Genomic DNA, 215,056 nt, shown 5'->3' with positions numbered 1-215,056 from the left:
ACATTGGTAGTTAAAAAAAAAACACAACAGAATATACAGGTTACATGCAGTACACTAACCAAAAGGAACACCTTGTACATTTCAATACTTATTGCAAGAACCAGGCATTGGCAAAATGTTTCACCTCCTAGAGGGTAAAGGGTGCCAAAGAAGACACAAAGAGGCTTGTTGCTTTATTTCCTCCTACTCTGCGCTCCCATGCACTGTCCTGGACATGTATTGATTTGTACAAGAAGGAAGAGAAGAAAAATCAATACATTTTACATGAATGCACAATGAGCAGATGCTGCCCTTCCTCAGTCAGGACCTGTGAAACCATCCCATGAGCCTTCAGATGTCACTCTGCTGATGGTCGGGAGGGTGGAACACCAACGCTGCAGCAGCTCTATGCTGCACTGAATTAAACAGCAGGATTAAATGGAGATTTGATACCTTTGTAGAATTAAGGTTGACTGTGGCTTAAGGTTTGCATTATGAAAGCCCTAAATTCACATTCTGATTTTATGGGTTAATCTGGCACTGATTCGTTTTAGAATAAAGAGCAGGCTGACAGATTGTTACTATGGACAAATAGGACATGCAAACTTCATAAGTTACAGCCTAATGTTGCAGGAGATTCACTAGAATGACAATACAAGTCCTGCATAAAGCAGTAGGTGCATTTCCAGCTTGTTAGTGTTGTCCTCTCCTTAATGATTATATAAAACCATCACATGCATGGTCCTTCCTCTGTAGTGTAGAGGACGTGTGGCCTCTTCCTGTTTAAAAACGCATTAGTAATCTCTCGTGTGCAGGGAATGTGGCACGACCCTGCTAATCCAAGCTTTGTGGCAAGAGCCTAGCTTTGGCTGACTCATGGCACTCAGACCTATTTAGAGCATCTCATTAGGAAACACCAAACAAGTGCAATGCCAGACTGTCTTGTTAGGCGACTGGGACCTGCTATGCTCGGCTGCACACTCTCTCCCTCACTCCCTTCCCTCTAACACAAAGCAGGGAAAGCAATTAAAATTTCAGCACAAACCGCTCTGTTCAGTGACAGGTAATTCTGGGGAGATCCAGAGAGCTTAAGAAAATGGGGCCAAGTTCCAGCTAGACAGGGACAACATGATATTATGGACATAGACACTTGCTTAGATCTTACAAAGCTCTCCCTACCATCTGTAGATTTTTCCAGCAAAGGTGACCAGAGAATGTAATTTGGCACCACATATAGTATGTAAACTATAACTGTGACAGAGACTTGAGTGTGTAACCTTCAGCAGATAAAAGTGTGATACACTCAAGCCCCAAAAGAGAGGTTTTCTTTTCAGGCCTGAGCAGGCCACAGCCTCAGGAGGCAATTTATTTAAGACATGAATCAGAATGCTTTTTCCTTCCTTCTGGTTACATTAAAAAAAATCTAGGCACTCATGCATGCATGACTGACAGTCTCACTGGCTTTAAGTCAGAAGAGAAGCATTCACATGAGATGCTTATGCCACTATGCACATGCTGCAGCAGCATTACATGAGGTCAGGTAAACATCAAGACAGGAGAGCTTTATTAAATATGTGCCTTATATGTGAAAACATCTCACTTGTGTAAGATGACTCAACCTCCTCATCCACCGCTGCCATCGAACTCAGTGGCATTAATTATTGGTTTATTTCACTGAAAGAAAATGTACCTAAATGCTGAAACTACTGAACACATTAACTATGCTAAAAACAGCAGCTGGTATGCACAGTACCAATGAATAGAGAAGCAATAATTAAGTGTCTAATTATTCATATTCTTAGAGTCTTTTCTCTTTGCCTCTTATATACACATCTATTTTCTCTAAAACTCAGCTCTACAGCTGTGATGTGCAGAGAAGCCGAAACCTGTTTTGTGTGCCATAATCAGCAGGTTAACCGCCAAGACTAAAAAAGGGTGCAATAAAGTCAGATTTTCATCCTCTCATCAGTATCTCTTACACATTGTTATTATTCATTTAACTCTATTTCACTCTAATTATTATTCAGCTCTGATCACACAATAGCTTGTGCCATCTACTCATCACCCAGTGTGTGTGTATGTATACACGTATTCACATATACACGTCACTCCACTGACAGCTCCGTATTTCCTGCCATTTCTTTCCGTCATAAGTCTAATAGAAGACTCAAGGACCCAATCAGCTCTCCAGCTGGACAGAGCTTTATTATTTATTACACCACATAAGATTACTGAGAAGGTGTGACCCTGATTCAGTTGAGACTGACAGCCAAACACACACTTCCTCAGTCACCGTGCTGCTATACGTAAACGGCTCTGTTCGTTAATGATGAACCACAGGCACTACATTACAAAGTGTGCTGAAGAGACACAGGTCCAAGGTTGTGAGGGTGATCTTCTCCCAGTGCACATACCGAGCACAGTACACTCTGTCCTGCAGAGATTAAACAGACATGCATACACACTATTCACCTTATACTCACTTTCATTTCCATAATTAACGATATAAAGATATATTCAGTAATAAATAGCCCACGCCTTTCCCTGACTGTGGGTTGTATTCAGAGTCGGAGGCTCTGTCCAGCAGAGAGATGTATTGTCGGTATTTATGTGCAGAAATATGTGTATTCGGGGATATGTGTATTTTTTTACTTTAAATGGTCTGTACTAGAGTGATTGTAAGCATAGATTGGAAAGTTGTGTAAACACTGCTTCAGTAATCCAAGAGCTCAGAGGATAATGAGCTGAATAACTGTTTAATAAATTCCCAAACGCTGTATAATAAGTGAAAAATACAGTATATATGGTTAATGTTCTTTCCAAACAGCAAATCCAATTAAAGTACCAGTAAAAATGAACGCTATATTTGACATATTTTGGCTATTGTTTGTTTAGACTATAGGTGGTCATAATCTTTAAAGCACTTTAAATCTATCTTTCCAATGACCTGCCTGGCCATGTTCCTTAAATAGTATGCAGGAAGAGAAAGGGGAGTCTATTTATACCCAGGCAATGGCGGTTGTGTGAACATCCACATATACGTGCCCTTAATAAGATCCCAGCTGGGTTTCTCAGCAACACCATACACCACGCCTGCATACTCTCAGCACTGACTGTGAAAATCAGGAAACTACACACACCTATTGCAGCAGTAGAGCAGCTATTTATAGCAGAAACACACACACTAACAAATTCAAATATATTGTGTTACTGCAACCTCCAGACTATACACAGTGGTTTGTACCACAGTGGGAATTAGGAATGACTATACATCATGTTCTCTGTGTTTGTTTGTAAAAGGTGAATGCTTGTAAATTGTTCCCTGAATACATTTCTTTTGTGATATACAAATGAAGCACAATGCAAAACCCAAACACATTTCTTGGGGCCTTTATGTAAATTGTTGATTTTTAATTTGTTCATATTTAAAATATTTATTATATTATAATACTAGTCTGCCACTAATACTTCAGTGATCAAGGTAAACTATGTAAGAAATTAAATAAAATGGGTGTGCTTTAACAACAGTTGACTATTTTCCAATAAAAGGGCCCTCCTCTTATACGTCAGCAATTTGCTAACAATATTTATTTATCAATGAACAAAGCGTTGTCACTATTTACGCTTTCATTTAATGCTGAAAATTTGTGAAGCAAGTTAGTTCTTGTTATCACTTAAATTATAGCAGTTGTTTCCTCACTAGTTTCTATTTTCCTCCCTCTATCTTAACGTTAATAAGACAACAACTGTTTCCAAAAAACGTACTGACTGTTATAAAGTGCTGACACCCAGGACTCCTTCCAAAAATGTCAAATTAATTTCTTCACCATTTAAATAAAACATTTTCTTCTTTTTATGACAAGTTTTTACAAAATGTAGTAGATTAGATTATGCTGAGCTATAATGAGTGCATTAATATTAAACTAAAGCTAATAGAGCTAGAAGGTGTATAAGTCTAGCAAGTCACTGCACCTAAATGTATCAAGCCCTATAGAAAAGGCATCAATATTGTGATGTGTATAGGACGTAGAACTCTCCTCAGCAAGGACAACTGGACACTGAGTTATCACTGAGGCTTAACACATACATGACCTTCAGAATGCAGAGTTTGCTCATCAAGACAGGTTTTGACAACTGGCTGTACACACACACAACCTTGCATGGTTTTGCACACATTATCACCCTGTCTGTTAAGCCTCCATGTGCATGCAGAAGATGTAAGTTCACAGGTATCCGTCTCCTGACAAGGCCAGGAATCGTTCCTACATTAATCACCACAGCTCATCATCGTATGTCACTGTGCTTTTGCGTGCCACATCTTCTTCACTGGGAGATTAGGAACGTGCTGTTCATGCTATAGATCAGGATAAACAGGATGATTTGAGGCAAAGGACAAGGACACAGTGAAATATTACCATTACCATGATCAGTAGGCGGAGCATGAACATCACTGACCATCATGTTCGTCTTTTCATTTCAGGCTTTAGTTCTCTGTTCACCGTTTTTCTCTGTCATTGGATTATGGTGACAGGTAGAAAGCCTACCTCCCCAGACAGCCTGCCAGGAAGTACACTGTTAAAGTGACAAGAAGATGTTGTGGAACTTATAATGCCAGGTGGCCACATTGAAAGGCCAGTATTCAGCTCACAGCATGCTAATCAAGGATTATCGTGCAGTCTGCATAGCAGGACATCATTGCGTGTCATTGTGACTTTGCATAACATTTCTTCTTCTTCATCCCCACACAGTGATGTGATGTATGATGTGAGGGAGTAGGGTACACTCTATACCTTGCAGGGAAAAGGAAAAAAAAGTCAGGCAGCTATAGTAAGCTGCTATTCATTTTTAAGAGCTGCCATTTGAGGGTTGGACTTTAATGGAGTAAAGGAGGCTGTACAGAGCGGTTTAATTGTTTGATTGATTGGTCACACTAGCAAGCGTATTTCTGAGCCCTGTCCCTGCCGATCAATGAGTCAGTGAGTGCCTAGCGAAACATATCAGCTTACCAGAGGCAGAATTCAATTAATGTCGGGCTCTCCTGGCCCTGGCTGCGAGTCTATTACACAACCTTTGTATGAGAACCCCTCCTCCTCAAACCCTTATAGCGTATGGTTACATCGCATTCAGCACCAACCTACACACACACACACACACACACACACACCTATGCTACATAGTATATTGGCCACAAATCGAGTTAGTCTTCTAATTTGTCATTTAAACAAATTATCCTGGCCCATGCTGCATCAGCAGCATTGCTGCCCACCCTGGGGGGCAGGGGGTTGGTAAGCGAGTGCAAGAGAGAAAGAGGAGATGTTAATAGAGACACAAGAAAGACTGATGCTTTGGCAGGGTGTGTGTGTTAGAGAGAGAGAGAGAGAGAGAGAGAGACAGTGCAGTCATTGAGAGAGATGACAGCTAAGGTGAGTTGATGAGGTGCCAGTAGGCTCACTTCTCATCAGGTCTCTTAAATTGGAAACATGAAAAGGAACGAAACCACAAAGCAGTAATCCATGATCATTCCTAGAATCTTGGACCAAACACTGCCCAAAACCAAGGGACATTTAAAAATGAGATGGAGTAAAAAGAGAAAAAATATGACTAAGCCAGCTATAGATCCAGCTAATGAGGTTATAAGGGCAAATCCAAATGGGAGATAACAATCTCATGAGTCATGGGTCAGGGATTCACCTGATGTTGTAGCAGGTGATGGAGTCAATATAGACCAATAAAAATGTCCATTTAGAAGTCTTATTTGGCAGAAACCACTTCCAGTTAGCAGCTTTTAAATACATTAATCTTTTATATCCATTCTGCTAACCTTGGATGAAGGGCTTCACATCTGCATTCCTTTAACAACATGAAGACACTTCTGCACTAGAAATTTCATTTTTATTGTAGAAGTCAAAAAAAAATCAATGGATGAGAAATCAAGCTGATGAAAAGAACAATGATCCCATAAATACACTCAAGCTCCTTAGAGTTCACATCATGCAGACACACATGGACTACTCCAAACAATAAAAGAAAAAGGGAGCAGTAATAAGATTTGGAATACATCGAAATGAGGAAGAATGAAGGAGATGTTTTCCATATATACTCGGCTAATCTTTAGAATCTGGAGCTACACAGAAAATGAATGTTTCTGATGAAATTAGTTGGATAGAAATTTCTTTTAAAGACACCGTTGCCCTCAAATTTGTCGATTGTGTACATGCTGTAGGAGCAATGCTGATGGGACTAAAAGCTTCTTGTTCCTTTGTCTAAAGCATTAAGACTGATTACGGTCAGCTGTCATTTCCGAGGACAAATGTAAAACGTGAAACGGGGCAGAGAAAAATCTCTATTGACTTTAAAATCATCCAATTAGTAGACCAGTGAAGGTAACCTTTAGGAATGAGGCGTCGATGAGCCGAACACTAAAATGGGTCAATAGTTGGAATCGAGTCAAGACGTTAGTGAACCCAGTGTAACTACAGCTGTGCTTCATTGTCTCTCATGCTGTATCTGTTTTCCTTCTAGTATTATTCAGAGGTCTGAAGGCTATTTTGTTTGTCCCATTCTACTCTAAATGCTTGCATCAGGAATATAAACATGAGCTTTCTACTTTTGATACATGGTTAAATGTAATAAATTCATATATTACTTATATTATATGTTAAAAAGATTTTAATTCCATTAGAAAGACAAAATGTCATTTCTTGACCCAGCATGAGTTAAAGTTATAGGCAGCTATTTCATCTTAGCCAGTGGTTCCAGACTAATTATTCAAAGAAATGTATGAAAGTTTTAGCTTCATTTATACATGCTAAATAATTTAATGAAACGGGGGTCAATTTTTAAATGTAAATAATGCAAATCTCCAACTGTGATCCTTGGAGAAATATTTACCTCTATACACATCCTCCTTACTGTGTGTAAAATACACCTACATTTGCTTCCAGGCAGGTTAATCACAGCTCTGCTTCATTATTATTGCACTAATAGTGGATAGCTACATTTTCAAGCATGTACCTTTGCCTGATTTATGAATATCATTAATATTTGCCTTTGTGTTACCTTGTATTTATACCCCTGTGAAAGAAGATGTCATGGATAACAGAGTAAAAGTTCCCAAGCACTTAGGTGGACTTAGTGAAAGTCCTAGGTGAAATATCAATGGAAACATGCTTCATTTGCATTTCATTCATAACCACAAAAACATTGTTTTCCATCCTCATTTCCAAGGGTGCCAATATTTCCACAGATGATTTTTTACATTTTTACAATCAAGAGAGCTGTGACATAATACATGGCATCAATGTACACCCCTTGAGTAGTATGAAATGAACCAAAATGTGTCACAGTACCAAGATAAGCTTTCTTTTAATTAGAAAGTTTGGAAATTACAAAGGGCCACATTCAACTTTTAAGCTCAATAAAAAAGCAATATATTTATCAATAGCAACTGTGATACAGCAGCTTCAACTCTGTTCAAATATCTCCTATATCTCAACTTTATTAGATAAACTCGAATGTCTCCTTTCAAGACATCCTATATTTAGGCAAAGATAATGTCTTAAATTCACAAAATATGCTCTGAAATTATACAGAAATAACTAAATAATAGCATGCTATGTCATGTCAGGAAATTATCACAATTATACTTTTATAGTTTCTTTTTTTTTCAACCTTTAAGTGAGCCTTATCATTTTTCAGCTCTAAATAATAATGACACTACATAATAACAGTTCAGCTTCTTTCTGTTACATTAATCAACACCCAGCATTCTCTCCCACACCATAACAGCACCTCACTTTACTCTGGAATGCACAACTGTGGACATCCACCATTATCTTCAAGAGCAGGTCAACCTTTCTAAGGGCAATAATGTGAATAACCATTAACAATAATCATTCTGTCCAAACACTCACATTTACCCCTGTGTACATACAATTATTTCATTGATCTCTCTCCACAGCCTACTATGGATAATGCTACATCCATCTATTGCACATGCACTTTTCTATTCGGCTAATTTATTATTTCATCCTCATTGTATTTCTACTGATACGTGAATTAGTCTTTATTTTAATTTCTTTTTATATATCTGTTGTCTTACCTATACTTTGTTGGGATCTATTGGCTTGTTCACTGTTATGATAAGATCTTATTTGAAGGTACTCCACAATACTTCCCACCTTGAGCACAAAGCCATGTCTGCATCATTCAGGGATCAGGTATGTAAATGATGTTCTTTATAATGGACAACTCCAGTTATTTAGGAGGGTTCCCGCCATAAGTGGACGTCATGCTGGGGTTTTTTCTCTCCTAATCACACAGTGATTATGAATGATGTCACACAAAGGCACACAGGTAATGAACACCCAAACTGCTGCACACCTTCACCAGACCCCTTAGTCTCACTCCATCTGTGAATGTGAGAGTCCCAGTTCACTGCAGCACCATCAGCTCTCAGCCCTGCACGGTGTGACAGTGAGGCTCGAGTCTCTAAGCAGGTGGTGGGTCTCGGGCTTGTGACAGTCATGATGTGTGTGTGTGTATATGTGACCATTGTTTAACCTTCACACTCATGCATACATTATGGCCAATTTAATGTAGCCAGTATACCTACTGCCATATTTTTGGAGGTGGAAAATTAACTCCAGAGATTTTATCCAGAGAAAATTCTACCCAGACAATCTGATAATAATCCAGCTGGGGACGATGGTGCTGTGAAGCAGAAACGATACTCACTGCATCACTGTGCTGCCCCTGAACCACACAAAGCACAATTTGATCTAATTTAATTCAGATTAATTTCAATTAGTTTACAATAATAGGTTTAGATGCATACATTAATGTTCAGATTATTAAGATGTTAGGCTACATCTAAATAGAAGATTTTTTTGTGTGCATCTGTGCATCACAAAGTATGCTCATTACTTTATTCTTTAAGAATGAATGAATAAAGTATTTTTTAAAATGTGGTGATAGATTTGATAATAGATTCTTGACTAACTGGCAGCATTATCAACAAATATGGTATGAATACAGAAATTAATTCCTCAATCTCAAAAGAAAAAAAACAACAACTTAACTTACAAAACAAAAAAATGCCCTTATTTGATGTAAATCTTACCAACCACTGCATTAGTGGCCTGGTCAGATTAAGTCAATGAGCCAAGTCTGACTGGGGTTATTTAAAACGTATCTGTCTGAACTAATCAGGCTCTTCTCTCATCTTTTCCTCACTCTGTCATCCCTCACTCTTTATGCCTCCTATTACAGTCTATCACAATGGCTCTGTTCTCATTCTCCTATTCCCTGCTGACTGGCACACAGCGGAAGTAGGATTGGATATCAAGAGACTGTCTGGCGTTAAATATGTGCCCTCTCAGCTGTGCACACAATCCAGGATACATCTTCAGCAGTTAAGCCAAAGCGCCAAACCGTTCACATTTCTACTACATTCTGAGCAGAAAGGAGCATTACAAGAGACATATTAGTTTGAGTGCTATGATCTGCCCCTATACCTCAGTGAACGTAATTGTGGTTTAAATGGGCTCCGATGCTGAAGCACAGAGGATGTGAAGAGCTATCAGTGTGGCAGGGATCAAAGGGAGGCCATGTATTTAACATAGCATAGGTTCTCTCTCTCTCTCAAAAACACACGCATCAATCTGCATTGCAGTGGCCCCTCATCAGCAGACCAATGCCAGCTCAGCGGAGCTACTGCAGATTTACTTGCACTTACAAACACAAGCATAGAGACCTGACCTGGGTGTCAGAGAGAGAGAGAGAGAGAGAGAGAGAGAGAGAGAGAGAGAGAGAGATCTCTCAATCATGTCAGCTCCATAGAGTGGTGTGGTGCATGCTCCATGACTCATCCAAGAAGTTGCGGCACAACAAGCCTACACTTATCAAAGAGAAGTAACTTTCAGTTCAGAAATGAATGAGACGGAGAAAAAGAGACCAAAACTGCACACAAAAACAAAAATCTCTCCGCATTCTTCCTCAAGAGTACATCCACAGGGACTATGACAAATTAAGCATTAATGTAGATTGAACTAAAAAGGATAAAACTAAATTAGTGTGAGATTTGAAAGGCGCTGAGCTCGTCAAGTGATGTAGGAAAAAAGGTGTGCTAGAGGAGAAAGCTGTGGGAGAGGGGGCTGGAAAATGATACTAGCTTGAACCAAAGCAGACAGCTCAGCTCATTTCTGCACCCCGCGAACAGTTCCACACTGGCATCCAGAGCCACTGCCAGCTGCTACAAAGTACAGCCAAAACTCCAGCATGCCTTGCTTGAGTGCTACTGCCCTGCGGTGGTGGACTACAGAAGTGCACAAGAAAGCAAACCATAAAACAGAGTACTGCAGCACTTAACACTGGTACCTCTGTACCAGTACCTGTAAAATCTTACAGATGGGGAAACACATCTTTAATTTAAAAAAAAAATGCCACACAAACACAAACTAGATGGTGTGAACAGGGCAGTAATGACTGTGTAATGCTCTTTTACCCAAGGTCAAGAGAATGCATCCTGAATGTATAAGAGGTGCAGAGCAGGGCTGGGTTTGATCAATGTGATCAATTGTGTTAAAGGACCAAAGGAGTGCTGCAGTAAGGCTACACTATGCTGATACCCAGACATCTTCTGCAGTACCTCACCCACAGGCAGCAATCCATCGGCTGCTCACTCACACGCTCATAATGTGTGATAAAACATCTAATGTCTCTTGGTTGTTTTTTTTTAATATAATTCTGTTGCCTGTTCCTATTCCTGTGGTTATCTTGTAGTCATTTGACTGCCAAAAATAGATAAATATATTACTGCACACACAGACAGACAGACAGACACACCTATTAGGACTGCTGGAACCTGACACAGAGGTCACACTCCTCATCACCATGGGGTAGGGCTGGAACTCATGCTTGGCTCCTAGACAGGCATTTGCAGTACAATATTATTATGATAATCATAATAATGTGATGCTTCAGGATGATCACTTGCTGATGTTGCCTTGAATTGCATAAATATTTAACATTTGACAGCCATAGCTGTTTGTTTTTCATCAGGAATAATTAATTGCCATTTTCAGATTAAAACCATTCTTAAAACTGCTTTCAGAAACAGAAATACATTCCAGTTAACCGACCTAAAACTCTGTCAATCTCTAATAAACAGAGCCTGAGAAAAATGCTAGAAATCTTAATCAGCTCCTCTATTCTTTGGCCAGAGATGAACACAGGTTGGCTTCCTCTTTCATCCATCAGCCAGCAGGGTGTTGTATTGAGAGCTGAGCCAGAACATCATTACAGCCAGAGCCACAGCACCACAGGCCTCCTTCTATGTGACAGCACTAATATATCCATTTACTTGCTCCAGCTATTCTGGTCCAGGTCAAGGCCATGACCCAGCTATGAAAAAGCACTTCTGCAGCTTCAGCACTTCAAGATTATGTCTTCATCAAGCTCAAGATGGCCAGTCTGGCCCTATCTGCCTTTCAGCCATGAAGACGCCATGGTTATGAACCTGTACCTAAAATGAGTTCTGTGCAGACTGTATGAGTGTGACGCTCCAGTTTCGAGCAATCTGTTCTTCTTCACCCATAGCAAATAGACATGCCCTCATTCCTAAATCTGGAAAGAGTGGAAAGGTGCTGAGAAAGAAACATAGAAGGAGAAAGTGAGGTAGAGTGAAACGAGGACAAGAACGGGGTGGGGGGGGGCAAAATGTAGATTTTCTCCTCTGTATTTATTTAGAATAATCTCACTGCAACTGTAGGGTTTGAGAATGTTAATAGTATGACTTCAGGGAAATCCACCATATTGATTAGATAATAACAGCATTACACATTATTGCATTAATTTGTAGACTCCAAGCTAGATTATTAAAGAACAATATTATTCTATAGAATCATTTAAAATACTATAATACCAACTTTCTTTACATATTCTTGCCATCATGATACCATTTTAGATTTACCAAGTTGAGCCAAAAAGGGCAAGGTTTCTATAAGGCATTAGTGACTTGATTCAGTAAAATATTTTCTGTGCAAACTGAGAAAACACACTGGGAATATCTTATATAGTGACACCGGGCTATATAGAAATCTAATTTCTATTCTAAATTTTATTCCTTGCAGAATTGATTACTTAAATAAAAAAAATTTGGCTATTATTATTATTATTATTATTATTATTATTATTATTATTACTATTTGTAGTACTTGTAATAATAATAATAATAATAATAATAATAATAATAATAATACATGCAAAGGCACTCAGGTGATGTGTGCAGCAAGAAGGGGGAGCTCGTGGATATTGACTGATTATTACAGTGTAGCTGACATTGCTCTCCATGGGAAGCCAAAGGCAATGAGGAGAATCCAGCACCAGATTTAGAGCCAGCAGCTGCTCTGCCCTGCACTGCATCTGCCAAGTTGCATCTGCCAAGTCACCCTGGGCATGGCTCAGAGGTGACTCCATGCACCAATGCTGCCACCATTTACCCACCCACACACACATCTTGTCTAACTATGTGGGACATTTCCATATTTCCTGTGAATTGGTTTAGCTAAATTCTGCTCCAAGTATCAATAACCAAAATCTCAGAAAACCAAATTGAAAAGTTATAGTGCCTTTACTATTTCATGTGGTTGTTTTCCCTGGCAAGTAAAACATGCAGTTAACTTAGTATATATTAAAAAAAAAATAGCATAATGGTTTATTAAGGCCATCCAAAAGTCCCATACAACGTCAAAATTGTTATGTATTATCATCACTATGGGCACATTATGTTCCCTTAAAGCATCTCTCTATTGTTAGCATGCTAGAAAATGTCTCATCTTTGAAATCAACATATCATAACTGAATGTATGACATGCATAAACACAAAGAAAGCATGTATCCAACAACATGTTTTCCAATGCACTGAACTATTCATCATCCTGCCAGGTATGGTAAAGGAGGAGCAGAGAGCATAAGCTGGATTAATCACCTTTTGGGGAAAGCTCTACTGCAGTGCTTACAGGAAGCGAGAACTGAGGCACAGTTAACAGGAGGAGGAGCTTCTGCCCTACCAGTCTCTCACTCTGAGGTGTTACCTGTAATCACAGATGTGTGGAAATAGCATGTGAAAGCGAGAGAAGGGAAGAGAGTGAGTTCACGCTGTGTGTCTTGTCTCTGTGGACTCCCTCCGTCTCTGCTGAACGTGACACGTTTCTGCACATGTCATATTTATACACATTCTGCTGTAGGGGGTGAAAATAGTTTGGGGAGGGTGAATATTAAGATGCACAGTACAATCATCTTCTATTGTAACCAAACCCCTGTCTGAGCAAATATATATACACAATATATTTACACTGAACAATGACTTAAATATGTCAATCATATAAGCAGCTATAACAGTGTGGAGCATCACCTTTCCTACAGAACTAGGCTTAGCAAAGCTAAAACAATGGCTCTCTCCTAAGACAATGATTTGATCTGCTTTTCTGTAGGTTTATTTAGACTGCAGGTCCAAATATTCCACTCATTTCCAGTAAGAAATTGAAACTCTAGACCTCTGGCTCCTTCTAGTGGCAGGCTTTAGTCTCAGCACAGCAGTGGCTTTGGGCCACACCTAGTCCATGATCAGCCCTAGAGGCTATAGGCTGTAAATACAACTGCTTACTGGAGATTACAAAGAGAGGAAAAAAATAGAGAACTAGTTTCATGCTAGGGGAGAAGATATGATCGACCACAGTCATGCCTTAGGTATTGTTTATGAGGCACTTAGTTACTCAGTTGAGGTGCTACAGCTAGATCACAAATTTCAGTATTATTACTTCACTGCTCGCAGTTCTCAAACTAACTATGCAATTAATTATTGCATTAAAGTGCTATTAGAGTGAGAGAAACCACAGACTCGAGAAAGGCGCACTGCCGAGAAGTCATTTAGGCACAGCCGCATCTGCCAGAACACAGGCTGATTTACACACCGCATGAAAAACTCATCGTTTCACAAGTCGATGACAAAACTCAAACCAGTTCATAATATTTGACCTTTTTTTTTTTATTTATTTGATATTTAACAGAAACAGAGCTTCAAAATTTTAGCCAACTAAACATTTTGTAATATCATCCTTATGAAAGCATGAAAGAAAGAAGGAGTTAGTTTCAGCATAGTACAAATCAAATGACTTTATTGAAGAAGAAGAAAAAAAATACACTGATGTGAAATAATAAGCATAACAGTGTTACTGAGATCATTTATCATCATCAGTAAGACTTTCACACAGCGCACTGTGGCACTCAGGCTAAATACTGCCACTGTTATATATTGCTACACTAGGAATCAATCAGCAGAGTGTGGATATTGACGTTAATGGGCTATTAGTTATTTTCAGGCTTTTTATTGCCACATCACTTTTAAATCCTGAAATTATTTTTTTTAAACTTCAGCACAGCATTACATTAAAGGTAAATATGCCCAAATTAAAGGTACATTTGTTGCTATTAATATTAAAATCCGAGATTAAACTTTGCCCATAGACATTCAATCAGCAGTTTTAGTTCCGAAGCTATGAAAATGTGGATTTATTTATTTCGACAGTGACTATCTTTGGCAAAACTTTGCGGTGAGAATCGCATCCTTTCAGTGTCGCAGATTTGACACAACACATTTGCACTCAGTAGAAAAAATTAATGGTACGGTCCAACAAAACAGAATAATGTAAAGCTCAATTTTACTATTGGGATTATTTATTTCGTGACCCTTTTCTGTAAAACTTTTCACCAGCTCCTATGGCAGGTGCTATTCAAGCAAGGAACAGAAACAATCTGAAGGGATTGAAGTTAGAAATGGAATTAATGGAATGGAAACTGTTTAAAAAGACAGTGCAAGAATATAATGAAAACAGAATACTATACACCAATCAGCCGTAACATTAAAACCATCTGTCTAATATTGTGTAGGTCTTCCATGTACTGCCAAAACATAAGGTCAGGGCGTAGAAGGTGTGTTGTGGTATCTCACACCAACACGTTAGCAGCAGATCTGTTAAGTCTTGTAAAGTTGTGAGGTGGGGCTTCCATGGATCGGACTTGTTTGTCCAGCACATGTCACAGATACTTGACTGGATTGAGATCAGGGGAATTTAGAGGCCAAGTCAACACCTTGAACCCTTTGTCATGTTCCTCAAACCGTTCCTGAACAATTTTTGCAGTATGGCAGGGAGCATTCACCTGCTGAAAGAGGACACTGCCATTATAGACCACTGCTGCAGTGAAAAGGTGTACCAAGTCTACAACAGTGTTTAGGTAAGTGATGCGTGCCAAAGTAACATCCACATGAATACCAGAACTCCAGAAAGATATTGCCCAAAGAATCTGCTAAATTGCCTTCTTCCCATAGTGCATCCTGGTGCCATCTCTTCCCTGGGTAAGGCATGCACATGCACCCGTCCATCCAGGTGATTCATCAGACCACGTCACCTTCTTCCATTGCTCTGTGGTCCAGTTCGGATGCTCACATGCCCATTGTAGCTCCTTTTGGCAATGGACAGAGCACAGTATGGGCCCTTAGACCAGTCTAAAGCTAAGCAGCCCCATACACAGTAAACTGTGATGCACTGTGAGTTTTGAAACATTTCTATCATATCCAGCATGAACTTTTTGCTACATTTGCTTTTCTGTGGGATTGGACCAGGAAGCTAGCCTTTGTTCCCCACAACCATCAAACTTGGGTGGCCGTGACCCTGTCCTCAACTTGTCCAGTTGTTCTTCCTTGTATCACTTTTGGTAAGTACTAACCACTACATACTGGGAGCATCACATAAGACCTGCTGTTTGAAGATGCTCTGACCCAGTGGTCAAAGCATCACAATTTGGCCTTTAACAAACTCACTCAGATCCTTACACTTGCCTATTTTTTTCCCGCTTCCAACACATCAACTTTGAGAACTAACTGTTCACCTTCTGCCCAATACATCCCACCGCTTGGCAGGTTGCACTGTAACAAGATAATGTTAATCACTTTGCCTGTCAGTGATTGTAATGTTACGGCTGATCAGTGTATATTTAAGTGAAAATTATTCAGAATCATAGGAAAACAGGCTGCAACTAAGTAACTATCATAACATGGTAACACTGGTAGAACTGGGTTCCTGTTACTCTTCAATATGTAAAAGAAACTCCTCAAAATAATATGACTAAAGCCCTTAACAAGAACACAAAGACATGGAGAACAGCATGCCATTAACACTGAAACGCCACAATACAAATATCATAACAGATAGTGAGACGCTCTGACATACAGACATTTGGCAAACACTAAGACATTTCAAATAAATAAAAATAATACAAATAGAAAGAAATAAATGATGCATGAATCCCTGATTGCTTCAAATTTCCACTATTTCTGTTATATAAAGTAAAAAAGCATGGAGGGAAATGGAAATGAAATTTTATCGGAGAAATCACAAGCCAGGAAGGTCAAGGAATTTTTATTTACACACTACAGGCGCATCACTCATGTCATGTATTTGGAGAGAGATACTTGGAAGGAGCTTTTAAAAAAATAAATGAGATGCCACATTCCTTACAGTTATGACATATCATGTGAACATATGCACTATGTCTCACATTCACTAGTAACATGATTTAGATGTAAAACTCCATATAAAAACAATACTATGATTATTTTAAATGGCATTAATGAGGAACTGGTTTTGGAATAGAAATCAGAATACACAATACAAACAAAAAAGGTTTACACATAAAGCATATGCTACAGAAAACAAAATGTAAAAATATATTTGACAAAGGCACTACTATTGGGACTAAATCAACAGGTTGTGCTGGATATCTAACACTTTTCACCTTCTTTACTGTTAGCACTGTTAGCAGGAATGTGTCTTTCTTTTCACCTATAAAGGTCAAAATTTGATTTAAATTGTGCAATTTGACTTCTCTTAAATATTTATCCATATTTAAAGTCTTCACAATGTTGGTCCTCCAGCGCTGGACCCGGAGAACTTTTCTGTAAGTGACCATTAAACTCAACATCTAATATTAATATCAATCCAACATATTTTTTCCAATAATAATAATAATAATAATAATGCAAACCAGAACAATAAACTGTACATTCACAGGGTTTAAAACCTAAGCGCTGCTAGCATGGTCGATTTAAAACATGTTTTTATAGGACAAATCTGTAAAAGAGGGTGTGTCTGGAAATGAATTGTGTTAAATCAGTGATGATATTTAAGAAAACATGAACAATCATGCAGTTGGAAATGAGAGCCGGCTGATATTACCTATGCATTCGACATGTTTCCATTTCTAATAGAATAATGACCACTGTGTTATTTCTGAATGGTGGTGATAAAGATTTCAGTGCACCATAACTGCATGCCGAACTGAAAAAAAATAAAAATAAAGACGAGATAATCGAGCACCTCAGACTCGGTAAGCTGCTGTCTGTAATGAAATCTGCTATTATGTAAACAGCTACAGTTACTAAGTACTATTTGAAAGCCACAAAATATTGCTAGCCAATAAAACAGAGGTGCCCTGTGGTTCACAAACATGTTATACAAATTCTTAAAAATATCTAAGCTAAGTCGTTTTACATGAGGATCAACTTGGAATGATGTATTTTGCGCATGATTTAATCAAAAGTTAACCTCGATTCACCCATACAAGCAAAATCAATCATGTAACATCACGTACGGTTACGGAATAAAGAGAGTCACTTACACCATTAAAAGCTTATTGGTAGTGGCAGTGCACCGTGATTAGTATATAACACAACTTACTGCTGAACTATGCTAACTGTCGCCACTTAATACCCAACAACTGCTGTAAAGTAGAATAACATCAATGGCAACTGTGGTGTGAATTCGTAAGGGTCAGTAATTATTTCTCATGAGTTTCTCACAAGCAAGGGCCCGCTGTGAACACTTCTTACCTCCCCTGTTTACATGATAATGAATTCCCCTTTATGAAGCTAAAACTGGAACATTTGCACTCCATTTGAATGTAATCTATTGATAAATGAAAAACAATATCTAAACCAAAATAAAAGCCACTGCATTTGATTTAAAAGTAAGTTCAGATTTGCAACTACACACGTTGTTAAGCACTTATTTCAGCTTCAAATTCTATTATTATTCTATTTTCTAATTTCATGATTTGAAAAATATGAGTATTTTCATAATATATAATAAAAATGGTTACATTATGCCTAAGCAACTTTCAGTACTCTCCACGTGAACTAGAGCTCACTGATGGTATGAAATGTATTGTGGGAGAAGAGATTATTAAATCATACCCTTAGGCAATGGCTAAAAATGGTCTTCTGTACATCCAGTTTAACTGGCCCTAAATGTAACACAGTACCCCGTTTCCATCAGTAAGAAAATCCTGTAACCAGGAATCTCTGCACTTCTTCCCTCTGTGAAAGGATCCAGAAGAGAGGCTTCTGAAAAGATAAAAGCCCTAGCTGCTTTTTCATCACACACAGTCACTGGGCCAGACATCTTTTACCCCCAGCTTGAACTACTCTTCTGGAAACACCAGGAAGATGTGTTAAAAATAAAAAAGAAAAACAGAAAAAGAAAAACAATAAACACAGCATTAAGTCATAATACTAGTGTTAAATTTTTGTTTAAAGAATAATTTCTAGAATCCGTCCCCTCGATGCGTGTCTGAGCGTTGATGGCAGAACCCTTTGGTGGAACTGATTTGGCGCAGCTTAACACTTGTGCTTCATGGCCAGCTGTAATAAAGACAGAGAGAGGTACAGATGGGGAATTGGGGGGGGGGCACAGGTTACAAAAATAAACAGAGACAGACACAGAAATAAGCAGACAGAAAGTGAGATATAAAAAATACATAGAAAGCAATAGAAAGATGAAAGAGAGGGAGAGAGGAGAATGAGGAGAGAGGAGGAGAGATGGGGGCGGGGGTGGAGGAGAGAGAGGGGGGGGGGAATAATATGTCACTCAGAAAATCAAGCTGCAGGAGATATCTGTGAGTGATGAAGATGGAGCAGTGAGATCCCAACCCACGCAAACTTGAACCAAATTACTTTTAATTGCCAAGTAATCACAGACTGTCCATCAGAACAGGGCAGAGCTCTTCAACAGGAAACAAACAGCCAATAACACTAATAGCACATAAACATTGTTCATTTGGCTTTTCAGTGTTCTGGAGGTCTGCAATTTTCTACATACAGAGCTATCCAATAGCTCCAGAGACCTGAATGTGTCTCATTCATCTATGAGTTCATTAATCTCATTAATGAGAGCTCTAACAGGCTCAGTGGGAAGCTCATTACAGAAAGGGCACAAGCACCAATCTCATTCACAGCTGGATGGACGGTACTCGCAATGAGCTGGATGAGCTGCCATGCACACAATGAACAATCGGGGGCAGCAAAACCACACACACACACACACACACACACACACACACACACACACACACACACACACACACACACACACACACACACACACACACACACACACACACACACACACACACACACAAAATCAATAACTGCATCCAACAAAACAGAATCTTAGAGGACAAGCCAGATGGGAAAATAACTGTATGACTGTAAAGGGCAAAGTCTTATTAAACAAGACCTTCACTGGACTTGATATAACTTATAAAGATTTTGTTTGATCAATCTCTTGAATTACAGCAACTTATCCTGAAACCTAGTTGCACTTAAATTAATTCACTTCATAGTTAGAGTACATCAAGCTTATAATGTTTGGCTTGGGCACGTCTTTCATGCAAAGATATTGAAACTAAATTGGTTAAAATATATGCATGAAAAACAGAGGGCACTGAGACTATGGGCACACATAGGAAAATTGATTGCTGCTAGAGAAGGGTTTTATGAGTCTTCTTATGTTATAGCAAAATGCAATCTCCCTCAGTCCCTGCCCTTCAGCTTCACTTGACAGGATTCATATGGAGGAACATTAGGTACACTAAAACGTACACTATTCATTTACACCACGATTACACTGACATCCGTTTCATTTATGTGCTCTTTTGTTATAAAACCTGAACTTGGACATGGTCTTTCAATCACAGAAGAGCAGGTAGAGACCGATTATTTCTTTAAAAAAAAAAAAAAAAAAAAAAAAAAAGTGGCCCAAGGGAGTGACATTATGTTATTTGTTAAAATAGACGAAACATGCATTGACAACGTTAGCAGGAGGATGTTTAATCCCATTAGACACGCAAAACCAAATTAAGCTAACGTGCTTTTGCTGGTATGTAATTAGAATGGATGGGTACGCTTGAGTGAGAAAGATGTGTGACATGGGAGGGCTTTTAAACAAACAACACTTTGGTGGGAGGATGTGGAATAAGAAAATGATAACTGAAAAGAAAAAAATAGTTTTAATGCTTACTTTCAACCTCCCATGCACTTATTCCTCATGCTCATAAAAAAAAAATATCTTGGAATATAAGAGGTTAAAGAGTTCAGAAGTTGAAAACAGGATCTTTATTTAGCTGAGAGATTGGGGAATATTTATATCTTCTGTATGACCATGTGCTCATTAAAAGTGTAGCAGTTGGAGTTGGAGCCATGACCTGAGTTTTATGAGGATGCCTGGTAATGGTAAGATCTGATTCTTAAGTTAGTGAAAGAGTACGTGTTATACCTTATGTGCAGTATCAGCAAATTGCTGAGCACTGTTCATCATGTCTCCAGTTTTCTCCTCCACACGACCCAGTCTCTCGCCACGCTCGTTCAGTGCCTGACTGGCCTTCTGCACCGCACTACTCACGCTGTCAGCTGCAGAATGCAGGATGCTGTTACCTGTGCACACACACACACACACACACACATACACACACATACACACACATACACACACATACACACACATACACACACATACACACACATACACACACATACACACACATACACACACATACACACACACAGCAGGAGGATAAATTGAGGGACAGAAAGTGAGATCAATCAACTGAATCCAAAAAAACAGCAGCAGGATGAAATCTTCAGCACTAATAGACTTGTCTTAATCATAATATATTTAACAGGTAAAGGATAATCTGTATTCATATCTTTTATATATAAATGTTTCAAACATACTGTGCGGAAGACCGCATCACAACCAAGGTCGAACTTGAACAGGCTATCGGTCCCAGGACAAACTTCTGTGTGCTTTAAAAACTGCTCAAAGTATTATAACATCCCAACATTTCACCTTCACTGTAAAAACTCAGTAACAATGTAAAATTTGGCTCTGTGCCACATAAGATGGAGTTTAGTTCTTAGCTGTTTCCTCACTTCCTCTCCTTTCAGAGAATGAGCTGATAATGGAAACCGGAGGAGGTGTCTGCACCATATCAACAGAGCCGTAATGTTCAGGGGAGACTGCGCTTTTCCTCTGACAAGCCCAACCCTGCAGATGTTCCCACTGACAAGCTATATAATTTGGGTTGCTTCCAGGCTGCTACTGCTGTTATACTAACAAAAAGGAAGAGATGGTCCTCCACATGCCTTCACTTCAGAACCATATATTCTGTGCATTATAAGCAAAAGGGTGGTGTTTTAATTTTTTTTTGTAGAGACCCTGGATACTGGTGTGCTCCCTGATTCCACAAGAAAAGCCTTTTTCTTCCTGGTTCACAGTTTAAAACAAAAAAAACTCACAGAACACATGCATTGAAATGCTCTGTGAGAACAATAGAGAAGACTTTGAAAACAGCAGCTTCAGATTAGTTCGGAGAACAATGTGAGTGTCGGATGGCAGCAGATGGGACGGATCAGACAGCTGAAAATACAAAGGTTTTATCTGACCCGAGATGTGAGGTGGTGTTTCAACACAAACACCTCTATTCATCGATTCAACATATTCTAAATGCATGTGTGACCTGACATTTATATCGAATGTACAGACTAGGCTGTTCGGCACAAAGAAGCTCTGCATATGAATTAATTATTCACAAAAACTTTGAAGTAGACCCATATCTACAACATAATGGAGAAGGAGACAGGTGTGGAGAAACAGAGCCATCTTCACAGTAATGTAACACAGTGGGAAGCTTCAGCAACGCCTTCAAACAAAGTTAACTTCAATGCATATTTAAACACATGCTCCAGGGGGAACGGTGTGTCTTTAGAATATCTAATAGGTAATAGAATATCCATCAGAAATGTGTAACACGCCCCGCACCCCACCCACCTCCCCCCATTCTGATGGTCCTATGATTGTCCCTCTCCATCATTTACCTGGATTGAGATGAACTAAAACAGTGAGCACTAACAGAATATAGTCAATAATTATACAATATGCATCAAAAGAACACCATTTTCATCGGGGCAGCTGCTTAGAGTTACTTTTCTGGCTTAATAGCTTTGTATAGAACCATGTCCAGAAGTATATCGGACACACTTTATATATAGTCTGGTCCAAAGATATTTGGATGTTGACCAAGCTACAGTTATTTTTGTTGTCCACTACAGTATAGTGGAGTTCAAATTAAATAATTAATATTCTTTCATTACTTTACTTACAAGTGAGCAGATTAAAGGTCTAGAGTTGATTTCAAGTGTGACATTTGCATTTGGAGATCTAGATGTCATATAAATAGGTCTAAAGTGCTGTCACTGCCGGTGAAGTAAGCCATAATTAGGCTGAAAAAGCAAAACAAGTGTGTAAGGGAACACCAAAAGGTATGGAAGACCATGAGAAACAACTATGGTGGATAACCGAATAAACCTAAACCTGCAGGTACTTTTCATTAAGACCTAACACAGCCTAGTCTGGTCTATCTTAGCAAAGGTTGTTCTATCTAGTACAAAAATAATACGTTACCTTTCTCAACACAGACTTCAGTACTGACTTGTGGGCAGAGTGAGATTTATAATTTGTTAATTTATCTAATTAATGTTTTTTTCCCCTGGTTCAATCAGTAATCCCTTTCAACGAAAGCTACAGTCATGGATAAAAGAAACTACACACTCCTTCAATCATGTTTTCATTTATCAGAGCCTAAATAACATTTGTGTGGTCAAAGTGATCTCTGTGAACAAACTGACAGAGCAAACATGCCTGAATGTATTCATTTGATATGTATTTATTCCTAATGAACATTGTGTTTAAGATTTATTTAACATTTTCTGTGCTAATACTGCTATTGTGCACGCCCACAAATATGCTTATGATTGCTCTAGTTGAATAATCTGACCTTTTTTGCTATGCATCCCACAGAGAAAGGTTTTGCCGTGGGTGGATACTTCAAGAGAAATTTGTTTTAACATCTTTGATGTCAGTGTAATGTGGGCATAAGACACATCACACATGAACATTTTCACTTTAACAAACTGTAACAGTCTAGGTGTCCTAACAACCATTCATGACGAGATCTATTGCTCACACTTAAATAAGGATTTTGGAGCATATTTGGTGTATAACAGCTGATTTCTCCAATCAACTGCTGCACAATAACCTAGCTCTTGAAACAGTTCAGAGATATTGACATGGTGAATGCTCAGAACACTGAAGCATGCTGGGAAGCAGGTTTATTGTGCAGAGTACTACTAACACCAAGCTCCAGCCTGCCAAACAGAAACCAGCCTGTGCAGATAAATGCTTTAAATTCAGGCAAATTGTAATTCTACATAATAATCTTACCCCACAAGGCTGCTGTCCAATAATCTCTACTGTTTGTCTTGGCTTTTGAGTTTTGTCTCTGGAAAAGAATCGTGCTGTCCAAGTTCACAAGACGACCATCTAGACTATAGCTAGACACCATCTTCTTGTATCTAGTCTGTCCTGGATACAAAAAGACCAAAGATGTCAACAGCTTTATTTGACTACTGATCTGACTACTCCGTTTGTCTGAACAGAGAGAAGTGAAAGCGATGACATCGTAAATTCTTATACTATAAATTATAGCCATCTTAACAACTGCAGATGTCCAACTCAGATTCAGTGGCATAGCTCACAGTCTTTCTGTCTGCTTACCTGCGTGAAGTAGGACACCTGGGTCTGACATAACTGTCTTCCTCATTCTGTGCAAAAAGATCTTGCAACGGAAAACGACTGTATTTACTGATTGATCTTCTGCTACAGAAAACAACAAAGAAAATGTCTCTGAGATTTTACGGTTTGTTTGAATATTTTAATGTTAATTCATTCTCGAGTGTTAGCTTTGTGAATTCTCTTCCGTTTTCACTCCGGTTAGTCTCATTTGGGCCATATTTACCAGAATATAGGGTTACCCTGCTTTTGTTCTTTTTATTGCCTTCTCCTCCTTTTTCATGACCAATTTAGTGATATGAAGACAAAGGTGACACTGACCTAACGAAATCCCTTCCAGTTACATCCATTGTATATTCCATATAAAACACATGGAAACACTATTCTCATGCCAATGTGGAACAGTTTACTTTATTTTAAATGAATAAGTGGTTTACTTGGCAAATTTGGCCCAATGTGTTATTATGCCTTTCAAAATCTCAAAATTCTAAATTAAATGTTATCCAGAAATTAAAGGTTAAGATTAAGGTTTAAAAAAATTCTAATCAATATTAATTTATTATAGAGATTAGTGACAGATCTCTTTTTGCTATCTTTTTTTTTTTTTTTTTAAATCTATTTTCTGTGATTTATTTATTTATTTTTCTTTGGCTTGGCTTTTCATACAGCACATTTCATAAAAGTCAACAAGTACTTTAGCTCCCCAAAAGTACTACTTTAGTAATACTAAAGAAGTATTTCCACTCTGAGTCCAAAACAGATCATTACATTGAGTCATTTTCTATCTTGAAAATTCAGACTGCAGTCAGCAAAACAAAATGGCTAACAACAATAAACTAAGATCTATAGCTCACTCCTAGCAGAGATGCCTATTCAACAAGCCAAAGTTCCAAATGACGATTATGTAATCATCCCATTATTTTATCTCTCCTCTAATATAAAAGCAAAGGATGCTAAAGATTTTTTTTTAAATGTAAAGACCAATGGTAAGCAAAGTAAAAGTATTAAAAGATAAAGTTTAAAACATTTTGTTCTGCCTCAAAGGGTGAAATGCACCGAACCCTGCACTGTGAATAACCTAAAATAAACAAATAAAAAGAACACGACCATTAACCGCTTATTGAACACGCAGTGTGGGATTTCTTCCGATTAAAGTAAGAATTTCAAAAATAAAATCCACATTAAAGCAACATAGGGTTTAATCGTAGAAAAAAGGCACTGCTAAAACTGGTAGGAACAAGAAATTGAAAAACTTTTGTTAATAACTGTAACTCTTGTACATTCAATATTTTGAAATACTAAATGCTAGAGTCAATTACTAGACATTATGCATGCTTCTGAAAAGTCAGACCACTGACCAGATATCTCGTCCACAAGGGAGAAGAATTATTCTTCAGATATGTAATAACCGAGCGGTCTAAGAAATGTTAAAGCAAATGCAAAAAGGTCAGCGCTTTAGCCTATAAAAGTACTCTATTCTTCCACCTTAATGCTCCCTATATGACATCTAGAAATTCTGAGATTTTTGTCAAGAGCCTAAGAGGAGTTTTAAAGAGTAAGCCTTGCCATTATGCAACAGAGAGAAACGAATGGATGTGCCCCGTAGAATAACATTTATAAAGAAGATTAAAATTCGAAGAGGGTTCCAGAAATGTATCTTCGAGCTATGATAGAATAACAACACAATAAAAATGAGATCTTGGTGTATTATTTAAATGTTTATCTATATTTGTTAATAAAGACATACGGCTCTGAGGCAGAGCGCTGCATATCAGCCAAGAATGAAAGCTGTGTAATGGTCCATACTGGGTAGTAATTTGTACTGAAGTCACGTCAGCATCCTTGAAAAGCAATTATGTCCAAACGTGGCATATCCAAGGTGTAATATCTATTTAAATACATCAGGCACATTAGGTTCAATATTCAGCTTCAGATGATGCGTCCCCCACAGTTATTGTCCCACACCTGAGCAGCTTCATGATATTTGTTTTGCACTGGTGTGAGACTTAGACTGTAAGGGACAGAATGGTTCTTATTTTATTTTGCTTTCTGATGATGTAATGTGACGTGCACATCCGTTTTAATACACTGAAACTCTACAGCATTAGGTCAGTTATCAAAAAGAACTATAAATGTCCAGATTTTCTTCAGTCTCCTCAGTGCTGGTGTTGTAGCAGCAGGCGTGTATCTGATCCAGCTGTGAGTCCTTGCTCTCCAGTGGCTTGCCAAACACTGCTATCCAAATTAATCCAGTCCCCTCAGTACACCAGAGCTTCTGGGGTAGCTAAATTTCCAGCTGTGCTTTCTGGAGTAAAAGGGAGCTTAAGACATTACCACTGGGAAATGGATGAGGAGTCCAGAGAACACCAGTTTACATTAACCCCACAAACACTACACATCTATGCACCATCAAATTACACATCTGTCCTACAATCTTTACTGTTTATAAATGAATATTGATTTTAAGGCGGAAACCATGGAACAATTTACTTCAGAATAACCATCTACCATTAGTATTGCAATAACACACAATGAATTTCAAACAAGATCTTCGCATTAACATTTTTATCAGTATATTATTTGGGTTAATTTTAACCAGACTGCTTTATCTGACAGCTCAAATTGCAAAGACATTAGTTAGGTCTTTATAGTTATTACTCTTCTTAAGCAACTGGATGAAATATTGTGAAGAATAACTCTAAAGGGCTCAATTTCATCAACCACCGAAAACATTTGTGGGAGGAAAAAGGAATTCAAAACTTTTCGCAATCTAGAAATATTTTGCTCCTAGCACAGGATGCTTACAAAAAACCATCAGAAGAAGCACTCTGGTTCAATGAAAGAAAATGGCATGCAGGAGATCTGTAACACTTTATTATATGAGCTACAGATCTGTAGGAATGTATGGTGATGTAACTATGTTACGCTAGCTCACCTCCCAGCAGTTTGGATTGGCAGTTGACAAACTCTGGTTTTCTTTCTGCACTGTAGCGCTGGCATGTGTTGTGTAGGACCTGCACGAACATGCACTTGTCACCAGCTGAGCCGGCTACCCACTGGTCAAAAGCGTTCTCAAAGGTCAGGTCAAACTCTGGACAATCCTGTGACATGACAGGGACAAAGCAAGAGAGTGGGATATAAACAGTATGAAAAGAACAGGAAGATAAATAGGAAGTGAACAATAATGACACTTGGTGAATACAGTTTTTGAATAGCTGAGCACAAGAATAGACAAGATGCCCAGTGCCACCAACAGGGACTCTCAATGACCATGAGACTCACCCTGTTAGGGTCAATGCCGTTCACCTGCCGCAGCTGGTCGAGACTCCACTGGGATCTTCTGACAAAAGAGGAAGAGCCCTCAAACTGCTTCACTTTTGTGATAGAGATCTCAGTTGGCTTCTTGTTAGTCACTGAAAAGAGAGTTAAGGAAATGTGTGTCTAAGTCTGTGTATGGGTGAACATGATGGTGGGAACTGATGTTCCAGGGTTAGAATATATACTCTGCTCTCAATGGAGCCAACACATTCTTTGCATTTGACTCACATGAAGACTCATAATAAATTAAAACAACTTCTATATTGTATGTACACTTGATCATCTGACTACATGCTTAATAATCTAAAGTGCTGCACTGATAGAAATCCACCCACAGACTTAATGGAATCAGTGGAAATCAATCATTTAAAATAATGAATGGAAAAACTCACTATTTTGTTATACATAAAAAAGATCTAATCATATTACTAATTATCCATATGAAATTATATCAGCAGATATTTCAGTTCCTTAAAATCTGTATTAAAGCTGTACGATAATTCATTTGTCAATCATTTTCACCTTAGCAAAACCCTCTATGTCTCATGTGTGGTACGCTTGTGACTGGAGGTGAAGTATATACACCATCCCTCCCACATGAAATCAGCCAAAATTCTCCATCAGGAATTTCATGAATCAAAATTCCAGCACTCCACATTCAGGAGTCAGAGCAGAGCTCAGAGTTCATACTGTTCTGCCATTTCATGCTATGATCCAGCCCACAACAGATTTTTCACAGGAGGTTCTGCTTCTGTACTGTTTGTAGAAACATCATGTCCTTGCCGCCCTCATTTCTTTATATCTTTTTCTGATCCACTTTTTCCATTTCCCTCTCCCACCCTCCCATGCAGGTCATCTTCCCTCCTTCACCTCAGTTTCACCTTTAAACTACCATCTGGAGGAATGCTTTTGTTTACTGGGATCTCGAGGGATTGATGGCATCTTCATAGCCAAACCCAACCTCAGCCCCCATACTGAAGGAGGAAGAGTATCAGTTTCAGTATTCTAACATATTAAAAGTTGGATCTCTCCACCTAGCCCATGTAAAAGTAGCTTTAAAAATAAAGATAGTATACAGAACATTTCAATTTAAAACAATGCATCTGCACAATACATTATATGGTACCTGTAATTTAATCTAAATAAATTTCTACACAACAACAAGGCCTACATGAGACCCTTAGTCTTGATGAATATTAATTTGCTCATCTAATAAAAGTGCCAGAGTAGCTAATGAAGACACATGAAATTCCCAACTAAGCTGGAAGCGTGTAAGAGGCACTAAGGATCATCAATCAGAAACATATAGCTTAGAACAGCACACAACAGCCTGCTCAGTAAACTGCTGCATTTGTGAGAACAGCTGATGAGTTGTGCCAAGAGACTCACCAATTTAGGGTTATTAATGATCGTTTGTTAGACTTTTGCTAAGAATTTAGTCAATTACGTTATATAATAACATCGATTTTTATTAGGTTAATTAGAAAACGCTATTTTAAAGTCTGCGCGAGGGTGTGCAATGTAATTATTGAGCACACAATTTAGCAATAATCATCATGAAACAGAAGAAGCAGTGACACAGTAGACTTGTTTTTACAAAGACAGGAGAAGTGAATGGGTGGTACTGTGACGCTGTACTGAAATGTATGAATAAGGATGACGGTGTTAAGTATGCATTCCCACAAAATCAGGAGGAGGGTCGTGGATTTGTTCTCTGGGACTTCTTCTGGCAACACTTTTACTTAACGCTACTATGCGAATCCAAATTAGCCTAAGCATTTTAAGTTAAATCCTACTGACTTGGCTACAGTGAGTGTTTCAAAGAGTGTTTCTTTGTGAAGCCTGAAACAATCCAACTGGACGTCTCTTTTGGATGTTGCAAAATAAATCTTGACGTGTGAGCTGTTTTCTGGAACACTGAAAGCAAGTCCATCTAAAGGACAGCGAGTACAGAGCTTCACAAAAAGCCAAAGCTCCTTCGGACCAAATCCAAAAGCAAAGAGAGAAACAACAATTGAATAGAATTGAATATGCTGTGCATCATTTAAGAAATGCCAGCATTCTGTTTACACCTTTTGAAAGCTTCGACAGCTTTGACTGACAAATGTGTTATTGCCATATTTCACAGATTTGCTGTTAATCACAGAATTTCGTGGCCAGCTCAGTTTCAATATGATCTGCTGCCAATATCCAAAAGACAGTTACGTAACGGCCAAATAACATGGGAGGTATGATTCAAAACATCTTTTAATATCCATGTGAGATCTGACACTTGTGAATTCATTTAGAAGAATATTTGATTGAATATTCATTCAAGGTCCATCATCAACAGATCGCTGAAGCACAGACGGGTTTAAGGTTAACATCGCTCACAAACACTGAGCAAATCAGCCATACAGCTGTCTCCTCTTACAGTGCTTTAAACCTCACATCTTCATTTCCCTTTCAATAGTCATTATAGTGTCACCAGGAGAATTTAGCAAAAAAGCCTACATTATAATGAATACATCTTTGCACAGTCATAGTTGATGAGACTTCAGTACGAATAACACCACTGATGGGTGAAAATACTCTCTGTAAGTCATCCCAAAATCCAAAATGAGAGCTGCTGGTGATAAAGCTGGTTTATTTTAAGTGCTAGGGCTTCCATGTGAATGTGAGCCAGCAGTTCTGACTGACAGATGAATAACTTCATTACATTACCCAACTAAAATCCTGCCAAGTAAAGCTCTGAGCTTGTCCAGCTGCTCTCAGCCTGGCACAGTGTAATGCACATTCGGGGGAACACGACAGAACTTCTCCAAGATTATTGAGAACTTGCTTCCGGAATTGAAAATTCATTATGTCTACATTTTAATAAAGTAAGGCTTAATTAAGAAGTTAATGTAATTGGAGAAATGTAATCAATAACAACAAAAAAAAAAATCCAAAACACATTCTACTTATTTTACTGAAAAACTTAATATCAATAAACACACTTTATTAAAGAATTGGCACTCGATATATAATGGTGACAAATATTGCATTTGCATAGTAAATATTTCAACATTCATTCATGCCAAAAATTGAGCCAATTAGTAGAAATATATTATGCAGAAAATAAAAAGAAGAAATAAAAAGCTTTACAGACATCAGCGGGCAAGTCAAGGGTGAAAGAAGTAGGACGGAACCGAGTAGGAAGCAACATTAGTAAGAACCAGGAGAGAGAAACCAGTTATTTTTATATTACATATTCAAAAAAAATTAAAGGTACTATACAGTATATAATATGTATTCATGGTTAATCTACCATACATAAAGAAGATAGGGTGTTTATGATCGGCAGTAAAGCTTGATGGAGCAAGCATTTTTGCACCTCAGAGGGGGAAGAACAGAAATCAGCAAGGCATGAAGGTGTTAACAATCACCTGTGGACAGATACCAATTATTTCACCAAAATCCTCCATACTGCTACTTCTACACTCTAGGAGACTGACTGGAAAGGTAGATCTTCAGTCTAAGTAGTGGATCTTGTGCTACACTGAATCCTGATCATGATACAAGCAAAAGGCATACACTAACCTGGCCCTTTTGAGAATAAGGTAAGAATGTTATCAAGCCAGAAATTAAAACCCACTCTAAAGCTTCTCATTCTCAAACAAACAGAAATCGGCAGAGCCCACAGAGGACAGACAAGTCAACACAAACTACTTGATTACAGACATGATGACAGTGAACTGCTTGCTGATGAGGACCTCGATCTCAGGCCATTCAAGCTAGACAGCATTGCGCAATTTCTCCTTTTGATTCCAAATCTGCTCTGCTGTTTATCATTCATGGGGAGTGTCTGTTTTCCTGGTGAGCCAGATGAAGGCAGTTTTGATTTGAGCAGTGCTTGTTGCACAGTGAAATGAATTTCAAAACCTGGATCATACACGAGGCGTTCTTGAGATATCGGATTTTCTGTGAGCGCATCAGCTGCAGACAGGAACTGGTCAGGAATTAACACAGAAATGCCATCAGTAGGGCATCAAGACGTCTGAACAGGAGGATGCAATATATATACATATCATATTGAAGTGTGTCATTTCTGCTGAGGTGCTTTTGGCAAAATTCACATTTTTCCAAGCATTACTTATCCTCCAAAGTTTTTAGAAACTCTAACATCCTCTGGAGTGGAAAAGACATGCAGTTCCATGGAGGCAGCAAAGCTTGGCAGGATAAGAGAAGCCTGTGAACATGTTGCGGGTGGACAGAAACTTTATGTCATTTAACTTCCAAAGTTTCTTCAAAACCTTCACAGAAATATCCTGATAAAAGGCAGGTTAATATCCTAATAAAAGGCAGGTTTTTCCATCTTCCTTTGTTTCTCCAGCATGCTTCAGTGTCTTCAGTGGCAAAATTTCTGTATGCGGAGGTGTTAGACATGTCTTGTTTGCAGCCACTCTGCCAAATAAGTTAGAAAGGTATTGAGGTAAGTGAGGCAGAAATGTTGTCTAATCGACTGTCAATCATGCCTAGATGTCCATCAATGCTACCCAGACTAGTACTCAGTGAACGGATTTCAGCCAAAACGGGGTCGGCCTGATCTGAAGGAGCTTACGAGGCCTCCTTTGTTTCAGTGCGATTCTTCTTCTTTACATTTCTAGAGGGCCATCTTCGATCTCACGTGACTCCCCTCCAACATTCACATCTTTTCATTTTTAATTATGGGTCAACAGTTGGCTCTGCTTTAACATGATTAGAAGTTATGAGCTGAAATCTTCTTCTCAAGCAGAGACAGACAGACATCTGTAAACAAATGTAAAAGTACAAAGACATCCTGTCTCTAAAATCTCACGCAGTACACAAACCCACTGTATAATTATTGGAACTCCTCACTGTGAGACAGCATGAGCAACCAGTCAGATATGCAAGACTGTGTGTGGAGGAAGAATGCATTTCAAAAGATACATTTTTGCCCTTAGAAAATATTACAATTAAATAGAAAAATTCCTGTGGAGCACAACATACACAGTCTGGTAAGTCCAAGAGAAACAAAGTTTAAGCTGTTGTTTATCATCATTTCAAAACGAAAGAAAGAAAGAAAGATAGCAGACAAATGTGTATGATTATGATGATGCAGCCAGCATTTCAGACCAGTGAACAGAAACGCTCAGCACAAAAGAAGCCTAAGATTCAAATCAATTTCCACACAAAAATGACACCAGACACATTTCTGTGCCCTTGTAACTGTAGACAGATACAATTTTTTGAAATGTATATTGATATACTATAACTGGAATTGTGTACATATAATACCTGCTTCTTTTTGGTTTTGATAATCAAGTGTAAGTATTTAAGTTTACTACTGGTTACTATACTCACTCTCATGTACACATAAAGAGAAACTGTCATCTAAAATACTGACAGATGTCATAGCGGTATTCAGTAAAATAAGTTTGTTATTCAGTTCAGTTATTAATTATATACTAAAGTTGCAGTTACATTCAGTCTCCATAAAATAAGTCATTATGGATTAATGTGCGCGAGTGATCATATTGTTGTCAAGATTTTTTAACTGTATTTATAAAGAGTTTTCAAACCAACATCTAATTGCATATTAAATTGCTTTTAACCTGCAGCATTTTTTGTGCAATATAGACCAAATCTAGGACAGGGATCTTCAGGTAGCTTCACTTCTGAGCAGCGTGCCTAAAATTTCAAAAAATATGTACATAATAGACGTAATTAATTCAATAAACCTGTTTAAATTTCATCCCAATCAAATTCACAGACCACATTCCGGTGTTGTACCGAATCTGACCGACAAATCAGTTTAATACTGCCAAGACCATATATGGACACGTTATATAAACTTAAATCTATAAGCACAAACTGAAGTAGTTTGGACAAAGGATAAAGAAAACACATGGCAGATCCATTTTGCTGGGGATTTGACAGAGTTAGGAATAAAGCTACGATGCTGCCAAAGCAAAACCGCTGAATACATCTATGCTGCTGCACGAAGATGCAGGACGAGTGTGCTGTAGACATTACTTATTAGTGCAGCTGGTGGTTTCTTCATAAAGTCCTGTGTTTAATATTTCCCATTGCAATTAAGTAAGCATTCATTTATTTTATTTATAATAGCATTTATTTAATCACATAAAGTCCAATACAATTTCAGGGCTCTGTTTTCAAAATGAATATTACCTTCAATATCAAAAGGTGTGCCTTCCTTCTTCAGTCTTGTGGCCATCGGGGGTTATGAGCCATGGGACTAACAATTTGCTGATAAATAACAGAATCTAATATACAGAATTTAATAAAATCTGAGCATAATAGCAGATAAATCTAATCAGCAAACCCGTTGTGTTAAATCAATTAACTCGACTCAACAATTAATATGCTGCTTATGTCAATTGAAAATAATTTATTGCAAAATACGACTGTTAGATATTGAAAAAATATGGCTCATTCGGCTGGTTTGGTTCATGGCAATAAGCTGTGTAAATAAATGTTACTAATAATATAGCACGAGTAGCTCCTGGCTACCTTCATGTTCTCAAAGTAGCTCTGAGAGGAAAAAAGGCTGGAGACTCCTGATCTAGGACAGCAAAATGGCCATGTTTACCCTTTTTAGTACACAATGTGGTGACATCAGCCTGTATATATTTCCTCAAGTCAGATTTAAAAGTGCATTTGCTTTTAAAAGCCACAGAGATGGACAGTGTTTAAAAATAAACTTAAATGCCACTGGTTTTCAATAACAACTGGTTCTCACATTTTCACCCTTTTCTCATACTTGGCCATTATACTCAGATCTCTTCTGTTTATAAGACTACAGCTGTGTTTTTGCATGTGTGGATGTTTTTGCACTATGGTCCCTCTCTTATGTTTTAACATGGAAACTCACATGAGGATTAAAAATACAAGTAATCTTGTAACCATAATGTGCACTATGCTATTGTTTTATTAATTAGCAATAGCTCTATGAACAAAATAAAACACTATTTGTGTAATGCCTATAAATATAAAAGTGTGTGTCATTTTCAGATACTTCTACAGTTAGGGCATAATTTGTTAGATTTTTGTGCGGCGATATTTATATTAAGATATTGTCACTCATCTATCGATCTATACCGATATGGCAAAAATGTGATTCAGTGTCAAGGTGGTCATAAATTGTGTTTAGATTTGATGCAGAGCATAACTCCTGCTGTTCACTGGACCTATGAACATAAACTTTTGTGTTAAATTTGCATAATTTAAAGGAAACTACCAGGCATCCATTTTGCTGTCAACACAAACATTAAATGAGTTCAGAGCATCAGCATAATCTGCTGCAATAGATACATACACAGTACAATTATGTATTGTCAGCATCGCCGTGAAAGCTGACTCTGTAATCCTGAATACCAGAGGGACTGTATCTACAGACACAATAACATGCCTGCAACAGATTGAAACAATCTGCTCTTTTAAAACAGCATTACAGCGCAAGTCTTTTCACTGAGGAAAAGCTGTTACTTAATGGCAGCATTAAGAAGCCCCATGATGAAAATAAGCCATTTGCATCAAAAGTGATGTTTAAGTGGCACAAGTTACTATCATCTCTGGTGATGAGACGGAGATTGATGTGGATGCTGAATCAAAGTAATAACTCATTTCCCAAGGCATTTTCCAAAAGTAGATACAGTTATAAATGTACATGCAGGAATGGCATCCTTGAAATGAAATCATTAAATGCAATTTTCTTGTCATTCATCACTTTAAATGTCTTTTCAGAACTACATATAGAAGTCAGTGTGAAGGGTTTACACACACAGCCTACAAATATACAGGCAGAAGTTAAAGCTATTATTTGACATACAAACAGACTCATCTGACAAAGATAAATGAGGATCATTGAACCTTCGTCCCTTCCACCACAGAGTAAAGGGACCTGGGTGCCTACTAAGCTGTTATTAGTTGCGAGGGCTTCCTCAGAGAGCAAGCCATTTAAAGAGTTATTTAAAATAGACCTTTAATTGCAGGCCCTGTCTCTTCCTCTGTTAGTGTTGGAATAGTTTGTGACACCGCAGCATGAAACTGCCACCACTCAACAAGCATGACCTTGGCTGCATCACTTTCTGCTACATTTTCCAGTATATGTTACGAGCCTGACTATTACTGAAAAACAGCAGGAGGAAGTGAGAAAAGTAAAAAGAAAACAATTGATTGAACGAGTAGCAGCCTATTTAGATCGGTAGCATACCATTCCCCTTGCCTGAAACAATGCTAAATAATTACAACACAATAGAATAGTAGCATGGGACAGCCTGTTTCTCATTTTTTCCGGTCATCCATAAGCATCACTTATTTTTCTAAAAGCACCACTTATATAATATATATATATATATATATATATATATATATATATATATATATATATATATTATATAAGTGTATATATATATATATATATATATATATATACACACACATATATATATATATATATATATATACACACACATATATACATACATATATATATACACATACATATATATATACACACATATATATATATACACACATATATATATATACACACATATATATATATACACACATATATATATATATATATATATATATATACATACATATACACACACATATATATACATATATACACACACATATATACATATATATATATACACATATATATATACACATATATATATATACATATTATATATGTGTTCTATATAATGCCAAGTTTTGTTTAATTTCAGCTACACATATTTCTCAAGCATAGTTATTTCTCATGCAGAAATGCTCTATTGCACCCCTTCTAACAAACAGGGGAAGTGCCTACTATTACATCTGCTTCAAATGCAGACAGCTTCATGAGGTGACATATGATAACAGCATTTGTGATAAATATCACTGGCGTTCAGAACCAGATTCCAAATTACAAAACAGATGGCAGCAGGTCTACAAAAAAAAATGTATTCGGTGGGGAATGTGCTGCATCACACTACCAAATATATGATATCTCTGTGCGCTTCAACTTGATTTCTCAAGAGTCCAGTGTGGGATCTCTGCCCTGTGCTGGAGTCCCTGAAGGTCCCAACTATTTAAGATGTACGAGTTTCTCTAAACTGCCTTATTGCTAGTGCACACTTCAGCAAGAGTAGGAACAGTGCATGTTTGATGATGAGCTTGCCTTGCATCTGTTGGTGGCCAGATCATTTGTGGATAAACAACGACCACTGATCAAGATCATATTACCAAATTCCATAAACCGGTAAATTTGACCTAAGAATCTTTCATATACTGTTATGTCCTATGATTATACCAACCAGAGAGTGGGTACTGGATGCCAGGGCCCTACTATGAGATGCCACTCCACAAGAAGCATGTTTGCTGCCGGGGCAACAACCTGCACTTTCAAGCTCTATAGGCTTAACTATGCCCATACTAGGACTGTGGGCACTTTTCCAGTAAGTTCATCAAGACATTATTCCACACATTTTCTGACTGATCCTCTACCAACCTTGAGATGGTTGTTGACTTCAGGAGAGCACGAAGTGACCATTCTCCACTGAACATCGATGGGTCCATTGTGGATATCGTCAAGAGCACCAAATTCCTTGGTGTTCACCTGGCGGAGGACCTAACCTGGTCACTCAACATCAGCTTCATCACCAGAAAAGCCCAGCAGCGTCTCTACTTCCTGCGAAGGCTGAGGAAGGCTCATCTTCCACCTCCCATCCTGACCACCTTCTACAGAGGGACCATCGAGAGCATCCTGAGCAGCTGCATCACTGCCTGGTTTGGGAATTTGGGTCTATATGTTGTTTGTCTGCACTGTCTTGTCTTGTCATCCTGTGCACTTCTGTTGTATGTCTAGTTTTTTACTAAAGATTGCACCTTAAGTATAGTTTAGTTTTATCTCTATGTTTAGTTCTATGTTTGTCTGCGTCACCTGTACTTTGTCTTTGTTACGTGTAGCACCTTTGGTCTGGGAGGAACGTTGTTTCACTCCACTGTGTACTGCATCAGCTATATATGGTTGAAGTGACAAAGCTTCTTTGACTTTGGTTGGAAGCGATGAAACAAAGCACTAGATTCTTACTTAGTTCCAGGAACCCTGGATAACTGCCAGCAATCCTTGTTATTTGGAACAAAAGCCAAGCCAGGGACAGCTTGATGAGAAGGTTCTAAAGAAAGGTGGCTGAATGGCAGTGATATTTATTACAAATGCTGCATCATACACCACTTTTTTACTTTGATGGAAGGTCTCGGTATGTGTGCACAGAAGAAGGTATCCAAGTGATTCGCACCCTGGCAATTATCCAAGCTTCAGAGAGCCACAATTATAAAGGTAACTAGCATTTCAAAAGGTCTCTGCACACATAGCTTAATGAAACATTTATTATTCAAATACAGGATACATGTTTATACAGGTTTATACAGTATGACGTACTAAAAACCTAGGAGTGTGAATCATGGTTATTGTTTATTGAAACTTTAGCAGCAAAGTTCAGTGACAGTTTGACAGCTTTGTTGTCAGAGCAGAAGAATAATGTCCTCCTATGTGCCTTAGCTAATGCACAGGTGCCCACCCCATCACCCATCCTACTGTGCTGCACTAAAGGCTTTCTGCCTCATTACCTCCTACAAAACACTGTTAACCAAAAGAAGCTAATGGCTTGAAGATGCATTAAAGATTACAGCAAAAAAAAATAACACACAAATGGCAAATTACAAATATTGCTTAATGTCAAAATCTGTTAAATTGTGCATGACTGTATCCATTTAGAGTTGAAAATGAGGTAGCAAAGCTATTAAAGACAGAAGGATATGGGAAAACAGAACAGAGTTGAGAATTCCACCCCTAAAGAACGATCCAGGCTTTTCTCCACAGTGACACTATTCAAGGTCAGTGTTTCCCCACAAATGTTTTACTGAGTTCCTGCTGAACTGCCTTTTTAAAACACCCTTGCAGTCCTGCTGAAGAAGCTAATTAAAAGCTCTATCCACAGACAGGACATTAAAGAAGCCAGAGTGCTGGAGAGAATCATTCCCTGCAGCATAGGTAGTGTTTCAAATGAAAAGGGAAATCGTATAGGTGAACCTGGGGAATTAGGAATTACGAGCTACACACAGAGCTTTAGGTTTAATGTGAAAAGACAAAGTTGTTTTAACAGTTTGATTAAATGCTGATCAGCATTCTCTCCGATTGCATTACAACTTCTCAAACAGCACAAACTGAAGCCAACATGCCCTCCGGGTACTGGTTCATGCAGAGAACGCTGAAAACAGAGCACAGCAAAAAAAAAAAAAAAAAACAGCTTACAGGATTGAAAATAATACTGTCATACATAACCACTGGGGGGAAAAAATAAACAGAGGAAAAAACAGACAGGCAAAAATATATATATGTACGTTACATGTGTTAATATACCGGACCACTATCAAGCAGAAAATATGTCACCAGAATTTATCACACTGACCTCAATGATGCAAATTATAGTTAGAGAAAGGATGAAACATGCTGACTGCATGGTCCTGAAATGTAAGCAATGATCTGAGGTATCCAGGTGGGAATGCTGAGCTCCCAGCAAGGCAAACTCACTATTTTAATTAATATATATATATAGTCCCACATTTACATGAACAATAGCATATGGCATACATGAGAAGCAACACTGGCATGACATGAAATAAAACTGTGGGAAAGAAAGTGAGGTTGCAGATGCAAATGTGTACTGTTTTTAAAGAATTGTTTTTTTGGACCTACTGCTACTCGGCACCAGAGCTGTTCATAACGTAAAAAGTCAAACATCTGCTCCTGCTGTATTCATTGCACTCTATCCCTACCTGTATTCAGAGCATTCTTCTTCCACTCCAGGCATCAACATCAAAAGCCCCACACACACCACTAGATCTGACTGTTATCCCTCTCTCTAGCTCATCTAATGCATTCGGTCCGTGTCTAACAACCTCCTGATGCTGCTCTCTTTATAACCTGAAAATATTCAAAATTCACAACAGATTAGTGCGAACATGCTTACACAACAGTAATATTAGTCACGCAATTTAAGCATTTTAATATACAAGAAAACCTGGATAATGTGGTGGGACCTTGCTGAACTCCAGCTCTCCACATCTGTCTGTACCCGTTTCAGCATACAGGTCCAGATGTGCTTGGACAAATATCAAATATGTTAACTTCTAAGTAGGTCCAAGTATGAGAGACGAGCCTTCAGCCGTTTTACATTAAACAGCTTTTCTTTTTTCGTCTCCACATTATTCCTTTCTGAGGCAAGACAATGAGCAATCTGAATAAAACTGTAAACAGGTGTAGGGATGCATGTGCGTGCAATTAAGAGAAAGTAATTACAACCAAGATGTAGACACAAAGGAAAAATAAACAGTGAAATCCCTACAACAGATCAACAGACACATGCACACCAAGATCAATCCTTAGGATCTGTACTTCTTCAGTATTATGTACATAAGCATGACCTTGAATAATTTCCTCGTGGAATGGAGAAAACGTGAAGGAAACTGAAAAGATCGTCCGTTTCTTGAGGTTGATTTGACTGCCATGGTCCAAATTAGAAAAATCTACCAGCACCACTTTTTTTAACAGTAGTTAGGATAGGAACCAGTTATCCTATCTACAAAAGAAAGACGGGTGCTTAGCGTGGTTATGCGTCTTCCGATATCTTCTTAATAAATAATTAATTGGCATTAACAAAATGGACATGAGATGAGCCTGGGCAGATTCCCGAACAGCATATCTACTCAGTGCTCCAATTAAGAGAGAGGTTAAGATTTTTGTATTAAGCCAAACCGCATATTAGCACTGACGAGCTCTAGCTTTCTAAAAGATTTGCTTCTACCGACAGAAGCAGACATTATCAGCACTCCATTTTACTTGCTTATTCATGAGCACTTTTTCAAGTTGCCTGTAAATTAAGTGCTAGAATTATTTACTGAAGGGACGTTGCTTTGGGAATAAGAAACTGTGGAACAAAAGACTCAATGGAACAAACCGAAAAGCAGTGAATATTGAGGAAGCTTATTTTTTAAAAAAACAGCCTGCTAACCAAATCAATAGTCTTTTCAAGTGTGCAATTAGCATACATGTTTTTCATACTCCCCCAGATCCTGGATATCAGCATGTGAGTGATGGATTTTCATCTCCAGGAACTTCGCATCAATTCCAAAGCCAGACAGAAACTGTTTTCATGCCATCTTTCTGAATTCTTCCCAAGACGTTCACTAAGGCACTGCACACGAGATGGATTTTCGGTCTGATGATTTGGAATGCTTTGCAGCATGGCTGAAACAGAACACATGATGAGCTAACACGTCAACGGACGACCAGCGCCCTTAAGTGGGGTCACAGGACTATCATGATGTGGAAAAGTGGAAAGTGATATTTTTCCCCAACTGGCCTTTGTAATAGCATTTTCCTCTGTGTTACAACAATGAGCAGAGTCATTAAATTTAAAAGGAAGTAAAGGATGTGCTTGGGTAATGTTTCCTTCCCTGGAAAATATTACTGAAGGAGATAAAAGAGGTGGATTTCAAGCATCTAATATACAAATCTGTCGCATGTTATAGCTCAACTGCAAATATAAAAAGAACTGTGGCACATTTTAAAAGGTCACCATCATAATGAACCCTTCAATCTTAGGCCAGTGACCAATCAAAATATGTACTTTACATACTGCACAGTGATGTCTGAGCTGTCAGGGAAGGTCTAAGAGGTTCCCATCAGTGCCCTTCAACAGAAATACCAAAGCCATAAATGTCGGGGCACCAAGCAGACCAGTGGAGGAGGAGGCTGTCAGCGCCATGCAGTGCCGTGTCTGCAGCTTCAGCTCAATGCAAGCAGCTCTCAGAGAGACATGCCCGTTATAACACTGCCTAACCTTTAAGAGTGTCCTTACCCAACTACAGCCTGTCAACAGCAGCCAGAGCCCTGCTAGCAATAGCGTGGATGCTGAGGAGACACAGGGCTTCAATTCAACAGCTGGTTTGAGCATCATTAGCATGTGGGCAGAAGCGTGCACGACATCCTCATGACATTGTTCCAGGGACCACACCTCCACAGGGCCATTAAGTAGACTATAGTGCTCTTTGTTTTTACAATGAACAAACAGAATACTCATCAATGCAAATTGACTGTCAGCCTCCTAACAGCCCATTTACTGTACACAAAACATTTTTGTATGCATATTGTGCTTAGTGAATGCTCCCAACATGTCACTAGTAGCAAACTGAACGTATCTGAACAAAGTATAGCAAGGTACATATAAAAAAAAAAAGAAGCAAAAGAAGCTCAGAACTCAAATAAGCTCTTATGAATGCAACGATAATTTATCCTCTACAATAGCCATTTCACACATGAGACTGTAAAAATAAATAAACTGCCATTACATTTGGAAGAAATGAAAATCTCTGCTAACAGATAGAGTTTTATTGAGAATTCCAACCTTGTGTAAAGCCTATCTTTAGATCTATTTATCTCACATCATCCCAGAAAAATGAAGATAGAGTTTGGAGGCAACAATACAAGCGCCTGAATAGAGAAGTCATTCATAACTGGGCTAGAAGCGAGGTGTTACGGGGTGGCGTGGGACCATATGGCATTTGCAGAGCCCTGGTGGGCAGCAGCCCGAGTCCCTGCCTTCCTGCTGGGTTTGTGTGGGAACAGTATGAATAAGTCCAGCTGTTGCTCTGAGTGACCTTCATTAACACAATAAACACTGGCACCAGTCAGAGCCAGACACAGTGCAATCTCTACCAAAGCCCCAGCACTGCCAGCAGAGCCATCCAAACGGCCCCTGATAGATCAATGCATCTAATAGCTTGTTATTACTGTGGGAGTTATTCAGTGCTTTTCAAATCAATGACCATGCACTGATTGTATTAGATGGTAATAAAGGTGTAAAAAAAAGCAATTATTGGTTATACAAAGAAACCCTTGGAATGTATTAACCTGCCATTACCCAATGTTCCATCCAGAAAACTCTGCCACTGACAAAAATCTCGTCCTCGAGGAAAACGGATCTTATTCTTCAAACAGAAATGATGCCACCACCTCAAACGAGAAGCAATTTGATTTGAGGGCAATTTGTCATTAAAATTTGACAATGAATAGAAGAAATAACAACAGGGAATAAAAGAGGAAAATGATTAGCCTGGGCATTGGAGACGTACACAAAAACAGATACACCAATACAAGACTAATTAAATTTATTATCCAGAGGGAGGCACTAGCCAGGATGTGCAGCCAGCAAATGAAATCCTATGACAGTCTTGTGTATGTTAAATAACAGAAAACAAAACAAGGTTCAGGGGCAAATCATTAATGCACAAACCCAGTAGTTGCAGGAGTTTATAATCCATCATCAGCATTTTTTTTTCTTCTGAAGCTTCAACTGCTTAAGTATAAACTGGATGTTACACAGTACACATTAAATAAAAGCTGATCATGGAAAGTCTCCAACAAAACAGATAAATCTAAAAAAAAAAAAAGAAAACCCCCCTTCTGCTTCTCCGAGCAAAATTCTTTCAATCACAAAACCCGACATTTCATTCAGAAATACTATAATACATTTGAGAATATCATTCCCTTCAGTTCATTCACAGCCTAAGCCCCCATTTCATTAAAAAAATGTGATACTCGACTCACTTTTCCAAGATCTTCATGTTACAATATGATAAGGAAAATTAGCTCAGAAGAAATTTCTCACCAAACACAAATTGTGTGTTTCATTCATGCTCCAAATCAGCACGCCTGCTCTAATGGAGATAGCATTGATCTCGCTTAGTCTTCATCTCTTCCTGCACTGGCAATTTATCATTCAGGGACAGTGTGAAGAGAAGCATTTCTCACCTTCTCATTCAGCAGGGTGACAAAGATAGAAATCAGAAGGGAGTCCAACACTTCATTAATATGTCACAACTGCATGCATGTAATACGTGCCACAGGCTGGACAGCAAGTGTTGTTATTTAAATATGAGATGCTAACTGGTAGGAATAATATAGTAACAAATAAATATCCTAATTCTAAAAAAAAAACCATACAATTCAGTATCTTCACCAATCAGGCATAACATTATGACCACCTGCCTAATTTTGAGTTTATCCCCCTTTTGCTGCCAAAACAGCCCTGACCCGTCATGCACTGTGTATTCTGACACCTTTTTATCAGAACAAACATTAACTTCTTCAGACAGTAGCTCGTCTGTTGGATCGGATCACACGGGCCAGCCTTCGCTCCCCACGTGCATCAGTGAACCTTGGCCGCCCATGATCCTGTCGCCGGTTCACCACTGTTCCATCCTTGGACTACTTTAGACAGTTACTGACCACTGCAGACCGGGAACACAAGAGCTGCAGTTTTGGAGATGCTCTGATCCAGTCGTCTAGCCATCACAATTTGGCCCTGGTCAAACTTGCTCAAATCCTTACGCTTGCCCATTTTTCCTGCTTCTGACACATCAACTTTGAGGACAAAATGTTCACTTGCTGCCTAATATATCCCACCCACTAACAGGTGCCATGATGAGGAGATCATCAGCGTTATTCACTTCACATGTCAGTGCTCATAATATTATTCCTGGTCAGTGTACATGGTGTTATATCATGCGATCATTTGCTAACATGGTCATGGATCATGAACAGAGAAGCTGCTATATAAAATAATACAAATATTAATAATACAAATTCAGAACAGAGTAAGAATAAATAAGAAAAACACAAAATTAACCATTTCACATGAAAATGTCTTTTCGGCTTGTCACGTATCAGTTGTAATTATCGATCAGTAACGTGTCTATTGGTGGTTAAACAACCGAGAATGTGTACAACCTTGGACTGTTCTTGACAATCGTGGGGGATCCAAAGGGAATCACTGGGGATTTGCATAATGTTGTGTTATTTATTTGGAAGTGCTAAAAGACCACAAGACTCTGTGCACTCCCACCTCACTAAATTCAGTTGCATATCTGACTTAAGCTCATTACCAACAAGAAGCTGGTGTTGCTATCAACTGAAACACATGAACAGTAATCATTCCCAGTTTCTGTACATGAATGATGTGTGCACCAGTTACCCAAATTACTCTGCAGTTTTAATGAACACGCTAAATCATATGTTTTATCTAATAACACTGGTTTCACTGTTTTTTATTGCGTACAATATTGATGAAAACACAAACAAAATGTAAATCATCGCATATCCATTGTAAACTGATATACAGGTTATCCTTGTAGACGGACGATGAGTGGAGCCTGTAAGACACTGTTCATTTTCCTAGTGGCCTAGCAAGGCTTTCATTTTCCATTAAGGGCAAAGCTAAAACAGAGGTTGGATGGACGGCTAGATAGATAAACAGACAGACAGACGGATAGATAGATAGACAGATAGAAAGAGACAGATAGATAGAAAGACAGACAGATGGATAGATAGACAGACAGACCGATAGAAAGATAAACAGAAAGATGGATAGATAGACAGATAGACAGACAAACAGACAGAAAGATAAATAGACAGAAACAGACGGATAGATAGATAGATAGATAGATAGATAGATAGATAGATAGATAGATAGATAGATAGATAGATAGATAGATAGACAAACAGACGAATAGGTAGCTAAACAGAAACAGACGGATAGATAGATAAACAGAAAGACGGATAGATAGACAGATAGACAGACAAACAAACAGACAGAAAGATAAATAGACAGAAACAGACGGACAGATAGATAGATAGATAGATAGATAGATAGATAGATAGATAGATAGATAGATAGATAGATAGACAGACGACTAATAATGCTGGATAATTTTGATATCATGATAAAGTATATCACAATACTGTTTTCTGAGATATCATGGTTATTGTATCTTCTCATAATTATTATATTTTAGATTTTTACAAACTGACTGTAAGAGGCTCGTTTTTTTTATCATTTATAATTTTTTACTGTGAAAAATAAAAATGCACTTATTTTAAATTGATTTATCAATAATAAACCATTATTATTTGTAACATTTTTAATGCAGCACAACATAGAGTATATACTGCAATACATATTGCGGGTCATAGAAATGCCTTTAAAAACCGTGAAATCACCTTTTTGTTATATCACACACCCCTGATACAGACTGCGTTTAGGACGGGTATGATGTTGTTCTGTTAGAGGAATAGTGCACTACATGAATTGGAAAACAGATGTTGTGTCTGTAATAAAATGTACATTTACATTCATGAACTGTACAGAAGCTTTTTTTTTTTTTTTAATATGTATATTTGGAGTAGGATGCCCAACACTTTTGGGACTGAAAACAACCTGAACAACCACCTCAGAGAAATACCCTTATGCCTTATTGACTAACATCTGTCCTCATTCATCATGAAATAAACTGGCTTACAATAAGCCAGATATTCCCTTTATATTGATTTCTGAATTTCTTACTTAATTCCCATAAAGTCTTGATTTCCTCTCCGGTCAGATGGACGACGAACACATCGCTTTCCTCTTAAAGGTAAGGGAGATTGCTAGACTTCCGGAAAGAATTGGACAAGTGCATCATTGGACCGTCAAACAAAGACATCAATAAGTGAAAGCGACATCGACCCACACATCCCTGACGCTGACAGACTAGTGCTGTTCACACCAGTCACTAATGCAATATTAATGGCATGTAATGAAAAGATTATGCAATGAATTATGTATTACACTCTTTGTTCACACTTGGAATGAATGAGCCCAGCTGTGATCAGGTAAAAACACAACTTCTTTTAAAAGGAAAAAAAAAAAAAAAGCTAAACAAAAGGGGTGGGGGGTGGGGTCTGTTCGGGGTTTGGGGGGGAGGGGGGCGGGTGTAGCAAGATGGACACAAATACTCTTTGTTCAGATTCTTCCTAGAATTGTTTTTGTGAAAATACTTTCGCATGCCAAATTTCTTGGGTCTAATCTGTTTGACATTCTGGCCAACTAAAAACTTGAAAGAAAGCTCACATTCTTCTTCATTGCAGAATATACAATGATGAAAGCCAGTTGCATAATAATAGTCACTATCATATACTTTTAGATGAATATCATCATCATCTGTTTGTAAACAACTACGTTCCAACACAAAGATTCGGGTCGAGAATTTCTCACTTGCGCACATCTGATGTACAGCTTCTGGCTGAACATTTCCAACCCCTAGCTGAAGACTCCATTAGGGAGCAGAGCGGATAAACCTTGCGTTTCTCAAAATGTTTAGCATGTGCTATGGCCTCTAGATGATACTCCAGTTAGATAAAAAGTAAACCGGAGCCAAACAGCCGTCAGATCCAGCACTATACAGAAAGCGTTATGCAGGACAGCTGCCTGGCAGCCCTTCACCTCAACCAAGAAAGAAAACACAATATACGGGTGAATTCATGGGTCTTAGCCACTGAAGAGCCACGGTCTGGACTGGGAAAACACTTTTGAGTTCATTTTTCTGCTTACGCTTGAATACAAATGAATAATTCTTTTTTTTTCAAAATGCATCTCTCAAGTAACAAATGTCAAAAAAAACATTTATAACCGGCCTTGAAAGTCTACCTATCTCTAGAGAGTCTGGTACATTTCCTCAGAAAATGTGGCTCAGAACCAGTTTTCACAGGAATAAGTCATTTGCAGATGACTAACCACATATCTCTTCTGAAGCCTGTTGGCAAACATGCAAAAGCATCACATTTACTCACCACTAATTCTTTCAAAAGTTGAAGTAATTCAACAACCCGATAATGTGAACTTTTTTTAATCCACAGGCTTTCTTGCTATAAAAAGCTCATTTTGTCAGAGTTTGCTTTCCCATTAGAAACTGCATACACAGAAATGCAAATAGCCGAAAGAGATTGCTGCTCAAGCTGGGACTGCAAATTTTTTACATTCGGTATCTGGAACCTCTGTAAGGGGATTGTCTAAAACTCAGTTTTGAACCACAAACATAAAACACACAGGATAGTACTAATTTATGCCGCACAGGTTAATCATCAAGTTGGAAGTCTCTCGTAACTGTCCACTAACATCCTGTACGGCTTCATTAAAAAATCTGAAATGGACGGTGGACACAAATCAGGCACCATGGGTTTGCAGATTAAAGCCGCTTTACACTACAGCCAACACTGAAGACGCTTTTTGATTCAATATTTTTTAACCGCCGTGTCCATAAATATCGAAGCTGTTGGAGACGTTTAATCTTTACGACAGGTTGATGAGGTTTAGATTTTAAACACTGGAAGAGCCTCAGCATGTTTTTTTACTGCTCAGGAGGAGTGTGTAATTGCAGTGAGAAATGATATTTGATTATGCTATATTAAATACATCCCACAATCTCCCAGCAGTTAACTGAATACCTATTCATGAACTTTTATAATCATTACAATTTTACACATCGGAATAACATTATATATAATAATATAATATAATAATATTCGGCAAAAAAGACTGTTAAGACATAAGACATGTAAGACATAATGGGATTCTATAGATTCTACAGAAACAGGGTTTCTAAATCTTAAATTAAACATGATCCCATGAGAACAGAAGCTTACAAAGGTGGACGGATCTACAGCAAATCGTAGTCAAACACATTATAACAACAACAAATAATGACACAAAGACGTTTCAGACTAAAGTTATCCTAATAAACAGACCAGGTAGGCAGCCAAAAAGCATGTGCAAAATCAGCTGCTTATTTAGTATAATGAAATTAAGTCTAAAGAAAATTCAATTGCCATTTTGTACTTGCGTGGCACCGCTAAATCAATAGAGCTCCAAGGCTGGATGGACTCCTCTCTGAAATCAGGCAGCGGTGGAATTAATTACACAGCGCGGCATATCCATCTATGGGTCCGTGTCAGAAGAAGCCTTGCTGTAGTCGTTCCCCTCTGCACAACAATTTTAAGCTGGTGCATGTGGAAGACGGGAATCTGTATGTGATGCTGAAATGCAGGGTTTTCTTTAATATTGAATATTAACACTGAACATGAAAATTTAAAGAGCTGGTTTCAGTATAGCTGTAATATAGTATGAATATATTACTGAATGTGCTTTTATAAACATATCAGAATTCAGTGTCCACTTAACACAGCACCTAAACTTTAATCGTGAAGCTTTATTCCTCCACTTTGCGATGACCTCAACAACATTTATTCCAAAAAAAAAAAAAAAATGCATTAAGCCTTCTTCATGCAAAAAAAAAGGATCCGCTTTCGTCTGTTAAACAGAAACCCACTGGGAAATAAATGCAATAATCATCCAGAATGAAGTCGTAGAGCTCTATATAGAAAAATAATCCCCAATGAATATGCTAAGAAGGGCTTTCAAAAAGCACATTCACAACAGCGCAGATGTGGGAGTGTGTATCTGGAAAGTATATACTTGAGAACAATGAATGACTGTAGATATGTACAGGGGAGCTGAAACGCAGGGAAATATATCCTATCTTTCAGATAATTACATATGCCTGTAGCGCACATCCAGTTAATCAAAAGTTAAAATTCAATGAATGGTTAAGCAAAACATTTCATATCCATTCACCTTTTTTAAAATGATATAGTGAGCTATGTGTGCATGCACAGACTGCATTCTGCATCACATTTCAAATTAGTACACTGGGAGGGGAAAAAAAGTTAATCGACTTTACTTAATTTAATTCTGTACATCAGTTCCAAGTAAATGAACAGAGTTGCATTAACACAATTTGTTTTTCACACAGCCAACTTGATTTGATCGTCTATTTTCCGGGAATAAAATCGCTGCACTCTGGTCTCAGCGCAGGCTCAAACCCAGGGAGCAGTGAAATTACCCGCTATGCTATCTCCGCCACACAACAGTTAATCAGAGCAAATCCTTATATATATAGGTGCAAAGTTGGTGCTTGCACTGGAAAGATGTTTTATCGAGACTGAACTCCATGCAGAAGATTGCAGTCGGTTCAAAGAAACAAATTACCGAAGAAATAACCTTCTGTACGTATTCACCACTCACCCTCTGTCTCGCTTTGTTGTGCTTGACAAACGCTACGCCACGAGTGCCAGTGTGCGACAGAGTCATGTCTCAGCAGCTTTCTGAGGGCTTAGTGTCAGTGAGGCAGAAGGAGGGAACTGGAAAGAAAAGGTGGAAAAGGGATGGAAAAGCCTAGCAAGTGTGCAGGAAGGGAAGTGTGACTAATTCATAGCAGTACTACTCACCTTCTCACCCTACATTGTTGGCTCGATCTCTTCTGCACTTTTCCTTTTTTCTACAACCTAAGGGAGTGTGATTATGGGCTGCTCAAAAGAAAGCAGACTTTTTTTTTTTTTTTATTTCTGCAGAGTTGTACACTGTTCATTTGAGAGATGGGCTAGAGAGTGCACTTAACCAGATATCATACACAGCAGACGTATTATCACATCTCCAGTAACAAAGACCTGGCTTAAAGCGAATCTAAGTAGTGGCCTGAGACATGCACTTATAACAGGCACTTCATGGTCTAGGCTCAGGATATTGGTACTGAAAAATAAGGATTATATGAATATTGAGGCTCTAGCCATGTGCTTCCATTAACTATTGTTATATCTTCTTTGTGGCAATCATTAGAAGTACTCAAGGTGAAGACTAAACACCAAAACAGACTTTAACATGGTCATATCCAGCAGGCCAACTAGCGAGTGATTATGACAAATGTTAAGCCAGGAAAGGCACCTTAATTATCCTTGCACCTACCGCCATTTAGATCATCAATCTTCTATGTGAATGTCAGTTCCCAGAAATAGCAGAATGTACAGCTCTCAGCATGTCGAAATCTCCATGCGGCTCATTGAGGTGGTAACAGAGAAATGAGCTATGTTCAGACACACGGAGGCAGAAGAAAAACTGAGCGGCAGGGAGTGAAAATGATTTGAGCGTGAGGGTAGTTTGAAGGATGGCGATGCACAGCAGTCAAACCTGCTGTATTTAATATGAAACTTAGGTGCTGTTACTACACACACACACACCAGATTCCACCACACAGTTTGAGTGTGTACATTCTGAATGATACAGGAGCGCAAGTATACTCTGGTGCAAAATCCCTAAATGTTTGGCAGGACTGAGAGTACACAAGGAAAGAGAGACAGAGACAGAGAGAGAGAGAGAGAGAGAGAGAGAAAATAGTCAGACTGTTAAGCAAAAATAGCTCCAAATTAACTTCAAATAGGCAAGTACACTTTCAGCACAAGTGAACTATAAGCCTATACTGAAAATACTATAATGCATAGAGAGATGGATAGTAAAACTTTATATAGATAGTAAAGCTTTAAAAGTGTGACATTTAGTCGGGCGAAGTCCATGAATAAGTGAGGTTGTTAGAACAAAAATTTTGTTGAAATCCTTTTTCAAAGCACTTTTCCTTTATATCTTCATCTTTGCATTTTAAAACAGTACACAAATATTTTCCGACAGTAAGAGTCAAAACATCCTTTTGGTTCTGTCTGCAAAAAACCCAGGGGTATAATGATGGGTATAAGCACTGTGCAACATACCCTCCTAAAGTTTCAGTAAGCACTACAGCTCTACACCTGTAATATTAACACACACCTGCCTGATGGGAGAGAAATAAATGTGTGCTGGCTGAAGCTGTGAAAAATTAGAAGTGACACTAGTGGGATCACACTTGTTTCTTATGGTTGGGGAGATTATCATCATGTCAAATACAAAATCCTACCCAGAGTCTCAGTCTGAGCTTATTTTCAGACCAGTCTGCCCTTTTCTTCAGATCAGTTCAAGTTTTTTTTTTTTTGGCTGCAAGTGGGTTTGAGGGGGAGATTGTGACTGCAGATAGCACAGACTCTGAAAGGCCTCAGAGGAACAGCATGAGCACAGCCAGGTGGATCACGCCGAGGCAGATCGTCTGATGCATACAAATCCCTCTCTATCCTCCAGACGCAGTAAAACCCCCTGCCCAGACCACCACTGAAGAGGCTGGAAAATTTTTGGTACCTGCTTTAAAGCAGAATTATAAAGCCATGTGTCTCATAATAGGACTGAATGATAAGCTCTTTCTTCTCAAAATGGAATTAATATCATGGACAAACACGTTTCGTTAACAACAAAATAAAAAATTCTATAATTAATCAGATGCCAAATTCACATTCGGTCTGCATGAACAGTTCAAGTCAAATTTGAGCCTGTGCATTGTGCACATTAGAATACCAGGTGTGAGATTGGACTTGGTTGTCCACTTCTGTTTGGTTCAACCAGATGGATGTTAATACAAAGACTGAACAGGACGACAGACTTTTCAGCTTGACTGTACAGTACTTTATTTATGTGATCTGGCTTCCCCAGTGAACATATTATAATCTACATAAATATCCATGTATTGCCCATCCATCTGTAGTGTGTGGGCCAGGGGCGACCTTTGAAATGTGAGAGAATGTGAATAATAAAAAGCATTTATCTGCACAGGCCCTCAAGGTCATCACTCCTCTTACTTTCTGTAATGCTAAGCAGATTAATTCAACAGCACACTTGACATCGCAGAGCAGTCCATCTCTGTGCTGCCACATCAATCAATAGTGTGTAACCACTTGCAGTGCATAGTTGTTCATATCCATTATCATGTACAGCTGAAGCTTTGTGATGTCAAAGAGATCAATATTTTAAGCAGGTCAATATTCACAGTTGCAGCAGATCGTGTTAGTATTTCATGATGGACAACTATTTGCTTGTAAAATACCTGGGCTAATTCTGTCATGAATGTTAATTAGGCAAAAGTTTGGGCTAGAGGGGAACAAAATTTTCATTATACATTCATTAAAAGCATTAATGCACATGCATGACCCACAGTGTGTCTCGGTCAACGTCTCAGAGTACATTAATGCAGTCTCCTGATAAGACTAGAGGCGCTGGCTGTAGAAAGACAGAGGGGTTGAAGGTGCACTTAGAGACAGGACTGCTCCTCATTGATTTGGCTGCACTTCAGGCTGCTAGCAAACAGGAGAGTGCCGAACACTGCCAGGCAATCTGCTCCTAATTTCCTCTGGGTTATCTCACCTAAGCCAGGCTACCCTGGATCCAGTCTGTGTTTTGAAGACTGGACAGAAAAATGGCCTTTTTTACTGCAAGAAAGAGCATGTTGCTATAAAATACACAAGGCCATAATGTATTTGTAAAATGTGTTAAATAAATCAAACCAGTGTACAAAGCTATGTGGTAGTAATGTGTGCCAAAATGTTAGCCTAATAAAAAATCATAAAATTCCCTTGACATCATTTAGTAATAGTTACAGATGGAGACGCGGTACAGCTGAATATGGTTATGTTTGTGCTTAAATTGAATGAATGGGTAAAAATAGTGTAGTACTAGCATGTCTTGGGTCATTTCCAAAATCTTCTATTCACAGCGTACTTTCACTTTGATCATATTGTTAACACAGTGACAACAAATGAGTTGCTGACCTGTGCTCATACTGAGATGGGAGAGAAATCCAAGATCGAGCTACTCAGACTAGTAGATCATCTATTAATTTATTTCCCACCCACCTTATTACTTGACCAAACTGATCACTAAATGTTTCAGATATTCTAATTACTTTACTGTTGTGTTATTTTCTTTACAAAACAAAAAAAAAACGTATGTGCCCATGCTGTAGTATCTTTGCCAGCCTGTCTACCAGCTTGACAAGCTCAGCTTGTGTTTTTGGCAGCTTGTAGCTGTTCAGACTAAGATGAGATTTTTCCACCCACCTCAGTATGAGCTCCTACAACAGTGCAGCAACTCACTCTGAGCCCTCGGTCAGTGTGTTAACACTGTGATCAAAGTGAAACTACAACGTGGAGCTTTGATGTTGAAGACTCTGGAAATGATCCAACGCACCCTTTTATTCATGAAGGCTGACCTGCTTCTGTGTATGTCAAGAGTAAAGCAAATAATCTGCACTGCAAGGGAAAGGAAAGCAGACTGAGCTATTCACACAGTCCTAGACAATTGATATTAAAATCAGACTGAAATCTAAAATGTGCCATGCAACTTGATAATAGTTCGGTCCATTCCAGGGCAAATTAGTAAGATAAAATTTTGTCCTTCGCTTCCTAATGAACTCAGAAGTTTCTCTTAAATGCACCACCAAAAAAAAAGAAAGTCTGAAGGACAAGCTATTAGGCAGTGAAGATCAGGAGTGTACTTGAAGATCAAGAAGCTGGCTGACTCTTAAGAGTACGATCATTACTACTTCTATTATACTTCCACCTGCTGCTGCAAGATGACCTTCCCTTTCAGGCCTCACACTGCATCACTGCATGATTTTAAGACAAAAAAAAATAAATCATTTGATGAGACTCATTTCCCAGTACTGGATCCCAAGTGACACACAAAGCAAAACACACCAACCTACACCTGTCCAGCTTTATTAATGTTAATGATAGATTAACCAAGTACATTGTAAACAAAACCTTTGGCATAAATAAGTGCAGCCACACACTACACTAAAAACAGCTTCTGACGTTGCAGTACGTCTTGGATTAGATTCATTTCGACTTGGAGCAGAAGTAGACATAATATGAAAGGGAGTGGGGTTAGTTCTATCATAATTTATTTAATATGATTCTCTTTGTTAGACTATTTAAACAACTATGGGATTACTGAGCCTGTGTTCAGGGTTTTATTTCTTTATATCTTTTGTGGAGTGAGTGTCATCACTGTAGCTTGTTGTTTACTGTAAGAATTAGTTTCTAAGTTTAATATAGATGTACTGGAACAGGAGTTGGAAAAATCCAAAATCTTAGACCAGATGGAAACAGTCAAGCATTGCTGTGTACAGTGCTGCTGTGCTCATAGAGCAGAACTGCTCCTCATACAGAGTACTGGTGCTGTAAAAATGAGTAGTACAGTACACATCTCCCATTCGCTTTCATACAGCGGTGATGGCCAAGCTAATCAACTCAGGCTAGAAGGCACAGCAGGGCAAACTTGGGTACAAATGTTGCACCCAAGCTGCTGCTTGCTTGGGTTGTTAAACAAGGCTGCCAATTTGCTCGGGGCTCTCACTGTTGTCTTAAGCAGGATGACTGATTCCAGACATGCTCTTTGGGTGCTATCCACCTCAACAAGCTGTTCCAAGTGCAGGACAGAGCTCCCACATGGCTTTCCACATGACACATGTGATAGCTTGAATGTCTCAGATTATAGGTTATAGACCAACAAATAGACCGATTGTTTGCGCTTACGGTAATTCAGTGAACAGTGTACCATAACACCTCATAAACACATATATTGACAGGAATATAGCAAACCATTCATTTGGAAGTTGTAACTTCTATCTTTGTCCATTTGAAGTGACTCATTCTGAAATAAATGTGAATACAATGAAAACAAATAGACGTTGGTTACTTCCATGGAAGTGTGCATGTGCATGAACAGATGGGCTCTGTGATCAATTTATATATATATGTATATTTATATATATTTATATTTATTTATTTATATATATATATATATATATATATATATTTATATTTATTTATTTATATATATATATATATATATATATATCCTTTAGAAACGAAAGAAAATAATATATGCCTTTTAAAACCTCACCCCACTAAATAAATAACAGTGAGGACGCAACTCACATAATGCTTCTTCTATCCGATGCAATCGTCTTTTCTCTGTGTGATCTAAAGATACCCAACTGAGTCATCCACGCTATATTTGTAGGCAGGCAATCAGTCCACAAAAGTCAGTTGAAACTTTTAGACCTTACATAAAATCTCTTTATAAAGATGTGGAAGATGAAATGCTCAGGGTTGAACCATCACTTTAGGTATCATAGGTACCAGCCAACCCTCAATGTATAGCTTTCTATTGACGTTATGGCAAGCTTTACTTTAAAACACCGCACTTCTCACTCCAAGGTAGGCATTTATTAATGTGCGTTTTGATAGTGGTGTTGGATGTGGTGCTGAAACTAGACACTGCTTTATAACAACACTACTCCTAAGTAAAGTCAATCTATTTAAAGCATCACCGAAAACACACTAATCAGGCACAGAATTGACTGAAAAATTGAAGGTGACACTGAATATTGAGCAGACCTCCACCCATTATTCAATGGCAGCCTGATAAGATAGAGTGCTTTAATTATTATGAACACTGAGCTCAGTATACACACTCCTCCAGAGGAAGAGTAGCATTGATAATGTTCCGGCTTGGTAGGGAGTATGAGTGGCTAGGTTAGTTTACAAGGAACTGTCAGAATACTTAAAACATACAAACATAAAAACAGAATAGTGCACACGAGTAAAAGTGTAAGCTCCTTCTGTACATAGTATGATTATTTATAGATGAAAACTACTGAGCCACATTAAGCATGATGTAACAATTTGCAAGTTTCAGACAGAACTTGATTTTGTTTTTTTGCTCTCGAACTACAGGATGTGTTTTGCAACATACATGGACATGGACTTGGTGGCTCACAGTCCTGGCTTGCCGAAATCAAAATATGTGAGCAGCATTGAAATGCGTTACCTGACAGACAGATGAAAGTCATGTAGTCGCCCTGGCCACCTGTAGCCAGGAAGGGAATCTTCTTCTTAGTCCTCCTCTTCACCTGCACGGCTGCCAACATCCTCTCATTGTGTGGGATAAAGATCTCTTTGTTGATGGCTGACCTGGCAGTCATTGTTGTCGAAATAAGTGTTACAAACTAAGAAAGATGGTTCCGAGCTCTTCACCCTGAAAAGGAACGTAAGACAGACTCAATAGCTGCTATGTGTCATTTGTTAAAGACTAAGGGAAGTGTAGAGATCGTCACGCAGCCTACAATACCAAACAGCTAAGGGCTCATGTTAAAGAGATTACAGGTTTCGTTTTCCTTGAACCCACATGACTGGTTTGTACTAAATGGAGATTCAAATTCTTCAACTGATCCAAATTGAGCAAATTATTAACCAGTACAGTTTTTAGATTTATATAAGGAGCCAAACAATTCAAGCTTAAATTCCCACAAATTATTAGTCAATGACAATTTTTGTTTGACAAAAGAGGCCCGGCATGTTTGCGTGATCAAGACAAATGAGTTACGCATTCACCAAGGCAAAGCTTTTTTTATCAACCACTAAGTTTAAAAGTGATTAGGTATGGCTCACATCATATCCCTCCACACAGCAGGCAATCCTGGCATCAGGAGGGAGTGAGCCTTTCTGGATGTCATGCAGTGATCTATCACACAGAGATAGAAGACACGCTCTGCTACCGGGCAAGCTGAGAAAGGCGACATGAAGGTGCTTGGCTGTGACTCATGTTTTATTGCTCGGTTTAACTTTTAGATGTCCTATTACTAATTGGCTCCAACTAAAGCAATTGCTACGACCGACACTGGAATTAAAGCCTAGTGGTTGACCAGATCCCACCATATAATGTGAAGCTGGACAGCTGTGAATAACTTCACTGCTCAGTAATGGGAGCAGACCCTAATCCATTAATCTCAATCATATATTCTCACAACAAGAAGCAACACAGCTGATCCTAGACACACACACAAACTCACACACATGCCATATTCTGATGCATGGCAGTGTTGTATGTAATTAGTATTAATTAGTGGAAAAAAAGCAACATCATTAAATATTGTCAAAGGGGTACATCATGTATACAGGCCAGAAATTAAAGTTACCTTGCAAAACAGTGTAACACCATACAATTACTTTCAGAATGACTAAATATTCATTTAGATTTGTATCTTGAATCTTCAGATCTTAAAAATATATCGGGCTCTTCAGTACATCTCCAATAAACGATGATAAGGCAGAACATTTTTGAGATTTACATCCTGCATTGTGACAGCACTCAAAGTAAAAGCCAATGAAATTAACTTCTTCCTGTCTGTTTACACTTGCTTTAAAATCAGGTTGTAATGCTTGCCTGTAATACTGAAGGAATGTCAAAACCACGGACATCCTGATTAGCTCCACACAGTCACAAGCAAGCTGTTGCCTGCTACAGTGGCATCTGCTCAATTATGGGCAGGACAAAATTCCCAGCACAAAAAAATAAAACTGAACTCCAAGCTGCAGTACCACAATCCAACAGGAACTTTTCTAATGCCATGAAAGGTCACACACAGGGTGGTCTCTGTGGGAGCTTGCCAAGATATAGCGCTGAACATCAGGGTTTTCCCAGCAGTGTTATGCTCAGACTGTGTTAAGCTGGACTCTTCCCTCCTCTCTGACTGTGATGGAAGTGTCCCCTGTCTCTCTCCAAGCTGTTAGCAGACATCAGGGAGCTGAGCCTCCTTAGGTATATGACTGAAGCGTGAACCCTCCTCTCGGAGGACTTTATGAGTATTACTCTACATAGTGGCTGAGAGACAGCACAGGCCTTCGTCCACTGATATGTAACGAAGCAGAGTGGGAAGGAGAGGGTTGGGGACCAGCAGCTCCCACAGCCCACTATGTTAATATGAAGCATTTTCAGCCTGCAAACGCACCTGGGAGACAGCAGACACATGAAAAACAACAGCTAGAAAACAAGAAAGAGAAAAGGCTGTGTCAGAAGTAGAGACGGCTCTTTATGCTCACCTAGCAGCCCCTTGCCACCTTGCTCTACGGCATATGCTTTTAAAGCCAGGAATAATTTCAGGCTTTTAGAGCCAAGGACAAAAGAGCACTTGGCAACTGAATCAAGTGTTTCGGTGGTGTTGAATGCACATTTCCACCTTACAAACAAAGAATGTATCAAAGCCTGACGCAGAAATCTAAAAACTGGATCTTTAAGTCATATCATTTTGTGCAGCTTAACAGAACCGTAGTAGGAGAACTCCCTTGTGATGTGTAGCAGATCGATGGCTATGTACAGACAAGCGGGGAAAAAAAAATGACAGGCTAGGATATGAGCAAAAAGCCCAAATCTCACATTCATGAAGGTCACCTGCCACTCCTTTTCCCACAAGAACTCTTTTCTCACACTTCATAAGCAGAGCAAGTGCGTCACTTCTGAAAGCGAAGGGAGGAAACGGTTGTAAGAAACAAAAGCGTCCACATTATTCAGTGCATAAGAAGCTTTGGAGGTTTAGATTTACTACTTATTGTTGAACAAGGTCTCATCACAGTATAACAAATGTGCCCATTAAACAGGTGAAGGCACTGAGGATTACCTTCCTCACAGACATCTAATAAAAATCCAATCAAAATGTCTTGCAAATGGCAACTCTGCAACGAATAGAAGCTTTTAATGACTCACAGACTTAAGCAAAACGGACAAAGTAAAGAAAGGACAACACTGAACAGGCTTCTGGAGCTTTTAACCCAGCCAGATGCTTGCTGCTGCCAGAGCTGTGTCTTTTCTGCTCACTTGGGACTCCATTTAATCCTCTTTTCTCTTCGTCTCCTGAACCCTTCCTCCCTGTCTGACTCTAATACGAGCTTCTGAGTTGTTTTCGTCTTTGGTTCATTTCTCTCAGTGAAATGTCAAATGTACTCAATTACAAAGAACATTTGGCATTGTTTGGTGATGACAGAACACAGGCTACATTAAAAAAACATGGTAGCACTGATGAATACTGAACATACACCAACACAGATGGTTTTGTTGTCCCTTATAAATGATAAATGAAGCGCCCTGTCCATCCTTCTAGCTGCCTGCTGTCGATGGCAATTGATGAATCATCATTACCGCGGAACTCTCGAGAACAGTTTGTGGTTTACACGCACCCAAATCGCTGTGCTGCTAATGATCCAGACATACAAGGCAACAGTATGAAGAGCTCCTTCAACCTGACTGTACAAGAATAGTAATAGTTAAAGATAATGAGGGAATCATTCTTTCCGACATCATTCCTGAATTCATTTAACAGCAATACACAGTTTAAAAACAACACTGAATAACAAACTGCATTATGAATTAATGCTTAAATAACTACCAAGTACATCTGTACACCTTAACACTAATAAAATAATCCTGTATGCTATCATATATGAATATGTTTGATTTGACAATTGCCTGTCATCCTAGGTTGTTACAAAAGCAATAAATAATACTGCGCACTGTTTATGAAGCTGCCTCAAAGATGTGTGTGGAGTTTGCATGTTCTCCCCGTGCTTGATGGGTCTCTTCCGGGTGCTCCGGTTTCCTCCCACAGTCCAAAGACATGCTTCTAGGCTGACTGGAGTCTCTGAATTGCCTGTAGTGTGTGATTGCGTGAGTGAATGAGTGTGTGGCCTGCGATGGATTGTATCTTGTCTTGATGCCGCCTGAGATAGGCACAGGCTCCCCGTGACCCGATGATAGATGTAGGTTTCAGTTGCTCCCTTAAAGAGGCTTAGTTTTGGAGATGCTCTGATCCGATCCAATTTAGCTCTTGTCAAACTCGTTCAAATCCATACGCTAGCCAATTTTTCCTGCTTCTAATACATCAACTTTGAGGATAAAATGTTCACTTGCTGCCTAATATATCCCACCTACTAACAGGTGCCATGATGAGGAGATCATCAGTGTTATTCACTTCACCTCTCACTGCTCATAATGTTATGCCTGATCGGTGCAAGTGTATGTCTATAGTATAGTATATGAATACTACCTTGTTAGCTTAACATCCAGGTTGTGTAGCTATTTAGTCACCGTGTAATTCTCTATTCATTCATCGATTTTCAGCAACTGATTAATCCTCGACGAGTTCCAACACAAGAAGGGCGAATTCACCCCAGATGTGACACCAGTCCCTTACAATGCACCATGAACATATGAAGTTCATGTCTATGGGCAATTTAGTGCAGCCAATTCACCGACTGCAAAACCTGGGGGAAAAAAAACCCATTTGAACATAGAGATATTCATGATCATTGCATCTTGGAAGAATGCAAAAATGCCATCTGGCACACTGGATCTGTGAGGTGGAAAAGCTCCCCGCTGTGTCACCATTGCCACACACATCATTCGCTGATCTGTTTATCAAATATAATAGATTCAAGCTCATTCATAACAATTTTATACATCAGTTTATTTAAGGCAAGGATAAACGTTAAATGTTTAAAATGTACCCCAATACTAATTTACATAAATAAAGTACTCTAAGAGAAGTTACATATTCGTGCTCCTGAGTGGGGCAACAGAAACTCGTCTGCCCTATCGGCAGGAGATCGTAGGTTTGAATACTAATGATGCCACAGCTGTCCATTGTCCTTGTTCCTCGCATCATGTGTCTCAGAGGAAGAGCACATGGATATTTCGATCTGTGTAAAGACAGGCATAAATGAAATGAGTAGCAAAAAGGTGGCAAATATCTAGCTGTCATAACTGTTCATAACAGTTGTGCACACAACACAAGAAGCCATTTGCTGGACTGGGTGAGTCAGCAGTAGGTGAGAGTCTGCCAAAAATCCAGCAGGCATGAATCAACAGGCTAGATACAGCCAATTTTTTATTTATTTATTTTTTAATTTAGGAGCGGAGCATCCGGAAAATTTCTGAAATTTCGAAGAGGTGACAAGACATAAAATGGCACAACCACAGGAAACCTTGCAGATATGCAGAAGCTGTGATGAAATGAAAAGTTTCAGGTTTATATTGCAGTGTGTAATTATTGTTTTTATAGGTATGCAGTAATAAAGACGTCTGTCTATTATGCAGTAAAAGGCCAGTAAAACAAACAGGTTGTTCCAAATACAAATAGACTAGAGCTAACTGGTCCTTCCTTTCACTCTAAATGGCTGCTATATGAGCCAAAACTCACAACGTTAAAACATTTGTGTTCTGTGCCTCAAAGTGGAAAACTGACATCATACCAATGTTGTGTAACAGCAGGCAATATGAGTGGCTGTCTGACTCAATAAAGTGATATAGACAGACCAGGCATAACATTATGACCACCTGCCTAATATTGTGTTGGTCCCCCTTTTGCTGCCAAAAACAGCCCTGACCCGTCATGCACTGTGTATTCTGACGCCTTTCTGTCAGAACCAACATTAACTTCTTGAGACAGTAGCTTGACTGTTGGATCGGATCACACGGGTCAGCCTTTGCTCCCCACGTGCATCAATGAGCCTTGGCCGCCCATGACCCTGTCGCCGGTTCACCACTGTTCCTTCCTTGGACCACTTTTGATAGACACTGACCACTGCAGGCCGGGAGCACCCCACAAGAGCTGCAGTTTTGGAGATGCTCTGATCAAGTCATCTAGCCATCAAAATTTGGCCCTTGTCAAACACGCTCAAATCCTTATGCTTGTCCATTATTCCTGCTTCTAACACATCAACTTTGAGGACAAAATGTTCACTTGCTGCCTAATATATCCCACCCGCTAACAGGTGCCATGATGAGGAGATCATCAGTGTTATTCACCTCACCTGATCATACTGTTATGCCTGATCAGTGTACAATACTCAGGTCAGAACTTCCGAGCTTGCAGCATGAACCTTGAATAATTGTTTTCTCAATATAAAAATGAAGGAGCCAAGTCCTACAAATGGAAAAAGATTCTGTGGGATGTGATCCAGCACACCAGACAAAAATGCCTCATTGTGTTTAAGGGCATGCTGAACAAAATTTATATCAGTCAGCTTGTTCACCAAATGAAGTTAGCAATTAATACTTATGCCTGATTATAGTGACCGTAATAATCTAAGCACACAGAAGGTTTTTAAGGTTATATTGAGACACTGTAGACATTTGATGTCGATGTAGTCTGAATTCACTTCTGCATAAGAATGTACACAATTCATTGTATTCTGAGCACAAACGTTCGGTTTGAATGAAACTAGTGTATAGTCACAGATGTGTCCAAACAGATTATACATTTTAACCTCACAATAAAACAAGTCCTCCATGTCACTTTGGTCCACCTTCGGCAAACAAACCCAACACTGTGGCAATAAATCCAGCAAATAAGAAAAGTTTTCATTTAAGCTCAAGCTGAGGTGCACACCTCAGTCTGATAGATGACAACACCATTAATAACAGCTTTCATACCAGGTGATGATTTATGATGTTAGGCACCATTTTAATTATGAGCTTCAGGAACGGGAAAAATTCAAAATAGAATAGTCGTGAATAATGGAAGAGCTTTCTGGATTTAATTTGTGCAAATTCAGAAACGGCGAAAGAGTGCAGGGCGACAGAGAAAGCACTAGTTACAAAGACAGGCGAAAATGAGAATAGATCATTTCCCACCGCTCTTCAAGTCTCACTTAGTGAGACAAGAAGGAAATCTTTTCCATGCCTCAGCTACTTGTATTTCAAACAAACCCTGGACTGAAGCTTATTAAATGTTTTCTGGAAAGAGTGAAACATATTACTGACAACATCATAACATGACCACAGCCTGCAGTTCCCCATGGTCTGATAAAGCCGTGTGTCCAAAAGTGGGGATTTTTTTTGTTGTTGTTGTGGTTCTTACATTAGTGGAACTCACAATCCATCATTATTACTGATATCATCTGTATCATGTTCTGGTCACTCAATACATAATACTATCATGTTCTGGTCACTCAATACATAATACTATCATGTTCTGGTCACTCAATACATAATACTATCATATAAATTTTGTTCTGGTCACTCAATACATAATACTATCATATAAATTGTGTTCTGGTCACTCAATACATAATACTATCATATAAATTGTGTTCTGGTCACTCAATACATAATACTATCATATAAATTGTGTTCTGGTCACTCAATACATAATACTATCATATAAATTTTGTTCTGGTCACTCAATACAGAATAATATCATATGTATGGAGTTCTGGTCAGTTTGTACCTTCGGTCAGTGGAACGATCAGGAATAAATAGATAGTCATTGCTGTTTGAATGTGAATAATGTGCCTGGTATGTGAATAATTAAAAAAAATCATGCACTTAAGGGTTTCTACAGCTGGCTGCAAAATGTTTGAGAAGCCTGTGCTTGGAAAAAATGTTAAGCTTGAACAACAATAAGGCTATTGAGGGTTTGTGAATGGTGTTTGTGGTAGAGAGGAGATTAATAAAGAGCTCAGGTCGACATCATTTGTGCGTCAGTGCTGGAAAAACCTTTACATCCCTTCATATAAACAACCCCGAGGTTCCTTCAGTCCATCCACGGAGAAGACGCTAATAAAGCAAAGCAGTACTTAAAAGCAAGCTCATAATTAATTACAGCAGTAGTCTTGGGAGAAGGACTGAGCTGGACCTTTCTAAATCATGCAGTACTCAAAAGTAGCCCACTCTACTGTGTGTGTGTTTGGGACACGTCCGACGAGTTGGTCAGTAAAGAAAATAAGGTGGACATACTCACCGTAGCGTGCAGTTTTCTCACAGGCTCGCGCTCAGGATGAGTCCAGCGACTTCCAAAAGTCTGGACGCTGTTATCTCGTCGAATTCGAGACTCGCATTTCGGTTCTGTTGGCTTTTAACGTGACTTTTTCTGCTGCCGACTCGCTGCTCGTGCGCTTCCGAGCTCCCCGCTGACTCTGTGTGTGTGTGTGTGTGTGTGTGTACTGAGTTGTGTGAACGCACGCGCTGTGCCGCTGCTACCGTCCCGCTGGAGAAAAAGCTGCGCGCGGGCTTCGTGGAAACTGTGGTCACGTGACACGCTCGCGACCACTGTGGTAAGGTTTGTACAGTGATGTTATAGAAACTACACCAAGCAACTGTGCACGAGACGGGATATAGATATATGCATATAGACGCACACTGACCCAGGAGGTTTCACATTTTAGTCAAGCAAATATTGACCCTGGGTAAATTAAATTTCTTTTCTTTCTCAGCTTTAATATCAACCAGTTTAAAATTCATGCAACGGCTATTTGGAACATTGTTTAGGGAAACTAGCTTAAAAGAAATATGCTTTGGAGTGCATTTAACATTAAAATCAGAGCTTTTTATTATAATTGTAATATTAATTTGACATTTAGTTAGTCACTTCCAGAAAAAAAAAACCCAATGATTTATTTATTTTTTTATTCTCTACTAATCTTATGTTCATCCAATTGCTTTTTACATTGTGGAGGCCCCTCCTCCAGGGGCGATCGGCTCTTGCTCTACAGTAGCAGCTTGTTTACAGCCAAGCAATGGAGTTTTCAGTGACTTTTTGTCTGTACATCTTCCCACAAACTATTCCCGTTTCCAACACGGTTGGCGTTGTTTGGAGTTTAGTTATTTTGAAGGGGGTGGAATTTGCGTTTCAGTGACAAGCACTTTTTCAGAGGAGGGTTTTATAATCTTCGGGCTGTTACATGACATAATGTCTGGCTAGCAGCACAGACTGATCCGGAAGAAAAATCTGTCTTTATACACCATCAGGGTTTCTCCATCAGTAAAAGTAAATAGTATCAATTCATGAAGTAGCTTAATATTCGGAATTAATTGTTAGTCTGCCAACATTGGATGCACTATATTGCCAAAGGTTTTGGGACACACCTCCAGATCATTGAATTCAGGGGTTGGGCCTGGCCTCTTAGTTCCAGTGATAAGGAACTCTTAATTCAACCCAAAGGTGTTCTATCGGGTTGAGGTCAGGACTCTGTGCAGGCCAGTCTTGTTCCTTCACACCAAAGTCGCTCATCCATGTCCTTGCTTTGTGCACTGGTGTACAGTCATGTTGGAACAGGAAGGGGTCATCCTCAGACTGTTCCCACAAAGTTGGGAGCATGAAATTGTCCAAAATGTCTTGGTATGCTAAAGCATTAAGAGTTCCTTTCACTGGAACTAAGGGGCCAAGCCCAACCCCTTACAACGCCTAAATTCAATGATTTGGACAGGTGTCCTAAAATTTTTTGGCACTATAGTGTACCTCCTGCTGATGACTTAGTGGCTCTGCCTCGATCAAATGTGTACAACATAACCACAAAAGCTCGTCATCAGTAATATCATCCTTGTTAAAGTCACCAGGTGAAAGTGGTGATGAGAAATTGTCCACAAATAGGCTTTTCAATTTTTAACCCACTGTTACAAATGATAAGATTTGGCAGGGTGGCATATCCTGAACACTATTGCCTGAATTAGTCAAGCACTTCACACTGACTTCTTGTTTCAAAAGAAAATGTCAACATTTGGAATTGATTCCTGGATCTCAAGTAATTTCATGGGGACTTAAGGGTTTCTTCAAAAGCAACAAACTGAGGAAGCTTTTAGGCTACAAGATGGAACTTTTTATTACATGTACACAGTGCTATTGGCTTGCACCCCATCCAGTTACATTTGAAAATCTTTTAAATCTTTCTTTCTTTGTGGCTTCATGAATGGTTTTACATACTCATATGCATTTTTCTTAAACAACTGATAACACCTAGCACTGGTGTCAGTTATATGTGTTAAAAACCACATCGTGGTCAATAAAATCTAGATTTAAGTTCTGCCTCTTCCAAACCCCAAAACTAATTTTATAATCTAACATCATGTATCTCTAATGCTTTTAAACTTTACTAAAAGTGAGCTTAACCGTGTCTTTTTTTTGAAAGAGCTCCTAAGTTAAAACCTTTTCCTGAAGCTCTAATGTAAGTATTTACAGATGGATTTAACCCACTGTGTTTTTAGTCTGGCCCAGGATTTCTGTGGGATTCCAGATTTTGTTATACCGTAGATACTTTATTTAGCAGAATGCCGACTGAATGCATACAAAAGTTGTTCTGCTTGTTATTTCAGCACCGAATCACATATCACACATATCACCGAAAAGTATATTGTATATCTGTGAGTGTGTGTGTGTGTGTGTGTGTGATGATGAAGACTATTGCGGTTCCACCTGGAGCCTGAACACAAATGTCAGCGAGCAGGTGAGTATTTTGTGGAGTTCTGTGGTATGAACATTGCAGGCTTGTAAGGAGAGGGAGTAATTACATGCTCCATCCATCTGGGAATTTGTTCAAAAGGTTTTGAGAAACAAAACTGAGATTTTCAGAAAAGGTCAAGTGAGAGCAAAACGATAGTTTAATGAACAGAAATTTAGGCTCGGGCGTGGGGGCGGGGGGGGGGACTGGAGTATGTATTGCTGCATGCTGGTACTTTCTAACAGCACACATAAAATGGAAATGAAATATAAAAAATATACTCTCTCACCATGACATCAACACAGAGAGGGGGGGAACAAGCCTCAGTCTGTGTGGAGAGCAAGATAAACAGCATCCATCTGTACACAAACACACACACACACACACGTACAGACAGCTTTGCTCCTCCTCTTTTCCCAGTGGCTAAACTCAAACACCCACCGGTCATGTTCAACAAAAGCAAACAAAACCCTCGCTTAGTGTTTAATATTACACCAGACTGAAACCATCTGCAAAGAAGCCGGACCAGACCTTTCTGTTTTACATGCTGGAATGATGCCCAAAATTTAATTAGTGAAAGTTTACCAAGTGGTGGCTTTTGGCCTTTACTTCGCAGTCAATGAGTTTTCTTCTTGGAAGAAGTACCAATAAAATTGTTTTAGCCCCTCCATCCCTGTAAGATTGATTCAAAGCCAACTATTCATGTCAGTAAGAGTTCTGTGGAGTATTCTTTCAGATTTCATTGAAATTCCGAACAGGAAAGGACAATAGTGAAGTCCTTGATCTCCTGTCTCCTGAGTCACGATCAGATGAGAATTATAAAAGAAGAATTTTCACTCATCCGAACTGAAATGATGACAAGTCAGTTTCGACGACCCCGTATCAACTTTCATTACTTTCCTTCCCAAGAATTTTTCCAGGCTTCTTCAGTCTGTCAACTGTAAACTGAAATAATAACCCACCTTTTAAGTCAGCTCTTAAAAATGTCCTGATCTTCCATTTTATAGAGGTGTACGCATACATACACGTGTCCCTTATGGCCAGTAAGCTCTCAGTCTCGTTGCTTTATTGTGTTTCTGGCAGATAACCTCCAGATCTTTCTAATTTATCCGATCAATGGTCTGTCGCCTGTGGTCTTCAGCAGGAGCACAGGCTCCAATTCAGTTTTCCAAAGTTAAATTAAAAGGTTAGGGCAAGGAAGCTCTGACACAGCATTTCTTACACACAGACGCAGGTAATAATCCAGAGATGGGTGCACAAATTAAACTATTTTGAAATTTTACTTTCATCAGTGAATGAACAAATGGAAATCTTTGAAAGCCAGACTGTGTGTGTGTGTCTTATTCTTTACATTTGAGCATCACTGAGACGGACATGGTGTTTTGGCAGGTAACTTCACTTGATTTAAATGTTGAATTGAAATGTCAGTCGAATCACATCACCGTCACACATCTCATTATGAGCTCTTGCTAGTGTATTGCTAGTGTGTGCTGAAAATTTCTGAATTTTTTATTCGTAAGAGCCTTCGGCAAATCCTGCTCCAGCTCTCCAGACACCAACAAGGCTACAAATTCTAACCTCTGTGCAGTTTTGTACTACTTTATTCTCTGTAGCTTTGAAGGAGAAAATAGGGCTGGAATACAAATGGAAAAATGCAAAGATAATCATGGTTGGATTAAATCAAGGTTAACAGCTATGAAGTTGAAATTAAATAAGAATACAGAAGCAACTCATCTGAATTGCAGATTTGTTTTTTGTTTCCTGTGCAGCTTTTTTTTGCCAGCCGGACCAGATATCTGATATTTGTTTTGTTTCTTACAGATGATGTTCATGAATGAGGTACAGACCATCTTTTTAAACCACATGTTATGACCTTATCAGCACAGCACCTGCTTCCCATTTGTATTACACACTCACTATCTGAGAACAGTTCAAGGTCAGCAGACACAGACTTTATCATCGGTGGAGGCTAGAGTGTTAGCAGAGGTGCAACAATCAGACACAGAGCAAAGAGCACGAGACTATTTTGTGCCAGTTCATGAACGTGGTGATAACAGCCAAGCAAGACCTAAACTGAGACACAAAACACATCCATGTGGTGCATCAGACAAGTTTCCTGGAAAGTGAACCCAGGACCTTCTTACTGTGAGGCAGCAGTGCTAACCACTAAGCCACAGATGAATATATATAGTTTTTTTTTAAATTTTACACAGTCAGTACACTCCAATATTCAAACACGGTTAAGACTTGAGGCGTCTCTGTTTCCTGTCCAAATACAGCTGGCCCAAAGATGTGAGCCGCACATATTGAAAAGACATTATACGCAGCCAGCTTTAAACAAGAGCACAAAGAGAGCTGTAAAGATCCTAATTCATTGTGAGGTGATTGCAACAGCGATTGCATGAATATCCCCACAGTGCGAGTGGTCATTACTGCAGAAGCACGAAATGGAAAGAAACCTTAGACCTTTTCAATGACTCACAAAAGCCATGAGGTGGTGAAAGGTTCAGTGCTAATAAGGACTGCAAGTTCTTTGTAAGGACCACACAACTGTTTAGAACAACAAGCTGCGGGACTGCAGGCCTCAGGTTGTTAGCAATTTTTTTTTTTTTTTTTTTGTTCATGTCACAGGGATTAGTTAGCCATTAGGAATATACACTGACCAGGCATAACATTATGAGCACTGACAAGTGAAGTGAATAACACTGATTATCTCCTCATCACACCTGTTAGTGGGTTGGAAATATTAGGGCTGTTTTGGTAGCAAAAGTTGGACCAGCACAATATTAGGCAGGTGTACATAACAGGCATCCCAACATGGACAGAACCTAATGTTTTCCCTAAGATTGAGTCTTGTCTAAAGTAAACTGCGTGTCTGGGGGAAATATTTGATCTCCTTGAATTTGTGGCATGGTTGTTTGTGCCAGACAGGTTTGGTTGTATATTTCAGGAACTGCTGTTGTCCTGGGGTTTTAATGCATAACAATCTCTTAAGTTGTTGCCAAAAAAACAAACAGCCAAGGAGCATCAATTCTGCAGGTGGAAAAATGTCTTGCTGATGAGAGAGGTCAGGAGATAATGGTTGAAGGTGACTAGAAGGCTATGGAAACTAAATCAGTCTTCACAATAATGGTGAGCATAAAAACATATCACAAGAACATGCAATATGACAAGAAGGCTGTACAGTTCAAGGCAGTTTTGGGGTGTCCCTGACCCAACATAGCCTCATAAATCCACCCAAAATCACCGAGTATATTTTAATAGCTAATTGATATTTTGATTCCCAAGGAATACACTCTGCCTATGCTACAAAAGATAAACACTAGTGCAAGATTTTTATTTATTTTTTATTGCCTACATGATGGACAGACCGAGACCCCTCTTTGTCCTTATTGATTAAATTCTGGTGGTCTACATTCATTTTTTTTTCTTCTTTCTCCCTTTTACAGAGTCTGAGGTTCTACAGAGACCTGTCTTTTTCCACATTATTGACACCACAGCTGTTGGACTGACTCCTCCGATCTTTGGCTCATCAGTATGTAGTTAATGGACGGTCCACTCTGCTTCACGCCCCAAATAAAATCTATTCAAACAGTTATTTTCCATTTCTAAAACAGTTGAATATGCATCCATTTTATGAAAAAAAATATTGCGAATACACATTCACGAACATCCCTCTTACCAATTATTCAAATAGCCCTCCTACACAGCAGACTGGAGCTGCAAATGTGTGGGTTCATGGACTCATTGTTTTACTAACATCGTTAAAAACAATTGGTAGGTTTATGGGATTTAGACAAGGACTAGCAAAGTAATTCATCTTATATATACAATACATAATAGAATATAAGTGTTAAAGGATACGGAAGTCCCAACCAGTCAGAAACGAGAGGCACATGAGCCTTACACACTCACCAGGTATCATGGCACTGAAATGAAGTGGGAAGAGGGGGTGTGTGTGTGTGTGTGTGCGCCAGGTGGCCAAGAACATGTTCCATATCCAGCATGATTCCTCTCTGCTCTGCAGGAGAGACAAGCAAATACAAGTAGAGTACATTTTTAGTGATCTCACTGCAGAGTTAGGAGATGAACTACTGTCTCTTCACCTTGAACACAGCAGTACATTTGCAGTACAGACAGACAGCGACCTCTGCTGGAGAAAGCACGTGAACGCATCATTATCATAAAACATACATTAACGTTATTCTCATTGGCTTTAAATAGAAATCATTTTTATTTGTATTTTTCAAAATAAATGCATTTTTTTACAGTCTAAAACCAGCAGGCCATGCACTGCTGTTCAGAATCCGAGGCAAACAAACAAAAAATAAACAATACAAAGGAGGGATAATATATGCTAAAGTAGCTTTTATTGTACTTCATTGTATGACAATTTGTCTCAAACTCCAGGGGGGTGAAGTTTCTCCTTCATAATCAAGCTTAAAATTCGCAATCCTTGTAGGACAATTAAAAATTTTTTATTAGTGTACTATAAATGACAGAAAAAAAAAATGCGCTGCTAAAAGATCAGTCATTCCTGTGTGGTAAATAAAATCATAAAAACAAAACTTGATAGTCAAATACTCAGCAACAAACAGAAAAACAACATTTACATACTTGTGTTTAATTTAAGGCTAGATATAAAATAAAAATAAAAAAAAATAAAAAATAATAATAATAAAAACAGGAAATGAAACAAGCCCTTCATTGTGAGTGTGTTGAAATGTGCAGCAGCTAAACCTGGAGCTTGAGACATGCTTCATCACATTATATATACTTATATATATATTTTTTTTACTCTTAAAAACTCAATAAGACCTTAACATAGGCAGGTACACATCATACCAAGCAATGCTCAAAAAGATGGCTTTTTTCCTTTTCTTCTGGAAAAAAATGCATTTCCAAAAAAAAATGACAGGAAAAAGCAGCAACAAAAAAAAAACAACAACAAAAAAAAAACAACAAAACCTGTACAATTCTATAAAATTGTTTTTACATTAGTTACAAAAACTAATACTTCATTTAGCATTCCTTCATATTCATGGAAAAAGAAAGATGAACATTGCATGTACTGCCTTTAAAACACAGTGACCTATTGCTGGTGCATAACAATATACCGGCTTTGAATAATACTATAATGGTTTAGGATAAGGTGTGAGTGACGGAAGGCTGTACAGAAAAAAAAAATAGGAAACAAACACGTCATGGTGCTTCTTGTAGCCAAGAGCCAGCAGGCTCCAGAGTACAACTGAGGTCATCCTCACTGAATACGTGGGTAGAAGCTGTACTGATGACACACAGGTCCTAAACTGCAAACAGGTCTGCTTTTCATTACCCTTTTCTACAAGACGTGTTTAATTATTAGAGATTCTTTAGCTAGCAGGTTAAGATCCCTGGAACCATTCCTTCATCATGTGGCCTTCGACACTGTGTTTTACATGCATTACAAACCGCTTGTTGTGAGAAACAAACCCCGCTGTGTTTAGTGGAGGAAAAAAAAAAAAAAAAAAAAAAACCCGAAAGGCCATCCACTAATGGTTATAGTGTTGAAGATCGATACATTATCTCCTGCTGACTCGGACAAAAAAAAAGTAAACTACAGCTTATTCAGGTGGGGACCTCTGCTTCAGTGTAGAAGTGCTTGCTCTCTTGTCAATAAAACAAAAGCATCTTCTTCGCTGCGAAACTGCTTGTAGTGTTCAGTATTCTGGTCAGCACTCAGTTCATGCAGAGCAACTCTTCAGTGCTGGATTTTTTTCCTTCATATAAATGGCTGCTGTTGCCGAAGGTAGTGTTAACGACATAGGGACAATTAATGGAACTTATGACCTTCGAAATAAATGACTGCATCAGAATAAAGGCAACTGAGAACCAAGACAATCAATCACAAAACTTAACATCTCAAAACAAATCGGATCGTAACACGAGCAGTGACGTTCGAGACGAGCTTGAGTATTAGCATGCAAGGTGAAAGGTCGTGGATCACACCTGCCCCTTTAGCGTGCATGGTGCACAGAGGTGGAGACAACCGTCTAACACTGCAGTGACTACACACACCAAGCATTCTGAGAAAGGAACAAGAAGCAGCTGTCTGTGAAAGTAGCTGCTCGCTGCAGGACACGGATATTTCTCGGCAGAAGGTGAAGCCCTGGGCAGAGAGAGAACATTCTCATCCTTCCTCAAAGTCAGCTCACTGGTGCTACAGAGGTGTTTGTAAGCATTAAGGCAGGAACAGAATAAAATTTTTCTAAAAATAGAAGATGGCAGCTTTTAAACGATCACTGCGGCCAGACGTGTGGCATGGTTAAAAAAAAAAATAAAAATACAAGAGAGTAACTGAACAAAAAATCCAAGGCACCCCATGCCACCCCACCCCCTGGGCTCAGAGGATCTCCATCTCAGACCCAGCCACTGGTGAGCTTGTAGAACATTTCCTCATCAAGAGACTCATTCTGGTCCTTGGCCCTGGTGGACAGGAAAATATAGCCACCAATGAACTCGTGCACCACTTTACAGTCCACCTCGGTGCAGGTGAACGACAGACTGGGCTCATCGGCAAACTCCACTGTAACCTAGAACGGAAAATAACTGGTTTTCAGAATATGACTGTGTGTGGAACAGCTACATAAGGAATCTTAGATTCTGTAGAATCTTCTGTAGATTATGTAGAATGCTTTCATAACATGTCTTTCGTTCAGTCACCCATATTTATAAATGAAGCTCTGTATAAAGCTGTAGAATTCTTGCTTTTATGAATATGTGTAGCAAAACAGAGCCTGTATCATCAATGGTCAGTGCTGTGGAAGTCATGAAGGAGGCAGCACTGGTACATTTTGAATGAAGTGCTCAGCTTGAAGATAATACTTAAATTGGCTCCACCGTATGATCAGTGCTCTAGGCAGCTTCGCATACACATACACCCAGCTTTGCTACATCACTACTCCAGTTCAACTCATTCTAAGGTTAATTTTATTTCACTTATTTACAATACAACTGCCCATTTTAAGTGAGTATGTTGTATGAGGAAAAAAAACCCCAAAAAAACCACCTTACCATCTTGATCTCCCAGTTAACATTCCACTGTTTCATGTTGCTGAAGCGCCAGGTCTTAATGGCATCTCTGGTGCTGGCGTCTATGCGGATCAATCTGTTGTAGGTGATGCCAATCAGCTCCTCTCTCTTACTGCCTTGGAACCTTGGAAAGACAGAAGATAAATAACTGAACTTAACGTACAACATATGAGCAAACTGTAGGAGTTTCATCTGAGTCCTTCAAATCCTAATAGTAAATCTACATTTTAAGTAGAATGGAAAATAATGAATAGTTATTGGGTGTGCCTGTATTGCCTTGACGCATACATATTTTCAGGAATCAGGGAGTTCTGAGACTTTTAAAAATGATTAACAAGACAATGCACAACACTTACTTGGCCAAGAAGTGAGTGATCCCAAACTCTGGCAATGACTGCCAGGCCTGGATGAAGCGCATCTTGGCTTCGATGAGACTCATCTGGGCCACATTTTGATGGGCCTCTAGGATACGAGCAGAAATCTGAAAACAAACGCACAAAACACTTTCACCACTCACATCTCGTTTCACCCTCCCCAGCACACATACACACACACACCCCAGATGATGTCACAAATCTTCATGCTCTTAACAAACTGGCTCCGAACAGGAAGTGTGTGGAGCAGAGAGAGAGAGAGAGAGAGAGAGAGAGGGTTGATGAAGCAGAGAGGCTTGGCTCTCTAGTAAGAGCTCAGTGGTGGGGTTCGGTCACTCCTAAGCACACTAAAGTGCCTCTTCAGACCCTAGTCCCTGCAGGAAAACAGATCTACCTGCTTTGAAGTACCATTGTTTTCCATTTCAGATTCTTATACTACCGACACCACCACCATTTTAGTCTCCAAACATGATCACATGGGTTAGTATGAAAATGAAAAGAAATCCAAGATAGCAAATCAAGCAACCATATATATATAGATTTAAACTAGGGCCCAAAGAAATAAATAAATACACTAATAAAATTGGCATATATTGACAGATATTGCTCAAATAACATCCAAACTCATCGCTCGCTTCATGTAATGAGATTCTTTTGAGAACTTTATGGGCAAACTTTGCAGTTAAATTAAATCTTAAGACAGATATTTACATGATATTCATGTAGACGGTTTCATATAATACATTATGTTACTGTACTTTAATAGCAAACATGAAAGAAAAAAAAAATAACAGCTAGTCCACTTCTTATACCCTAGTTTAGGTGTAAATAAATAGCTTCATTTTTGCATTAAAAAACATCTCAGCCATTTTAATTGTTTATGCACCAGCATCCATAAATGCCAAAATCCTAGAGATAATACCTTGATAAATATCTAAACCCTATGAATGTGATCTGGTGACACTGTGCAACCTGATTACTTTATTTTAACCTGCAGCATTAGAAAATGAACACAGTTATAAGAGAACACACCCATTATGATTATGTGCCGAATTAGCATCAAGTCATCAAGTTTCCCTGACTTACCTACAGAGAGTAAATCATTCATTGAGTTTGGATATTTGTCAAGGTTTTAGTTACTTAGCTACTAATGTGTGTGTGTGAGGCCACAGCAGTATTTTCTCAGTAGGTACTGCGCATCAACACACATCACTACACAAAATATCAGGGAAAGGAACATTTATTTCATATATTATTTATTCTGCTTTGTTTATACCAGCATGTTATTGGCTATAATATAACTTTTTTTCCTTTCAATCAATCAGTCAGGCCCTACTTTAAACCACACAAGTATTTCACACTCATGTTAGTAAGAAAACAAAAATGACAGAAGTTAAGACAGACATCACTGCAAGCAGCTGACTTACCAGGTCCCTGATATAGCCTGGCTGAGAAGGTCAGGGGCAGAAGAAGAGCAAAAGAAGGGGGGAAAAAGATAAAAAAATAAATGTATAAAAAAAATAAATAAAGCAAGCAAACAAGCAGACAAGTTTTAAAACAGAACAGAACAGACTTTATCGGCTGGTCAAAACAAAAAGGGTTATCACATGGCAGGCGAAGCTCATGCAGCAGTATCCAGCTGAATACACGAGAAACAAGGGAAGCAGTGCACAGGGTATTGAGAAACATACACAAGAATGAAAAAAAAAAAACATTTAATGAAACACTTTTTGCCCTGCAGAAAGAATTCATTCATAATTACATAAAAATATTGATCAGTTGACCAAACACTTTACATGGTGTAGAATACTTACAGACAAAATTTAATACAGTAGCCAACATGGCAATATATACTATATTGCCAAAAGTATTCGCTCACCTGCCTTGACTCGCATATGAACTTAAGTGACATCCCATTCCTAATCCATAGGGTTCAATATGACGTCGGTCCACCCTTTGCAGCTATAACAGCTTCAACTCTTCTGGGAAGGCTGTCCACAAGGTTTAGGAGTGTGTTTATGGGCATTTTTGACCATTCTTCCAGAAGCGCATTCGTGAGGTCACACACTGATGTTGGACGAGAAGGCCTGGCTCTCAGTCTCTGCTCTAATTCATCCCAAAGGTGTTCTATCGGGTTGAGGTCAGGACTCTGTGCAGGCCAGTCAAGTTCATCCACACCAGACTCTGTCATCCATGTCTTTATGGACCTTGTTTTGTGCACTGGTGCACAGTCATGTTGGAAGAGGAAGGGGCCAGCTCCAAACTGTTCCCACAAAGTTGGGAGCATGGAATTGTCCAAAATGTCTTGGTATGCTGAAGCATTCAGAGTTCCTTTCACTGGAACTAAGGGGCCAAGCCCAGCTCCTGAAAAACAACCCCACACCATAATCCCCCCTCCACCAAACTTTACACTTGGCACAATGCAGTCAGACAAGTACCGTTCTCCTGGCAACCGCCAAACCCAGACTCGTTCATCAGATTGCCAGATGGAGAAGCGCGATTCGTCACTCCAGAGAACGCGTCTCCACTGCTCTAGAGTCCAGTGGCGGCGTGCTTTACACCACTGCATCCGACGCTTTGCATTGCACTTGGTGATGTATGGCTTGGATGCAGCTACTCGGCCATGGAAACCCATTCCATGAAGCTCTCTGCGCACTGTTCTTGAGCTAATCTGAAGGCCACATGAAGTTTGTGGATCTGTAGCGATTGACTCTACAGAAAGTTGGCGACCTCTTCGCACTATGCGCCTCAGCATCCGCTGACCCCGCTCCATCAGTTTACGTGGCCTACCACTTCGTGGCTGAGTTGCTGTCATTCCCAAACACTTCCACGTTCTTATAATACAGCTGACAGTTGACTGTGGAATATTTAGGAGCGAGGAAATTTCACGACTGGATTTGTTGCACAGGTGGCATCCTATCACAGTTCCACGCTGGAATTCACTGAGCTCCTGAGAGCGACCCATTCTTTCACAAATGTTTGTAAAAACAGTCTGCATGCCTAGGTGCTTGATTTTATACACCTGTGGCCATGGAAGTGATTGGAACACCTGATTCTGATTATTTGGATGGGTGAGCGAATACTTTTGGCAATATAGTGTACATATACTGATACCACACACTCAGTTACTGGTTATCACTGATCGATACTGTACTTTTCCACAAGAGGGCGCTACTCCTCCAAAAACCCAACCATCTCGAACTGCCCTTCATTTAACTGATATGCATTTTGTTGAACACCTACCTGTCAAGCACAACATGAATAAAAGGGACCACTGCATTGCATAAAGTTCTCCTGATCACAGCATCTTACACTCCGAGTTAAATGGGAGGAAATGCCTGGCTTGATCGGGGAAAAAAAAAAAATGTTGGGAATAGACAGAAAAAAAGCCCCACAAATTCCAGCACCTCCAGAGCACTGGTCATGTTTGTCCTAAGCTACATTCACAGGCAGCTCTCATTTCCTGCTGCTTTCCCGCCTGTTTTGTCCGTCCCCACCCCCTTCAATTCCAAACACAGACTCAGGGGGATCAGATGGCTTGGAGCTTTGATGTAGTGACGACAGGGTGGAGAGCAGCTGGGGAGGGTTGGTCATATTACAAGCCACTACCCCTCCAAACATTGCAATCTCTGGACTTCGGCCAGAACCACTGCCTCTCACGAACCCTACGCACACTCAGCAGGCCCTAGTGGCCTCACTCACTCCCATCTACGTGTTCTAACCAGCTTCCGGATTCGGAGGGGGCCAAAAAAACCGGCGGATTCATTAAACAATAGCCCTGTGCGCTAAAAGTTATTCCATTCAAAATATGTGCTAAGCTCTGGGGCAGGGATGTGTAGTTTCCACTCTTGTATCAAACGGCAACGATGAACGTCCTCGCTTTTAATAAGGCATTTCCTGCCATTTCCTGAGCTGCTTAATTTACAGCCTTCTCAGCAGGCTGCAGAGAAGCTGGCCACTCAGAGTAGACACCACACCATGTCTGGCTTACTCCCGTACCCTGCACACTTCTGACTCATCATTTAAAGCAGCTACACCTCCTCATTCAAACACCCCCCCACCCTCACCATCTAATCACTTACACACTGAGCACATTCCAGCAGTCCCATAGTATCAGCCAAAACATACCAACATGTGCTATGCTACAGTTTAATCACTTACACATGTACCATGCACGCCTCTCCACTATACAATGAAGAGCAAAACTCTTTTAAGGAATCTAAATTCCTGTGAATTGTATTTGTTTTTTCCAGTTCACTTTTTTTTGGTGTACAGTGATATAGGGTCTTCCTTAGCCATTTATCTCTACATGAATGCCCATCTTTATGCTGGTCAGATGTGTGCTACATACTCTTCATGTAAGGCTTTAATGGGCAAAATGCTGCTCTTCCACTGCAGAGTCCAACGGTTCTAAGAACAGGGAATATTCACGACAGTGCTGTAGTGACAAAATCTGTTAAAGAATGCTAACAGGGATAAAACCCACAAGAAGAACCGTGATTTGATTTGAAGAGTTGACAACAAAATTAAGGAGCTTGCCTGATTCACACAACATCGATTAGACATTAGGCAAGAAGGCCAAGGATGCAGTCCGCATTCCTGTTTATTCCAAAGGTGTTCTTTCTTTCTTTGTTCTTCCACCCCAACCTTGGCAATTATGTCTTCCTGGACCTCACAGGGGCATTGTCATGCTGGAACAGGTTTGGATCCTTTTGTTCCATTGAAAGGAAATATTAATGCTAAAACATACAAAAGACCTCCTATGCAGTTCTGTGCTTCCAACCGCAACAGTTTACGGAAAGGTCAGCATGTGTGTGATAATCAAGTGTCCACACAGGTTTGGCCACATAGTGTATTGCTTACCATTACTGAAAAAGACACCCTGTCTTTGTAAAATGACAGTACTGAGTTCTTGATCAGTCCGAGGTTGCAAGACAATTCCAGAGAATTTAATCCAATTCAGTGAAACATTCCTCTGAAACAGTGCCTTTCACTTGAACTTTTTCCACCCTCATGGAAATGAATATTGTGCCAGAGGTTACTGCAGAGCAAGACCTACCCCAACACATGTACGTATATACATACATACACACACGTTCACATCAATGCAGTGCAGCACATCTGACTGCTGTTTATTGGTGATCTAGGCTGAAGTTCACATCTACATCACACATTGCTCACCCTTCCAGCACAGGTTGTCATAACATCTCACATCTCACCATCAGGGTCATGGACAGAAGAGCAAACACTTACTAACTCTGCCCAACCATTCCATATCTTCCATATTGCCAGGCAACAAGTGAAGAGGAACCATAACTACCACATTTATTACATCAATGCAAAGCCATTGTTGACTCACTTCCTATCATTTTATTAGGCATGTCCTAGTCCTGATTTAGCAGCACAACAAACGGAAAAAGAAATTCGTTTGTTTTCATGGGTGTGTGCGATGTCCATGGTTTCACAGCACTGCATTAGAAACTGGGGAAAGAGGTGTGATGTAGATAAGTGTAGTGGATTCATTCATTCCTCTGGAAGACAATCTGATGCCAGGAGGCCATTTGGGAGGCCTCAGACCCCTGCTACAACACTGGTAAGCATTACAGAACCCTCCTCTTTCACCCTGCAGTTAGGTTTCCCAACACACACAAGCTAGATTACAGTGAACTGAGGTATGTAATCTTCATTAGTTTCATCCAAACTGAAGTTCATTATTCTTAATTTATTGGACCTGAGCATCTCCTTTTGCTCAGCTAGAAACCTGTTAGACTGTTTTCAGGCCAGTGTCTAACTAACTTCTCTTCAGTTACCTGCTTGTTCTTGTATTTCTTCAGATATCGTGGTGAGACGAGACACTCAGGGTTGATATCTGTGGTGATTGGTTCAATAATCTGAGGATCTGGGTTCATGTGCTGCATCTTTAAGAAGGACAGAATGTTCTGGACCTCCAAGTTATAGGAGCTATCTGCCATAGTCTTCCCTTTGGAGGCCAGACGACAGGCAGCCATCCACTGTGCATACTGCTTCTCCTAAACAAGAGCAAATAAAAAAAAAACACAGCAACAGTCAAGAAAAGTGTGAGTTACAGAATGTTCATTCAGCTATTAATGGGACGTGTGGATATCTGCTCACAGTGTCACATCGCAGCCAGATCTCATTCATGCCATCCGCTACTGGGATTAACAACTTGATGTTGAATTTCTGACCAGAAATATTTACATCTGGTGTAACCTCACAACCTGTAAAAAAAAAAAATAAATAAATAAATAAATAAAGCACAAGTGTGCACAATCTCCTTCTAATATGTCAAAGATGAATTCAAGAAAACCAAACCCAAGGTGTTCCTCACCTCTCAGGTTCATTTGATGAGCAGGTATGCCGTGGGCTTCCTCACGGCTCTTGTAGCAGGAAATTGTGATGTCTTTGAATGTGCACCAGTACTGCTTGGGTCCTTTCAGTGTCAGTTTCTTTGGCCTGAGTAGGGAAGCAAACATCAGAAAGAATGTATGAAGAATATGAAACTTCTTTATTGTATTTATATATAAAATTATAATTATTTGTGAATACGTGAACATGATCAAAAATACATGTATTTGATAGTATGCATAAATGTAAACAGTACTGATTTTATTAAAAGACATAAAATGCAAAATAAAAAATTTCTGAATACATTTTCTGTTTGCTTGTTTTGTCCTTGACCCAAAAATGTTTCTGTAAGAATCTGTGCCATGCATCAGTTCCCAAGCCTATTTAAAACAAACTCTCTGCCATTGAAAACCTTATATAACATAATATTTGTATACAATATTCAAGGTTATACAATATTTAAAGTCATGCAGTAGATAAAACGGACATTGTGCTGTGTTTAACTCACTTAAACACTTTCACATAATCAGCCAGTTCAGGGATGGATGTAATGTCACCCTGGGAATGAAGATGGAGCACAGAGACATCAGAGGACGTTAGTTTAAGGGTTCATATTCAAATTGTTTATCAGAAAAAACGTGTATTTAAATGGAAAAGCCGAACACTGCAGTCTATAGAAGAGAGAGAGAGAGAGATTACCAGTGTGTTAGAGGTCTTTCCTCCCTCCAGAGTGATCTCCAGGTCTGACAGTGCAGCGTCCACTTCATCCACCTCCTTCTCGCTGTTGTTCATATGATTGTCTGAAGACATGATGGACAGCTTGTTGATATGATACTGAAAACAAAAGAGTAATTCAAAATTAGAGTGTGTTCAACAGTACTGAATGGGAAATCGGTAATTTCTTATTTAAAAATAGTATCTGGCTTGATAATCTAATATCCCATAGTAAATATTTTCCACACTGCCCCCATTTTACTGATTACCTTGCATGAACGCTCCATTTTTTTTGTCATAAGGCTATGTGGAAAATGACGAAGGAGACTCGGCCCTAAATACAACTTGCTGACAAATGGTATTTGTACAATCAAACAGCTGCCCTCACTCACGCTTGCATGCAAATAAGCAGATGGTCTGAGAGGGGACACATATTTTTAGATTCTACTAGACTATCTCTGTTCAATTAAAAGACCTTGAGATGAGTAGATCCTTCTCTACTCAGACACTGTGATAATTCAAGGTAAAGACAGTTAGAAGCTCACACTGAAACTACTCAGAGATCTTCTCCAGTCAGCCTGAAACACAATCCCTATATTAACCAGACAACCGAATGCAGCTCTGACGTGGAGGCAGTCTGGACCAATTTAAACTCTCCACAGCCAGCATCTGCAGGGCAGGAAACACTAGACCCCGGATACAACTCAATAAACCCCGTGCTGAAAAACTAACACCTCTTAAGCACAACTGCTGGAGATGGATGAATGTTAGGCTGGGTGGTCCTACAACCCATTCAGCGGGCATCCACTCTATATATACGCATGGCGTGAAGACAGTTTGGCGTCCGCGGGTCTTGTCACCCAGCTTTAACGACGGTCTGAAATAGCAGTGCCGCCCCCCACGAGGCCAAGGAGGCTGCCGAAGGGGGCACTGGGGCTCATATCACACCTAGAATCTTAAATTCCTCCTTAAGACTCCTTGTTAGATCCTGAGCCAGGATCTGAACCTTGTGTGCAGGCTTACAAGCTTTCACATTCATTTGCAAGCTAAATGGGCATTTTACACCATCTTGTCTGGTTCAACCAACTGATATGCAAATATACACAGAGCGAAACAAATACACAAACTGTCACTTTGAGCAGAGAGTAATTCAATGTTTCTTTGTACAGAATTGTAAATTGTATGTCTAGATGTAAAAACATGTCAAATCTTTTTGTGTCCTTAAACTTAGACAAGCAAATATCGTGTGAGACTGTGTATATAAACTCAAACTACAAGGAAGATTTGAAAGTCAAGCTTAAACATTGTGTTTCAGTAAAGAAAAGCTCTAGAAGCATACATCTATGGACAGCAGTTAATCCTAGCCAACTACAGGCACACAGCCTAGTCAATCCATTAACAGTGCAGGAGGGCAGAGAGCCCAACATAAACACTGTATGCACTCTCTCATCACTGGCTTACTAAGCAATCCCACTGCCTAATAAGGCCTTGGAGATGCACCTCCCACCCTTTGGAATCCTCACACACACACACACACACACACACACACACACAAGCTTTCACTCTTATTTACCTGGAGGGCCGCAAACATCATCATCTCTTCCTCAGTGCACTCAATTTCCTCCAGCAGGATGGCCCATTTGGCCTGCTCGTATAGCTGGTTAACCCGGATGGCATCATACTGTGGGGTGCAAGAGACAGCACAGCTTGTTCATCCCAGCTGAGCAAACAGGACATGTCTGAGAGCCACTTCCTCCATCTCACCCCCACTGTGCCAGCTGCAACAACTACCTGAGTGCTAAGAATTCAGCACAGTGGACTACAGAACATCAAGGTGTCAAGACTATATTATTAACAGGATACACTGAACAATCCAGAAAATTCACGGATGTACTCTAGGAAAGAATCAGCTAACAGGCTTATGTTATACTGTCCGAGACTGAACTGTACTATAAGATTAAACAACAGACTCTAACCTTGGGGTTGAGATCAAAAAAGCTATGATATTTGAACCGCAAAAGAAGAACATCATTCTCTTTAACATCCTGCTCCATTAGAGACCTGGAGGAGTCCAGCCACCTGCAGAAGATACAAACAAGAAAGCTAAATTACAACCCAATACATCACAAATTAAAAATCTCTAATCTTTAGAAACATGTTTCTGGACTTACCCTTGATTTATTTTGGCCTTATCGAGGAGGGAGGGTGGTTTGTAGAGCTTAACCAGTATGTCAGGTGAGGAGATGGGCTGACTCACGGCGAGGATGCTGGGATTGCCCTCAGACAATGGGCTGTCTCCGAACCAGGCTGAGGTGGGGGAGAGTGGACTGCCATCTCGAGAGTCATAGGTGGGAGTCATTGTCTTGCTGTAGAGGCCTGGACTTGAATAGATGCTCCCTGTAATAAAGAATGTACATCAGCATTCTGCTTTTAATTTCAATGGTCTATTTAGCTCTTGGTATATGCTATATAATATATATGATAATTATGCACCTTTAAGCTTAGTCCAAGGCTAAAGATATTTACCAATATAGAAACATTTTTTAGCCCAAGACTAGTCTTAATCTACATTCAGGAAGCTTAACCCTTATGTGGTCTAACACAAAACAACAAATATATACAACACTCTGTATAACACCGTTAACACACAATCACTGATGTGACCACATTAAATGCATGGCAACCTTAAGCAATAAGGCATACATGCTGATGCACATTACACACTCTCCAACACATGGGGTGCAAAACACAGCAAACAGCACAACCAAAAGCATGAGGGGTTCTGGAGCTCAGGCTGTGACAGCCAGCATGGCTTACAACAGGGTGTGGGGGGGAGGCTAAAAAATCAATTGTGCTAATGGGTTGTGAAGTTGTAAAAGCATTATCCCAAACCTTATATACATTGATACATTTCTAGCATATAATTACAATTTTTACAACAAATGTTCTCGATATCCTGGGGTTTCAGTCAGAATTCTCCTCAACCACATTAATGAGAGCAAAAAAAATGAATGACCAATTTGCAGTTTTATGACCTTCTGGATATAAAAACCATATGCGTGCCTAAAAAAAAAAAAAAAACAAACAAACTGCAAAGTGACCACATTTACACACACAAATATATTAAGTTCTTTGTGAGAACCAGCAATCAAAAACTGCTTATTCTAATTATTTGTGCACAGGAAAGTAGAAATAAATGCAGAGGAAATGTGAAGGGGAAATCAAGAGAATTCTGCTTATGATACATAATGTGATTATTCAGGTGAATGAAAAACAAGTGCTACATTAATCAGACTAACTGCAGAATAATGTTGGCTTATTCTCTGAAAATTGCCACATAGAGGTTTCATCTGACATTTAGCATGGAGGGGGGAAAAAAATCATTTAATTCCTGAATTTATTCCTAATGTGGTACATCTTCTATACCTGGAAAATGACTATAACCTAAATGAGTCAACCTACCAAAAAAAGCCATGCATGTAAATGTGGTCAGGGCCGCCCACTACATTCCCATGTGAAGTCTTTCATTTACTATGAATATCATTAGAAACTACAAATTTTGTAGCCCACTTTAAACACTTTTTTTACAGCTTAAAGGAGCAGGCATATCGTAGCCCTTGACTGAGAGGCAAGCACGCCAAGCGGCCAGCATAACAGTGTGAAGCCACAGCGATCCACCAGCACAGAAAATGGCTCGTGGAAAGGGGGAAAGGTCCTGGGAAAAGGGGGAGACCCAAAGGAGCAGTGCATCCACAGGCCTTTGGGGAGAGCTTGTGGAGGTTCTCATAAATTCAGAAGGAGGTCACCAAAGGGTTTTCTGCTCCCTAACGGAATGTTAAACTTGCAGAGAAAGCTGATAAGGACAGCAGCTCTGCTTGGGGGAGTAGCAGGTCAGTGTGTTTATTCTACCCAGTTTACGGTTTAAAGATAATCAACACAGCATCTCTAAGAATGTTTACATCCTAAATCCTCACCACACACACTGAGATGGAGAAAAGGATGGGATTTGTTTGGAAATTAATAGATATACTCAATATATAGGGATTCCTGACAATCCTCTGCACTTTTTCAGAGCTTTTTATGTTCAAGTTAATAAATACTGTGTTAATGGTCCTGACCTGGAAGTATAAAAAGCCCTTTTTAAACAAACTAGTGAAATGACTAGTTGGACCTCCCATGATTTCTTCACATTCGCTCCTTATCCTGACCTCACAGTTCATGTCAGTCAGGGAAATGAACTCTCCGGAAATATTAAGGCATTTATGGTGGAAAATGGAGTAGCAAAACAAGAAGCACAGTGAGAATTGCATTTTTTCCATCAGAAGGTCCTACAGAACTAAACTAAGACCTCCTCTGCTCACTAGCTGACAGGCATAGGCTCCAGTGCTTTGATGGGGAGATGTGGAATAAGCAGTGCAGAGAGGCAGAGAGAAACAGCCTTACCTTTCACAGGTCCGATGTATATTACCTCAGAGGCTAAAGGAGAGGGACGAGGAAAAGCAGAAGAAAGGAAATAAAACAAAGATTGGACAGATTAAAGAGATTAACAGACAGGAGGAAAGGAAAAAGTTAAAGAACATGGAGAAAGAGAACAGCCCACTGATGGAAACCAGTCTCAAATGTCAGAATGTGACTCATTTTGGCCTCGACTGGGTCACCAGACAAGACGAGGATGTGGAATGAATATATTTTACTCAGTGCTAGTCATCTTTTATGGTTAATGATTCAGTCAGAGGAGGACTAGGTCTTTGGTAAAGCTTCGTCATTTTTACCAATACACTCAGCGCTGGGGTAGTGCTCCACCCCCAGATTCCTCTGTGCAACCAAGCTAAGTGAACCACTGTAGAATTACATACATTACCTTTAATTTTCAGAGGTTACGCTTTATTTTCAGAACACAATCCAAAAGGAAACCCCAATATTTACACCTGTAGGACATCAGTGTATTAGAAAAGGAGTATAAGCAAATCTTGCTTCTGATAGATGAAGAGAGCCCGCACCAGCTTGATTGCATCGCAGTTATTCTTATCTGCTCAAGCCCTTCCTGATGGGTGGTAAACAGTAGTGAACTCGTTTCCTGTTGTGGACCATTAACCCTCAGCAGCTTGTTCATGAAAAGCTGGAATTACATCCACTCAGTTCTCAGAAAGAGCTTTTGTCGAGTGAAACATGGAGATCTCTTATACACACCATGCCGGACCCCTGCTCGATTCGAATAAGGGTCAGCCCTGGGTTAAATGCTAATAATGAAAGAACAAGGGCAGAATTGACAGTGAAGGCCTGAGCTCAGAAACAGTAACCCTGCACACTGGGCCTCTGCGACCCCTCGGCTTTGCATCCTAGGCCTGCAGGCTGTATCTGTGTGGGTGATGGCTGTTCTGGGGCCCTGGGTGGAGCATGGGTGGGACAATGAGCTCCATTCATGGATTCTTGGCAGCAACTCTGTCTAGAGATAGTGGCTTGCCATGGTGCCTCTTAAAGTGGGTTTACTTCATCGCGTGATCGTGGGGCGTTGCTTGATGGCTGCCCAGTCTGTTTCAAAGTAGCAGTGTGACCAAATATGTGTGGAATCTAAAGCATTTGGTCACAACGGCCAAAGACCATGCATTATGATTGCAAATCAAATGCTTGTTCCAGACCCACGTTCTTATTCTAGCACACTCTGAAAATAATCTCTGTTGATTCATTGCAGTTTAACCACACACACACACTCTAAAAACATCGTTTCCTATATATGTAATATATTATATATTATACCACTATGCCAAAACAAATCTTGTTTGGCCAGACCATAAATGCAGCCTGAGAGTCTGCTGACCTGGAGCAAAATGTATAAGGCTCTTGAGAGTTACCACCAACAGGATCCTTAAAGTCTATTTTAGAGCGAAAAAATGTTCTTAGTTAAAAATCTGGGAGTAAAAATGTTCTCAGAATAAGAAGGAGCAGGAGTGATTATGACTAAATCTAAACATTTTTCCATAGCACAAAGAACAAATATATAAGTAAGCGTTATGCAAAGTTCAATCTTAGCAGCGTTGAATTTCTATAATCAAGGTTACAAGTTCAATGACAGTTGATTTAATTCCACTTTCACCGACGACATCTAGTTGCAGCTGCTAAATGTGTAAATCAAGTGGTGTGTTTGAAGCTGTTTAAGAAAAAGTTTTGCTATGAGATGGTGGAGACGATCCAGCTTTTTTGCCCATGACAAAAAATGAGAGAGGACAATGAGGACATTATTAAAAATCCAGTTTCTAAAACATCATCAAAATGGTACAAGATTCCTTGCACACTTGTAACTTTCAACAGTGGGACATATACCTGTTCAGAAAACAGTTCTTCTGACTGATTAAGTAAAAGACCTAACTAAAAGATACACACTTTCCTTTGAAAGCATACTCTGGCATACAGAGTAGAATGACAGCTACAGGCTGAGGTGTTGTATGCTAATGTATGTGCTTTGGATTAGCACACAGGTCTATAATGTGATGAACTGCTATGCATACAATTATCTCTATGGAAACCTGTAACTCGAGTGAGAGAAATGGAGAGGGAGCACAGGCACATGTACCTGATCCTGGAGTAAGCAGAGGGCCTTCCAGCTCCAGGGTCTCCTCTTCAAACTCCTCCAGCTTTTTCTTCTTCTTTTTGGGGTCACGGGGCTTGCGCAGCAGGGACAGCTCCTCAGGATGGCGGATATCTGCGAGACAAATTATTAGAATTATTAAATATAGAAAATCATTAGAATGATTAAAATCTCATAATACAACACACTCAGACATCACTTTTCCAGAACATACAGTGGATGTATGTGTAATTTGTACGTCATGACGGCACACTGAGATGGTTAAGTGCAGAAATCACAATTTCTAAAAGCTTAGCATACTCTCAGGGGAAAAACTGTTAAAAAGATTTTTATACAAAAATTGTAGAATAAAAAAAAATCCTCTTTAAGAGAATATTAGCATTTTCAGAATTCTGTTCAGGAGAAGACAAATCACTAACCTAGATGACTGGAACAAGTAAAAAACTTTTGGAACACCCCTCCAAATCATGGAATTCAGGTGGTGTTTTTCAGGGGTTGGGTTTGACCCCTTAGTTCCAGTGAAAGGAACTCTTAATGCTTCAACATACCAAGAAATTTTGGACAATTTCATGCTCCTAACTTTGTGGGAACAGTTTGGGGATGACCCCTTCCTGTTCCAACATGACTGCACACCAGTGCACAATGCAAGCTCCATAAAGACATGGATGAGTGAGTTTGGTGTGGAGGAACTTGACTGGCCTGCACCTCAACCTGATAGAACACCTTTGGGATGAATTACAGTGGAGACTGTGAGCCAGACTTTCTCGTCCAACATCAGTGCCTAAAATCACAAATGCACTTCTAGAGGAATGGTTAAAAATTCCCATAAACACACTTCTAAACCTTGTGCAAAGCCTTCCCAGAAGACTGGAATACTTGAAGCTCAAAGGGTGGCCCAACTTCATTTTACATTCATGTGCATTTAAAGCCAGACGTCCCAAAACGTTTGGCAATAGAGTATTTCTTTTTTTTTATCATTCAAAATTACTAAGTAGACAAGTAGGTTTAGTAAGCTAATGGCCCCCAATCTCCAGCAACCAGTGTCCAGCACCCAGAGAATGAAAAATCCTACTCATTACTAACTTGCTAGCAAAATAAAAGAATTTTAAAGTTTATATATGGTATATTTCAACTAATGGCGCTTAGCGGTGCAATGCATCTTGGTGATGCATATTACATGTTCTGATTCACACACTGCACACATCCAGTTTTACTTGTAGGATTCTATTTTCAAGGATGAAATATGTCGGTTTTCAGAAAAACCAGCAAAATAAAGAACAGCGTAAAGTCTCATGTAACACTCCTGCTAAACATCACAATACACCACCTTACAGTTAAGCATGCTGAGATAAAATAGACGCTAACCAGACTCAATTAACGTGATGAGAAGACATCACAGCTCACAGCCAAATGAGCAACAACTTGCTAACCTTTTGTCAAACAAATGGGTGGAAACACAAAGTGCTACCTCGGACACTTTCTCATTAACGGATAAAGACTGCGGCTGAGTTGTCCCCTACCTGGGAATTTTTCGTTTCTGTATACATGCACTTAACTAACTATACTTTATTACATTATGTTAGCCATTTGTGGCCTAGACTAACAGGTTTCTTGGTAACAAAAACAAGGGATGCAACACCAGATTAAAGCTTTCACATGCTCTGTGGGCTGGCTAATGAATTTATTACCTGTTCACATGTGCTACAGGAAAACAGGATCTAAAAACACAGCGCTAAACATCACTGCCTACCCTTATTTTCCCAGACCTGTACATAGCTTTGTTTATAATCTTATGACTTGGCAACTTTGATTCTTTGTTCACTAATCGGCTACATATTGTACATGAGGAACAGCGCATAGAACTATTGCATGACTTAATACATCAATTTTTTAAAAGAATATTCTTATTCACTTTCTGCAAGAAGGCAATCTACAAGCCATCTGTTCTATTGTTTCATCAGAAATCTGCATATTTGGGCCATATTAAAAAATTATAGGCCCACAGGACCCACCCTATTAGAATACTCCGGCTCTGTTACTGATTACAAGACAATCTCCACAGAGAAAAATCTGAAATCTCTGTTCATACAACACAGTTGTGCACAATGTTCTTGGTCATAGTTTGCTAGGTAGCAGTCTTCAAAGTCCTCTTTCAGCTCTGCAGTTGTCTGAAGGATCGGAGAGGCAAAACAGAAGAACATTCCTCAGACGGTGTGATGGCTACAGCACATCTGATCCTCTCCTTCTCTCCTGCTGGCTGAGCTGAGCTGAGAAATTAGTGTGTTTTCTGACGTACAAGAATGCTTTTCAAGTTGGGCAGAACATAGATATTTTTAGAACAACATATCTTCTGCTGACCGGTCCAGCTAAGAGATTGTCTGAAAATTTGTAGTACTTCTAGTAGTTTTATTGACTGGTACTCACTGTCCTTTTCGAAGAATTCTTTATTATTTTGCATTAAAAGCACTGTTGCAAGACAGCCTGAACTCCCCCTCACTTTTCCACAGCCAGAAATCCAGGGAGGGGAACGAGTGTGTGTCAGGGGGAGGAGAGACTTCTTGGCTTGGCGCGAAATGCTTGTTTAGTTTGTGTTACTAAAGCAAAAGCATTCCAGAGGTTTTAAGAACTACCAGATGGTAGTATTCGCTCTCTCACGCTGTACTCACTCTGGCCTTATACAGCCATGTGAGCAGGCAAGGCTGTGACAAGCAGGCTGACTGACTGAAGAAGGAAGTAAGAGATTTGGTCATAGCTAAAGGCTAGCATCTTGATATTAAAGCACATGCAAAAGCAGCAAGTTCATTCTCAAATTCTGTGGTGAAAACAGTAGTGACTTTGCACAGGTTCATTACACCTAAACACTCCTGCAGCAGTAAAAAATAACCCACCTAGCTACTCGGCGGCATACAAAGCAGAAGCACCTGTTTGAACAGCAGCCAGTTTGATGGGAGTAGTTTTCTCCACACTCTTCTGGAAGGCCATAAGAGGGGGTAAATAATTCACAGACAAAGAAATTTGAAAGGGGGGGGGGGGACAGCAACAGTAATGAGAAGAATGCAGAGTGTAATAGAGTCTGCCTAAAAGCACAGCCCAGAGCACCTGTTAACTAACAGACTTTGGATATACAAGAGCTCCAAAGCCGGGTATAATCACTGGATTAGAGAGTATAGAAAGTAGACAATCTATTCTCGAGGCTCATTGTAGCGAATCAATGACTATTTCAATGTCTGCTTTTATATCGTCCTACAAGACAGGCTTCTAGTTTTGGTGCATTGTTACTAAACATGGCCATGAACCACCTGCTTTTATTGGAAGAAACTGTCTTGACTGGCGTTGTAAATGACTGACCATATTTGTTCACCACCACAAGTAGTGCTCCGACATTCTTGCTCCAAAATCCTCATTGTGTCACAACCTTCAAAAGCTGGTTTGTTTTCCTGTTGGAAACTGGTGCACAGGAGTGCGTATTCATCTTGTGAAGCTCAGCCAAGAGTACAATCATCATCAGCTGCTCTGTAAACCATAGATGTAGCATCATAATTTGAGTTTATTGGTTTATTTAAATTTCATGTTGTTTAAAACAATATCGCTGTAAATTAGCCAGAGTGTGTTACAAAATAATCGTCACCAGTGTCAACAAGGTTTCCATGACTAATCCAAGACTCATTTGTTGTTGTTGTTGTTTCAGCTCCTCCCTGTTCGGCATCGCCACAGCGGATCGTTTGGTCCGGATGTTTCGATTTTGCACATTTTACGCCGGATGCCCTTCCTGACGCAACCCTCCCATTTAATCCGGGCTTGGGACCGGCACTGAGAGTTAACTCTTCAGTGGCTGGGTTAGCGCCCTGCCCGCTAATCGAACCCGGGCCACGGCATAGAGAGCACGGCATCCTGCCACTGGACCACCAGGAGGCTCTAATCCAAGACTCATTTGAATTGATCATAATTTCTCATATTTCCAGGTTGGTGGATGGTGTACTTTTAAGACAACTCTGTCCTGAGCTGCATCTCACCTTTGAAATCACTGACTGAAACAAACACTATGCTGAAGACATGAGTGTACAGCTAGGAGTCAATGGAAGGCCCTAAACATCTGATTGTTACTGTGAACAGAGATCAGATGGATCGACTCAAAACAAGCATTTCTTGAAAACAGCATGATATAAATAGGTACAGTAATGACCACTAGACAGCAGGAACTGCTGGAGCCGCTAAGTGAACCAGCATGACTGACATTAAGGACATCCTGCAAGCTAATGTGACTTTGCAACAGGACAATAAGAGTTGTTCTGTCATGGAGTGTGTGTATGTGCGTCTTCAAGCTCCAACAAGTCATGCACAAGTCATTGTTGGTGGCCATGCCCTTAATTTATAGTGTCCTCAAACACAGGAAAGATAGCTGAAAGAAGCACTGACTGTACACCTCAAAATGTCAAATAAAGTCAAGCTTTGACAAGTATCAATAAATAAAACCTGACATACAGCTGCACTTCATCTAGCTAGGCATTTTCTACTAATTAGACCACACATTTACAACATGTGGACCTTCCTCAAACAATCTAATTTCATTTTTGGTCCATGTTTGATTTTTTTTTTTTTACACTTCCCTTCCAAATACACTTTGGAATATCCAAATATGTGGACTCCTGGCTATCTAACACCATATAAAATGAAATTATTCTGTCAGTTTTGTATAGACACTAGTGCACATGATACTGATTGATGAGAGAGAGGAATGTAAGTCCTTCTCACCAAGAGAGCAGACTGAATTACTCTCTCTTGGACTCCTGACTGCTCTGGCATTGTAGCGATTTCAGCTCATGACCCAACAACACGATAAATTCTTGCGCCACTTGGAAGCCTGATAATTTGCTAAGAGAGGATTCCTGACAGCTGTAAATGTGACTGATTCCGTAAGGAGACATTTTTAGTTGCACTTACCCCGATGCAGACCCACAATTAAATGTCCCAAATCAGCCCGTGTTACAGTAACTGTGCAGACCTCTGGAACGATGCTCATTTGAGATGGACATTTAAAAATATCTGTGCTGAGGACATGGTAGACTAGTGACACGTAATCAAATGGAGTTTGGCTACGTTCCAACACCCATTCTCAAATGGTCCATTAATAACAACAGCATGGGATTGAACTCTGGGAATCTGCTACTGCATGACCAACTGATTAAAGGCCTAGACATTTCACTGGAAAATCCATCACTAGGTGTTGGGAACAGGCAGCCAGAGAAGCATATGAGAACCCAAGATTGAATGGTTACTGTCTAAAGCACAGCTGCAAGAAGAATCCAGCACTTTGTCCGTCTGTCTGGAGCTGCAGCCAGTTGGAGGCTGTAAACTTCCTGTCCCTATCCCATTTGTAAATCTGGGCAACACACCGAGAAAAGGCACAAGAACAGAAAACTGTCAGACTCTTACATTTAGGAATACAGAGCACAATTTCCATATAGGTATAGAATGATGAAATCGCTGCCACTTAGGGAGATGATTCTGAAAAATACGCGAGGCAAGAGTACAAACATTTATATCTGAAGCGCATAGACGTACATCATCGCCAGCCATTCTAAGTAACATGGCACTCATGTGTAAAGTCAGCCAAGAGCAATTTGCCCTGAATCACGCTGAGGTTAAAATAAGATTTGTTACGGCAGAGGCATGCCAAACTTGGAAAAGTACATAGATAACCCAATATTATCTACCAGGAAGTGTATATAGCTGCATGGACGAGTAAATTCAAAAATCTAATCAAATCCAAACACTACTCTGAACATCCAAAAGATACACAGCTTTAGAGCAACAGCCCCTTAACTGATATTATTCAATGCATTAATTGACAACAAACCAGTATTGATGCAGCTTAAGTAACAAAGTCAATTACACAGTTTATTTTTAATTAAAAAAACGTTTGCAGTTATTAAGTACGGGCAAACATATTTACACCGGCCCCGAAATCCAGACCCACCATGACTCCGAGCAGGAAAAAGCTGTAACTGGCACTTGATGAGTGACTGAATGAATGATTGAATGAGTGAAAGTGAGCGAGTGAATATTTACACCAGAGTTCACTTCATTAATAGATGAGAAGCTATGTCCTGGGAGACCTGGGGTTCACATACAGCAATGTATTTGAACATGTCATGAGCATTTAACACATTGTAATTTCATTCCTGTTCACTTATGGACTTGTATTTAGTGATGGACTGAATAAACATTAGTCAAAGCAAATATATCATTAACATTTAAGTGTTCTTTAACATTTAATCATAACCTTTGTGAAGAGCAGTTAATTAAGGGACATTCATGTTTATTAAGGGAACCTTAATGTATATGCTAATAGTTTTACACCCCAACATAACCTGAATAAGAAACTATTACACCAACTAGAGGACACAGGCAGTGTAGTGCACGGCAGCTGAAACTTACCAATCGACAGCATTTAGTATTTGACCTTTTACCACAAGTTCAGCAGCTCTAGAGCACTGATGTAGATGGATATTGATAGAGATGACATTTAACCTCTGACCTTTAGGGATGCCCAAATGAGCTAAATATGGACAGTGTAAAATAGACCAATAGCCTGTTGCACTGACAAGCAGACATTCTTTGCAAAACAGAGCTTGGGGCAGCATTAAACAGCTGTACTACTGATGTAGACCAATCCTTCAAAACTAATGCAGTACTACAGCCCCATGACAGCCTGAAAAAAAGAACAAGGTTCTAAAGCAGAAGGGATGGCTCATTAAAAATAAAAGAGGGAATGTAGGACCGTTTCCGCCTCTAAATATAAAAGATCCACGTACTGAAAGTTTTGCAGATGTCCGAAACAGCCTTGAAGACACGGTCTGAGAAGTTCACTTTGACCTTCATATGCTTCATGTTGGGCAGCTGCAGGCGCAGGAGCTTGTGCTGTGGTGTGAAGAGTAGCCTGGCGTCAGCCTGGATGCCATACTTATCCAGTGTCCAGTGCGTCTTCAGCAGCCATGTCTTCTTCTTTTCCCACCACAGTGCATGGTCTGACCAGTCCTTCTTGACATCTGCACATAAATACACACAAAAAATATAAGAACCAATATGGGAGGAATTCACTGAAATTCAAGTCAAAAAAAAAAAAAAAAAAAGGTGTGTATGAATATTCAGCATCTCAATACTATGAGAAAGATCAGCTATGATTAATCGGATCAATATCTCAGCTAGATTTTAAAGAAGGAACAAAGAGGATAAAAAAAAAATAAAGCACAAAGTGCTGCTATAGGAAAATAACCAAATAAAACGAGGTGTGACTGATGAAGGCGACCCTGACATTGATTATTTTCCCAGCTTATTTTATTCCTCTTATTCCAAAGCAAGTTTCCATAATATTCAAAGTATATTAAAAAATATCACTTTTATCCTGTTATAGTCATTTTTTATGGAACATATGCAAAACAAGTTTGTTCCTTAATGCACACTAAATAAAATTTCAATCAAATCAATTTATTTAATAATCAAGCAAATAGAAGAACAACCCACAGAATCTGAGCTGAATTGTTTGTGAAATTATACACATGCTTGTTTATGGTGCAAATAACGGGTTCTGTAGTGAACGTTTTTTGTACAGATTTAAAATGAACTAAAAGGGGTGCTAGATATCGAACGATTTCTGTCTGGTCTAAAAACACACGTTAAGGATATTTATTTTAAGAGGATGACACCACCGGACATGTTGAACCACAAACACGGACGAATATGAGTGTTCTGATCTGATGACCACTCAGATAACATGCTAGTTGTTATGCCCGACAAGGGGTACGCATGAGACTCTTGCTGTTATGTTAACGTACTGAAACAAAATAATGCTCCTTGCATGTCTAACACTTTGCCCAGGCTACATACAACATGCACAGAAAGAGAGTTTAGGTTAAACAGCACTGAATTTATCCAGGCTGGTGAAGCTCTTTGTATGTAAATACAGCTAGTGTGGTGAGAAAAGGTCAGCGGGTAAGTGGCAGTGATATATGAGCCAACCACCAGGCCATTAGGATAGCACAAAGATCCCTGGTTTTAATGACAGGGGTGTGACACTGCATTTGGTAGGGATTACTTTGTGCCTCCAGGGAACTCTCATCGAACATGACATCACCATAGGTGCCTAAACAGGGGACGGTATTTATGGGACAAAGTTGAGCTTAGACAGAGCGCCAATCATGTACGATCCACAGGGGGGAGGGGAATAAAAGGGGCTGGGGCGAGGTAAATATTTAAATGGGAAAGGACTGCTGTTCGCGTGACAGAACAAGGAGATCAGGTTAAAGCTTTCTCTTTGTTCCATGGGCTGTAAGCATCTCAAACCTGATTTTCTCCCACAGCTGTAGGCTAACAATAGAGGAACAGGGATGCATATGTGCATGCATATAGCATATATCATAGCAGTGACCCTCTGAACAGAAGGGTAAACCTAGTAGGATGAGTAAGCTGGAAACAACATGTATAAAAAGATCTTCGGATGCAAAGGTCAAGTCTTCTAGACTATGACAGTTCCTTTAAGAAACTGATCCCCTTCCTCCACACTGCTAAAGAAGGGTGTCACAGGTACACGATGGTTGGATAATAAATAGAAAATCATTGTTAATAACTATTACAGATTCGCTCGCATTAATAAAAATGTACAGAGCAACTCTAGCCAGACAATGCAGTAGACATCCGGAAAAGCGGATGTTCCTGCTCCAGCGGTGATGTCAGAACTCAGGCATGCTTCCAGGCGAGCACAGGGACTAGCACTTCCCTCAGCAGTGTCCAGTTTCCTCACTGCCTCTCCAAGCTTGTCTCTCCTCTCCCACTTCCCAGTCCTCCACTCCACCACACTAGTGACTCCAAAGGCACTGACTCAGAGTTTCTTCTTCGTGATGTTGGCTTTCCATCCTTCCAAATTGGGGCTCCCTAAACCACAATGTTTCCATTTAAACTACAGCCTCTTATTCTCTAGGCAGTCTGTGGCAGAAACTGCTAGCGTCGTTTTAAATCTCATACCATTTATACCTTAACCCGCAGTCCCACTTTTGAAAAAAACAAGTAATGGCCAATCAAAAATAACCTATGCAGCAAACTGGGGGAAAAGAAATCACGACACAGTGGTAGAGAGAACATTATATAATGACTGGGCAGTGTGTGTGTGTGTGTGTTTGGATGCTTTCTTCACGATCTTCATAATTCCCAACCACCAGCTCTGAAATGCTTTAAATACATGTCTCCAGTCTTCATTGGCCAGTTCGGATAAGTGCAATGGGAATAAACAATCTAGACAGAGAAGTAAAGCATTACATACTATCCATCATCTCGGTTTACAATCATCGCCCTCTGTAGCTACATCGCTCAACGGTCTGATGCCAAGCAACAGTGTTTTGAGAAAACCTATATTCTGCAAAACAGCAACTGTTCAGTAGGACTTTTCCACTAAACTTGACCCATCAACAATCTAGCTCCCTGCACATAGTGGAAAAAAATCTGGTTTAGATTTTGTCAGTTGCAAAATGGAGAGAGGGTGTGCCGGGTGGTAGCTAAGCTGCGTGTGATTTCCCTGCTGTGTAAAAGCCTGGTGGGGGGGGGGGGGGTATGGGGGGGGGGTCACAGGGGTTTACTTTATAATCGGAGAATGCTTACTTTTACAGGGCTAAAATTGCTAAAGACAACACACAAAATGATGGGTTCTACTTAAAGGATACAAAACCTTGACTAGAGAAATGTTATTTAGTGATACATTACAGCAGCATGACTGCACAGGCTATGAATCAGAGCATTTAAATGATGTAATAACTACAAATTCACGTTATACGCTGATAATGGAGTTTTTTAAAAGGGGAACAGCCAGGATGACCATCAGTTCCCATTTTCATTCAGAGCAGCCTCAAGACCGCATTAGCAAGCAGTCTGGGAGCTGTCTCACCACACAATTCTCAATATTCTCTTGGCAAACCATAAACTGAGCAGGTGGCAAAGCTAAACCCTTTATAAAATTTTAGTGACAGAACAAGAGTCGCATTAGTTGTGACACAAAACAACCCTTTCTATACATTCAGCCTCTCTCTCATTTCCACTTTCTATCTGTATCTTAACAGCATGGAGGGGTGGTGGCCTAACGGTCATCTATCACACAGCCTGTGTAAAGGCTGGTAATTCAATCTGCTGCTGGCCAATGGTTTTCTCCTGGCTAAAAATATAGGCTGCCAAGGGATGATGTAATGTTGTAGCTAAACGAAAGCAGGGCTAAGTAATTGGGTGCACTGAATGCAGAGCAGGACTCTCTGGAGCTGCAGAGTGAATGAGCTTTTATGATTTCGGTAAGCATGTGGCTAGAGTGGTCTACAGGAACAACGTCGTCCATCTCATCTTCTGCTTAAGTACTAATGAGTCAATCCATAAGTATGACCGGCGACATTCATGCTTTTCATTTGCATCCTTATTTGGGTGCCTAATAATTCATGTTAAAGTCAAGCGAGTTGCTCAATTATTGACATAATAAGCAATGGTTTGGATTTATGTCACACTTTATTTTGTATATAAAAGTGATCATGTGAACCTTTTTTTTTTTAAATTGCTCTAAAAAATGCTTGTTTGATTAAAAATACGAAGTGTGTTAAAATATCATTTGTCTTCATGTTGACACAATAAACAGAGTGACATTTCCCCAGAACACTTGGAGAGAGAAATGGAGAAGTGTCATTTATAGATTGCATGAGAAAACGCACGGCTGCTTACATGCCTCCTGTATACCAGTGTCTCTTCACTGCCTTGTGTTTATAAAGGTCGTACTTTGAGGAAGGGTATAAATCAAAACAAAAGCCACTGAGCTGAGAATTACTAATGCTAATGGCATCCCAAAAGAGATGTTCATTCGATGTTTGTACAGGTCCAACTCCCAAAAAAAAAAGAATTTCTCAAAAAGCACATAGAATTATCGACTGAGGAATCGACTGGGAGCACCGTTGATGCACTTAGGCTCTGATGACTTCCCAAATGCATGCTGGGTTGCCTGGAACAGGTATGATATTGAGCTACTTATATAACCAGATCAATAATGAACGTGACAAGCAGGGACAGATATCAGGATGAAGTAAACAGGCAAGCAGCAGCACTGACATTGCAAACCTAAATGATTGGATCATGTGTTGTTGTGCCTTTCTAGCAATCATTAATCTTCTCTTACAGATTCAAGCCTAATGCATTCAAGTGCATCAGTCTGACACACACATACACATACCCCAACCCCATGGGGAGGTTAAAGGTTGGGACAATCTGCTGATGCTCGTCACACCGAGTAGCCGTCTTTCCTTGCTGAACACTCACATTTTATTGAAAACAAAGCTTAGTACATTTTACGAACATCATCCCAGAATGCTGAGGAAAAGCTACAGCTGAACATTTTATGTCAGAGAAAAACAAGAACAGCTGAACAACTTTATTGCTTTGTAGCTACGTTTATGCATATTCAGATGGCCAGTACCCACACGATACACTGTGACACAAAGAAAGTCCTGTTCATGAATGATTCCAAGAGCATAAAATCAAGCTTTCATCGTTTCAATGGCTCTCAACTCTACTGAGCATCTTCAGGATGAAGTGGAAAGAGCTGTTTACGGTAAGACGGCAATAATTTCCATATGGTACAACATTCCTACAAAATGCATCCAAGCCTCTTGTTGAGTGTCCAGAATTTCATGCTGTTCTTAATAAACTGGCAACACAACGTAGTGCACAATTCTCACTAGAATCACATGCACTATACAGCCCCCTCCAAAAGTACTGGAACGACAAGGTTTATTATATTGTTTTTGCTATATGATGAAGATATTGGGGTTTGAGGAATACGAGATGTTGGTTCAGGATTTTCATCTTGAGGTGTTAAAAAATTTTAAGAACCCACTAGAATACTAACAACAAGGTCAGCCAAGGAAAACAGCAGCACTTGCTGATATGCTGAAATGTGAGTACTGTACAGAAAAATCAAAAACCTCTACCAGAGTACAGTGGAGGTAGTGCCATGGCTTGGGTTTGCCTGGCTGCTTCTGTAACAAGCTCACTAATCTTTATTGATGATATTGCAGAAGAATGAGTTGAGAAATCTATAAAAACCCAATATATCTGCCAGTTTACTGTGAAATACATCCAATCTGATTGGCAGGGACTTCATCATGCAGCAAAAGAATAACCCAAAATACATTGCCAACTGCCAAGGACTTCATCAAGGGAAAAGACTGGCCAAGTCAATCACCTGACCTTAACCTAATTAAGCATGTACTTCAACTTCCTGAAGAGAAAACTGATGGGGCAAAAACAAACAACTGAAAGCAGTACAACACTAGCATCAAAAAAGAAGAATCTAACAGTTTGGTGAGGTCAGTGGGTTCCCAGCTTGATGCGGTCATTGCAAGCAAAGGATATTTAACCAAATATTTAGTGTTATTTACCTTAAGACTTCTATTCTTTTGCTTACCAAAGGTGCCATGTTCCAAGTTTTTCTTAAACACATGTTGATATAAATATCTGGAAATGAAAGCTCTCTCTCACCTCATTCATCTGTTGATCTCATACTCAAATGTTTTCACACTGTATCCAAAAAAATAAATGAAAAATGCTATCAGAGGAGCCTGGACATCACCAAAGGTTTGTGAACACCTAACCATAACTCTACGTGCTTGTTGAACATCCTATTCCAAATTCCGTCCCCACTTCGCTGTTATAATAACCTCCACTCTTCTGTGGATATTTTACACCATATTTTGGAGGGTGGCTGTGTAATTATTGTAAAATAGGTAGGGATTTGGAAACTACTATGGGTGTGATAGTCAGGTGTTCACATACTTTTGCCCATATAATGTGTATTCCAGCTTCATAGCAGTTATACAAAGCCAGCAAACCACTAAGTGACCTTTGGGGAGAAGAAGAAAAAACAAAACTATGCCACTATGGATGAACCCCAGTGATCCGAACAAATTCCGAACACAAACAACCAAATCTAACTAATGACATTTTAAATGTCTGCAAAAACAATGGACCAGAGTCACTGCTGCATTCCAGTCAAGTCAGATTTCTGGCTCGTGGCTACGTGAAACTACAGAAGAAAGGAGCTCTCATTAAGGACTCCTCCAGGCCAAAACATCAACAGACACTCCAAAGCTAAAGTTTCATCCTCTCTATACGCAACCTTCCCTGGCTCCTATAAACAAAGCTCGGCTGTTTTGGGGTCCTTATAATCAAAAGAGAACAAAAATATTTAAAAAATGTCGACAATAAATTCTGTCCTGTGTTGTCAGTGCACCACCAGTTGGCAATCTATTATACATCTTAAACATTAATGATCCAACAAAAGCGATTTTGATCTTGAGAATACACAAAAGCCTTTTGAAAAATGTTGGACTAAAAATCTTAACGCAAGGACGAATGAAACTCAGCCTGCAAATTCATACACTCTTTCTCAAAGACATGTCAAGGACCGGTGGGGGGTCATGGTCATCTAGAGGGCAAGCTTAATCAATAACGGCCCCTCTGATCTTGTTTTGAGACACTCAAAACTCCCCGAAGACACATGCACTGATCCCCTTAACCTGATCAGGGGGAATAATGACTGAACACAAAGTGGTGAGAAAAACACAGCCTCCGGTTAAGCAAGCCAAAAAGTTCCCCCAGAGATTTAACACATGCCCAAAAAGGACATGCTCTAGCCTGGAGATTAGTATTGGAGCCAGGTAGATGCAGAAAGATCTAGCAGGGCTGGCCAACCTGAAGCTGCCAAAACAAAAAAGACCTTTTTACAAAAATACACACACTCTTACAAAAATATACACACTTGTATAGAATCAGCATCCAATCATCACTCAGACACAGCCAGAGCTTCAGTGTGCAATAGATAATGCACTGACCTTAAAAATGGACATTTGTATTACGGTCTCACCATGCGGCAGCACTCTCTATTGCAGCTTTACACAATTATATGCTACAGCTAAAGTCTTTTAATCACATTACATGGGACGTCATGGACATAAATCAATGCCCAAGGAAGCCTCAAGGCCTCACAGATCTCAAAAACAGAACAGCTGGGAAACATCATCCAACCAGCCAGCGATTTGCCTGACATCATCAGCCAGCTTCTACATCAAGAGCTCCAAAACAGAGCCACTTACTCAGTTGGGGGGGGGGGGCATCCAAGAGGAAGTCCAGTTAATGTTATGCTTGTCCAGATGCTCCGATAGGCTGTGTGCTATTTAAAAGTTTTGATTGGTGAACTGTGCCACACCTGCCCTTCATTACTTCAGAGTATGGCATGATAAATAATAGATTTTTACAGCTGCTTGGCGGAAGAGAAGCACATTTACTGACAGTTGGAATAAAGACATTTTAGAAATGTACTGCTGTTCAATATATCTGTGATAAAGACTTGTCCCAGGACAAGACATCTGCAAACACTCCAAAGCTCAGGTTACATCCTCTCCATATGCAAGCTTTCCTCCCATATGTTTACTCTTATACACAAAGCTCAACTGTTGCAGAGCGCTGACAATTGTCAGCAACATCTAATATACATCTTAACATTACATACACCGAAATGTTTCAAGAAAGTGAATGGGTTCATCCTCTGAGCTTTAAAAAAAAAACCAAAAAAAAAAACCCACTAAAATCATAGCAGGATCTGATCAGAGCAACAGGAAAGATCTGCACTGGGAAGGGCCCCTATTTACCCTAACTACTTCCTGCACACCAGATTAGAGTGTCCTAAAGATCCATGTAAATTACCCTACAGAACCAAAGCACCAACTGTTCAGTAAGAACAACAGATGTGCACAGTCACCGTCCAAATTACAATCACAAATCATTACAGGATAAAGCAAGACAACGATTTGTGATTTTGATAAAAATGGATCACGCCTGGCCTAGCTTCTCCCATAAATAAAGCATGTAATATCCACAGTCTGCTCCATTACTGGTCATCTGTGTAGAATACTGATAACCTATTTGAACTTTATAGGCTCAAAAACCCAAACATATTGAGATAATGCAAAACATGAGAATGATCTGATTCGGGTAAAATACATTTCCCAAAGCTGTGCAGAGAAAATGTCATATCCCAGGTTTTCCTCATGATCTGGTTATCCATGCATGACCCTGTAACTTAATTCCAAAACCGAAAGAATTCTGGGAAGGCTTGCGGATTCCGAAAACCCTGATCCATGGAGGTCAAGTTTAAAAAAAAAAAAAAAAAACCCTACACAGGAACTGCTGCATCCTGTGTAAAACAGCGTCCGCTTCCTTAAAACCCCCTACTCTGTTATCAACAATGGGTGATCTTCCCCTTGCTTCAACACTATAGTTAACAGAAAAACCTGCATGGAATCTCAGCTAGTCACTATTTCAAGATTTTCGGCAGATCATTCTTTTATTTCGTGCTCAACTATTGCCCTTGGCTAGATCATGTTTACTCATAACACTGGGTTATATTTCTAGTCGGTTTGTAGGGGTAATAATTGCACAGCATCTGGAAAAATAGCACTCAGGCCTAAAAATGGAGTAATACGCCGCATGCCAGAAACTGAAGAGAAGCTAGGAGCAGGAGCAGGCAGCAGAAAATACTGTGATGACGGCAGTGTCCAGGGAAAATGCCAAACCCTGGAAGTCATTTCCTGTTCAACAGAAGACTTTTATGGAATTCTAGTAGAGCATCTCACGTCACATGCTGGGGGCCCAACACACATAATCCACTCCTCTCAATCCCCTTTCCCCTTGCTGGAAACAGAAACAGAGGGCCAACAAATTAACTTAGCCCAACATTGTGTGCTTTAATGCATTACTGACGAAAGCTTGGCAAGTTAAAAATTTGAATAAATGACTGCTGACTCAATGGCAAATAACTTTAAAAAAGGGGGGGGGATCTCAGATTTCTCTATCGAATTCCAAAAGCTTGCTTTTCTCATCTCCTTCATTTATTACACTCTCTCACACTACATGGTATTTCGCTTTCATAATAGGAAGGCAGCGTCTCTTCAGTGACAGCCTTGTGCTCTGATGACATACTGCAGATTCACTTTTTTTAATGACCTCTCACTTCAATCATTAGGATTCCTGAGATTGCATTTCTACCGTGTTAAATGAGGCAAAATAAAACATTCGTCTTCAAAAGGAAGAGCCATACCAGGCATGTTAAAGATGAGAAACAAGACATAGATGCTCAAACTGCACTACAGGTCACCTGTGATCCTGGTCATCAAATCTTAAATAATAATGCTCTGCTAAAAAAGATCTGGAGGAAATGACCGCTAAAATCGATGAAGCACTTTCCTGGCATTAACTTTTAATCCATTAAGGCTGTCGGAAGATTTGCTGAGTGAACTAGTATAGCATGCGAGAGAACAGATCAAAGATGTTGCAGTAATTGATTTCACATGTGGAAACATATATCTCTCCCTCAAACTACACACGCTGCAAGTCATAAAACAGCAGTGGACAAAACATAAATTCATCTTCATAAATTCATAAATTCAACTTGCCCAAAAGACACGGAAAAACCTTATAGCTGGTGAACCCATTTGTCCGCTGGGTAACTACAAATAAAAACGATTATCCTGCAAACGAAATCTGCTTGTCTGAAGTGCCCAGGCTAGTGAAATACCCACTCCTGTAAATAAAAAGGGTTTTAAGGCACACCCTAGTACTGTGTGCACCAAATACTACAGCGAACACTGCAGCCTATGCGATGTCAAGTTGAACACGTCAGTGGGACACGAGCATGCTAGAAGTGCGTGTTGTCTGTCTCAAGAAAACCTGACAAAGCTTTCAAAATAATCTTATAAGGATTTAAGAGTGCAACAATGTCACAGTGTGGGGGAAGGAGGAGCAAGACTAAAACAAGGTCAGTAACAGAACAAGAGCTTCCCATTACTAAATGGCTCTTAGATCTTAAGAGCTATATTAGGTCAATGAACCCTCTTACACATGACAATGCTGTCCTTACAGAGAGATTTCTTCATGGCCTCACAGGCACTGCAGGAAATCGATAACGGGTACGCTTTCTGTTTCAATTTGTCACCTGTTATCCCAAACCGTCCTCCGTATCACATCGATTTCAGATTGAGCAAATTTAGGGCGAAAAGATTTCACTCAACAATATTAAGATACGTACAAAAGAGCAATTTCACAGTCTATCTCTGCATCTGTGTCAAAACAACTTTCACTCAGGAGTAGTGAAGCATGCAGACTAAAACTAATTCTCACACAGACACCCACCATGTTCCTTCTATTTAAGGGTTAATAATTGCCATTGAATCTACTCTGACCTCTCTTGTACAAACACTGTCGGGTCCTCAAACGTTTACTGGGGGCTGGTTGGCAAATTCAAGGGAATAGCTAACGGCTGATAAGACTAGTACAGGCCATATCTCCGAAGGTACAGTACAGAAGAACTATATTTATACAGTTATCCTGTAAATACAAACAAGAGTTAATCACAGCAACAAGGTCATTACATTTCCCCAACAGAGGACACAGTCTTCACAACAATACTTTTGTATTATGTAAGCATCAAAGCGGGACAACTAAGCACTCGATACGGACGTAATCTCCTCTATATCAAAATGCTAGGCAATTCTTACTTCAACATGTATGAGAATAGCTTAACTTCTTTCTTTTTCAGTCCAGCTTTTACTGTTCTTTGAACAGGTTAGACTAGATCTCAGCAAGAACAATAAACGTCACTAACAATACAGACAGACACATGCTGAATCAGAGCAGGCTGGGCTCAGCCCTTGCTCTTCTTCAGGATATAAAAATGAATGAAGAAAAATATGGATCAACGTTGCTATCTATGCCACCTCGTTCACGCTTAACAAATCGTTTCAGGTGTATTTTTTTTTTATTTTTAAAACAAAACCAATACCACCAAATAACATCTTGAATAAAAAACACACATGGATGGCGCTGATTTTTGTTCTAGCCTAGACTGTGAGCTTGTCACGCGATACGACCAAATATAACATCAATTTAGTGATAAGATTTTGTCACGTTTACGTCGGTTTATATTTACGTCCACGTCGCTATCACACATAAAACACGAGGTCACCAGTGAACCATTGTGATTAGACAGACAGACAAATAGATCCAGCACAAAGATAGGTAATAAGGCATGCAATAAATACTAAAAAATACTAAATATTAAAATTTAAAGGTAATAAAGTTTAAGTCTGTGCAAAAACCGAGTGTTTTCAATGAGTCCTCTCCAAATCAGAGTGTTTTAAAGGGTCTTGTGCCAACCGGAGTGTTAAGGTACATAGTGTACAGTTTGTAGTACAGTTCAGGACAGTGAGCAATGTCAGCACTGAGAAATAATATTTGCAGAATAATGATGTCTTTGGAGTTAAAAGAAGTAAATAAACTAAAAACACATGTCCAATCAAAGTACAGATTATACAAACTGAAGCAAAGAAACTTCTGTGGTTAATGGTAGTTGCAACTTTTCTGTTTCCTGTGTGTGTATGTGTGTCTGTGTGTGTATGTGTGTGTAAGTCTCAGTACAGAACCAAATGGAGCACAGTATTTACCACAAAATAAGACTACTACGACCATGAATCACTAGGAATGTGGAGTATCTAAAAACAGCTTTTCCATACTAAGCAATCCATCACCCACAATCCGAAAGAAGGAAAAAAAAAAAACGCAAAAGGTTTTAACAACTCATTAAATGGACACCAAAAAAAAGTAACACACTGATTACTAGTTGGTCATGTGGAATATTGCTAATTATGCTTCAGGCCTCTGCTCATGTGTCCAGAAGTCATCACTGTGATATGGAGTACTAAGTTCATGCTGAATGACCGTTATGAACTTTCTGAGAGTTAGTGAAGTGAGTCATAAGGCTTGAGCAGATTGGACTAGTTTTAAATAGGAAGAGGGGATAATCTAACTATTTCCAGTGTATCTAGTCCTATTCTAATCCATCATTAGAAGTAATTTCCTGGACTGCTTATGGATGTGTCTGAAATCCCATTCCTGTAGAATTTTTTTTTTTCCATCTCTCAACAAAATTTATAACACAGATCAGGAAAATATAGACAACATTGCAAAAGACTCTTCCAGGAGAGGTTTTAGGGAGATGATTGCCTATACAGGTATAACCTTCATACAGGTCATGGTCACATGGTGAAGTGTAATTTGTCAGTCACAAGACCTAGAACAAGCATGTATAATGAAGGTTAAAAACAATGAATTTGTATTAAATGCAGTTACGAATGGAGTGTGATAAAGATGCACAGATCACGAAGACACTCCCATCTCTGAGATTTATACAGAGAATGCGTATCCTGTAGCGAGCTCAGCATCATCGTGACAGACATGATCTGGCACCATTAAAGGACAATGTCTGGAAATCCTGTCCAAATACTCATCCAGAGATTCAGAAGAATGAGTGGGCCCCAGAGTGGACATGGGCTCTCAGCTTGAGCAGAACTTACCAAGTTTCTCTACGAGTTTCAGCATGACTCCACCAATGTGGATTTCTCCTGTGACTCTCAGAGAGACGTCTTTGTTCAGGTCAGTCACATGCATCTTCAGTTCCCAAGTGCCATCGGCATAGCAGCCATCAGGCATCCGTATACCATCCAGAGCCATATCCTGTTTACAAAACACACACACACACACATTAAATATCAATTCCAATGCCATTCATTTCAGGCTATGAATATATATATATATATATATGATTCAATCTGTTGATTAAAACATTTCGCATTCATCTCGTTTGACAGTCACCGGTGACGTAGGACACACTTGGACACACTGCTCAGGACGCTAGCATGCGATTTGGGATTCAGCCAAAACAAGAGGGAGACTCTGTGGGTTGGGGAAAATGAGCCGGTATGAGGCTACACTGTTTCAGACGTGCGCGAGACTTGTCTGAATTACTCGAATTTAACAAAGCACACGTAAAAAAAAATATATAATAATAATAATGCTTTAGTTTTACAATACAGAACAAAAGACCAGCTTTGACCGTTTGACGATGATGGAATAAAAAAAAAATAAGCCGGTTTAATACCATAATTCAACTTAATGTGTAAAAGCGTGTTCACCTGTAGGCCAGTTTTTCTAACGGTAAAGTCGGGAATATGGCTGATTACGTAAGCACTTCTCACACACAGAGAAAGAGAAAGAGAGAGAGAGAGAGAGAGAGAGAGAGGCTCTAAGAAAAAAAACTCAATGAATAAAGCACGCCTATGTTAGAAAGTTCCACTTTCAACACGTCTAATGAACGGATCATTGTAAAGCAAGCAGCAGCGCGAGCGTTGCGCACAAAAAGCAACCGCGAGTCTTTTATACACTCACCTTCAGGAGTACGCTAACGATAAAGTCAAAACCCAAAGTGAAGCCTTAAACTTCGGACGTCGCCAGAGGTCTGTTTGAACACCTTTCTTTTTCCAAACGTGTGTTTAAGTCTAGCATGGAGAATTTTATTTTTCCCCCAAAGAAAGCTTGTCCGACTAAAAGTCCCGCGAAGTGCGTCCTCGGGGTTGGAGCTAATGGAGTCCAGCGGCTGTCTCACGCTCGCTCGCTCGCTCTCTCTCTCTCAGTTTCTCTCTCACTCCGTGTCTTTCTCTATCCCTCCCTCTAGCAGTGAACGTCACTCAGAGCTCCAATCCCGCTTTTTCCTTTCCATAGGGACTGCTTCATTATCTCAGCTTGGGCACTTCCCCTAAACCCCCGCCTCGGTCCAGCGCCTTCATCTGGGCTAGCGTGTGATTTCTCCCAATACACAATAATGGCTATTTAGTCTAATTGTCTAAGGATTTGGACGCAGCTTTTTCCCCCCAAATTAACGGTGTCGCTTTCACACTGATGTGAATTAGCTACATTTTCCTCAAAAATCATAATAAAGGATTTATTGTTTGTTTGTTTTTTGTCATCATTTTGTGTCGCTTTATAATGAAAAAGCTTCAGGTTTTAAAATAATGAGTTTTGACCACTATAGAGATAATACCAGGGGTTGGCTAATCTTTAGGGTTTAAGCATTATTAATCATCTAAAGCTATTAAAACTCTGATGTTTGTTTTTTACTCTTAAAGCAATTAAAGTCGTGGTAGAAGTGCTGTTTTGCTTATTCTAATCAATAATCCGGCTTCTAGTTCTCTGTAGAAACTTGTATTAAACTGATTCAAAAATAACAAGAAATCTGCTTCAAATCACTTTGTTTAGCCTTTTTAGTTACTGAAGATAAATTAGGTGCTATTTCACCAAGGAGTGTGAAGGGAAAGCGATAGATAAGGCTAATGTGCAACAGTCGTGTTTCTAATCTCAAACGCTAGCTAGCATGATACAAACTAACCGAATGCTAAGAGCTAGCTGTCAGGTCTCCTTCTTGTCACATTCATTAAAGTTCAAATTGCGCAGGAATTTAGGTTCAACTCCCTAAAGCTGTCAGATGCTAGAGGCACTTTATGATCTTTTAAATATGATAACACAGTGATTAAAAACATTATGTAAGGAAATCTAAAAAAAAAAAAAAACAAACCCTAAAAGCTCATACTTAAGTACACTATATTACCAAAAGTTTTGGGACATCCCTCCAAATCATTGAATTCAGGTTTTATTTTTTCAGGGGTTGGGCTTGGCCCCTTAGTTCCAGTGGAAAGGAACTTCAACATACCAAGACATTTTGGACAATTTCATGCTCCCAGTTTTGTGGGAACAGTTTGGGGATGACCCCTTCCTGTTCCAACATGACTGCGCACCAGTGCACAAAGCAAGGTCCATGAAGACATGGATGAGTGAGTTTGGTGTGGAGGAACTTGACTGGCCTGCACAGAGTCCTGACCTCAACCCGATAGAACAGCTTTGGGATGAATTAGAGCGGAGACTGAGAGCCAGGACAAAACTGGGATGTCTGCCTTTTCATGCACATGAATTTAATATGGAGTTGGCTGACCTTTTGCAGCTATAACAGCTTCAACTCTTCTGGGAAGGCTTTCCACAAGGTTTAGGGCTTTTTGACCATTCCTCTAGAAGCGCATTTGTGAGGTGAGGCACTGATGCTGGCAGAGAAGGCCTGGCTCGCAGTCTCTGCTCTAATTCATCCCAAAGATGTTCTGTCGGGTTGAGATCAGAACTCTGTGAAGTTCTTCCACACCAAACTCGTTTATCCATGTCTTTATAGACCTTGCTTTGTGCACTGGTGTGCAGTCATGTTGGAACAGGAAGGGGTCATCCCCAAACTGTTCCCACAAAGTTGGGAACATGAACTTGTGCAAACTGTCTTGTTATGCTGAAGCATTAAGAGTTCCTTTCACTAGACGTAAGGCCAACCCCTGAAAAACAACACCTGAATTCAATGATTTGGAGGGGTGTCCCAAAACTTTTGGCAATATAATGTAGATGGGCTATACATGTATTATCAAGCCCAACTGATTTACATCATTACACAGAAAAGGGACTAGAAAATATGATTCTTCTGAAACTACCACAGAGAATATTATGCTCCTTCAGGAATAAAAGCCTTATATGGATATATGGCCTGTTCCTGTTATCTCCTTTCCCTTTTCTGTTAATTTCTCTCAACATGTGCCAGATATGAAAGAACAAGTGTGTCACTGTTTTGCTATAGAAGTCCAACACTAACACTAGGGCAAGAATTCTTTCAGTCCACCTTTAAAGGAAAACAGACCTCTCACTATTCCTTTGAATGAACATCACAATACTGTATTTCTTACCCAATAACAAAAACCAGGGGATTCATTTCAAGTCAAAGCGATACAATTAAATAGTGAATTAGGAAGACACAAATCCAACAAAGATGATTTAAATAGAGAAATCTAAAACAGGAATTCTAATTTTAATGTCTGATGCAAAAACATATTGAAGACAGTCATTCAAGGTCTTACCCTTAGCAGCTTTGTTTTTCTCTCTTGAAATTAATAAGAAAAGGGTCGGGTGGGTGTGTGGGCGGTTGGGGGGGGGACTCCTGTGTTGGAAAACTCAAGAAATCACCAGATTCCTTCCATAAATAATCTTCCTTTCACCACATCAACAAACATAAAATATTATACTGTTTTTCTTTATTAAATAACAATTTATGGCAGTGGATACTTTATTTCAATAATCTATTTAGCAATTTTTCTTGAGCTAACATTGTAATTATAAAAGCAAAATTAACCACGTCACTAATCACAATATAAGTATATTGTTAAATGTCCCAGCACTAATGAAGATGCCTTAAAGTGATTTAAAATTCCACATAATTTATGAGCTGAGAATATTACTGAAACAAAACAGGCATTTTCTCCCTTCAAGTCTTAAAACCCCATTTTCTCCCAATTATTTGTGCTGTCTTGGAGAGTTCTTCTTCTCACAGGATGGTAGACGGGTGAGTTAAGGAGCACTGGCTGCTCCACTGCAGGGCCACTTCGGTTCAAGAATGTGAGCTGCAGCCTTTGGACAGCATCAAAGCGATTTATAACCCTTCTCTCCTTGCTGCTCTGACCTCCTCCACGACACAGCGTCTGGCAACACAGCTATTGCCTTTTATAGGCTGTGTTTTAATTACGGTGTAAACAGTGAGTGAGATGGTGTGCAGGAAAGTGGAATGGGTGGATGGGAAGAGGCCAGTAGGAGGAGTCCTGACGTTCTCTGAATCACACTGGCAATACGAGACCACCTCATACAGGACCGCTGAAGTCATACAACTTGCTATCAACCTGAAAACTAATAGCTGGTACAATATTTGGATTGAAAAAAAAATATTTTAAAAAGAGGAATAATATGTTCACTCTGATGCTGAGGTTATAGTCCCAGATGAGTTATGTTGGCAGTGCTGCTAGAACCCTGAATCTAGCTGTAAGTCATCATCTGAGTGATTGACTGAACCCAATCACTGCACATTTTGGAATGGGGTCATGTTTAAACTATCCAAAACCAAAGAAATCAGCAGTAATCATAGATTGACTTGCCCTCTAGTGGCCAAAGCGTTGCGGTTGACCAATCAATCCAGACACTACTAAACAATGGATTGCATTACTAGTTAGCGTTTTAAGTCTTGGAAAGTAATGACATCCACTGAGCGCAATACTGATGTCATTTTAAGGAGAGACTTCCTATAAATCTGATTCATTCTTTACTCAGATGACATACACTACTCACAAGACAAACTACAGAGCACTGAAAGTTCATCTTGCCAAAAAAGGTGCATCATGCAACAAAAATATCTCTTCAGGCGTTGTGGACTTAAAGCCTTGAGATTACAACTTTTTTTTTTTTCCATTTCATTGTCTGTACTGCTTATCCGATGGGGAGCCTGTGCCCATCTCAGGCGTCATCGGGCATCAAGACAGGATACACCCTGGACAGAGTGCCAACCCACCACAGGGCGCACACACACACACTCACACACTTTGGGCAATTTAGAGACTCCAGTCAGCCTAGAAGCATGTCTTTGGACTGTGGAAGGAAACCGGAGGAAACCTAAAATGAACATATTTTACAAAATTGAGCCCAGTATGTGGTGAATCTTGCGGACAAAGACAGATACTGGTTTCAACCAACTTTTATTTTCCTGTATTGGCATAAATTGACTGTATCTTCTAGCACAACAGGAAGTTGGTGACATTAGCCCCTTTTTTTTTAATACATACCTTTACCTCGTATAAGTGACGCATTTCTTTCAATGTGTGTGAGATATGATATGGTGAGAATTCAAAAAGCACACCAAATTAAGTATGAAATCTTCACCTAAAATGAAATCTCACATATAAAATTCAAATAAATGCATTAAAACACAATTTTTAGACTTGCAATGATCCAACACACTCCCTAGGATTGATCCTTCAACACCTTCTCCCCATATCCATGTGGGTTTTCCAGTTTCCAAAAACTTGAAGGTAGGTGGACTGGGTACTGTAAATTGTGTGTGTGCTTTTCAGTGATGGCCTGAGATGGAGTGTCATCCCAATAAGGGTGTGTCACACCATGACTTAGACTAGGAAAATACTGTTACTGACGATGACTGAATGATTTACTGACTGCCCGAAAGAAAGAAAAATACTTTTAAGGACCAGCAAACACGCTGTAAAACACCCTTTATAAGGTTTGTCCAGTAATGCCCAGCCTGAACATTCAGAGCATTCTTCCATGTCCTCTGGCTGCGTAACCAATCCATCCATCCATCCATCCAAAGACAACACAATACAGAAAGACAAATAAGGTAATACCTTTTATCATGATGAAATTAGTGCAGGCAATGTGCATCATTGAGCATAGAATCAGTGTAGACAGCAGTCTTGTAAATATTTTGAAAACACCCTTCACTGTGGAATTCTGCTCGTCCTACACACACATTTTTGGACTCCTCCACTTACATGTTTCAGGCAACAATATTCTGTTTACGATCACCACAGAAATAGAAACAAAAAAAATGAAAAACATTTCAAGTAAAGGACTGTATGCTGAAAGAAAGAAAAAAGCACTGTACCAAAACGAAAAAAGAAAAAGAGTAATGCTTTAATAAACTGAAATAAATACAGTGTTATTCGGATGGCAGTTTGAATCCATTACAGGCATGGGTTATTGCACAGCATGTCTTTCCAAGCTTGTACATTTAAATAACAGTCATTTGGGACATGGTTTGAATGAACTAATAATATGTTCGGGAAACCTTTAAGCTGCAGAACAAAGTACATACAAGAGGATCCTTTATTGTAGTATACCGGAAGATTAGTCATGAATTTCTCCAGTGATAATTTGGTAAGATGCCCTGATAAAAGGCCAATTATAAGTTAGCAAATACAAAAATAGCATTTGTAGCTTATGTTATTCAAGAAGATCAGAGATTATATCTCTAAACATCCCAAAAAAAAACCCCCTCAAACCTGAGCATGCATCTGAGGAATGCCCACATCCTGCATATATTGTAGCACACATTCACTTATTGTGCCCATGCCAAGTGTTTAGGTGAACCATTTGAATCTCTTAATTACTGGGCTGAAAGATCTTGAAGCAGCACTAATGCAGAAAATGTCCTACTGCATTTATGAGGCTATAAATTGCCTAAAATTATTCCATTAGTCATTGGTATAACTGGAGCATGCAGAGAATATGAGGCACAGCCTGGAGGGAAATAACAAAAAACATGTCCTATGAAACAAACCCTCCATGACTCTGACCTGTTTTGCCAGTGATTAATGTTTAAATGGATAATGTTATCACAATTCAAGCAACTGAGGACAATGCATTCTCTTCCATAATGCAACACAGGAAGAACCAAAAACATAAATGCACATCAAGAGCATCTTTTATTCTGTTCTGTGCAATTTATAGCCGTGCGGTAATGTGCAAGGTCTGGCCCTTCATTAATTTCTGTTTCCTATTGCCAATAATAACAGTGAGTCATAAATAACTCCATTTCATCCTTCAGTGCAAGGGGAAAAAGCCATGTCAGCTTCCCAACAGAGGGTTGGCTCTGTGGTCCTCAAAGGCAACCTGGCCATTTTGAAATATCCACACAGGCTAACAAACACTTATTAACTGCACTTGTGTGGGCATACAATGACAAAAACAAAAATAAATAAGCATACTGCAGCCCTTGCCATAGAGGGGTAAAGCATGGCCTTTGGGGATTTCAAACACAATGTAGACACAAAACGGAGCAGATGCTGGCTGTAAAAAAAAAAAAAAAAAAAAGTTGGTTCCATTTCATTTTTTATTGATAATCCCTCTGGTCATTCGCTCCCCCCATTGCATATCTAATATCTCAAAAGTGCTTAAAAGACACAAGACTAAAAGCTTCAACATGAACTATCTATTCCTATCAGTAAGAATTTTATAGCTAGAACATTTGGCCTCTGATTGGAACATCACAATTTTCAAGGACTATTACTGTAATTTCACAACTGATAACTAAATATATATAAAATATATATATATATATATTTCTGTTTATTACTATGGGCCTAAAGGTCAAAGGTGCCTGAATACCACATTACCGTGAGGCAAAAGAACATTGGAAAGTAATGCCTAATCTCTGAGTCCAGACATCTTGGCCTAATTACTAGTGTAATTACATAAAAACAGAACACCCAAATCAGCCTATGTGATTCCACTCCACTGTATTTGGTGGATGAAATCAGGTTGAAATAATAAGTAAGAATGAGATGATCCCTTTGAAGCTAAACAGTAGTTCTAACACTCCAAAGTAACAATGCACCAGCACACACATATGCAGCAGTTTAATGCATCAACACGTGGCCTGACTCAAGTATGACTGTATAATGTTAAGTTTGGCTACAAAATCAATGCAGCAGCAATTTCATCCTCAAAACTCCATGCAAATTAGAATCAGCCATATTACTGGCTTAGGAAAATGCACTGTTATCTTTGTATCCTTACAGCACCATCTGGTTGTAAAATCAATTGAATATGACAATTGCTTCTTATTATATATCTCCTGTACAAAAAGGACATTCCTTTTTGTTAATGGTTCACTCTTCTCCAGTTTGAGAATCCAAATATTGTCTGTCATTAAAGAGGTCCAGTATTCTCCAGGAATATTACAGTAAAAATAAACATCTAAATCTTGAAATACTTTCCCCAAAAAATTAGAGTACTATGCACAATCCTCATATATTACTATATCAATAAATAAAGATAAAGTGTTGCATTGGGTATTTGCTTGGTAAGTGTCTCCATGTGGATATTTTTAACATTGTGCAAATGAAGAATAAATAGCCTAAAGAAATGGACATTAACAGAATGGAGTGGTTCATGCTTGGGTGTTGTGTGCCCTTAAATAATGTCTGGTTTAGGCTTTAGAAAAAATGCAGTTCCATAATACGTGTGGACTGGTTCAGGGTTGGTGAAGAAAACACACACACACACACACACACACACACACACACACACACACACACACACACACGCCTTGCACATCCAAGTGTACATAATGCCAAGCATGGTAAGGGACTGGCTGAAAAGGCCTCAACAGCACCCAAAACAAAGCCTTACAAAACATTCCTAGGACTAAAGTTATACTCAATGTCTCAATGTATCAAAGAGTTTGCCCAGTAGGAGTCGATGGTTACCGGGTTAATGGGAAAGGTTGTTGCAAAAGCAACAGGAAAAATGGTAATCAGTCTTTGTATGACAAAGAAGCATTTTTATGAGGCAAAATGAGGGAGTGTGGGAGGGAGGGAGTGTGCTTGAGTGTTTTCATTTTCTTTAGGAGAAGACAGATCTATCTGTGTGGGGACTGGACTTGTGTGGTCATATCTCTGGGTCACTCAGGGTCAGGACTGTCTTGGCATGTCTCAGATGAGCTCTGTGATTTGTATATGAAGGTCAGCAGGAACAGGGCCACATCATGAGAGTTCCAGTAGGCTGTGTGAGAGGTGACTGCTGACCAGTAGCGGCTCTCAACCAAGCCTTCCCGCAGCTCAAAGTCAATGCGGTGCTCCATCTCTGCTGCAATAAAAAAAAAAAAAAACATTTAATATTCTCACACAGCCTATCCAAAAGAAACATATAGACAGCCTAAAATAATTATAAATGAGCTACAGATTTAATCAGTGAATGCACACCTGTAGTATCAATGATGGTGGAGGTAGACTGGGACATGGTAGACAGACCATATGCCGACTGGCTCTTCTCTTCACCCTCCACTGCTGCAGAATCCACTCCTGATGGTTGACTGCTGGAGCGTGAGAAACGGGAGAACAACATTCCTCCAATGCCTTTGCCAATGCTGGCAGCACCTGAACACAGCAGAGTGCAGAAGTCTGTACACAAGCTACACACATCTCTACTACCCACATTCAGTATTCAGTCATCTTCCACCAATGTTTTGGTAAAGTACAATACAAAAACATATCTATGCTCCCACATAGTGTTACCATTGCTGAGTGCTGTATACACTAGAGAAGTACCCTTGTGAATTTGGTTACCCTATTTTATCAGGCAATCATGGGTATTGAAAGGAATATTAGAAGAGGGCAAGGCTAAGAAGCCAATAACGGACTTCTACGGATAATGGAAGCAGGAGATGAACTACTACTTCCTTAGGATCAACGAGTTTGCATTGGAGAGTGTAAACAATTTCTGACACCTTCTGAATTACTGGTCTGTGAACACATCAACGCCATGATGAAGAAGACCTGTCAGGGTCATTACTACTTTAGACGCCTAACAAACTCCTGCACCCTTAAGAGCATCCTGATGGGAAGCATCAGTCTGGTTTGGGAACCGCACAAAAGTGGACACTCCAGAGGGTCGTGTGATCAGCTGAGCTTTGACTCATCTACACAACACCCAGTTACTCTCGTTTGTGGCTTACTTCAATTCTATTGTTTATTCTATCGTTATGTCACTGACAGTTGAAAAAGCAATTCACTGCACATTTCACTGTAAACAGGGACCTATGGGCAGAACAGGAAATTGATCAGGTGCTGCTTTAGGAGGCAAAATCGCACGTTTGTTATAAAATTTACTGCTTAAAAATCTTCTTAGAAATATGCCATTTCAAGAGGGCAAACTATTGGCCATTTTCTCTCATTCTTCACTAGTTGTGAGGCAGACAAGAAAAAGCACAGCACATATCTTAATGTTGAAGAAGTACTGTCATACAAAAGAAACCACTATAGATTCCCGCCCATGGCATGGTTGGAACTGTATTCGGTTAGCAAACTTACGCCACTGTATGGTTGAAGAATCAGCTGGAAAGGCTCCAAAGTTTTCCACTAGATGGCACTGCTTAAAACTACTGACCTTATTTCACCGCCAATATTTACCACAAGGTGGCAGTAAGATCTCCAAATAATCTTCAAGGACGCCATGCACGTTCATTACAATACATCAGTAATACCATTTTAAAGAGCATTGAACTTTATTAAACACCTAGGCATGTGAAGTATCTTAAGAAGGTTAGAACCAACATACCACTGTATGTATCTGGTAATAACTGTATCAGTTCCTTTGTACAGTCTGGCCATATGAAAACTGAACATGTAGATGTCGTTTATACAGTGTAAGAGTAACCCGTTTCATACTTATTTAAAATAATTTTCACTGTTCTTGCTCTGTATATATACACTTGCTCTGTATACCTTTGCAAATACTTGCAAAATACCCCTGGCATTTTTGGTAACAGAACAAAAGATATCTTTTGTTCTGTTACCAAAAATGCCAGGGGTATTTTGTGTACGGTATTTGTGGTTTGGGGTCCATTATGATGAGACCTTTAAACCCCATGGCAATATGTCTAATTGTAAAAGATACAAATAATGTTTCTAATGTTTATTAAATGGCCTTGAGGCAAGAGGTACCCAGTATGCTGGCCTTGCCCAGTGTGGTGATGGAGTCTCCATAGGGTCGTCGGGACATTACGGGCGATGTACTGGGGCTGGGGAGGCTTTCAGTGTCTGAAGTGGGATCCTTCACTGGGTTCAGGAAAATGGGTTTCATTTCATCGTATAGTGTTGGATTGGAGGTGTTGCACCTGCAGGCACAGTTTACAAATAGCTGACTGTTTAAAAAACAGACGTAGTAAAATGAAGAGTCAATGTGTCATGTCATACAGTTTTATCTAATGCTTTTTTTTTGAACATTAAAAATATAATACTGACTTGTGAAAGAAAGCCCAGTGAGGAGTGGATAATGGTAAATGGTAGTGTTAATTATGCAACCTTTTTTACAGTTTACATCGAAACACTGGGCATGCTGAATTAAATGTGTTGTAGATACTGAGTCACTTGAAATGACTAATAAATAATCATTAATAAAATAAATGATCCTGTATAAACATGTGTCATAATAACAATTACTTTTAATATGTTAGATCTTGCTTATAATAAACTGATACACACGTTAAATAAACCCAATTTATAGAAAGTACATTCAACAAACTGACAAAACTTACCAGTGTATTTGGACAGGTGCAATATTGCTGTAGTGTTTCAACACAAGAGGCTCCAGTCGATATGCCTGTCATATATATGGAGATGATGTTTTTAAAAAGTGTTCAAGTACTACAAAGAGTGTAATAATTACTCAATCATACAGATTCTCTTACCACTGGGTCTGTGGGGTGGAAGATATTGAAAAGGCGCTGGCAGATGGATTTTGGCATGATGTGGTCCTGGTATCCACTGTTCCCTGGTCGAATGCCACGCAATGCCAAGAACACAGCTAGGGGAGAGCCCATGCAGAAATAGTTCTCTACCTATGAGACACAGATCGAGTTATTCTACATGCTATACGGCGACCTCAGTCAAATGTGGTTTCTAATCTGAAATACAGATGGAAATTTGTAAAAAACTATTTAAAAAATAAAAAAAATGTAAAGTGTCTTAAGGCGACGGGCCACAATGAGCCATCAGAATGGCAGAAGAATTTATGGTTGAGCATCAGCTACAGCCTCCTACTTTACCTTCACAATCATATACCGTTATATGAAGTATCAGACAGATGCACTTTGTAGATTAATAATAGTTGCTGACTGCCTGATCTATCTGCTGTGATGTCAAATCAGCCCCTTGTATCTTAGCCACAGAATCTCAAAAGTGTATAACATTTCTCAAAAATGAGTATGGAGTAGCTCATTGTCAGCTCCTTTCTTGCAAAAATATACTTGCAGGCATGCAAACACTTCAAATATTTGTTCTAGGTAAATCAGATTTATTCCATAATATACCTTAAACTTCAATTCAGGAGCAGCAGGAGGTTTAGTAGCCTCCAGACCCTGAAGCTGATCCTCCAGTTCTCGCAATCTGATACAAAGAGAAAGCATTTAAAATGAATACTGCAGGTGATCTGCAGATAGGAAATATGCAAAATAACAGGGACTGTTCTGTAATAAAGTCAGCACCTTTGTCTGGCATGTTGCACCTGCTCCAACAGACGGCGCTCATTGTAGCTCATCCAGCGCAACTCCTCATCATCAGGCTCCTGAAGGCGAAAACGCACAGGGTCCCAGCCTGTCATGATGTCATATGCAATCACGCAGCCTAGAGAGTGGGAAACGATGGACACTTTGCCCCCTTTCTGCTCAAACTCTGGGTTCCGAGAGCAGAAGAGCGAGTACAGTCGGTTGAGTTCCTGGGTTAGGCCTTTAGTGATCTACACGTTTTGCAAGAAAATCAGTTCAAATGCAGTTCAGTATGATTAACCAGTGTATTCGAACACTAACAATTTATTTTTAGGAATTAGGGAGTATAATTTTACCTCATCTCTGTAAAGAGGGCTGGTGTAATACATGATGTCCATGGCACTGCTGTTCAGTAGGTCTCTCAGCCCCCGCACTTTATCTAGCGTGATGGAGTCGACTGTGTCTACAGAAACAGCAGTGTTTACATTTAGCATTCAACGATAATCATCATTGTTCTTGATTGTGCTTTTTCTGAACTGAATGTAGTATAATAAAAGGTAGAGCACAGTCAACTCATCACAGATGGTCATGTGCATACATATGTGGGCTTGTGTACTCAGGTATTAGTGCTAGACAGGTGGGTATAGCTGTTGTGTATGACAGCAGCAAGGACAGGCTGTCTGTGAGGAATAAGTCCAGTACCTCCATCCAGGGACAGTTTGGAGCGCCACTCTACTGGCAAAAACTCGACATGCTCCTCAGTGTGCTCGGCGAAGTGTTTCTCTTCCATTTTCCGCACAGCCTCTCGCAGCCTAAACATATGCAAGCATGCGCACACACACACACACACACACACACACACACTGACTGATATGGCTTTAAGGTGGCCTCTGTTCTGTTGTCGCACACTGAGGCTCAGTCACGTCACTGCCTGGCCAATAGCAGCACCGCGTTAGATAATCTCATTACTGCGCCAAAACCTCATGCTGACCTGCAACAAGGCAACTGACACTTCATTCTACATATTTCATAGCAAGTTTGAATGTAATTGTGATAGTCATGACTGCAGATCATTTTCATAACACGACTTGTGTCACTTGTTTACCAGGCTGAATACACTGAAATTCAACCTTGGATAATCTTAGTCACATTTAATTAAATCATAGTGACATTGTGAATACCATGCTGTGTACAAGTGCGTGAGAAGTTATTCAAAGCCTTTTCAATAGCCACAGAGTCCAAACTGGCAAAGAGGATTGAATAGGAAGACTGCTGAAGAAGTACACTTGAGTGTAAATACATAGTCATGTGCACATGGACACAAAAGGAGACTGAACAAGGGAATTAAAAAAAAATGATGAGGAGATAAGTGGAGACAGTAATGATCAAGTGTTTTCTTAGAAGGTAGTGAGCAATCCACATTCCCTCAACAGGGAGTGGGCTTAGAGCCTGGACTGATCTACTTTACAGGCTTAACCCACTAAGCTCCAAGAAGAGAGCAGGAACTAAACCCTGCCAACCAGCAAACATTACACTCTGCCCAGCTTTCTGATAGCAGGAAAGCAAAAATGGTTATGAAAATGGGTATTTTTTTATACACACAGGTTGCAACTTGAATAAATTCCAGTCTAGGAGCTTTAATTTTCGATTTAACTACATTTTCCCTCTGTAGAATGTTGTTAAATGCATTCAAGATAACATGACTTATCTTCAAAAACAGTGGTACAGCACATGCCTCAGGAAAAGGTCTGTTATTATATGCCAACAAGAATAATCTGGACTCCTCATGGTAATCTATTCCATTATCTTCAACTAAAAAAGCTTCAATTTAAAGGTCAGCTATGCAGAAGGTAACAAAATATACAAACTTTAAAACATAAGGTAGAACTACAGGTGCTTAGAACAAACTGAGAGAAAAAAAAATTAAGAATGGCACAACCAACCAACTCAGATAAAGAGCACCCTTGTCTGGGGGTTTATTTACAATAGAAAAGGCCATAAAGAGGTATTGCAAGTACTAAGCATAGTTTATACAATGTTCTTGCTGTATGAATGCTTCATTAGAAGTGTTTCAGATTTATATAAATAAGATGGGTTTGCGTTAGGTTGCTATGACCACCTGCCTCATATTGTGTTGGTCCCCCTTTTGATGCCAAAACAGCCCTGACCTGTCGAGGCATGTACCCTGAAGGTGTTCTGTGGTCTCTGGCACCAAGATGTTAGCAGCAGATCCATTAGGTCCTGTAAGATGCAATGTGGGGCCTCCATGGGCCACACCTCACAACTTGCAGGATATAAAGGATACTTACAGGACTATAAAGGATACTTTTGATAGAAACTGACCACTACAGACCGGGAACACCACACAAGAGCTGCAGTTTTGGAGATGCTCTCATCCAGTCGTCTAGCCATCACAATTTGGCCCTTGTCAAACTCGATCAAATCCTTACGCCTGCCCATTTTTCCTTCTTCTAACACATCAACTTTGAGGACATAATGTTCACTTGCTGCCTAATATATCCCAGCCACTAACAGGTGCCATGATGAGGAGATAATCAGTGTTATTCACTTCACCTGTCAGTGCTCATAATGTTATGGCTGATCGGTGTATATTAATAATTATTTAATTCATATTATGATGTTAAGAGTTGTTTAGTGACTGATTTACATGTTCATTTTTTCTTGCCACCATGACCGCCTCTACAACACCGATATCTATTCAGCGGTGGTCTCTGTCTATTATTAGAAAAGCTAGAAGTGGCTAAATCAATTATTTAGAGCAACATATAGGCTACAGTGAGCACCTACATACCTACAGAGTTGCTGTGTCCCAATTCATCTTAAACTAGTTTACATTTGAGGATTTGTATCAAGAAAGTATGCAAGCACAGGGAGATCTGAAAGCATCATTTAATGAAACAGAAACTTGTTGCCTAGTTATGCAAACTGTCACGGTAAACAAACTCCTCGTTGCATTTCAGCTTTTCTTTATTCATTATTCTTAATATAATTTGTACTTAATGTTCCATTCTCTTGATTAATCAGTCAACATTTCCCTCTAAAATGTATCTAAAACCTGGCAAACAGTCACAAAACTCCTCTTTCCTTAAACAAGGAATTGTGGGCAATATTAGTTGAAAAAAAGTGTCCACAGGTTCAAACCTCAAAAAAACCATACAGAATTAGTAGACCATCTGGGTACCTTTGGGGTACTTATTTAATCATACTACAATTTGGGACATGATAATTCTAATCTGGGATACTATTTAGGATGGATAGTACATGAATTGGGAAACAGCATGTGAGCTTATATAGTAATTGCACTTGACAAACTGGCATTGAGCATAAGAAATTGAATTCCACTTAACACAGCAAAAAGGAAATATGAGCCTAGTCTCAATATGCAGGCATATACAATAGCTGCACTCACCATTTTCATTACATATTAGTTATTTTCTACAGAGCAGCAAGGGGATATTTCAAACATAATTTATTCATATTAAATAAGACCCTAAACTTTATACCGTCATTCTTGAGGCAGACCAAATTGAACCCTCATTGTCTATGACTTAATGCAGAAAACACGCAGCACAGATGAAAGGATCAACGACTAAATCGTGTAAACATATTTGACAGAATTCTGCTAGTCAGTTTTTGAATACTTACATGCCTGTGTTCTTAATAATACGATCTTTGTCCATCTTCTGGCCAATGCCATGAACAACAAAGACAATGTGGGTTGTCTGAGGGGGTTTATCTTCCAAAGAGGCCTCCTCCACATAGCCTCGATGAAGCCTGGTGCCACTGCTTGAGGCTGGGATCCACAACATGAAGAAAGATTATTACAGTCCAAATCAGCTCAGGTAACAAACACCTGCCATTTTTGGAAATTGGCTTAGGTATTACAAAGTTTAACATGGTGCAGCACTGAAGAATGGTAGTTTCAGAACAGTTTAAAGCAGGAGAAACCAGTCCATTTTATGCCTGCATGTTTTTATGTGAGGCTGAGCAGAAGTGTAAACACTGACCTTTCGAGAAGCCAAGCTTCTGTGTGACGGTGCGGGCGATCTTGGAGGTGGTGGCGTCACTGTACAGATACACCTCATCGACACTGTGCCAGTCAACATGGCTGCGACTCAGCTTTAGGCTGTGGATGGCTATAAAATAACACATGGAGAGTGAAAGAAAAAAGGGAGGAAAAAGAAAAACAGTTTACAGAATTCACTTTAGATACATGCTGTAACACACAGCCAGAGTTCTGGATTAATAGTTCATGGAAGTCGAACTAAAGAAAGGAAAAATCCTAACTTAAATGTACTGATATTTCAGTTCATACTTGAGTAATTCTAAAGAGTACAAGATTGATTCAAATAACTTAATGTGAAATAATAGACTAGTTTCAAAAAGGCGTAACGCTTTCTACACCATCCTCGGCAACCCGTGTCTTTATAAACCTCCCTTTTGTCCATATAGTGTGTTAGGCAATGCCTACGTATGCATATTACAAACTACTTGTATACTTAAGGCAGAAAAATTATATTTTTGTTATGCAATCATACGAGTATAAAAAAAACACTTTGCATCCACCACAATAAAAAGCTTTAACAGTGGTGGTTGCACACTTGCAGGCAATAGTGTTAACATCTGAAATTCAATAATAACAGATAGCTGCCTGAGTCCAGCTTCAACCTTTGTGTAGCATGGACGGGACAAATAGGAACTGAAATATCACCCAAGGGAGTACTGAAAAGCAGTCTCTCACTCCTCAGGAAACAAAGAAGTGTTGATAATAAATAATGCTAAAATTACTGAATCACATGAATGCTGCTTTGGAGATGTGTGCTCCTAATTCTGGGTCCTCAGTTTACTGCAATAGTCACAAGGTGTACTGTCCATCAACTGGGATTAGACAGGAGCACTATAGCACAAGCCAAATACATTATGAGACATATTTGACTGCCTGGCTGCATTTGACAATTTTTTTTTAAAAATGGACATAATACATTAAGAAAGTAGTCAGAAATTATATCTCACAGCTACAAAAGAAAAGTATGCAGAGCTACACAGGACAGAATAATGAACACTGGTTCTGCATTGTAATGCTTTTGCACAGGAACATTCATAACAGTGCTCCAGTTGTGTCCATCACTGGCACTGTGTGTGTGTGGGGCTCTCATTCAGGCTGGATTCTGTTCACTGCAATCTCTTTGCCTGTAATTTAATTTTAGCATTTATAAGATGCCCTGATCATGGCTTTTTCAAGTGGCTCTGTTGAAAAGATTTAGAAACATATAATTTAATTAACGTACAAAAAAGTTTGGCTAAAAGATTGAATACAAGAATGATGCAGAACACTGGGATATTATACAGGCTGTTGAAACTGTGGTGCCATGATGAGACTACTGTATACCTCCAAATCTCAAATTCAGGTCATAAAGAGATCAAGCATTCAGTAATTATCATATACCCAGTAATCACATTATATTCTATGATAGAAAAAAAATCCAAAACAAAACATGCCCTCTAATTCTGGACAAAATCTGTAAGAATTTATGTCCATAGCAAACAGAAGAACACACCACATCACACAGAAGCACACTGTAAAACAGGATGTTCTAAGTACAACTTAATACATATGATATTGAAATAAGCATTTATTTGCTGTCTGAATAATGACTTAATGTAAGAAAACGTGTCCATATGGAAGGAGAATAAATCCCATTTTACAGGACAAAAGAGCACACCAGGGTCAAACATGTAACTGGAAATCTGAGATTTGTTTTCAGAATAAAAGTGTACATCAGACATACAGATTCAGAAGAGATGGAGTTCTGTATTCTTGATATGTTTGACTCTGGTTAGGTCAATCTGAAGTGCAAGCATAGATTCAAAACACACCGGAAATGGAGCTGGGAACTACAGAGGTAAGACTAAGCAGGGGTCCCAGCACTTTGAACAGAATAGGGAATGAAGGATAGTATAATGACTGAAGTATTACCATACAAAACCAGGGAAAAAAGTAATATGCACCAATTTATGCTACATATGTAACTGGCTATTGTGAATGAACCCTTTGGGTTATGTTGCCTTCTGTGTTCACATGGGAAAACAACAGTATGTTAAATGGTAAAGGATTAGTGGGGGCTATAGAAATATTATCATTAAAATTTAAGCCTAATAAGAGATAAAAATTAGATGTCATACTGCAGGAGGGCAGAATACCTTCAGTGAATATGGAAATGCAACCGAACACCCTACTCCAGTGCACACAACATATGGCCATTACAGCGCAGAAGAGTGGAGTACACTACAGTACAGTGTTTATAGAGAAGGCTGAGGAGGCCACTGATGCTTCTCTTGACTCCCATAATGAAGGCTGGTGTTGCAGGGATTCATTCGTGAAACCGAACATGCCATCTGGCAAACAAACCACTCTATTAAACATGGCATTATTATGGTTTAGTAAGATAAAAATGATAGGAAATGAACAGATCATCAGGGCTTCCTCATACACCCACAGCAAGAGCAACCAAAACACACCGATAAAACTTTAATCACAGTGCCTACTGGATGTCTAAGTCTACAACTAGGCAACACTAAAGCTAATTAAAGGAGAACAAGGCCAGATTTCAAAAGAGCCAGCAGTGCATTTAGATGTCCACTAGAACGGCAAGCATTAAAAAGAAATGTTGCTTAGAAGTCAAAATCAAAACACAGCCCAGCCTACTGAGTATGAGAGGTTCTGAGCACTAGCACTCTCATATTCATACAAATTATGTGATCTAGGCCTTGTTCTAAAGCAAGCAGAGCTCACCTAATAGGAAAAGGGGAAAGTCCAAAGATAAAATCCAAAGGGAATCGAAGTCAAAGATGCAGGAAATACAGTACCTTGGCAACGCTTTCGCTTGTGGCCTTTAGTACTCCTCTGATATCCGCTCCATTTGAACAGAAACGGGAGGTAGAAAGGAGGAAGGTGGGAGAGAACTAACAAACCAAAAATCAGTAAGTGGTCATAGTAGTGACGGGTCTACCAAGTTAACAATGTTATGCAGCTTAATTCTTCATATAGCCCCTTGCAGGCTTTCCTAAGACCAGAGATGCCTTTAGCTGAAACTTGTAGTGTTATAATCAACTATATTCATATACAGTATGTTACTGCTTGTTATAGGTTTATTTACTATGAGGTTACTGTCAGTTAAAGCAAAGCAGAGAAACTCAGTAGTAGTTCTACAATTCACAAGTAAAACCATTTTAATTTATAGGTAATGGACAACGACCGAGACAGGTGTAGTAAGGAATATGTAAAAAGGACCATTTTTTTCATTTAGGACATCTATACTGTTGCCCAGCAGACCCTCCAAATCCAACACCAACTAACTATTACCAATGATTATGTATACCATAACATGAGGCATAACATTATGAGCACTGACCGGTGAGGTGAATAACACTCATTATCTCCTCATCATGGCACCTGTTAGTGGGTGGGATATATTAGGCAGCAAGTGAACATTTTGTCCTCAAAGTTGATGTGTTAGAAGCAGGAAAAATGGACAAGAGTAAGAATTTGATCGAGTTTGACGAGGGCCAAATTGTGATGGCTAGACGACTGGATCAGAGCATCTCCAAAACTGTAGCTCTTGTGGGGTGTTCCCGGTCTGCAGTGGTCAGTATCTATCAAAAGTGGTCCAAGGAAGGAACAGTGGTGAACCGACGACAAGGTCATGGGTGGCCAAGGCTCATTTATGCACATGGGGAGTGAAGGCTGGCCCGCGTGATCTGACCCAACAGCTCAAATTCCTGAAGAAGTTAATGCTGGTTCTGACAGAAAGGTGTCAGAATAAACAGTGCATGACGGGTCAGGGCTGTTTTGGCAGCAAGAAGGGGCCAACACAATATTAGGCAGGTGGTCATAATGTTATGCCTGGTCGGTGTACTTAGTCCTCAAAAAAAACGAATAAATAAATAAACAAATTTATACAAAATGTTCACTCAAACAATGCATACGTAGTGTAGTGCTCGGTAAGACATATCTGGGTATGTTTGATTTAAACGATCTCTTGCCGTGTTGGGGTTTTAACGTCTTTTCCTCTCTCACACACACAAACATACACATCCGCTCACCTCTCCCCATTTAGCCTAACTGATATTGTAGTCCATGAACAGAGGTAACCTGTGTGCTGGTACAGCTTTAACATGGCACCCTGCTTCACAACTGAATACAAGCTAAACCTGAAGAGGACTGTGGAAACCAGCGTGTCCCCTATATCTAGTAAAAGGAGGTAGGCTGATATTCAGATCCCTCCAAAAACTAGTGTTTGCTATGTAATTAGGCCTATAATTATTCTAAGACACTGTTGTTTGCACTTATGTGACACTGTGTGACTCTCTGCAATGATAAGGTTATTTTTTTTTTTTAGCTCCTCATGCCAAACAAGCCTGCCACGCCTGGGCTAGGCTTTGAAGAAACAATTAGACTTGCAAATTAAAGCAGAACTGCTCTCAGGACAGAAGATGTGACTGACTGTTTCAGAGAGACTGAAAGCTTTGGGCCATTCAGCAGCGCTGTCAGGAGCAGTCAATATCATGTCCTGTACTATCCACGGATCCACACAGAAACACTTTCCTGGTTGAAAAATATCTGCAACTTAATGGCAGTATATAAAATAGCAAATTCAGTACAAATATATTGTATCCTAATCAATCATTTATAACTTAACAATTCTTAAACCATCACAACCCTTTTATAATTTCCCTCACATACAGCTAGGTAAGCAAATAAAGAAATTTAAAAAAAAATTACAAAGTGGCTTACAGGGCCAACACTAGACACCAGACATCTTAAATTCTCGGCATACTTTCTGACACTGATATAGGCGTAGAGTTTCTGTAACTGCAGTTGAGGAATGAACACCATTCTTCCAAAAGATATTCACTGGTGGTGTTCTGATTATAGCAGTGCTGTTTGTTCCAAAATGGAGACAGAAAGCCAGAGCATATGATTATTTTCAGTCTCATCAATCCATTCAGTGAGCCCTCATGCCCTGTGGATTCGAGCACTGCAATCCTAGAGGAGATCATTCCCATCAAAATAAAAACGCTTCATCATGTAATAAATGTTATCAGCCAGAATGACGTTTTCCCCTATTGTCAAAAACTGTCATAGAATCTGTCGGTTCTATAAATGTGACGTTACAAGTAAACCTTCATGCTTTCATAACACCAACCTAGCCTAGAGGGCTAGAACTATGCAATCTACATTTCTAAAAATCAGCAAAAGTCATGGCTGTGTAATCACTAATTACTCATACAGGAAACAATATGCAAGCAAGTGTAGGAACATATTTCTGCTTTTTTCTACTATGAAATTTGCTACCAAATTCACATCAACAATCAAGTGGAATACAACTTTCTGCCCTGACCTCATTCCCTGGATTACTACTGATCACAAAATAAGAAGCCTGTGTATAAAATCTAGATTTACTGTAGAGAGCAGCATATTTTCCTGCAGCACATAGCACACAATTACTTGATTTCGGACAGTGGTGCGAAACCAGTATTTGCATTTTGCTCCGGCTGACCTGATGACCTCTTTGAGCTCATGTTGCAGAGCATACAAGGTTAGTTTTCCCCCAGTGCTTAAGAAATGTGACCGACTAGAGCAGCTGACATGGTCATACTGTACGTCAGCTGGTATCAAATTAAAATTCAGTGTGTAGTTTAACAAAACGGATTCGACACGTAACCGTGTCATTTCCTAATGGAGTGACTACTTGACCCGATCTCGTGATTAAAACTGCCGACATAAAAAGCAATTACAGCCACTGAATTAGGTCAACAATATTTAACTGTAAAGGTCCCCCTGGTACCTTTATTCGCTAATTATAAAAATGATTCATTTCTATGTGACATTGTGAATATGGTGTATATGCCTATGATGTAAAAAAAAAAAAGAGAGAGTTGGACAATGACACATATATATATATATATATATATATATATATATATATATATATATATATATATATATATATATATATATATATATATATGTGTGCGGTGTAATTATATATATATATATATATAAATAAAATTACACCACACACGCACTAGTTCTCATGATTCATGAATCTTAGTTCCTTTTACAAAACCTCACTAACAACTGAGCTTGACCCAGTAAAAGCAGAAGAGGAGAGAAATGACAGATACATATATTTAACCATGTACTGAACAGCTTTCCATGTAAACAGATAGAGCTTTGTAATGTAACTGTGTAACATGTAGGACAAGTTATTGGCATCACAAACTGGTTCTACTGTGTGTACAGCAACAGTAAAATGGCAAAGTGTTATTTCCTCTGCTACATTTTTTTGTACTTTGCTCACCAAGGAGAATGCAATTTCAAGTAGTGTTCAAACGGTGCGAGTAGACAGTGTAACAAAGCGCTGCACCATCTGAGTGATAACATTTGATAAGAAAAACCTGGCCATGAGATCGTATGTATATTAAAGCTAAAGCTGCAACTGTCACAGCAACATAATTCATTCTTTCTTTTCTCAGTCATGTGATGGTCATCTGTCTCTGTCATACATTATTCTTTTTAAAGCACCCTATAGCTACAGGGAAAGTAGGAATGACCTTGTACCACACAAGTCGGAGTCTATTGACTAGTCAAAACACATAAAACCCTATCTGAATAAAATCAACTGCGTCTTTACACCCTTGTTTAACCAAGTCAACTCCCAGACTATTTCAATGGCTTCAAATCTCACGGCTGTCTTTCAATCTATCAGTATAGTAAAGGTATAACCAAGGCACATGTGATCAAATAACATTTGCACGTTACTCCAGGGGAATGAAATTCTCTCTCAAAGACTGAGATACAACCTGAATGAATTCATTGAAATGCACTTATTGAAAGTAAAATCAATGACATTTACCATTATGAATAAACTCAGTTATTTGCCCAAAAAGATCTTTTTTATTACATACATATGAAAGACTCTCCATTCAGTCTGGGCTATAAAATGAGTTTCTCACACACTAGCCATCCTGCAGAGGTTTGAGATATACAGCCTAAAAACTCTGCAGAGAAGTAAATCATAAATGTGCCTTACAGATCCACTGCTATAACCCTGGAATTTGATGTCTACGGCAGTAAAACAGGCCTTGGTAAATAACTCAAATGACAACCGCAGCCTTTACATCGAGTCTATAACTCATCCAGACAGCATCTACTCATATGTATTTTTACAGCTGGCATCCCATTACAAAATTAATGTGGTTTGCGTACAGCAGCATCTTGCCTGATATGTAATCAAGTATCAACTTCAAGACAAATGGGGAGAGGGAGCTTTCTCGGTCTCACAAACACACACAAACATCTGAATGCTCTCTTTCCCTTTTTTTTAACTAAAATTCACCTCCATGTGCTGTAACAATGATGTACATGCTTACCATCTTTGCTATCCACGGTCATGGCCACCACATCATTTTCTAAAGTGTCCTGCATCTGTTGTCCCCGGAAGCACATCAGGTGCTCCTTCTCCAGGAGTTCACTCTCATCCTCCTCCATGGGTGTCCACGTGCCGTCTATAAACCACTGTCCCCTCATTACAGGGATGCGGTCCTGCTCTGTAGGGACAAGAGCAATTTAAGCATCTATCTTCATTAGAAATTTACCACAGAAGATTTGCAGGGTTTGGCATACGATCATGGAGAAAAAAACATGCACCTTATTCTGACAAGATCAATTTCATCGAGTAAAGGCGGTACTACCCTTTTAAAACGTTGTGGATATTTAAGTCACATGATACCATATACTCTTTTGTGCACATTCTGAATGCAGAAAATATTATGGATCACTTATTAGATTTCTTTTTGGCATCATCTAGTGTAAGATGATTAAAAGAGCTGAGAGCAACATTCATTTGTTTCAAGCAAGTAAAACGATACATGAGACTGTGGCATATGTGAATAGAAAGTGTCTTCATTCTTATCATTACAGCCCCTTTATTCAGTCTGCGTTTAGTCAGATCATGCTTTTCTGATTTCTTGATATGGTAAGCGTTTAATATGGTCTCACACACACACACGATTAAACACAGTATCAACTCAGATGAGAATACAAATATCACATTGAAACAGAGCTGATTAAAATGGCAGGTAATTTAGTCTGTCGTTTTCTGAGGGAGAAAGGGCCAAAAAAAATCACTATCATGGCTGAATTGGATGAAATAAAATCACAAAGCAGGACCAAGAAATCCAGCTTTCAAATTGAATCCCAGGCAAATAAGTCTTATGGATGTTTTCACACAATGTCTGAATATTCAAGTCTGCTCCCAAGATCGATTCTGGGCTCCTTTGAGGGAGAGTGTCATCATCATGGGTTTGTTTACACACAAATCCCTCCTAGCCATAGAGCACCTGGTTAGATTTACATCACTTCTGCTAAGTGAAGGGTTCCAAATGGAAAATTGTTTATTTACTGTTTAAAGTTAATTTAATCGATATAAATGTTACTTTTGTCCCTTAACTATGGCTAAACATTTTAACCAGTCAAATATTTTACTTGTAACTGCTCAGTAGTTTTGTAATGAATGACTTGAGCTAGCTTAAGATATCAAGAAAGCTCCTTCTTAAATTTGCACTTCACAAGATCCTCTTGCCTTTTACTTCCTATTTTGTGCCTTTGTGAAACAGAAAAAGGAAGTAATGTAATGCGTTACTGTCTGGTTCTAGATGTGGAACACTTCTGCTGATGTTGTATTTTGCAGCTATGTTAATGTTAGTCTGAAAGAAAGGCCACTGTTTCAGGTGGACTGAGGTTGTCTGGACTGTACTCATGTTCAAAAACAGCTTTTGTATGTGAACAAAGCATACTGAACTACTGATGCACTACTGGAGACTTGAGTCTGGGGAAAAAGTGCAAGATGAAAATGCCTTTTTGTTTATCCACTGGAGAGTTATGGGGGAAAAAGACATTTCTAAAACAATGGCTTGACCAACACATTCAGTCAAATAACAAGAAAGTCTTTGAGTATAATATTGCTAATTCAGTGTCTCAGCATACTGTGGCTCAGGCCTGTGTGACTGCTTCAAATGTACTAAAGAATAAAAGGCGATGCATTCATCCAAAATTTTCCATTTTCAAACTAATAACACTTTGTGTAAATGAGCACCGTTTTATGGGGTTATTCCTGATAATGATCCGACACCAACACCTTCTTATTAAACAGGCCTGCTCTTTATAAGCTTGCCAAATTACAAAAATAGCTGAGAGATGAAGGCAACGTGCTTTATCACTATTTACACTACATTGTCAAAAGTTTTGGGACACCCCTCCAAATCATTGAATTCAGGTGTTGTTTTTAAGGGGTTGGGCTTGGCCCCTTAGTTCCAGTGAAAGGAACTCTTAATGCTTCAGAATACCAAGACATTTTGGATGTCATCCCGATAGCGAGCCAGGCCTTCTTGTCCAACATCAGATAAGTTGTCTTTTTATGTCAGATATACATTATGCACAGTGACATTCTTTCTTTGCATATCCCATCCTTGGGGGTTGGGGTCAGAGCACAGGGTCAGCTATGATACAGTGCCCCTGAAGCAAGGTGGGTTGGGGGCCTTGCTCAAGGGTGACAGCTTGGCGGTACTGGGGCTTGAACACCGATCTTCCGGTCAACCACCCAGAGCCTTGAGCTACCACCGCCCCCAAAGTTAATGTCTGTATGGCTTTCGAGCACAGATGCGGCTTATTCTTTCCAATATTGTTTCCAGTGCCTGAAATCACAAACACACTTCTGGAGGAATGGTCAAAACCTTGTGGAAAGCCTTCCCAGAAGAGTTAAAGCTGTCATAGCTGCAAAGGGAGGGCCAACTCCTTATTAAATTCACGTGTATGTAAAGGCAAATGTCCTAAAACCTTTGGCAATATAGTGTATGTGCAAGATCAGGGTCATGTTAGTGAGCATAACACTTGTTGATGGCATAAAATATGCAGTGGATCTAACAAGACCTACCAATCCAGTTTCCTGCCAGTTCACAATGCCCAAGAAAATACAATCAATAAATGTCTGTAACCTTTTGAACCCAAATCTGTATCTTTGTTTTAATGGTTAATATCAGTGGAGTGTTTAAACCTAGATATTACAGATATCATGCAACACATCTGACAGAAGAGCCTTGTCCCTGAGCAATAAGGCAATCACACTCTTTAACTGGTATGTTCACAGCCAAACTGTGAAAAAGTCATCATTATTAATTAAAGTACTAAGACTCACGGTTCCAGTACACAGGATAGCACTCTTTCTCTCGGACATCCACCTCGTAGAGTCCTCCTCGGACACACACTGCCTCAATGCTGATCGCCAGGTCACTCTCCTCGAGCTGTTCGGAGCTCTGGACCGAGGCCACAGCTGACGCATGCTCACATTGATCCTCTCCATCCGGTACCGCGTGGCCTGGGTTGCTCTCCTGGACCGGACTCAGCTCACACAATTTGCGGTACATGAGCTCGATTCTCAGGGAGTCATGCCCGACGAAAGCTTTCCACGTCTTTTTGTCTTCCTTATAAAACCAGCGCACTTCCTCGGGGCCGAGTTCCTCCACGACCTCAAAGCGCGGTCTGGGAGCGCCGGAGCGGTATTTCCTCCTGCTCTCCAGCGGACTCGTGTTCCCGTTGTTCTCGCTGTAGTCCAGCTGAGAGCCTTCGAGGTAGGACTCGGCAGCATTCCGGTAAGACTGGTCCAAGTGCAGCGCCATGGCGTCCGGCCGGTTATGGAGCAGCCCCAGGTGCCTCTCCACATCCGACTGCGCCGCCAGGGATTCATCGTAGGAACACGAGAACCTGTCATTACCGAGTCCCCAGTTTGGGCTCCCGACGATAGTCTCTCCGTTTTCAGGACTCTCCGGGGGACTAATGAAAGGCGTCTTATTCGTAAAGCTGCTCATAACCGTTTGCTAAGCGAGCTACCCCAACAACATGCGACCAGCCTTCTCAAGTACGACGGCATAAGCCCTGACACTAAAAAAACAATTCTTTTATGCATCACTACATAAATATAATTAGAGTTGGGTAGCTACATATGAAATATAGCTACACGTAGTTATCGGTGTCAAGATAAATATGCCATGCTAACAGGCTAAGTATTTAACTCAAACCAATGAGCGTCGCATTCTGGCTGGAAGGCTGGAAATCTACTCGTCATTCACTCTCTCTCTCTCTCTCTCTCTCTCTCTCTCTCTCAACAAGCTTCTCCAACTACCGCGCTAACACCAGAACCGTCTCCGTGAAGCGTTGTAGCGAAACGTCCTCGGCGTTGCTCCCTTGTAGCAGCGCTTTAGCCTTGTTTTGCTGCTCTTGCCCCGGCTGTCAGACTCGGCGGAACTCCAGCGCGAATCCGTTCATTTCCAGTCCAAACAATTTGCTGGCGCGCGTGGTGACAAGTGCGTAATTCACGCTCCTACGTAACTCAACCCTGGACGTGGCGTCGTTACGTAAGCTTTCACCGGGAGCGCGCACGTTCATCCCAACGTGGGAGGAAACGGCGCAGGGTTCTTATCTATCTATCTATCTATCTATCTATCTATCTATCTATCTATCTATCTATCTATCTATCTATCTATCTATCTATCTATCTATCTATCTATCTATCTAATGGGTAGTAATAGCGAGGGTCATTAACGAAGATAATCATTATAAGTATTGCGTGGTCACTAGCATTGATTTAGGTTTAAATGAATAGTTTAGACAGCAGTATTTGCCTAGGTGTTAGTCACATGTTAAAAGAAAATACTAAAGGTGGTATTCATTTATACACTATTAACCCTTAGTGCTAGTCCCAAAGACTGGAGGGTGGCACCAGGAAGGGGATCCGGCATAAAACCTGTGCCAAAATCAAATATGCGGATCAGATGATCCGCTGTGGCGACCACGATCAGGGAGCAACATTCATTTAAACACTAATTCATACATCACTGCTTTATCTTAATTAGGGTCACAGCCTAACCTAGGGACAGAGAGTGCGACATCAATCCACCAGGGCTACATGAACACACAGGCACATACTCATTTACACCTACAGCAACCAGCTCTTATGCTGAACTTCATCAGCTGATTGTAGTCTTCTCAAATAACTATCCTTTTCCTTGTACTGAGTGACGTCATATCAACAGGCCCGCTTACACTGTAATCAGTGTATAATGACCATTTACTACTTTTAAATTTGTTTATAGCAGTATTGGCATTCGATCGGTTAATATACAGACATAGTGCTGACCTTGCTAATCATTGTTGTATTTGGAGAAGGCTATCATCAGCATTTAAGTTACCATCAACATGCTACTTGTCATTGTCGTTGCTCTACTTCTATTTCAGTCCAAAGTGTCGCAAGAATGTTTAGAGTTCACTACCCCAAAACTTAATCACTATTACACTGCATTATATAAACAAATCCATTTAAATTCCTATAGTCATTTTTACATGACGTCCATATGATGGCGCTGTTGGCCTTATTTTTGATAACGAGACCTCAGCAACGATCCAATACTTCCAGACCACTAGCTTTAACAAATTCACACTCCTAAGAGTGTGTTTGACATTCAGTTTTTGACCCACTGCTGTATTCATTATTAGTTTTCTGGACATGAGTCTATATCTTGCATCTTCAAAAAAAAAAACCTGAGGATGCGGTCCCCTACTTTCAGGCTGTTGAGTCAGTCGGATTGTGTGACATGCCTCCTCCCTGCACAAACAGGCACAAACATCTGGGCAAATGGGTGGCCGCACAATGTTCTGAGCAAATACGTGCCAGAAGATCATTATTATTGTCTTCCAGGAAGACAAAGTTCTGTGCATGGGACATGTTTTGATGTTCGTCTGCGATTTCACACCCCTCAACAACTCCACCTTTTGTACTGCTTGGCTTTAAGTGCATGCATGCACACACGCACACTTGCGCATCCAAGTTTGTTACGGATTTTTGTGGGTTGCAGGCAAGAAACAAACGGATGTGTGTGGTTAGACTGTTTACATGATGTAAAGGCTTGGGGTGGGCTGAAGAAGCTGTGTGTCCAGCCTGCAACTTCTCTCCACATGTACAATCAGACCACCAGAGTATTTATACCCATCCATCATCAACACAACAACAGTGGGGCAACTTTCAGTGGTTATGAGGTAAACAATGGCATGAACATAATCAACAGCAGTTACACTTGAGTATCTCATAATCCCTCTAAACAAGAAAATCTGTGTGGATTGATTTATGGCACACATCTAAAGCTTTAGCTCAAACGTAAAACCTGTGACAAATCCTTTGTGTTGTGATTCCACGAGTTCCTGAAAGATAATGTGAATTCATGTGTATTTAATGTAAGGCATGTTTAGTGTCTGTTTATGTTTAATTTCTCAAGAGTTCTCTTAACCAGATCTGTGTGTATATTCTATATATTTGTAGGATTATATGTGCATGTGTGTGTGTGTGTGCATAGATGTGTGTGACGGGACATCTGATCTCTTGCTCGCCGCACGCCACACTTACTTGGAGGTGGTCTGTCCACGCTCAGAGGCCAGGAGCAGATTTAATATTTCATAGGAACGCAGCACGCTCTGGATGCCATCATTGACTCCACATGGCGGGCCGGAAAGCACCTCTGTGAACACTTGGCTGAATTATGCTGCCTGCCAGCGACCCTCACCCCCCCACACCCCCCCAACCAGTCTCCTCACTCACTGGGCCTCACAATTACAAGCTAGCCACGCAAGTACAGATGTTGGCAGATGTCTATGACTCTGGATTCCAGATATCTCTTTGACTTTTTCTATTTGGTTGTAGCTTCAAAGAACATTTTCGCAGTAGATGACTTGTACCTCTGCAAAAAAAAAGAATCTATTTTAGCCTACATAATAAACCTTTTTTGGTAACTGTGTGTGAATGACTTTCTCATCCTGTGTTGTTTAATGCCTGTTTGCTTTAATAGTATATCAGGCTCCACTTTACTTTAAGTTTTTTTTAGTTTTAGGAGTGCCATCTTTGTCTATAAATTTATAAAGTCTATAAAATGTCCAATGAGACCCTGTTGCTTTCATCATCCAGTATAAACACTGGTACATGCCAGTGCTACAGATTCACTACATTGGAAAATCAAAATAGAAGACAAGGGCATCTGTGTAATTCAAGTAGTGCTCTTGTGACACCTTTATAGTCCAGTGTCCCCTGGTGAAAGCTAGTGTTCTGAAACATTATGTGTGACTCAGTCATAAAAAAAAGAAGAGTGGAAAAAAGAAGAGCAGGATTGAGAAAGGGAGAGGTCAGAAACTCTTTGAGGAGTTCCAGCCTGTGTACAGCTCTAAGCATTCCACTATCAATGCACTCTCCACTTCTGAAGAACATTATAAACAGGAAGCGTAGGCCAAATACATTTAGAACATGCTTGAGAAATTGGACTTTGCGATGCTTAGACTAAGCAGACTATTATTCACCAAGATCAGAAACTATTTTACATCAGAGACCTGGAAATTGTTTAAAACTTATTCAGGATATTAAACAGATGAATGCAGGTTTTTTCATGTTTTATCATGTTCAGTAACAGAGCTCTGATTTGACTGTTGCACTCCAGAGAGCTGGCCTCAGTTCCCACAGTAACACGGATATTGGTGCTATATGTATATACGTCTCCCATGCACTAATTCGAACCACTTTGTGATGTTATGTAGGTGTAATCACATTATTTCTGTACCAACATGTTGTAATTGCCTTCTGAAAAACATCCAAAAACTAGCAATGTGATACTCTAAAACAACCCAGGTTGCAGATAAGGCATCAGAAGTAGAGTTTACTGCGCTCCACAGGTTTTACTAGCTTTAGTTTTATAATAACATTTTTCAAGCCCAGAATAATGGCCATTACTCAAGCTGAGAAAACTGCCCAGTTCTCTTACAGCAATTACATTCATTCATCCTCAGTAACTGCCTGGTCAAGGTCACGTTGGTTTAAATTAGGCTGCTAGTTTGTTTATTCATTGGAAAACAGAACCAACTAGATTCATACAAACAGTACTCTGTGAGTGGAGACTAAAAAGTCTCATGGCTCATGCACACCTCTAGTTGAAACCAGTTATGAGCTTGATTGACGTAGATAAGGCTGAGGAACTCTCAAAGCCAGAGTTCACAGTTTTCCAGTGTTTCAGGAGAATAGTGGGGTTTACTGTATATAAAATTTCTGCTTTAGGCCAAACACCTTTTGGGTTTAATAAAATCCATATACAGATACAGATAGTATTGCATTTCAGGCAGATTTTTATGCCTAAAGTATCAAGACACTTTTAAATGAATGAAGCATGGCTGCTTGAGGAGGAGCCTACTGATAGGGAAACTGGTCTAAATCCCTTACATTTATTTATGCACAATTTAGGTTATATGCTTTTTTCATTTGGAGCAAAGTCTCTTTCAGTGAAAATGTCAAAAACAATCCTGCATTCCACTATTTTTCTTATCTTTCCGATTTTGAAGGATGATTGAGAGTATCACTTGTGTCATACAGTGTATTAATTCCTCACCCCAATCTTTCAAACAACCTTGTAATCGTTCCCATGTACAAAGAAATCTGGGTAGAAATATTGTGGTGTCACGAAGGCTCGTATATCATAGAAGTGTAACTTGCACATGGACCAACAAAACAGTCTGTTCAGCTCAGAACATGACCTTCCATGGGCCAGGAATGAGCCACTGCATCTGAATTACTAAGTGGGATATGACATGACATTCTAATTCCTTTTTCACGGGAGAGAGCTCTAAGCAAACACCAGACTTGTTTCTGTAGGACGATGGAGTGTTTTTTTGTGTCACACTTGTTGAGTGAACACTGAACTCCCCTTCTCCATCTCACTCATAGTGTAAGGTTCCAGCGCTGAGATGGTTAAGGCTGGTCTACAACCCCCTCCTTGCTTTTTCTGGGGCCAGGCCTCTCTGCTGCGTGCTGAGAGCTTGTGCAAGTTCCCACTCGGAGTACACACTCTGCTGCGGCAATGCAGCCAAAACAAGCAGGTGTTTGCTAAACCCATGGCTCTGGTCTCTGCTCTTGCCAGGGAACCCTCAGCAATCATGTGATTTTATAATTAGTGAAATCATCGCTGTTCTGGCATGGCCGCATTTCTCCCTCTCTTTCTCTCGGTCTTGTCTTTTCTCCACTCTGTGTTTCCTCCCTCCCTCTCTTTCTGCCACATGTGGGTCAGTGAACATGCCCTCTTCAGTGTGGCATGAGGCCCATGGGAAGCTGGTGTCTTGTTCAATACCTGGCGCTTAGATTGATTGACTCACACTGCATGACCTTTCTACGCTCAGAAATCCAGGTCAAAGCAGGCTTAAACTCACCATGTTACAGGTCAGGTCATGCTTTTAAGTTTAGTTTATGAAGAAAAGACTGCCCAACAATGGTCAAGCTGTATTTATTTGAAACAGTTGGATCATCTGGGTAGAGGTATAGAAGTTAGGAAATAGTTCAGGTATTATTCTTTTTTGCATTTATTTATTTATTTTTAAATGAGATCTTCTTCCACTAGAGGGCAACACGTTCAAAGGAGTTGGTGTCTTACCTAATGTCACTGCATGTTCATTTAATCTGATCTTGTTCCTCCAATGGTATAAGTCAAACCTATGTCCAAACAGCACAAGCTCTGAAAGAGATGTGCTGATATTAAAGAACAAACACCAAAAGATCTAAGCGCCTTCTTCTTATACACACAAGAACACGCACACGCACATAGACATACATGGAGACATGTTTGTTCATGCAGTGGGACGCTATGTTTTCAGAGGAACAGCAGGAGAGATGGAGGAAGAAAAAAAAAATGAGGGGCGACTGAGGCTTGGATGTGGGGTCTGCAGGTCTGGTGACCACATGTCCCATTTTGCTCCATGCGTGGTTAGTGATGGGTTGGGTTTCATGCTAAACAACCACGTAGGGGTTGAAAATAAACCCTATGAAAACCCAGGGGAGAGGGTGGCGGTCAGAACAGGAGCAAGACTGAAGAGACCCCATGTATCCCTTAATAATTCATCTGTTATCGCACCCACGGTACACATAAACACACATGAACACAGACATAAACATACAGCTATAAGGACATGAAAACATTACAAACATTTTGTCTCTATTTAAGAGAGTTTTGCAAAACAAAGAATGATTTACTGCATGATCAATCAGAAGAGAGTTGTTTCTTGATTGTTTTCTAGTCAGGAGGCTATCAAATGGGTTTTGTAGCAATTCCCCTTAGCGTGGTTCTGTTGTTCATTTAAACAGTCATCTGTCTTCGCTGTTAATGTTATTCTCCAACTTTAAGCTGTTAAATGGTGACAAGGAAATACTTACGTCATACTGTAAGTAGTACTTACGTCATACATGGACGAAGGATAAAGTTACATGCACAGGAAATGTTAAATTACATTTTCATCAGCCAGTAAAGCATGTAAAGAGGCAGTTAATTGCCTTTCTAACATTGTCCGGACTAAAAGAAGAAAGAGCTCTTTCCAAAAAAAAAAGGGATAATCTTCTAACTATGGAGGTGCAGAAAACCACATCAAACGCCACACAAGCATGAATCTGTCAGCAGCGAAGACCTATCAGTACAGTAGTAACTACCAGCCAGAGGATGCCTGTCAATTGACTCATAAAAGACTTTACCTGCTCTGAAACAGCACTACACACAACAGCACAGAACACCACATCTTGGTTATTTTACACAATACAGAGCTTCGGAACTCACACTTCAGTGGAGTGCAAACAGAAGAATTTTTCAAATATGTACGCCTAAAGGTATAACTCAACTTCAGCTAACCACCCAGAGCATTATTGTGAGAACATCCCAAAATAGCCATGAGACCCGTATGAATTAATGTATGTGTGCTTGGTCAGTGGAGGTGAGTATGTATGTAAGGTCCTGGCCCATTGTGGAGGTAATGAACCTGTCTGTCTCATGTCACGCGGCTGTCAGAATCACATTTAGCCCCATCAATATTGTCCATATGCCGGCACTGAACACACGTTTAGATTGCTGACGGGAATGTCAGGAGTCAAGTAGAACCTCTTAAAATGTGGCCTAAAGGTCGAAGGTTACAGACTAATGAGTAAAAGCTTTTTTTTTTCTTGGGGGTGGGGGGGGTAAATGTGAGGGTAGGTAATGGCCCTCTGTATGGGGTGTAGGGGATGAGAGGGGGGCACTCAGGTTAGAAAGAATGTGAGAAAGGACCACCGTTGGTAAGGAGGTGATGAGGTGAGCAGGAAGCAGTGAGGGGCAGAAAGGCAGTCTGATAAAGAAGGAGTATAAAAAGTAGATAATTCACTCAGACTAATCAGATACATATATGAGATTATATGTATCTGACAGAATTACTGGCACACAGCAAAAAAAAACAATTCAGAATGGCAAAAATGGTTCTCATTAGAACAAGAAACATTATTGTTGCCTTTGATGGCTACAAATAATTAAATAAGTAATTAATATTCTATTACCAGGGTCAAAATATAAAGCAATAAAAGTGTGAAATAAAAAGTTCCATGGAAGAGGGTTATGATCATACTGAGCGCACACACACACACACACACACACAGAGGAATTTGTGTGAAGCTGAGAAAGATCCAAAGATCACAATTACACAATTTGGTTGATTCTAGTGGTTATCAAGTTTCAGACAAGTTTCAGCTTTACTGGAACTACAATTGAGTACAATTGGAGTCAGGTGGTGTGGTTAGAAATCAAACTTTTGGTTTTTGAAAGCCATTTGCATATTTTGCAAAAAAAAAAAAAAAAAGATTTATATAGAGTAAAATATGCTGGTGGATCACGCTGGTATAGCTCTAGTGAAGATATCTTCCCAAGAAGCTTCTTCTTCTCCTTTATAGCATTATAAATACTGCAAACAGGATTTCATTGTAAAACCTGTCTGCATCTGCCAGAATGTTATAGCTGGAATGTTATAGCTGGATTTTTTTTGTTCTCCAAGACAATCCCAAATACACCCCAAATATACATCCAGAATGAATCCAGTTGAAATACAAAATCAAAGGTTTAAGAAAGCCTAGGGCTGGATTCGAATCGCCTTGAAAACCTGAGGTCTAAATGTCCAGATGTCTCTAAAAAAACTAAAATCTAAAGCAGCAAAAAATGTCCTACATGCAAGGGGCTGTCTAAGATCCGACTAGAAACGTTCTCTAGCCTTGTTATACATTACAGTGCAGTTATTCTCTCAAGGGAGGCTTCACCACGTCTTAAGTTTGAAGGAAATTGTGTTAAAATGAAGCTATACTGTTATAAACTAAACTATTTCTATAGCTCAGAGTGGCTCATAATAATACTCATGAATGTAAGAGACATTCTCTGGAAGTTGTGGTGGTGAAATTATTTCTTAAGTGAAGCAGTGAATGTGTTTGAGTTCAGCTGCGAAGTGCCTTCAGGTTGAGAAAAATAGCCAGCTGCACTTAAGGGAAGAGTTAAAAAGATAGCTGGATTGTTTCTTCCTGTAGAGTGCTGCAACTGTAAGCAAGATATGGAGTAAAGAACTGATAAATAGTGAAATGTGAAAATCAAGAGAATTATATATACTTTAAACGTTTGCATTTAAAAGAAAAAATCATTTTCTCCTACACACCTAGTGTAAAACAGTATAGAGGAGCATGAAGTGGAATTTTAATATTGACACAAACACTTCAAGTTCAATACAGAGTGTACCCTAATTTTTTTTTTTTAATTGTATTTGGATAAACACAAGCCATATGACTATAATTACATGAAAACAGATTGTACGCAACTGATAGTGTCATAACATTATTAAAACGTAACACGATATGGAGAACACAAGCTCTAAGTATTTATTTGACATTGCAGAATAGGTCTTTGTATAAAAAAGAAACAACGTAATGGTCAGCCTAATGTGTATTGAGGACTAAGCTCTATCAGTGCTCTATGAAACTGACCGTGAGATCATGCAGAAGGTTCCATTATATTTGAATAGGAATGTTATCAGACACTACTGCTGAAGATTGCTGTTCAGTGCGGTTCTGTAGGAAAGCGGAGATTATGTCACAAATAGTATTGTATCTTTCTAAGTAATGAGGTAACGATGCGATTTAGGACCTTTTTAGGATTTCACAATTTTGATGTCCTTGTTCAGTACTCTTGGTATCTGGGAAAGAATGAATCAGTTCAGTAGTTTTTTACACTACATATCATTTAACAGTGGAAACAGTATATAAAATCATGGATTTGTAGTTATACTGCACTCATACTATTATCAATCTATTACAGTATTACTGTCATATTCCATAAAACCCTGTCTTATCTCTTATATCTTAAATGATTGGTGTATCTGGCTTTAAAGTTTGATTTTGCACAGAAACTCCACTCTGTTACAATCTAGCAAATTCCTTAAAAATTTCCTTCATTTTTTCCCATCTCTAAGTCCATCTACTCGTTTGTCTTCTCTCTCTCTCTCTCTCTCTCTCTGTCTTTTTTCACTCCTTGCCACCCTCTTTGACCCTGACATAGTGAAATTGATTCACAAGAAGCTTCTAGCATCCCTTTTCTCTGTCTTGGTGAGACTGAGGCAGTATATTACAGTGGCTCGGGAGAGGGAAAAGAAAGCAGCTCTTGTGTTGGGGAGTTAACCTTTAGCACTGTGCTGCTGCAGAGCTCTCTGAGACTTGCTTTGTTCCCTTGGTGTCTGGTCCCGGCCTGCCAGAAGTGTCTAGGCCTGTTTGAAGCCATGTTGCCTATCTCTCCAATACACACCAGTCTGCAAATGAATTCCTGGTTTTCCTGAATGTCTATATAAACATGTTGCAAATAGAAGTGTATTAAACTGTATCATTTTTTATCATTACTCATATTTTAAAACAGGGACTTTTTAATTCATGGCTTATATGCCAGAAGTATACAGACCCCAAAGCATACCCTGGTGGCCCAGCTTCTAAAGGAATCAGGGCACTGTTTAGTCATTTGCAGGTTAGACCTGTGTGCTAAGCTTACTAGTCCAACCGTAAGAGTTTGTCTGTATAGGAAGTGCTTTAGTGAAGCTGTATTCATGCGTGAATGCCAAGGCCAGTTCACTGCTACAGAGAGCTGAGTATACCCTTTTCATGCGGCAGCTAATTGGCAGTGCAAGGGCATAAAGTTACAACAACAGGAAGCAGTTCGCTTTGCAGTCTCAATATCACACCTGACCCTCAAACCCGTGTTTGCTCGAGTAGAGGCCAGTCTCCAGCAGGGTGCAGAAAAACACTGACATTCAACCCGTTAGTGTAAAAATCACTTTTTCTAAACCCTGTAGGACATACAACAGATACCTTTCTTTTTACACTTCTTGTTGACGTTTTTCTCCTTCATACTAATCTGAGATGCGTCATATATTTTTCTTAAAAATAAAATAAAATAAACACAGTGCCTTGTGTAGAACATCAAGGGATCTTCTCGCCTTTGCTTTTGCTTTACTGACACAATGAACCAGCGGAAGGAACCGGACAACTCCAAAGAAAAATACCTGCATAGGCTCTCATGTAAGCTGGCCGCTTCAATAGAGGTGGTCTTTGTGTGGGAACACACACATGTGTGTTTGTGTGTCATGCCTGTGTGTGGGAGGTTTCAGTTATTTCAGATGTTAACAGTTCTCATCAGCTCTATTATGCTCAGGATGCTGTTACATTTTTTTCTGTCCCTGGTGCTTTAAATGCCCAAGGCATCCTTGTGCAAAGAGTAGACTGACATTTTAAACCAGAGTCCCTTGAAAAGTGATAAAATGTGGACATTTTTATCTGTGTGTTTCAATTTGCTGTTTCCCCTTGTCACTTTTTTATTTTTATTTTTTAAGATAACTGTATATTTATGAGCACACACTGCCTTGGTTCACAGCACCTTACACTGTTCTAGCAGGATGAGTGTCTTTACAGTAGAGAGTGTTTCCTCTTGTGTTAGTGTGTTTCCCACGTCTGCCAAGAATTCAAATCTTTCCCTGCTACTAAAGAGCCACACTTGAGCTGTGACCTCATTTGCGAGGTGAGCACCTGCAGAGTGCAAACAATTATCCTATTAGTGTGGAGAGGTGGCCGTCTCAGCTCGACCCTGCCTCTCCTTGCTGCACTTTGCCACTCCTCCTCCACCACATCAGACGTGCAGGCTTGAGAGAAGGAGGTGTGCTCTGGAGATCAATGGCCTCCTCTCGGTTGACAGCGCTCAGACAAAAAGCTCCTCTCAGACAGACCAGCCCTCACACACCTGGATGGCAAGAGGAATCACAGGGAAGAAGCCAAGGCTTCAAAGACCACAGAATACCACCTGGGCTCAGAGAATGCCCAGCCTCAAACGAGTGCCTCCATGCAAACACACACACACACACACACACACACACACATACACACACACAGCAACATACATTACCGCACAGGCACACACGAAAACCACATAATGCATGACTGCTGCTGTAGATTTGTACTGTTTTCCCATATCAAGCTCTCTCTCAGGCTAATCCATAAAATTTTATATTCGAAATCCAGGACACTGTCAACATAGCATTACTAGAAGCATTTTGGGATTTGCTTCATTGAAACTTGCATCCTACAAACTATATTTTATGGATTTCACACTTGCCATAAAAGTGTCATTAGACAGATGTGATATCACAAATCACCCCCCATGCACACCCACACACATACACACATACACACACACACTTGCATTTCAAACCAGCTTTTTTTACTCTGCATTCTCTGAGATTTGCCCCACATATCAAAACATCATTCATCAGTACAAGATGCCATCCTTGAACTTCCTTCTCTTTACAGTAATATCCTGGCAACTGTATTAGGTCTCATCCTGGTCCAGCGTCTCACATATTTTCAAGGAGTTCGAAATTGATTTTGAGATCTTGCACCTTTGGCATAATAGTGAGAAAACAAAACTTTTATAGTTTAATATGTTTCTGGTCTCTACAGATGTAAAACGTGGCTACTTGAGTTACGATATCCCTTCCTGTCAGCTTAAGTCAATCTGTCCATTCTCCTCTGACCTCTATCATCAACAAGGCATTTCTAGCCACAAGGGATGTTTTTTGCTTGTCGCACCATTCTGTGTAAACTCCAGGTGATCTGCAGTTTCTGAAATATTCAAACCATCCATAATCAAAGTCATTGAGATCACATTTTGCCCATTCTAATGTTTAATTTGAACATTACCTGAAGCTCTTCCCCTATATGTGCATGATTTTGGGCTGCTGATACAGTGCTGCCATTTCTCTCTCTACTTTGTACATACCCATCTATCTCAGTTCCACAGAAACACTGCCTCAAGCACACCTAATAGATATTCTGTATACGTTCACATGCATACACACACCAGACATTGGTGTGGCTGGGAACCTCACTGTAACACTGCAGTAGGAGCTGTTTGAAGCCAGCTGTCACAACCTGACAGGCTGTTGTTTTAGAGGCCTTTGGTATGGCTGAGGGGCCGAGGGGAGAAAAACAGCACCAGGAATGTGTACAAGTCAAGACCCAACAGTAAATCCGTCGTTCGCTTCCTTTCCCCCTCTGCAAATGAGAGCCAGTGAGCTTGGCCCAGGGGGAATGGGGACGTGGGAGCTGCCCGTTCCACACTCTGGACCAGCCAATCATCCTCCCATACCAGGTAACTGTTAAAACACCTGAGTCCAAACCTGTACTCAAGAACATCATACTAAGCTGAAGTAAAGGGAGAATAACGCTCATTGTCAAGCTGTGCTTTTAGCTGGACGTATAATCACATAAGTTCAAAGATTACACTAAGAATTTAGCAATTCAGCAAGTTGAAAAGACTTCTCTAATATACTAGAAGATTCTTGTTCTCAGCTGCCTTGGGCCTCTACTTTCCTAACAAGTGCTCACACCCACAGGCTCCTCTTAGAAGAGAAACAAAACCATGTGTAATTACCCAGATCCAAGAAGACGCTTGAGGCATGGAAAGTGTCTGTGTGTGTGTGTTTGAGTGAGTGAGATAGAGAGAGTATGCGTGTGAGAGTATGCACGTGTGTGTGCGTGTATATGTGTGTGTGAGGTGAGAGCAATCTAGCTTGCTACATCACTGACAGGGTCCATACACACCAAAGCTGGGTTATGTGACCCCGGTGGTCTGGGAAGAACTGAGTGCTCGTATATCACCTCCCTTAACATGGAGAGTACTCCTGTGCAGGCTTTGAACTGAACACGGTTCACTGAGGAAACTACTGCTGCCCTATAGGGTTAGAGCTAGAACCACTGAAAATCACCAGAAACTATGTGCTGAAATTTTATGGGGTTCACAGTGGAAAACACAGCAGATGTTAGCACAAAGATCGCTTTGCAGGTCCCACACTGCTTTTTACAATTTACTTTCTGGCTATAAATGATAGATGAGAGACTTGCATTACAAAACATATTTATGATTTACAAATGACCAAAAAACAGCTGAAGATTTGGTTGTCAGTATTGTTAAAAAAACATTAAAGAAAAAGTTTCATCATACACTACAAATTTGTTCTCTTTACAGCACACCATACATATACAAGTAAGGAATAAAACACACCAGAACATGATGGTGTAGTAAAAATCATTTAGAACAGGACAGTGTGATAGAGCCCAACATGAACAGATGACCAATACTAAAGTTAATGTTTTATCCTATGTCCTAAAGTGATTTATTCCTTTTAAACCACAGTGATTTGACAGCGATTACAATTAATAAAGTTAGTTAGACTAGTTAGATGAGTTAGTTACGGGTCCACAAAGGCAGAAAACTAAACAGAAAATAACAACACATTTTCTTACTTTGGGTATTACGAGTCTTAGACTGTGTAAAGCGTCTGACATACAAATACAAAATACAATTCCCTAGGAATGAAATATTACTGTAGAAACAATACCCTATTGAAATGAATGCAAAAATATCAACAAATCATCTACACTACAGCCGGAATTAATGTCAGAGTAGCGGTAGTAGTAAATGAATCCTCAGCCTCTAATTCGACAGTGCTGACATAACAGAAAAGTTGCAATTTATCCTGAGCTCTGCTTTTGACAGCAATGCAAAAAAAATGTTTAGAGGGGATGTCACAGGCATGTAAATGCAGAGCAGCCAGCTAATTGAGAGTGGGAGAATGAGAGGTGGCTGGAGTTCAGCAGCTGACTTCTGACTCCCCTCCTCTGCCCAAATCTCATTAACACTGACAGGTGTTATGTGTGAGCAAGCACAGAACGAATAGGATAATGTAAACATACAGCACCCCCCCAGTGCTCCACAGTATTGAAGACAGTGTAAAGACATCACATACGCACACACACACACACAGACACACACACACACACACACACACAGAGCTTCTCTAATGAGATGTAATTTGGATTTGCTGTCACAAAACTTTAGTCTAAACATTTCTGATCAACTCTGTGTGTGTGTGTGTGTTGAAAAAACACAGGATGCATAACAATGTGTAGCTAACTGCACAGCCTATAGGAGAAGTGATGCTAATTATTCTGGGATAAGCCACGCATTCCTAGTAAAAAAGGGTACTAATATTCATCATTGCTTGTTTTCAGGCTGGTATCTTTCTTAAATTGAATTATCCTTCACCTGGAAATAGTGTATTTTTGAAGATACATAACTGGACCATAATTACCTTTTAGAGAAAAGCTTGTGCTCTTTACTAAGTAAACACACACACACACACACACACACTAAAAGAACATGTGATGGTGCAACCTCAATGACAAGAAATGATTTGTAACATTTTCTCCTGAGAGTTTGTGTGTACGTGTATGTGTTGATTTTTCTCAGTGTTTGATAGTCTATATGGCAATAAGCTGGTTTCTCCACCTTCTCATACATCTGAGGGCCCGAACCAGCAGTTTGGCTCCTATGTGCATTTCCTGTGGCCCTCCATGGCCCCTCACTCTCTCCACATCAGGAAGCAGGGCCCTATTTCTGTCTTTCTCTCCACCGCGGCTGACAAATAATATTTTTCTGCTGAATCCGTGTCTATAATCTTGCACTTCCATGTAGAGATCCCATTACGGCTTGACTTGAGTGGCCCAGCTGTTCAAACATAGTGATTAATTAAAGGAATTCTGTTTGTAAAACAATCCTCCCCCCTTTCTTGCTCCTCTCCTCACAGAAATAGAGCTCCGTGTTGGCCAGCTTACAACATTATTAAGGTCCTGGATAGGTCCATTGGGCTGCTCTCCTCGCATTAAAGGCTGATTCTCCCAGAGGTATCCCACATTAGCAAGACAAACACTTGAGTGGGCCATAGAGGGGGTGAAAGGAGGGGGTGCTGCAGAACTATTTTACTGCTCAGCGCTGAGGCAGGTGAGCTCTCATGTTGCAAACTGTGAGCAAGGGTCATACTCTCACTCTCTCTCCCTTTCTCTCTGCCTGTCGTGAGCAGTGCAGGTGCTCGCTATTCATCACAGCGAAGACGCATGCTTAAAATCCCATTAGACCTGAATGCGTGGTGACCTAGCTCCCTCATACCGGTGTTCAATGCAGAGGCCAGGGGTCATCTGAACTCCAAGCACTACACCGCGCCCCTCCATCCGTCTGATCCAGCTGTTACCAAAGGAAAAAACAGACAGATGCAGTAAAGAAACTAAAGCAGCACTAGAGTTGGCCCAGCCATTCTGCACATTTTAGTTTGCTGTGAGCCTCCCTAAGCATGCGCTCCACTGTCAAATGAGAAGTTGATTTGTATAAGAAAACGTCTGCAATCTCATAAATTAGGAGTGTTAAGATAGCTGCACTATTAATCCCTATGCAATGACCCAAAAGAGCTGAAATGCAAGCAATTCAAATCTACTCAGGCGAGGGTTAGACTTCTCTATCTAGGGACAAGCCTATCACCTGGTGACCAGGGTTCATACTTCAAAAACTTTCCGCTGCTTTGTAATCCTACAGCCCACCTGCTTGAACAGGACAGCAGTAAAGGAAGTGCCACGGCTGATAGCAATGTCTTATATAAGCACAACAAAAGCAACAATGAGGAGGACAAAACTAAATAGCTGAAGGTATGAGGGAATTAAGATGAATGTTATGCATATTCATGCAGCCATTGTGCTTAGCCAATCAGGCTACAGCATCAAGTACAAGTAGGTTGATTATTCATAACCAAAACTATAAACTCCCAAAAACTTGTCAATAGGTACCCTGTGATGTACTGGGTGTATCCCTGCTTCCAAACCATCCTGGCATAGGCCCCAGATCCACCGTTAACCTGACCAGAATAAAGTGGTTACAGAAGTGATCCTGAATGAACGGAGCAAGAAGAGGAAGAAGTTCATAAATACCATGGAAATGCAGTGGAATTATGCCCCTTCAGAGAAGCTTACAGTAGCCCTGCTTTGGATTCAGGGATTCCACGGTGGTATCATGTGATTCAGACCGGATATCCTTTCTTTGCAGCAACTGGCATTAGCCTTTCTTTCCCTAGGCTCCAGGTTGGGTGGCATTCCTTCCAGATAAAGACTTGGGAGAATGTTGGCTTGGGCATCTGAGGATCCAGTGTGAAAGGATGACGTATTTAAAACCGCTTCCAGCAATCTTCCGATGTACTTATGTGTACTTATGAACTCCTGTGTACTTATGAACTCATACTGAGACAACTCTACTAGATTATGGCAAACCCCATTCCAATTCTACAACACCCAGGCCTCATGTCTCAGCTGTGCTCATTAAAAGTGCAAAAATAAGAAAACACGTTTTTTTAAAAATGTGTAGCCTACAAAAAACTCTGGCAAACAAATCCTAAGGCAGAATGTATGTGTGTGCTGTTGATTTGGACCCACTTTGTGCTCTCCAACAAGGTCCTCAGGGAAACAGCTTGGGGGCTGGGGTGGGAGTGTGTTGGTTAAATTTGGGGGATTGGGGGCTAGTGTGTGCGTGGGGTGGGGGGTAAGCAATAAAAAACATCTTGAGCTGTAAGCCTTCTTCCAACCTATCAAATCCCGGCTGCACCTGTGATGACAACCTCTCGAATGCAGTGCACTGATTATGTAATATGTAGTGGGGGTGAAGGGGCATCACAAAGAGAGGGGGGGGGACAGCATGAGTTTCTACTAATGTGTAAATCCCTGATAAGATCCATGTCGTTGTAACAAAGGACCTGTCCATAAAAAAAAAAATCTGTGTACAAGATAGGCAGCAGTGAAGGAGCAGAGGCCTGGTGTTCTCTCCCATCTGTTGCTTTCAGCTGTGCCTCGCCAGTTTAAGTCATAACAGTAACCATGCCATAATCACATTATTGCACACATGGTGAATTTGACAAGTGGGGGGGGGAGTCATGTGCCGGGGATTTGGCTGCACTTGTGGACACACGCATGCTGACACGCAGATGCTCACACACAGTTCTTCCAGCTGTGAGCTCACTTTCCAGACATGGTTGTATGTGTTTGGAGGCATGTTTTTATATATTGGTGGGGACCACATGTCCCCATAAGGATAGGAATATCTGACAGTTTTGACCTTATGGTCAAGGAATGCTGTTTGGTGGTGAATGAGGGGCACTTTTGTTTACTGAGATAAAGGTTAGGGTTAGGTTTAGGTGTAGGCAAATCATTAAATAACCATAGGGTTATTAATTATTAGGTTATCATTATTGTCAATGCAAGGTCCTTACAAGGATAGTCTAAACATGCTTGTGAAATGTTAAATCTTGGCCTACCTTGCACTGCTATTCTTACTCAGCATTAGATGAGAAAAGCACAGGCTTACAAATATATGAAGGGCCCTCAGAGATTGTTTTTTGGCAAAGCATTTGAAGGTTTTTTTTTTTTTAGCTGTAGACATTCAGAGGAAGCAGAGAGTAAAAAACAACCAAATGCAAAGCTCATTGGTGAAGCTGCGCTGAAGCCGTTATTTATGACCCAAATACAGTAGATCTGTTTTCCTCTCACGACGGTGCTATATGGTGATATCCCTATATTTCTGTCCAATCCCTATATTTCTGTCTAATCTTAATTCTACAATCCATGTTCATCAGCCTAAAAGCCTGATGGCACAGGAAAATCTTCACTTTGTCACCTATGCTTTCTGAGATGTGTGTGTGTGTGTGTGATAAGAAAAAGAAAGCATGCTTGTGCCGTGACAGAGCTCAGATAAGGACGCAGCCGTGTTATGAAGCTCAAAGAAACAGGAGGGTTAATGAAGACAGAGGCTCCCCGCCTCAGGATACCGTGCGAGTGGGAAGAGGTCAGTGTTTGAACGCTTTCTCTCTCCCTCTGTTTTCCCAGAGGTGTGGCTGTGCTTTCGGCCACACCGCTAACAAGATCAGGCTGCAGGGTGGGTCGCTGCTTGCCAGCTGTGCGTGCATTTGTGTGTGTGTGTGTGTGTGTATATCTGAGACTATTTGTGTAAGCATGCACGTATGTGTTTGTGAATGTGGAGAAGAGTGACAGCTTGTAAAGCAGAAACATACATGTAGGTAAAGAAAGAAACTGCTAAAAACATGCCCAATTATTATTTAAACAAATTCAGGGCTTAAAGGCCTTATATTCAGAAACACACTCTCAGGCAGAGAGTCTGGAGTTACAGAGGTTCTAAGTATTGTCAACATGTTTAGCAAGGGCCCTGATTTATTTCATAGACAGAGAACTCTGGGTTTCCCCTTCCTTCCCCTGAGTCCAGCTGCTTCCCTCAGTGCCGTCTGGATCAGAGCAGGGTGCAGGGATCGGATACACATTCAACCACACAGCCACACGCACGCACACGAATGCACGCATACACACACACACACACACACACACCACACATACACATAGGAATACCTACCAAATAAAGAAAGCAGATGTACTCCTATCCCCAAATCTGCAAAAACAGACCACTCACACTTTCCATGCAAAAGGCAACGTAGACCTTTCTGCTCAATAACATGCTGACTGAGGGAATCAGAAATGACAATCACGCCCATCTTACAACACTCAGATCAATGGGTTTGTGTAAGTAGTGCAATTTTCCTCAACATATTTTGCTCTAATTAAACACATGTGCGATAACTGCATACCGTAGAATCATGTGCTGTAACAAGAGATCAGAGTGAAACATTTTTTGGAGGATTTTAAGGATCATGCTGGGCACAATCTCAACATATTGCAATGTCTCGACTTCCTGCCCAGTTGTTTTTTTTTTTTTTTTTTTTGCTTTATAGTGTGGTGGTCAAAACATAAGATAAGCCTCACACCCCTGGAATCTGTGGAATGGCTTTGTTTGACTTGCCTTCAGAGAGAAATAGTTTGGGACGAAGGTTAGAAATATGATGCCCATACTTGTCTCCTATCTTTGAAGATGTCAAAAGAGCAAAAAACCATCAGATGTCTTTCCTCGTAATAACTGAGCAGATAAGATGTGTCCGAGGACTGTCAAGGACCCGCCTACTTTTTTTTTCCACAGAGACTGTTATCTTGTTGCTGCCACACAGGGCTTTGCTCTGTGAGAAGACACAAAATAAAAACATGATCAGCATGTGGGTCTCACCACACGAATGCATGCTGCACATAACAGACATGGAAGAAAGCGAGCAAAGAAATCACATGCTTCTTTCATTGTGACCAAGGACTTCTCTACTGTTTTGTATAAAATCTAGTCAGAGACAAGTTGTAATTTCTGTTCCTTTTGAAGTGTGTGTGTATGGGAGTATGTGTAAATAGACACATATACAAATACACAAATGGCAGGCCACAGAGTTCTGGGTTAGATGCATATTCCAGGCTTCCGTCCTTGAAGCTATGCTGGAACGGGCTTTTCCTGAGCTAACCTCTTCTAGGCTGCTGGCTTACAGGTAGCAGTGGGGAAAGTCTCACTATAGCTCTTTTCTTGATTTTCCCAAAAAATAAATCCTCTGGGTAATTAGTTAATTTTCCGATTATATAAACAACTGTTACAATATTCAACAGCTACAGACAGTATGTTGGCACAGTGGGTAGCACTGCCAGCTCACAGCCTGGAATGTCTAGCATCTCTGATTCAAACCTGAGCTCGGGTTACTCTCTATGTGAAGTTTTGCAGGTTCTGCCCAGGTTTCCTCAGGGTACTCTGATTTCTTCCCAACCATTTAAAACAGGTCTGCAGGTGATTTGGCTACTCTAATTTGCCCCAGATGCGAATGAGTGTGTGCATGTCACCCTGACTGGTGTACAATCCAGGATGTATTCCAGCCTTACTCCAAGAGTTCCCACCTCATGATCCACTACAGCCCTGACATTGAATACACAATGTTCATATGCAGGATACTGCCACAGTATCAACAAAAAAAATCCTAAATTTCACCATTCCCAGAGCAGCGACCTGTTGTCATGATAACCACTAATCTATTTCATCTGTCTCTAATCACTGCTTATTAGCTCATTTGCCACGCCTCACTTCATTTGCTGTCTGAGTGGTGCATTTCTACACCAAGTATTTTCCTTATAATTTGCCACTTACATACTTTCTGTTATTTGTATATATTTTTGATCACCACTTTGTTTTTACTGCCGTGATTGGATCTGTTTGATTTTCTTGATTTTCCCTGGCTCACAGCACAGATTTCTGACTTTAACCAGGGTAGCTATGTCACCTTTGCTTACACCATTCCTCAGACTAAATGAGGATAGGAGTAGAGTGACCAGGGACTGTTTACCCCATGTTGTCGGGCCTTCTGGAAGCTTAATTTGAAATGGCCACAATCTCCGTCCGTGAAATCTTCATCCAGCAATTTTAATAGTACTATCCATGGTCCAGGCTAGTAACATTTTCTGACTGACCTATTTTTTTTCCTGAAGAGTAAAACAAACATTTCTTCTGCAGCCACTGTTGGGATATTTCAATTCAAATGACGCATGGAGGCTCTTAAAGTCAAGTCAAAGATTTTTATACGAAACTAATGCTACAGGTCATTCTGTCTGGAAAAAATGGATATTTATTATATTTTATTTTTCACTGTTTTTGCCAAGTAGTGTCTCTTTCTCTCCCTTTCTCTTTCTGATGATAGTCCAAAGGTTCTCAACTGTAGGGTCACCTGAGATAGAGAGAATCACGACTTCAGAATAAAGATTAAAACCAAGCAGTGATTAAATGCCAAAATTATATTAGCCTGGAATTTCTTTCTTTCTTTCTTTCTTTCTTTCTTTCTTTCTTTCTTTCTTTCTTTCTTTCTTTCTTTCGTCCTTTCTTTCGTCCTTTCTTTCGTCCTTCCTTCCTAACATAAGAATTGTACCTAGCTGTTTGGTGGTTATGCACTAATTATTGCATTGTGAATTTTCAAAGTAGTGGCCCAATAATTCCAAGCCTACTAAAACATCCAAGTTATGGGGTTGATTCAAGAGGAATTGGGGCCCTTATATTGAGAGAACTGACCAAAAGTGGTTAGCCCTGTGGTAGCCTTTGAACTGATCTTCACACCATCACAGATCTACCATTTCATCTGTCAGCTTGTGACAGCAAAGAACTAGTGTCTATAATAACCTCAGAAACTACACTGACCTAATAGCTCCTCATGGGCCATTGATTGCTGTTGTAGAAAGGACATTAATCAGTTCCAGTTACATTATTTACTATTTAGTGTCACCCAAATAAGGATGGGTTCCCTTCTGAGTCTGGTTCCTCTCAAGGTTTCTTCCTCATATCATATCATCCCAGGGAGTTTTTCCTTGCCACCGTTGCCACAGGCTTGCTCATTAGGAATAAAATAAAATAGTTTAATAATTTAATTTAATAATTTATTCTTATTTCTAGGTATTTAGTCTTTTTTTTAAAATATTTTTTTATGTTCATTTTTTCCACCTCCCCTTTCTCCATTTCTCTTCTTTTGTAAAGCTGCTTTGAGACAATGTTCATTGTAAAAGGTGCTATACAAAATAAATTGAATTGAATTGAATTGATCTGATCTGGACAAAATGTAACTTTGCACTTAAAAACTTCTTTCTTTACTTTGGATTTGAGACTGGACAGCAAACTGGTGTTTAGCCAGAAACAAAAATGTAACAAAAACGTATTCATCCTTAACTATTCCAGTACAGAAAATGTTAAGTATGTATTAAATAAATAAGCAAGCACTTGTGAGAATGAGAGAAAGCTACAGATTAAGGATTTTTAACCCACCTGACACATGTTTGCATTGTTAATTTGCTAACTCTATCATCACTACCAGTACCAGTGCATTTAGACTTATTTTCATCATAACACATCTCAGCAAATTATCATAAGCAATCTCATAGCTATAAACAGTACAGTTCCTAAACCTGTGTGTGAATATGTCCTTATCAATACGAACACAGCTGCTGTGTGTATTAAACCATTCCAAAATATACTAGGTCTACATACAGCCTATATAAAAGAAATAGAAGTAACCATATTTCAGTTACTACTTTTCTAGCTGGTTCAAAATATTAGTTTTGCTCAGTGTGAATTGATTTTTTTATGTGTTTCTGAGCTATTATTTAAGGGTATAATATTGGTGCCCCATACTGAATTCAAAAAGGATCGCTGTAAGTAGCCAAACTCTCCTGAATTGCTAGTCAGGCCTAAAGAAATGCTTTTTAGTCCCAGTCTATTTCCTGAAATAAAGTAAATTGTAGCTAATAATGAATAACTTGGTCTATGTCTTGATTTTTCAGGGAATTTTGCAACAACAGGAGCCATTTGGCATACAGTATGATAGCGTGGCAGGTACCTCCGGGCTTCCAGAAGCCTGATAAGAGTGTGTGTCATGCCACAGATAGTACCTTGGAAGCTGTGAAACCCAACGCTTTGCAGGATGGACGGCTGTCAAGATAACACACCTGTGTACTGATGGAAAAGCATGATGTCAAAACAAGATTAAAGCAGCATGATTTCAAAACATGATGCTTAGCCACATCAGAATGAAAACATACAGGGAAGGCTTGAGCAAGTTAAGATAAAACTTGTGTTTGTTCTGGGTTTGATTTGCGATATTATGTGAGAAATGTTGCTCAGATCTGGGATGTATATCAATATCAGACTGCATGTAAAGCATACCGGTGTTGATGATGATGATGATGATGATAATGATGATGAGGAAACCTTGATCAGAGAAATCAGATAGAACTGATTTAAGACAAGAAGATCTCAATCTCATGCTTCATATTTAGGTTTCAGAGCTTTCTTTTCCCACCACAGGAGATAGGTTGTTGTCACGTAATAAAACTCATGGTCTACTGGCAATAAAATCCATCTCAGACTAAAGTTAAGAAGAACACGGTCTGCTGCTCTAATGTTTCACCACAAACTAACAGGATCAGATCTGTAACTGTGAACGTGGCATGGTATGCCATGTGCTGGTGCATCGCTTACTGCAGATCAACCCCAGGTGCTAGGATTGAGATAAAGGGCTTTTTGCATTGTGGGAAGTAGTGGATACTTGAACATTGTATGAACTGCGTTATATTAGGTCATTAGTCTAGTATAAAAACTCCCAGTGTATGGTTTTTACTTACTCAATATAATACCTTATAGTACTAGAGGACGGGGCATTTTTAAAAGAACATTTCTGAGAGCTATGGGTTGGTTATGTTGAATGAACAAATGACAGACCATATAAAACATGGTGTAAAAAAGTTATTGTGTGATGAGATTATGTCAGGATTACTTATACTACAGCTCAGAGCTTGCTGGGAAATGTTGGAAAATTAACTAAAGCCATAAAATTCAGCTGGCTCCTGTCTGAATCAGCTCTATGGAAAAACACTCAAAAAATGATTTGTTCTCTTGCTCTCAACTGTCACACTGACACCTTTACTAATCAGTCAAAATGCTGTTACGGACACATATGACTCTATATTTCATTTGTGGTACCTTTGCAGCACATTATATTTTAATTTGACCGTAGTAGAGAGCAGTTGCAATTACTAAGAACTAAGCTTCTGAGAGGCATGAGCTGAACTGAAAAGTATTTCACATTGATCTCCCTGGCGTACATCTAAGGCTGCTAGAGTGTTTGAGAGTGGATTGACTGCCATGAGGTCACTCGATGATTTACAGACACCAGCCCCTCCGGCAGTGTTGACATTAGCAACAAGACGAACACATTTGAACAGAAAAGCTGTTTATTTGTGATTTACGTTACCTCGTAATGGTGTTCCGCTTTACAAGCTGCACAATAATGACTCTCCCAGGTACCATATCTCCCGAGTGGGCCAAACAAGGAGAGTAACGTTTTCACATTTCCAGAAATCTAAAACCTTGGAGTGCTTGGCTCCAATCCACCAGGTCCTGTGTCTGAGAGTGTTTATGAAGTGACTTTAAGTAGGAGTCATTACTGCCTATTTGTGCCTACTCTGGCTGGTAGAGGCTGATCTACGGTTTTGAATCCTGACTTGATTTGAAAATCTGATGTTCGCAGCAGAGATGTAGTCACTGAGAATTAAACAAACAAGAAAAAATTTCCCATTTCTGATCATGCAGAAAAATATGAGGAAAAATTCCAACACAGGCCATATCGAAACAAATCAAAACATCATTTTCATTTACAACTTGTAGTAATCTTTTTTTAATCTGATAAACATTTCAGTCAAACTGAAACTGAGCTACCTTTAGTAATTTGGTTTACTGATAGGAAGGGAAAAGAGATTGACAAGTTGCTGTTTTAATAAACTGAATTCATTTTAGCTTTGTAACAGCGTGTTCTATTAACATTGCAGGAGGTGACCTCAACCAGCTGCAGACATTTCACAAGGGGGTAAAATTTATGTATTATTGCCAGTGTACAACAGGTCTGTATAGGCTAAGTTTTCTTAACAGTATACTTTACGTTAGGATGTCAGGAGAGATAACCAAATAAACTTTTCCCTGCCAGGAAAGGTTCAAAGCCAAAGCCAGAGTCCTCACTTCCTTGGCCTGTCCGGGATGCCTGTATTTCAGGTGAACATGTTTCACTGAGACAAGAGACGCAATGGGGAGGGTCAGGAAGAGATTTAAAATTTTAAAGAGAGAGAGAGTGAGAGAGAGAGAAAGAGAGAGAGAGAGAGAGAGAGAGAGAGAGAATGAGACAGGCGCCCGCCCCGGCTTTGACACTTTGACACACCCTGAAGAGCGCTAAGAGAATTCAAACAGCATCTCTCAGATGTTCCACTTCCTCTTGTAAAGCAGAGGAATTCTTTCATGTTACAAGTGCTTTGTTTTATTGCTGTGGACCAACAAGTGGCTTGTAGGCCTTGTGCTGGGCCTACAGCCCCCACACTTCTCCAGGCACAGGCCTGCACTGCACACTGACAGAGGAATAGGACAAGGGAACAAGAGTAGGAGGAGGAGGAGGAGGAGGAGGAGGAGAGCAGGGAGGGAAGGAAAGACAGCTCTCTCTCAGACCTGGCACCCACTTCATCAGTCCTCTTGTTATCCCAGCTGCAGAAAACCGCACTATGGTCCATTCTTTCTGAAGAAATAACAAGATGAGCATTCCAGTGTAAAGTGGCATGGCCCACAATTTATGGCATCTCTTCATTCTTCCTTATTAGGGCCTGATAGCAGCCTGGCCTTTCTCTCAGGCACAACAGAAAGAAAACACAGACACAAGATCTTGTGTTCACAGGCCTAGTGTAAGATATTCAGAGGATGACCAAGCATCCAAACCATGACACCAATACTGTAATACAGATGACTCCACATACACTGCTTCACACACTGATTCACTGGGAATGTGGTAGTGTGTTATGTGAGCCAAAGGGGTGTTAGGGAGACTCAAGAGACAGACAACAGCAACGAGAGGCTGAATTTATTGACTTCCTTTTTTCTTAAATCAATTTTTTCAAGCCAGGAATAGCAAGTGAAGCATACTAACTATTAAAAAACATGAAAAAAGTAAAAAAAAGGATAGTGGGGAAAAAATCACAAGTATGTCAGTATGTCAAGTACAATTGAAACATGTGGGGATACAAAACGGTATAGCCCTTAATTACCGCATACTGTATGAGCGTAAATATAATGATTATTATAATACTTTACAGCTTGAATTAATCTTTCTCACTAACACAGAAAATGTCTCATGGCAGAATTAAACACCCGATAATCATACAATCCTGTAAAACAAAAGTCTTTAAATAACTATTTTATTCCTTTCCACAAAAACAATTATGCATTATGTAATATACACCTTGATATTTATGGAAAGTTACACTTTTGCTCTACCTGTTCCTGACATGTTTATGTGGCTCATTGTCCAGTTAGATTATCTTTATCTATACTGATATTGGAAAACAATGGCATTGTGCTTAGGAAAAAATAGGAACACCTGAATACCTGATCATTCATAAAATCAGGCAATTATGTAATATCAGGTTTACTGAAACTGGGCATTTACTGGGCAAATACTAGGCAAGGTTTTTCCAATCACCAATTGTCCAGTTTCAGTAAAACTTTGTCTACTATAGCCTCAGATTTCTTTCTTGGCTGAAAGGAGTGGAAGCCAGTGTTGTCCGCTATTGTTATAGTCCAATCTGGAATTTTGGAGATGCTTTTCTGCTTACTATGGTTGTAAATTGTGGTTGTTTGAGTGCCCACAGACTTCCTGGCAGCTCTGACAAATCTGACCATTTCTTTTATTGACAAGGCTCACAGGACATTGCTAACTGGTTGCTTTTTTTGTTTTGTTTTGTTTTTCAAACCATTCTGTATAAACTTTTGAGACTGTTCTGCATAAAAATCCCAGATGATCACCAGTTTCTGAAATAATCAGTCCAGTCTGGCGTAACAACCATGCCAAGATATTTTCTCCACATTCTGATAACTGAAGCTCTTCACCAGCATCTGTATGATTTCCTGCATGTCGCAACTGCCACATGATTGGCGGATTGGATAGTTAGGAGGCAATCAGGTGTCACTATTAAAGTGGCGGGTAACAACTTTATAAATGTAAAGACTTTGGTATAATTTTATGCATGACAGAAAGTAAGCTGGATTTTACAATGCCTACATTTGGAACACTTTAGGCCCCGCCTCTCAAGGTGGATTTATATTTTATACACTGAGTTTGAAGTATATATTGCATTATTGCAATTTAAAATGCACATATATTCACAAATGGCTACAAAACACTCACAGCTGCTAATGTGCTATAAAGATTCACACATAAATGAAGTAATAATCATGTAATATATTTACTCTGACTTAAGATTTATGGTGAAATTATGGTAATTCATGATAATACAGATGGGCCAAGAGCATGTGCATCTCACTACCACTACAGTGAAATTCTAATTCTTCCCACACACCCCCAACCAAAAAAATAATCAAAATACCAAAGAATTCATGGCCTAAAAAAACTAAGCCACAAACGTCTTACGCTGAAGCTGCTCAAAGGAAATGATGTGGCTTAACAACGGTGCTTAGATAATGTGACCATTTCTTAAAGGGCACACATCAATCCTGGGCTTTGTATAAAGAAGACATACAGCTCACATATGGGCTTTTTATTTGATACACTTGTTGAGGACGGATAGTTACATTCAGAGTAAGGACACCTTGGCAGCGCACTCAAACTACATTGCCTCTTGCTTTTGTTGTCTGTTCCAAGAATCTCACAATGTTAAGGGGGAGTGTAGTGAAGTCCAACATAAACGTTCCTATGGATTCAATCATTTGTCAGTTCCTCATTCTCATGCTTCTCTTTGCACATTGTGTGTCAGGTCCATAGAAACAAAGAGGAATAGGTATAAGCTAAAGTTCTAGAAAATGCAAAGGCTCAGGAGGTTCTTTCATTGTGTTTCTGTGCCAAATGAGGTTTCAGTGCACCTGTACCTGGCAGGAGTATGTAAGAGAGCACAGCATTAACCTGGACTTCCAGCACCTGCACTCTGCTCCAGCTGCTTTTATGCTGATTTACCGAATGTCTTCATGCTTGATTCATTCATGTCTTGGGCTGGGAGGTCCATTTTCTCTGTATGCGTGTATTTGGCAAATGTTCCAGTAAGACATTCTGTTCACGGCCAAATCTTTAAGCACAATAAATTAAAACAAGTGTGTGGTGTTACATTTGGGCCTAAAGTATCCTCTGCTGCCGTGCTAAGCCTCTTCTTTTCTACTTTGTATAATAAAACAAGTTTTGGTGAGATGAGGAGCTTCAAAAGAGAGAGCTGAAAGTGGCAATTTGAAGGCCAGATACATGCTGCTTCTTCTCAGTGGGGTAAGGCTATTGAATTCTGCCTGACAGGACCACAGACTCAGTCACCACACAACTTGCAGTCCTTCCCCAGGATAGCTGGATTAACTAAAGGCTCTTCTTTCTCTCCAATGTACAGAAAGGCAAAGGAATATCTCTCTTCTCACTTTCTCTCTCTCTCTCTCTCTCTGGTTGGAAATGGGAATGGAATTTACATTCAGTTCTGAATCAAGATGACCATGACATTCAGCTTTGTACTGCTGACTGTAGTTAAGAAATATTTGTCTCCACATGCCACCATCACCTCGCTTTCACACATGAGGCAGAAGTCCCACAGAAGTGTGGACACAGGGAGCTGGAATGTGGGATTCGTCTCCTGTCTCCCTCTCCATTCTGCCGTCCGGAATGAATCATGCTCGTTTGATGAAACAGAGCCAATGTAAGCAGAGCCTTGACGAGAAACACCAAAAACTGTCAAACTGTTGAGGTCTGCAGTCAAAACTACAGCTGTGGATAACATTTTAGCACTGTCATTTTCTGGACCTTCTCTCTCCCTTTCCCCTCCTTTTTCTTTTTTTCCTCAAGCTCTCTCTCTCTCTCTCTCTCCCTCGTTGGAATTGATACCAGCCCATGCTTGTAAGAGTTACAGTACCCGAGCCCTAATACACTCCAGACATCCTCACTTCCTAATGACTCGCTATGCTCCGAGCCTTTCCGGGCATGCCTGTGGCCGCCAGCCACGCTTACACACATGGTGTCCAGACAGAAAACACACACATACACACACACACACACACAGACCCCAAGAGGCACCTGATAACATGTATCAGTCAAGAAAAGCTGCAGGTTAGTGATTCACCTCGATGGTACAAGCCCATAAGCAACCAAAGCATCCAGGGCAAATCCCCGTACTAAATAAAAAGGCTGATAATCCCCAGAGAGCTTGTATGCTTTTCAGGTATCTGGTCTTCATTAAGTTGCACTACTCTGCTGGCTTTTTTTCTACTGCTAAGGCATGTTAAACACAGGCGACCAGCAAAAATGCTGTAGAGTAAACCAACAGCAAACAAAGACAGTGAAATGTCCTCAATGAAAGACACTTACCCATGCTTTAGCCCAGGTGATTCCAGGTTCTTGGTTCTACCTACAATTCCAGATTAGTGCTTTGGGGTTCCTCTGCTGGACAAGGTTTTTGTTAATGTGATATCCCCTTTCATTTCTAAATCACTGCTGAAGGATTATAGTGCTTGCCTCAGTGCTGGATCCTAATTGAATTTGTGGCAAATGTATTCTCATTGAGAAACAAACCATCCGTCTTTAAAAGGGCTATGAAAAATTTGGCCAAAGGTCAACAACCAGAGCCTGTTTTCTTGAAACATCTCATAGCAGGACAGCAGTTTCTGGATCATTTTCTTTTCAGCTCACAGTGCCATGTAGCAGGAAAAAACATAGAGCTTATATAGTATTTGAACTTTCACATGGAGACTGAATACTGTAGGAAGTGTAAATTGTAATCTAAAGGTTATATGCACTATCCACTTGACCTATATCTAACTATTTAGTATTAAATGCTGGTTGTAATTTCACAACCTAAACCTTTCTTTAAAAAATGAATAAAATCAGATTATTTGACTTTTTCGTAACTGGTTGCCTAAATGTCCATGATTATCACTGGCAATACTGTTAGAGTTTAATAAGAATAAAAATCATACATTCATAAGGAAACCTCTGGGGAAAAGTTTAAATTTCAATTACTTGTCAAGGCATAATTCAGTGAGATCACTTCTACATGTCCTTACATTGATGTCAAATGTATACAGCTGTATTGCAAACTGGTGCCAAGTTCATCTTGATGCCTATTACTAACTCCTACGACAGAGGGAGTGGCCATTTCACTTGGATCTGAATGTAGGAAAAAGTGCAAATGTATTTTCCCTGTGGGACACATGCATCATGCAAGTCTACAGATGCTAGGAACATAAATACTATTCATGTGAGATGTGGCTAAAGATCCAGGCCTACACAACTGTCTGTCTGAACTCCAAACAAATACCATGATGCTATGATTTTTTTAGGCTATACTTTGGCATGTTGATGTAAATGGGTTTTTTGTGTGTGTTAGACCTTAGTTTACTTGAATACATTTATGATTCCAAACAATACACAAACCATCTGTAATAAGAATTGTTGCATTTTATCACTCCAATCAAGTTTACAATTCCAGAGTCTGTCTTCAAGACAAGCCTGTTGATTTTGTTTAACAGTGGAAATGACGTGATCCTCCTGCCAGCAGAGGGTGCACACAATGTACCCTTATCCACCTGGTCATTTTTTAGGGCTATTGTTTTCACCACAAAGTGTCCTACTGACTTTAGGCCATGTACATCTGCCCTCCCTTATGCCCTCCCCATTCCATTCTTACTCTGTACAATCACTCAAACATTCACAGACATGCTTAAGCACACTTTGCTTACACGTTGCCATGGATCTTGTGCCCACTGATGTCCCCTGCAGCTGAAACACATGCTGAGTATTACATCCCCAGCAACTCTGCCACAAATCATCACCACCACATCGTTCATTCATACATACTCTTACTATGTTTACCTTGGAGATTCGTTCACTACCATATAGATACATTGCAGGTATACAATTACTGGCTGTAGCCCATCTGTTCTCTACCTTCTTCTACCACATTCATCCAGGAAAAGGATCCAGCTTAAGACAATTACTGACTAGATCTTACATGGGTGGTGGACCATATCATACCACAACCGTGTCAGTGTCACTGTTGCACTGTGAGTATTTGAATCCCAACAAAACACACCACTATAGTAGGTTTATTTATAAAATCATCCAAAAAGATGGGTGTAGCTAAGATAACACAATGTTATAGCTCAGCACTTTATAATGCAGTACATCCATATTGGGGACACTCCGAATAATAAACAAAAACCATACAGTCATTGATATTCTGTCAGGAGACATTTATTTAATATTTATGAAGTGTCAACACCTTGTAAGAGTCAGTAGGTTTTCCAGCACAGTTGGGCCTTCAGGAGGAAAGGACTTTACACTTTCTATGTAACATGACGAGCTGCATTTTTTCTCTTCATAATATTAATTTTAAGAGATAGAAAAAAAAGAGAGGCTGATGAGGGAATGACTGGTTATAGCTGCTATAAGGTAAGAGATTACAGAAACTAACTTTTCTCACAGACGTTCCTCAACATTACATATAACTATTAATGGTTAAAGAGTATGTAGTGTTGTTCATAAATGAATCAAAATGTTGGCAAATCACTAAAGTATAAAATGAAAACACACTTTGGGCATATGGGTTATAAGAGAACAATCCACTTTTCTTGTGTTGAAGGTATCACCCCAAACTGTCGTGGATTATTTACTTATAACAGAACACAGCCACCATGTTTTGCTCCTACATATATTGCTCCCAATGTAGTCAGTGTATTTTAATTGACTTGCTGATTTCAAAGTTGTCAATCATATTTTGTGTATACAAAACCATAACAGTACACTTTACACGACAGGTTGTCATGTCAGGTTAAGAGTTGGTGACAGACATTTCTAAGAAAAAAAATGCAAACAATTTGAATATATCTTTTTTTGTTTTAGCCTGAATACTGTCACATAAGGAAAGATTTCTCCAAACATCTTTTTAGTTTTCTCAAATCTGTTCAGGCCAAAGGACCACCTGGAGGACAAATGGTTAGGTCATCTAGGGTAATAGAGTGACAAGAGTGGGTACACTCTGTCAATAGCAGCTGGCATTGTTCTTCCTGCATTTGCACTGATTCATCACCTGGAGCAGTTAGCTGAGAGGAGTGGAGACTGTTCACCATAAGCCCTTCAGCAACCCCAAACACAGCCTGTATCCCTAACCTCCTTTGACACTTCAAAGCCCGGTCGGCCCAGAGAGGCAAGGCAGGGCCTGGGGAATCATAGGAGACAAAGGAAGCGATTAAGAGATAAAGATCAGTCTGAGATATGACATTTCATCCCAGGCAGATCCGGTGGACACACTCCATTCAGAGAAGAACACTGTGGAGGAAAAGGAAAAGGGAAGGCAATGCCCCTCCTTGGCCCCCCTCTATTACTGCCTTCACTGTCTGTCTGCAAACATGGGAAAGGGTCGACTGCTCTCCAACAATCGCTTCTAGCTCGTGCTCCCAACCAGCCCACTTCAAAAAAACACAGCAACAAGGTGACACGACTTCAAAGGAAGGAACAGCCTAAAAGCCACATTAAGAAGGAGGCCCACATTGTCAACTAGTGTCCAAAACATACAATTACAGATACATTAACTTTATATTCTTTTAACCAAAAAGGCCTATATAATATTCATCTTGCCTTTAATTTTCTTTCAAAAGTTATTATCAATACAAAAGAAGTGGGAGTAAAAAAAACGTTCTATTGTGGACCTAATTGCCACAAGGTCAAGTTACGGATCTAGTTTCACATTTGTGCTTTCAAACTGCAGCCTGCAAACCCAGAGCACAGTCCACCTGTCTCTTTCAGGTGAGCTCAGTGGCAATATATTAACAGAGAACCTTTGAGAAAACAAGCACGCTGATTCATACCTGATATCAGAAACCTTTGCCATGTGTTTTTAAATGAATGTGTACAGAGGCCATGAGCCAAAACACTTTTGGATTAGACACTTTTGGATAAGATTTAATTAGAATATTTGTTGAGTGGAACTTTTTTTTCTTCTAGCAAGGCAACTGTAATGTTTGCACCTGCCACAATTTGTGCTTTGTTGGAAACTGTGAGTTTAAAATCTGGAAATCATCCCATCATAAGAACTGAAATAATTTGGCTCCCAGTGAAATTCCTGTCAGGCAGATGCAGGACCTTCAGTCCAGTGAGTCGCACACCTGTTGGAACAGTTAATAGCGATGCTGGGAAGAAAATAGAGGTCACTGCACAGTTAGAGGTCAGGGAGAGCAAGGAGGCAGGGGCCATATTTTCATTAGCTGTGTCTAATGAAACTGTACAGCAACTGAGTAGAAAGCCCCACCACTGAGACTCACTACCTGCTGCAAAATTACACTGCCACTCCAATAACAAAAGCAGCATTCCATCCTCACAACAATACCAGCTCCTTATGCCCACTTTTCTCAGCAGAAGGAAATTTCCACACTACAGTAGCCAGTAACCCATGATTGGGTTGAGCGGTCAAATGTAATTTACAAGACATTTTGATATTATTTGTTGCGTAGTCATAGTGCTCATTTAGATCAAATAAAGACTATTTTTATTGGCTAGTGCTGTGTTGTTTTTATATGGAAAACATCCTCAATGTCTGCCAGTACAAGCAGCTTCTCCATGAGACTGTTTTCTCCATTGAACAGGGAATCTCTCCAGAATTGCTTAAGGAAAATACATATGATCCATGTAATAGATATACATATACATATGTCACATTAAATTGTACTTTTTGTTGTGACAAAGCGAGGTATTCTCACGTGTACATACCCTTAGTGTGTATCTATTACAAGGTACTGTTAATGTCATTTACCATTATATTTTAGCTGAATAAATTGGTCTTAATGATTATCCTTGTGCCTTTAATTAACTTTGGAATAATGCATTAAAGGTACACAACAAGCACCTTTACAGTCAAAAGATACACATTAAAATATAAAAGATGTGCCATTCAGGATACAAACTCAATGACAAGGAAGAGTACAGTTTACCATTTTCAGTGAGTGTAAAAAAAAAACTCTATGGGAATGTACTGGAGGCATGTCCAAAATATATTACCTCAGCTGGTGTTTTGATGAAGGTAATGGAGAGCACTGTCTAACATGTTGATCCAAAATCTCCCAAAGGTGTATAAGTGGTTTAAGAACTTGTGACTGTAAGCCCCTGTGCCATGTAGATGGTGTTGAATCATCCTGGAAGAGACTACTCCCAACTGGACGGAAATGTTTCGTTGTAGGGTAAAGGTGATCAGTTAGAATAACTTTGCACTGATTTGTATTGACCTTTGTATTGACCCAGTATGAGGACAAGTGAAAAACTGCCCAACAGAGCATAACAGTGCCATCAGGGGGTGATGGGGGCTGTTCATGCATTTGGGAATGTACTGTTTTCTTTGTCTGCTCCACACTCATCCACTTGTCAGGAATATGGTAAACGGTGACTCACCTAACCACTCACCAATCACATGTTTACACATCTCTCCAGATCAGTGCCTGTGGTTTTTACATCACTGAACACTCAAATTCATCTTTATAATGCATGTAGAGTTTTTTGCACTGCACCACTACTATATCTTCAGGCAATACTATACGTCTGAGCAAATAATAATTAGTTCTTTATGTGCTTTAACTATTCTAATACACACACTGAAAGATGTATGAGCTTTGTATGGGAGTACAATAGGTATGTCCAGTAGTGCAAATGGACAACCTGTTGATATCATTTGCCTGTTTCTGTGGGTTAGATTTCCAAGACAGAATACAAGTACTCCTGACCAGGTGCTCTTTGCAGAGCACTATGGAAATGTGACTGTGACACCTCTAGCCATAACCCTTTCACCTGGACGAGTCCTGGAGGGAATCCAGACTCACCAGGATTAAACGGGTTGTCCCGTGTTCAGCCAACTGCTGCATGGCAGTGTTCTCTCTTGCATGACAGCCCATGGCCGAGTGCAAGTCTCAGGTACCATGCTGAATCACAGAGGTGTCTCTTAGGAGCAGAGGTGCAAGCAAGGGTGAGAGTGTGCGACACGGTTAACCTCCACAGATGGAAAGCGGCTGCTTCTAAAGTTTCACCCCCCTTGGCTCGCACTCCACACACTTGGGACCTGCGTGTGAATGCAGCGCAGTGAGTGGGAGACTGAAACAAGAGGCTTTGACCTCCAGCTGCACTGACATCGGCTGTCAGCACCCAACTCACCCCCCACCCTCCACCTCCAAATAAACCCCCATCCAATCGGCAGTAAGGGGCGGCGCGAGGGTGCAGGATGAAACGGGTTTGTGCTGAAGACCGCACAGAGCGATGCCTCTTTCTCAACAACAGGGGCTTTTGAGTGCCCAATCTACCGTAGGAAAGCACTCTTTTATCTGAAGCGGCTGCTTTCAAACAAATCAAGTGACTTATTAAGCTGAACCAAGTCAGGTGCGCCTGTGCTATCATGGAAGACTAGAAAGAGAAAAAGAGTAGGATGGCAAAAAAAATAGGGAAGAAAATTTAGCTTCACAAAGGAACAATTTTGAAATTTAATTACCATCAACTATTTTTATGCAGACAGGTGGGCTGGGTTCATCCAGAAATATGAGGTGATGTCTTTTTTTTTTTTAGAGGATCTTCTGTGTTCTGTTTATACATCTTCCTGTGTATAAACTCCTGAAACTTAAAGCCAAAGTCTTTGTAATGGGCATTTTTGTCTAAATGCTAATCTACTAGTATGAAATTTTTTATGACTTTGTTTGAAGTTTGAGAAACCATATGCATCACATGTTTTGCTATAAATGAATACCTTACTTGAAAAAAACAGGTGAATTACACTAAAACTATAATAATTAAAAATCATATTTTAATCACTCTAAATCTTCTTTTCAAAATCCAGCTTTATAAAGCTTTCTAGTTTCACATTCTGTTGAATGTTTAGGCACGCAAACACCAGGCGAAGAGTGAAAGAGAGAGAACATATGACAGAGAGATATAGAGCTTTCCTTTCAGTCTGAATTAAAACCCATTATGTAGTAACATAACATATGCCTACATGATTTACCTTACATAAATGTTGAGGTTTCAGCACTTCCTGTCTTCTCAAGATATTTGACTAATGTGCGCCTTTTTGTGAAGACGCTGTGGGATAATAAAGTGGCTGACAATTACCATAGCTTGGTGATGTTATCTTACTGCAGCAGACCATTTGAAATGTGTGTAATTGTTCTGTCAGCTGGCTTTAGAGTCTTCCCCTCTGCCCTCAGCCACTTCAAAATTAAATTCTTTTCCTTCTCACTGTCCACTGACAAGTCTGTGTGTGTGTGTGTGTGTGTGATAGGGAAAGGTTCAAAGGGAAAGCGACGCAACAACCTCAGGCCAAACTCGAGCTTTACTGAGGTGTGCAGTCTTTGTTGGCCCCGAGGTAGAAGACAACCTGGTTACAACCGCTAACACTAAAAATACCAGCTAGAAATAACAGATGTATAATTTGTTGCCTGTCTTGCATTTCGGCCTGGAAAAAAAAAAAATGAACAGGCTTTTTATTTTTCCGTATCACAAAAGAAGTTGGTTGTAATTTTTCATATTTTAAAGCGACAAAGCACTGCTTCAACGAGGCAAATTTTATGAAGAAACACCAGCAGTGAGGAAGGTAAACTGTTTATGCTAATGCCGTAGACGTTGTATTTACAACTGGAGGTGTTTGCCTTTGTGTTGAACGGCCCACTTATATCCCTAGGGATAAACAACTAAAATTTGTTAAGAAATTCATAAGACTCCATAAGCCAAGTGACAGGTTACATTTAATGTTCGTGTTTAGATCGTTTCTTCTTCTTCTTCGTGCTGGATCTGCATAAAACATGACCTAGAGGTTATTAAATTTATTTGAAAAGACACGCAGGTCATCTGACTGACTAGTTGTACCGACATTATTGTCCCTAAGCATGCTCAGCTCCGCCTCCATTTTACACTCGCGCCACTATCCGCCAGTTCAAAGCGCCGCCATCGGCATTATCACTTAATATGGCCTGTAGTCCTTATAGCCGTCCAACTGTAAATAAGCGATGCAGAAAGTCTATTGTCAGTTTGGGGCCACAGGTTGGCGACAGGCGTCTCTTTTCATTCGGCAGGAGCTGTCGGAGACAAAAGCAGGAGACAGTCGGTCTAACCTTTGATTCCTCACAGAGAGAGCTGACAGCGTCTCAGCACACGTCTGCAACCATCACGCCGTAGCCGCCATGTCGGCAAATTAGTAATGGAGTCGCACTTAATCAGCGACTCTAATTGCATCTTCGTAAAGGAAAGCAAAACTAAATGCGGTTTTAAAACGAAAGCTGATGATACTGGCGTGTCTGGAGCTCATCCGCTAATTATTTTTATTTTCATTTCACAATTTATTTAAAAACACATTAATGGGACATCTAAAAAAAAATCACATGCCTAAAAGTTGGCGCAAAATGTGAATTTTTTTGTGTGTGTTTTAAATCAAAGTACATTTATGATTTCTTCAACTGATTTATCACACAAATCAGTCAGTTGATCATTTCACACAGTGCTCTATTTCCATACAGAAATGATGCATTTGTTGCATTTGTTCATCTGCTCAAAGAGGAAGCAGGGCTGGGAAGTTAAACATTTCTCTCTTCTTCTTTTTTTTTTTTCCTTTTTTTTTTTTTTTGGAAATGTATATAGTATGAAAGAAATAAATATTCTCAGTATATATAGACTTTACATTTGGTGAATTTTTTTTAAAGCTATTTTAAACCCTTATACAATATAATATACACCATGAAAAGTTGTACAGCTTCTTCTTAATGTTTAAAATAAGGTCTCACTTTTATTTTTAATATGTAGATATAAATATATATATTTTGTCAAAATATATGATCATATGGTCAAGGAAACAAAAAGGAGACAAACAAACATCTCAACATAAACATTATAAATAAGCATCCAAGTGAAAATATTTAGGTATACAATGGGGGCATTAGATCTTGCCTTCATTGCGCTAGTATTTTTTAATGCTAAAACCCAGCTAGCGGCAGCCACAGCCCTCCACAACCATTTCCTGGTAGTTTTTCAAGACTACCCTGTCAGTCTCATCAAGGTAGAGCATTGAGATGGCACTCAGCTCAGTGGGCACACAGCAGGCCTTTGGAATATTGCTGTTTAACGAATTGACCAGTGTTTGTACAATAGCATGGTTTGTGGAATTCAGATGGTCGGCTAGAGGGAAGGGGCAGTCCCCGTGGCAATAGTAAGCCTGATAGCCCGGTGGTGCCACTATCCAGTCGTTCCAGCCTACATCGCTGAAGTCCACATACAGCGCATGTCGCCGGCAGTTGCGGTTGCGCTTACGGCCTCGCTGCTTGGGGCTGCGTTTGGTCCTGCGTGTCAGTGGGTGGCCTTTTCCATCGTGGCCGAAAGTGACCAACAAAGGACGCAGTTGGTCCCAGTCTTCTGACGTGTGGTGCAGTGAGCGGCTGGTGCGCACATGCTTGCCTTGGTGTCGTGGTGTTTGGTTCAGATGCAGAACCTCTACAGCGAGTCCATAGTTTGGCAGTCGCTCCTGGGTCCAACGCAACACAGCTGGGCTCACGTCAAAGCTTTCCCAGCTGGTGGTGTTGTGCCTTACAAGGCGTGTGTCCAGGAGGCGTGTGATTAGCTGCCCAGGCCGTGGCGGCTTCAGCACCTCATACACATTGATCCTATGGAGGTCCCCATTTTCCACATGCTGGGCCTCCAAACCAGGATCCTCGATCTGTTGCCTGTACAGCCGCAGTTCTGCTGTGGAAAGCAGCTCATCCTCAGGGATGCTGCTGAGGTTAAAGAAGAAGCGCAGAGGAGGCTCGATGCTGTGCGGCCTGTCCGATGGCACTTGCTCCATATGCTCTGAGGTGAAATGAGACAAATTGGGTAAGTAAGTATGTATGTAAGGTTAGCTTGTGTTTCTTCACCTGTACAAGACTACAGAATGGCAAGATATTTAGATGCTACAAAGACTATTTTTAAACCAGATATGTGCACGGGCCAAACACAGAAAAGACACTTTAAGTGATACGTACGCATTTCAACAGCCTAAAGGCTTTATTCAGCTAACATATAACAACATTTAGCTATATACTTCTTTATCACAAGAAAGCAACAACCTCCACTTTTACCCCAAATCTTTTGAGACAGAACTGATTTCTTTTCCGTGGCTACACAACAAACAGAGGGGAAGGGCAAATGCTCTCTGCTCATTCTGCAGATTTCTGGCAAGATCACCCCTGTAGGAAAATAAATGTTGTGCCTGCCGCATTCTATTTCAATTCGCCCATGTTATTTCACACCCAGGACCAGATCTCAGCCAGGTGGTTCTTGTTATTCTGTGTGTGTTTTTGATTAGATCTGCAGTTTGTTAACTAGCAACGTTTATCATTTTCATCAAGAATAATCATTAACCTTTCATTCAGATGGCGCTGGGTGGCATAGACACTAATACTATTGTAACTGCATTCTTTGCATAATAACTGAACTAGTCTTTCAAAGAACTTTAGCACATATTTTCAAAGTAACCTCTTTATATATTTTTGTCCATTGTACATAATTATACTCGTGATAGGATCTCGTTCTTTCACAAATAGGAATTCTCTATGCAAATTTCTAGACAAGATTCTAATCATTCTACTTATTTTCCTAGTGCTTTCTGTGTGCCAAATTAAGACTGGCCTTAAGGACTGCCTTCTCAATGGCAGGCATCTTTGTGTTTCTTTTCTTTATTTACTCTCATCTGCAGCATCCCTGCACATATGGCCTCTTAATAAGATCTTATTTAAGAACAAATATTGCCAACAAAATCAATAAAAGACAAAATAATGAGTATTCCTGGTGCCATGCTGGTGCCCCTTTATCACCTTGGCACTGTGCATTTGTTTTTTTAAGGCTCCTGGGCACTCTGTCTGCCTTAAGTGCCCACATTGTTGGCAGCAGGACTTTATTTAGAAGTCTGCAGAGTAGCATTAAAGATAATTGCATGTTGAGGACAATCCCTCAAAAAGATCCACATAATTGAAGACAGAGGTACACTGCTGTAGAGCGTTTTTTTATGTGTTTGCTCTCAAAATGTGTTTGAATATCACTTGTAATAAACCAAATATACTTTTAACTTCTTGACAGATATGTAGATTATGCTAAATCGGTCTTACCTTCATGATGGAACGCTCTTACAGTGTTGGCTCGGCTAGTGGACTTCTCAGGGTACTCAAAGCTGACATCGTGAGCTTCAGCCTCTTCCACTTCCCCTGACTGCAGCCTATAGAGGTCGAGGAGATACTGGGGCACCACTGCCGAGCGGCTGGGCCGCGGCCGCCTCTGCAGGCCGAACATGTGCAGCAGCGTGGCCTCAAAGTCCCGCAGCAGTTCATGACTCTGACCCGGGTGATTGCCCAACACCTTTTTCTTCCCTTCCTCGGGTATTAGACTAGCATGGCTGCTCTCTCCCAGTACAACTTGGCATAATAAAATGACCATCAGCATTCGATTACCAGGAATCATGTTGTCTCTGGTGGACAATTGAGGATGAGACAGACCAGTGGAGGAAGGGACAGCCGGAGCAGAAATTGGAAAGGAAAGAGAAAAGGAGGAGGAGGAGAGAGAGAGGACAATGTTTTAAGATAAGTTTACCTATCAACAAACAATTCCCAAAATTCTGATGTCCCTGCATTATAATTCCCAGTGTAAACTTTTTAACAGGTAATGATTATTCTTTTTTGCATGTTAAACGGTCAAAGAATACACTGTGTTCTTTTCATCCACAACAACATCCCTAAAACTTTAGTAAAAGAGCAGACGAGCCACAGTTTCTGAATGAAATTCATGGACCAATACATTCCCCTTCCCTCTCCCCCAGCAGGACGATGAGACAAATAAGACTAGAGCTGCCTCAGGGTCAGAGCAAACTATAACTTCATAAGAAGCAGGATCCCTACAAGCATGACCTGTCTAAGGTCAAACAAAAGACTAAATGTCTTGCATTTTGTACTTTTAGAGCAAAAGTCAAAAAGGCACACTTATTATTGTTTTGTTGGAATAACCAACGCCTATAAAATTATCTACATTACTATCTAAATTATAAGAATGCAAAATTGGTCAGGTGTGGTCTACTTACCGACAGAAAATAAATCATGGGGAAACAGTCCATGTTTGTTGGGAGCCGATGCGGGACGGGTTCCTTAAGGAAATGCTACGTGGTGCTGGGAGGCTGCTTGAGACTGGAGAGAGTCTTGTCCTGAAAGATAGAAGTTTAAACCAGAAACTGTTATTGGTTCTTCATGTCTTAGCAAGTTATAATAATAATAATAATAATAATCATCATCATCATCATCATCTTGTGGTCTAACAAGAATACACCAAAGAAGTATGAAATTAACACTTCATTAAAAGCGGGCACATGATAGCAGAGTCCATTGAACGTTAAAAAGGGGAGCTTTTGTGAACATAAGCTTCTCATAACTTCTTACAAAGGCAATTTGTAAATCCCCAGTCTCCAACCAGAGTTCACCTAAACGGGCCTACAAAGTGAACTTGCTGTCTGCACATATCATGCACCTAAACCCATTACATCTCCTCTATTTCACATGAGGCACACAACCCCATAAAACATAAATAAAGCATTTAAGTAAGCATAACCAAGTTGGATACCATTTCAAATCCAGTTATACAAACCGGAAAAATAAAGGTAAAGAAGCAAAGGACCTAAAAGATAGTACACAGTTGATAATGTGAACAGATTACAGTTGGATTGTAGTTGATGGGCAGACACTCTAATTAAGAGGGCATAACCATCTGTATAGTCGATTACTGTTCAAAATGCAGTGAGGAAATGTACTAATAAAATTTAAGAGTGTTTATTCTAAATGGGCCAAATCAATGGGTCAGTGCGGCAATGCATGCATTTTGTCATCTTTTGGATCCAGTTCTACTGGACCAAGCCCAATCATTACAACAGAAATGATGCATACCAACAAGAATGCAGTGTGTGTGTATGTGTGTGTGTGTGTGTGTGTGTGAATCATGAATACACAATTATTAGCATGTTTTATTGCTCCATTTGCTTGTTCTTCATGCAATCAGGGAATGACTCTGGATCCAGATCATGGTGGTGACCCTTGTCTGACCCTGTATGCTCGGTCGTTATAGTGTGAGGCTTGGATGGAGTTTGCATGTTTGATCATAGGGGTTTACTTTCCAACGATAAGTTCAATCAAACTGATGTCCCATGTGTGGGGTGGGGAGAGGGATACTAAGCTTTGTAGTATACTAATATTCTACAGTTTGCTAAGGTGCCATAACATCTTAAATACATTTAAAAAAACCCACAAACTAAAATCTTTTCTCTGGCGTTTCATTTTTATCAGAGAAAAACCAAGAAGAATTAATCATCATAAAATGTTCATTCTCATTGGCACCACATATCGTTAAAAGTGTGCGCACACACACACACACCTGGAGTAAGTTCAGACCACAAATTCTTGCTTGAAAACCAAATGTGCACTGTCCAAAATATTTACAGGATTTTATGTGAATGTGCTTGAGGATAAAGAAGAGCTATGCAAGCTCTTTTGCAATGAGAGCAGCTTATGGTGCAATTTGGCTTCGACAGCTTGCTTCCTCTGGTTTGGCAGAGTCCTGTGGGCCTCACAGCATTTGACTTCACTTTCCCTAACCTGACTTAATGAGCGCGTACTATGCACATGGTCCTTTAGATGTGTTTCCTGAGGAATTTGACAGGGAACAGGGGGGAGCAGGTTACCACAGGAACAGACAATAGTAAGGACCCAATTTTAGCATTTTATCTCTGTCACGCTTCTTTCAGATCTCTCCAGAACACTCTTCAGAACTTGCCGCTCCAGATCCAAGAAGGCTGTATTGTGTTGTCCCTTGGTTTCGGGCTCTAGTGCACAGATGTATAATGTATAACAGGCCCTGGGGTTGTTAAGTTGTTAAGGTCAGCTGGAGAATTCAATTCCATAATCAATGAAACAGTGACAAAACGGGCTACAAACAAGAAGTTAATAACATTCTTCCCCCCCTGAATACACTGATTAGAACGTTTTGGAACACACATAACTTTTCACTCTCGTTCCAAACATTTTGCCAATACTCTGCAGTACTCATGATCTGCTTGAAACTAAACAGAGAAGAACAGAACTGCAAGGTGTCCATTAAAGGTTCCACCAATAATAATATTTGCAAGTGTTTCTTTTAATCATGCACTACAGAAACTATATTATATGTGTATATAAATCGCTATATCAAAATAAAGTAAACAACCTACACAAATAAAGTAAATACATGAATTCCTCTGAAAACAGAAAGTGATCAGAGAACCTCGTTGTTTGCAGTGAGTTCTGTGGGCCACTATATTTAACTCGCTCTTCCCTATTGTTCTACTACAGCTTTACGTTTCCTAAAATATAAGCGGCAAAAATACACAAAACCCAAACATCTCGGTTTGGCAACGTCAGGCTCCCTGGAGTTGATTTATTACCGAGTCAGAGCTCTGATGGTGATCCGGTTTTAAGACCTGCTTATGTTCCGTTTTTAGCCCTAACCCCCCTTACCTCCCCGCAACCCCCATTTGCGCAAAATGAAGAATCCCTTCTTCTTTTTTTTTAAAGAAAATGTTTGCGCACAGATTTCTGGTGATCCTTTTACGCACAGAATAACGCACGGATAATCATATGATAAGCATAAGGTGTGGTGTTTTTAAATGACTTAATTCGGTTTGCCTTGTGTTTTTGGCTATTAAATATTATACTCATATTCTCCTGCAAGGTTCTTGTGCGCTAAACGAGAAAACCACATGGACCGATAAAACAGCATCTGCCGCCAGTGGGTTTGGCATTTAAACAAAAACAACAAACTATTTTTACGAAAGCGCGTGAGTCTTTAAAAGGGTTTTTTTCAGTCTTATGAATGCAGTACTTAAATATGATTTATCTGCAGGTTTATTGTAGAAGCATGTAGAAGGATTGAAGGTGATACATTGCTATACCAATTAAAACTCGGCAGAAAACAGAGCCGACCCATGAACTAAGCGCTCAGAGCGTCTCTTCCGGCTTGTGTGAGTCTGTGTGTAAGAAGCGCACAGCAGTCACGAGCGGGCAGGTGTGTGTAGAGAAAACTGGATGGTTGTCCAAGCGTGCAAAAAAACCCATCCTACTCCACATCTTTACCTAGGCCATCAATGTAGGATGAAATCATACAGCCTGATGCACTTGAAACAACACGGTTCTATTCGGACGTTTAAGAACAAAAGCAGAACTTGAACGGATACACCTTTAATTTTGGAAATGAATGAAAACTTCACTGTTTAAAAATACGCATGACATGCGCTCTGATCGGGCGCTGTGAATAAGAATAAATATCACAGATATCCACTACACGTGAGAGAGGGGAGAACACTCACCATGGGTAGATGCGCGAAGCGTATCCTCAACACGAAGGAACTGAGCGAAGGCGCTTTCCACAGAGTCGCAGCGCGCAGTATACACTCGGGATATACAGGCAAAAAGCAAAGCGGCAAGCCTTTGGGGGATTAGTCCCGAAAAAGTCCCTCTATACGGACACAGCTGAGTCCATTGGGCTCCACGGTGAAACCACCAATGAGACACTCGGCTCCTATCTCCACTAGTTCATCACACGTTTATCACGGACACTCTGATCGCGCGCCTGATGTTGCCTGCAGTTTTTATGTGGCCGCCCACTTAAGTCGCTGTTCCTCCTCCCCCCTCTACCCCCTCACACACAGCCAAACACCTAAGTTCGACTGCCCACCCCCTACACACACTCGGATCCCCGGAGAACGGAGCAAAAATCATACCGTTTTATTATTACAACTGTTACATGCCCCCATTTTTGTCTTTGAAAGAACAGACGGCGGAACTTGTCATATTTTTGTAATATATGGGTGGCGCACCAGCTCCTTTGGCGGCCACATGTAGCCTATTAAAATGCCTTCAGCGCTTACGGTATACAGGTTCAATACACATGCGCGCGCGCGCACGTATACACACACACACACGGAGAGGAGGAGAATAGCCGAACCATCTTGTATTTAAAAAAATCATTTTTCCTCATTAACCCTGTCAGATGTCGACACGAGGTGGAAATTAACATGTATTATTATGACCATGGGGATTTTCCGTCACCCTAAACATCTAATGCCCCCTCCACACACACACACACACAGAGGTGATGGTCTGATTTGACTTCTTAATTTTTAACGCGTTGCAGATGAATACCCATACCTTAAAAACTCAAATCCTGTTGTAAATGGAGCCTCTTTATTACAGAAATGAAAGGAAGTACAGGTTTTCTATGGCCTTAATATATATGCAAAAGAAAATACACCTTCTGGGATTAACTGATATGCATTAAAATATTTTAGACCCCTAGTTCTTTGTCCAATATCACTTAATTTGCCTGACAAAATACACATATAGTAAATATTCAAGTGAGACTGAGCAAACTTAATGCAAATGAGTATGTAAGCCAGTTCATTTACACATCCATTGATATATACAAACAACCCCATGAGGCTGAGGAGGCCACTAACAACCAGTCTGTGAAGTACTTGCATTGCAAACATAAGCCCATGTAAGTTTTACAAAATGTTTCTTTGGTGTTTAATTACATCACTGAGTTATCCAAACAGCTCCAACACCTCACAGCCCTCATAGAAAGTCATCACCGCTGAGGAGCAATTAAACAGCATTGCAGCACTCGCATTGTTACATGACCTTTCCAGCAGAAAGGGAGATCAGTGAACGTCCCTTATCACCAGAATCACTGCAATTCTCCTTTTGCCCTCATTCTGCCCACTAAAGGCCCTGGACATGAATGAGTCCTCACAGACACCCGCTCATTAGCATACTGCTTCCCTGTCTGCTGCATTCACTTTAGAGACAGAAGGGCAGAAGATACCTTTAACTCATCACCACCCCCTCCGAATTCACTGTAAAGAAAAATTGCTCACACGTCACACACAAGGGCAAATATCTACTGGGGAAGGGGCTGGCGGTGGTGGGGGTCCATCATTACGACCCTGTCATTACCATTGTTATGCAAATGTGATGAAGTAACTGCTCACTCAGTGCTATACATAGACAGTTGTCAGCCAATAAGTAGATTGTAAAGTACACTCACTCTCTATTCACGATACATCTTCATTTATTAGGATTTGTCATGTTTATTATAGAGATATCTCTAGAAAGCAATGACCGACAGTGTAACATAGTGCATTGCGATAGGGACACCCCACCTCACCCCACCACCCCTCTCATGGCTGGATAGCATGCAACTGCACAACAGCTGTGCACTCACACAGTTCCAGTACAGGGTGCACTGCACTCTTGACACTATGTCTACACACAGCCCAGCTGTGCTCTAGTGGCTGATTTTGACTTTCCAGTGGATTGCTGTATTAAGTGCTTGCTTATAGTTGGTGCCAACTGTCAGTTGGCAGTATCCGGAAACATAATCATTTATGATGTACTGACTGAACACAGTAGGTGGCTCTTAAGCATTCTCTATTAATTATAAATATAATTTTTTCATCCTCAGCTATATGTCAGTTACAAATATAATATCATGCAGCCTGGCTACCAATATCTAGTATTATAGAAGTGATAGGGTCTCACAGTAAACAACTGCATACAGGCTGACCCTCACTATGGATAGCACATGACACAGCTTAAACCTCACTTGTAAGGTACACTGATTTATTTGTTTGTTTGTTTATATTCATGAAGTTAATGAGTGGTATATTCTTCAAAAATCCCATGAATGCCATAACTAGGCTTGTTCTTTGAGTGTTAGGGACAATATTCCTCTATCACTGCTTTCAATCAGAACAATTAAATGCAGTATTATAATAACACTTAAATAATCTGACTTTAATTACATTTCTATATTTAAAAAAAATACAAATTCATATACATATTTGTATATTTGATGTTTGTTTCATATAACCATAAATATCAAATGGCTATATAGCTTGCTCTCATATATTTAGGTTTTTACTTTTGAACAAGCAAAAAGAAAATACAACTAAGATTGGAGATGCTGAGGAGAATGATATTAGTCATGCCCAGAGGTAAGGGCTTTGCTCAGGTTAAATTTTTTTCGGTCTGTTGTTATAGCAGCAGAGTGTGCGTGTATGTGTGTGTGTGTGTGTATGTGTGTGTGCACGTAATTGAGGTGTGCTCTGAGGCGTTGACCAGGCTTAGCCTCCTGAGATCACAGAGAGATTGCCTCCCGTGGGTGGTTCTGCTGCAGGCATTATGTGCAGGAGGGGACGGAGATTCCCTACCCCTGCTTAGCTCCTCTCAACACTAAGTCAACTCCATCTCTACCATTTAACTCCCTCACTACAAAATCAGTATAAAGTACAACTACTGTTAGTACTACAGGGAACCTTAAAAGGGAACTTTAGTTTGTCCCAAACTACTTTTATCCTGCCATGTTTGGTATTATGTTCTGAAGAAGCTACATGAATCATCAGCTGTCTGGTCCTTGGTTCTGTAATCCCCAAACTATTCCACATCTTTACCTGGTGTCGTGTGATTGAAGAGGTTAACAGTGTGACATCTGCAATTGGTTAATTGCACACCTCTGTGTAGGAGGCGAATGTGAGTCAGCAAGAGTGGATAAATCAAGCTCAGAATCTTCTCACGTGTGAACGCTCATCCTCAATCAATGAGTTCAACAGCAGCTCAAAGCTGACCTCAGAGAGAATACCTCCTGTGCAATGTCACAACACACTTTACTTTTCTCTCTGTTCTCCTCTCCTCTCAGTCAGCGCCAACTTCTCTCTCTCCCTTCAGCCAGCTCGCTAGTGGAGACACGCGCCCTGCTCATTGATCAAACACAGCTTTTGCGGCGCCTCCTTTTTTTGCTGGAACATTCTTTGGGCCCAGCTTCATTTTGGCCACCTGTAATGGCATGAGCCGCACTAAGAATGGTCCTAATCCTTCCAACTCAGCTCACGGCTCTTAAAGTCTGTAAGTACTCTGAGGTTTTGGTGTTTGCAAGGGAGGAGAATGGAGGATTGGGCAAACTATTTTAATCCGTGTGATGGAAATGGCATGTAAACTTCAGAGTCAAAAGGTAAACTCTAAGGAAATGACGGGGCTGGTGTGCCAGGATTTTTCCAGGTTGTTACAGTTTTTTTCCCCAGGTTTAGATACACTGAAACTCACATTACATCTCTTTGTGCTAGAACTGAGACGTAACAGCTCCTCTCTCTGTCATGTCCACACAAATAATACATTTTAACAAAAACAGTGTGTTTTATATCTAACAGTCTTGGGTATTGGTGCTATCAGTGTTAAAGGTATCTGTACAGTAAAAAGATTTTCTTAGACATACTGAAATACTTGGAACAAGGTAAATAACCTACATTTTATTTTAAGACATATAAAATGAAAATCATAAAACTTATGATTTATGTTTTGACAATTACAAATGAAAGATCTTTCAATTATGTCTGATAATTCAACAAAAAAGCAGTTTCTATAAAATTTTCTTCTAGTAGTAAACAACATTAATGACAATTTATTATGTGAACAATTAAATGTACAAAATATTAGTATATAACATACAGTATTTACTATTATATTTTTCAAAGAGCTTACTTGTTTAAAAGGCCAGTTGTCTTTTGTCAAATCCTTCCAGAGATAAAACTGATGTTGTCATTTCTTTGTTCTCCAATTTTACAGTTGGCAGAGAGATGGAAGGATAGACTGGCCTCAATTGGGCTAAGTGACTGACAGGCCTCTAATGTCCTTCCATCTCCTTCCATCTTCCACCTCCTGTCACCGGTGCTAAGCAGCTCCTGGCAGATGTTATCAGACATGTTTGCTGAAGAGTGAGGTGTCCTGGGCCTTTTTTAGTCAGCTGCCACAACACTCTCCAGACCCTTCATAGAGTGCAGCAGTTCCAGCTATACTTGTCTGTTCTGCTAGTGGGGGTTACAGAGGGGACTCTTCTCAGTGAATTAAAAAGCTTTTTTATCAGGGGCTGGTGTGCCACTTGAAGATAGTATTTTAATCAGAGGGAAGAGATTGACATAGTGGGACCAGAGCAATGCACAACTCACAGCCACAGTACTGTGTCTTAGTTTATGACCTGATGATAGCATCAGTCAAATACACCAGTGTCTGTACGCTACAGTGAAATCCAACTGAAGTTAGATTTGTGTTTCTTTTTGGGGGAAAAAATGCTGGTCAATTTAACATTGCTGGTCAAATTTAAATTAAATGAAATGGTCATATTTTAATGAATGAAAGCATAGATACCAGATGATTGTGCAACCCCCCCCCAAAAAGGTCTAAATTTGAATGAATGAATGAAATGCCACTAGACTAGTCTATTAAGTAGTTCGATTATTAATTTATGCCATTATAATTCAGCACAAAAATGCTCTTATATTGTGCTGCTTTTGATGCATTTCTCATTGTAAAGATAGACCTAACAAATCATCCACGAAATTAAGTGTCATGGGTGTAAAAAAGTTATGAATATGAACCATATAATTAAATAATTATTTACATTAGTGTCTTATGTATTCATCCAATTACAGCAAGCCAAGTTCCCAATTCAGAGCAGAAGTGAGACTTTTTGATGCTGAGAAAATAAATCATCTGTACATTCCTGTAAATATCTATATCTGCATTTACCGCAACACAACTCTCTTTCCCTCTTACCATTTCTCAGCATCTTTATTTTTACTGCATATCTATATCCTGAATTCTTCTTTTAGAATTTCAGGCCACTGAGAGCCCTTTTAAGTGGATGAGCAAGTGTTAACTGTGTCTTTTCAAACCTTGACATTTAATACTCAATATAAATCACTCCAGGGACCTGTTATTCTTTCAAGAATGTAATTACATACTTTCAAATAAAACTTGAAAGAGCCCAACACGTTTTTAAAACACAGTGTGTGCTCTCCGGACAGCAGGAAAGAATTCCAAGCAGTCAGAATATGCTAACATCCCGATGTGGGTGAACCATGGGATTCTGGCAAGACAGTGCGGGAAGCAGCGAGGCGATTAGCTCTTCAGTCTCAACCAAAAAGACAGAAAGAGTGATTAAACCCAAGTGAATCACAGTATAGCCATGTAGTATGCACTAGAGAGCACTTTCTCTATGGCCCCAAAAGGATACACAGCCTTTAAGTCACATGTGCAATAATATTTTGGAATGAGCTCATTGACAAAGCAGGGGAAATGAGTATAGGAAAAAAGTTTTTTTTTTTTTTTGCAATAAACATTGTAAAGAGATTAGCTTTTAATACAGTCTTTACAGCTCAGGCTGTGAGTGAAATGTTCCAGCAACAATACTTCATTTGTCACCGGATGTTGTGAGAGCAGCTCTGAGTAATTGATAGAGTACTCTGTTGATGTTGGGAAACAGTGATAAAAAAAAAGGCAGCATTTTAATTAACAATCCATCACAGAAATGTTTATTAAATTCTCTGTCTATGCCATGAGCGTTTGTTTAATACATTTGTTTGCATTGTTAACAGTATACAGTAGTTAACAAGCAAATCCAATGTAAGATCCGTGTGCAGAGAGTTTTTATATGTGTTTTGAAATGAGTTTCCCTTAGCAAAACCATAAATCTATTGTGTGGGCAATTGAGTTTTAAAATGCAGTTTGAAAATATCAGAGCTACGAGACACGTCTCCATTCAGGAAATATACATTCACATTTATGTGGTTGGCTTACTGACGCTGAGCTCTCACCCAATGAGGTCACACATTTAAGGCAAATGCTATAGTGAGAGGACTTAGCGTCATCTCTTCTGCTTGGTGGAGCAGTGTGTGGTCAGGCAGTTAGGTCATTTTGCGGATGCCAGATTAAAAATCACCAGTTTAACCTCCTCCTCCACCCCTCCTCCTAGCATTTCCACATTTCCACAGTCTCTCTCTGGGACACAATGTATTGCATGTGAAGACTTATGGAAAAAGAGCAACAGCATGAGCCAAAGGCTTCAGGTTTGACCTGAGAATCATAATTAAACAAGGAGGATATTTGACTCACTTTAAAGAGAGTCGCTCTCGGCTTCTTTCCGGACGGCATGTAATTACCAGGGCAAGCGCTGCTGAAGCACTGGGAGTGGTCAGGATGTCTTGGCAGAACTTGGGGCAAAATAGCTTTCTGCGTAAGTATGGGTCTGCTCTTGGCCTTGTTTGAAGAGCCACTTACTGATACTACCTCACACAGAAATACACACAGACACATACACACTATGCCGCAAATGGCCAGCTGAATTGCCAAGACTTTCCACCTCAAACTAAACATATAAACCTTGACTGTAACATCCCATTACAGAGCATGCCCTCTGCAGTGTACAAGCCTGCCATCAGCTAAAAAACTTTTCCTCTTCTTTGGAGAGAGAGCAAAGGTTATTGTGTAGGCTTTTGAAGGGGTTATGGCAGGGGGTTCTGTAAGAGTCCCCTTTTGTAGCTGACCTCCTTCCTCTAATTTTTTTCTGGATGCTTGATTGAAAAGGTAATTTATAGGTGCGCTTGTAATTATGGGTCATTTTGCATATGAGTGCAATTTCAGTTTTGATAAACAAGTTCCTTTTCCTGAGCAGTGTTTATTTCTGTTCTTTGATTTGTGTGCTCTATGCATGAGGAGAGTTGAAATGAGCTATGTTTAGGTTTCAGGCCATTTCTGCGTTATTGTAACAGGTTTGAGGCCTGATGTGCCATGGAAGTCAGGGCTTCATAAAGTTTTTCCCATAGTCCCAAGATTTGCACTATAAAATGCCGGTCATGAATGCCTCATTTATGGCCTAACTGAGAAGCCCTGGTGAAAGATTATATATGGCTCTAAAGTTATAATACCTTTAACCTAGATGATGACAATGATGACGTGTAACTTGAAAAACATCTTCTTTGGGTGAAACTCGATTTGGTACGCAATATGTGTGATGGACGTTAAACAGCATTAAAGGCTTAATTCTGGGAGAAATCCAAAAATACAACTCTTACAAAAGCCAACAAGTTGTTCTTTGACTGTATTTGTTACGCAAATAAAACAAACTTAGAGCCAACAGGTCTAATTAAACCCACACTGGTTCTCCTCTCCATTTAACCTAAGACTTAGAGGCACTTTGACATGACACAAATTTTTCCGCTGTCAATAAAATTTAAATAAATAAAAAGGTTTATCCTACAGTGAGTCACCCATGTTAGGCCCAGTTTTTTTTTTACAGTAAGAGACAAACGAGGACTGTAGCTGTAGATCACACAGTGTTTTACAAGGGAGCACAAAGTCTTCGAAAATAAATGGGGACGATTTGGGAGGAGGGTAGCATTGAGAACATCCTTAATAGCACATTTAAATTCAGCTAACATAAACAACCTTAAAGTTCCACTCAAGGGGTTCCCCATGCCAAACTTTTTCTAACTTTCAGTTTCATCATATATGTGAGGATACTCCACCTAACCACCATTTCCACTTAAATCAGTCTGTTATTTTGGAAAATTAATGGCAAATATTTTAAATGAGTAACTATTTGACTATTTGAGTAAATATTTAAATTGAAAAGGCATGGGGATCATAATTTCCAAACACTTGGTCACAATTATATCATGCCTGAGTTAAAGCATCAACAGCCTCAGACATCCCACTATGATTTTTGCTACCACAAATTACTTACTTTACAAGCAAGTGCAAAATGTTATTGGTGATCTTGATTTTCTGAAAGCTGTAATGAACCCCCTTTCTCTTCCCCAGCTCAAGGCAAGTCTGAGGTAAGCACCAACTCCCTGCTCTCCTGCCGTTTTTCTCCCTGGAGCAACAGGACCAGAAAAAGGTAAGCACCAACTAGGCGCCTAGATGTCACCATGGCAACAGGTGAAACATGGCATCAGTTGACGTTAAGCACCAAATTTGTTGCATTACCCCATCGGTTTCCCCTCAAGTGCCTTGCTCCATCTGCAGGGAGCCTCCATCTCAGCAGGGAAGATGAGGTAAGAAGAGGAGGAGGATGAAAGGGCAGCATCCCTGGACCTTCAGGAAGGTATTGAACCGCCTGCTGAGTATGGTGTTAGCCATATCAGCAGTGTTGCTCACAGTAAGCCTCCCAGCAGGAGCTAAACTTTTAGCAGGCTGTAAAAGAGCCATTTTATTGCACTGTATCTGTTATTTATTTCTCACCCTGAGTAAAAGAATCACAAGCAATTGGCCCATGCAGCTGCTTGTGCCAGGTTCAACCGCAAGATGATTTGCCGCCTGTTCTTGGCGCATTCGTAAGTCAACGGCTGCTAATTATTACTGGCTCACTCATTGGTGGGACCAGATCCAAGGAGACACCTGGGTACTGGCTGAGCCAGGAACCACCCCCTGCCCACCCCCACCACACACCAATCTCTAACAACTGCAAAAAACATGATTAAAGCTCTAGCCTCTTGGGGGTTTTGGTGATAGTACAACAAACATTTACACAGGTAGTCTCATTTTAGCAACAGAGAACAGAGTGGGTTGACGTCATAGAGTAGTAAAGTACTGTCAGGTTTATGTAGCTATTTTGGTCTTGATTTTAAGCCCAGCCATGTTTTGCCTTCTAACTAAAGACACCTCCATCAGTTCGACCATAGCCATTGTTATTATTGCTTGCATCTGCTGGAAACCAAATAATGGCGAGTGGTCACATTTCATCAAGCTGCAGGAATCAGGTTTGTAATTTGAACCACACACCTTCTTTGAAATGTGACATCACTGCTTTTAAACTCACATTCTGTATATTTGCCAGGGGTGAAAGCGGACATCTGGGCAGGGTGTGGGCAAGGGCATAGTTAAACCGACTTTTATTTACATGCCTCTGTTTTGTTTGGGTTTGAGTACCATTTTTTAAGTTGTTTTTGCATGACAAAACCAATTCACAGTAATTGCTAGGCTTAAACAGGAACACTGAAGGATGATCTGCAATATCTAATGGAATGTTGTTTTCACCAACAGACAGGCAGAGCTGCAATTCATCTATTCAAATCTTCTATTTCACCTAAACTTTGCGCTAGGAACAGTGGAACTCCTACTTTACAACTAAAATCCTAACTACGTTACCACATCTTACTGCAGCATGACCCAAAGGCCATACTGTTGCCTTATGAAGCCAGGTCTGTCCAGAGCAGGCTGCTGAGGGGAAGCGCTATCTCACAGCTGTTAGCTGAGAACTCTGAGGTCTCCCTGCATAAATTTCACTGATATCACCTCCATCAGAGGCCCATAAAGCTGATTTATTATAAATACAGCTCTCTTGTGTTTACTGCATGCATTCTTGTGCCTGCAACATCTTCAAATGAGCACTTGCAGGTGCTCAGTGTCCGTATTAGTGGGGCAGACTAAGGAAAAGATACACACACAAAAAAAAAATACAGGATCCAGGGAAGGAAAAACAGAGCAAAAGAAAGAGAGGGAGAGATGAAAGTGGCTAGGAGTGGAGAGATAAATAAGAAAGGATAAAAGATAGCGGGTGTTCAAAAGGAAGAATAAAGGAAAAAGGGAGAGAAAAAGAGAGAGAGATAAATTAAGGCGAAGGGGTAAGAAAACATGGCAGCCATCACCTTGGTGATTAAGCTGAGGCAGAGTTGATAAGGATAATGTGCTACGTGTTATGTTACTTGGATCGCCTCATGTTCACAGCCCACTGAATAAGTCTGGGGACGGGGAAGGTGGGGGGAGGGTCGCTTGGGGGTTACTTACATTTTTTACAAATATATAACAAACATTCAGACTTCTAACAGTAGATGCATCGCTGCTACTAGGATAAGCTCAAGTGGAAATGATGCTAATATATCCATTACTATAGAGTTCATTATTGCATCTTTGTTTATCATAGTAATTATTACCATACCATTTTTATGTAAATATGTTAGGTATTATAATTCTGTACCCTGTCCAAATTATTCAGCCCAACAGCATAGCAAGACTGTTCTATTTCAAGTGTGTCAGCTATATCGTTTTTCAGGAAGAAGATGAAAGAAGCGTTTCAGTCACATATCAAAAGAGCATCAGTTCATATCAACTCACTATCAATTCTATTCAGAATAACAATACCACAGACATACCGGAAGGAGAGGAAAAGATGTCTTGGCATAGTGTTTAAAAAACAGTAAGCAGTTTAGCAACAACAAAGGAAAAAAGCGAACTGCGAAAAATTCCAGAAATGTGAGGGAGCTGGTTGGTGTGCATACTGAAGGAGATTTAACCAAACCCAACAACAGATTTTACAGCTGATGATAGTACTGTGCGAGAGAGAGAGAGAGAGAGAGAGAGAGGGAGAGATTCTCAGCCAAACTCCTGTTAATGGAGTGGGACCTCACTGTCTTTACATATGCTACAGTTTCCATAGGTTTCACTGTAATCACTGAATAATATGCGTTACAATTCATTCATTTGTCTTCAGTAGACATTTTACCATGGTCAGGGTTGCCATGGAAGCACAACTCTTGTTGAACACCTATGATGGGTCACCAGTTCCTCAGAGGTAACAGTAATCAGAAGTATTGAAAACTAGACCTTTGTACTATATGGATTTCATAGAATCTGCTGGACAAAGTGTCATTAATTTATTAAAATAATAATAAGCAACAGTTTACAAAGTGCATGCATACTGAAATTGAAAGAATTAAATGTTTAAATTGAATTAACAAATGTAATCATGAAAGCTTAATTCTATAGATATAGCTTAAGAAATCAGACCAAAACTAACATCATCTAACAATGTACACCATAAATTCAATAGAAAGATTTAGCTATGATAAGGTATTATTTTTGATAGACTTTAAACCTTAAATAAATATTGTGGGAAGCCCAGGAGTTTAGTTTGTCATCATAGAGATCATTAACAGTCCTGAGAGGAGGTTAGATCCTCTTCTTGCAAACCAAGGCCTCAAATCCACATAGTACCGTCATTCCACCAGTCCTGCTCTGGGCTGTACATGATGAATGCATGCAGAGATTTCATCTCTGTGGTTGTTTCACTCATTGCCTGCACTCAATTAGTTTTCTGGATGCATGTTGGTGCTACAGGCATGGGATGAGAATACAGAGAGATAAGATGCAGCCGAGGGAGCAGAATCTCAAGCATTTTCAGACTTGAGCAACTTGAAAATATGTCAGAGTTTCTTAGGGACATGTGTTGAACTAGCCAGGATGGCTAGACACATAAGCTGGTCAATCCCCGGGTGACTGAGAGTGAGTGGATTTGTCTGAGGTCTGGGTCACTGTGAGGGCCTCTGGGGGGACAGAATGGCTGAAGACCCTGATGAAGACTCCAGGGGAACGGGCATCCCTCATCACCACTCCACACCCAGGCTGCTGGAGCGCAAAACAATTAGCCAGTGTGTGAACAAGGCCTTGTTTATTGACTTAGTGGAGAGACTTTATTAACCCAGGCTGCGTTGAATGGGAGTCACCTGCTGTTCACACTTAGGCCGTTATTGTGAGTAGGGCTGGAGACGGGAGGGCCCTTATGATGCCCACTAAAGCCTGCTGTTCCTTTGTCCAAACCACCTTCAACCAGCAATAGAATAGTTCAGCCTGCATAGCAACACGGCTTTTATTCAGCAACATTGTGGGATAGACAGTCTCAATCACTTGTCAACGATGCAATTACACTAGCTGTCACCAACTTCTGTTAAACTATATTGTGCGTGTCAAATTAGCACTGCTTTGGCATTGTTTCTTTACGTGCTCTAACCAGATTCACAAGTCCGTTGCACATAATCTGTATGCGATATATGATGTTCAGTACAGCTATGTCAGGGCTTTCATGTGGTGTAAATGTGCTTCACTACTAGTTTTAAATGCAAGGTGACATGTCCAGGGCAGGAAAGGATTCAAGACTCATCCCAGTGAGTGAGATTTCCTCTAAAGTGCATGGTGTCAATAGCTGACTTTCAGCGAGATAGATAAAAACACAACGGCCTGGTTTTTATCTGCCTCCCAGGGACTAGTGCTGCAGATAACAGCTATTACACCGACAACCGGGAGGCGTGTGGAGATGCGTGGGCTTATCTACGGCTGCCAGTAAACTTTGTGTGTATATGCATGTGTGTGACCCATTATGTCGTTTCTTTGCATGCAACAATGTTTCTCCAAGTCTGTGTGTATTTATTTGGGGCTTGAACAGGAAATTAGGTAATTGGAAACCAAGAAAAAAATTCAGGCAAACATTCACAAATATTCATGCTGTGGATATTTACCCCTTAACCTGAATTAAACCCAGTTCAACTGCCTGGATATAAAGGATGATGTCCCATTTGGCAAACATGTTTTCACTCAGTGAATGCAATGTAATGTTATGTCCATTACTGAACTTGTTCTTAATCTTACGCACACTGTCCACTAATTTGTTTATATGTTACATGTAAGCCCTATAACAAGGTTTCAATGGCTTAATTTTTTTGCTTTGGCAGAATCATAAATAGTAATAGCTGTAAATAGCTAACTGTACTCTAAGCTAACTTTTAGAAGTTTAAATATTTTTGTTTAGCAAGTCACTTTAGAGTCGTCTATAGACTAAAATATTAGAAACAGTAGAAACATACAGTATAACATTCTAGAGCAAAAAAAACCCCAAAAACATATGCTGGCAATTTTAATTCTGCACCACTTTTCCTTAAATAGGGTCCACAAATATTTTTATCCACCTGTAAACTGATTCAAATACTGATATCTATAAATATAAAAATATTGATAGGCATCCTCCTACCTCTCAAAAACATGCTGAAAGGTGGTCTGGCTACTATAAATTGTTCCCAGTTGTTTATGAGTGGGTAAATATGGTGCCCTGTGATGGACCAGTGCATCATTCAGAATGTACTCCTGACTCACACCCAGTGTTCCCATAACAGGCTCCACAGCCCTGTTCAGGATAAAGTGCTTAGTTAAGATGAATGGATGAAGGGTAGACTGTGACTGACTAATATTCAAACCAGTCAGTATTAATAGAAGCGAGGAACCTTAATGGGACTATGTACAACAAACTAATTTGTGGGACATGGCTCCACATTGAGAGCCGACAGATAGCTTACACATATAGCAATTGTAGTAAAACGCTACGAAAAGCTGAATCTGAGTAAAAAGCCAGACTTTGCATAGTGTGCCACTGCAGAATATAAACAGATATCATTATTGAAGCCCTTATTGCTTTTCCTCTCTGATCTGTTTAATCTAAAGGGAGAGAGAGAATGAAATGGTTTATGTGGTGCCTTTCAAGAGAAAGGCCTTTGAGAATGAAGTAGACTAGGTTAGGGAACAGGCAACAGGCCAGATTCCAGAGCTAACGTATAATCAGCCTAGGACATGTATAATTATATCTGAGACGTGAAGGAACAGAAGGGAGTGAGAGGGGAGGAATTGGGAAAGAGATACACAGTAGCAGAAGAACCAGTGCTGCTTAATATTTGTTTTCTGTTTGGAAAATGAAGAATGTTTATGATGGCAAAAGTGGAGGCTAGGTGGTTTAGAAGGGCACAACATCTACTACATATAGAGCTTTCTCATTACACCAGTTAACCATGTACTTACAGAAACACTATCCACACACACACACACACACACACAAAAGTTTGTCTTACTATCCTTATGAGGACTTTTCATTAACATTATTATCAATGCAGGTAATTAATGTTATACCTACACCTAAATATAGCTATTACCCTAATTTCAGTGACTAAAGAGAACCCTTTTGGCTCGTTTATTTTTTTTTAAGTAAAGCCTCAGGTTTTTGAGAGGGAAAACAGCAAGGGAGAAAAAAGCATTATTCCTCATGGGGACCAGCAAAACGTCCCTACAGGTCAAAAATTTCAGATATGTGTTATGTTATCCCCTTGTGGGGACATTTGGGCCCCACCAAAATGCCCCAACACACACACACACACACCTTGCATACACAGAGCTCTCCTCCAGCCCACAGGCATACAGAGAGTTTATGGTTAAGGCACTGCCATTCTGTCCTTTAATTCAGCGCTATTGACTGCTGCCTTTTCGAATGTTGTACAGCTTTGCTAACTGACTAATTAGCTGTGCCTGTGGTCACCAACAACTCCAGTGGCCTTTCTTAAGGAGAAACTGATTTCAGCTCCAGTTTTGAAAACCAAATGATTCCCAGAATGTCTTGTCTGTAATTGGAATGAACTTGCTGACTTGGTAACTGACCGTAGCCATAAATACCTGTTTTCCTTTGCATCACCTGTGCAAAGATTGTGGCCAGACCTCTGATTCTCACCTGGCAAACTCTCTCTATTTTCCTCTTTCCCACAACTTCAGGCTGGCCTGATGTCACACTATTTCCATAAATACGCTGTGTGTATATTCTGTTTTTCCTCAACAACGATCTATTGCATTGGAAAATACCTACTCAATAATAAAGGTACCCACCCTAAATCTACCCCTTTTCCCCTCATTCAAGCATCTGCACAAGACAGGCTCTTTCTCCAGACTAGCTGATGGATCACAGGTAAGGAGCATGTGTGTGCGCATTTGTGTGTAGGCCACAGACAGGGTCGGCAGAAGGAACGTTAATCACACATCTCCTGTCAACAACAAAGAGACAGCCTCCATCAGGAGCAGAGCCATAAAAACTCTGAAAATGGTATTAAAGAAAAATGCAGCAAAACTGATGATAAAATATATGAAAGAAGGGGAGGGAAGGGAAATAGCATTTTGAACTAAAGTGCACTAATTATGCAGCACAATCATAGTCTAGCACCTTGTTTTCCCTAAATCTTAAAATGCCAAATGTCTAGTAGTTATTTATAGAACATCTCCTTATGAGACGCTAGGTATTTTGAGTCTTCCATAAAAAGAGCACTGTAGTTATTATATCTTTTTGGGAGCATGTACTGAATAGATGAGTGTGAGAAGAAGTGTGCTGTGTGAAGACGCAGATGGAGGCTGGCATGTTTAGTGTAGCACTATAATGAGGGCTGCAGTCTGGCCAGTATCACTGAGTTCATTTACCCTTAGTGGCTGTTCGAGCCAGTGAGATGTTCTCCCACCCTCTTCTTTTTCCTTGCTTTTGGCCAGTACAAATGTGTTGTTTCAAGCTTCAGTGACAGAAACTCAAGACTTTCATGGAGTGACCAGACCATGACCTTTTCCTGGGTTATATTTCGGAAGAAAAGAACACATCTTGAATTTTTCCTGCAAAAGAAAACATTATTGGGACTTGAGATTCTCTCGCGCTGTTCGTTAATGTCCACACAGCAGAGATCACAGCCATTCCTCTGCCACTCCAACCTTATTTCTGACATACAACCCCCAGGCTTACAACCTTCTAACCTCTATCAGTCTTTCTCTCACTTGCTATCTCCCTCTCACACAAACCATTTTTACTCTCTCCAAGGCTAATACCAAGGTCTTATATAAAGTAAAACCATAGATAATTTATCTCAATCTGCACAGTGATACCGTTTCTAAAAGCCATGCTTCTCCCATCTCTTCTTCACCTCTCTTTGAATCTGATGCCAAGAATTAAAAGGCATGTCTTCTTCAGAAACAGTTACACAAAGCAGCTGGACAGTTACTTTACCTCTTTAACAAATATGTCCAGATTTACATCCCTATTCATAACCAGAGACCACAATTCCTCCTACTTTTCCTTTAAGCTAAACAGATTCTACTAACAGCTTATTGAGGCAGTGTTTCACAGTGCTTTAGTGGCATGGAATAAATAACAGAGGAAGCTGATGGGCTGTAGTGAGCCTGGGGCAGGAAGTGACATAAAGGGAATGACTCTGAGCAGCAGTTGTTTTGAATCTGGCAAATTCTTCTCAGGAACAAAAATGAGAGAGCGAAGAAGAAAAAAAATGTAATTTGATTAAGGTAATTGCCCACAGCAGCATTTGCAATTCTAAACAAGTTTCATCCCCCAGCCTCAGATGTAAACACTGTGTGCCCTTCGACCTGTGGAGTAAACATCTGCTGCGAGATAAGTTTTCACCCTCACTGGCAGAGTGGCTGACATGACATTCATAAACACAATTTGATCTTAAAAGCAACATCCGGTAAATGACCTCCACACCCCCTCGCCCCCTCATTCCATCTCCTCCTTCAGCAAGCACTGTGTAACATACTGCAAAACGTCCTACAAAACGTCTGTACTTAGATTCATGAAATTTAACCTAAGGAACAAAAAGGCCTGAATGAACACACAGCTGGGTTTGTGTGGCTATTAAATGTGATTATGCAATTGTTTATGCATGGATTGCATTTTTGTGTCTTTTGTTTGTGCATGTTACTGCACACGCAGCTTTAAATACATCAAGATTCAGCTCTGCAGAGATCTGGTTCACCAGTAGGTGTAGCCACATGCAGCACACAAACTGACACTGACCCCCTATTGAGAGGACGACCCTGGCTTAGAAATATATCCAGAGCCCTGCCTCATAAAACCACCGAGTGATGGAGACAGAGAGAAGAAGAATGCAAAGCAAAGAAGAATCAAACAAGAGGGGATGAAGAAAATTAATATGCACAAAGCCACAGGGCCAGGAGGTACCAGCTGACTTTTCTCATGTCAGAGATAATCTAAACACAGAGAGATTCAGATAGGCCAGAGAGGTGGCTGAGGAGAGGTGAGGCAAAGATGATGGGCTACAGAGAGAGGCCCTCGTTGACCAGACCACCGCTGAGAAAAGGGGCAGCCTGTCAAGACAGACGACTTCCTATTTCACTCTGATTATCCCCCAGAGGCCCTCCGAGAGCCCTATAAAACCTTCTCATTAAGAAGAGTCACTTTATAGGATCTTAATGAGTCTAGGCTCAAGAGACAGGGAAGCAAGAGAGAGAGTGAAAGACAGCATGTGTTCTTGTTTACCAGTGTGTTGAATCTGACTGTGAACTGTTAGGTCAGTGCTTTGTGAGAATTGGGTGTAAAGGTGTTGTTGTTGTTGTTGTTATTATTATTATTATTATTATTATTATTATTATTATTATTATTATTATTATTCATTCATCTTTAGTAACAGCTTTATCTTGGTCAGGGCTGTGGTGGATCCTATCCAAGGAACACTGGGCTTGGATAGGATGCTAGTACATCAGACACTGTAGACACGATTTCACACACTCACTCACATCAAGGGGCAATTGTGTCATAGAAAATCTCCCTACTTAATTTTATTATATTAAACATTTAATTAAATATAGAATAAATCAAATTGGATACTGAATTTCTTATTCTACTACTACTACTGCTGCTACTTCTACTACTACTAATATACTGGGCAGCCATTTGTAGGTCAGGATTCTAAAAAGTCCCCTAGGAAAGTAATTATATGGCTCGTCTGTCACTAGAAGCAAGGTATATTTTTGCAACACTGATCCAAATGCCCACAAGCAATTCTACAGTTGCTTGTATATATAATCGATACACAGTTCCATGTGCCCATATTAATCAAGATCATGCTTTGTTTATTTCCTGGACTTGAAGGCTTTTCATCACATAAGTGACATTCATTAAACATTACCAGAGTAGCTGTTCCTGAAGAAAAACAAAGCACTCAGCCACATATCTAACAACAAAAACAAAACTACTTAACTATAAAACTATACTTTAACTATAGTAGTGTGCAAATGTTACAGTTTTCAACTAAATAGCATTAATAGCAGTACTTATTGTTCATTATTTGTTATTTATTTGATGGAAAAATGTACAGTACTTGAATTCATTTTTCATAAATGACCATGTAGTACTTATTTATTCAGCTGAATATTACGTTCGATTTTGCAAATTAAAATATTTCAAGATTTCATACTGCTTTTATGTTTGTGTGGTTTTCTGTTGATTACACCTCCCTCATCATTATTATTCCTCATTGTCATTGTTCATAAATCACTCAAATGTCTCCATTATTGTTTTCCACCAATAAGAACCAAATGGTCGTTGGTTGAAAACAAAAAGGTGATTTCTAAATTTTCCACAGTACTGTATATGGAATAAAAGCTTCTGAGATCTGTTTTATTTCCCACATGATATAAAAAGTCTCATCCAGTGCTGACCAGGACTCGGTGCCAAAGCTGTGGATTATAGCAAGAGAGAGGCTTAAAGCAGTTGCTATGAGTCCAAGCAGCAAAATCATAAGCTGTCCATTGTTTATCATTCGATAATAATCAGGCATTATAACAAGTCCCGCTGAGCTAAAAAAATGACAACATGCTAATGGTTATGATTATGGTTACCAATTCCATGTACTTTCCACAGCTTCACATGCCTACTTTTCTCTTGATATTTTATATATAAATCAAAGTCTGTGCAGTTTAGCTGGGTCTTCACTGATCACTATTGATTAGTTTTGCTAACTTCCCTTTATGTGTACGTTTAGTCATGTGTACTTAGCCACACTATTGTATATTGCACTAAGGCTCACTGTATACGTGTATATTGATAGAATCACGATATGGCTGACTTGACTAGATTAAATCTAGGTGGAGAGTAAGAGAAGAATGTGTTATGGTGTGTGAACTCCAAAAGCAGTAAGCTGAGAACTGTCCCTGAGAAACCACCCACAGCAACAGGGATAGACCTCATGAGTTGCCTTGCACTGGGCCCTATGAAACCTGGCTTCAATATTTTTTGTGTAGAGATGCTGAGTGGAGAATGCCTGGAATGTCCAGCCCTGTTTACAGCCTGGGTTGCTTCACACCTGCAGGTCAGGGGGCTATCACCAGGCTCCCCCTCTACAGCTAAACTCCCCCAGACCCCTCCCTTCCCACCCACCCCCCTCATTACACCAGGGTCAAGCTCAGAGGTGATCTAATTAAAAGCTCATTACATCACAGACAATCGCCATTAGCATGCCAGGTCAGGTTGTTAATCCATTAGAGCTTCAGAGGCCCTCGGTTTGAGCTTTACATTCCAGCGCTCCCACACACACACACACACACATTATCGGAGATTTACAGATTTACACACATATATATCAACAACACTCCCACATCACCCGTCACCTGCCTAACAATTCAAAGAGTCATTTACAACATGCACACCACGCCTGCATGCACACGTATTATCTACCAGCCAGCGTTCAGGATGGTTGTTTGGGCTAATCACAGGGACTGCAAGAGGTACAAGGCTTAAAAAGGCGTAAAAAATATGCTCACACTTCTACCTGTTCCACACTATCACAGAGAAGGTTTAATAACAGGACATGAGTGTAAAACAACAACCCGTGTTGTTATTAATCTTGTACAGCTTTATGTGTTAAGGTCAGTGAACAGCACATCTACAACATGTTCATCACACAGGATACAGGTCTCTGATATCAACTCTTAAGACAAGATTTACCTCTAGACCATCAAAACTCATCAGATGCAGCAATACACACTATTGCAAATGTAGGGTTAATGTTCAAGAGTCAAATAATGTATTGATCTGGAGAACTGTTACACACAAAGCCTACATAGTAACACATGCTGCAATTTGCTTATTGGTATTCAGACAGAAGGGTGTTAGCTAACCGTAAAGTCAGTGAGGACTTTCCCCTCTTCTATTCCTACTATGAAAGGGAGCATTCAAATGAAATTTATTTCCTACCAGGGGAGCCAACACACAAATCTTCAGTGTCAACGAGGTTTGGGATGGTCCCACATATTGGGCCCCTTTTAAAAGAGAGAAATGGTGGCAGGTGTGCCTCAGGGTTGTACATGAACAGGCCTCTATGAAAACTTTACTTGAGTGTTTGGACTGCTGTTTAGGTGTAAAGCAAGCTCAAACCATGTTTGTTCTTCTATTTCTAACTACACCTGCACAAGATGGCATTTTGATCCAAAATAAATTCTTTTCTCCACAGAGTGCACTGCAGGGAAAAAGTGAAGTCATATATCTTACTGCAGTTTTTCTGGCATTAGATGCACAGAATTACAATCTCAAAAACTGAGTTGAATTTTATTCCTTCCAGCAACTCTAAATTAAATCATGCTTTAAATGGAAAATAAGAAATAGGAAAGATGAAAATCTACAATCGTCGATCTCTCAATTGGGAGATTTTGTGCTGCATAGCGATGAACTGATGTGGTTTAGGTTTTGCTGAATTGGAGAGCCATGCACCTGCATATTGAATGCATGTGTATTTATCTCCTGGCTGGGGACTTGGCCATACAGAGCCACTCTGCCATCTCTTTGAACATGTTTTCCCTGGTGGCTCCCCGGTCATACAGTGCTCAGTGCTTTGTAAGTGATTCCATTGTTGGGGCTAGATTGACTAGAAAAAGGGGTTGACCTAGGGAAGAAAGGCTTGGTAAAATAGGAAGAGAGAGAGAGAGAGAGAGAGAGAGACTGGAAAAAATTCTTTGCGGACTGAGTTGGCAGGAATGGATCAAAGTGCTCCAGGGTCACCTGTAGCCTTTGTCCAACAGAGTGCCCTGGCCTCATCAAACCCATCTCTAGAGGCCAGTCCAAATGTTTACTGTACTCAGCTACCTGAACCTACAGCAATCGACGAACAATCCACAGCCACCAATACCTCTAAACCACTAAGCCCTTCCACCCTTGTCTTTTGTGTCCACGTATACAGGCTAAAAAGACTGGTAACTGCTACAGTTTGTCTAAAGTTCCTGAGGAGGTCACAGATCCTGAGTTTTCACAATTTGGGAGAAGCAATCATGGATCACATGCACATAATAACATGTGATAGAGAGGCTAGAAATGTGTGTTGCAGGTCACCTTGACAGGACTGTAAATTTTGTTTTGATTATGTAATGTAAAGATTATAAGGCATTGGTTTTTAAAGAACTCAAGAAGGTGAACTAATAAAATAAGCATAATTATATATAATGTACATTATAATGTGAAGTTTGATGACAAAATGTGGATCCAGAATTAAAAAAAATAGCTGATTTATTAATGATGCACATATATCACTTTTTACCTAAATAAGCAAATTTGATCTAGATCTGAATCAGTGAAAATTATATTCTGTTTCACAGACGGTGAAATTTAGTGATATTTATCATATTGCAGAATTATTCTGCCTTCAAGTCAAATTAAATTCTTGAAAACCCCTTCAAATACATGGTTTTCTAACATGTAATAATGTACACATGTATCAGAAAATCTCTAAATTCCTAAAATCCATCAGATAATAAAAGATATTATTACTCATATATATATTCTTATGTTTTCTCCCAAAGTACAGCAACATTTAGATTCATTTATGTCTTACTTTGATAAGAAATTGTAATATTTATTGCAACAGAAGACTCTTTTAGAATTTAAGTCTTAAAATTAAAGGTACAGTATGTTTTAAAAAATTTGCCTAAAGACTTTACTACACTGTATTTTTTTTCAGGTGCTACAAGGATGAAAAATATGGCTCTGTTTTTAGACAGTGAGGGCCATTTTGGAGAGGCTACAATCTGATTTGGAAATAATGGATGTGCCACAAGCCTCTGGTTGCTGATGAATGAATAATAAATTGTGTTTAATAAACGCCACTTGCTTTGAAGCCCTCGCTGGGGTATAATGAATGGGCCGGAATCTAAGTACTGTTTGGGGGACAGAGGGAGAGGTGGGATATATGTGGAGGAGAAGGAGGGAGGTGGGGGACTTCGGGAGGAGGACCAGAGATGGGGGTTTAAGTATGTTGGGAACGAAAGCACACAAATTGTCCAGCTTTCATTAGCGTGGTGAGTGAAGACTCTGCAGAGGGCTTGATTCCCAAGACTCTCAGATAACAAGTGGCTTCTCACACTGGGGCTTTCTGTTTCCTCCTAATAAAACTAAAAAGAGAAAGAGAAGCAGAGAAAGAGAGAGGGAGATGGAGAAGGTGAGTAGCCACTGAGAGAAAGGGGAAAGGGACCCCCACAGCCAACTGTTATCTGCCTAACACTCAGTCATTGTGGAGGTATTTTGGTTTATTTTCTCTGAGTCCAATGAATGGCTGCCGACAAGGCATTTCTGATGGCTTTGATAAGGGCTCCCTCCCTCTACGAATGCCCCCTTCCTTTAAGTTAACCTTGCTTCCAAGAGCCATTAGTGAAAGACATAAAACCGAGAGGCATCAGAGGGGACCTCCCCAATGCATTCAAGGGGTTCAGCAGAACTTCCTCTAAAGCAAAGCCAACTCAAACTATACAGTTTAACAACTTAGAGCTATGTACTGTAAAGAAGCTACACTCTTTGACACTTTTTAATATGCTTTAGAGAGTTATAAAACAACCAAAGAGATTGTATATAATGACCTATTGGCTGTTTTTTTTGCATTGTGTAGCGAAAAGGTTTCACAAGAGTGCTTATTTAGTGCCTTCAAAGGAGTTAATAGCCACTGGGCAGGTGCACTATTTAAGCAGAGCAGGATTCCCAAGGCTCTACCTCCTCTTCTCCTGGAGAACGACTGTTTAACAGCACATAAAAGCAGGATTGAGGAGAGATGTGGTCCATAGACCTGGTCTTTTTGCCTTCTTTTCCTTCGCGACTGGCCTAGACAGAGTATCGCCTTTCAAAATACTTCTGTCCCATTCTTACACATCAACATTTCACTCAAACTGCTTCTCATTTGGGCTCCATTATAGAGCACTCAAACACCAAATGGCACTCACTGAAGCTGTCCACCTCAGATAGCCACTGAGAGCCCAAAAGCAGCAAGCAAGAGATGAGTGCTGCAGCTGTGGGGAAACACAGAGGTGATAAACTATGACCTTTCCCCAGTCCTGCCACATGTCTAATAGCTGCTCTGGCTGGCCTGTCCAAGGTGTCTGCATCTGAGAAGGAGTGTATTTTTATCAGCTGCGCTATGCCCAGCGTCTGGCGAGTCGGAGTGAAGAGGGAGGGAAAGAGCTGGCACGCAGCGCTGGCAGTGCTCAGGTTCCTGATAGCTTTCGGTTCACTTTGATGTGCTTAACCCCCTCCCTTGGCCTCCCTCTTCTCAGGAAATTGCATTCTGTCCACTGCCACAGCAGATAAATAAGGCAGGATAGGGACTGCACACTGTCACTAGCCGACCTGGCCTGTCTAACACCATGGCCTGCAGTGTGTTAGCAGTGTGTGGCTTCATCCGGCAATGCCGTCTAGCCAGTGTGTACATCCAGACCTCCTCACACACACACACACACACACACACTTAAAAGTTTTGCCATAGTTAGACTCGCAATATGTCAATGAAGAATTAATGGTGACAGTTTCCCATAAGAGCAAATGTTGAGCTAATTTTGCAGAAAGGAGCACCATTCTGGGAGTGAAGCTGGCAAGAGCTTTTAAAGTGGAGCTCGGATAAAAGATTAAAGGCAGAAATAAATAAAGTAACCATGGTGGAATGTATTTACAGGAAGCATTTGTAACATATTGTGAGATAAGCTAAGAACAATGTTTAATTAAGAGTCAACGCACAAATGTTTTATTCATAAGTAATGAGTTACAGATGCAGTTCTGTAAATCCTCTTAAGAAACTTTGGATTAAACTTCACAAATCTTCAGTTTAGGAACGAGAAGGAATTATAACTAACAGATCATTTTTTGTGCTCTGTCAACTGAGGACCTGAAACCACATACACAGCAACAGAATAAAAACAACAACAATAACAACAACAACAACAACAACAATAATAATAATAATAATAATAATAATAACAATAACAATATAACAAACTCCAAATAAGAGATATTACTGGGGCAACCTGACTGGAGTATTAAAGTTTATGTTAATGGTAATAGTAATAGTTCCTAGCTGTGTTTTGTTCTAATTTCGTCAAGCCTTCTCTCTGGCTTTATGATATATGGGATGGCATTTAGCAATGTCAGTTGAAGATGCCAAATAAGAATGATGAGTAGATATATAGTGTGGAAGTAGTCATCAGTTCCTCTACTCTGGCCTTACTGACCCAAGAAAGTGTAGCTGTTGATGCAAGAATTATTTCTAGTGGTGATTGAAGAGAGTAAGGCCACCAGCATCTCTTGTTCCATTCCAGACAACCCCCTGAGCCTCACTGGGCCTCTGATTGACAGGTCATGAAGATACACTGACATGGTCCTCATTTCCTTCAAGTACTATGCCGCCCCTCCCCGTTCCCAACACCCCTGGAAAAACACACTTGAGACTGAGTGTTGCAAAGCAGGAAGTGTCCTGGGGAGAGAAAGTTTGGTTTCGGGTCAGCGTGCTCTACTGGGAGAGAAGGTGTATTGGGGGAGGTGGATTTGGAACGTGGAGAAAAAGAATCTGAGCAGAAAAACCGCTGGAGGAGATTTTTTTTGTTTTTTTGAATGGTGTTGGGGTGGGGTGGGGTGGGCGCTGGTGCAGCTTGGTCCTGAGAGGAAACATTAGCAAAGTGAGGAGGAAAAGCTGCCAAATTAACTTCTCACCCTTTCAATCACGCCCAGGAGAGTTCCTGTCCCACTTCACTTCTGCCGATCTGGGTCCGTTTTTTCCGCCTCAGTTGGTCTCAAACCACGTAAAGACCCTGCACCCTCACATCAACCCCAAAAGAACTCGGAACCCCTTGTAAATGACAAGTAAACACTATCATTATGTACTTGTATTGTCAAAAATAATGGACAATAATAACAGATCATACAAGATTACAGCAGATAATCAAAATAATCAGTCAAGGCCACTGCTTTGCCACCTATCTGTTCTTGTTTCATGGCGTGCTAAACAATAGCAATCTGGTGTAGTAAACTATTAGAAATCTTGTTGTCCTACTTGTCAGAGCTCTGGCTCCAGACTTGCTGTGTAATTTGTTTATATTTACCCTTCATTGCCACCACACTCCTGATTCTCCCTCATTTTCAGTGTGTAAAAGATTAAATGGTCATTAATCCTTCTCAGATTTCTTTACTTGAAAATAGATGATGGGATTCATTCTCCAAGACAAATGTAACTTTTCTGAATGCTCTAAATCTGTTTAGGCACATTTAATAGTGTCAATTATTGTGGGGCCAGACAAGGGACTCAAGGCTTTCTTTAGCCAGGACCCTTAATAACATTCACTTCAATGAAAAGCAGATGCTGACCCGCTTGGTCCCTTTGAAAAAAGACATTTGAGTAGCTCTGCTTCTAATTTATGAGCCTCCTTCCACATCTGGAATTCTTTATAATTAAAACGTAAACCCCAAAGTTCTACTTCCACCTGTCAAATGTTGAAAAGATGAACACAGTAATGGGCTTCTCCAGCTTGGTGGAGAGTCATGGAATTTTTTTCCCTCCTTTTTCAGGCTGGGGGTGTGCCTGGCTGAAAGGTTTGTGTTGATTGTTTTCCTTTTATCAGGTTCTGAGTGAAAACTGTTAGATGAACATAGGCAAACTGATTCAGTAAGTCCATGCCCTTCCAGTGTCTGAAAACACAAGCACACTCTTATACTAAAAATCTTCCTTTTGCCCCTCTAGGAGAACCCAAAAAAATATCTTATGTACATCCATACAACAAGGTGTTTTAATGTAAGAGAGGAATCCGAAGTAGAACTACATTAGGAAGCAAAAAAACTATCCAAATAACCATTTTTCCCTTATAGTGTACTTACTGTACGCGACTTGAATCGGAAAGTTCTTAATTGTGCATGACGACCATATTAGTTATGCTGCAAACCTTTCCATCAAAGAATTCAGTAAACAAATTCAGTTGAACAATTCAATTGTTATGGTCCAGGAAGTAAATTCCACATAGAAAGAAGAAGTCTTTTCTTTTTAAAGTCCAACAATGTCAGAAAAACCAATTGAGCTAAAAGCATAAAGGAGCTTGTGACTGAACATGATGGAAAACATCCGAAAACAGATTTCAGATTTAAGTGAAATATCCGGAAACATCATGCTTAAGATTAAATGATTTGCTAACCCTATTATTAGTTAATACAAGGAAAGAAGATGGATTTGCTATGGCTGGTGGATAGCATAATTGCTCATAATAGGGTTTATTCTCTCAACAGAGCTGTAAGTACTTAGAAGAGTTTGAATTTCTGCCCGAATGTGTGTGTGTGTGAAAGGTTCTCAAATACAAGCCCCTTCATTAAATCGAATTAAGATCCAGCACCCAGCAGATTAATTTTCTTTGTCTCTTCTTTTTTCCCCTCCCTCTCCTTTTATTCTCCTGCCTTGAAAATGGGACAAAAGCAGCTGTGAAACTGCTCTCAAGATCCCCGAGCTGGCCGAGAGCAGCTCGTGCAGTTAATCCCACTGTGAGCATGGCCATGTGGACAGCATTCCTGCCATTTTCTCGTCTATTACCAGATCACCATAATTAAGTCTTCAGCAGTAACTGGGCAGCCCAGTCTGGACAAGGGAGAGTGCTAATCTGCCACAGTTTCCTGTAGCTACTGGTACTAGTGGAACTTCTGTAAGGCTGATTCCTAAACCCAGGACACACTAGAACCTGAAATGGATGTACGTTTCATACAGTGTATATTAGCACTTTTCATTCTGAGGCATTAAATCATATAATCCACCTACCCAGGTAGAGGCTACACAGCCTGAATATTTGACATGAGTTAAACAACAAGGGCAAGAAGGCAAAACAATAAAATGCATTAAATGTCTGGCTTCACAGACAATCACGTAGGATTTTATTCACCATAAATGCAGCCTGAAAGGTCATGTGCTAAATATAATATATTTCCAAAACAACTGTCCGCATATTGTCTGAAGTACTGCTCTGAAGCATTTCATCTGTAGACTGGGGAGACATAATTTCCTGTGAGTCTGAAATCCCATCATCTTTAAGATAAATTGTCCTTCTGGTAAATGATCTGATTGTTTTCCAAGATTTAAGGAAAAAGCCAAGCATGTGAAGTATATTCCAAATGTGTGATTCGTTACCATCAAGTAAAACCAGTACACGAAGAGATAAATGCCTGTGAAGTACATTAGTTAATAAATACTGTTAGTTGTCATTACATTTGAAAAATATATTTTTTTCTGCCATAAAACCATTGAGGGAGTTATCTCTGTTTAGACTGGTCAAAATTACAACACAATCCATCAAACTGTGAGAGTTTATTAAATGAACTGTCAAAATATTGTGCAGCAGTTCTAAAAAAAAAAAAATCCATATATAAGCTATACTTATTACTGGGTGCCACACTGCCACATGTTAAAAAGCAAAACTAAAAAGAACCCTTCTGGTTCAGGTCAGTGCACCTGCTGGGATTGGTGTCTGGAATGGTGATAAAACACACCCAGTGGTGAGTGCAAGATGGACCAAACATCATGGCAGTTATTGAGATGAGATGATGCAGGGTTCTCCAACTATCTTTTATATGCTGTACATTGTTTATCATGTGGTCTTTTGAGAAGATGAGCTGACTTCAGCAAATGAGTTGCCTAAAGAGGCCAGATTTGAAATGGTTTCTTAGTTCATCAGAATAAAAAAAAAAAAGAATTACCTGAAGAATGTTTCGGCTTATATTATGAATATAAATGGCAAAATCTGGAAATATGAGATCAAATATTTTAACCACGAATGTACATTATAAAAATAAAAAATATACCGTTTGATGGAGGGACGTAGACACAGAAGGAGTATGGCCAGAAAAGAGAAGGTGATAGAGCAGAAGAAACTTTCTGAGCAGAGCTGCAGAGGGAGGCAGGGCCCTTTGTGGATCATTGGCAGATAATGGACTCATTAGCCCAAACATAGTTTAAAAGGCTCTTGCTCTCTAAACAAACAGAGCACTGAGGAGATGGACTTAAGGGTCCAACATGGTGGGAAAGATAATGAGAGCCCCCACCTCCTGCAGACCGCTTGGTTTAGAGGCCTACTAACAGGCAACCTGCTCAAACCTGACTATTATCCCACCCCCATCAAGGCCAAGAGGACCGCCCAACTGGCGGCTCATTTCAACCTCAACCTTCTCACTAAACTCCTCATCTCTTTTGACAGCTGTATACAGCTGAGAGTAGGTGTTGGACTGAATATTACCTAACACAGAACAGGCGGCCATTTTGTGTGATCACTCCCATGCAGAACACCTGCAGTTCACCCTTGGGAAAGAAAACACTGTGGATGGTTAAAGTAAGTTGGGTATTGGTGAGGTACATTTACAAAGGATATGGAAATAATAACCAGACACAGAGCTAGAGGGCATGCGGTAGAATCCCTTGATATGCGGCTCAAGCTCTGCTGTTTTTGAGCAATTCAGAAAAGTCATGTTCTTCCATGCTATCATATAGCAACATGCGCAATTGATGTCCTTGACCATGAACACTGGGCAACATTATAAGCAGGAACAGACAGAAAATTCCTTGTTAATCAGCAAGAGTTACCACAGGGCCTGACCATACACCAACTAAAACTGTCACAAGATTTACTGTGAGAAGATCAAGCAAGCTACTGCCATTACAGAATGTTTTCCTTTGTTTGCCGTTATTAATCCCAATATATTACTTTAAAAAGCAGGGGTGCATTTCAACCAGAACTGTACCCAGGGATAATAAATGGAAGCATTGTGAGGGCCTGAACGTTTTTGTTCATCTCCAGCTGCTTCCCTGCTCATCACGCAGAGAGCTAACATGAAACACACTCACGCTATAGCCTCATTTCAGAGACATCTGTCATCCATTAAGGACACCAGCCTCAGCCTCTGAGGGATGGGGTCCGATCTTTTAAGTCTTCTGGCGTGTGTGTTTGTGTGTGTGTGTGTTTGTGTGTGTGTGTGTGTGTGTGTGTGTGTATACATATGTTGTGGTTGGGAGGGGGTGTCTCAAACCAGACACAGTTACTTTAGAAGGCCAGTGCCAGTGCTGAAGTTATGCTGGCACGGTTATACAGACATTCATGCAGAAAGCACCTAGGCTGCAGGGGAACAGCATTATTGGCTGACCCTGAGTGTCCCTCTGTCTTGAATGTTGCAGCTCCATCAGAACAAAGTGCTTCCTACCTCACGGACATGTGTAGGTCAGTAGTAGTAAAGACAGCCCTGGAAAGATATCCTGTTCGTTTAGTGGCAGCTGCAGGTGTGAATGTAAAATGTGCACATGGTATGTTATTATTTAGGGTTTTTTTTTTTCTTTAATCAGACAGTGAGGTAGAATTTCATTGCATTATAAGATGAACACATAGAGCAGTGGAGTTGTTCTACTGAGAACATTATTTGTGCTGTAATGTGAAAAGGCATTTAACTTATCCTGTCTAAATAATCTGTAGTTTGGGTACTGGCTAAGGCATGATTCCTTACTTGTATCTCAAATACCAACTCTACAGAGATCCAGATCGCTCCTAAGGCATGATAACAGAAGCAAACTATGCTCGTACAATCACAGAATCAATCTTCTTACTGTCAAAATAGACAGATTTTAGCTCTGATGTTCTAAAAATGTTACCAATAAAACCAGCAAAGGATAAGCTGCTTGGATGAGCACCAGTGTATTCACCTAATACTTCCCTCTCTCAATTGTCTCTGTATACACGTGCATACACACAGAATGGCTATGTGAGAGACACACTTAGTTAATCTCTTTGACACTTAAACTACATGAGAGTTTGTTGTAGCAGCACGTTTACATTTATGTGAGGTGAAAGTGACTAATGTTGAGACCAAGCACTCAACATCCAAAATGTTCATTATCACCCACAAGTAATAATTTACATGGCTTGTAATTTTCATACCATCTTTTTGCTTCTGACCTTTCCAACCACCGGACCTCTAGTAACAGGGAATTCCCCAAGTGTTAGAACATACTTCTTCATTTCCAATGGATATTCTAAGCCTTTTTCAGCCTGTTTTGGCATGCTATACGCACATTTATGCTTTGCTTTACCAATCCTCCTCTGATGAAAGCTGCTTTCTCTGCTCGGATTCACTCCATCGTCTGAAGAGAGATCTCAGTAGAAATACAAACCAGGTGGTGTCCTGTCCATAATCAGGGTGTGGTTTGTTGCTGAATGAAAATAGAAGAGGGAAAAAGATTTTTCACAAATTTAAATAAAAAACTTGATATGGTTCCTAGAATCTAGATATAATAAAATCAACCAAGTATGCAGCACTCAATGTTCTCGTTTCTTGTCCAACAAACAATATCTCAGCAAAGCCAAAGCTACTTCTTTCATAGGAGGAAAAATAAACCCTGTCATGGAGACAATTATAGCAATACTTACTAACTCGAAACAGTAAAAGTGAAATACTACATTAATGCTGTCTGTTCTACTTCAGCTTCCAGTCTGCAGCCTAAGGTATTTATAGGGCTGATCAATATCAGTGTGGGAGTGTTTATAGGACATTATAATACTCACTCTGGAATAACTGTCAATGTAGTCTGCTTCCACACACCAAATGGATGCCTATACACACAGATATTGCACTCAGGCTCCGGTGAGGTGGGATATCAGACCTGTGAATTGTAGTGGAGTTGGAGGGGGTGAGTGAATCACAATGGGTAGGCAGCCCTGGAGGAGGTCATTAAGATCAGGCACAGGCAGTACAGTGCTGGATTCAACAGCCCAATGACCCACCTGGCACCTGGGGCCCAGACGGCCGGGAGGAAATAGAGCCATTGGCTGGGAGACGGTCCAAAGGGCTGCTGCTGGGGACCGGTGCCCTTTACCCATCACCCCCGTCTGCTTCATCAAGCACGTCTAGGCCATCAACATGCTTAAACACCCAGACTAGAAATGCATACTCCACCCCCACTCCAGTTGATTGTCTAAAGGCAGGACAGTACACTGCAATACATTCCATTTAAGGTTCCAAAGTTATAGAGTATATAAAACATTAAGTAAATTTAGATCACAAAGCCTGATTCAAATAAGTCTAGATAACATTTAAAATCTAAAAACAAAATATATGTGCATTTATGTTTATTTATTTGGCACATTATTTTATTGAGTTACAGTAAAGGGATAAGGGGCTTGTTCAAGGGACCCAACAGCAAGTCATTAGAACATCTGAACTCAGATTCTTCCAATCAGTAGTATAGAGTGTTAACTGAGGAACTGTCATAATGTTATCATTATTATTGTGCTAATGATGTGCAACAGGTCAATGGCTTCCCATGTCCTGGTCTCTCTCTCTCTCTCTCTCTCTCTCTCACACACACACACACACAGGTTACTTTTAATTATCATCTTCATAGAATGAGAGTGAGAATATTTCATTTAAGACCATAAGGAACCATAATGGGTCTTCTTTCTGTATTTCTGTTGGGGCCCTGCACTGTCATCCCAAGATCGATGAGAGTAGTTTCCACTCCATCTCCCAGCATCCCTGCCGGTGCAGTAATGGCCACGCGGAGACATCAAGCACATTCCAAGGCCTGGCCCAATTATGGGCAGATGAACGGCAGATCTCTTTGTTTAAGAACAAAGCCAGGAGTGACACAACTGGTCTTTAAATGGAGCTCACAGCCATAGTGGTAGAAGACGCAGTAGGAGGGGGAGGTGACCAGCTGGTTATAAACATCTATTTGGTCAGTTACTGGAAGGAAAATTTGCAGTTTGTACATAGTAGAGTAGTCCAGGTGGTGGGTCATTGCAGCACACTACAAGAGGCAAGAGAGAGAGAGAGAGAGAGAGAGAGAGAGAGAGAGCATAGCCTGTGGCCTATTTATTCACAAAACTGCTAAATCTATCATTAATTAACTTTTACAATCATAGCAATACACATGATTCCGTTCTTCTACTGTTACATTCCTTTTTGTAATGCACAAATTTTTACACACAACTTTGCAAGTCATAAAATAAATCCACCTGAATGAAGACATTTTCCCCTTAGGATCTATGTATTTAGCATCTAAAGATCCAGGATGTACTCAGCGAGTACTTAATCAAATAGTAATATCCTAATGAAATATTTGCCAGTCCCCATAGATAACCTTATGTATATCAGTATTTTACTATTTCCCTGCAGATCCAGGATTATTACTGACGTAAACCATTAAACTACAGGGTATCAACATTACTAACAATTCCCCGGGCCACAATCCTCCCTACATCCCTCCTCTCTTATAAGTGGCACATGTGCTCTTTACTGCAGATATCAGTAACAATCTCAGTGTGATTGCACAAACACTCACTGCTCAGATATTTAACTGTACATTCTCATATAACCCCCAGGGGTCTTTGCCTATCCCCCCCCCCCTTTTTTTGATACATTGATTAAACATGCAAGAGAAAATGCTTCAATTTCAAATACACTACATTGCCAAAAGTATGTGGACACCTGACCATCACAAATACATATGTACTTGTTGATATCCATCTGGAACATGTTTGGTCTAGGCCTCTTAGTTCCAGATATTTTTTTAATCGTCTTCTTGGTACTTTGCGGCAACAGTTTGGCTGATAGCCCACATGTGGGTGTGATGGTCAGGTGTGCACATATGAGTGGTCTTTTTACAACAGAATTATGATGATTGACAAAATGTATGTTTGGTGAAGTGGTCTAACTAAATACTGCCCTAATGATTAAACAGTTTTGTTTAATTTAATTTAATTTTTTAATAAGGGTTATATAAACCAAAATAACAATATAGGCTAAATTGCAAAGATATATGTTGATCTACAGTAGATTTTGTTCCTATGGATCAAGGTTTTTTGTCATATGCACAGATGTCAGTGAAATACTTAGGTGAGGCTCAGGTAGACTAAAGCAATAATTTACGCAAAATGCTCAAGAATAGTAATATTATATACTGTATCTGGATATGTTTGCATATCTATTTATATATTATACATTGAGGTTGTTAATGAAAGTTGTGCAAGTAAGGTGCAAATAGTACTGAGCAGTCCCAGAATGTTAATAGATAGTGTGAAGTAGGTAGAAAAGTAGTGATGATTGTGTGATCTCAGTGTGTTAGCGGGTATGATAAGTACAGAGGCTTTTGCAGTTATGGTTTGCAGTGAGACTGTATTACAGTTTGTAACTGAAACTGTTTGTCTTCACTGTGACAAGATACAATTAAACTGTCTCTATTCCAAATCATTCTTCATTTTATAAAGCGATAGATAAGATATGATCTAGCCCTAGCATTGCAACCATCATAGAATTTTAATACACAGACTTGTAGTGTGGAAATTATTCAATAGTAAAGTATAATAGATGGATGTCCTTTCACTGTATTGCATTCTGTTGTTTACTGAACAACATTCACAGGTTGTGTACTTTTCATAGTGTCTTGTATTTGAATGTATGTCACACCACACCAAGCGAAATTTTCTTTGATGGACATGTTACTTGTAATACCAGATAATGGGATGCTAATATTCTTATTCTGATGGTGAAAATACTTGAAATCATACACATTTGTGATTTGTGAAGACGATATATCTGTTGGCTTAGAGTTGAGGAGTGAGGCTCTTACACAAAACTCAATAATGTTTACAATAAAGTGTCGACATCTAGTGGTACTTAACTGTAAAAAAAAAAGTAACTATTTTGGCCATCGCACAGCAGAATTGTGTCCATTAACTGTTTTGTCCTTGTGTTCAGGGCAAGATATCACGTCTAAAGTAGAATAACATTAATATTATGGTTCTTATTCTCAGCTCTCCACCTTCAGTCCAATTAATATATATTTACTCTATATATGTCACGTGACTTTTGCATGTTCTGGCATTATGGTGTGTTTTTTTGTTTGTTTGTTGTTGTTTTGATTTTTTTTTTTCAAGAAAAATTGTGAAGTATTTTTTTCTGTTGTCCAAAGTCCACTTTACTGAACTGCACCCATAAGGCAACAGAACACAGGGGTTAACTGTGACACAGGGGTTTAAACCATCCGCCATCTTTGATAAAATTCTGTTCACAGCACTAGAAAAAGTGACCCCAATCACATTATGCATCTCTAATTATATCCCATAATGCACGCTTTGTTTATGCCCAGGTAGATACACTATATTGCCAAAGGTTTTGGGACACCCCTTCATATCATTGAATTCAGGTGTTGTTTTTCAGGGGCTGGGCTCAGCCCCCTAGTTCCAGTGAAAGGAACTCTTAATGTTTCAACATACCAAGACATTTACGACAATTTCATGCTCCCAACTTCGTGGGAACATTTTGGGGATGACCCCTTCCTGTTCCAACATGACTGAGCACCAGTGCACAAAGCAAGGTCCTTAAAGACATGGATAAGTGAGTTTGGTGTGGAGGAACATGACTGTCCTGCACAGAGTCCTGACCTCAACCTGATAGAACACCTTTGGGATGAATTAGAGCCGAGACTGTGAACCAGGCCAAAACTGGGAAGTCTGCCTTTACATGCACATGAATGGAATATAGAGTTAGCCTGCCCTTTGCAGTAATAACAGATTCAGCTCTTCTTGGAAGGCTTTCCATATGGTTTAGGAGTGTGTTTCTGGGAATTGTTGACCATTCCTCTAGAAGTGCGTTTGTGAGGCCAGGCACTGATGCTGGACGAGAAGGCCTGACTCACAGTCTCCGTTCTAATTCATCCCAAAGGTGTTCTATCAGGTTGAGGTCAGGACTCTGTGCAGGACAGTCAAGTTCCTCCACCACCAAACTCGCTCATCCCTGTATTTATGAACTTTGCTTTGTGCAATGGTGTGGAGTCATGTTGTTACAGGAAGGATTAAGAGTTCCTTTCATTGGAACTAATGGGCCAAGCCCAACCTCTGAATACAGTGATTTGGAGGGGTGTCCCAAAACTTTTGGCAATATAGTGTAGGTAGGGAGTATTTCGATTCTGTGACAGTGAAACGCTTTGCTGGAAGGGATGGAAATAAAGAAGTACGACTGATTAGGTTAATGTTGGGACACACAGCACTGTATTTAGCTCTGTGTGTGCACTCAGATGCGTGGAATCTGCCTGAAGTGTGGGGATTCTGGCTGGTTATTTAACCCATTCATCACCCATGTGCAATGCCGTCGCGCACACTAGGTGGCAGTAATGTTCGTCAAAATGCTGACACTAGATCCAAAGAAGAAGAAAATGGGCTGCAGGTTTATTTATCGTTTCGGATCCAAGTGTTAGAAACCTTCAGGGCTATAGTGAACAATGAGCAATCACAAATGTCCTTTTTGTAAATAGCACATTAATATGGCGTCAAATCCGCGCCATAAGTATCGTACTGGTAAAAAATAAATAAAACACGTAAAAATAAATAAAACACGTGAATCACAAGGATGCTAGTTTGTTCTTTCCTACATGCTAGTGTTCCAAAAATTACGCGTAGAGTTTTATGCAGATTAGGGGGCGGGATAAAAGGCCCCATTAGTCCACTACTTCTCAATCTACTCTAGCCATTCAGTAATGTGACGTCACTGACGCGCGACTCTGCCGGTTAGTGTTTGAACCTGTCTTAAGTGAGAAGATGGCGATTACGCACTACTACATGTACTCGATACCAATGTATACGTTCGTTAGATGCCTTAATTGTCCAAGGAATCAGGTGTAATATGTCTACAATGGTTCTTAAATGTCCCAGTTGTTTTGTGCAGGTGTGGATGACATTGTTTTATTCCTGGAGGAGCAGAGTATTTGGGTTATGCTTACAGAGACTGGAGTGGATGCTGTGACCACAGGCACAGTTTAGGACACATACTGACCCAAACTCCCCATCCTGAGACTTTTGAGGATATCTGTATTTATTAGTTTTAAACTATGTGCAGCAAATTGTGGAATAAACGTGTTTTAATTACATTTATAGCATCACTTTGCAATGCATCTAACCCTAAATCCTCCTGCAGCTTTTATGGTGGCATGCAACTCCATAATGATGTTGATCTGTCTCTAGCACACAGACAGAAACAAAGAGTCTAGAAATAAATTCTAATTTAAAGACTTATTTTGAGCTTGACTCTGACAAGAAGCCATTGTTATAATATGAATAAACAGCTCTCCCTCTCTCTCGCTGGCTTTAATATTAAACAGTAACACTCACTGCTTTAATAAAACTTTATTTTATTTATTTCTTTTTTTCAACATAGGACAGAACTAGCAGTAACAGCCCTTGACACAGAATTATAAAAACTGCAGTCAAAAAGTGCAGAGTCAAATACTTTAAAAATATTATACAAAAAAACAACTGTATTTTATATATCAAACAAGTACATCTTCTATAAGCAAGAACACTACTGTAATGACAGCCCTGAACATTCAGACTAAAGCTTTTATCATCTTTCCTGGTTTCTGGAACAGTGTTTATTCTTCTTTTTCCACAGGCAGGCTGCCTCCTGAAAATATCGGGGAAAGAGCCAAAAATGTGATAAAGAGAAATGAAGCAGACTTTCATATTCTCATATAAAACTGAATATCTAGC

The 215,056-nt window shown here is 39.9% G+C and overlaps 4 protein-coding genes across 13 annotated transcripts; all 4 read right to left on the bottom strand.

The window, feature by feature from the left end:
* Positions 1-14,136: 14,136 nt before the first annotated feature.
* Positions 14,137-63,822, bottom strand: stxbp6 (syntaxin binding protein 6 (amisyn)). Of its 5 annotated transcripts, none has more exons than XM_058399096.1 (8): positions 63,585-63,822; positions 55,841-56,047; positions 27,285-27,415; positions 26,938-27,103; positions 23,988-24,089; positions 23,655-23,795; positions 20,649-20,806; positions 14,137-18,736 (listed from the first exon to the last, which is right to left on the bottom strand). In XM_058399096.1, exons 2-8 carry the CDS (start codon positions 55,992-55,994, stop codon positions 18,713-18,715), a joined length of 876 nt encoding a protein of 291 aa, XP_058255079.1. In that variant the 5' UTR covers positions 55,995-56,047; positions 63,585-63,822; the 3' UTR covers positions 14,137-18,712. The 5 variants fall into 5 exon arrangements, with proteins under 5 accessions (XP_058255079.1, XP_058255080.1, XP_058255081.1 ...); XM_058399097.1 differs by having other exon boundaries at positions 23,988-24,086; XM_058399098.1 differs by lacking the exon at positions 23,655-23,795 and having other exon boundaries at positions 63,585-63,817.
* A 6,588-nt stretch (positions 63,823-70,410) lies between these two features.
* Positions 70,411-107,794, bottom strand: fermt2 (FERM domain containing kindlin 2). 4 transcript variants are annotated; one of them, XM_058399428.1, is made up of 17 exons: positions 107,521-107,794; positions 106,650-106,809; positions 93,984-94,217; positions 87,154-87,282; positions 85,026-85,058; positions 82,754-82,979; positions 82,559-82,661; positions 82,156-82,263; positions 80,568-80,702; positions 80,377-80,426; positions 79,852-79,976; positions 79,635-79,741; positions 79,313-79,531; positions 74,930-74,950; positions 73,485-73,609; positions 73,111-73,252; positions 70,411-72,629 (listed from the first exon to the last, which is right to left on the bottom strand). In XM_058399428.1, exons 2-17 carry the CDS (start codon positions 106,804-106,806, stop codon positions 72,456-72,458), a joined length of 2,088 nt encoding a protein of 695 aa, XP_058255411.1. In that variant the 5' UTR covers positions 106,807-106,809; positions 107,521-107,794; the 3' UTR covers positions 70,411-72,455. The 4 variants fall into 4 exon arrangements, with proteins under 4 accessions (XP_058255411.1, XP_058255412.1, XP_058255413.1 ...); XM_058399429.1 differs by lacking the exon at positions 74,930-74,950 and having other exon boundaries at positions 107,521-107,792; XM_058399430.1 differs by lacking the exon at positions 85,026-85,058 and having other exon boundaries at positions 107,521-107,792.
* A 4,593-nt stretch (positions 107,795-112,387) lies between these two features.
* Positions 112,388-134,444, bottom strand: ddhd1a (DDHD domain containing 1a). 3 transcript variants are annotated; one of them, XM_058399349.1, is made up of 14 exons: positions 133,312-134,444; positions 130,490-130,666; positions 125,921-126,016; positions 123,061-123,189; positions 122,699-122,846; positions 119,735-119,844; positions 119,389-119,495; positions 119,033-119,283; positions 118,859-118,934; positions 118,238-118,387; positions 118,085-118,149; positions 117,492-117,664; positions 115,752-115,925; positions 112,388-115,632 (listed from the first exon to the last, which is right to left on the bottom strand). In XM_058399349.1, exons 1-14 carry the CDS (start codon positions 133,979-133,981, stop codon positions 115,451-115,453), a joined length of 2,508 nt encoding a protein of 835 aa, XP_058255332.1. In that variant the 5' UTR covers positions 133,982-134,444; the 3' UTR covers positions 112,388-115,450. The 3 variants fall into 3 exon arrangements, with proteins under 3 accessions (XP_058255332.1, XP_058255331.1, XP_058255333.1); XM_058399348.1 differs by having other exon boundaries at positions 112,389-115,635; positions 133,312-134,443; XM_058399350.1 differs by lacking the exon at positions 125,921-126,016 and having other exon boundaries at positions 112,389-115,635; positions 133,312-134,441.
* Positions 134,445-169,703: 35,259 nt separating this feature from the next.
* On the bottom strand, positions 169,704-178,591 carry bmp4 (bone morphogenetic protein 4). The gene is made up of 4 exons (XM_058400062.1): positions 178,312-178,591; positions 175,009-175,128; positions 174,047-174,400; positions 169,704-172,751 (listed from the first exon to the last, which is right to left on the bottom strand). Exons 3-4 carry the CDS (start codon positions 174,393-174,395, stop codon positions 171,895-171,897), a joined length of 1,206 nt encoding a protein of 401 aa, XP_058256045.1. The 5' UTR covers positions 174,396-174,400; positions 175,009-175,128; positions 178,312-178,591; the 3' UTR covers positions 169,704-171,894.
* Positions 178,592-215,056: the final 36,465 nt, after the last annotated feature.

This window comes from Hemibagrus wyckioides, linkage group LG09 (genome assembly GCF_019097595.1).
Source record: "Hemibagrus wyckioides isolate EC202008001 linkage group LG09, SWU_Hwy_1.0, whole genome shotgun sequence".
Lineage (NCBI taxonomy): Eukaryota > Metazoa > Chordata > Actinopteri > Siluriformes > Bagridae > Hemibagrus > Hemibagrus wyckioides.
Note: the sequence above shows the minus strand (reverse complement) of the source record. Positions and strands in the feature narration are given on the sequence as shown.

Coding starts and splice junctions, on each gene's coding strand:
- stxbp6 (XM_058399096.1), bottom strand. CDS start 55,994: ATGACTGCCAGGTCAGCCATCAACAAAGAGATCTTTATCCCACACAAT. Junction 24,090..26,937: donor CCAATCCAAACTGCTGGGAG/GTGAGCTAGCGT, acceptor TGTTTTCTGTAG/CAGAAGATCAATCAGTAAAT. Junction 18,737..20,648: donor TTGCTGATACTGCACATAAG/GTATAACACGTA, acceptor TCTTTATTACAG/CTGGCCATGAAGCACAAGTG.
- fermt2 (XM_058399428.1), bottom strand. CDS start 106,806: ATGGCTCTGGATGGTATACGGATGCCTGATGGCTGCTATGCCGATGGC. Junction 85,059..87,153: donor TCTGCTTACTCCAGGATCAG/GTACATGTGCCT, acceptor CCTCTCCTTTAG/CCTCTGAGGTAATATACATC. Junction 82,980..85,025: donor ATACATCGGACCTGTGAAAG/GTAAGGCTGTTT, acceptor TCTTTATTACAG/GGAGCATCTATTCAAGTCCA.
- ddhd1a (XM_058399348.1), bottom strand. CDS start 133,981: ATGAGCAGCTTTACGAATAAGACGCCTTTCATTAGTCCCCCGGAGAGT. Junction 123,190..125,920: donor CAAGCGAAAGCGTTGCCAAG/GTACTGTATTTC, acceptor GTTATTTTATAG/CCATCCACAGCCTAAAGCTG. Junction 115,926..117,491: donor GGGCAAGGCCAGCATACTGG/GTACCTCTTGCC, acceptor TGCTGTGTTCAG/GTGCTGCCAGCATTGGCAAA.
- bmp4 (XM_058400062.1), bottom strand. CDS start 174,395: ATGATTCCTGGTAATCGAATGCTGATGGTCATTTTATTATGCCAAGTT. Junction 172,752..174,046: donor AAGAGCGTTCCATCATGAAG/GTAAGACCGATT, acceptor ATTTCACCTCAG/AGCATATGGAGCAAGTGCCA.